At 41.1% G+C, this 288358-nt stretch overlaps 8 protein-coding genes across 13 annotated transcripts in view; 6 read left to right on the top strand and 2 right to left on the bottom strand.

The window, feature by feature from the left end:
• The first annotated feature begins 32716 nt into the window (after positions 1–32716).
• Positions 32717–120386, top strand: dapk1 (death-associated protein kinase 1). 4 transcript variants are annotated; one of them, XR_011977950.1, is made up of 27 exons: positions 32717–32888; positions 33567–33752; positions 62483–62704; positions 70324–70498; positions 71523–71652; positions 74060–74108; positions 74208–74234; positions 77244–77396; positions 79789–79834; positions 79920–80009; positions 83476–83568; positions 86359–86478; positions 88796–88894; positions 90439–90537; positions 92334–92432; positions 93681–93878; positions 95486–95683; positions 96885–96983; positions 105985–106062; positions 107498–107714; positions 108776–108961; positions 109967–110164; positions 111761–111899; positions 113570–113690; positions 114726–114914; positions 116910–119527; positions 120194–120386. XR_011977950.1 is itself a non-coding variant. In XM_072664351.1 (26 exons), the coding sequence occupies exons 2-26, from the start codon at positions 33691–33693 to the stop codon at positions 118176–118178; spliced, it is 4320 nt and encodes a 1439-aa protein (XP_072520452.1). In that variant the 5' UTR covers positions 32717–32888; positions 33567–33690; the 3' UTR covers positions 118179–120386. The 4 variants fall into 4 exon arrangements, 3 of the variants coding, with proteins under 3 accessions (XP_072520452.1, XP_072520451.1, XP_072520453.1); XM_072664351.1 differs by having other exon boundaries at positions 70360–70498; positions 116910–120386; XM_072664350.1 differs by having other exon boundaries at positions 116910–120386.
• A 4141-nt stretch (positions 120387–124527) lies between these two features.
• LOC140542272 (procathepsin L-like) lies at positions 124528–127458 on the top strand. Its single transcript, XM_072665184.1, has 7 exons — positions 124528–124653; positions 124744–124866; positions 124967–125119; positions 125385–125609; positions 125764–125932; positions 126124–126241; positions 127037–127458. The coding sequence occupies exons 1-7, from the start codon at positions 124528–124530 to the stop codon at positions 127134–127136; spliced, it is 1014 nt and encodes a 337-aa protein (XP_072521285.1). The 3' UTR covers positions 127137–127458.
• Positions 127459–137827: 10369 nt separating this feature from the next.
• ctsla (cathepsin La) lies at positions 137828–142063 on the top strand. Its single transcript, XM_072665352.1, has 9 exons — positions 137828–137877; positions 138581–138730; positions 139119–139254; positions 139361–139483; positions 139602–139754; positions 139922–140146; positions 140411–140579; positions 140810–140927; positions 141549–142063. The coding sequence occupies exons 1-9, from the start codon at positions 137849–137851 to the stop codon at positions 141646–141648; spliced, it is 1203 nt and encodes a 400-aa protein (XP_072521453.1). The 5' UTR covers positions 137828–137848; the 3' UTR covers positions 141649–142063.
• Positions 142064–145616: 3553 nt separating this feature from the next.
• Positions 145617–163101, bottom strand: fbp2 (fructose-1,6-bisphosphatase 2). The gene is made up of 7 exons (XM_072664594.1): positions 162929–163101; positions 160007–160169; positions 155876–155968; positions 154829–154969; positions 152890–153027; positions 147924–148043; positions 145617–145923 (listed from the first exon to the last, which is right to left on the bottom strand). Exons 1-7 carry the CDS (start codon positions 163099–163101, stop codon positions 145735–145737), a joined length of 1017 nt encoding a protein of 338 aa, XP_072520695.1. The 3' UTR covers positions 145617–145734.
• A 2284-nt stretch (positions 163102–165385) lies between these two features.
• On the bottom strand, positions 165386–172813 carry fbp1a (fructose-1,6-bisphosphatase 1a). Its single transcript, XM_072664490.1, has 7 exons — positions 172586–172813; positions 170316–170478; positions 170075–170167; positions 169816–169956; positions 169221–169358; positions 168683–168802; positions 165386–166229 (listed from the first exon to the last, which is right to left on the bottom strand). Exons 1-7 carry the CDS (start codon positions 172753–172755, stop codon positions 166041–166043), a joined length of 1014 nt encoding a protein of 337 aa, XP_072520591.1. The 5' UTR covers positions 172756–172813; the 3' UTR covers positions 165386–166040.
• Positions 172814–179059: 6246 nt separating this feature from the next.
• kank1a (KN motif and ankyrin repeat domains 1a) lies at positions 179060–253391 on the top strand. The gene is made up of 13 exons (XM_072664967.1): positions 179060–179198; positions 199575–199672; positions 224312–224434; positions 236296–238947; positions 242274–242423; positions 244667–244766; positions 245356–245538; positions 246624–246711; positions 247891–248110; positions 248765–248907; positions 250108–250308; positions 251163–251261; positions 252193–253391. The coding sequence occupies exons 3-13, from the start codon at positions 224398–224400 to the stop codon at positions 252253–252255; spliced, it is 3936 nt and encodes a 1311-aa protein (XP_072521068.1). The 5' UTR covers positions 179060–179198; positions 199575–199672; positions 224312–224397; the 3' UTR covers positions 252256–253391.
• A 1321-nt stretch (positions 253392–254712) lies between these two features.
• Positions 254713–279756, top strand: dmrt1 (doublesex and mab-3 related transcription factor 1). Its single transcript, XM_072664971.1, has 5 exons — positions 254713–254946; positions 256428–256605; positions 258841–258998; positions 265232–265400; positions 279608–279756. The coding sequence occupies exons 1-5, from the start codon at positions 254713–254715 to the stop codon at positions 279754–279756; spliced, it is 888 nt and encodes a 295-aa protein (XP_072521072.1).
• Positions 279757–287996: 8240 nt separating this feature from the next.
• dmrt3a (doublesex and mab-3 related transcription factor 3a) overlaps positions 287997–288358 on the top strand; it is a 4978-nt gene continuing 4616 nt past the window's right edge. The window contains exons 1-2 of one of the 3 annotated variants that reach the window (XM_072664969.1): positions 287997–288147; positions 288269–288358. The exon at positions 288269–288358 is cut by the window's right edge and continues 465 nt beyond it. The gene's annotated coding sequence lies outside the window, so the exon portion shown is untranslated. The other 2 variants (XM_072664970.1, XM_072664968.1) reach the window with 2 other exon arrangements.

Raw genomic sequence — 288358 nt, 5'->3', positions numbered from 1 at the left:
TGGGTAAGACCTGCAACACGTCATGCCAATGCAATTGCCAATGTTGACTTTCCCCTCCCTCCTCCTTAGGTCTGCGTTTGCTTTACGGTACATAACACAAGAGCCCCCTTGCTTAAGGAAGTATGGAGTACGGTAAGTTTAAAAAGGGAACAGACAAACTCCTTCAAGCCCCCAAACACATACTGTATCCACACACTGTGCCAAAAAGAGCTCCTTATGCACTGGCATAAAGGAACCATTTTTTTGGATTATTCTTTGGAAATTCAAAGCCATTTTTGTAAATGAGAAGTGTGAAGAGCTTCCTCTTTCTACTCAACCCCTTAAAACCGCCTATGGCTCGCCGGCACGCGATGGTCCCACCAGTTTTTTTCTTTACAGAAGTCCCTGTAGTTTCTAGTGCTTTTCTGCGTTAAGGGGTTGAAGTTGATAGTAGAATTAATTTTATGGAGTTCATTTTGTGCAAAATCTTTGAGAGTAGATTATCATTGTTTGAGGTGCCAGCTAATGAACCTGGACGCTCTTACCAACACGCTGCTTTCCTTCAAAACTCAAAGTTACTTCAAATCAATATGGTTTCAAATTAGCTTTAGTCAGCTAAGCTAATGCTAGTGCTAGAGAGAGGGTTGTAGTATTGAGTTTTGAAAGAGACCTGAGTGTTTTGCACCTATGGGAAAGGAAATTTCATGGCTGATCAGGCTCCTAAATTCTGAAGAAAATCAGAGAGCTGAAAGGTGCATTCTAGTTCATTAGCTGAGCGCTTAGAGCACCGCTGCCCTCTTAAAAGATGATAATCTTCTCTTAAACATTTTGCCAAAAATAAACTCCATATAACCTTCATATAACGCTCAGGTTATGAGAAGAGTTCCTGAACATCTTTGGACTTTTACGTTTTGAGAGGGGTCTTTAAACCAAGAATTAGACTTGGCTAACCTTCAAACCTGAGCATAAGGTCCTCCTTACGTTGGTAAGTCTACTTAACATTTTGGAAACGTGAAAGTAACGTCCACTTTCTGAGGAGCTGAAATCTAATGAGAGCTTTTACGCACACAGCTCGGATCTTTATACCCCAGTTTTACCTATCAATACTGCTGTAAAAATAAATAAATAAATAAATAAATAATCAGCTGTTACATTTCTGTACAAAACACCAATGTTTACATCTCAGTACTCGAATTCTGTACATTTTGTAAAATCCGGGACATTCCTCACGTTACGTAAAAGCTTCTATGTGCTTTTAGGGAGATAATCTGTTACAGGTGAATTCTGAGACTGCCAAGGACCTCATTAGCTTTCAGCTGTGTGAGAGGAGAAGAAGATGGCTTTCATATTCGGCACTGTCATGTGGTTTGGATCTGGATATTAAAATGACGACTATGCATTATTCATTAGCGGATGCACATGCACATCTGAGGTTGGATCGTTATTGTGCTGTTGTGAAAGGAGCAAGAACACAAAAGGAAATATGTAGCAGACCTATGAATTCATTCATCACAATGTAGAAGCGCAGATGGAGCGAAACCAGTTAAAAGATAAGGACATGTGGACGCTAAAACTGAGGAATCATTGGAAACATTTGGCAAGCGTCGGTATGCAACCCATGGGGGATAGCTACGTGTGTGTGTGTGTGTGTGTGGCGCTTTTAGATCCTAACAGGTCTTTCATGTTCATTTCTTTACTATTTGTCATTATTTCGATGTACATGCCCTCACAACCCCAGTATTCTGCATTTCATGTCCAGATGCTACTTGTCAACCAGGACATTTTTCTTGGCAATGCTACTTTTTTTATGTAATTAAATTAGTTTTTACTTTACTTAAAAGACTTTTTAATTAAGCAAAACTTGAGGAAGCAGTTAGCTGGGTGGCTAATTAATCCTGGCTTAATAGCTACTGTGAATGGTCTCTTTCTTTTTATGTTGTCATTGTAGAATTGAACTGCACTGCTGTGTAATGGCTGTGAAGTGTGTTTCTAACAACAAGAAAGATATTCACTTTAGCTTTTCGTTGTAATTTAATAATGTATTTAAAATTCCTGCAACTTTTCTGCATAATTAAATCATTAAGATGTAAATTAGATGTGAAATACTCCATTCTAGTTTCTACAGCTCTTTGTATACTATTCTTTGTATACTTTGTGTATTAAATGCAATTGTTTATTATTAATAGTAGTAGTAGTTTTATGAGTAAAATAATGATAATAATAATAATTATTATTATTACTTCATAATCATTATTTTTCTCATTGATATATATATTAGTTTTACAGGAGTCTTAATATGAAAAACACTTTGTTAATAAGAATCAGACATTTGAAGCATTAAAAAGCTAAATCACAGACACTTATTATATTCAGTGGTTACAAATAAAGTAGCCAGTGCCTGATACACTAATTTGTAGTCATATTAGGAAGTTGTAAGTTGTTTTTGGTATAAACATTTTTATCTACAATTATGTAAATCTAGAAATACACAACATCATTTCCAAGTCCTTCATGGTGGAGGGCTACATGCAGTGTGTTGTTAGCCCCAGATAAGTATTTTCTGAATACTACACAGCATGTCTATACTTGTGCCGTCGACAATTTGCACATCATATCACATATCACAATTCTTTTGTTATGTAGCTTTTGGACATCATTAGACATCTGATTAACATCACCACTAAAACACAATAGAGTATAGAGTTAGTAACTTTCTCTACCAAGCTACTAGCTGAAACTGTGCCCTATTCCCTAGAACTGCACTCCTACATGTGAAAATCCAGATCACCACATAGAGAGCAGTTACAGGGAACAGAATTCGTCAAGGTAGTGAACGATTTCGGACACCTCGTTATGCGCGTGAGCTCACTGCTGTGCAGCAGCAGAGTGTGTCGCATGAGCCCAATGGGTTATGGGTATTCCATGGTGCATTGCAGAATTCGGCACTACGTTTCCAGACACTACTACAACATGGCGGAACCCCAAAAGAGTGCACTATACAGTGACTAGGGCACAATTCTAGACACAGCTTCTACAAAAGTCTTTACTTCAACAATATTCTACAGTATATGTCGCTGCTGTCCAATGAAATCTCCATTTCTGGCCTATTTTAGTACGACATGGTTTGAATGCTGTAGCTGTTCTGTACACTGTGTAAATAATTCTGGATGAATGGACCAATAGAAATGCTCCAAGTTACTCCATTCAAAGGTAAGAAAATTTTTGCCTTCTCCTGTAAAGTCAAAGACTTGGAGCTACATGTTTTTCATTGGACAGCGACGATATGCTCACAGCTCAGTTGATGAGTTATGAAACAAAGATTAAAAAATGTAGTGGAGTAGAGTTCCCTTTTAATGAAATCTAGAGAACTGGGCATTTTTACTGCAAGGGGAATATAAAAATAAGCAGAAATGAATTACACAAATATAATTTTCCAATAAACTTACATATTCATTACTTGAGTCATTCTTATTCTTAATCCTTTCACTTGTATTGAAGTGAATTATCACTACACTAGCACTAGCAGATGTTCTTCAGTTTTGATTTGGTCCTCCACACTTCCCCATCTGCTCCTAATTCTTCTTCCTTCATGCCTCTCATGAATCGTACACCCCATGACTGACGTCCAAGGTCTTTTATCACGTGCCAGGACATTAAATGATGAAAGAAATCAAATCTTTTATCCAGATACTTTTTTGTGTTGTTTTTTTTTTTTTGGTGCAATTGTACCGTGCCTCCGAGTCCTGATCCAAACGTTCACCATATCAAGGCCAGAAGACAGCGGCTACAGTACGAGCGAGTTTAGTTAGTGTTGCAGTAGAAAGTGTGCCCCATATTTCAGCTTGCTGCTGCAGATGGGCTTAGCAGAGGGTGAAGCCAGAGTCACGTGACGCGTCTCGGCCACTTGCTTGCTTTCTCCACTGGAGTCTGGAACTGGTTTTTGGGCAACCGCAGCAGTTGGAACAGCCTTTCGATTTGTTCCCCCTTCACCGATTGTCCCCATAACACATACAGACACTTCCACACATACACACACACACACCCCAGCGGTCCTGTGAGCACACCCCTCCATTTTCCAAGGATAAATCTTGGTTCCAAACTGCGCTTTGCCTTCGAGTGGCCTTTGTTCCGAGTGGCTCTAATTGCCGGGTGCCTGGATAAACTGTCAACTCTATGCGATTTCTTATGCAGCCATCCAGGCCTTGCCCTAATAGGCCATTAGTCTTGCCTCCGATCCGAGCACATTTTTGGCCTGACTACACAGAGCCGCGGAGATAGCGTGCAGCTGACGCCAAGGCCCAGTCCCAGGAACGGGGAGGGAATGAAAGGAGAAGGGGGGGGGGGAATCTAAGAGCCTTCATGGCACTTATGTTTTAGGCATTGCAGAGCAAGGACAGCCTTTTTCACGTCTAATTGGTGGCGGACCGAGGCAAATCATTCTCTCGATTTCCATTCAAACGTAGCTGACCCCTGTCACAAGCTTGCCTGAACAACCCTAACTGCCTTCGCATGGACGCTCATGCAAGTCAAGGGCGGGCATGTGCAAAATGGTGATGGATAGTAGCAAAGTCCAGGCAGGTCAGGACTGTACTTACTTAGGTGATTTCTGTGTCCTTTTTCTTTGTGTTTTTACATGCTTTTTACTTTCAGTGCATGTCAATGCATCTTACAGATCTAGAACAGTCAAATAATTTTTAAGGTTACTTTAAGTAAAGTTGAGAGATACACTTACCAAGCAATTGTTTAGGAAGACTTGGTAAGTACACTGGGTAGGGCCTCCTTACGCTCTCAGAAATAGCCTTAATTCTTCATAACATAGATTTCACAGGATGTTGGAAACCTATCTTTGAGATTCTGGTCCATGTTGACATGATTCCCAAAGTGTTGTTGGATTCAGATCCAGTTACTGGGAAAGCAACTAAAGAACCCTAAAGTCATTGTCAAGTTCATGAATCCAGTTTAAGAGACTTAAGCTTTGTCACATGGTGCATTATCATGCTGGAAATAGCCAATAGAAGATGGGAGAAATGCGGCTATGCAGGGATGAACATGATCTGCAACAATACTCCTTAATACTCCTTCGCCTTCAAGCGATGATTGACTGGTATTAACAGGTCCAAAGAGTGGCCAGAAAACATCCATCAGCCTCGACTGTTGACACAGTGAGGTTGGGTGCATGGATTCATGCTGTTAGTGCCAAATTGACTCTACCATCTTTGTTACGCTCTTCCGAGTAAACTCTAGATCCTGTTGTGCTACAAATCCCAGGGGATCAGCAGTTCTAAAAAAAAAGGAACCAGCCCCCAACAATCATGCCACGAGATTTCTTCCCCATTCTGGCGGTTGATGTGAACATTACCAGAAGCTGCTTGCCCATATTTGCATGGTTTTATGCACGGTACTGCTTCCACGCGATTGGTTGATTTGATATTTACATAAATGAGCAGGTGTACAGGTCTTCCTAATAAATTGCTTGGTCAGTGTGCACCCAGGACTACTTTTTACTCAAGCAACATACAGGACTTGAGTACCCTGTTTACCACTAGTGCTAACAAATGAAAAAACAATATACTGCAACCATACTGACACTCAATATCTTCAAAACAAGAGACCCAACAGCCTGAGAGTGATCCACCTTCTATTGAATGAAGATCGAATTGGGTCACACACCCACATAATTGTAGCGCTGGCCCAATATTAGGGCTCAGTGTTGGCATTCTTGTTGGCTTTTCTCTGCAATCCTCCAAATACAATAATAGCTCTGTTGCCATCCTGGACTGCTCATATTTCCCCCCTTTTTCTCTGCTTGCTCATTTTTCAATTTATGGCTTGGTCGGGATGTCTATTTTATATTGTTTTGCTCTCTCCATTTCGGTGTTTCAAACCTTCAGGGCAGGATGAATCTGTCACAAAACCACTGTCTACGTGAAAGCCAATAGAGTTTCACAAATGTGTTTAATGAATTCTGTACCCTAAAGACAACTGCTAACCGCTAGAAATCGGCCTACACAATCCAGCAGCAACCTATTCCCTTCATTGCTTCGTACTTCAGACACGCTGGAATAGAAATATTTGTATGTTAAACACACCACTACTGTACTTCATTGTCCCACAACCAGCACACACGGCGTCAGATGTTGAGAGTTAAGAAATCTATTTTATAGACTGTCTTTGTGTTAAACCTTCAAAACAGACGTTGAAGAGGTCTCTTTCTTTATTTCACAGACATTATACTATGTCACATATACTTTGTCACACTTTGGGTGGTCAGCTATGTCTTAAGTTATATCTCACTACAGTAGTGATCTAATCCCCTCGTATTTGGCGTACTCGTAAAGAGGATGTGACATTAAATGGATAAGATAATGCATCACAGATGCCAAAGAAAAGAAGGATGGACAATGTACTGTCACTTGCCTACAAATATTGTGTTAAGCTGTGGTCCATAGGATAGAGTTCACTGACTCAGCTTGCATTGCTAAGCTAATTTATATTTACACACACACACACACACACACACACACACAATACAACACAACATTAGACTTACAAGAGCTTTAATGACATCCCATTCTAAACCCATATGTATTAATATGGAGTCCCCTTCCCCAGCTCAAACGGCAGGTTTGGAACTCAACACCACTCACAGTTGAGGGAGGAATATCTAGATATATAGTGTATCACTGTCACTGTCTGGGTTAAATAGTTTATATATTTTTTTTAACACTCAAATTGTATTTGAAATAAACACTGCATTGTATATGCTTTGGAAATTACTCTTAATACTTATTAAGACCTACTGAATTGACCTTATTTGTCCTTAACCTCAACCCAAAACCTAAAACTAATCCTATCCCTGGTCCTAATAACCCATTCCTAAGATGGAAACTGTTGAGAACCACTAGATAGATGGTTAATTTGAACATCTGATACCATATACAGGGATACAGGGGACTATATAAATCAATTTGGTCCCATAATATTAGATCTCCATAATAATAACAACTGTTTAGGAGGAAGATAAATTATATAACTAATGGATTTTAATGTTAAAGTTTATAAGCCCCCCATAAACAAGTCACATCCAACATTCCTTCTCTAGTACTCCCCACAATCTCATTCAAACTTTTACTTCACTGGCCTATCCACTCCACTTGGTGAAATGATGAAATGCTAACTTAGCGCATAATAACACAAGCAAACTTGCAAGTGTCAATCAATAGTCATGGAGATTGGAGTGGTTTTATTAGGGACACCTTTATGAAGAGTGTCCTCCACACCTGCAAATGTAATGTCATATAGAATGGCACCCCATACTGGTGTGTTACTGGGGTGGGACCCGTTTGAGAAAGGGTGTGTGTGTGTCTGGTTCAATAGGCATTAATGAAAGAACACCTTTGAGAGACTGATGAGCAAAATCACCAGTCCTCAATCCCAATTCTCAATCTGGGACAGCAGGTGAAAGGCCGAAATGGAAACACACAACTCCAACTCTAGCCGAAATAGCTCCAAAGTTCATGGAAGAGTGGACTGAAATAGACAGGAACACTATTAAGAGATTGATGAAATCCTCTCCTGACAGGACTGATTATTATTATTTTAGCATCTAACACAGTGCTCAGTCAACTAGGGGTCACTCTTCGAGCCAAAGCTGACAGGGCATACTGTACGCATCGTTCTGAAGGATTACTGTAATTAAAAAGAGGAGGCCTGCAGTCGGCTAACTCTCAGTAGTTTCTCTCATTTTACAGGCATTCATATGTAATTTAACGCGAAATCAGGTCTAGGGGACGTTGTTTGGTTTTTAGAGCTAGTTTCAGCTTTAAGTCAACACGACGCTAGCGGCGATGAACAGCGTTTTGTTCACCGTGCTCTTGAGGAGCACTTTTCCCTTGACGTTTGGAACGTAGCCTTGGTTTTCGTGGAGTAAAATCTGATATTCTGCTGAGGGCTGCTTGACTTCACCTAATTACAGTGGCTTATCTCCATCACATTTACAAATGCTTCTGCTAACTCCCAGCCTGAACGTCAACAGAGGCTCATTCATGAGCCACGGCTGCTAACCTGACCCTCATGCCTGTGGTGTCTGAACGTTAGCGTTTCTGCAGCTAACTCAACAAAACAACAGCAGCTATAAACTGATGTTTACTCTCAGGACTTTTTTTTTGTTATTGCTAAAACGGCCATGATTTAAAGACTCCCAACAAGGTTCCCATTGTGCAAACAACAGAGGTTCTTTGTGCCGGAACAATTTTGAGCTATATCACCACAATCGCTCACTTTAACCATAATAAAAACCATGGTTCCCCCTCCTCTGCCCTGAATTGAATTAGCATTTATAATATAATAATATAATGGATAGCATTTCACTCTGCTGGACTTGTCTTTTAGAAAGCTTTAGCCTAGCATAAGCTACCTCAGGCCTATTATTTCACCCTCTTCCACGATGACCCTGTGGCAGATTTGAGAATGATTACGGCTCTGTAATCTCTGATCTACTCTTAAAAGAGAAAAAGATGGCTTCTGCATGGTCTCTCTATGAAACTTGAGAGCTTTTCAGACAAAACGATTGCAGGAAGGGTTTTTTCCCCCCCCTCGGAATTTCAGGCCAAGAGACAGATATGATAACTGCAAGGAATGGAGGATAACTCAAATTGATTAAATGGTGTTTTCATCGGTTGCTATGGCGATGTTCTGTTTCTTTGGCAGCTATTCGCCCCCCTTACATTCCATGACAAATCTGACTCCGCTGTAGCCAGTTATGATTGGCTGTTTAGTTTGGCACCTGTGTGGAATCTTTTTTGGATTTTTCTCTCTCTGAAGAATAAGCAGTGTAAACACATTAGCTCTCTCTCGCTCTCTCTCTCTCTTTTTCTCCCTCCCTTGCTTGCTCTCGCTCCTTCTCTCGCGCCTTCTCGCTCCGCTGCCGAGTGCGAGTGTGGTTGTGTGTGGGACTCTCACGTGTAAACAGTCATGTTTCACCACAGCCTCCTTGCGAAACCCCAAATTTGTCAGTCGCACAAGCTGGTGTGTGTGCATGTGTGTGCGAGAGGGGCTGCAAGGTGCAGCGTAGGTGCTTGTAACAGTAACCGCACTTGGGCGACCTAGATGTGGTCTACCACAGCTCTGTGAGTTCAGGCAGATAATATGGGCTATAAATCTAACGCCACGGAAGTTTATTTGCTTTCGCTTATACGTCTTTTGACACGCTTTAAGAAGAGCGAACTCCTCCTCTTTTGTTTCCTGCGTGTTATTGGAACACGTTCTTACAAATCGTAAGACATTTAAGTGCCTTCCCCGCATTGTGCCAAAAAGGCAAGAAAATGTCTTATGAATGAACCCACTGTTCTGGGTCAGTGCTAATAGCAGAGTCCAATAGCATAGGCTTCGTCCACAAGTGGACAAGACAACATGTTCGCACCCCGCAGACCATGAAGTTCATCTGAGCACAAACTCTTTCGCAAGAGGACTTCTCCTGCCTGCCAAACTTGATGGAATTCCACTTCTGTATTAAAGTTTTGTGGTGGGAACTGTTGTGCTCATGCTAGGTTTCCAGCTTTGCTCGTAGAGAAAGCTAATACCTCCCTTAGCAGAGTATGCTTTCGTCTTACCTTACGGAAAGCATAGAAATCCTACATCTCAATTCATAAAGTGTCTGAAATGTATGTTCTTTAGTTTTGCTTTGGAGCTACCAGGCTAATGTAGCTAACATGAAATGGAAGTTTATATCTTTAGCATTATGCAAACCATATGCCTAAATCATCGCACACTTGCCTTCGACTGAGCTGTGCCCCAGCCAACATGCTCATGTGGGCTTACATGGGTGGAACATAGGCGAAGAAGGTTCCAGGTGGGAATAGGCTCTGAGTGGGTTTAAACATGTGTCGTTATTGTTACAGCCCACCTAAATCTTACATGGGTCCCATCTAGGCCCCATGTGCAGTGTACAACCCAGCCCATGTTTAAGCCCCTCCTGGTTTCATCAGTGAACATATTGGGTCCCAACATGGAACCCATTTACAAAACATTCTGGTTCCCATTTGGGCTACCCATACAGGCCGTGAGGCACATGAGCATGTTATTTAGGTCAGTAATCTCAAACACATCTGCTTATATGTTTTTGACACAGTGTGAAATACATTTGTTTGTTTGTTGCAAAGCTGGAAAATAGCAGTAGCAGCCATGGGAGTCATTAGAGCATGGCTATTGGATGTACAGTTTAGTACACCTCTCCCTGAGAGGTGAGAAAGCTAGTCAATTGCATGGACCTATTGGATCATATATATTAGCACTGCCAGGTGAAGATAATAATAAATGAATTTAAATAAAATTACATAATAAAATTCCAATGATTCTTCGCAATGTGTTTAATAACTTAAACAATTATTTGGAAGTACAAGTTCTTTATAACTTTGCCATGGTCTGGAAGAAGACCCTAACTCCAAACTGTCAACCTCAGCTGAGAGGAAATTGGTTTGGATGATCGAGAGGCACAAGCCTGCCATGAATTGGAGCTGCTGGAACACCAGTGTCACTGTCTACAGTCAAGCAAGTTTAATGGCCATTCATGACCTTGGACTGAAAGGCTGCTGTCCAAAACAGAAGCTCCTGCTCAAAAATCTGACACCTTCATGCTCGACTAAAGGGAGTGAATTATTTGCTAACTGGTTAAGCATATCTTGTGGAGTCCCACAGGGTTCTATTGTAAGGCCTATGAAAATGATGCTAATTATGACAATAATATAGTTATTAAAGTTAAGAAGTGTGGTGGTAAATATTATAGATTCCATTAAATCTAAACACAATCCTATCCTTAACTTTATCTTAACAATTTGAGCATCTGACCCACATTTCTAGTGAAACTTATCCTCAATTAGTATTTAGTATAAAACTAATCCTCAGGATCGGATGGTATGAGCGGTGTAGCGCTCCCTCCCTTTCCCCCAAGTTGAACTGAAATCTACACCACTGCCTCCACATGTTGTAGAAGTAGCATGTATTCGCTAAGCTTCACAGTAGCTGTGATATGATAGGGGAGACTAACTTACAGGTGGAAATTGTCTATGGTTTTAATACTGGGTTAAAAAAAATAGAAAAGAAAAGAAGGAAACCGTTAAATAAATGAGACATAGCAGAAGATGGAGAGCCACTTCCCACTAGTGGAACAGTGCTGGAAGGGGCTGAGTTTCATGCCTGCAGGGAGGCTGGGGTGGAGAGGTCACAGGAGGAGGGGAAAACAAAGCCCCCATCCACAGAAGGACTTGACAGCAACACATGCTGGCTTCTCTTTGATATCTGTGTTAGCTGCGGTGTTGGGGCCTGTCTCTACAAGCTCTCTCTTTTTCTCTTTCCCTGCTCATTCTCCCTCTCCCCCTAGTCAGCACTCCCGAACAGGAAGCGCAAGGGGCCGGAGAGCACACTGAGCTGAAGTGGCTAATGCAACAGGAGCAAATCGCAAACCCCAGCAGAACCATCACACAGACGGTTGGCTTCAAAATGACAGCGAGGTTTAAGCAACTTACCAGGCAGCCCGTTCCAGCTAGCCAAAGGCTGCGTGGAAGGGACAGCATTACCATACTGTCTAGACGGTGGTATCACGTCCTGTTAGCGTCTATAAAACGGGCCCTAACGTAAGGGGCTAATGTCTGGTTTTGAGATTGGCTGAATATATACGCTCTGAATGAGGCTCTACCATGGCTTGGTGGTACAAACCAAAATTCTGAAAGCCCTGAGCTATGACTGGAATGTCAAAAATGGGCAACACACACACATTCTCACACACACACACACAAATAAACGACCCGAGATCAGCTAGTTTGGCCAGGCCAATCCGGGACGCGCTGCTTGGCAACGCACACGCGACTTTGTTTGATTAGGCTCTGACACGGAAAGACAGAGCATGGAAGAAAGGAAGGAGCACTGGAGAGACAGAGGGAGAGCGAGCTTAAGAGAGAGAAGGAGAGAGAGAAAAGTGCATGTACTTTTTGAGCCTCATTAATGTGTCAAGTGCACTGAAAATATCACCAGTGTGTGACTGCGAGGAAGGAAAAAATGAGGCATGAGAAAAAGTGGAGCAGTTAAGAGGCTCTGGAAGCACTTTTCTTTCTTTTTTTTCCTTTTTTTTTAGGTCTATGTTCACCTCAAGCCCTGACCTGGGGTCAGCTGTTCTCTTTAACTTTTAACACTCACAGAGTTTTGGAGAGACTTGTATTTGTCGCCCATGTTTAGGCCACAGAGATGGGTTTTATTAGCCCTATTAAAGATGGATTTTATTGATCATTTAGTGATCAGTGATAAATGCACGGTAATTATGGACACTTTTTAAGTGGCCCTTTTTACATGAAATAAACACTTACCAGGATCTCAGGAACACATTAACAACACATTAATGGTGTAGCAGTAATGAAAAATCGGAACTCATTCAGTAGATTATCAAGGGATCATTAATTAACTGCAGAAATCACATTTGTACATAAATCTGCTGAATTTCAGTTGTTTCCCACTAGTGATTTCACATCAGAACAGAGGCAGGTTAACACGAATACAGTAAAAAGTAGCAAGAATGTCTAATTTTGAAGTAAGTAGCAGAGATCTCGTGAGCTAGTTTAAAAAACAAAGCTAGACTCCAGATTTCTTCTGTACGCCCCCAGCCAGCGTATGGATGTGTTCAGTTCCATCACCAGCTTTAACACATGATTTACCATCATTAAGCACTAATTTACCAAACCATGTTTATTATTCAGTTATAAATTCTAATGGGAAAACTATATTGTGAATAATGTGGTACTTGTTTGCTTAAGCATATCTTGGGGAGTCCCACAGGGTTCTATTGTACGGCCTATGAAACTTACATCCAGGGTCTACAGGGTTGAATGTACTAGATTAAAAGGAATCTAACATCATTATACACTGATTTACCAAACCAGGTGTTGGATGATATCTATAAATAACACTAGACTCTCATGAGGAAAACTTTGGAGATGTTTTAATGAATGCAGTGATGTTAAATCACAACTTTCTGCACGAATGTTATTAGTTTTTATTGTAATATTAATGTTTTACTTTTAATAACACTTAACCCAGATGAGCTACTGGAGCTACTGTACTGTAGTACTGTATGGTTTTTGGTTTATACACTGCAACATACAGTATACATTTGCTATTCTCTTATGTTTCAGTTGAATAATACAGTTTTTCACCAATTTCAATGTGCTCAAAACTGATTATTCATGAAGTCATTTTAGACTGATCTTTCAAACTGTCTTACGGTGCAATATTACAAGAAATATTAACTAAAAAAAAAAACATTTTGATTGTAGGTTGACTTTCAGTTAGTTAAGTGAACCGCCATTCTGCAAAAAGTACTGAATTCCAGCAATACTCATATCTCTAAGCTGATGGAAGACAGGAATGACCTGACAGAGAGAGAGAGAAAGAGAGAGAGAGAGAAAGAGAAACAGCTGCCTAACCCAAATTGTGTCAAAGACCACAAGTTAGATTATTTTAAGCTAGGGGGGCTTCTTTGAAATCCCCTCACTCAGAGCGTGAGTGAATACCTCCTCCAGCTTGGCCTGCCTTACCACTCTATCAGCCTCCAGCCCCCTTTGAACCTCCTTTAATGCCGTCTTCCTGTCAGGTAATTGCTGATCGTGACCATCCATTTGGTCCATTTCTGAAAACAGCGGAAGCAAATCGCAGTGCTTATACTGGTCCCATTAAGAATAAATAAAAAACACTGTTTTCCCTTCACATATGATAAATCTTTTGGGGTATGAGTGTGAGATTATTGTGTTTATTTCTGTAAAGAACTTCACACACAAAAGTGATTGAAGAAAAATCTTCCATAAAGTTTGTTTTACAGACCACTTTATGTTTGTTGTTGTTTTTTTGACTCTGGTTGAAGTCCCTCATGTTTGGTGATGCCAGAATTGGGGAGATTGAGCGCCCTCTTGTGTTCATGCACAGCATTGTCTGTGTCGGCTGGTAAACACACCTACACAAAGCTAGCAATTAGCAGATGAGTTGAGGCAGGTGGCTCTCAGCAGGAGAACTGCCCAACTGCTGGACTGCTGGATCTCCAGGACCATGAGCCGAATACCCCTGCTCTATGTGTTTCGACGTGAAGTGATGCAGATGATAAAATTATTATCTAATGACATTTTCCAACAAACACACATAAAATCTCACCCTCAGCTCCATTAGACCTAAGGTTTAATCATCTCCAATGGCATTTCAGTTGAAAACAGCTTGGAGAACACATTCCAGTAGGCGATTACACTTTACAAATGGGAGAAGATAACAAATGACGATTAAAACAGATAATAAATCATGACTGAGGCCAACTCAGCGGGATTTTCTTGTTTAAGCTATCTGAGGGCTTTGGCTTCGTGAAGCGGAATATGATTATACAGTCTAAACTGCTCCTCACTCGCTGGCACACAGAGCAAAAATGTTCTCATATATCTGTTTATACATGTCTGTCTTCCATCAAGCTTTCTCGTTCATTATCAAGGATCTAATCACAGCCAAGGTCGGGGGCTTCTTCAGAATAGAACATATTATTTGTTGCTTAATACTTTCAAAGCTGGGTTGTGTTACTTATATGCTTATAATTTACTATGTTCACAAGCTAAAAATCACTCTACACAGTACTGAAAACAGTTCTTAAACTTGTAACAATAGTACAACGTCTTTTGGTACTGCATAGAACCAGCTACAGAAGGTTTTCCACCAAGAGCTGTTTGGCCTGGCAAAGAACCATTCAAACATTCATTCAGGTTTTTTTAGTTATGGGTCTACATAGAACCATTGCCTTTACAGGACCTTCTGAAAAAGTTTTTTTAAAGGAAGTTTAATATGCAGTTGTTTGCAAAAGTTTGGAAACTGACAGAAATTGACCAATGATAATTAGTGTAGGTGGCCAAAAAATCATGCAACATCAGATGAGCAACAATCTACACAACAAGAGTAACTGTAAGGTGTGAGCTCTGATGAAATTAGCATACAATGTACAGTGTATAACAATCATTTCTATTTGCATTTATAATAGTGAATAGTATTTATAAAACTGGTAGAAGTACAAGTTTCTAAAAAAGTAAAACGTGAGTAGAAATTTAGATACAGGTTTCTAATAAAGTGGATCGTGAGTAGAAGTACATGGTAGACATTTGCATTAAAGTAAAAAGCTGGTAGAAACACAAGATAAAGTTTATAATAAAGTAGACAGAAAGTAGAAGTACAAGGTAGACATTTGCATTAAAGTAAAAAGCTGGTAGAAATACAAGATACATATTTCTAATAAAATGGAAAGTGAGTAGAAGTATGAGACAGACGTTTTTAATAAAGTTAAAAGCTGGTAGAAACACTGGATAAAAGTTTCTAATAAAGTGGACAGTTAGTAGAAGTATGGGATAGACCTTTTTAATAAAGTGAAATGTGGGTAAAAGGTATAAATATCTAATAAAAAGAAAGATACGTAGAAATACAAGGTAGAAGTTTGTTTTAAAGTAAATAGCTGGTAGAAATACAAGATAAAAGTTTATAATAAAGTAGAAAGTAAGTAGAAGTACAAGGTAGAAGTTTACTTTAAAGTAAAAAGCTGGTAGTAATATACAAGATACATATTTCTAATAAAGTGGAAAGTGAGTAGAAGTTTGAGATAGAACTTTTTAATGAAGTGAAAGGTAGGTAAATGTACAAGACAGAAGTTTGTATTCAAGTAAAAAGCTGGTAGAAATACTAGATAAACGTTTCTTACAAAGTGGACAGTAAGTTCAAGTACAAAAGTAAAAAGCTGGCAGAAACAGGATAAACGTTTTTTAATGAAGTGAACAGTTATTAGAAGTACAAGATAACAGTTTCTAACAAAGTGGAAAGTAAGTACAAGTACAAGGTAGAAATCTTTAATAAAGTGAAAGGGGGGTAAATGTACAAGTTAGAAATATCTCCTAAAATGAAAGGTGAGTAGAAGTACTTTCAGCATGCAAGGAGTGAATTCTTTCAGCATGCAAAGATCCCAAACAGAATGGGACAAAAACTTCCAAAAAGAAACCAAATAAGAAGCCAGAATCACTGTATTCTGCTTTGGATGGCAGAAATCTTATTCCGAAATCATGTGACGAGATGGTTAAATTACCTACTAAATTACTACCTACATACCTATTAAACTAACTACTGAATTTACTGAAACTTCATTGTATTCCACCCCTGAATTTGTACACAAAGCCATATGTGTATGCACCCTTATGTGATTAACAGCCCTTCTCCCCACTTCCACTTTGTGTTTAATTTTTTTTTTTTTTGTTGTGAATTACTGCAATTTCTTTCCAGAGGCATTGCTCTGTGTTTTGGAAGCTCAGTCCAGTACTGACAGCCCACGGGAGACCTCAATTACTGCCATAATGGAGCTATGCTTAAAGGCCATTACTGGAAATTGGAGCACAGGTTGATGAGAAATGGTGGGGCCTTTGGGAGGGAGGCATGCAGACCACCTGCCCGGGACAGGATGGAAGCGGGAGAGGGATGGAGGGATGAGTAAGGACCCCAGAATGAGGAAAGTGCACAGCCTTGGGCCTGGTAAACACAAGCCCAGTCAGAGTGGATCACACACTCAGTGACTATAATGCCTCCCAGGAAGATCAAATTAGGATGAATGGGCTATGTTTCCTAGTAACTGGGGGAAATTAGGAGGAAAAACAGTAGGAGGGAGGAATTACTGAAAACAACAAGTTCTAGCTGGAGGTCAAAGGTCACATTTGCCCAAAGAAGTGAGAAAGCGTGTGTGTGTGTGTGTACGTGTAGGCGAGTGAAATTACCCAACTGGAAAGGGCTTATAGAAGGCTAAGAAAGATCAGGATCATTTTTAACTATCAAATCGCAGGGTCACTTTCAGAATACCTTAGCTTCATATTATTGACTGGAGATACTGCATCAATGATAGACGATACAGTTTTTAGTAGATATTAAGTATAATATTATAATATTCATGGAATTATTTATTGTATACATTTACTTATAGGAGATACTGAATCATTTATTGTGGATACTGGATCATTTATTGTAGATACTGGATCATTTATTGTATACATTTACTTATAGGAGATACTGAATCATTTATTGTAGATACTGGATCATTTATTGTATATATTTACTTATAGGAGATACTGAATCATTTATTGTAGATACTGGATCATTTATTGTATATATTTACTTAAAGGAGATTCTGGATCATTTATTGTATACATTTACTTATAGGAGATACTGAAACATTTATTGTAGATACTGGATCATTTATTGTAGATACTGGATCATTTATTGTATACATTAACTTATAGGAGATACTGAATTATTTATTGTAGATACTGGATCATTTAATGTATATATTTACTTATAGGAGATTCTGGATCATTTATTGTATACATTTACTTATAGGAGATACTGAATCATTTATTGTAGATACTGGATCATTTATTGTATATATTTACTTATAGGACATACTGAATCGTTTATTGTAGATACTGGATCATTTATTTTATACATTTACTTATAGGAGATCCTGAATCATTTATTGTAGATACTGGATCATTTATTGTAGATACTGAATTCTTTATTGTAGATCAAAGACAAAAAGACAACCACATTCACCATTTGTGTTGGATACAGATGGAGTTTGGCCTATACCTTTAACCCATTTGTGTAGTGAACACACACATACACAAAAGTGAGCAAACACGGATACAGTGGGCACACATGCCCAGAGTGGTGAGTGGCCTTTTCTGCTGCGTCCAGGGAGCAGAGAGATTTAAGGGCCCAAAAGTGGCAGCTTAGCAAATGTGGACATCTAAGCCACAAGCCAGTGATCTGACCCCTGGGCCAACAGATATGCAATCATTTATAGTAGATATTGAATCAGTTATAGTAGATAATAAATCTTTTATAGTAGACACTTAATTGTTTATTGTAGATATTTAATCATTTATAGCAGGTACTGAAACATTTAGGGTAGACACTGAATCATTTATAGTATGTATAAAATAAATGAAAACAGATACTGTATCATAGTTTATAGTAATGAATAAAAAGGCTTCAAGGGGTACACAGTGAATATTATTTACATTTAAAGTACATTCTGTATCAACAGGTTCAGGTTTGCGCTTTCAGCTCTCTGCAGTCTAAAATAAGTAAAATAAAAAGAGGGTTTTACATAAAAATTAAGTCCTATCCTCACAGAATTAACACATTGTCTACTCTTTTACTTGTGATTGCTCTTCTTCTCAAAATTTGCATAGACAATTTGTACAATTTGTAGTAGCAGCTGAAAAATAGGTTTTAACTGAATAATACGTCTCAGGTTAAGGAGGTTAATAACTGTTAAATGGGCTGGAGGTACTACCGTTCAGCCGAGGCCTGTGAGTAAACAAACTGAAGGCCAGGGAGTGCAGCGGGGCCTCATGGGAATTGTAGTACCTTTCAGAGGTTACTAAGGCAGAGGCTGGTGTTTGGTTTGGGTACGGCTCCGGCTCCGAGAGTTCGTTTCGGGGGCGTGGGGAGGAAAAACATTCTCACAAGACGAATCATCTGATCCCGTTCCCACACCTAAGGGAGGGGTGCAGGCTGGCCACGGAATCAACTTTGCTCCGAGCAAAGAGGTCGAACAGATACATCACTTTGAATTAGCATTACGGCAGCAGCATAGTTATCAGCTAAGTCAGATTCATATTTCATATTGGAGAACACGCTGCTCTGATTTTGCGCAAGAGCGCGTCCATAAATTCTCATGTGCGTGTGGTAATCCAAATAAAGGCAATGCCTGACTTGAAACAGTTGGCTATATTGTGGAACAACAGCACAAAAAAAATGCCTTTAAAGACTTTTCCAGTCCTGTGGTGGGACTAGTATAGCACTAGACATTGCATTTGATTACTTCTGAAAGCAGTAAGACCCTGACATTATTAGACTAATTTACTGTGTAAGGGAGGGCTTTGGGGTCAGCGTTGTAAATCAGCGTTATCATGACGTTGTGCTCAGACTGCAATGTCAGTGTTACTTCTTAATGCCTGGCTTTTATCTTACTGGTTTAATGCAACCGTCGTTAATGCAACTGCCCCCAAACCCACATGAGTCATGGGCTTGCATTGCTTTTTTAGGGTCTTAAGAGAAAGAGGGGGGAAATAAAATCCCGCACCCAGTGGAAATTACATGCTGGTGTTTTCAGAAAGGCATAACTTGTTACACAAATACGCAAACAAACAAAGCCGAAGCGTAGCTAAGGTCGCCAAATTGCTATGTGTGCAACCATCAAATTACAAGGTAACATAATAGTTTATGCAGCAATAAAAGCAATAATTATGTATTGTGGCTTCATAAATGCGTCGGATCTCAAATTTAGGTCTCCCTCAAAAGGCTAAATACCTTTCTGTTAATTTGCTCCCTGGCTCATTCTCGTTTGATACGCTCGTTGCGGGCAGATAAAATGGGCTTCGTGCCCAAAGCTCACCACAAACTATCAAGGCAAATGAGTGCGCTTTGCACTGGCATCACATCAGTAATGGAATATTTCTAATCTGGAGGGAAACACTGAGAAGCCTAAATGGATTCTGCAGGAGTGGTTTCAGGCCTTGGCCACTTGCAGCTTAGTTTGATTAGGGCCTTTAATAGTTAAAGATTTCTAACATCTTTTATATGTATATATATATACATAAAAAAGTGTATATATATATATATATATATATATATATATATATATATATATGACATTGCTTAGACTCCAGCCTTGCTTCTTTTAGGCCACTGTCGGCCATGTATTGTGTGAAGCTTTCAGCATTTACAAAGGACTTTCAGATGGATTCGTTCTCTTAGGCCAGGTCTACACACTGTATACTGAATATAGCAATCTTGCTCCGTAGTGAAAACTGTGGTGCTACAATGTGGGTGCTGTTCAAGACCCTACAGACAGTTCTGCCCACGGACATATTCTAATAAAGCTATTGCATTTAAAACAAGTGCACAGCTGTGCAAACAAAAAACTAGGGTCAGTGGCTGTGTTTCTTCTTGCATGTAACTCCAAGAAATTGGTTTGTGAGACTGCTCAAACTTAGATGACTTAGCAGACACTCAGGCTCTGGCTTGGCAAGCTACTACTGTTGGGCCCTTGAGCAAGGCCCTTTACCCTATCTGCTCCTCTGGAGTTGGCTGCCCACCGATCTGGGTGTGTGCTCACTGTACTATGTACATTGTGCAGTACATAGTACCTGTGACAAATACATGCACCTTTACTTTTACCTTTTACCAAGATAAATATCATAACTAGGTCTTTGGGAAATCGTTACAACCCTACTTGGAGGTGCAACCACTACTAGCAGGAGTAGGGCCTACAGACTACAGTAACTGCACAAATCCCTGAAAGACTGCAGTCTGCTAGTAGGGTTTTGAATAGAACTTGACTTGACTTGAAATGTCATAGCCTTCCACCAAACAGCCTGTTACACCCTCTAAAATAAAGGTTTCTCAGCAGTCCTTGGCTTGAATTTTGTAAGAAAAGCCTTTAATTGGTAAAGAACTTTTAAACTTCAAGAAAGTCGCTTTTTTCCTCATATACAAAAAAAGGAACCGAAAGTGGTCCATCAATGGCATCGTTCTAAAGAACTCTTTGTGGCACATTTATATTAAAAAGTGTAGTAAACCAGCCCAACAACTCCAAATAATTGTATTATTTCTAAACAAGGCCTAACTTTTACTAACTACGCTGCTGTCATGAAACGTTTTAATAAAATAACCTCATTTTCCACACATTTTCACATCACTCCAAAAGGCGTCAGTGTTATTGAAAGAGACCAAAATTGACTGAGTTAAAAGGGGTTTTATTTGACCGCTCGGTTCTGGCTCACACATGTTTGGGCACAGAAGAACCGTATGCTGGGCTGGGTCCTGCGAAGCAGCTTTCAGTTCAGATTATGGAGTTTAGAAAAGCAGCGTCAGATTCCATTAGACGAGACGCTGCGCCGGCACACTGGAGTCACTGGCACGGGCAGAATGGAGTTAATCAGATAGAGAAGGGCTCCAGCAGTGTGCTCAGTGGGTCGGGCCTCACTAAGCCTGGGTTTCGACTGGAAAACATCAGCTTGTTGGTGGTGGAAAGTGCATTGTTCAAGTCCAAGGGAGAGGTGGAGAATGAATAAGGAGACTGAGGAAGTGGCTAGGGAGAGGAAACTAACGGATTGGTGGGATTTTGGGCTGTGATGCTAGATTAGGAGAAGCTAAACTGGGTAGGGGTTCACAAAGCGGGATTCTTCAGGTAGCAAGATAAAAAAACAGAGGCAGAGCTAAGTGCGAGGGCCATACTGTGATCACCCAGTATGCAATGATTAGTACCTACCAAAAGACGGTCCAAGGAAAAACAACTGGTGAACCAGAGGCAGGGTCACAGATGCCCAAGATGATCCATTGAGGACCCACCTCACATTTACAGGACTTAAAGGACCTGATGCCTTGTGGCATTTATGCCTGGTTCCTTCCCAATATTAGGCAGGTTTTAATGTTTTGGGAAATGAGCTGTGAGAAGAAGAGAAGCTGATCTGGGGAGGGGTTTCACAAAGAGCGAGGGGAATATATGAAGCATATATAGAGGGTTTCCATCCTGGAGAAGAATGATTCAACCAGCCAAAGAACATCATGGTTCTGTGTAGAACCACTGACCTTAAAAAAACTGTATTTCTTATATTAGCCAGATACTTTAAGCCTATTAGAGGACTGTCCAATAGGAATGTCCAAAAGGAATGTCTAATAGTGCACCCTGCACACCTGGGTACACCAAACACCTTGATATTACATAAGAACACACATTCTCTTGCTTTAACAAGTACTGCCAGAGGCCTACACACTCTCTCTAATGTGTGTGGACATGTGGGGTGAGTAATGAAGGAGGTGTATATTGTCCCGTGACAGGAACTGGTGAGGGTGGGGGTCTAACTCTGCCTCTACCCTGCTGGGCACCGTCACACTGCCGTCTCATCTAAGCCAATGCGCTGGAAAAGCGGCATTCAGAAATAAGGTAGGCCTCTTTCATACCAGAGGGCATTTGGGCTCCTCTCATTTCCTCCATTTACTTTTACTTCACTGCATATGAAAGTAAGAAGGGAGCTGCTCTTATACAGGCGCACCTTTTGACAGTGTGTGCCTGACTGAGGATGGGCTTGATCATTTTCAAAGATGAGCTTTGCTGAAATGGAACTGACACCCAACCTCAAAAAAGACGGAGCAGATACAAGATGAGATTCTTGAGCACATTCGTGTTCCTTAGACCCTGTATGTAAGCACACACTTCAGTTCTTCATTCTCATAACGTAACATAACGACATTAACATAAACGTCATAGGCCCTAAAATAGAACCCTATGGGGCCCCACAAGATATGCTAAACCAAACGGTTACTTAATAATCTCAAATAACCGTCTGTATTAGGATTATTTAATGAATAATAACCCTAGGGCTTAAGGGGTTGGGACATTTGTTCTGACAAGTTCTGCTGTGCTTTATCTGGCTAAAATAAAACTTGCTTAGAAAAGCAAGTCTACCATAAATTTGTTGGTCATATTTTACTTCATTTTATTTACGAACCTCCCTGATTATTTCTCATTTTTCGACCATTTTCTACTACTTCGACTTCATTAATAGTGAATGTCAAGCAGCGATTTCATGGCCATTTATTCGATTAGATTAACTTTCATGTTTAATTACTTAAGCCTGTATAAACTCATAAATCGTGGTGAGAAAGAGGGGATTTTTGTACTGTAGTCATGTTTGAAGAATGATGTTTCATAAAGACTGGCCATTTTTAATTTCATATTTGTGTGTGCAAGGCATACTCACAAGTTTAAGAAATGTTAATCAAGTCCTAATAAATACTGGAAGATTAATAAGCACGGAATAATCTTTGGGTGTGTAATTTATCAGTGATCGCTCCCAAAAGAAATAAAGTGATCAGGGCTGCGAGCATCTGTCTGTGGTTTTTGTTCATATTTGAGAAGTTATTCCCAGGCAGAGTTTGGCTGACTTCACCGCTGGCTTCTCTCCAGCTTCCTCAGCCCAGAGAGTGTAATGAAGTGAAGAAAGCCAAACTGATAGTGCGACCAAAACCAGCCAAATACCACAAGAACACAAGCCTTCACTCAATTCTTTCCTTTGCTGGAACCACGGTACGTTGTCATATGGGCTTGTACAATCTTCATAAGCATTGTCACACTAGGTAGAGAGTTAACTACTCTACAATAAAGGTGCTTCAAACGGTTCTTTGAGCGATACAATAGGAACCACTGTAGGAATATGGAATCACTTATGGTTCCATAAACAGGGTTGGATAGTAACTGAATGCATGTAACGACAAAAAACAAAACAGTTACTGTAATCTGTTGCAGTTACAGTAAAAAAGAGTAAAAAAAAAAAAGAAAGACTAGAAAAATAGAGCTGTTGATGTTTTTTGTGACTCACATGGAGATAGCTGAGTGTAATAGTGCTACCCGGTGGAAAAGCTTGAGCTTGCCTTTCCAGCATGCTGTGAAAATTCAATTAACTAAAAGAAATGAGTTTTTAACAGTAAAAAAAATATTATATCACACTCCAATCTAAATATCTTGCTTCAAAAAACTTGAATTTAAAGAAACACTTGAAGGTAAGAAAATGGCCACTGAATCCATGTACATTCCACCTTAAATGAAGTGGCAGTTACATAAATACTGCACAAATGCAGTAGTAGTTTTATGTTGCAAGTAAGCTTAAAATAACTATTAGAATAACTAACTACATATTTAGACCTCGGAGGCTGCTGTTAGCCTTGGTTCACATCCTCTATCGACAGCATTAGGAACATGCTTTTAAGTTACTATTGTGATCAGCTTAACTCACCAATAATCAATACCCAATCTGGTGGTATCTGCTTCCCATCCACTGCTCATTGTCTCTGCTTTTTTTCTATTGCTCTTCTTGACCCCTCCACATTTTTCCAGGGTAGGAAAGGAGCAGTAGGAATGGAGAGGGTTGACAGGAGCAGTAATTTCTTGTTGGGGCGTAGACCTTCAGTCCAGTTCCTGAGGTCCTAAATAATGGGACCTTGTTTAGCTTTGTCTACCTAGTTCTCCAGAGGAGAAAATTCTGATGGGATGGGATTTGGATTAACACAGTAATACCACCGGCCTCCCTAAATTGACTTTATTTTGAAAAGAGCCTCACGGTGCCATTTCTGTACATCGTGGTCAAGCTTAAGAAGATTGCAGCTACGCTACACAAGTCTGTCAGTCACTCATGGTGTGTGTGACGTGGAATGAGAAAAGATGTGCCAGCACAATAAACACACAACTTCCAAAGTGCCTTTGGCTCTGATGCAGTGGCGATCAAACAAAGGCTCTGACAGATACCGAAAGGAAGATTTAACAAGCAAGATGGTTGGCTTGCATGCCTTCACTTCATCATTTCATTGTCAAGATGTCCAGATTGCTCAGGGGACTACAGGAAGATCCCACATGAAATATTAATATTAAATTAATCTTTCTTTATTTACCCTAAATGAGCTTTTGCGCTGGAGCTAATGCTAGCTAATGTAGCAAACGGGTGAAGTGATCTTACACAGATGTACATCATTCACAGTCTGACATGCTTTGATCCCAAAAATGATGGCTGTTTTCATAGAAAGCAATGTGTGACAGTGCCAAAAACTATTAGCATGTCGCTAATATTCACAATATATAGTTTCAAACTATTTGGTGTAAATCAAGGACTTAACTAAGGACTTCATGCACTTAAATGTAAACACACACATAACCTGCAAAAGCCTTGTCCAGATATCTAGGCTGTGTGCCAGTTCAGGTGCTGTATTCTTAGAAAGTCACAGCCTGTCTATGAAGGCCAAAACATAAAACGAGACACCAAGCAACCTTGATTGATTGATTGATAGCTAGATAGATAGATAGCTAGATAGATAGATAGCTAGATAGCTAGATAGATAGATAGATAGATAGATCACTTTATTTATCCCACGGGGAAAGTCAGTTTTTACAGCAGCAAAATCAAACAAGAGAGCAGCATAATAAAGGCACTTAAAATAGTAGTAAGATGGCAGCAGTTGGGACACTTATGTTCTTTAAAGATGACGCCTGACACTTTGATTTTATTTATATATAATATTTAGTAATTTATTAGAACTGGATATTGTGTTAAGCTGGCCACAGCTATCAGGATCAGCCATTCTGATTGGCTGTCCACATCTGTGTATACACACTTTCATGCTGTGTTCACTGTTTAGCCTGAGAGATTCTTTCCAGCGACAATTCTAGTCAGCCACAGCCAACAGTTGCCTGAACTGGACATTTATGTCACCAGACCTTTACAGACACCAGAAACGGATGACTGTAGGCTTAATTTCCTAATACCTTAGCCTCTTAGCTTCAGTGCAAAACTAGAAGCCAACTTTAGACCTCAAACGTGTCTTAGCGGATCGACTACATCTGGGGGAAGATGACATCTTACTTTAAGTTACAGTGTAAGCATGTTCTGTTCTGCTCATCCAAAAGTGTGAAGCGTAGGTGCCCATTCTAGTGCGTGTGTGAATGCGAGTGTGTATCTGTATCCAGTGGTATGAACAGCTGTGAAAACAGCAGTGATTTATGGCCACACCTGTGGTCGGTTAATGAGGCGAAGGACAGCAGGGTACTTCAGTCTCTTAGACCTCTCTCACTCACCCTCATTCTGCACTTGATCTTGTTGTTGTAACACTGACTCGCTCGCAGAATGACGCCAGAGTTTGGCATGTGGGCTCGAGACTGTGGGCCAAGGTCGCCCGTCCATCAGAGATCAAGACAAAACTGAAATCTAATCACCGCGTTTCAAAAACGGTCTAAAAACACCTGTTGGTGCACATATAGGTTTCCACTTGTTGTTCGAAAACATGGTCAGTGGCCTGCTACAGTTGAGTTACCAGATGGTATCCAAAGCTGAAGTCTCAGGGATATAAAATAACCAAAACAATGATATATGTACTCACTACTAACATATTCAAATGCTAAACAGACAGAACAAACACTAGATGGACAAAAGTATTGGGACACCTGCTTGTTCATTATTTCTTCCAACATCAAGGGTATTAAAAAGAGTTTATCCTGCTTTTGTTTGAGTAACTGTCTCTACTGCCCAGGCTGTCTGGCTTTCTACTAGACTTTGGAGGAGCATTGCTGAGAGGATTCGATTACATTCAGCGACAAGAGCGTTAGTACAATCAGGATGCTGGATGATCACCACCCCACCTTATCTCCAGCTTGCAAACTCATCCTAAAATATTGGCTGGAGCACCACCATCATTCCAGAGAGCACAGTTCCACTGCTCCACAGCTCATAGCTGGGGGAGGTTTATACCCCTTTGGGGTATAGGTAGACCTATGGCAGTGGTTTATTTTGTGTTGTGTTTAAACTCTTGACATCTAGATGGCAGTGTTGTTCTCTGCCTTCAGCCAGTAGACTCTTCTCCACTCCATTGCGAACAGGTAGTTTTCCTTACAGTATCGCAGTGTATCGGCACATACTGATTCGCAACCCCTGTATCGTAATACGTACTGTATCAGCAGGTTCATGCCAGCACAAACCCCTGATATAGGGGAGGAATGCATACAAGAAGCATATAAATGATGGTCCCTTTAAACTCTGAACTAGTATTTCAGTTCTGATCAAGAGATCAACTAGCTGCAGTTGTCCGAGTTTCAGTATTCAGCAAGTCTGATGAGCAACAAGGCAATCAGTTTTCATTTATTTTAAAGTTTATCATTAAATACACAAAACAATTTGAACTTTAAATGAAATCAAAAACATGCATGCTATTACTATTGGAACCCCTGTATTTCATACTTGCATCACATTTAGGCAGGGCATCAGAGACCATATACTGCGATTCCCTACTAGGCTATATGGACATGACCTGGATCATTTCTGCTGACCCGTTGTGTTTACTTGTGTGCTTGTTCAGATAGGAATGACAGAATGAAACTGAGCCATTTAATGATTTGATTTTATTATATTCATGTTTTATTTATTTAGGATATTTAAAAATTCTGTATATTCCAAGTAGAGCTGGGCAATATGAGGATATTTTATCGTATCGTGATAAATTTTGTTATCGTGATAACAGTATGCTTTTCTAAGCATATGGAGGATACTGTTAGTGCTTAATAAACACTGATCGGCTGCAGGTTTCATTACTAACAGTGTAATTACAGTGGTTTCATTAGATGAAGAGCAGCAGATGTTGAATAAAAATCCCTGTATTCAGTACGGGAGAGTTTCTGAACAGTAGTGTATAAGAATCTGTCGCTACTGATAATTTTAGTCTGTAAAATATTGTGTATTGCGAAAAAGTCTTTACATATTGTGATATAGCATTGTTACCATATGGTCCAGCACTAATTCCAAGTCCAATGTGTGATAATAATGTCTAATAATATATATATATATATATATATATATATATATATATATATATATATATATATATATATATTATAATATATATTAATGTATAATTTAATAATGTACAATTTGTTCTTTAAAAGGGTGTCATTTCATTATATTATCATTATATCACTGACATAAAATGCTTTTAAAATTACAATAAAATCACTAAAAGAGGTTCAGAAAAACACATGCATTCAGAGGTGTTTTTGTTCATCCCTGTGTTGAAAAAATGGGTGCTGCTTGTTCATTTTCATTTGTAGAATGGCTTCCATTAGTGGAGGCTTTCCACAGGTTTGGAGAACAGACCCAAGATAAACAGGGTGAGAACCACAGCTAGTGCTACAACAGGCCAGCCAAAGACGAGAGAGAGAGAGACAGAGCAGGTGTGAGAGTGAGTCTGTCGCTCCAGGTTAATTAAACAAAGAAGCGGTGGAGACCACACACACTCACACACTCACACACACTCATACACTCATACACTCACACACACAGACTCCCTCTCTTATATAAACCCTGAGAACATGGCGAGAATCCCAGCACTGGAAGGCAGAGAGAGTGGTGAGAACAGACGATAAGAAAGATAACAGAGGTGAAAGAGACAGAAAATGGATCTGGATGACACAGAAAAATAAAGAAAGCAGGCAGTTTCAGTAAATCTTACCCACAGCCTCACTCTACCAGGCCAGCAGAAGATCAGCCAAAGCCTGACTGAAAGGGAGGACAGGGGTTTTTGGGTGAGATGTGAAGTTTTCATGTCTCATGAGACAGTCCAGTCCACAGTTTTAACACAGTGTCTATCTAGAAGAGTTTTTTTTTTTTTGTACCTCGGCTACAAAGGTACGACTTCTGAGCTTGCCAGGATCACCCCAGCCCCAAAGCTTCATCAACACTGCAACACTTCTGAGGCCTTCTAGGCTAAACTCACGCATGTTAAGTGTACTGCTGCACTAAAGTGCAAGGCTACAATTAATGAACATATACATAAAACTATCATTCGGATCCATCTGGAGCACACCATTACATGCTGCTTACTTGATTTTTTTTTTTCTCAATCAAATTCAGAAGCTGTAGTACTCACTACAAACACAAGATGGTGCCAAACTTCCATACCAATGGGGAAAACCGCAACTATGCACTACTGCGGTGGTCAGCAACCCCCTTCTCCATGAGATCTACCTTCTTGCAGGGTTCACCTCTAACCCCTGCATATCTCATCCAAAAGGTAGATTTGACTGGGGTTGAGCTATGCTCCTAAAAAAAAGAATGGTGCTACAAATGGTTCTATGAGCGATTCCATAGAAGAACCACTTTTGGTTCCATGAACAACCACGCTTGTAACAGAGATGTGGGTGTGTGAATAACTTTGTAAAGGCTTAAAGAAGAACCTTTCACTTGATAAAAACTTGTAAAGGTTGTTGCCAATGTATAGATTTATAACACAAGGTCTACTGAAAGGTAGATGTCCAGGAGAAGACAAACAGCAGATGCTGGAGCAACTGCTGAGAGGATTCAACTGCTATCAGACACTGAATCATTTCCACGAGGAGAGCCACTGATGTTGGATAATAAGTTAAGCTAAGGACCACAGACCACACTCCAACTCTTCTCAAAGCTACTGGCTGGAGCTCCATCACTCCAGAGAATGCTGGCTTACTGTTCCACAGACCAGTGCTATGTCCTTTATAGTACGTTTACTATTGCATCCATAGACCCATGAGTGCCACACTATATAGTGCAGGAATCAGACTGTCTTCTATACACAGAGATATGATGACTGTAATTATACGGTACAGTACATTTTTTTGGTTTGCTTGATTTGCCCACTTCTGTTCATCCTCACAGGCCTTCTTGAAGTATAAGGTGAACAAACGAGGTGAACTGATTTCAGCAGACTATAAAAGCAGTCATCATAACTCATAAATAAAGTTTAAAGGCAGTGTCATTTATACAACCTCTACTGCAGGAAGGACCAGAGGCCAAGAGCCGCTCTCTGTCGTCACTCTCATCTCAGTGTTGCTCATCCTTAGCAACTCCAAATCAAAGCACACTCCCGATGTAGTAGCGCAACTCAGATGACAGACACTCCACTGGGCAGCCTGGGGAGTTAGTCGTCTATCTGAGGCTTTTAATTATCGGGATTAAAACTCACTGCCTCCCTCCTTGTCAACACTTTGTCTCTTGTGCGGAGACGGGAGTCGAAACCCATCATTTAAAGTCCCTAGAAGAAAAAAAAAACTGACAGTACGACTGTAGCTGCTGTCAACAATAAGCGATGAATCACGGCTCCGTCGACACGCTGTACCATGTCGGCTTGTTTAGGGTGTAAACTCTTGGGTGTCTTTGTGCTGTATAAAGCAGAGGAGGGGTGCTGAGTAAATTACAGTTCGGGCCGAAGACGGCATTTCACCACTGATGAAATATGACATGCTGTGGTTGATTCACTGCCTCCTCCACTCCTGCAGGTGCTGTACATGTAAGGAAGTAAAGGGGTGGGAGTAATGACTGGGATCAGATTTAGTGAACATGGACAAAGTAAGCCTAATAAGTAAGCACTCTCTCTCTCTCTCCCTCTAGAACTCTCTGAAAATCTACAGTATGCTAAAATAGGAGCCAGTGTCTCTTCTTTACTCAGGTCTCTCTACAATCATTTGGATCCTATTAAGTGAATGAAGCATAATCACGTGAGTGTGACATAAACGTTCAGGTACTAAATTCGCTTGTCTAGGAATGGGGAATAGGGCAAATTTTGTGTTGTTCTGGTGTAATCCTTGGTGTAAAATGACAGGGGTTGCGTTTCGTGTTCCTGTGTTCTTGTGAAACATCATCAGTTACAGCTCAAGTACTGCTCCATTCAAAAGTTCCCATCTAGCCAAATACAGTCTGAACGCCCGGATGTGTTCTTGTTCTACTCGTGTTGTCGAGGATGCACTAGGACGTGACTTGTGTGGACTTGTGTGGCACAATCAAATATCCCAGAATGCATTATGCACCATGCTGCTGTTCCAATTAGTTGGATAGTTGGTCCGTTAGCCGGAGAAGGAACTGCAGGCTGTACAGTGAGGGGAGTTTGTTCCTGCGACGTTGCATCAAGCTGCTTAATTTGGTGGAAGGATTTGCTAACAGTAAAACATTAAATGCTACATTCACTGCACACATTTATTTATTTATTTATGACTTTATGTATTTATTATTAATTATATAAAATTAACTATATAAAAGCATAAGAATATAGTTTGTGAATTATTGTGAAAAAAACACAACGCGGACGAAACACAACACTTGCCTTTGGCTGTTACTTCAGGATAACACACTCCCTCTCGTCTTCTATTGCTTCTGTGACACATGTTTTCAGTGAGGAGAGAGTGTTTTATGTGATGCTCACTCTACCTTTTAACACTGATAATAGAATCGCTGTGATAAGAGAAAGAAATAGCTATATATATATATATATATATATATATGGATAATGACATATATACATATATATGGATTATGGACTCATGTAGCACTAGCTTACATATAATTCTTACTGAAGGGAAACACTCATGGTCCCCTGAGTCCCTGCTCTATACCGTCTCCTCCAGACAAAAACAATATACACACACACACACAAAGTAGGGAAAGATCACAAGCATTTTCCCTGAGAGAAGTACTTGCCTACAAAGCTGCTTGCAATATCCACACCTACTGACAGATGGCGCAAGTGTATTATATTTTATTAGCCGTGTGTCAAGTTTCACTTCAAATGCAACCAAGTTACAGCCAAATTATTCAACAACAACAACAAACATTCACATAATCCCATAAGCGCAAAGGTAGATGATCATCTAGGAATTTATTGAGTACTTATTAAGCCCATTTTTTAATTTGTAAACCAGATTTACATTCGAACAAATATCATTCGGTCAACCGAAAGCACTGTAGAATATGACACTAAAAACACAATGACTGAAAAAAGTTAAATAGCCCTTGTATGAAACCATTATTTGTAGTAATGGTGGTACTTGCTTGGCTAGGCACTCCTAAGATAATCAGTCAAGGCCTTACTAGTGACATAAAACCACTCAAAGCTGGTGTGGGTTACAGGGGGGCCCACATCGCTCCAGTCCACAGCCTCTTGAGGTCAGTCACACCACTGATCATCATTGTGTCTCTTCACTCAAGAGCTAACGCCCAGCCTTTTTCCATAAAGCACTCATGCCTGACTACATAATGAGCGTGTTCACCGTTTTCACAGGACCAAAGAGCACTACAATGTATGGCAGTGAATACTACACTTCACTATAACACTATGGCTAAACATTTAACTTGACTCAAAGGGGAACTCCACCTAGCTTTCAAATTTCGACATAACTGAAATGGTTCATGTGTAAGCAAAGTCATTTGGCGTGGTTTGATGTGATATGCTTCATTCTAGAGATACTTAAGAGTCAGAACTGTTCACGGTGGTGGTGAATAGAACCGGATGACAAAATGATTAAGGCTTTTTTTTTCTACGATAGGTTTCTGATAACACTGGGACCCCTGATACCGATCACCCCCACTGTAAAGAAATTGGGCATGTGAACGGTGGAAATCTGTAAAATTCCTCTTTATGTAGGGCTGGGCGATGAAATCTGCAGATGATCAGTGTTTCTTAAGCACTAACAGTATCCTTGATAGTCCTAGAAAAGCAGATTGCGATTTTTGGCCTAAAACGTTTTTTGTGCAGGCCACGGACTCCATGGTGCAGGGGCAACAGTCCCCCCCACCAGTTTACCATCATTACCATCCCATACTGTTTTGCTAGTAAGTAAAGAGGCCACTGTTGAGTTGTAGACGCACTGCGACCCCGGGTCTCCATCACCTTCACTGTACAGACATAGACATAGAGAGTTAGGTCAGTTTCAATGAAAACGCCTGAATCACTTTGTTTACATGGAAAACCCCTCCATATCCCCCCTTAAACCCTAAAGGCCTGCGCGTGGGCCCAGACTTCCATTCATCACCCTGGCTCGACACAGGTTAGATGGTAGTTTCTTAGAAGCTGGCCAATAATTTCGAGCACTTACCGAATAATTAGAGAAACAGAAGGCTTTAAATTAAAAGCTGAGGGTCTCGGATCAGTCTAGTAATCTATAAATAGATTCATTATCATTAATATAGGGATGATAAGTCCTATTGAGGGGACACCTCAAAAACGCCCCCCTGAGTCCCCGCTCTATACCGCCTCCTCCAGACAGAAACCATCCGACACAGTCGTTACACACACACACACACACACACACACACACCTACTTCGTTGCGGTCCTCCCATTTGCCATTTCCTAGCACCAGTCCATGTTCCTGTCTCTCCGGAGCGGTCGGCTATGCCGCCGGTAACGTTCACGCCTCAACCCGGAGTTTACCTGCGTCCTCCACACTGACGACGGCTCGACTTCAGAGGTATCGTTCACGACCATTTCAGCATTTCACCCGCTTTTTAACGCGCTAAATTACGGCTCGTGTTCCGGGTGAGTGTGTTTCACACGTTTCACACGTTTCACGGCGACGTTAAGCCTCACTCTGCGGCTGTCGCTTGATTCTGAAGGCAGGACTGCGCGCGCGGCTGAACGTTAACGGCTGAGCGCGCGCGTGTGTGTGTGTGTGTTTTTCCGTTGCTGGTTTAAATGTCGTGTCGTTACAGCAGCAGCGGCGGCGGCGGCTGCTGCTGCTGCTCCCTCGTACACACACACATATATATACACACACACACCATGGCAGCGAAAAGGCTTGGTGGTTGAAATATACGCTAGATACGTTTTTTTAGTGAAACAGCGTTTATTTAGCCAGATATCTGATCGTCCTCCCGCGATCCCGCACTCGTTTAATAAACCCGTTCACTGGGAGTTGCTTTGTTGTCTGTTGTGGAGCTACAGTCGGGAAGGTAGGGAAGGGGAGACCCGAGCTGAGCCGAGCCGAGCTGAGCTGAGCTGAGGTAGCTAGCTAGATAGGTTAGATAGATGCTGGCTAGCTTTGAGCTAACTAACGTGTGTTCGTAGATGCTATAGAGGAGCACTTCCCCCTCAGAAACGCCTGTAACGTCTCAACCCCGTGTCTGCTCCCTTCCTTCCTTCCTTCCAGCGCGAATATGAGAAGGGTTCGCCGAAAGCTGTCATGAGGCTGGGCGGCTGATTTGGGAATCCCGCTGTGTAGGAGCAGCACGACCACCAGCAGCAGCAGCAGCAGCCGCAGCAGCAGCAGCACCATGACCGTCTTCAACCAGGAGAATGTGGAGGATTACTACGAGATAGGAGACGAGCTTGGAAGGTAATTGATGCTGCTTTTGGGTGTTGTGTTGTGTTGTGTTGTGTTGTGTTGTTCTTCTTCTGTGCTTTCCCTTCCTCAGCTGGCACACTCGAGCCTGGGCGTGGACTGACATTTCTCTTCTTTTTGTGGGAGGTGGGTTGCTCTCGGTTTCTGGTCAGTTCCTATACGCCCCTCCAAGCCAGGAGCTGGAGATGCTCCTCAGTGATGCTCCTCAGTTTCAGGCAGCATGTAATGGTCACTCGTCACACTTCCAGCTCTGGAGACCTCTGGACAAGGCAGATGTGCCCTCAAACCCTTTTCTGACGCCTGTCTGTCAGAAAAGCCTCGATATTTTAACAGCCCAGCCCCGATGATGCCGTGCGTCTTATTGATTGACATCCGGCGAATGGATGTGGCGGCCCGCTGTTCAGATTGGTCATCCGAAAGCTGCACCTGTCAGGGTGACGGCCCATCCATGATGACCCTCCATTTGCACAGTCTGCTTCCTTCCAGTTAGTTTGTCAGTTACATGATGGGCTCCTTCTCTGGCCGTTAGCGAATAATAATAATAATAATAGTAATACATGGCAAGTCCGGTTTCTTCGTGGCTTTGACCACTTTTTTTTTTTTGGAGAGATTCTTCCCGGCACGCATGATCAGAAAGCTTGAGGTTTTTCCAGCTGCGTATCATGAGAATGCAGATTCCCATTGACTGCCAGGCGTGTGGGTGGTGGTGTTCAACACGGATGAGTGTGCTCGCTGTGTGGGCTGCAGCGAATTTGACTCTTTTTGTGTTTAAGAGAACTGATTTCTGTGTCAGTTCTCAGGGAACAGCCTGCAGAAGCAGGGAAGTGGCTTCTAGGCCCTATACATAGTTAGATAGGGTTGAGTAGGAGAGATGGTACCCTGCCAGAAGATATGGAGAGGATATTTAAAGGCCCTTGAGGATGCTTTTGTCGCCTTCGCCTTTCTGACAAACGTAAGCTTATGGCAGCTTAGGTTACGCGGATTGCATAATCGTTGAAGAGCACATATAGAAGGATGGCGGTGTTCTGCCTCGCTTAGGCTAGTTTATTCAACTGGTTCTGTAATAGAGAAGCGAGGGAAGTGTATTTGATTACACCAAGATGGGAATTAGAGGCTCTCGTTCTTGTGCTCTGTCTCTGTCTCTCAGAACTGGAAAAGTCAGGTGTTAAATGTGTCATTTGGGATGTGCAGAATTCATTATTTAAATAAATATTGATTGCATGCCAGATGAATGCGTTTTGGTCAATTTCACTCTGCATACATAACAGCACTGACTCTGTCTGGGCCTGCATTTACTCTATATGGCGAATACAAAGTGTCTTTGACCCCTGGCACCTGTCTGGCGAGGCTGGTGCATCACAATTTAACACAGAAAAAAAATGTGACACCTATGCCAGCTTTTAAATGCTATCCATAACTCTTGGCATAATGATTTTTCAGACTTTTCTGAATTACATCCAGTTAAACAGATCCAATTAGGCTCTCTGTAGTGACGACTGCAGTTGATTAGTGTGTTTCAAGTATTAATGATATCCACAATGCACTCAGAAAAGCATGTTGGGGCAGTGGTGGCTCGTGGATGGAGCTCTGGGTTATTGATGGCAGGGTTGTGGGTTTGATACCTATGCCGCATAGCTGCCACTGTTGGGCCTTTGAGCAAGGTCCTTAACCCTCTGTGCTCTAAGGGTCCCTGACCCTGGCTTTCCAAGCTGGGATGTGGGAGAAGAGCAGTTTAAGGTAAGGTACTTACCACTTAAATATCCACGATCATTCAAAATCCATGCACAGATTGACTGCAGTGCATTACATTGGTATGCGTCTATGCAACCAGCCGTTGGACTGAGTGAGTCAATTTATAGATCTCTGCACCGACTCTGTTGTCTTGCTCTTTTGACCAGGAGATAAGTGAGCACTCAGTAAAATGATGCCAAAGCTTAGCTGAGGGTGAGGGGCTGCTTCATTCAGTATCATCATCAGCAACGACTGAAGAGAGGTTTCTCGACCTTGTTATTAAACTTGGGCCATCAGAAATCAAAGATGGGCAAGTCTTGCGGAGTAGGGCCTAACTGGCACTGAACGTTTTGTGACTCATACTGATTTTAAGGAGGCTGATTCCTTAAATAAACCCAGAGTCTTAACTAATATTGTTGTGCTGAGGCAGAATTTCCTAGAATCCTAGAGTTTTATTGTTATTTTCTGTTAATTAGCTCCTGTTTACTTGTGTCAACTGGTTTAACATATTTAGGAATCCATGATGATCATGAAATCATGGTGAAATCGGGCAGGTAATTGCTTCAAATGAAAATATTGGCATCAGACAGATGTTTACATATGGCTAATGTTTTTATCTGATATTTGTTGGTGTGTGTATTGAACTATGAATATGCAGAATTGTATAATAATGTGATGCTGGACTACTGCTAAAATATCTGCATGGTATACAAATAAATGTTACATTTGCCTATAATCATAAGCATAATGATATTATTAAGCATTTATTTTTTTTGCCGCTGTAACTAGTGGTGCAACGGATCACAGATAATTGGAGACCTGTACGGATCGCCCTTGAACAGCTGCAGTATTATTGCCATGACAGTGTGGCTTACACTTTTTCTGCTGCTGTGACTTTTAACAGTAATAAATCCCTCAACCTCGACACAGAGCTGTTGTGAAACATACAGACTGAGCAGCTATCTGTCACATGAACTGGATAAGCGTGGATAAAACCCTTACGGTTTGTAAACATTGTGACCGGAAAGCCATAAGGCAACACATGCAGCATGGCCTAACATCTGCAGCTACATCACTCTCGTGTGTGTGAGTGAAGTGCAGAGTTCTATTAGTGGGAGGCGTGGGAGCCTCATATGGAAAAGGAGAAATCTTCAAGTAAGTCAACCTCAGAACGACAGACTATGCTATTAACCTTTACAGTCGAATGGAATGAAGGGGAAAAAAACAGGAACGGAACAAGAGAAAGAGGCACAGTTGCTCTACTCAACCACTACATCACAGCCATTGTCAAAATAAAAGTCACATATGCAAAATTATTTTGAACTGAAAGCTAAAATTTCTGATTTTATCCTTCACCCAAAAACCATGCTTCCTGATCTGTTTCACCACTAATTATAACATCCTCATGCTTTGGTCTGGATGCATTTCCATTTACCAGCTCATCCTATAGTTGGACCAGCTATCGACATGTTTAAGCCTAAACCAGTTTGAATGTTTTGTTATGACCACCGTCTTCAAGCAGCTCGTCTTCTATGAGGAGCGTTCTCAGAAGATGACAGAATCGTTTAGAGTAATGGAGGGCAATATGACATATTACGTATATTTTATCGTATTGTGATTAATGTTATGCTTATGAGTATCTCATGTTAATCATCAGTGCTTAAAGAACACTGATTGACGGATGTCATTACAAAGAGTGTTATCAGTCCTATTTTATAAGTGTACAATATATTGAGTAAAAATCACGGTACTCCATATGGACATATTTGGATACCAGTTTTTAACATTTTTATGCATGTTGTCTACATTATAAAATACTGTGATAAATAATCGTATCGTAAAATATTGTATATCGGGGGAAAAAAGTCTTTAAATGTTGTGATATAACATTTTTACCATATCGCCCAGCTCTAGTTTAGAGTCTGCAGTGACGAGAACTATTGTACAGAGGAGTAGGAGAAACTGATGTAATATGCAGCTGTAGTGCATTGACCTGTTTGAATTTTTCCTTCCGAGGTTTGTCTATTTTCTGCTGGTTTTACCCACGCCACCTAAACCACGATGTGAAGTACACACCTACTATTTCTTTACTCTTGAATTATGGCTGGTTAGAACAACCAGCCCTTAAAAGCGCATTCAAAGGTCAGGAGTTTGCTAATATGCACACATTATAGATAACCTTATCATAGCACATTCATCACATTCTACATCAGTAGTCACCAAAATACAACCAGTATCAGTACAGAGTATGTACCACTCTAAACATACAATACTTGAAGGGATTTAACAGCATTGTTTTAAAGTAACTGGCAGCCGAATGTTTTTTTTTTGTTTGTTTTTTTTTTACCATGGTAAGTGTATGAAACCATTCAGCTTCTTTCTAATGAGCATTTCTTCATGCTAACGAAGCATGCTCAATATAACACCTTACTGTTGATCAGGTCCTATTACATAACCAGAGAAATATTCATTGTCGGTCTGCATGGATGAAAACGTATCCCTTGGTTCACACCAGCTGAACAAAAGGCCAATTTTGTTCCCCAAAAAGCACCAACTGCTGCTTGTGAACCACCTATTCATCTAGGTTCGCCCTTTCTCGGCCCTTCTCGGCCCTTCTCGGCCTCATCTTTGGTGCCCCCTCTAAATGGTTACCCCCCTCCCCCACCACCACCACCACCTTCGCACAGCACTGAAGCATTAAATAGCCCCACATCAGAGGCTCCTTGCGTGCTACTTGGACTTTAGGGTTAAACACACAGGCCCACTCTATGGGCTTTAAGAGACTCCAGTCAGGGGAAACTGAAGGATAAAGGGGGGCTCTTTATTCTGCTAATGGGCCCTGCTCCGGGTGGTCCAGCCATAGTGGGGGAGCACCGGCCTGCCAGATGAATGGAGGTCGGGCACCCAGAGGTTGGCTTGGGCTCTCATGGTCCAGGGCTGCATTGCTACAGCTTACATACGACACTGAGATGGGCTGACTACTGATCAGCTTGGCATGGGGTGTTTCAGGGCATCAGAGAAATATTTATTGGTTTTTGCGATCGCCTAGGAGCGTTTTATTGAGCGGTCACCTTGTCGGGGTCGAGAATTGACTAAACTGAATTTAATATTGCACTATTTCCTCAGTAGAAGGTTGATATTGACCTTACTCCACAATAGACCTCACATTTAAATGCAAATGAACGCAAAGCTGTGAATCCTAAAGAAGGTACCTGTTAAAATCAATGTGGCTGGACAATGGTTGCCTAACCACAGTGCTCATTACTTTTTAATTCGACTCTCACTTAATGCTTAATGTATGGGCTGAACAGTGCAGTGCACAACTCCATATATTATACATCTGAAAGCTGGCCTTCACCGCTCTATACTGGACCAGTGATGCACCTGAATAAGGTACAGGGTGTCTGAGTTTCAGTGTATAAACTCATGAAGATGACGATTCTCTAACACTGATTTTGTCTTTCACCCAATGATTCCGGGTAGGCTCTGGACCAACCATGAGCCTGATCAGGAAGAAGTGGATAAGAAGATGAATTACATTTTTTTTCATGTTGGAATTATAATTCTTCACAAAAATCACATCACAGACTGTAAAATGAGTCAATTTGCTGTGAAATTCTGAATTTAAGCAGTTTTGCATCTTGATTTGAACACTGATACTAACGGAACGGTCAGATCTCTTGCACAATCCTCACCTAGGAACCAGTTCATTTCCCAGCTTGCATTTAACCATTAAGGTTGGAAATCTGCTATGTATGGTAGCTGCTATCCTTTGCGGTTAAGAAGTGTTATTTAATGACTAGCCAGCTGCTCACGCCAGTCTGAGGTACTGTGGTGTGCATTAGACTAGGTTCTGCATTACCAAGGTACTGCATCACTAGGCTAGGCTAAGCTATGGCTGTGGCTGTGGACTGTTATAATCATGTGAATCACCCAAGGAAAATTACAGTGAATTAATTTTGAGAAATATAACAGGGTGGTAAAGGTGTTTTTTCTTCTTACACCAGCCATAGTCACATTCTTTTTGTTTTATATACAGCAGATAATTAAAATACAGCAGAATTATTATTAGACGTATTAAGCTACAAAATCCTAGGTTTTACCTTTTCTGGAAATTTCATGAGATTTCACAATGTCAATGCAAGAGTTTCCCAAGGAATCATGACTGAGTTGAATTGCTGTGATATGACCCCTTAATGTATCTTTGGGAGACTGTCATCAGTGTTGACAGATATTGATCAACACAGCACACTTTTACCATAAACATACACACACTCCTTGTGCACTCCCAGAGATCACAGTGCATCACAGTATAACTGTAATTCTACCCCATTGTAGCAAGACGTGTAATGTGAAACGTGTCTTGCACATAGCAATACACTAGCTACACTGTGTGAAAGGCGCATTACGGCTCAGTGTGGAGACATATTGTGTGAGGTACTGTACTATATCAGGCTGACTATTGGGCTTTAGGTGCCTCCTCTAAGCCTTGTGATTATTGCTGGCCCATTGGTGTGTGTGTGTGTGTGTGTGGTCCATGACTCTCTCCCTTTCCCTATCACACACATACACACATCGCTGTAAAATGAGATATAAATCCCATAAGGGACTTTACTGAGGCTTCTTCTGTAGTACTTTTAGTGTTTAGATTGTAGTCCTAAAACTATTGTGGAAAGCGGAGAGGCCGAGAGAGAAAGCCTCATTAATATTCACGCCACCTCGTAATGTCATGCAGAAGATGCAAAGTGCTTTCCACACACTGACCTACATTGGGTTCCCAGTGTGACACACAGGAGGGTGTCCATGGCGGGGTGTGTGTTTTTTTTGGATCACATTATTACATGACGGGACGCATAACCCCCCACTACCCCCCAGCGCGACCCACACACAAACTCACCCATCCCCCAAAAACACATTACAGATTTGGGGCTACAGCATCATTTAGACAGGCCATTAGAATCTAGGGGGTGGGTGATGAGCTGCCGTTGATATCACAATATTTTAGAATGGTCTAATACCAGGATCTGCCAAAATTAGAATAATGACTAAAAACTCAAATATTGTATTTACATTTAATAAAACCATAAACCTTTTCCGTTACTGTTCCAACACTAGATCCAAACATCTCATTTAAAACAATGCCTATGAATCACTGATAGGCCTTTAATTGTCTTCAGCGCATCTCTCATTTATCATCTTTCATGGAAATCACAGTCGGTGATTAACTCTAGGCAGCTGGGTAAAGTGGGAAATGAGGGACAGAGGGAGGGGCTTAGGGCTGGCACACACTCCTGCTCGACTGAATGGGCGTCTTGTAAATCAGGTATAAATTCTAGAAGTTGGGATTTCGGGGGGTTATTTTTTAATCTTTATTATTGAACCTGTGTAGTACAGGATTAGAGTCGTTTTTTTTTAAATATTTTAACAAACTGAATTATTATGAGAAATGTTATATCACTATTTAAATACTTTTTTATAATACATGATGCGTATCCCAGTATTTTGACAAACTGTTAAAATCAAATTACTTTTAATTCAAATAAATTGAATAAAAGTGCTATAAATAATAAAATAATAAATAATAAAAGTGCATTTAAACAGGACTAACTGTGCTTTTTGTAATAAAACAGTAGTTGGCCAGTGTAAGTAGTGACAATATCCACAGTAGGGATCCGAGTCTCTTAATGCTAACTATCAGCCAATACTGATCTCAGTGTTTCTATAAATCCTACAGCTCCACAGCTTGGTAAAACACATGTCGAGTATGGCATCGCATCAGTTCCCACAAGTGCTTTCATGACAAACCGTGTTTTGGTAGAGCTGGATTCATTGCAAGTTTTACCTTGGGAAAGATCTTGTTATTCGTGACCCCATGTCACCGAACAGTTGTGTAGTCTGCTCTCTGTAGTCAGCCACTCCCATGTTGATGATGTCCGTCTGAAAGTTGTGTCAGGCCTAAAAAAAAAGCCAGTCGTATTTAATAAACTGTATCCTATTCCCTTCTAAACAAGTACACATCCCATCGCTGTTAGAATTGCCTTATGATAGTGTTTAACTGTACACTGAGTTGAGTGTGTGAATATTTAACTGACTGGTAAGGTAATCATTTATGTTCTTAACCGTGGGTCTGTTCAAAACACAAGCTTCTGACACATTTAGTCCCTTAAACGTTGGGTAATGCACAGTATGTGTAATCCCGTGAACCTTGCAGAAAACAGCTAGATGTAAGGAATTAATGGCCTGAACGTCGGCCACTTATAAAAAAAAAAAAAGGCACTTCAGCAAGACTCTCAAAATTGTGCTTATCAAAGCCAGTAGCCAGCAGCGCGGTTGATCATTTAGGCCCTTTGACTGTTTGGCTGTTTCCACTGACTTCTGGAGATCTGTATGTGTATCGCTGTATGTGTGGGGGTGGATGGATGAGTGAGCGAGAAAGGAGAGAGAGAGAGAGCGAGAGCGAGATGAAACGAGTGTGTCGGAGAGAAATAAGTTTGCGTCCTGTAAAACAAGTCCAGTGTGAAGGGTAAGCTCTGACCAGCCAAGCATGTCAAATACCAGAGAGAGTGAGAGAAAGAGAGAAAGAGAGAGAGAGGAACCAGCCCTATTCCTCTGCTCTTTTCCTTTCTAGGGGCAGGTTTGCAAGATACAGCACAGCCCCCTGTTCCCAAGGCCCTATTCTTTCCACCACCTGTCAAACCAAATCAATCACTAGTGCTGGGTGATTTGTAATCTGACAGAATACTAATATAGTCATAGTTAATATAGACGTTTCACTACATTCTCATACACCAATATAGTTATACATTATTTTACTATGTGTATATATATATGTATATTTTTTACATACATTATTTTACTATGTGTATGTATATATATATATATATGTATATTTTTTGCATACATTATTTTACTATGTGTATATATTATCAGTTGGTAATATCAGTTGGAAGAAATCAGGTGCCAAAGAATTTGTTTGGGGTAATATCTCAAAGATGGAGTTTCACAAGCCTACTTACAACCCTGTTATTTGACCTCAGGTTAAAACCCACTGCTTTTATTTATGGTGGGCATGGGAAAGGGAAAAGAGCATTTATTGGCTGGTTTACGTCACCGCAGCAGCTCATAGGATCCGCATAGCTTAGCTTAGCTTTTTTTTTTTTTTAGCAGTATAACAAGAACAGTGTAATTACTTACCCAGGAAGGCCTAATGTTAGGTTTTAGCCCTTTTTTTTTTAGCCCTGCTTTCAGATTCTACCTGAAGTAGCTGTTGCATTTAGCCCCAGAAGGCTTTTTCTAGTGGGCTGGGCGCTTTTGAACGAGCACATAACCCTGTATGGTGTAGGTTCATGGTATGTCAGTTCCATGTACTGAACTCTCATTATTCAGCTAAATCAAAGTAAAAACAGTTTTACATTCTAGGACACCTTTACAAACTTTTTTAATTTTTTCTTAACAGCAGTGGTAACCAATGCTGGGCCCCGAGTGTTTTTGCTTCTCCCAGCACACCTGACCCTACCAATTAACCCTTCAACAAGTGTCTACTGAGTTGCAGTAAGAGTGCCAAAGCTGGGGAAACAAACAAATAGGCTGGACAGTGGGCCTCTAGGAACAGGTGTAGGGACCGGATTTTGTATTAAAGGTGCCCTAGAATAGAAAACTGTGTGTACCTAGGCTTAGTAGAATAATGTGTAGGCTTTCTGCCAAGAAACACCGGTGTTCTTGCTTTGAAATCGACAAGGCCACACAGAGAAATCTATGAGCACAAATGTAATTTGATTTTTTTTTTCTTTCCTATTCTTCCGATTAGTCAGAGAAAGTGTTTAATACAGCAATCAGATTGCTCCTACCTTGTCTTTTTGACATCACTGAAAAGTCTGCACATTTTGATTTCTACATAATGAAGTGGTAGATCATTTATGTCAGCGCTGTACAATAGCCACAAGTATAGTACCACAATACAATGAGACAGTGCTCTACAGTGTAAAGTAGCAGCACTCAGAAGTGTTCATTTTATTAAAACTAACTTAAATATCATCTGATAACTTGATTTATTTGGATTGTGATAAGGAATTTAACTAATACAGCCCAACACTGCCAGCCATCTGTGCCAGGCTTTCTCTGCATAGCTCCAGCTTTGCATTCACCACAGTGTAACCACAGCACCACAGTCAAACACAGCCACCAGGCACCCCCGTCCCCTCCCCTGTTTAACGTCTTCTTGTGGTTTATTCTTGGCCTGGGCTGTGAAGGTGTGCTGGCAGGATAAACTGGCCGTCTAATCAAAGGAGCTGAGGCACAGGCCATTGTCCTGGGCTCTATTCTACTGTGATTAATGGACAGACCAGTCACAAAGGGACTGGCGTGAGCTTCAACACAGGGAGTGCGTCTGTGCACGTGTGTTTGGTGCATGATGATGGCCTGCATTGACACACTTGGAGCATGCACAATACACACACCTGTACATGAAGTTCAGTTTGTAGTTTAGCAAACAACAGAATAGTATAAAATAGTAACAGGCCATTTCACAAAGTGTGCACGTATGCCCTTAAGCATACCTGTAGTGGATAAAGCTTGTTTATGCTCAGTGTTGAATATGGATTCAGACGCTTTCTGTCCGTACTATGCGTACACCTCGTCTGCATTTGTGCACATTCTCTGAAAGCTTACGGATACGGACGTAACTGGGCATTATTACTGGAAATCATGCGGGCAGTGTAGTCAATAATTCGAGCAAAACACGGTTTATAAACACAACGAAGAAGAAACCCCTGCTATTTCGTCTTTTTTGTAGCAAGTATGTTATCTCGACTTCCCCCACCGTCGCCATGTCTGTTATTGTCAAAGTGGATGAATTGCATACCACCAATGTCAACGTAGAGGATGCATAGACGTATGTGGGCTGTGACAGTTAAGTTTAAAATAGATGTATTGATTTTTGTAAAATATAAATTAGCTTGTACTTATACATAGAAACGTTTTTAAACTGATGAACTTCTTGTATTTTATATATATATATATATATATACACACACCTTTTTCAGTGTCAACAGCCAACACTAGCAGTCCCACTGACCTAGGCAATAACAGTTTTGTATTATATGTTTATACAAATCAATCAATCAGTAAATGTTGATGTCAATCTGATGCCATTACACATTCAATTTAAAATGTATTTATTTCACAACAAATGTCACTAAGCGCTTTATAGAGATCCGGGTCCACGCCTCATATGAGCAAGCACCACAACAGAGGTGGTAGCGACAGTGGCAAGGAAAAAATCACCTCATAGTCTTGGGAGAAACCAAGACTCAGTCCAAGGAACCCATCTGCCTTAGGTCGACCCGCACAGCACAAACAAACAAACAAATAACATTACACAAAAAACTAGACAGAGAGATAATGAAGAGCTATAGCTCATGTAGGAACAGGTTATGAAGTTTGAGTGTGAGTAGGTGCTGGACATATGCTCAGAGTTAATGTTGAGGTCCATGCTGATTAAGTATGTGTATGTATAGCAATGGAGTGTGGTAGGAGGGGATCATTGCAGAACTCCAGAGCAGACCCGTAACACAGCAGGGCAGTGGAGAGTCAGGCTCCAGACTGGACGGCACAGGTTACACTGCTTATTTAGGATGACCACATTCTGCTCACCAACAACCTTCTTGAGGATTAATGACTCAGATGGAGTGGATTCTGTGGTGTTGGATCTGTAGCTCACCTGCCGAGCTAGCATTTGTGTAGCTAGCTTGGCTACAGAGGCTCTGACACAAGTATGGCGATAAAAGCTTGTGTCTGGGAGAGCGAAGTTGAGCGACTGGCCTTGGAGGGGGATTTGACTTTTGTGCCACTGGAATTCTGAGATGGAGCACACAATTTTGATAAGATACGTTCAGCATCTGGGTAAATTTCATCTACTATTTGATTAGTACTATTGAAGCCCTGTTATTTTGTGTATTTCGATCATATTTAAGCTATTTTTACGCAGAGACACAGACTCTGTGCTGAGACTCGGCTCTGAATCAACTCCGTTATCATCAACATGTCATGCAGACATCATTGCCTGCTTTATGACACGATGGCCATCAAACTTGATGGAGCATTTCCATATTGCGTTTGAACGCCTCCTGAAAGCAACATGCTCTTTTTATGGGCTGAATTTACATTCAGTCAAACCCCAACATGAAACGCCGCCAGTAACCCTGAGTGATAGGAAATAGGCCATTGTAGCCTGGGACGGTCGCTGATGAATTGTGTTTGCAGTCACGACCGTGGTTGATGTCTTCCGTTCTGGAGAGCTGCAGCAGCCTGACTGGAGGCCGCGGAACAAACAGTGTCTCCCGATTGATTTATTAATATTCAGTCATAGATGAGCTGAACGTGTTGATCTCGCCGTGTCTCAGACGGGAGGCTGCTAGCTGTGGTAAAGCTGTTGCTAAGCTACAGATGGAGTGAGAAAGTGGCAGGAATTCTGGCTCCTCTCTTCCATTACTTCCTCTTCCATCTTTATTTTCTTCTTTCAGACAATTTCTTCAACGGCCACTCATTGAAGATCTTCTAGGCTGTCTTTAATACAGTCTACAGCCAGTTTTCAGTGCTAGTACTAGCCCAGCTCTGGAGCAGGTAATGCTGTAATGCAGTCAATATAAAATCCTGACAGCTCTTGGCCAGGCTTTTCTTTTATTAGCTGTAATAACGTCAGAAAGCTTGTCAGTCACTGGCTACAAAACGTACGTTGTTAATGCTAGAAATAGCATAGCTCTGGAGCAGCTAAGGCTCTAATGCTATCAACAAGCTTGACATTATTGGCCAGATGAATTTCGTTATGCTGAAAGTGGCTCAGCTGTAGAGGAGCTAATGCTCTAATACTATCTAAAAGAGTAGGACTGTGATAGATAGCCTTGGTCTGTGGGGCTGCTAGTGTTGGCTGTTGACACTCTGAATAAGGTGTGTGTGTGTGTTTGTGTGTGTGTGTGTGTGTCTTTTCCTGATGTTTGGATTTGATGCCAAGTAGCTGTTCAGCTAGTCAGCTGACGTCAAAAGCAACAGATCACGCCAGCGTCCCCTTCGTGTTTTGACAGTAAGCAGACCGCCTCGAAACCAGGTTAATGTCAGTTTCAGTCTCCATAGGTGCCCTTTTTAAACACTTGACCTCTAAGTCCCCGCCCCCTTGGTTGCCACGGTAACCGCCCTGTTGTTCCTGCCACTGTCAGAGCATGGATTGGATCCTCTCTCTCTCTCGCTCTCTTTCTCCTCAGCCAGCTTTAACTGGAACAGCGAGGCCTCTAAGCTCATTTGAAAGCGTACGAGCACGCTAATTTTGTAATTGGTTCCGCCAGTTTGATTAAGTTACAAATGAGAGCGTGTGTTTTGTGATTTATTCTTCCTTCTTCTTCCACGGATAACTTGATAAGTTGGGCTCGTACTTGCCCTCTCTGCGGTTTTCACACAATGTGCCCTTTGTAGCCTTAAATCCTCAGGAAAAAGGACAGAGTCACATTCCACTGCCATGTTGAGGTGCCTTTTTTTTTTTAGCATTCAAAGAAACACACCAGTACCTGGTTCCTTATAGGATTCTTTACCCAGGTTCTGGCATATCCATTACATCCACACGCGCTGTTGGTTCTAAAAACGTTTCCATGTTCCTGTACCAATGTGTCAGGAAGCGAGTGCTGAAGTCAGCAAACAAGAATCGACAGACCTGTTGAAGTGCTGAAGCTAGTTGTGGGCGAAGGGTCGGAGAACGTTACTCCTCTTTATGCACTGTACTGTTACTTTCTGCAGCTCAGCAAAGCTCTGTGAATACAAGGGCAATAGCATAACATTGCATGGTTGGCCTGGATAAGGCCTGCATGATTTGGATGCAATATACGGTCACTGTCACTCAAAAACCTTGCATGTCCGCTTTTGCCATTTTGGGCGTTTTGGCGGTCGAGGTCTTGGAGGGTTTTGGGTGACCGCAATAATATAATGCTTAATATAATGCTGCATATTTCAGTGGGGATATGACTTCAGGTAAAGTTTGGTCCACCTCTAATGGAGCTTTTCAACAACTGGTATTGTGAGATGGTCAGTGCAAGGCAGCGATTTAGGAACCTCGGAGATACTGTAGGTGAGCACCACAGTCACTGGATCTTTGCACTATTAGTTAGTAGAGTGCACACTGATATTGCGCATGGATATTAAAATCATATCGGTACCAAGGATAAAGGGACCCATGTGCGATTCGTTTGGGCAGGTGTGAACACTGTAATTGCACTGGGATGCGGACCAAAACGACCACACCCAGACCAATGAGAAGAGCTGGTCTCGACCCAGTTCCAAACTAATTCTATGCCATCTCTGCCATTGCTCCATGATAAACTGCACAGAAATACACACTAGTCAAACAGAACACAGGACCACCTTCCTCCATTTATTTTTTTTACTCCTGCCCCAGACAGGTCTGAGGAATAATCCGAGTGAACGTTTTCACATGGTTTGTTGTGACATATTTTTTGTGCCCAGAGCAAAGCAACTGCATGTTTGGAAAAAAACCTAATAAACCTAGACTAAGATCTAGTATTTTCTGTTCTCCAAATGTATATGCATCTGCATTTGTTACAGCAAATATGTACTTGACAAAATGGGATATCTGCATCTGCACACGGTTCCATAGATTGCGGCATCCCTACCAGGACCTGAAAACTGGATAGATATCAGCACCAATACAAACCTTATAAATGTCTCGAATATCACAATTAGAAGTACAAACACACCTTTTTACCATCGCAGCGCAACAGAATTCAACCTCCTTCAATCCCAGCCTGTCCAGGCGACCATCTGGTCCCAAGCCCACTCTTGTAACATTAATGATTCAAATGTGAGTTGCTCTGTATATGAGCTTCAGCCAAAGGATGTGAATTTAAATGTAATGTAAATGATCCACTACCAGTGCCATTCCTGATTCTCGGGCATCAACACATGGCCCAGCACAGACATGTCCTAAAGGATCAGTGTAAGAACGACTGGCTTCGTGGATGGCAGTTACTATAACCCTACTGCAATTAGCATGTTTCACAGGTAGACTAAGATAAGGGTTAACATGCAAAATAATGTCAAGCCTGGTTTCAGGTGCTAGAAAGGGCTGTGTGTCAGCAAGGTCAAATGTAGAGCAGCCCAAGACTCCAATAGGACTTGTTTTATTCAATGGCCCAAAACTATATACACACGCGCACACACACACACACACACACACACACACACACACACACACACACACAGATGGACAGACAGACAAACAAACCCTTAGATGGACTCCTGCTGCTTCACTTCACGTATCTCCAAGCAAGCCGCTTGTAAATCCCACCGGCCATCTCCAGCAAAAGATGTTGGAGTAGCGGCGTTTCCTTGGTTACCCCTGCGCGGCAGAGCGGTTGCATAATGCGCATGGCTCGGACGCCGCAGATTAGTGGGCTCAGGCTCTGTTCTCCCTGAACTGTCCGCCCACAGTCATTTTCCGCTAATGAACCGAAATGACTCACGCGCACACACACACACACACACACACAAACTATTAATTCAAATTATACACAACCAAACGGGCTGCTATATGGGACAGGTTTGTATACGACGAGCTGGAGAACTAAGTCCACTACCACTGGGTATGGATGAGTTAATTTCCTCACTTCATCGCTCATTGATCTAATAGGATGATTAGTCAGGTCTTATTATCTGATCATATTTGGGCCAGTTAGCTGATTGGTGGGTGTTTGGACTGAGGCAGAGGTTATGTTCAGAGGCTAACAGCTTATTCTGCAGTAAAACTGTCCAAAATGTCCATCTGAGGTTTAGGCTAATAGCATGACGTGACGCAGGCAGGCTGGCGGTACGGAATTAAAATCAGAGCAGACAAATGGCTTGTTCCTTTTCTTTTTAGCGCCGAGATAGAAAGCTGGCTCAGTCTCCAGCAGACGTTTCCAACAGACTTGTCTCTGACCCAAGCGAAATTCAATTTAACTGGAGGAAAGGGCTTCCCGCTTTTGAATACAGATCTGTGTGCGCAAACGTATACTGGGCAATTTCACCGTCTGGCCCGAGGGGCAATGCGCTGCTGCTCTTGTAGAATACATGTCATGGCTCCTTGCTGCAATATTTTTGTGTTCATTACTGGCAAGAACGTGACTGGACTCGGAAGTTTGCTAAATCCACTGAGAATACCCTATGCAGCGAATCTTCATTTGCTTAGAGGAAGAAAAGCTTGTTAGTATAGCCAAGTGGGGGAAAGCGGTTGCACAATGAAGTAATTCAGGCTAAAAATGTAAGTGTTTTATGCAGTTAAAAGGTCTAAGTAGAATCAGCTTACGCAACATCATTGTGATTTTGTAGATTATTCGGACAGACACTTCTGGGATCTCATTCTTGGTGGCTTCCTTTTTTTCCAGATGGATTTGCTGGAAAAGTTTGCCAGTTTAAAGCTACAGTTTTGAACTTTTACATATGATGACATGCAGCAGGGCTGCACAATGTATCGTTTCAGCACCGTCTTCGCAATGCATCGCAGTAGTCACATCGCAGAACATGCAGTGTCAGGTGCTATGAGCATCAAGCATGTAATGCCACAGTTTGGCTGCTTGATGCAAAATGGAATTCTTCACTTCTCTTATTTGCCATTTTCCAGGCATACAAATTCTGCCCATTACCACTTATTTTACTCTAATCTTGGATACATGGAGTGCATTATTATCATTATGATCACTGACTGTTTTTTTCATAATTTTTTTAAATAAATATTTATATATAGCAATCCTTTTATTTATTTATATGAACGGACTAATCAGTAAAATAGTCAGTAGGTTAACTGAGATTTGCACTGCATGGGCCAAACTGTACTATTGGTTGATACAGTTTTCATTTGGAACAGGGATGTGTGGGTTGCCCGTATATAAAGAATTACCCGTTTTGCTGATGCATCTGATGAGCTGATGATCTTTTTTTAGTCATTTTTAAAAAGCCAAAAAGAATCTGTCCTTGAATGGACCCTTAACTGAACGTGTTGTCACATTCCCAGAAAGTCTGGCACCAGCTCAGTGGGTCAATACTGGAAAAAGCTAATTGCTAAATGTTCGCTGTCAGTGAAAGATTGTATCTGTTGGCAAGCTCTCGAGGCAAGAGAAGGTAACTGGGCCAGCAATCTCCCCCACTGTCAAAATCACTCTATTGATCGGACAGTGCCCATCATAGTTTCACAGTTACGCACGTGAAGCATGTGAAGCATGTGAGTGGAACGGAGCAGTGCTGTTCCCTGCTAATTGCTTAACACATTTTTAAAAGCAGCTCCCTGCTAAAGCTATATACTTTCATGCTTAGAAGCCATGCAGAGAGCTGTTGCAATTCCTAGATGTTTACACTCAGACTGCCGCATTTTCCACGCTAGTAATTTCCAGCGTGATGAGAATTTAAGGCCTATATTCTGTGGAGTATATTATTCTTGAAATGTGCAAGTGTGCATGTCTTCGACACACTCTGCTGCATCAGTTTCCAGTTCACCAGCTTTGTTTGTGTGTTCATAATCTGAAATTCGCTTCGTTTATTTTTAGGTTCAACTCTCGAGCAAGTTTGCTGGCCAAGTTGGACTGGCTGGAGGTACTGGACACTGCAGCCAGCCAGTTATGAGGAGTGGTACTCTGTAGTACTGTGATGTCCAACTAGCTGAGACCACTTTGATGCATCCCTTCAGATTCAGGATTACCTATTAAATATGTCTCAGAAGCAAAAGCAGATAAATATTGTTAGCTCATTTAAGACACAACACGTTGACACTGCTGGCAGGCATTTTTTTTGTACTGTAATTATTCCCCAAAGCTTCTTAAGTCTGCTGTTCAGAGCTGGTTAAGTGCCAAATCTGTGATGATTGCCTGCACATTAGCTATGTGAAAAATGTGTAAAGGAGTTAATGTGGTGGAATGAGTATCTTGAGTGTCTGAGGTTGCTGCTTACATTTCTGGAAGGCTAGCTGTTCTATATGTTTTCAGAGCTCATATACTGTGCGTGCGTGCATGCGTGCGTGCGTGTGTGTGTGTGTTTATCATGTACATTCTGTGGTGTTGAATTAGCTCCAATATTGGTGAATGAGGCCCAACACTTACAGGTGAATGTAAAATGGGCTTAAAGGGTATAAAGACCAAGTAGGGATGTCCAATAATATCAGTCATGTCGGCAGATAATTGCTTAAAATAAACAAAAAACTATAAAATCAATGCATTAATTTACTGTATTTGCTGTTGTAGAATCACTCTGTTTAACTCTTCATCCTCAGACCACCCTGAGGCCTAGCACTGCAGTTAATTCTCCCTCCAGTCAAGCACCAAAGCTCCTTTTTTTCCTCATGTAATTGAGGGCACATCCGAATCAGACCTTGTCTCTTTAAGATGTCTCAGAAACTCGCAGAGAGCAATTTGGCTGGGGAGGCCTTTGTCTAGGATTTGCTGCCAACAGGAAACTTTTTTTATTAAATTTATTTATTTTTTTATTAACCGTCTCAATCTGTAGGGTAAACGGTTCAGAGAGAAGATACGAGGGGAGATCCGGAAATGACTGGGTGTTGAAATGGGGTAGCATTCCTAGGGGTTTCCTTTCAGTTCAGCATTCCGGGGACAAACGGGGACGTAAAAGCAATCAAACCTTGAAGACTGTACATGGGGTTGGTTTAATGGATCAAGGTCAGAGCTTAAAATATTAACACATCATTCTCCACTTGTGTGTGTGGGTGTGTGTGTGTGTGTCATGTTTTGGGGGGGTTCGATGTAATGTGGGGGTTGGTGTTGTGTTAACAACCCCGGCACCCCGTCGAATACCCCGACGAGCCAATGACGGGCCAGCACAAAAGCTGCTTTGTCATACAGCTTGCAGGGGTCGCGACACAGGCGGCGTGATTATACAGAGGAGAGTGTTATCAGAAGACTACAGTGGCAGGCCTAATATGTATATCAGGGGGTCGTGTAGAAAAGTCTCAAATCAGATTAGCAAGAACTTTTTTTTTCCTGTCAGTGATAAGCCTTTAAATTAAGGTGGTTCTTTTAACAATGCCATGAAAGAACCACTCTCTGCTCTATGACGAATGTTTTTAAGCTTAAGCCCAACCCTAAAATAGGAAAGATGGAGGAAAACACTCTTGGTGATCTGTGCCATTTGTAATTGCCATAGTCAGACATAAGGCTGCACATTATTGGGGGAAAAAAACTGCCATTGTGATATTTTGTTGTTCTGAAGTATATATTAAAATATTTACACATTTTTCTTCATAAGTTAGTGATCCAGCATGGTATGATATTAATAATGCCCTCTGCGTATCAAAGATTGGGTAAAATAAATGATCTAGGGCAGATATATTCTGCCTCTGGTAGATCTGTCATTGAAGATGAGAACGATATGAAAGTTGTAGCTTGCTGTGTATGATTTAATAGGCCTTATGTGACATGTTATATTCCAATGTGAATATTCTTAATTATGAATATTCATTACATTATTATCAGTGCCATAAAATGATCTTAACATGACACTATTATTGGTAATCTGAGTTACTTCTGAGACAAAAAAGGGGGGAAGGGTTTACAACGTCCTCCAAGTTCTGATTAGGCTGTGAGTCGAGATTTTTAAAGCAGTTAACTACAATTAAACTGCAATAAATTATATTAATATACATGAAATAGAACATTAGTAAATACTTGTTACTTGATAAATAATCATTACAATTACATTGATGCACTGTATCATTACAAGAATACGTGTGGAAAGCATGTAGCTTCATAAATGGCATGATTTAGAAGTGAGGTTGACAGGATTTTGCAACAACTCTAGGTAAAACCACCCCCTGAACTCGATAAGCACTCTAAGTGTAGTACTATTGAATCAGCTCTGGCACAGCTTCTACCGTTCCTGCTTATTGAAAATGCTGCTCAGTCAAACTAGCCTTACAACATGCTCCAGCGAGAATGCTCCAGCACGTGTTGTGAAGGTTTACTACGCACCTTTGCCCCATACATATCCGTTAGATACGTTATCTGTGCTGGGATGCCGGGCTGAATGGAGAGCCTTTTGTGTTGCTATATTCCGAGCGCGGGTCACGTCAGCCTGGCACCAGGTGAAAACGCTCCTCGTGTTCCCAGGGAATGTAAACGTGTACAGACGACCTGAGGAAAAACACATTCTCTCAGTCACCTGAGAACAAGCCCTCTTGGGATGCAACCATGGAGAATGAGTGTAATGTTTGTGAAAACTGAGATCACAACGTATAAATATAGTACACGGTTTGTGGCGATACATGCACGCACATACTGCAACAGACGCAATTGTGGCACTGCCGTTAGCTATGCCGCAGCATTGCCACAGAACCAGAATGTCTACACAGCCTAAGCTAATCTGCCAGTGTTTGTGAAATTAGAAAAAATATCAAAAACCTATCATTTCCAGATTGGGAGCAAGCAATCGCAAAGTAGCAGTGTATAAAATCATGCAGTTACTGGTCAGCAGCTCCGGGTAATGTTCACATCAACCATCAGAATGATTGTTGATGGAAGAAGAGCTGGTCTGCTGGGATTTTCAGCACAACAGTCTCCAGAGTTTACTCAGAATGGTGCACTAAAGAAAACATCCAGTAAATGGTAGAGAGGTCAACAGAGAATGGACAGACTGGTTTGAGCTCTGGAAACAGACACAGTTCACAACTTCAAATAATCACTCACTCACAATTGTGGTGAGCAGAAAAGCAACTCCGAAGCCACAATACCTCAAACTTAGAAAGGGCTACAACAGCAGAAGACCGCATCAGGTTCGGTATGGGTTGTGTTCCAACAAGAACACAAAGCTGAGGCTGCAGTAGAGGGTCAGAAGTTAGACCAGACAGCTTGATTCCATTGGCCCAACTGCCTTGTGTGAACCGTGCAGTCTGGTGGAGGTGGTGTAGTGGTGTGGGGAATGGTTTCTTGGCACACTTTGGCCCATTAATACCAGTCAATCATCACTTGAATGTCACAGCCTGTTTGAGTACTATTGCTGACCATGTGCACCCCATCACAGCCACAAGAATGATCTTTGAATTGGCTACTTCCAGCATGATAATTGTACTTCCAGCATGGTTAATAACAGTTCTGAATAGTAACCAGTTCTGAATCATAACATACAGAACACCTCTATGTGGTAGAACGGGAGAATTGAGGCTGTTTTGGGAGCAGAAGGACACCTGACCCAGCATTGCTCTGTGACAGTATATCAGTGCTTTGACAAGGTATGACCCAGATTCTCAACCATTTCTATACCTGCCATCTTGGTCTGAGCTTAGAGCATACAATCCCACAGTCTCTGTTAAAGTCTGTCCTTTTTTTACTCATTTCACTGTCCTATTGTTTCCTCTCGGTTTGTCTAATTATTCACAAGACTGCTGGACAAGCAGGACTGCTGTGCAAGATTGAAACCTGTCCTTCTAAACAAGCAGTTTCTGCTTTCTCAGCAGCTGTATGCAGTCCTCACAGCTGCAATGTGTCTGGGGGAGTAAATGCAGAAAAAATAGGTTATATCCAAACCTTGTGGGCTTCCATTGTTTCAGTTTTCATATTCCTACACCACTGGTTCAACAGAAATGATAGCATTATGGATTTCGTACTGGTACGGCAGATTCTTTCACTTTTATTTCGACTCGTGGAATGAGATGCCAGCCACAGACCTCAGGGCCTGTCGAGCTCCAGCACTCAGTGTTATTGTCCACTAGTCCGCGATCAAGGAACGGGAGTGCCCATCACTGATCTCTGAGGTCACAACATACTGGTATTTTCTGCAGAATTACAAGTGTGGTTTGATGTACTGATCATGCATACTTGGCATGGCCTGGATTATAGTGGGATTGAGGCCAAAGATTAGGAGTTTCAGCTGCTTTCAGCCCCATTATTCCCAGTAACCCCAGTCAGGCCTTGGTCATGTTCTCAGGGCGAGCCTAGGCCAGGAGCTGAACTGAGGCCACTGTGGGACTGATTGGAGCCTCTTTGTGAAGCTGGTGTCAGCTGCTTTCTGGGTTTTTATAGGGTGTGAGATCTGGGGACGAAGACTCCCTGAGCTTTCGTCTTAAAGGATGTTGGCATAATTATTTCCATCATTAAGCATAGTTCATTTAAGCCTATGCTATGTTCAATGGACCATCTTCGCATGTTTCCAAGTATTCCTTTCTGTAGATGTGCTGCCCAGTGTCCAAAATAAATAAATAAATAAATAAATAAATAAGGCCTAGAATCTTTAAAGATGCTCTTTAGCAGACATGCTGCAAGGCACCGTGAGGCCAGACTTCAGGTGAGCTGCAGTTCTGTGTTCTGAATCCTAATGCTCTGGGGAGATGAGGGGAAAATTGGAAGAAAGCGTATAAAGAGGAAATACCGTGACTCAAGAGGCGAGAAGAAAAGATTCTGCTCTTTCACATCAGATTGTGACATTTTACCAAGCTTCTGTTCATTACTGCTTCTCTTGACTGCCCCCTTGTCAGTTCTAGTACAGCTGATATGCGATGGGCTGCTGCTGGGGGATTGGAAGAATGACTTTCGAATCCTATACGAAGGGCAAGCTCAGGCAAAGCTGGTCCACACAATCCGCATTGCTGTGTATCTGTATTCAATGCATCCAGCTCATGTTCTTTTGGAGAAAGGCCAGGCTGCCAGCATTTTTAGTGTTCGTTCTGCCGCCAAGACTGAGAGCAAGCAGCAGGCTTTGAGTTCTGCTGGAAATTGACCTTAGCTTGGGGGTTCTTTTCGGTTCTTCAATCTGTGCTAGTTTGGGCTTCATTTCGTTCATTTGTCCTCCTTCTCCCTGACCGCATACATTCACACAATAAACCTTCCCTTTCGATACAGTCACACCTCTTATCTTATCTGTCTGGTTTGTTGCAATTCTTGCTAACTGTTATGAGAGTCTGAGCGTTCTACAGAGGCAGAAAACTTGTGAATTAGCTGGAAATTGTCTTAAATAACGTAAGAGCAAGACATACAATGGAAGTCCACGTGGTGTTTATTCAATATAGCTTGTACAATGATTGGAATGCTTACCTTCAGTTAGGTCAAATGAGTTGCATAGGTGCTACTCCCTACTACTAAGCCATTTCTCAGTGAATGGCCTTTATAATATGATGTAATACAATATAATGTGTATGGTGTACTCAGTGCTTGTAACCTGCAAGATCATCTTTTGTCAGTACTGGATTAGTTAGCCAATCTTCAGTACTAAAACCTAGCTGCAGATTGTTGCAATAAAGCCATAAATACCTTGGGATCTAAACACACGCAAACCCATCAAGAAGGGTCCATAATAAACCACCCTCAACCACTCGTGTTGTGTAATGCAAATCTGTTGTCTTGGGCTCCAAAGCCTGAGAAGCTGCTAGCGTAGGCCTCCAATAAGTACACCGAAAACAACCCGGCAAAGGGGAACAGAGGCCATTCACTTTCCTCCTACCAACTCTCCCCCCACAGCCCAGCTCAAGTTTCCCTCTCGGACAAAGTGGGCAAAAGTTGGAAGCCCCATCCCTAAAAGGTAACAAAGGACAGCTCGAGTCCTGCGTTGGCATGTCTGGCTGTTAAAATCTCTGCTTGCCGCTTGGGCTTTCTTCCGAAGAGTAGCCTAAAAGTGGAATCTTTTGTTTGAAGATCCTAATTAAATCATTAGTGGTGGTTGGATATTTTGCCTGGCCGAGTTTGTTCAGGAGTAACTCTTGAGTCGGCGCATGTGTTTCTTCCGAGGATCCCACGGGTATCATTAGCGAGAGGGATTTTCTGCTCCTGTATGTCTGAAGAATATGCGTCAGCTAGCGCTTTGTGTTGGAGGCTGAAAAGCCCTCTCTTCTCAGTGAAGCAGGAGGATGTTTTCGGCCATAATTCTATCACTTCAGGCCCTTAAGTTCAGAAGACTGGGCTGTGCTGCCTCCGCTGAGAAACGCTCTAATTTGAGCCACCGCCAGCCAGGCCTGCCTGTTAGCAGCATCTGTGAGCGGCTGCTGTTCTTATCATCCAGTCTATGCCTTCCCTTCAGTATTGCTCAACACTAAAACATGCCTTCACGAATTGCATCATTAGGCAACACTTCTTTTATAACTGGGGATCTGCTGTAAGCGTTTTGCTAAGGAACACTGATGCCCCTGAAATCTATCAGCACAAACTTCATATGAATTTATTATTATTATTCTTGACAGCAGTGGTAATCTAGAACTGTATAAATGGGGGAGCCAAAGGCAGTGTTTTAGGTAGGAGGGTTTAAGTAGAAAAAAGAAACACTCTAGTGCAGGGATTCCTGGATGTGACACATGATAGTGCTAGACAATGCTAGCTAATATAAGGCAGACAAAACAGTTCTGTTTCTGTTCACCGATTCCTTTCCATCCATCGGTTTTGTAGCTACTTCCTTTGTCAGCGGTGCAAGAATCATACATAATTTAATGAGGCCGGTTTGGCTAATAAAGCTGCAAATAAACAGCTGATCCCAGGTTTACATTCACTGCTGTGAGACTTTATCCGTAAACAGATGCCATGCTGAGCGCTACGAGAACTACCTCATGTAAAACAACAAAAAATTTCTTCCTTTTTACACTCAGCCTGTGTCCATATGAGACTCGAGATACCAAGTCTGTATTGCCTTGTAGCTCTGTAATGGCTTTATCCACACGCTAAACTGCAAAGTCTGTGCAAGGTGCATTAATTCTCAGATTTGCTTTGGGCCAACAAAGGATTACGCAACCCTACTAGATGGAGTTCCTTCGGCTTGCAACCTATAGCCATATATATAATTTTGCATAAGATTAACGTATGATTTGTTGAGCTTTAAGGCTTCACTGGTGACTTTTGACTTTTCTTGGGTATAGCCTGCGGATCCAGAAAGTCTGCTGACTTTGGGCTAGATGACCAAGAAGAGGAAGCGGCTCCTGTTTGTCAAGGTTGCTGCAACATAGTCACAGAGCAAATCTCTAATGGGAGTTGTTTAAGTACATTTACATTTAAGGCATTTAGCAGATGCTCTTATCAAGAGCAACTTACAAAAGTGCTTCGCTATTTAGCCAAGAATAACCTCAGCTAGTTTGAATAGACAAAAAATTCAAAGATAGTGGTGTGCCCTGCCTCTCGCAGGCTGAACAGCTAGGTTATTAAGCACAAGCTTTACAAAAAGCTTAGAAAGATTATGCGATATAATGATCTATAAAGAAATCCAACTAGGCTTACACCAGCATTTTCACTCCTATTGTAAGTCAAGGTTGCACCCGCCTGCTGATAGCCATGCACTGCACAGGAATCTGATTTCAGGCGCTCAACATACCAAGATCCAAGGTCTTGATCCAAAGTGAGGCACGACTGTAAAATAATTTAGCAGAATTGTAGACCAGCAGCTAAGAAGATAAGTCAAACACTAGGAAACCCACTGACACTGGATGGGTGCCATCTCGGTCTCAGCTTGATAATACCGTGCTTGTGGATTGCACAAAACTATGCCCAGACTGAAGGGCACTTCCACCAGGCAAGCCATTGAAAATCCGCTGTGATTAACAAGCCTCTTCATCACCATGGCGCTCCAGATAGGACCCCAAGAGCCTTGCTACATTGACATCTTGATATGCACGTTCGCCCCATCTATCATTAGATACGGGCTGTTCTCGAGAGGGTGCAGCGTCCCTAACAGGCCCGGCTCACATGAAGGAGAGATGACAGCGTCTCGTCCCTTTTGTCCAGGTGGTTGCCAGGATGTTAGCAGTGCTGTTCACAATTCACACTGGACTGCTGTGCTCCACAGGGGTTAGCAGCGATGAGCAGGGTGGAGTGGATTGAGGAAGTACCCCCCCCCTCCCTCCTCTCCTCCCTACTTCACCCCCACCCCTCCAGTCCCAGCACTGCCATGGAAACTGGCCCAGCTGACAACCCATGATCCTCACATTTTGTGGTGTCACTAACAAAAGCATTCGTCCCTGCCCCACTGCCAAAAGCCATGCTGGGAGTGTCACTAAGGACGGATTCTTTGCCCCCCACGTAATTGTTTACCAATAACTCTTTAATCCCAATGCAGCTAAATACTGGATGCATAATTCATCAGTGAGGTCATCTCAAAAATAATAACAATTGTGAATTGTGACAAAAGTGAACCATTTGTCATCGTCAGACTTGTAGGTCATGGTTATAGCTGTGCATTACAGTCCCTACACGATCTCTTTGGGTCAAAGCATTTCTATTAAGGAATATGGATCCATGCTCCAGTCCTTCCATAGTGTACCGTATCTACTGGGCTTCTTCCAGAAACGGTTGATGTACAGGCTTGTCTGCTTCGCCAGAAGCTCCCAAGGCCAAGATAAAATGCAAATGTGGCGTCTTTATCTGCTGTGGGGCCTGCTTGCTGCCTGGGTGACAATAGGTGAGGCCGGAACGAATAGAGGTCATTAACATGAGAAAGCTCTGCTGCAAGGACCGTCTTCCTTCCCGTCATTGTTCAGAAATGTTTCTTTTCCAGTGGCGATTGTTACTTCCGCAAAAAAAAAACCCTAATTTGGTGACCTCGCTGTAGCTGTTTATTGCAGCTGTACTGAATGTGTGGGGGTGGGGGGAACGCATTAATGCATTATTTGGTTTGAGTGAATGATTTAAGAAGAAAGAAGAAGATTTAAGAAGAAAGCAAGGCGTTTTCAGCTTGCTGTCTCTTCGGTTTGTAACCTAATTAGGAAATGGTGGTTAACAGGAATGGTGGAGGTCAAGTAGAAATCTGGAACACCAAAAATACTTTTAGACAGAACTGCTTTTAAAATTGCTAGAAAGGCAATCAAAATAGGCTTCAAAATATCCCCAGGATCCTTTAGAACTCTACAAATGTTGAAGCGGTGCCGGACTGTTCCACTGTGCACCATAATGGTCTTCATGGAAAATTCATCAGAAGAAAACCTTTCCTACTATACCTCAAAATAGCAGTGTCAGACGTTTTAAAGGAAAGGAAACAAGTAATGTGGACTGATTAGGTTAAAATAGAATTTTTGCTAGTTTGGACAAAGCCTTCAGCTTATGATGATTTGGGAGAAGACCGTCAGAGAGGAAAGGGGAACTGCTTGGAGGACGTTGGGCTGGACTCCAGGTGACCTTTGATAAGTGGAGCCAGGAAAGAGAGATGACTGGATTTAAAGGGAGGTGACAGGGTTTCTATGATTTATATGCTTCATGCATTTCTGTGATAACATCACTTTTGGCCGTAATGAGTTTGTTTACAAAAAAAGGTGCTGAATTTCTTGAAAAGAACACCTCTCCAGCTGTTAACCAGAAGGTGGGCTTGTGTTGCAGCCAGCGGCACTGGGATATATTTTACTGTTAAATATTCATGATTTCTATAAGCATCACACTGTCAGTAAACCACTGAACACACCTGTGGATCCACAATAGATTACTTCAAGAAGCACACACCCTCTGTAACTTTTGCCATGGACCTCACAGTCCCCTGACCTTAACATCCCTTAAAATCTGTGGACAGGCGTCAAAAGAGCAGTGTGGCAAGACGACCCAAGAATCTCACAGAACTAGACACCTCTTGCAAAGAAGAACGGGCAGAACTAGAAGTTCACTTACTGACTGGTGAAGTCAGTGACTGACTGACGGACTCGCATGAAATATGATTGTATCGTTGAAGTTGTACCGTGACGACCACCTGCCTCGCCCAGCATCACTATATCGGCATTGGTATTGCCATCGCTGCATTAGAATCACTACCACAGCAACCACCAGCCACGCTGTTTAGCTAGCCACCGTCAGCATTTTGACCAGGAAATGATGGAACTTCTGCATGTCACCCAGAAAGCTCTAGTCTACATGCTATTTACTGATCTTTTAACAGGAACTGCCAGACCATATAAAGTAGTACTTAGCCTGCAGGTTTGTGATTAGAAATAAGCATAACTTGCAAACTAACAAGGCATTAAGAGTCTTGAAACCGCGGGTCAGGGTCATTAGGGACTCGTGATGTGTCCTTTGTGTCTCTCCTGACTCTGCTGATGTTGAAGAGGAGTTAGCAGATTCAGCTCAGATGTTCTGAACATGGACTGGTTTGCACATTTTCCATATTAGCTACTGATCTTAAATCAAGGCCTGAGGCCTGACCTCCAAGCTAAAACCAAGCCATTTGCCCTTCTCTTTTTTTTGTTGGTATGGCTGGGATTAGCAGCATGGCTGATTTTAACATGATGTTCCCTCAGCTTGAGTTACTGGCAATGCCGCTGTGCCTTGGATGTCGTTCAGAGTCTGCGTCGTGACTCAGACTCAGAGGAGCTGGGATGCGAACATGTTTAGAATAGGAACGCGCAATACTGTGGGTCGAGAACACTGCGTAAAGGTGCAAGGCCGGTTACACCGCTGAGGGTTTTAGAACCCTGTTTAGGTAAAAGATTCTCTGCAGTCCTCACTGTAATCTCAGCCTTTGTCTAATTGGTAAAAAAATGCCAAACCTCTGTTACAGTTCTTAAGTATTCATGTGGGAGATGACACTCGAATCGTGATTTCTTCATCAAACTGCGTGATAATTTTTTAAATGTAATGATTTTTCAAATAATTTATTTGAAATCTTACCCCAATTACTCAGTCCCTGTTCCTGTGAACTCCCCATATCACTAGCAATGCTAAATGTCAATGTGAAGTCTTCCCATAGAACTGCCGCGGATGCAGCATCGCTAGGCAGCCAGCGCGCTTGGAGGAAAGTGCAGCTCCTCAGTTCCGATACAACAGACGCTAATTCCGAATCACTGCAAAAAGTATGGGAGAGGATTTGAATAGTAGTTTTTAAGAATCTGTGGCTACTGATGCATATCCCAGTTAATATTGTGTATCGTGAAAATGTCTTTATCGCCCAGCCCTACTCACAACATTGTTCCTTCTGGAACCAAAAGGGGTTCATCTTTGGAGCACTGGGTTTGTCTTTTGCATTTTTCTTTAGCAGTCCATGCACATGAACATCATCATCTTCTTCTTCATCTCTTCTAGTGGTCAGTTTGCCGTGGTGAGGAAATGCCGCAAGAGAAGCACGGGCCTGGAGTACGCAGCCAAGTTCATCAAGAAGCGGCGGAGCAAGTCCAGCCGTCGCGGAGTTTCCAAGGATGACATAGAGAGGGAAGTGAGCATCCTGAAGGAGATCCAACACCCCAACGTCATCACTCTGCACGATGTGTTCGAGAACAAGCATGAGGTCATTCTCATCTTGGAGCTGTGAGTACCTCAGATGCACTTATTCTTTTACACAGTATATCACTTCTTAATCATTATCGCTGTGCTAGCTTTTCCTGTCCTTCACTTCACCTTTTGCTCTGAAATAATATCGTAAAACGCAATATACAGACAACCCCCCCCCCCCTTAGAACTGTGTCCTGTACATTTACATTTATGACATTTAGCAGACGCTCTTATCCAGAGCGACTTACAAAGTGCTTTGCTATTTACCCAAGAAAAAAACGTAGCTAGTTAGAATAGACTAATAATTCTAAAGAAACCTCTAAGCTTAGACATTACCAAACACAATACAATAAGGCGACCATAGTACTCTATTCGTCCAAGTACTCTCTGAAGAGGTGGGTCTTCAGTCTGCGTTTGAAGACAGCGAGTGACTCGGCCGTTCAGACACCCAGGGGAAGCTCGTTCCACCACTTTGGTGCCAGGACAGAAAAAAGCCTGGACGCTTGTCTTCCGTGGATTTTGAGGGATGGCGGGTCGAGCCGAGCCGTACTTGAAGCTCGAAGGGCTCTTGGTGCAGACCGGCTTTTGACCATTGCCATCAAGTACGGAGGGGCTGGTCCGTTCTTGGCTTTGTAGGCCAGAGTCAGGGTTTTGAATCTGATGCGGGCAGCAGCTACAGTAAGCTAGTGGAGAGACATGGCTGTACAAACGTAAGTCATCGTATTCCACATAATGCAGGCCTCGGGCAAGTGTGTTTTAATATATTGAAGTCTGTTTCAGTATTATATTTAAAATTGCTCGACAGCCAGGGCAAGTAAAACAACATGCTTGATATTGCCTATTTTATATCATATTGTCGCTGTCATGTCACCTTTACTGTAAAAGGAAAAATTACTTATAATACACTTTTAACAGAAGTGTAAAAAGGTTTTACTCCAAGTCATTTCCGTGCATTTCTGTTGGTCCATTCATCATGAATTTTTGACACAATGTAAACAACCGCTAGAAAACCAAAAAGTAACAAATAGCAAAAATGGAGATACAAGGTTTTGGCAGCACAGCGACGATATGCCATCACCCCCTCACTCCAGAAAAAATGCTTTCATCCATTTGAAAATGTCTATAGGTTTAACAATAAAACTTGATCTTTCTTTTAGACACTGTTACTCTAATCTTCTTGCTGTGAGGATTTGATTGCATTCAGTGACAGTATTGTTAGTGAGGTCAAGATGTTGGATGATCACAACCCCATCTCAACCCCAAAAGTTTTGAATGGAGCACCAACCATCATTCCAAAAAACAACTGACTAGTTTACCCATGTTAGGGATGTGCACAGTGACTGGAGTGCCTGGTTATCCGCTCAAGGTTTCAGTATCCAAATGCTGAGATGAGTTATGGTATTTATTACAATGCATCATAGATAGATGGAAAATATACACAGACATCTGTTTGGAGATTTTGTGCTTATTATCATAGTACACTTTTCTACCCTGAAATAGGAATGTGGTTGTGAAGGCAGAAGTAGAGCAGCTTTATCGCTAGTCAGGCTAACAACTTGGCCAGGGTTAAAAATGAGGAAAGTATCATTACGTGTTTACAATTCTGTCAAATATGGATGATGGATGACTCTGAATGTGACTGGAGTCGTAATCAGATTACAGTGCATCCTGAGGGGTGTTTACACCTGGCTTTTTATGGAGTCAAGTAAAATTCGAATTCAGGCTCCAAAACTACAGATTTCCCTTGACAATTTTTTTAAATAATAGAATGTTTTGCTATCACTGTACTTGGTCCATAATAGATGCTCACGTGACCTTCAACTGTCTATGTATTAAATGCAACTGAACTCTAAGTTGAATGTAACCCTACACCTAAAACTAACCTTAACCTAAATCTACCCTAAATCCTAGCTCTAGCCTTCAAACCTTCATTCTTACCCTAAACCTAAACCTAATTGGGTAAGGTTAAAGTTAAGGTTGCATATACTCTATATGTCCAAATGTTTGCGGACACCCTATCTAATAAACGCATTCAGCTACTTTAAGTAGCACGCATAGCTGACACTGATGTGCAAATGGACACACACATGTAGAGAACCACTGCAAACAGAATAGGACTCTCTGGTGCAGAAAAACAAGAGCTGCACTTAATTCATTTACATTTACATTTATGGCATTTAGCTGACACTCTTATCCAGAGCGACTTACAAGGTTACTCATATTACAGAGTTAGGCCAGTGCAGTGTTAGGAGTCTTGCCCAAGGAAGCTTATTGGTGTAGCGCAGCATAGTGAACCAGACTGGGAATCGAACCCCAGTCTCCCACATGGTGTTGTAGTCCAAGTACTCTCTGAAGAGGTGGGTCTTCAGTCTGCGTTTGAAGACAGCGAGCGACTCGGCCGTTCGGACACCCAGGGGAAGCTCGTTCCACCACTTTGGTGCCAGGACAGAAAAAAGCCTGGACGCTTGTCTTCTGTGGATTTTGAGGGATGGCGGGTCGAGCCGAGCCGTACTTGAAGCTCGAAGGGCTCTTGGTGCAGACCGGCTTTTGACCATTGCCATCAAGTACGGAGGGGCTGGTCCGTTCTTGGCTTTGTAGGCCAGAGTCAGGGTTTTGAATCTGATGCGGGCAGCAGCTACAGTAAGCTAGTGGAGAGACATGGCTGTACAAACGTAAGTCATCGTATTCCACATAATGCAGGCCTCGGGCAAGTGTGTTTTAATATATTGAAGTCTGTTTCAGTATTATATTTAAAATTGCTCGACAGCCAGGGCAAGTAAAACAACATGCTTGATATTGCCTATTTTATATCATATTGTCGCTGTCATGTCACCTTTACTTTGTAGCTGTAGCTGTACTTTGTAGCTCACTGGCAGGTAGTGGTGTTATCTGTTGCGCCACACCTACCACCACGTAATTCAGTGGAGTAATTCAGGGTTAGCTGGACCGTGTACAGGCTTACCATTTCATGATTACATTACCAAGCATGTCTGAATGCAGGAAATAAGCGTGTCGGTGGTGTAAGATGGCATCTGATTTGCATTTGCAAAACTGACTCTGTGTCAAAAATGTGGAATCTGCAGGAACAGAACCGTTTGGACGTACTTCTGAAGGAAGTAAAAATAAGAAGAAAAAGATAAGGAAGTGAAAAGTTTCAGTCCTAAGCCGTGTCTGTCTTTTTTATTTATTTATTTATTTTTTTCCTGCTCCAGATTTAGCATTTCAGTTGTTAAAAATGAGCGTCTCTAACGCAGCCAGGTTGTCAAAATATATTTTAACCGTGACCTACTCGCAGCTTCTCTTGAGTGGCGGCAGATGAAAGTGTGTCAGGATTGGATTCCCACGGAAGGAATGCTGACTGTAAAATGAAAAGAAAATGATTCCAGTTCTGCGGCTGTAAGCAATGCAGTCAAAGCCATTAATGAAATATTCATTTTTAATGCACTCAAATCAGAAACCGTCACCACAAGGTCACCATTGGTGGGCCCCGGTGCAACCAGTTCCTCAAGTGCAGAACTCGTTCGGCCTGTTTGCGCCCGCACACGCATACAGCCCTTTATCAATGCATCAGTGGAAGAAAGGGGCTCATTCACGTCTATTCCGCGTTGACTATAGCAGCACACACACAAAGATGAATGGCTAAATGACCACTGACTGGTAAAGAAGGATTAATCTGTAGTAAAGGGGATGAAAATGGCCTTGGGGCAGCTACGTCTACGTCTGTGTGCAGATAAAGGTCTGTTGCTGTTGTGGAAGACAGCCTCCTATGCATTTGTGTGTTGAATACAGGTCGACAGGTTGTAGCTGCCGTTGCTGGAAGATGTCTCCTGTGGAAAATCTGACAGTAAAGGCCTGTTTTGTTCTGTGGCTGGCTTTACAGATTTCCAGTAGCTTAATATTAATCTTCTCCGTATGTGATGCCGGAATTGTGTGGCATTACCTTGTTTTCCCGCCTGAAGCAGTTGTTGTTTGGATTTTTGGGTGAATTTTTTGTTTGTTTTGCTATATCAAATACGGCCGCATGCAAAAGTTACCCCGGTTCAGAACTCATGGTACTGTAAGTATCTAAAAATCATTAGGCAGAAGATGGCACTTAGATGACGCCTTGGTATGCCTTCAAAACTTTGCCCGGTGGCAAAACACCTTTTTTTTCATGTGAACCCTTTCGATGCCTGGGGTTTCGATGCCTATTATGAGTCGAACTCCGCTGCAGCCCTAATTGTTTTCCTGAAACGTTTGCCTGGAATGAAGCTGACCAGACTGGAGCCAGAGATGGCAAAGTGGGAATGAGCAAAAGTGTGTGTTGTTTAAACCGAAATGTTTAGAGACCTAAAAAGCCAAGACATTTTTAAATAAATAATAAAAAAAATAAAAATAAATCTGCGCCAGCATCATCGATTACAGCGACTAATCATGGCAGTCCTTTCTTTCATAATTTAAGCACTTAACTTTAAGCACTCAAATATTGTACACATAGCTTGTACACATTTTATGAAGCCAGCTGCAAGTCTTCAGCTCTTATCTGGGGGATTTTCGCCCGTTCTTCTCCAAAAGGCTTTTTAAAATGCCTTTTTCCATGCGCTGCTCTTCCTCGTACCAGCGAAATGCTCTCCGTGCCATCTGGAGTGCGCCACCGCTCCAGACACTGTCAAGTCTTCATAAAAGTCTTTTGCAGTCAAAGGGTTTGACTAAGGTTGGTGGTAGTGTGTCGCAACGGATAACACCAGTACCGTTGAGCTACTACATCATGTGGGAGTCTGGAGTTTGATTCCTGGTCTGGGTGACTTTCCTGTGCTACACCAATAAGAGTCTTTGGGCAAGACTCCTAACACTACATTGGCCCACCTCTGTAATACGAGTTACCGTGTAAGTTGCTCTGGATCAGATGCCATGAATGTAAATGTGTTACATAAATGTAAAAGGGTTTGATATGCATTTCTAGCAAACCTAAAAGCAGTTCTGTCTGAAGGTTTTCTTGGTCTTCCAGATTGCAGCTTTGGCCTGTTCTAATTACCAGCCCGAACAGCTACCTGAAGACCCTCTGCCATCTTCTGTTAGGCGCCTCCTGCTTTGTGAGCATCAGTTATTGTATTTTAGAGCGTTAAGCAGCTTAGAAGATCCCATGGCTGTTAATTGTTGGGACAAGGTTTGAAGAGCCTGAGTATTTATAAAGCTCTGAAATTTGCATGACCACTAATGATGGTTGAGAGTGAACCAGACATATTCTAGCTAATTAAGGCCTTGGTAAAAGTTTAGGGGTGCCTAAACTTTTCCATCTTGCTTCTTTCTTTATTTTCATTTGGAACTTGTACAAAACATAAACGATACACTAATCTTGCTTAAGGGCTGCTCAGGCGTACTACAAGCTACTGAAATTCCTGGGATTCCCAATTACTGTTAAATGCCCTGAGGCTACCATGTATGTGATTACTCAAGGTTTTTCTAATTTACTGTACCATACCATTCGATACTTCCTCCTTTGGAGGAGCTTAGGAACTTCAATGTGTTGCTCTGCATGAGTTAACTCCTCGTGGCATTGGACCTCTGTGACAGCATGCTAATTACCGTCAGATGTTTCTAAAGACTTGGCTTTTGGAATGCTGAGTTGCAGCATTTTAATGTGATCAGCACAAAAAGATAAGACTTCATATGAAGGAGCTTTAAAACTTATAATTATGTCCAAGAAGTAGCTTTTTTTCCCCTCTCTTTTCTCAAAAGCTCTTGAAGTGATTCTCGCCGCTAAGCCGGTTTAGATTGCCCTACTGTAACCTGCACTGTACTTCTGTTCTTCTCGATTCAGGCAGCAGGGCTGCCCTGAAGCCGTTTCCCACATGAGCCCACATTTACATATTATGCATTGCTGGAGCCATGTTTTGTGTGGTGTACAACTGAATGCCCCTGGAATTGGAGGTGAAGTTTCATGTTCAGGTCCCTGAGTTTCCCACTGTAACCTTTTGTTCGACACTGCCACCCGTTATTGTGAAGTGAGAAGTTGCACAAACTATTACTTATTTTTTTTTAGTAATGGGGTGTTTTTTTGTGTAGTTTTTGTAAGTGGGAACAGAAACCTATTTGCTAGCGATTGTTTGCGCAAGCGGCCGATCAGTGGCTGCACCGGCTCGACCTCTCCATTATCAGCCTGAATCATCATGTCACCACAGTGCAGCTGTTCTGCTGCTTCCTCCTACTAAATAAACACGCCAAGATCCTGTCAGCCCTTGCCCAGAAAAGCGACGATTAGAGCTCTGCCAAATGTTTCTGTCTGCCAAACCTATAGATTCCCAGCAGCTGGAAATGGTAGTGTAGCAGGACAATAGTAGTGTTGTGTAGTGAGGTGTAGTAGAACCCTACTGACCGATCCACTGCTTTGAATACCACTGATTAGCCTCTATGATCTGGACAGATGGACAAAATATCATATGCTATGTTTATGGTTTGAACATCAAATACTGAATGCAGATCAGCAAGCTCTTAATTTTGTGCCGTGGAAAGATCGGACTGGGGATTATTTATTTATTTTTTTACCAGGGGTTATTTTCAGCTTGGATCATGTGAATACTACAGAAACACTGGACTGGTGGTTGATCAGGATGTTCTTAACAGAGAGTAAATAAGGCCAGTAAGGCAAGCCTTTTATCACCAGAATTTATATAGTGCAGTCCTATTTTACATGTTTTAGTAGAGGAGAAGAGGAAGCCGCTCTTCCCCCTACCATAGAAATGTTTCCCATGCCAACGGTTGCAACACAAACTCAAAGCTTGATCAGCCGACCTGTGCTTAACAGTTTCTTCTGAAATCAAGGCCAGTAAAAAGAGTTTTTCGAATGCATTTATTAGAAGGGCTGTGCACAAACATTTAGAGGTTAAAAAGTTATTGCAGAAAGATTTTCTGCAAAAAAGAACAGTGCTCCGCCACTCAGGTCTTCTGCTGTCAAATAGGGGATTTGATTTGCCATTCTAGTAAACCCTGTGAGCAATTCATATTCAACTTGCCTAATGCAGGCTTCTGTAAAATTTGTATTTTAAAGGCCTTACTCATGATAATGCTGTAATGTGCAGTTCTACTTTATTAGAGGAAGCTTACTATAAACTGTTTTGGGGATTTCACATTGTTTTTTTTTTATATATATATATATATATATTTTTTTTTTTTTTTATTATTTGTTTAAAAATTTCATCCTGTGCCATGCTGTGATTCATCTTGTGGACCTTTGCCCAGTGCTGCACTGTTGAGATTGGTGTCCTGTTTAGAATCTTCCGTCTGTAGCTGGTTGTCAAATTTCCGCGTTGGGCTAGTTCCATGTGGTTTGGCAGCCAGACTGCAGCTCAAACTGTTGATCTCTAAATGCTGGACTGAATCTTCTGCATTTTCAGATGGACGATTGTCAAATGTGTCCAGGTTGTTTGAGCTTTGGGTTCTCGAAGCTGGGGTATCTTTGTCTCGTGTAGGGTTTCTGCAGATATTATATATATATTATGGTCTAAGTATGTGTGTGGATGTCGAATACTGAACAGCTACATGTATTATAGCAATGGCTGAGCAGTACAAGTAGTTCCTCCAGCACATGTTTATTGTGTATTGTTCAAAAAAGCTTCATGTATGTTTTTTTTTTCTCTTTCTTTTCTTTTCGCTAATCGCCCACCCTGTTTCTAAAGCACCAGTGCCATGTCTTCCCTCTGTGCTTTCTGCAGCGTGGCGGGTGGAGAGCTGTTTGACTTTTTGGCCGAGAAGGAGTCTCTCAGCGAGGAGGAGGCCACCGAGTTCCTCAAGCAGATCTTGGATGGCGTCAACTACCTGCACTCCAAACAGATTGCTCACTTTGACCTGAAGGTACGGCGCTAGCCTGATCTGCAGTAGATTTGATTCCCACCCAGGCCCCACGCTGAGGTGCTTAGTGGAGGTTTGGGCCAGCCATTGCAAATCAGTAGAGATGCTTTCATCTCATCAACTGTTGTTTGTGCCAGTTTCTGTAAAATAGCAGCAAAAAAAACCCACAACAAATAAAACCACCCCAACACACACACACTTCTCTAGAAGGCAGAGGGAGAAAGTTCCCAGGAAGTCCTTAACTGGCCAAGATTAGGAGTCCCTAGGAGTGGTGGAAAAGTCCCTTTCAGCCTGAGAGGGCCAGAGAACCACGTTGCAGAGTCACTCTGTGAAAAATCAATCTGCAGCCTCCCTTAGTGGGCTGAAAGATGTTTTTCTTTAAAGATGATAATCTCTTTAAGATGTTAAAGAGATTATATTATATTGGTGACAGTCTAAGTCCTGTGTTTGTTAGTGAAACTAGCCTAGCGTCGTTCTAAAGGCCGTCATTCTAACGCGTTAACGGGCGCAGATATGAGCAGGACAAAAGAAACCATTTAGTTCACTGAGGAAGAATGTCTCCTTATTTGCAAGTGACTGATGCACCTTATTCCTAATCCCTCATGTTATTCCCGCCTGTGTAAAAAGATCTGCCTCGTTTCTTCGAGCATCGTTTTGATATTTTGAAGTCACTAGAGCTTTTAAGAGATTAGTCTGTGAATAAAGCTAGCTGAGAGAAGGAAGTATTGTTTCCGTGGAATTTCCTGGCTGGGATGCGTTACAGCCAGGCTAGAGTAGTGCTCTGCTTTCTAGAGAACACTTCTGCAGCTTTGCATGTGATTTCCATGTGTTATGGCCTGTATCCTGGTATTCTCTCTCGCTCGCTCACTCTCTCTTTCTCTTTCTTGTCTCTGCACTCTTGCGGTTTCCTCCAGTGCTCTCAGCGTTCTGATCCTCCTCTTTGATCTTTTGCCCTTTTTCTGTGTTTTGCACCATTTGTTTTATCTCGTCTCAAATGCTCTTTCTTTCTCACTCTCTCTCTCATCAGCCAGAGAACATCATGCTGCTGAACCGGAGCGTGCCTCACCCCCGCATTAAGCTCATCGACTTCGGCCTGGCCCACAAGATCGATTTCAGCAACGATTTCAAAAACATCTTTGGCACCCCCGAGTTTGTAGGTCAGTTTGCCGTCCCTGTTCTGCCCGATCTTCCCTCCAGTCCGTTCGCTTGATAACTGAATCAATAGCTTGTCATAACTGCGTAGACCTAGCGTGGATCAAACCGCGGCATCCTGGAATGTCCCTCGAAATCCACCCCGTGGTTCAAGTAAGGATTCACTAGCCATGGGGTTTTGGACGGTGATTTAGGTCTTGCCTCAGCCTGAAAGCAGCCTCTACCAAATCACAAAAAGGTTCAGCGTCTACCCATGAGTCAGCTGTGTTTGGTTTTTGAGCTCAACACCACCCCGCCCCCACCCCTCTACCCTTCCACCTCCCCATTTTGTCTATCTGGCATCTCACCCAGTCTTCTTTGAATGTCAGCCAATACGGCTGCAGGGTGTGATGAGACAGCATAGCTAATAGAGAGACAATTATCCCCCCAGATTTACCGAAGGCCACTGAAGAGTAGCATCTGTGCCTCATTTACCATCACGCTAGCTCTAAACTATACTTGTTTTTTAATAGGGCTTACGCTGTGCATGGTTGACGAGTGATTTCATAGGGGAGCTTAATTGATGAAAGGACATTTTTTGCTATAGCCAATGGCCAATTAGCTCATTTTGAATTTTAGCCAAGGTTGTCCTGTCGTAGGAGTAGAACGCTTACGCTGGATGATCTTGACTTGGGCTTAAGGTTCACATCATTAAACATTAGTCTAGTTATCATTGGCATTTTGCTATATTCCTGCAGTTATAGATGGCCTATCTGTATCAATGGATATTGGTATTGGTCCGGTTCCAGCAGCTGGATCAGGTAACAGTAAAGAAAAAATGAATCTGATCAAGTCCTTATAATGATGAATTGAATAAATAGTGCCTGTGTGAAACGCAAGCAGAATAAATAAATAAATAAATAGAAACAAAAGCAACACACTTCTAGAGAAGGGAGAAGGAGAAAGTTCCCAAACTGTGGTGGGAAGTCCTTAGCTGGCCCAGGTCGAGTCTTTATGAGTGGTGGAAAAGTCCCTCTCAGCCCAAGAGGCATGAGAGCCACAATGCATGAAAAGCAAGAAAGACCCAAAGCATACTTCAGAAAGCACCCAGAAATGAGTTAAGACAAAGCCCTGAAGAGGTCTGAAGTGGCCAGAAATGAGTCCAGATCCAAATCCTACAGAGCACCTAGGGCTGATCTGAAAACAGCAGTTGGGAGATTGCACCCTTTAATCTGAGAGACCGGGAGCATTTGGCAAAAGAAGAGCGGTTCAGATTTCCACTAGAGAAGTGTAAGAAACTCATTCATGGTTACAGGAAGTGGCTGATTTCAGTTACTGTTTCCAGGGGGTGTTCTACCAAATATTTATTTGGAAGGTTTGGGTGCCAATAATTTGGATTCTGTTTTTTTTCCTCTGCTTTTTTTGTGTCGTTCCAGTGCGAACTAAGGAAATAAACATGTGATTTCAAAGCAGTTGAAACTGCAACAGTGATCTGAAAGAAATGCAGGGGTGCAAATGTTTTGGTGTACTGTAGCAGCAGATACTTATTACGGATTTCAATATCATTCTTTTTTTCCACATATGAACTCGAAAATGTCTGGAGAATGTCTGCATTCTCACTTACATTTACATCTATGGCATACAGAGGTGGGCCAATGCAGTGTTAGGAGCCTTGCCCAAGGACTCTTGGTGTAGCGCTGCCTAGTCACCCAGACCGGGAATCGAACCCCACTCTCTCACATGGTGGTAATGTCATCAACACGCACACTGGCTCACTCAGACATTACCCGGTCTTTGTCCTGGGGGCTGGCAGGATAAAGTCCTAGTAATGTCCGGTGCAACTGATGTTTGGGATAACAACTGGGTATCGTGCCATCTCTACCTTTACAGCTCTACTATCTTTTTGATTGTTTTGAGGTCAAATTATGGGAAATGAGAGAATCGTGAACGGCTTTCCATCTGGAAAACATGCCATAAACACAGCAATAACTTTTCATCAAATTCGGATCATAATACAGTATTTCCTCTTCTACTTGCAAACACGAACAAGACCGCGATGAGAAGTTCAGAATCTGAGTTTCAAGTTACGAGTGAGGGATAATTAACCTAAAATTACAACATGCTGGAGGAATCCCTGGCCAAAGCACCAAAATATTCACTTTGTAACTATATAACCAGACACAAACTTCTCTCAGATTAGACCCATCCCACCAGCACCACGTTCAGGTCTTCCATTTATATCCTTCACACTTCAGTAACTGAGATTTCCCCACTCTCTTAACGAGTGACTCATTTCACAGCTCAAATATTTTGGTGTGAATAACAGAACAGAAACACCCTCCTCTCCCGTCAGTGCTCTGTTCCAGACTGTACTTTGTAAGCACTTCTAGACATTTCGGGTTTAAAGTGTCTGTCCGTTCTGCTGTTTTTCAGCTCCAGAAGTAGTAAACTATGAGCCGCTGGGACTGGAGGCAGACATGTGGTAAGAAACCCACCCCACACTGAGCTCAGGCCTGGTTATTTTTACTTCATTGTCCTCTGCAGTAATTGCTCGTCTCTCTCTCTCTTTCTCTCATTCCAGGAGCGTTGGAGTGATAACTTACATATTGTAAGTATTTTATGACCGTGCCGATGACTGTGATTAATAGCACCATAAACAATATATATGAAATATGCATACACGTTTTATTCCCTTGCTCTCAGGTTTCAGGCTTCATCTGTTTTTGTGATTGCTTTGCATTTTGCAAAGTAAAAGCCATAATCATTTCTCACACTAATAAACACTTATGGCAGCCTATTTGCTGAGGCATTATGATAATTCGATTTGGCGTGGAAATTGATTTTGGTCATATTTTGTGCTGTAGTCGTTTCATCAGAAGCATCCAGTGCTGAACAGCGGCGTAACCGGTTGAATTTCAATTATTTCATAATTGATGCACTTTTACAAAGGGGGAAAGGGGAAATGCCTAATAATGGGAAGATTTTTATCAACTCAGGCCCATTCATTAGCTGCTGCAGTTCTGCTGTACCAGTGTCTATCATCAGGTTCAGGTCTGCACTTCTGATGTTTGACCACAGACCACTGAAGGCATGTATTAGTATAAAATGACATCGTTTTTATGCCATCACTGGCCATAAATACAACTTCCAAGGGTTAAACCTGTCCGTAAGACCACTGATGGTATCGGCTGGTGTGTCTGGTCCTGGTTCTGAGGTCATTGGAAAGTTTGTGTGTGTGTGAGATGAGGTAATAAAAACAGAGGAGGCTGACTGCAGCGGCAGATAAGACATCATGGAACGTTGCAGTGGTGAGAACCAAACCGCCCTCTGCTTTTAACACCAACAACATTTGAAACGTGTAGTTACAGCCTGGGAGCTCCACAGTAGACTTAATTTAATCAGTATGGCCAGTTAATCAGTATGGCCATATCAGCCTTCACAAAACACATTAAGCAAACGAGCATCTAAATAATTACTGAATGATTTATTGCTGTGAGCATCCTGACCAGGCGCAGATGTTCACATGATCAAAATCAGTGCAAGTCACTCTGTAACCGTGTTAGCTGTGTCAATCTGGAACCAAGCTTTGTTCTTCTGACAGACACACAGATAGATATGGATGGATGGATGAGCGCTGATTTGATGGCATTCAGCTCCACGATTGTTAGTGAGCTCAGGATGTTGGATGTTCACCAGCCCACCTCATCCCCAACTGCCCGACTTGTCCCAAAAGTATTGGATGGAGCACCATCCAACCATCAACCCAGAAAACACAGTTCCACTGCTCCACAGCTCAATGCTTGGGGGGGCTTTATACCCTCCTCTGTCCCACGCCTGGCATTAGTCATGGTGCCAATAGGTTCAAGTTTATCTGCTCTAGAAAATCCTGTTCTATTGGCAGTACTTTTCCACAGTGGATGCCTTTGTTGTTTTTTTGATTGCTGTCATGTCAACCTCTGTTTCTTTTCATCTTCCCTTTTTTGGGGCTCACATGTACGTTTGCTCTTGCTCTTGCTCTTTATTTCCCTCTCTCTCTCTCTCGCTCTCTCTCTCTCTCTCTCTCTTTCTTTCTCACTCACTCTCTCTGTCTGTCTTCCTCCTCCCACTTTCTGCTGTCGTTCTAGACACCGTAAAAATAGTGCCACACATCAGGTTGTTTTCATGTCCCATCTCACTTTGATTCTACGCCATTGCCATGCACAGCCCCTTTTCTCTCCTACTGTTTTTTCCATTTCACGGTTTTTCCCCCACCTCACCTTTTTAAGTTTTTTTTTTTTGTTTTGGTTTTTTTGTTTCCACCCACTGGGAATGCTGTTAATTGGTTGTGTGAATCCAGCACAGCTGCCATGTTAAACGAATCAATGAATTTTCATGTACTTGCTACAAGGCCTCATGGCCAAATGGCATGCATTTTACCCACAGCTCATCCAATATTTGCCTATTTCAGCCCTTTAATTAACCACAGCAGTAAAGGGAAGGGATTCTTTTTTTTTTTTTTTTTTTTTTTTTTCCGTTTTTTTTTTGAGAAGTGAAAAATATTTCAAAAGCTCTGGTGAACTGTCCACAGCAGGGATTCATCTCCAACCTCAACTTCACCATAATTCAGCCTGACTAGCTTCATGCACTTAATACATAAATGTCATCAGATGGATTAACCCCTTTACACGCCAAGGCTTATTACACGCTAAGGTGTAATACTCAGTAACTACAGGGACTTCTGTACAAACTCGCACCTTTGGCCCACGGGCGAGACATAGGCTTTTTAAGGGGTTAAATACAATGAAAAACAATGTTTGTTAATATGTATAAGCACTGTATACATATGAACACACTCTGTCAGCCAGAAGGGATCTCTCTCTCTCTCTCTCTCTCTCTCTCTATATATATATATATATATATATATATATATATATATATATATATATATATATACACATACATCTATATAAATGTACATTTATGATACCCTTATCCAGAGTGACTTGCAAGTGAAGTGCTTAGTCATTTACTCAGTATTCAAAGCTAGTGCAGATAGACCCTAGGTACTTTTGAGCTGGGACACTGCCAGAAATGAACCCACAATTCCTAGAACCTGGATGTTGAGAATACTAAACTATGAAAACCAGTGACAGACGGACACCTTCAGAACACTGATGAATGTCAGGAGCTTGGTGGAAACCGCTTAAGTGGGTTTTAAGAAGAAAATTCTTTTTAAAAAAGGTTGGTGAATAAGGCACATTGCCCTTCACCCATAGCCCACAGCCATCTACAATAAGGTCAATAATTAGTCACTCACTTCCTACCTTCTTTCCTGCTTCTATGTACCCTGACTGGTAATGCGCTCATAATAAAGTTTCTGTAGTAAACAACCCGCTTTCCTCAGACTTTAAGCTTTAGCGCTGTGCTTTTTTGGCAGTCCCTTTGACTTAATGCTGCTTAACAGAAAGCGGCTTTGTGCTTTGAGGAAGCGCGGCAGTCTTTTGTTCACTCGCTGTGCTGTTATCAGGCCTCTCAGCACAGGGAAGAAATAAGAACACAAAATGCCAGAAGTACGTTTTCGGCTATCTTAAACAAATAATGGCTTCCCTCCTCCCACGTATCTCCTATCATCCTGCAGGCTGAGCGGTGCCTCACCGTTCCTGGGTGAGAACAAGCAGGAAACGCTGGCCAACGTATCAGCGGTGGACTACGAATTCGACGAGGAATATTTCAGCAGCACCAGCATTCTGGCCAAAGACTTCATCACACGGCTCCTCGTCAAAGACCCAAAGTAAGAGTCCAAGCCGTCTGGAGATTCGTCAATGCTGTGTACAGTTTTATGCTATTTTTATTTTATGTATACTATTTAAGTATAATGGTTAACTAGTAAATACTCTGTTCGGGGTCTTGCTGGAAGATCTACCCACTAAGAATGGAGATCTGTAGGATATCCCAAAACAACATTATTTGGACGTCCACAAACCCAAACAAAATATCAGACTAAATGGATTAGCATTAGTCAGCTAAGCGTTGGAATGTGATGATAAATACCATGATAAAAAAAAATGCATTTAAAACATAAAAAAGGTGAAAGTTTGTGGTATACATCACATCTCATAAACTCCTGTATCATCTACAATGATACATGATTCCCCACTTGCAAATACCACTTCATCGGCTGTTCGAGTGCAATTTACAAGTGGTACAAATGCATTTTCCCAGTCTCTGACACCTCTTGAACGCAGCATAAATGCTATGCTAATAATTGCCCTAAGTGAGTGTAGTATGGCTTGATCAAGGGCTAACATCTAGTCATTGTGTCATCCAGTGCATTCACCTTTGTCAGGATAAACAGTACTACAATTAATACGTTCTTTTGCATAGGAACCTCACAAAAACCCGGCTCTAGACCTCAATATAAAGAGGAATAGGCCCTGCATAGACAGGAACCAGCAGTATGACCCCAAACCTGTGGACAACAGCATTTCCGTTTTTATCTTTCTGTTTGTTCACTTCACTGTAGTTTGTGGCTGGCGATACGTCAATCGCAATGCTGATGCACTTCTCCCATTTGGTCCCACTTCACACTGTGGGTTGGTCTTAATTATGTCCAGCGTGTATTACGTGAGAATAAAACCCGATCCATGGAAGTCATTGTCTGATCTAGGTATTACACAATGGTGTGAGTATCAACCACAGCAACGTGGGTTCGACTGAAGCTCGCGGGGATGCGCTAATGTCACGTCACCATTCTCTGACCCGGACTTTGTTCATTTTGTTCATGTTTGTGTCATCCTAATTAAGCAGTTAGGTCTCAAGGTGTGAAGTATTGTATAGTAGTGATTCTCCAGTTGCTGTATTCTCTGATCTCTTCATGAAAGACCTGATCATTAGCGCAGGTGTTGTTAGAGAAGGGACAACCCTGAACTGTGCCAAGAAAAGGTACTTCATGGTGCAATAAATGATTCTTTGAGCGATGCCATAGAAGAACCGCTTTTGGTTCCATAGGGACTTTTTTTTTAAGGCGTAAAAACCAATTTACATCTCTATTACAAACATGGTTCTTTATTGAATTAAAGGTTAAGTGGTTCTTCTATAATATCACTCAAAAGAACATTTGTAGCAGCTTTAATTTTAGTGCATTTGAAAACACTGCCCTGAATCTCCCACCCCCTGCTTGACTCTCCTTTAATTCCTCGTTTAATTCCAGTGTAAAGGATTTTCAACAGGCCAATTTTAAAAATACAAAAAATAAGACTGATCTGTTGCAGTTGTTAAGCATTAAGAATGTTAAGTATACAACAGTTCGTGTTGCAATTTTAAATTAAATAATTTTGACTCTAAAATAAAGAACATACATAATAGTACATAATAAATGACCAAACCGGCATAGTTATCTAAGACAATGCCTGATTTCCAAAGAACAATTACATGTACTAAATTATTCTTTGCAAATTTCACCAGATATTGTACAAAGATTAAACACTGGAATCGTTGTTTCAAATAAATACTTAAATAAACGTACTATATGTATATAAATTATCAATTGAATATTAAAGCAAAAAAAAAAAAAACTATATCTGTCAGGGACCCTGCAACACCCTGCAGTGGTTGCACCACATGATATTTTTAAGTTTAGGCAACATTAAGGCTCCATGGCTGCTACATCTGCTTGTACCTATGGGACTTCTGTCCATTTTTGTAGATGATATACAGTGACAGAAACCACATATCACTGTCATGCAAAAAAAGCCTTGTGTCTCCATTTTCGTTGTTTTTCACTTTTTTTAATCTGGCAGTTGATCTGAACAGTTGGATCAGAATGTCATGATGGACCAATAGAAATGCCCCAAAATAATAATAACTTGGAATACGTTTTTTTACATTGATATTCATTATAAGTTAAAAAGGCTTTTCCTCCTCTTGTAAATTTGCCATTTTGAAGATGACCATGGCATGACAGTGATGCTAAGGAAGCCTACTACAGAACTAGAGTTTTCTAACAAAGGTGAAACCAAATGTTTGGCCGGCTACAGTTGGGTGAGGGGGATACACTTTTTTTTGCCAGTACATCTGGATTGTATCTTCAGTCAAAGATTGAAAACAATGAACAATTATTCAGTTATATTTAGGATTCATTTCATCCCAGATGTCTTTTTTCACTGCCAAACATTTCCTCACAGAAAAAGAATGACGATCCAGGACAGCCTGCATCATCCCTGGATCAAGGTTTGCCAGTTCTCTCCTCAGCATAAATTTTACCTGGCCATGACACTAAGAGCATGAGTTTAATAAATGTTTCTTTTTTTTTAAGCCAAAAGACACTCAGCAGGCACTTAGTCGTAAGGAGTCGGCAGTAAACATGGAGAAATTCAAGAAATTTGCAGCCCGGAGGAAGTGGAAGGTAAGTTATAGAGCAGGGTTGCAGGACACACAGAAATGAAAGCTGGGTGATATGGAAACATTTCAGATATATTTAAATATTTAAATACATTTTTACGATACACAGTATTTCTTACAATATTTTCTAATGTAGACAAAATGCACCAACAGCGTCATTTCTTTTTGAAAACTGCCACCAAATACTCTTCCATACTGAGTACCATTTACTTACTATTTATTTATTTAGTAAAAATATGATTCACTCCACTGAATTAAATCCGACTAATTACACTCTTTGTAATGAAACGTGCAGGTAATCAGTGCTCTTTAGGCTCATAACAGCATTGTTTACCACAATAACAAAATGTCTCCTGATAAGATATTGTCATTTTGCCCAGCTGAAATAGAAATACTACAGTGTGTGCAGAATTATTAGGCAAGCTGTATTTGAGAGGATTCTTTTTATTATTGAACAACAACTATGTTCTCAATCAACCCAAAAGACTCATAAATATCAAAGCTTAATATTTTTGGAAGTTGGAGTGGGTTTTTTTTTCTTAGGATGATATCTGTTTGTGCAGGTAACTATTACTGTGCAGAATTATTAGGCAAACAAATATATACCCATCTCACTTGTTTATTTTCACCAGGTAAACCAATATAACACAAAATGTAGAAATAAACATTTCTGACATTCAAAAACAAAACCACAAACAACTCAGTGACCAATATAGCCACCTTTCTTTACGATGACACTCAAAAGCCTTCTATCCATAGATTCTGTCAGTTGCTTGATCTGTTTACGATCAACATTGCGTGCAGCAGACACCACAGCCTCCCAGACACTGTTCAGAGAGGTGTACTGTTTTCCCTCCCTGTAGATCTCACATTTTATGAGGGACCACAGGTTCTCTATGGGGTTCAGATCAGGTGAACAACAGGGCCATGTCATTATTTTTTCTTCTTTTAGACCCTTACTGGCCAGCCACGCTGTGGAGTATTTGGATGCATGTGATGGAGCATTGTCCTGCATGAAAATCATGTTTTTCTTGAACGATACCGACTTCTTTCTGTACCACTGCTTGAAGAAGGTGTCTTCCAGAAACTGGCAGTAGGTCTGGGAGTTGAGCTTCACTCCATCCTCAACCCAAAAAGGTCCCACAAGTTCATCTTTGATGATACCAGCCCCCCATCTCCACCTTGCTGGCGTCTGAGTCAGAGTGGAGCTCTCTACCCTTTACTGATCCAGCCTCGGACCCATCCATCTGGCCCATCAAGAGTCACTCGCATTTCATCAGTCCATAAAACCTTAGAAAGATCAGTCTTAAGATATTTCTTGGCCCAGTCTTGATGTTTTATCTTGTTTCTTGTTCAAAGGTGGTCGTTTTTCAGCCTTCCTTACCTTGGCCATGTCCCTGAGTATCGCACACCTTGTGCTTTTTAAAACTCCAGTAACGTTGCAGCTCTGAAATATGGCAAAACTGGTGGCAAATGGCATCTTGGCAGCTTCACGCTTGAATTTCCTCAATTCATGGGTAGTTATTTTGCGCCTTTTTTTTTTCAACGCGTTTCTTGCGACCCTGTTGGCTATTTGCCATGAAACGCTTGATTGTTCTTTGATCACGCTTTAAAAGTTTGCCAATTTCAAGACTGCTACATCCAATTTCAAGACATCTGCAAGACATCTCACAATTTTTGACTTTTCAGAGTCCGTCAAATCTCTCTTCTGACCCATTTTGCCAAAGGAAAGGACGTTGCCTAATAATTAAGCACACCTTATATAGGGTGTTGATGTCATTAGACCACACCCTTCTCATTGCAGAGATGCACATCACCTGATTTACTTGATTGGTAGTTGGCTTTCAAGCCTATAGAGCTTGGAGTAGGACATGTATAAAAAGCATGATGTGATCAAAATACTAATTTGCCTAATAATTCTGCACACAGTGTACTTAAGGAAATAAAATAAAGAATAAAGAAAATAGGCAAATTAACCAACCGAGAAATCTGGCAGCTAGTTTCGTCAGTGTAAAGGAAAGGTTTGGCAACAGGGACGTATAAGGATTTTCGACAGGCCAATGTTAAAAATACAAAAAATAGGAGTATCTGTTGCAGTTGTTAAGCATTAAGAATGTTAAGTGTACAAAAGTTCATATTGCAATTTGACTCTAAAATAAAGAAATGCATAATAAATGACCCAAACTGCATCGTTACCTAAGACAATGCATAATTTCTAAAGAAAAATTACATTACAAAATTATACATTACTATATTATTCTTTGCAATTTTCTCATTACACTCATAACAGCATTGTTTACCACGATAACAAAATTCATCACAATCTGATACGATATTATCATATTGTCCAGCTGGAATAGAAATACTTGTTAAAGAAAATAAAAAATAGGCAAATTAAGCAATCAAAAAATCTGACAGCTAGTTTGGTCACACTAGCTCTACTTGCTATTAAAGTGAGAAAATGTGAACCAGCTAAAGCAGGTGGTCACTAACCAGCTGGTGTGGCTGATTTAGACTGCAACTATAAGTACATGAATAATTACCATATTAGTAACCGTGAATGAAGAGTGGATGCTATGACCTATGGAAAAACACACCAAACCCTTAATTAGCTCTGTGATTGGTCAAGAAGAACAAAAAGAGGGGAAAAAAGAAACACTGTGATTGGTTAGAGGCTCATTTGCATTATTTGCTGCTTTCAATAATATTAGTGTTGTAAGGGTCAGTGTTACATGAACAGTCACAAACAATTAGCAGAAAGGTACATTTTTCTAAGACATGGGTTAGTTTCTAAGACATGCCCCGTTTCCAGTGCCCTCAAGCACAGAAATATCGTCGCTAGAATAGTTTGAGAAGTGTGTTTGTGATTTAAGTGACCGCTAATTGGTGTGCTTCCAAGCAAGAAATCCCTTCGTTTAATGCAAACAGCACACAAATGTGATTTGTACCAATTTCATGCTTCAGGAGACAAATCGTAACCCTTTAAAGCCTGAACTGTCAAATCAAATAACTGCTAGAAAATTCCAATTCTTTAAAACTGGAATGTTTATTTGACCATTAAATTACATTTAGCCTTCATGACTGTTTCTTTGTATCATATTTGATACTTGAGGAACGTATTGCTCATTGTTTTGTTGCTTTTTCTTTTTTAAAACAAAACAAACTTTGTGCTTTGTCCAGTTAAGGTGTGGCTAATGTAGTTTTCTTATTTATGCAATGAATTCTTACTTATTTGTATTTGATGTATTTAGTATTGTATTATTATTTATGTATATAGTATTTAACAATTTATAGTTAACATAATTAATTATTTAAATATCACGCTAATGTTGCAGAGGTCTCAAGAACCCAAATTGTGTATCAAATCTGATACACTTGGATTTAAATGGTTTATTTAAAGGGAAAATACAGGTCTATGCAACATGTAAGAGATGTTGATTCTGAGATGTTAGTTTTTATGTCTTCTCCAGCAATCGGTGCGTCTGATCTCTCTGTGTAACCGGCTGTCCCGCTCCTTCCTGTCCAGAAGCAACATCAGTGTGGCACGCAGTGATGACACGCTGGTAAGAACTGTCTGCCTTACTGGCAGTTAGCACTGTTAGTGCCTAGTGGGGATCCTATATACCAGTATATCGCTGCTGTCCAGTGAAAACAATGTCCCTCCATTTTTGTGAGTTTGTAGCTGCTCTGTACACTGTGTGAATAATTCTGGATGAATAGACCAATATAAATGCTCTAAATCACTCAGAATAAACAGTTTACATTGACTTCCATTTCAAATTTGCTGTCCCCATTTTGGAGAAGTGTTTTTATTGGACAGAGATGCTATACAGTAGGGACTGCATGGCTGCAGCAAGTATTGAAAAGATTTCAATAAAACATACCATAAATAAACAAACCCAGCCCTGAAACAAGCATGAAAGCTGGGGGTGCTGTCGCATCACCCTCCCAGGGCCCCCACTTCCCACATCTTTGCACCACACCAGATGTATCCTGCACAATTATTACTGCTTGCATGTAATTCACTCTCAGACACACACATGCACACACACTACAGGCTCATCTGTTTGAGTGGCACATTCCTTAACACTTCCTCCATGGCGCTGGTTAATAATTAGCGATAAGCTAATGCACTGACATCATTAGCTCGTTAGATCTGAGTAAAGCAGTCAGTTATCTGAAGTCAGTTATTCCTCTTTTGATCTGGAAGCCTTCATGTTGTGTGTATGCTGGGGTTCAGTACAGTAATCTCACTCAATGAGCTTCAGGAAACGAATGTGTATGGTTAAGTGTTATGTGTGTTGGAGGGTGGTGCATAGGGGTGTGTTTCATTCAGGAAACGGACATTTGTCAGCAGTAATTATTGTCAAGCTGACACCCATCCTGCCCGCTGTCAAGTGTGTTAATGTCTGATTTCAGGCTGCTCATGCCTGCGATGAAGTTTGTTCAAATAACTGAGAATGTGATACATAATACACTATATGGACAAAAGTATTGGGACACCTGCTCTTTGATAATACTGCTGTAAAGATTTGATTGCATTTAGTGACAAGAGTGTTAGTTAGGTCAGGGTGTTGAATGATGACCACCCCAAATCATCCCAAACTCCCCAATTGGTGGGGGGCTTTATACCTCTGTAGCCCACACCTAGCATTAGGCATGGTGACAAAAAAGGTCATATTTATCTGCTCCTATTCTGTTGGCACGTCTGTGTCAGCAATGCATGCTTTTTCAAGTAGCTGTATGCATTCATTAGAATGGGTGTCCATAAACAATTGGACACATAGTGTATGGAGTCAATGTGACAACTGTATTTTTATTCTTTCTTTATTTATTTTACTGTTTGCTGGGTTGCCACATCACTGTAGCTGTAAGCAGTAGCTGCAGCTCTAGCAGACGTCTTGGGTTGCCGAATCTTCTCCTCGAGGTTGTGTAACCGCAAAAGTGTCTTTACTCATCTTTGTCTCACTGGTAGTGCTCTGCCTGCCGTTGCAGCATAACCCAGTTACAGTATCTCTCCAACCCGGAAACATGGCCCAGTGGCTGTTTGCTCTGTCTGGGTGCATGTGTGTGTGTGTGTGTGTGTGTATGTTTGCATTTGAGCTGTTTTGAATAAATAGGCCCATAATGGCAGGGAATCACCCATGTTCTAGGATGTTACTGATAGACTGTTGCTGTAGTTAATACACACAGGTCAGCAGAAACCCCTGTAAATGGTGTGTGTGTGTGTGTGTGTGTGTGTGTGGTTGCATTTGAACCAGATCACTCTTTTGAGCTGTGGAATGCAGTAGTTTGCGCATGACCACACACACACACACACACACACACACACGCTCCTCACTCTTTCTCCTACTCTACCTCTCAGTAATTCCCACTCTGCCTCTCACACTGTGTATCTTTTGCTTTCTCACGTCTCGCGCTTGCTCCCTCGCCCTTTCCTTGCTTGCTCTCTCTAATGCTCACTCTTCTTTCTCTCTGTCCCCTTTCTCGCTTGCTCTCTCTTTGCACTCTCTTTCTCACACCCACCCTTCTTACTTGCTCGTTTTTTACCTTTCTCTCTCTCTCCCCTCTCTCGCTTGCTTTCTGTCGCGCTTTTCTTTTTCTTTCTTTCTCTCCTTTATCTCTCTCCCTCCTCTCTTGCTAATTTCTTTCTCTCGCTTTCACATTCTTTCTTTCTTTTCCACATTTCTTTCTCTCCACTCTCTCTCTCTCTCTCTCTCTCTCTCTCTCTCTCTCAAGCGCTCTCTCTCTCTCTCTCTCTCTCTCTCTCTCTCATTCTCACTGTTCTTCATGTCAAGACCCTGAGCCTGTGTTTGAAGGTTATGGCCTCACATAGTACTCTTAGCATTACCTAGACATACACTCTTTCACACACATATACACACACATTATTTGGTAGTATTTAGGACAGCATGCCGCTTGTTTGGTTGGCAGGCTGAATCCACTCTGAAGCTTTGGGCGTTATTTCCCCACTTTATGTCTTCCCATGTGACCAGTCCTGTCAGTTTAGTGAAGATGCGCTGACCAGTTCTGCTATTTTTAGTTATTTAGTGACCTCCTGAACCACTTTGTACTGACGTTCTGTTCTGTTCTCAGCCTGTCCAGAAATGTGTGTCCTTTAGGGGCGGCTCAAAAAGCAAATTACACTCCCCACCCTCAGTTCTGTTTAAAGATTTAAGTGCCTTTACCACCAAGTGTGGAATAGCAACCCCTCACTGCAGGTTTTATGTAGGGCCGAAAAGCAGCGAGCCCTACTTCACTTCAAAGAGTTTTCTAACGTTCTGTGAGAACCTGTATAAGATGTGATTCATACAGTCAATCAACATATGGTTATTGATTTTGTCCTGCCACAGGATGAGGAAGACTCATTTGTGATGAAGGCCATCATCCACGCCATTAATGACGACAATGTTCCAGGCCTGAAGCACCTGCTGGGTTCTCTGACCAGCTATGACATCAACCAACCCAACAAGGTAAGAGAACCAAACAGAGACGGTCCCGAGATGTAAAAAATGTGACGAACAGAAATACAAAGAGGGGGACGAGAAGAAGGCTGTTCTAAGCCTCAGCTTGAGCGGCCTACTCCGGAATCCTGAAGTGATTTCCTGGCCTTACGCCAAACGGACCAGTGACCGAGGCTTGATTTACCAGCTGATAAGTGTCTGGTTGTGCGTGTCCTCTGACGTGGAGATTAAGACACAGGTTTTTCATTGTCTCTGTCAAGCCCTGCACTGATATTTGAGGTATCTGTCCAGGAGAAGCTTACTGAACTGGTTTACAATTGCGTTATTAAGCCGAAGGATGGCAGTTCATTTGCAGCCTGCCCCGTCCATACACACAACTTAAAAACTCACTAACTAAGTAGTTATAGGCCAGAGTCAACAAAACATTCAGTCAGTGCAGCGTTAGTACAAGAAAACAGTGAACAGCTACAACAGTCAGTTAAAAAGCAGAAGGCAAGGGGCACATCATAATGTCGACCTGAAGGTATTACAGTAAATTAACTGGACAGAACACGGTCAGATTGCTTGATAATTCATTTTGCTTTCTGGGCCACCAGTTTCTCCTAAAGGGAGCACATTTCTCTCTGCTGAACACAATTCAAGCAATCTTTCACAATACCATTAGGACTAATCTTGTCCTTCACATTAAACCAGCAAATAAGTCAAGCGTCTCCCAGGTGAAGGACAGTGGGGTTATCCCCTACACAATACCAAGAAGGGTATAATTTCTCAGATAGTTGTCAAGCATGAATTGGGTTTGGGTTTAGTTCGGGCTGCTGTGAGATTTTGAGTAAAATTGAGTGCGACTGCTGCCAGGTTTTGAGGAGAATTGAGTCCGAGATGCAGTCGTGTTTCGAGTGGAATTGAGTCCGAGATGCATTCGTGTTTCGAGTGGAACTGAGTCCGGGATGCATTTGGGTTTCGGGTGGAATTGAGTCCGAGATGCAGTCGTGTTTCGGGTGGAATTGAGTCCGAGATGCAGTCGTGTTTCGAGTGGAATTGAGTCCGAGATGCAGTCGTGTTTCGGGTGGAATTGAGTCCGGGATGCAGTCGGGTTTCGGGTGGAATTGAGTCCGGGATGCAGTCGGGTTTCGGGTGGAATTGAGTCCAACATGCAGTTCGGTTTCGAGTGGAATTGAGTCTGGGATGCAGTCGGGTTTCGAGTGGAATTGAGTCCGAGATGCAGTCGTGTTTCGGGTGGAATTGAGTCCGAGATGCAGTCGTGTTTCGGGTGGAATTGAGTCCGAGATGCAGTCGTGTTTCGAGTGGAATTGAGTCCGAGATGCAGTCGTGTTTCGGGTGGAATTGAGTCCGGGATGCAGTCGGGTTTCGGGTGGAATTGAGTCCGGGATGCAGTCGGGTTTCGGGTGGAATTGAGTCCAACATGCAGTTCGGTTTCGAGTGGAATTGAGTCTGGGATGCAGTCGGGTTTCGAGTGGAATTGAGTCTGGGATGCAGTCGGGTTTCGAGTGGAATTGAGTCCGGGATGCAGTCGGGTTTCGGGTGGAATTGAGTCCGGGATGCAGTCGGGTTTCGGGTGGAATTGAGTCTGGGATGCAGTCAGGTTTCGAGTGGAATTGAGTCCAACATGCAGTTCGGTTTCGAGTGGAATTGAGTCTGGATGCAGTCGGGTTTCGGGTGGAACTGAGTCCGGGACGCAGTCGGGTTTCGAGTGGATTTGAATCGGGATGCAGTCGGGTTTCGGTGTTTGCATGTGTGTGCATGTTTTGGGGATGGGTTAGTGTCCGATAAAACACAAGACTATTGTGTTTGCTTTTGTCTCAATCCTCTCCTTCCTTAAGACAATCTGTTCAGCAGAGTAAAAAGAAAGAAGCATTTCCATGCTAGGAGCTGTCCAGCTGTGTGTGTGTGTGTGTGTGTGTGTGTGTGTGTGTGTGTGTGTGTGTGTGTGTGTGTGTGTGTGTTTTATTCGCACTTCAAGGAGCAATCCCACAGCTCATGCATTTATGCATACTGAAGAGTCTCCTCCAGCTCTGTATAAATGCCTGTAATCGCCGGCGTCTCCGAAAGCATTTAATCTACCACAGAGATCAGTGGAAAACACACTGTCAGCCAATTAAAACCACCACACAAGCAGCAGAGAATGAATCAGGCCTCATTCCAATCACAAAACCTAAAAAATTATTTCTTAGCCTAATTAAACACGTTCTGTAATACCTGTCCTGCTATTAGGAGCTGCTAGCGTTGAATAAAGACTGATTTATGAATGCTGATTTTGTGTGTGTGTGTGTGTGTGTGTGTCTGTCTGTCTTTCTCTCCCTCTCAGCATGGGACGCCCCCACTCCTCATTGCTGCTGGCTGTGGGAATGTCCAGATCATTGACGTGTTGATGAGAAAAGGAGCGGAGATTCAGGCCCTTGACAAGGTCAGACCACCAATTGATCAAAAACCTAAATGCAATACAGTTAGGCAATGCACAGTGACTCCTAGTTCCCTATGGTATTTACATAAGCTGTTCCTGGGGTACTTGGCCAGGGGTTGGCGATACAAACTTTGTACTGAACAGTGTACATCATAATATTTTAAACTACCCGGACAATAAAGATGGTATCACAACATACTAAAAAAATATATTTTATATATTTATATTAGTTGGGCAGCTATCTGATGATACACCCAAATGTGCCCTGTTGCATAATGACAGTCCTTTAATTAGACCTTCTGTACTTCATGTTTATAACACTTAGCAGGTTATCAAGATTTGCCATATATTTAATCTGAGACGGTGCCCACAAAATATCTAGAATGCAGCGAAACTCATTCATGCACATTGGTGTTGCATTTGCTAAGCTGAAGCCCATTTCACACCGGGCGTCTATCTTTGACGTGCCACATTAAGCATTCCAGCAGTTTCTAGGCAGAAACGATACAAAACGTAGCATTCTTGTTACATGTACAATAAACAATAAACATATCAACAAACACCTACGTCTCAATCTACAGGAGCTGTAGGTAAGTATTTTTTTTACATTCCACAGTGTTACGACCCTGTGTGTGTCCCCTGCTGGCTGTTAGTGAAAAAGGTGTGGGAGGTGCAGTCATTAGAGGATGCACCTGGGGTAAATCAGGACCTGCTGATTTATGCAGGACTTGAGACCAGTATCGGTAGATCTTGGCTCCCAGGATATAGCTTAGACCGTTATTTTAATCTCTCTAGGAGACACCGGTTTTCTGTTGTAGAACTTATACCCCCTAGACATCTAACTTCTAAAACTCCTTAATAGTCCGCATTAAAGTAAACTGTATCTCCATCTATACTTGTGTGGTTTTCCCTATTATATGTTGCGATCCTAACAACAGTAATAAGCTATTAGCCACCTCATTTTGTAAACAAAATGGCTAGCTAACATCATTAAGACATGCCGGTAGTGATAAGGGCGGGCTGTTAACAGCTAATGTAAAAAGCTATGCTGAAAAATTTAACCTACATAAAGTTTTTTTAAAGTGTGAATAAACTCAATTTATTAAAAATTAAACATAATTTTAACTACAATTATTTTCACAGACACCCTCTGGCAAAACTGTGCTATTCTGAGAGGTGCGTCATTCTAGACCTGCAGCTACAGCTGCTTCTTAAGTAAAAGCACCACTGTACTGCGTTCTCATATACATTAGAGGCTGTAGCGCACATCGCCTCTACACTACAGGTTGCAGTACGTCATTAGTATTGGATAGTGAACTATTCAGGCTGTGAAATTTACCACTGAGATTGTAAATAACACCGCAAAACAAGGCTGAGACTGTATAGTGAAGATGGTTTTAAGGACAATGCCGGTGCAGCGATTTTGAGGTGCTGAATGTGTAATGTGTAGTGTCCAACTGGCATCGAGCAGCGAGGATGAGGACTGTCTTGGATACAGTCAAAATAGATCCAAAATAACTCAACGTTTCATTCTCTCTCTCTATCAGTCTGGAGCCAACGCTATCTACTATGCCTCTCGCCACGGCCATGTGGAGACATTGAAATATCTCCATGAAAAGAAGTGCCCTCTGGACATCCAAGATAAGGTCTCTCTCTCTCTCTCTCTCTCCACACACACACACACACACACACACACTACGTTAACAACTCATAAGTCCTCTGGGAGAGACTTTTTTCCCCTCATCTATGTTGCACCTTTTCATCTAAAGACCTCTCGCTCCGAGCTCGCCCTCCTCTCCGCTCTCTTTGGGTTATTTGCAGTTGCCATGGTTATTCTGCGGGCCAAGACTGGCTCGGTGTATGAAATAATCGCCCGGTGTTTACAAGGCTTCCTCTCCAGACTCGAGAGCGCTCCCAAATTGCAGCGTGGAGAGCTGTAGGGTTTCTGTAGCACCGTACAGAGTCATGCCCATAAGTGTGCGCTACTTTGTTCTGGGTGGAAATTGAGTGGCTTGCGCGGCGGATGGGCCGCCTGTTTAACTCAGAAGAGCTCTGATGAGGTAGCCACGCTGAGCTCCCGTTGCCACTACACTAGTGTTTACTGTTTCCACAGCAGCCCTGGTAAAGAGCTGGCATCGTGGCATTATTAAGAAGAAAGAAAAAAAAAAAAGCTGCTGGAAGCTGAAGGTTGTTGGATTGTAAATGTGTGGCCTTTGCTGTTGAAGTGCAGTTTTAAAAAAAGCTGCTGTGTAATGTTTCAGACAAGCCTGTTACTACACAGCTGTTCCTGTAGAGAAGTAATGCCAATAGAATAGGACTCTCTGGAGTAGATAAACATGAGCCTATTGGCACCATGCCTTATGCCAGGTTTGGGCTAGAGGGGTATAATTCCCCCTGCCTTGAGCTGTGGAGCAGTGGAACTGTGTTGGTGATGATGGTGCTCCATCCAGTACTTTTGGGTTGTTTGAGTTTAGGGTAAGGGATCACCAAAATCCTGACCTCACTACCACTTCTGAATGCAGTCACATCCTCACACCAGTGCTCCAAAGTCTAGTAGAAAGCCTTCCCTGGACAGTAGAGACAGTTACTCCAACAAACAACGAATGAGCAGATGTCCCAATACTTCTGTCCATGTAGTGTATAACAAAATCTGTGTACTTTCATAAGTGACATTAGTTTTCAGTAGAGCTGGGAGATATTGAAAAAATGTATCACGATACTGAAAGACATTTTTATGATATATATATATATAATATACATGATACAAAATATTTTGTTATATAGACAAAGTGCACCAACAGTGTAAAATTTTTTAAAAACTGCTGTCCAAATACTTATTATACTTATTATCAATATAATATTTATCACGATACAATAAAATATTGCCCGGCTCTAGTTTTCAGTTTAGTCTAAAGTCAACTTTTCTTTTTTCTTGAAGTTCTCTGGCTAAATGAGAAATTCTGCTCAGATCTAGATCAGTTTACATAAGACGTGAGTATATAGCCTTTCTGAGGGTCTCCTGGTGCACTGGCCACACAGTGTCCCACTTTTTCTGAATTAATGAGCCAGGTGGCAGCTCTGTTGTTGAAGTAGCAGTGGACTGAGGTGGTCAGTACGAGCAAATCAATAGAAAAAGTAAAGAAATGTGGAGCTTAAAGCTGATTTTTTAATGAAACATGTTAACAGAGGAACTCTTATTAAGATGTGTTTTAGGTGTGTTCTGAATGTGTTCATTGTTATATATTGCAACAGAATATATTATATATATATATATATATATATATATATATATATATATATATATATATATATATATATATATATATTGCAGGGAATGCATTTCGAATATTGGGTCCTACATTCAGGCCAACTCTGACTGTGTTTTATATTTAACTAGATCAGCCATGCTAATGGTTTACTCTCTGTTTTCGTTGGGTTCTAGTCAGGTGAGACGGCTCTGCATGTGGCAGCTCGCTATGGCAATGTGGACGTGGTCCAGTACCTTTGCAGTATTCACGCCAACCCTGACCTGACAGACCGGGTACGTAAGACACATGCATACACATCAGCTCACTTAGAAAGTAAGTGTGTACTGCAGGGAGAACTCCTCAGGGTCTCATTTGAAGCTTCCCAAGCAGAAAAGGCAAATAACTTAATAGATATAGCAACATATCTAAACATGTGATGACTAGCTTAGCAATAAGTGTGTGCATGACTCTCTCTCTCTCTATACATATATATATATTTGTACAGTTTGCTTAGAAGCAGCCTAGCTCAGCATGCAGAACTCAGTACAAGCACTCATTAAATTACATATTTATGCTTGAGCTGGAAAAGTAGTGATTGATTTTGCACTAACTGCCAGAGTGTCACTGGGATCATCCTGTTCCTACTTCACTTCACTGAGCAAGCATCCAAGACACTCAGTTATGACTTGGTTAAGCAAATAGTAGCAGTTCTTATTGAAATATTGCTCTGCCAAGCGAACGTAGATTCCACGGATCTTGAGTTTGGTGCATGATTAAAGTAAACTAAGAAATACTATAAAAAACACCCCATTTACTACAAAATGTCAAGCTTTAGTTTTTAGAGGTCTTTTATAGATGGTAAAGGCATAAGAAAAAGTAGCAATTACTTAGAATGAATAAAAGCTAATAAAAATCTAAACTGCATGCTTTAATGTTTGGCAAAAAAAAAAGGGTGAAAGTATGTTGCATTGCTAAACACTGAAGTAGCCGCAGTCTTGAAACATGCATTTTTTTTCAAAGCTCTAGTCCATTGTTATGAATACCAGCATGGAGTATTTTAAGTAGTTTTTCGATGTAGAAATATTAAGAATGTGACATTGGTTAGGACAGAAAAGGCGAGAAGCCTGTTTACTGCCTTGTTATTTTGTCTCAGAATGAAAGATAGTGTTGCTGTCCTCTTGTTGTGTCCTCTCAGTGCAATGTGCCGTTGGCAAGCAAAAGAGATTGTAGCTGATCAGCCTTTAGACTTGCCTTGCTTATTTGTAAAAAGAGTTGGCTGCCATTAGCTTTTAGCCTGGCACGGATTCCTGATGCTTTACCCATTCCTTCGCTTAGTTGCACGCTAAGACACTGGCACAGGAAAAGCCACAGTCACGATCATGAATCCTGTAGTAACTCCTATTCTCATAACTAGCAGAGTCTGCTAAACATCTATCACTTGGGTACATTAGCCACAGTGTAGAAGTAAGTGAGCAAAATTTCACCACGTCTTTGCCGTGTCTGCATGTTTCTAATTCTGTCTCCTTCTCTCTAACCTGCAGGAGCAGGAGACTCCTCTGCACTGTGCTGCATGGCACGGGTACTCCGCGGTGGCCCGGGCGCTATGTGAGGTCGGCTGTGATGTGAACGCCCGAAACCGCGAGGGCGAGAGCTCGCTGCTGACCGCCTCTGCTCGCGGCTTCAGAGACATTGTTGAGTGCCTGCTGGAACACGGGGCCGACATGGATTCCACTGATAAGGTGAACACGCGCTACAGAACCGAGTGTGTTTAAAACAAGCTCCGATCTCAGCGGGGTGCTGTTTTAATCTTGTAGTATTTCCATTTTGCCTTCAAGCATCATTGTTACTATTATGAAGTTGAAATTGGACCACTGCCTCAGAGTGTCCAAATGCACTGGGATTTTGGAATCAATTTCACACGCTGGGAGACATCTCAAAACAAGTCTCACACACATGCAACTACCTGTTCAGTTATTTATCTCAGTACTCAGTAACTACTATAAATTAGTTTGTAACTAGAATGGAACTAATGTGTGGGATTATTGCCTGTCAGGACCAGTCATGAGACTGGAAAGCGTGATTTAGAGATCAGCAGTCATGTTACGAGAGACTATTGAGCAATTTTAGCCTCTGATTGCATTAAAATCGAAAAGCTGCATTGTCGTTGGATTGTTCAAACAGGTACTATTATTATTTCACACGTTAATAATGCATATAATAATAGAAGAAATGTGCATTTCAACTCAATTTGTTCATTTATAAATGGATAATTAGTCAAATGCATGGAAGAAAAATACTTTTAGGCTTTTAGGTCATGTTGTTAACAAGCAAAAACAATTAGCATTACAACAGTTTAGCAGAAAGGTAATCAGTCTGCTTTATGTGTGACGAGTGACAGTTGTTTGGAGGCTTGCCCTCGGTTATTTGTGTTAATCAACTAGCCTGTACAGTGTTAAATGCTGCCCAGGACCTGTGCTCTTCTACACTAGGTGTTTTTTTTTAATTATTATTGTTCTTTTTCAACAGTAGCTATCAGAGAAGTATGTTTTCACTGTAAATGAGCTTATCAGACTGTATCAGCAGGAGTGTTTAACATCTAGCTAGAGGAGGTACAACTGCGCCAGCTCTACCTTCTTAATCACGTCCTTAACAACACGTTCATGTAAAGGGGCTTATGTTTCTTATATTTAAATATAAAATGACTTAAAAATGTGTATATTAATAGATCTGTCATTATCTTGGAATAAATCGGAATAAAACTTAAATGATTAATATGTGTATGCATGTTATGTGTATGAAAAAGATGATTTCCAAAAAGGCATTAAGTTAAAGATGACAAATTTCTTTAACATGCACACATGTTAAAGACACACATGGTCTGGGTATTCTGGGAGAAAAGCAAGCCAAAGAAAGCCACTGCTTACTTTTAGACACAAGGCAGACCGATTTAAGCTAATGATTGTTATTTTGAAACTATAAAAGTGTATTGTTTAAATTATCAAAGTAATGTTTTATCTTTCTTATCTTCTTTTATGCCTTTTGTAAGTACGGTCATCTTTTTCTCGCTTTGCTATTTAGTGTCAAAGTTTCAACAGGGGTGCCCAAACTTTTGCATGCAACTGTATATAAATCAAATGACTCTTAGCTCAGATGAGCTGACTGGAAAAGAGCCCTGTTAATTCCCCTTATTTCCTTTAAACGTAGTAAACTCATTCAGTTAGGGGACAGAGTTAATGTCCAGAGACGGAGTGCGGTACCTGGACATCTGGTACAGTGAACAGCCTTCACTGTGGCAGCCCACAGTAACGTAATGGGTTGTTTGCTTGTGTGTGTGTGTGTGTTACAGGATGGCCACATTGCTCTACACCTGGCTGTGAGGAGGTGTCAAATCGAGGTGGTAAAATGCCTCCTTAGCCACCACTGTTATGTGGACCACCAAGATCGCCATGGCAACACCCCGCTGCACATCGCCTGTAAAGACGGCAACCTGCCAGTCATCTCACTGCTCAGTGCTGCTAAGGCCAACCTGGACATCCCGAACAAGGTCAGTTTCTTATTGATGGCCTTTCGAACAGCTTCTCTTTTTGTAACAGTGCACAACTGCTGTGCAAAAACCTTGCATCTTCAAAACAACAGGTTTACAGGAGTAGAAAAAAACACTTTCAGCTTTGGAGCATTTCTATTAGTCTGTTTATCATGAAATTTCGACAATGTGTGGAAAAACCACTGCTTGATTGAACGTTATGTCAAAAATGGAGAGTGAACTTGTAATTGCAGTTGCGTAATAACAGTTGTTACACATGTAATTAATCATCATTTCAGTTTCAGTGCTGTTCAAATCTATTTTTGATAGTAAATTTAATTAAAAAATGCAATTGTAAAGGATTATCTTGTGTGAGACTTCGATTCTCTTTGTCCTTCTTAAAGGTTAAATAGACTTAAAAAGACTATTAACTTCCTTTAGGCTAAACTTTCTACTCAGCCCTGTTAACCTTGAAAAGCCCTCATCTCCCTACGCGTTTGCTGCAGTATTCCTGAGGATTTTAACAGTGATTAGTTGGACTGTTCTGATTTCCTTGCGCGAATGTACTTTCTGTTCTATCGCTTTGTGCCGCGAGCTCATTGGAACTGGCACCTCCATTAGCCAGCAGGCAGAAGATGGATGCTGGCTCTCACTTGAAGCTTAACAGGCCGTGGGGAACAAACCGTTATTAACGACGGGTTGCACTGTCCTGTCGACGTTCCTTCTGAGCCGCAAAAACGGAGACTGTTGTTTTTTTCATTTCCTATTCAGCTGTCGAGTCGGAAATTCCAGCATCTGAACTTTCCATACCCTGTCCTTCAGCTGCTGTTCAGGATTGGTTTTGTAAAAGATCTACTGAAACAGCACTAAACATCTGGATTATCAGAGTTGTTAAAGCTAAGAACAGAAGCTGATGTTAGGTTTACATTGATTATAATGTTAATTGACAATACTGCGCAAAAGACAAAAAAGCTAAAAATAAACATGAATACATTAAAACTTAATCTAACGAGATTAAGGTTTAGTTCCTGTTCTCCCAGGTGTATTTCAGCCATTCCTAAGTCATGATCACAATTTAGGAGTAAGGTGGAGTTTTATTTATGCGGGGTGTCAACAGCGGGGCTCTGTAATTTACTGAATGCAAGGTAATAAAAAAATTATATACCACCAAAGTGTTACAGTAATAAAGTGCAGTAATAATGTTCTGTCTTGTTTGATGCAGTTTGGGCGAACGCCTCTCCATGTGGCGGCAAGTAATGGGGGATTGGAGGTGGTGCGGCATCTCTGCGTAGCTGGAGCCAACACCGAGGCCATCACTAATGTGAGTTCCAAGATATGCTCAACAACTCTTCAAACTGTCTGTCCATTTGGCTTATTTAGAGGGAGAGGAGAGAGAGGGAAGCAATGTAAAGAATCTACCTCAATTCAAACTGGATGTAAAATATCAGTCATGTCAACCTGATGAGGCCAAATGTCATACTTCCTTTGATAGTGGCTGCAGTTAATAGCAGTAATTAAATAAGTCTAACTAATCACTAATTAACAATTTCAAATCATGTATGCAGGACTTATTTTCACTAAAAGCTTAAACTTTGAGTCACAGTGTTTGAAATGGATGTAACATAGATGTTTGTGTCCAGCATTCCAATATCCCAGTGTCTTTGGAGGCAATTTGGGGAATATTTGGAGGCAGTGGTCCAATAAAGTCTCAGCAGTGCACTTTTGAATCCCTAATAATGTTGGAGGATTTAGAAGGCAGTTTTCTATCCCAATAGAACAATGGCGCAGCTTAATATGCAGCTCCAGGGAGCGCTGAGAGAACCTCCGCAATCGTATTGTTTTTCCAAGGGTCTCCTATAATATTAATAACCCACAGTCGATTCCCATCTTCAAGTGTGTTCATTTATCACGTGTGGTGACTCAAATTGATGCTCCAGTAATGTGATTGTGCTATTACATGAAACCCAGTCCCTGCAGGAGTGCAAGAAATGCGAGTAAGGCAAATGAAAACTCGCAGGCTTCTAAACGATTTCTGAAAGCAGTAGCTCTCTTTCTCGAGCACTGATGAGAAACTCTGCCTGGTACCAGCAGCAGTACGGTGGACTGCTGTCTGTCCGGCTACAAACGAGAAATCAATACAGGTCAAGGCTGTTGGCTGTCTGTTGTTATGACTGATTGCTAGTGTAAGGAAGTGTTTGCTGTGTATCTGTTGAGAACTGTGTGTAAGTAATCCTGTTTTCTGGGGGGGGGGGTAAAACTGGTTGGGTGATTTCCTTGTCATTGCATGAACACGTTGTAGGACATGTAGAACATGTTGTTATTATATGTGCTGGTAGACGTTAGTACCTGCCGTCTTTGCACGTAGCAAAGTCCACTGGTTTCCACTGATGGCAGTCATTTAAAGGGTTTAGGTTTGGTTTTGTGGTTATTTATAAGAAGCATGTTTTCTATGCATATTATTATTACATTTTGAATTAACGAATTAATTCATTTGAAAAATGTCAGTATGATTGCACTGGCAGAATGCTTATCTGCTAGGTAAATTAACCTTTTAACCAGCCATAGTTTTTTAAAACCTTATATTTAAGTGGTTATCAGATTTAAACCATATATCAATAAATGCATTTTTCAGTGGTTTCACAGACCAGCTAATACTCTATCAAAACTATTAAAAACCCCAAAATAAAAGTAACTACCATCTCATCCCAACGGACCATGTCCCATGCAACCTCTCGCTGTGTTCTGTTCCATTGTATTCTGTAATTCCAGCAAAAAGAGCTGTATAATATCTCTGCAACAATCAGCACTTCCTCCATGTTGGCTCAGACAGAGCAGAGACCGTACAGAGCATGTCGTACAACTAGAGCCGCAGCCCTATTGGTCTAGGACGCAAAGTTATTCACCTGGTCGTTAAATCTCATTGAAAAAAAAAACGCTAATCGCAGGCAAAACCCAAAAGTATGGGAATCCCTGTTCCATTAACACATTTTATTGATTTTGTAAGCGAAAGTAAGTGATCGTATCTTCCACATGAAACAAACTGAAAAGTGTAAAAGTCATTTTTTTCAGCATATTTCACTCAATTCTTATTTACTTTATATATGTAATATTTTGGGGACAAAAATAATTTATATGCCATTACTTTTGCACATGCCACATTTAATGTTTCTTTTTTGTAATATGTTTCATTAAGCAAATACGCAATATGCTTTAAAAGTGTACTCTGCAGAAGTGTATTCCCAGTAGAGGATGAGAACCTATTTACAAAAAATCTGGAACACATGTAATTTGACAAGGTGTGCCTAAACTTTTGCGTGAGACTAGATTTTTCATACTTTAAGTTGCACCCATTACTAACACAGATATGCAAATGCACACAGCTTGTCTAGTCCTTGGAGATAATTATTGCCTATAGAATAAGACTCTCTGCAGCAGACAAACATGAACCGGCACCATGTCTAATACCAGATGTGGGCTAGAGGGGTATAAAGACCCTCCCTCCCCCCCCCAGCATTAAAGCAGTGAAGCAGTGGTACTAACAAACTTCCTCTTGTCACTGAATACAATCAGATTCTAACAGCAATGCTCCAAATCTAATCTAATCTAATAGAAAGTCTTCATTGAACAGTAGGGACGGTTACTCGAACAAAAGCAGTTATTAAAAAAATAACTCCCCTTGATTTACGACGACGCAATGAATGAACTACTGTCCAAATACTTACATATAATATAGTGTATACTGATAATGGAGTCAAGTGAAGTCAGCCTTCTGCATCTTATCCATTCAGAAAGAGAGGCCAGTTATGCTCCACTGGATGTGGTAAAATCCTGGATCAAACTCATGCTCTCCTGATAATTGGGCCAACACCTTAGACAGCTGCTCCACTCAGGAGCCCAACCATGTTGCATTATTGATGACGCCACATACCACAACCTGAAGTGTGAACACAGTAGCAGAAAAGGACAACACTGCAGTCTCTGCTGTGAGCTGGGATGGTTCTCAGAGTTTGTGCACATGTTAGGTCTACTCATAATATACAGCAATATGAGACGTTACAGTACTGGTATGTTGTCCACGTCATGCAGTATAGACAGTAACACACTGCAGGACGCTAGGTGTTGGATTATGTCATATCATATCATATTTGATCTCTATATCAGTTCCAAAAAAATCAACATTGGTCTGACACTGGTACTGAAGGCTTTGAGCCATAAGAAATTCCTTCCCAGAATGCCACAGTGTAATTCCAGGGTGTTCAGCACTGGCTCAGTCCCTTACTGCAGATTCCCACGCGGTGCTGGTGAAGGACGATAGGCTCTTAACTGTCTCTCTACAGCAGCGCTCCCAATCAATAACCTTCACTACCCCCTCATTTGCCCCAGCTCCAACTACCCTCTGTGTGCAATCTGAGTAATGAATTGTCTCAAACCTATGCTAGTCTGCCCAGAAATGGGTTTTTGTGGCCCCTGTGTTGTCTTGTGGTGTTAATATTCTATGATGGCTGATGCAGTATGCATGTATGCTACAGGAGACAGCGGGGTTTGGATCAATCATTTATTTTCTGTGGCATTTTTATGGTCCCTGTTCATGCCCTGGTTACTGTGTGTCATGGGGTGATGGAAGCACTTAGTTTTACTGCCCTGGATATAGACTGGATATAGTGTTCATCGTAAATACACTGTGTTGACAAAAGTATTGGGACACCTTCCCATTCACTGTTTCTTTAGGTTTATTATTTGTTGGAGGTACCGTCTTTACTGTCTAGGGAAGGCTTTCTACTAGATTTTAGAGGAGCCTTGCTGTGATGATTTGATTGTTTTCAGCAACAAGAGCATTAGTGAGGATTGGATGTTGGGTGATAACTTCCCCACCTCATCCTCTACTCCCCAGCTCATCTCAGAAATACTGGATAAAGCACCAACTATTATTCCAGAGAACACAGTTCCACTGCTTCACAGCTCAATGCTGTGGGGCCTTATACCCCTGGCATCAGTTTACGAGGACTATGGGCTCCATCATTATAAGAACAGAGCAGAGAACAATTCTGCACTTAAAAAGAAAACAGGCCAAATGTCTGTAAAAGAGATGTGTGAGTCTGAAGAACTTCGTAGAAGTCTGAAGAACATTCAGCTGATGTAAAAACTTCTTTAGTATGTGAACAAGGTAGAACCTTTATATTGGTACAGCACCTCACTGCATCAAGTGTAGGTGTGTAAAAAAGGTTCGTCACACATATCTCTTGTATAAACATGGTTCCTTATGGAAGCAGAAGTGGCTCTTCTATGGCATCACTTGAAGAACCTTTTCTTTTTCGAGAGTGTACATCAATAAAGAGAGCTGCAGACAGGGTTTGTCAGATAGAATACCTTTATTCAAGGAGTCTCCCCAAATGCTTTCCTCAGCCTTGAGCTATGAAGGCTCCTTCAGTCATTTACGGGCTTCTGGACCATAAACAAAGATAAATATGTCCCAGAAGGACCCAGTAGAACACAAAGGGTGAGAAATCCTAAAGAACAAAGAAACAAAAGCCCAGAGGCTGAAGGAGTAGATATTGGGTAGCGTGTTGGACTGAAAATGTGGTCATATTAGGAAGCACTCCTGCTGGCCAAAGGGCTTTCTGTTCAATCAAATACAAGCATTAGATGAGAAGCATTAGCAGCCGATGAAGCCAGAGTTTTAACACTCCTCGTTAACCAACCGCCATCCCACCCGCCTCCTCCCAGCTCTCACTACATTCACCTTCTTCACCCTTCTTCTATAATGTGTTCCTTCATGTTTGAGTGTGAGAGAGAGTGAAAGCGTGAGAGAGAGAGATGGGCAGGGATAAAGATAGAGACAGAGACGGGAGAAAGATGAACACTTCACAGCCGATGCCAAGAATCAGAGAAAAACCTTGATATTTGGATTGGATGGGTTTTGATTTGGATAACACTAATGGCTGCTTTTGGAAATTATGAGTTAGATTAACCACTAGAACCCAAGAATAATTCATATTAATATTATTAGGGTATTGATGATATTAAAAGGACAAAAAAGCTCTTTTTGGATGCATACGTGTATCATCCAAATCTTTCCCTTTTTTCTCTCCATACTGACAATTAATCCAACCATCCAATCGTAGCTCCCCCTAGCACCAGCAATGCTATCAACTATAGGAGAGTAAGAACTCCTCCTCCGATACATGCAAAGCCAGCCACCGTCTCTTTTCAATGGTCTGCTGCCCCACACAGCCAATTGTGCTCTCTCAGGCTCCAGCCGCTGGTGGCAAAGCAGCATGGCTTGTGATTCGAACTTGCGACCCCCTGACCATAGTGGCAGCGCATTAGACTGCTGACCCACTCAGAGCTCGCCATAGAGCCCTTGTTAAAGGTCTACAGCAGGTTTGCCTTACTAAGATACCACTGATGAACCCTTGTTTGTCTCACATTTTACCACATCCCAAAGTTTCTCTATTGGATTCAGGCTGGGGTGACTGGGAAAGCCACTGAAGAACGCTGAACGCTGAATTTTGCTTTGGGACATTGGGCGTTCTCATGCTGGACGTAGTCAATATGAGCTATGAAAGCTTTGATGTATTAACAGGCCCAAAGTGTGCCTAGAAACCATTCCCCACACCACAGTTACACCAGCTCCACCAGCCTGCACTGTTCACACAAGGGTCAATGGATTCCCATGTTGGTGGTGGCAAATGTTGACCTTGCCATCTGTGTTCCACAGCAGAAATCCTGCTTTCCTGGTCTTTAACTGTCTAGTTTGTCTAGGTGAGCCTGGGCCCACTTCAGCCTGCGCTTTCTGTTCTTGACTGTCAGAAACGGAACTTGGTGTGGTCTTCTGCTGTGGCTGCCATGTTTGACATGTTGCCAAGGTTTGACCAGGTTTAACGTGTCATTGTTTTTTTCTGCTCACCACAGTTGTACAGTGTGCTTATCTGAGTTTCTGTAGCCTTTCTTTCAACTCAAACCAGTCTGACTTTTTCACGTTGATCTCTCTTCATCAACAAGGCGTATCCGTCTGCGGTATGGCTGATGGAATAAGATAATGTTGTCTACACATGAAACAAAGAAGCAGCAGTTCTGGACCAGTATACTGCACTGATCTCTTGGACCATATTCTTAAATCTTGTTGCCTAATTTGTTTTCTAATTTAAGTGTGTGTGTAGTGCCCTCTCCATTCACATTTAGGCTGTCTGATTTGCCCTGTTTAGCTCTGAGCAAAGACCACAGCTGTTTCCATCTGTGTGCATAGCAAATAAGCTTGTGGTCCCAGGTGTTGGCTGAAGGGGTAGGAGGGTGGTTATTCTGGGGATTTGGGGTTAACTGATTTTGCCCCCTCCCCCCAAGCCCTTGAGGTTTGTGGGTTTGTGTGTCTGTGGTCTGTTTATGGTATCTGTGTTAATCCGTGCATGTGTGTATATGCGGACTCTGCCCATGCTCTCTCTGTAATGCTGGCTTTTTTCCCCCTCAGCATGTGGCCTTCCCATCCACTCCCATCACGATGCAGCTTCCGCTCCCCATAAAGCCCCATAAATCCAGACTGTCTTCACTCACCCAAACTCTAGTCTGCCTTTGTCTTGAACAGTGAACCGGCTCTGGTGATTCTCCTGCAGAGTTTTATTGCGGCTCTAATCAGAATCTGTCCGATTCTCACGTTCGGATCTTGTTGAAGGCTTGTTAACTTCACCAGGTGTTCCATTCTTATTCTTGCTAAGAATATTAAAAAAAACTGCTCACTGTAAGGAACTGCTGTTATTAGCAAGGAGTGGGAGTGCTTTACCATGTAGCGTGGAACCGTTTTTAGCCAAAGGAATATTTCAGAAAAACATCAGGACACCCGATAAAAAAAATAGAAGTCAAGATATGTCTTTTAAAATGATTTGTCAAATGTAATTCGTAATTCGTAACAATACAATGTGCAATGGTTTTCCATTTTCCCGCCCCCCTAAGTGAAATTAGGGTTCAATTTGCAATTATCTGTAAATAATCTGTAAATAATATTGTTTTTCCTCAGAGCCTTTGACTTGTATTATTTATATTGTGTATATATTGCTAATTTATCTACATTTTTGCATCTGAATGTCTTGCTATCCCTTTGCTGCTCTGTAAATTTCCCCACTATAGGACTAATAAAGGATTATCTTTTCTTTTCTTATTTTAATTAATAGCATCATAATTTTCTTTTGCAATAGAAGTTAGAACACCCCTCTTATTATCACTACCTAAAATGTGTTAAATTGCTGCAGATAATTAGAACATTGTAAGAGATGATTCTGCAGAAGCCGGTCTTATTTAAACCTCATTTAGGGCATTTCAGACATCTTACGCCCTGCACAGGGCGCGTCACGATGCTCACTGCTATCTTACACCCTAGACAGACGTCAACAGTCAGGCGGTCATTGCTATCTCGCGTACACCCCCGCTTCTTACACATGGACACGCAGCAGTGCACAAACCCGTAGAAGCTATGCAAACCTTCAACCATAAACAGAATACAAAAATAACAGAATTCTAGAAGCGAGGCGCTCCACCGCTTCAGCAAGCCTTCCCAGACTGTCGGACTTCCCATTGTTACAATAGCAAAGACACAGTGACGCGCCCCAAAAATCAAGCTGCACAGTGTGTGGCTCACAACTTGCCTGAAGAACGTTAAAATGTGTCTCCTAATTAATTAATTACTTAGAAAAACACACTGTGATGTCATTTTTAATGATGATATAAATATCATCATATTGCCCAGCTGTCCAAACAGTTGGCTTCTTGACCTAAGCCTGACAGAACCAGAGACAATCAGATATCTGGAGGCTTCGGGATTATTTTTCACATATAACACTGACTGTTTTCTGCCTCTCTCTCTCATGTGCACTCTGTCTCTCCCTCGCTCTTTGTTCCTGTCTGTCTCTCTCTCTTGTACATTACCACGCACTTTCTCGCTCGCTCTTCTCACTCCCTCTGACCCCGTTTACCCCTGTTCACTTCCTGTGACTAGTATCTGGATTGTATCCTAATAAGATTTTAGCCTCATGCGTTTACACTGGGTAGTCAGCTGCATCTCCGGGTAGTTGGACTGAAATCTGATAGGTGTGAGGGACAGGATATGCAAATCTGATTGTTCTGCGGCAATTATTACTGGTATTTGGGTTGTACTGGGAGGAGGTTTGGCTGTGGAACGTGCGCTGTCTCCCTCTCTGTCTCTCGCTCATTTGTGTGCTCTCGCCCAGTCTGTCTCGCTCACGTGTGTGTGTTGTCTCCCTGTCTGTCTGTCTGTCTGTCTTTCTTGCCCACATTTTTTCCCCATCTTCAATGTGTGCTCTGTCTTCCTGTCTGTGTCTCTCAGTAGTGCGGTCTCCCTCTCTGTCCCACAGGGGCTCTCTCCCTTTCTTCTGATCTTTGTTTCTCACTCCCTGTGTCTGTCGCTTTCCCTCAGGCACGCTCTCTCACTCTCTGTGTCCGTCGCTTTCCCTCAGGCACGTTCTCTCACTCCCTGTGTCTGTCGCTTTCCCTCAGGCACGTTCTCTCACTCCCTGTGTCCGTCGCTTTCCCTCAGGCACACTCTCTCACTCCCTGTGTCTGTCGCTTTCCCTCAGGCACGCTCTCTCACTCCCTGTGTCCGTCGCTTTCCCTCAGGCACATTCTCTCACTCCCTGTGTCCGTCGCTTTCCCTCAGGCACGCTCTCTCACTCTCTGTGTCCGTCGCTTTCCCTCAGGCACGCTCTCTCACTCTCTGTGTCCGTCGCTTTCCCTCAGGCACGTTCTCTCACTCCCTGTGTCCGTCGCTTTCCCTCAGGCACGTTCTCTCACTCCCTGTGTCCGTCGCTTTCCCTCAGGCACACTCTCTCACTCCCTGTGTCTGTCGCTTTCCCTCAGGCACGCTCTCTCACTCCCTGTGTCCGTCGCTTTCCCTCAGGCACGCTCTCTCACTCCCCGTGTCAGTCGCTTTCCCTCAGGCACGCTCTCTCACTCCCTGTGTTTGTCCCTCTTGCAAACTATCTCTCTCGCACTTTCTCTCACTCTCTCTCGCTCTCTCGTCTATAGGTGCATTTGTACAGGTCCAGATTGGATTCTGCCTTTACTTACATGCCACTGCAGACCTCTAATAGTGTAAAGAAAAGACATTACTTTCCGATTACGATAACTCCTCCCTCTCTCTCTCGCCATCTCCTGTAAGATAGAGTAGTAACTGTGAACAGATTGGGCAGACACAGCCCCTTTAGTTAACCAGTCCTGCTCTGTGTCTTTGTCTGACCATTGTCTGACCTGCCTCATTGGCGGCCCACACTTAATTTACCACACTCATTTTCTCTTATGTTTGCTTTCTTTTTTTGTAGGATGGAAAGACAGCAGAGGATCTGGCAACTGCGGAGCAACAAGAACATATAGCGGTGTTGTTGGCCAAACTTAAAAAGGTTTGTCCTCCATCCTTCATCTGTCGTTAATGCCTGTATGGAACACCCTGCTTCTGGCATTTCACATACATATAATATACTGGTAACACCCAACCAACCACATGCAGTACCCCAGCAACCACTTGATAACACCTATGCAACCACTGGAGACACCATAGCAAGCACCCGGTATATTACAGCAACTGCTTTTCAACCCCCTGGCAACATCCCAGCACCACTGCAACCACCTGAAATACCACAGCAACAGTGTAGCAGCATCATTCATTGTTGTTTTTATTCCTGTTTTGATCCTGATCCAGTGTCGACATGAGGAGGATGGGTTCCCCATTTGAGTCTTGGTTCTTCTCAAGGTTTTTTCCCCTCGACCTGAGAAAGGTTTTCCCTGCCACTGTTGCCAATAGCTTGGCTCAAACCCGGATCACTATAAAGCTGCACTGTGACAACATTTGTTGTAAACAGTGCTATATAAATAAATCTGAATTGAATTGAATAATAGCACCCATTTAACAACCACTTGGCAACACCAAAGCAACCACCTGGGATACCATAGCAGCTGGCTAGCAACCACCTGGGGTGCAAAAAGTAACTGACAAGCAACACCAAAACAACCCCTAAACAACACCAGAGCAGCCATTTGAAATAACATAGCAACTGTGTGGGATGCTAGAGCAACCACCTAGCAACACCAAAGCAACCACCTGGGATGTCATAATGACCTTCCAGCAACATCATAGCAACCACCCATTTTACTATAGCAACAACCTAGCAACACTACAGCAATCACCTAGCAAGCACTAATCAACTCCAGCAACTGTTTAGCAACAACTACAGAAAATACCATAGCAACCACCTGGGATGCTATAGGAATCACATGGGATGCAACATTACAGCAACACCATTCAACCAACTAGCAACATCATAGCAACCACCATTTTTACTGTAGCAACAACCTAGCAACCACTGAACAACTCCATAGCAACTGCTTAGCAACACCAAAACAACTACAAAGAATACCAAAGCAAGACTATAGTAACCACCTGCCAAAACCAGTTACGTCCTCAAACCACTTCAGCTGTGCAACTATGCAGTGTTTTCTACCCGAAATGCCTTTTCTCTTTAACTGTCCCAGCACTTGATTCACCAGTGCCTGTTTAATGTACTCACAATAAGCTTAAGAAGAAGAATAACCAGATAAAATAAGATTAGGCAGATTTCCATAAGCCGATTTTCTTATTAGCTGTCCCGAGTCCACTAATGATGCTTGCGCACCTCAGCAGCTATTCATTTTAGTCCAGCACTCATTCGATTTCCCTCCTCTGACCAATCACTTCTCTCATCAGCATCTCTTTGCCTCGTGCCACTGGTTCATGTTACTGCTTACTCTTATGTAATCGGCTTCCATTAACTTACACACCCACTCTCATCGGCCCTTAAGGACAACCACAAGGGAGGCTACATCCAGCAGCTGCGACCCACTCAGACCCCTCAGCCACGGATCAAGCTGAAGCTGTTCGGCCACTCCGGGGCAGGAAAAAGCACACTGCTGGAATCTCTAAAGTGCGGCATCTTGAGGAGCTTCTTTAGGCGCAGGAGACCCAGACTCACCAACCCTGTCAGACACCCGGCCTCTCCGGCCACCTCCAAACCTGCGGGTAAGTTTAGCCCAGTATGGATCGGTGGGCTGCTGTGCAGATTCATTTTAATGGGTGACTACAATATGCAGTACAAAGTTTTGGGCACCACAGACTATGAGGTCTATCCACAGATGTTCTGTGATGTTTAGGTTGAAGAGCCATGGCAAAACCTTAAGCATGTGCCTCTTGGGGTAGTGCACTGAAGAAGCCTTTTTTAACCGACAGTACGAGCCATTGTTCCCTTTGTCCCCATTGAAATGTTCCCTATGCCACTGGATGCAACACAAGCCCAAAGCATGACTGATCCACCCTTAACAGTGGGCGAGGTGTTCTTTTCAGCACCTGAAATTCTGCACCATGTTTCTAAAACGCATCAGGCTTGTTTAGATGTTTCTGTGAAGACTTCTCAGTCTTCCTTGATGCTTAACTTGACCTCCACTGTTTATATTAACTGCTGTTTTAACTACATTACGAACTGAGGGAACGGCAACCTTTCTAGCATCCTTTTCCTGCTTTATTTAACTTTTCTGAGAAAACGCTAATTAAGGCCTTGGTAGAAGACGTCTGAGAGCTCAAATTTCTTGGGGTGACTAAACTTCACAAATGCATGCATGATATTTTATGAGCTATAAGCCATACTGACCAACTGTAAAACACAAAAGGCAAAAAGTGTCATTTAACTTGATGTTGAATTGTGGGAAATACAGAGTGGGATAAAGGAATAACTAAAATATCTATATCAGGAACTAACCGCTGATTTAGATGTATGTAAAGATTTTCGAGTGCTGCCAAGGTTCTGTTCAGATGTATTTGGCTCCCCCTTTTGATCATAACTGTTTACTGCATGGTGAGTTCAGTTACTGTCGCTCAGCTATTCCCAGAACGTCTAAACAGGATCAGAGGGATTACTTCATGTTTATCAAAGGATTTAAAAATTAATACATTTAAAAAGTATTAAGAATGGTAATTTGCTGGGTCAAATGAAATATAAGCTGTGCTCTAATGACGTGTTTGTGCCTGTTTGTGTGTGTGTGTGTGTGTGTGTGTGTGTGTGTGTGTGTGTGTGTGTATGCACACAGTGTCTGTGAGTATTACTAACTTGTATCCAGGCTGTGAGAACGTGAGCGTGAGGAGCCGCAGTATGATGTTTGAGCCCAGTTTAACTAAAGGAGTGCTGGAGGTCTTTACACCCGTACACAACGTGCTGTCCACAGCTGACGACACCGCCACCAAGGCCATCGACATCCAGATAGCCAACGTCAACGGTCAGAGACTCTGTTATGTGGAACTGTTTCATGCGAAGAATTTGATTTCCACTTTTTTTTGCCTCTCTCACCAAACATAGCCAGTCAACCAACATACGATCATGTTCACTGCTTTAGTTCTGCTATGACGGTAATGTGGTGAAAGAAGTTTGAGCTCTTTAACTGGGCAGCAGTTAGCTTAGACAGAAACATTGGAATGAAAACGAATAAATAGTAATTCAGTACACTATTATTTAATATGTACAGACTTATCTATTTCCAAAGCTTTACAATATCCAGTATTTACTAATTAATCCTCATTTAAATTTGTCACATACACAATCATGCAGTCATACAGTACAACTAGCAGTGAAATGCTTTGGTGACTGTCCGATCATATGAAAAAATAATCAAGATAGGAAGACGAGATTAAAGAAATAAAGACTGAATAATAGAAATATGTACATGCAAGCAATTAATACAAAAGGGAATAAATAAAATCTGCAGAAATAGTAAGTAAATAAATAAATAAAAGTGAAATTCTATTTGTACAAATTTGTATTTGCAATACAGGGCTGCACCATGATCAGGAGGTAGTGTATGGCTTAAAAAATAGTAATATGAAAGTTAAAATAAACATAGATAGAATATAAAAAAACATTTGGACTTATTTATGTCCCTGATTGAGGATCTGGAGCCATCAACTCTGATCACTTTTAATGAATAATTAGTTTTGCTTTGCTTGCATCTATGAGACTAGATACAAACATTAATATCCATCCATCTTTCTGAAATGGTTTATGCACCGTCAATTATTTAACAGACTGGGTTTAGCCATATCTATCAGAATGAAATATTCATGCGTGTTTATTCAGTGTTTTTATTATTCATGTGTCATGACTAAGTTGTCAGCACTTAGGATGCACTGTCATGATGTTGGAGCGCTGAGAGGGACTGAAACAAGGATTTTTATGGAATTTTGAAGGATAATTAGCGTAACTTGCTCTGTGTGTGGGGGGGTTTTAGGTGTGGGGGACTTCAGTGTGTGGGAGTTTTCCGGCAACCCCGTGTATCACTGCACCTATGACTACTTTGCGGCCAACGACAGCACAGCCATCCACCTAGTCCTGTTCAGTCTGGAGGAGCCATACGAGACTCAGCTCAGCCACATCACCTTCTGGCTCAACTGCCTCAAGGCCCTCACACTGCCTGAGGACAACATCGGTGAGTGTGGGTGGGTGTGGTTGTGTGTCCGCAGAGCCCTGTGATGTTAGTGTGCGTGCAGGCCCTGTTTAGGGCTCTTTCTTAAATTCTTAGATATCAACAGTGATTACTGTTGTTTTGCTGTACTGTTTACTATTTAATTATCATAATTATGCAGTTACATAATGAATTATGATTGTGTTTGGTGTAGAGCCCTGCAGGAATATAATAATGCAAATAATTAGAGCTACAGCCACCTAGTGTGCAGGCTCTAAGGAAAAGTGCCATCAGAGCAGCGCTAACATACAAATCAAGTACTGGAGATGAGAAAAGCAGCTAACCTTCTTAAACCTTCACCTCAAGTGAAGCACTTTTTATTAGAAACTGAACTCAGGAAGAACATGGAAAAAGATCTAAAGGATTCATCGAGTATCAGCAGTAGACTGATAGTCAGCTTCCTTTTGCCAATGCTAAAAACATCCTGCTAACCGACCGGCTTTGTGCAGAACTGAGTGTTACTGTAATGTCTTTAAAACTTCAGTGTCATTTTTGTTTATTTTCCTGTAGAACCTGGACTCCAGGCTTCGTCACTCCTTAACTGTGTTTTAAATAATGACAACATTTATATTTATTGATCATTTCGGCCAAATGTATCGAAGCAAATTCGCTATATTTAATAAGCAAAAAGCAGCATTAGTAAGACTGTTCATCCTCATAATACTATAACACTGCCAGAAAACCATCTTTGTTGATAGTCACCTATTAGTTCATTTACTCTGGCCATTGTTTTACAGCACTGAATGCTAACAGAGCTGTTGTCATCTTGCTTTTGTAAATCCTCTCACAGTCGGTCATATGTCTTCCACTTAGTTTATTGAACTTTCCCTTAACTCAAGTCGCTCATATATGTACCTATTAGATCACTGGAAGAAACAATGCGGCCTTGTGCATTAGCCATTTTAACATCTTACAAAGAGCAATAGGCAAATGAAAGAACGCAAAGTGATAAAAAAGAGAAGTAACCTGAGCGAGAGCAAGAGCATAAACCATACAAATGAAATCAACCTTGAAAAATCAAAGCAAAACCCACCCAGACGAACAATCAGTGCATGAGTCTATCTGAGATGAATGAGACCCAAATCTTTGAAAAATCTCTACTGTGCAGTTAGCAGGTGATTGGGGCAGGACCAGTTCAGCTAATGGCCTGTAATGTGAATTTTAATCAGGGGCTGAGACAGGAGAAAATAGAAGCATGGCCTACTTACAGTTCACTCAAACAGAAATCAAACACCGCCCAATATTCTCCCAATTAAGACTTGAATAATGAAAAACAGAAATGTCTCTGAAACGACCTCTTAGATTTCCAGCCATCCTGGACATGAGCTTCCTTTACTTGTCTACTAATTGATGACAGGGAATGGTGTAAATACAGTTACAGGCCATCCATATTACTCCCCGTTCTGTGAAAGCTCCTTCAATTACTGACACTTCATCAGTTCAGGCTCAGTAAGCTGCCAGACAGTGTGCTGAATTTTTCACATTAATTGGACAGTGAGGAACAGCATGTATGAATGGAGAGCTCTGAGATTTACGAGTTCTACTCTGCTGTGTTGGCAGCTTTTGGAGGGAAGATCAGAAATCCTCTTCAAGTTGTGCTGGTGGCCACTCACGCCGACATAGCAAACCTGCATCGCTCGTTCGGTGGAGAGTTCAGCTACGATAAGGAGAGGTGTCTGCTGAAGGAGGTCCGCAACAGGTAACACAGTCCACTCTTCTCTATCTGTTAAACGTGGTTAAACGTGAGGTGAAATTATGGGCCAAGTGTGTTTGGTTCAGAAGCTGATAAACAAATTGACCAGGATCTGTTTTTAGTCTTGACTTAAGGCTGTGTTACGTAGCATTTTCATCTTTAAATAACAGCTTCTAAATGATGCTCCACTGATGGGGAGAGTAATGGGGAGAGTAGCATCTGTATCATCGCATTTCAAGCTCGGCATGCCAGAAACTAGAGGTTGGCCCAATAACTAGAGATACACAAACAACACATTTTTTGTATATTGCATCGACCGATATCCATGTTTAGTAGCAGGTAGAGTGAGGAAGACCTTTTTATTTTGTTCTGTAATGTCTACATAATTTCCTTCACCCAAAATTGGGTTTCAATGCTAAGTCAAGTGAACTGAAAAGTTTGTATTCACAATTGGTTACTTGAAGTTTGACATTTTATACATGAAGTGTTGCAGCACTACCCATATTTATATTTATTACATATGTTTTATTTTTTAAGTTAAATTGATTTTTATTTATAAAGATGGTTTAAGTCATTGTTCAATAAATGAAGTTCAGAAATGTTGTGCATCCACTTGTTGTTATTATTAGTGTGAGAGTCTTAAGCATGTGAATAAAGCAGAAAACTTCTAGATATCGGCCCAAAAAAATCAGCAGCACATATCTGCCATCGGCTGACTCTGACCTTGGCTATAGAAGAATTATTTACAGTATTTACATTTACCTTTATCTTCAGGGCATTAGGCAGACACTCTTATCCAGAGCCACTTACAAAACTGCTTCACTGTTTATTCCTTATATCCTTAGCTAGTTTGTACAGGTTTGTACAGAGACCATAATACTCGACTACACTTCGCCCAAGTACTCTTAGAAGAGGTGGGTTTTCAGTTGAATTTAAAGACAGCAAGCGACTTTGCCGTTCAGATACCCAGGGTAAGTCTGTTCACCAGTATGTAACTCTGGTGAAGCGGGCAGGATAACAGTGTAACGCTGTGTAACCGTATGAGTCGTATTCATGTAAAATTCATGTAAAATTCCCCCCGCTTTCAGATGCCGGTTCTGTATCTCTCAGCTTGTAAAATGCATGTGAAAAGTATTTTCTTTAGGGATGGTTTAAAGTGCAAATTCGACTTCCTGACTGTAGGGGGAGCCCGGGAGCAAGAAATTACATTTCTCATATAACCTGGCTGAAAGCTTGTCTGTTCTGTTTGTGTTAATATACTTGGAGTATAGTCAATATAGTGTTGAGGTTCTGATATATCTTCCCTCATCCTCCCTCCTTCCCTCCCTAGGCTTATTTTTGAGTTTTTCATTTCAAGACCGTATTCAGTAAATTGAATGAATGAATCAGTAAATACTGTAAATTAGTAACTATTATGAAGCTATGAATAGTCATTAATTGAATGTCATTAAATTTCATACTCTGTATTTACTGCGTTGATTCTGAATTCCCAAATTCTCCCAGTTATTACAAAAACAGAACATTTCCATTACCTTCAATTGATAATTAATCATATGGCTTTCCAATGCTTAAGCTGGAATTGCAGACGCTTTACAGAAAGAACAGAAGCTGATGGATTTTCTTGCATTTGGGTTTGCATAAATTCATTACACAAACTAAATCCAATCTTCTCACAGGTTTGGGAATGATCTGCAGATAGCTGACAAACTCTTCATAATGGATGCCGGAGCTTCCAACTCCAAAGACATGAAGCTGCTGAGGAACCTGTTGTTAGAGCTGCGCAACTCCATCATCTCAGTAAGCGCTTTCTGATCAGTTCCTGCAGTCATTACCAGCCAGCTTTTATAATGGAGCCTCTGCTGAGCGGCAGCTCAAGCCAACATATTTGAACATTGCCATTAATGCTATTGTTGTGGTGGTTTTAGAACACTTACTGTGTGTGTGTGTGCGTGCGTATCATTTGTCTAAGCTGTCTGTTTAGTACACAGCTGTGAAACGGATATTTAATCTTCACTTGAACGATATAGAGAGATGGAGGTACTATAACACAATACATACAACTGAAGAAATGTCTTTAAAATCATTTGTCAAGAACATTTTAAAACTGCCATCATGGCCAGGGTCAGGCTGTCCTAGCAACTTTAGCCCAAGAGCAGACCACAGGATGAGTGAAGAAGTGTCCAGCAATCCCAAAATGTCATCACAGGACCTACAGGTAGATCTTGCCACAGTCAATGTCAATGCACAGCATCTACTATCAGACAGAGACCAAACATTTGATTGTCATGGCAGGTGTGCAAGACACACAAACAAAAAAACATCAGGGACATCACATTGGTAAGGGCTAGCTGTAGAATACGTAGAATTTTTTTGTTTTGTTTTACAAATCAATGTGGAATTTTTACCGGGACAAATATCAGCATGTAGAATATGAATAATGTGTGGTGTATGTGTGTGTGGCGCATTGTGACTCAGTCTGAACCCACTCTCTTTAACAAGGCCCTGTAGTCCTCTTAAGCACACATACAGCTGGCAAAAAGGCACAGAGCCTATCCCACACACACTCCCCGTAATGAGCCCCTTTCTCCTCCTACATCACTCTTTCTCTTTTCCTCCTACACATACCTGCAGCCATCTCTGTCTAATCTGCCTTTCTGATCCCGGTGACTCAGCTGTACCTTCACTCTGCTGTGTTCTGCCTTCTGTCTCCGACTCTATTTAACATCATACCTTCAAGCCAATGGTTTTTCTGACTGACAGAGATGGTTTTTCAGTCTCTCTTTGACACAGTGTTTCTCTTTGTCTTTCTCTGTCTCTCTCTCTCGTTCTCAGAGCTGTAGGCCTATGACCCAGCTGGCGGAGAAGCTTCTGTCCACTCTGCCCTCTTGGCGTAAAGTTACTGGACCAAACCAGCTCATGTCCTGGCAGCAGTTTGTGGCAGACGTGCAGGACCAAATCAACCCTCTGGTCAGCGAGGAGGACCTGCGAGAACTAGCATTACAGCTGCACAGCATGGGAGAGGTGTGTGTATACACTTGTAGTTTCAACTGTTTATTTGCTTAGAAAAAACAGTATGAATCATAACAAAATGTATCATGATATGATCAAATCATATTTTCAGATTTCAGTAGCATCTAATTAATCGGTGCATTTCTGTACATCTAAATGGAATTGCCAGGTATGCTGAAATTAGTAATCCTATTCAATATCACAGTGTTTCTAAATGTATCCTGATCTTAGATTAAGTTCATTCAGTTTACAGGTCCTGAAACTCTACTCTCTTACTAAAAGAATGTCTTTCAAACCTGATGTGGCTTGTGTCGATTGGGCTGTTTAGTTCTGTTATGCTTCTCTTCAAATGGCACAAGGGGAACATTTCCATGAAGCAATTTTTAAACAGTTTAGTATCCAGCAAATGTTGCACATTGCAGTTGACTGTCAGAATACCATGTGTAAAGCATCCAAAATAGGTTTGCAACTGCTTAGTAACAGAGACACTTTTATAAAGGCCTTTCACCTTGAATACAATGCTCATTATCTGGTATACTGGTGGTACAGGTGGCAAATCACTAGTACTAGACTTTGATATCCCTGCTTTATCTGATTTATCATTGGTTAGTTTTTTTTTTTTAGTTTTTAAACACATCAAAGTCACTGCTTGGTTGAGAACATTCCTCCAACCAAAAATAGCCATAACCTAGAAAAGGGTGTAGTTCCAATTGTGTATGCCTGTGTGCCAAAAAAATGTGTTTCTGATAAAGTGGCCAGTAAGCACACACACACACACACGGCCCCGTTCCTTTTGTGTACATTTATAGGATTCTTTGTTTCTATTCCTAGTTAGTTATAACTGCACAGATAAATGATTCCTGTTATTCTATATATCTCGCACCCGTATTAAGTTCTCAGTCTACAAACACCCCTCCTAGACAATTGTTGCAGTTACAGCAAAGGAACAACATGAAAAAAAACAGGGATCAAACAAGGTCAAATCTTGTGTGATTCAAATCCAAAATTGTAATAAATAACTGAACTGTGATGCTTCTTTAATTTGTATTTGTGGTGGGTAATAGGTGCTAGCAATATAGAAATCTAACCTTCAACCAGTTTAAATGGTGAAAAGGTGACTCAGTGTGTCTGTGTACCACACTGAGCATAAAGAAAAGAAAGAATCTGTCGGTTGCTGTGTGCTTCCTCCTCCTAACACAGCCAGGGCCCGATGGAGGAAACCCAGCCGTGTGCTGGAGGGTTCTGAAGTGGCCAGCAATCTAAATCCAATAGAACACCTGTGGAGAGATCTCAAAACAGCAGTTGGGAGAAGGCACCCTTCAAATCTGAGAGGCCAGGAGAAGTTCTGTATGGAGCGATATCAGATTTGACTTTCTTATCCTTATCCTTTTGTATTGTTCCAATGCAAACAAATAAAATAAACATGGGGATTCCAAGGCATTTGTAACTGCAACAACATTATGGAAGAAGCATTTTCTGCATTTTCTGAAAGAAATACAGGGGTGCCAATATTTTTGGTCATGACTGTGTGTGTGTGTGTGTGTGTGTGTGTGTCTCATCTTAAAGGATGAGCTGTGGGTGGAATTGGTTGAGTAGCTATCCCTCTTTTCTTCCAATTACACCTCCCACACTGCGCTAGCAGTGTAACAACAACAAAGCTGCCGGAAGAACGCCAGAGAGTTAGTCATCTGGCGTATTATGTAAGACTGCTACTGCACTGTCCCCTGAAGGGCATTTTTCAAAACCTAGATAATTAACCAGTGCTTTTAACTGCTTTTACTGTTACGTGGCACTAACAAACAGAATACGGCTCTGTCCACAAGAGGGCAGTGTAATGTCACAGATTGGTTGTCTGTCTATCTGGGAGCAGGTTTTCGGTCTGAGTGATATTCCTGGAATTCCAGTTGTTTGTTTTTTTTTGCAGCAGCATTCTAAGGAAAAGATTACTAGTAGTAACTCGCTCTGAATGTTCATCTCATGCCTCTCTCTTTTTTTTCTGTGCCTTAGATCAGTATCATGCAGAGTGAAACTGTACAAGACGTGGTTCTCTTAGACCCTCGCTGGCTCTGCACCAATGTTCTTGGCAAGCTCCTCTCCATTGAAACCCCAAAAGCCATCCACCACTACCGCGGGCGCTACCGCCAGGAGGAGCTCCAGACTTTGGTCTCCGAGGGAGATGTGGACGAGCTTCTCCAGATCCTGGATGCTATGGACGTGTGCGCCCGGGACCTGGCCAACCCGGGTATGGTGGACGTACCTGCTCTAATCCGCACAGGCGGCTTGCAGCGCTCCTGGACTGATGAAGACGATGAAGAAGTACAGGACACCCTACTGTACGGGGGAGTCCGTATAGTCCCAGCCGAGCACTTGACCCCGTTCCCTTGTGGCTTGTTCCACAAGCTTCAGGTAAACCTGTGCCGCTGGAGCAGGCAGCAGAGGCCTGAGGCTGAGGCAGAGGATGTGAGGCTGTGGAGCGGTGGTGCTCGGTTAGGACTTGGTGGGGCAGATGCCCTGGTGCTGCTGGTTAACCACGGACAGGGCGTGGAGGTACAGATTAGAGGGCCGGAATCAGAACGCGGTCGCTGCTACGCTTTGTTGGACACGTTGTGTGGCATGGCCGAGGGGTTGTTGGCCGCTACGTTACCAGGTCTGCTCACCGCCCGCCATTACTTGAGCCCTCAGCAGCTGCGGGAGCATCACGGGCCCATCATGCTTTACCAGCCGAGAGACTTCTTCCGAGCTCAGGCACGTGGCGAGAACGCTCTAGCTAACACCATGGGTGGCTATCGCGAGAGCTTCAGCAGCATTGTGACGCTAGGCTGTACACAGGTCTACAAGCGGGGTAGCCTCGGCGGGGACGTCTCAGTGGCTGAGGTCGGCCACCTGGCCCGACGGAAACTCTGCCGCATGCTGGACCCTCCTGACGCCCTTGGTAAGGACTGGTGTCTGCTAGCAATGAACCTGGGCCTTAGCGAGCTAGCCGCTAAATACAGCACAGGTACCAATGGAACTCCTCCGGCAGACCCTTTTTCCGTACCAAGCCCCACCGCAGCGCTCTTTCAAGAGTGGAGCCAGCGCTCGGACTCCACTATTGGTGTTCTGGTTGCTAAGCTACGAGAACTTGGACGCCGCGACGCTGCGGATTTCCTCCTAAAAGCAGCGCCGGTGTTCCGTGTAAGCGTAGACAGTCTGGGCACGCCACCAGAACCCTACGGCCCGGTCTGCAACGGTGGCGGGACATCTTATAACTCAATCAGCTCTGTCATCTCACGCTAGAGCACCACCTACGTGCAAGGAGGAGCAGTATGTGCAATTTAACCTGTGGAGTGTTGCTAACTCTCAAGTTCCTTGTTACTCAAGACTGGAGTCTGTAAGGTTGGATACTTCAAACGCTTTGAATCTTCCTACCCTGCTGTTTCTGAATGTCTCGTTCCTCTTAGAGGGTGCCTACTTTAAGAATGGTTTTTATCTCGATTTTTCTGGTTCAGGTCATGACATCAAGGAAAATTTCACCCGGAATGATGAATTCCTCAGTTTTGGATTCTTTTATACATTCAGACATCTATTGTAATAACGTGGTTTATACACAATTTGATGACACAAGGATGGAAAGCTGAATGCTTGGCCTCATTATTTAAAACAAGCAGGTAATGAATCAAGCAGCTTTGAGTGCCTTTAAGATGGTAAGCTATTGTCAATGAGCCATCTTGGACATGCCTAGAGCCCCTTACTAAAATACGTATATGTCAGTATTTACATTGCTGCCCCTCAGATCCCTTTGTAAACCTACTGCTTATATGACAGAGATTTTTGTCCACTGGTGCAGCTCACCATTGTCTCTGCCTTTACATTTAAAGCGTATCTTATGCTAAAATTATTAGCATACCACTTGATGCTGGAGAAGTATCCATATTGGAAATTCACTGAGCTTTTACTTTTTAATAAAAAAAAAATATATAATAATAAAGAATCGTTTTAGGCAAACAAATTTCCCTCAAAATTGTTCTTAGATACCTCATCACATTTTAAAGGGCATGTTCCTGCAGACAGGGTTGAAATAACAGACAAAAGCACATGAAAAGCATTAAACATTCCGCTTAAGAAAATTAGCAGAATTCGATCCAAGTGAATCGAAGGACCAAAACCTCGTTCGTGATTCTCAGAACGACATGCTGAGCCACACGAGTTCTTTTTATCTTTGCTTTAATTCAGGATTTGCTTTGGCAATGTTCATTTTTTGATCCATTTTATAATGTTGGTTCAATATTGCCGCAAAACAATACTGTAAACTTACACGTGCGTTCCTTATTTAACAGGAAAAGCGGTGTCCATTACTAATGTGTTTTCAGTTTAAACAGTGACTTTGGCTGCTCTGTGTTTTGAAGCATGATCTGAATATTGTTACAGTCGTCAGCTTTAATGAATATTTTCTGTTTCACATGTATTAACACCGTCCATGAGGTGCTCAGACAGGTTCACCGGACACATGCTTGTCTGTCATGATCATGAGCCGTCTGCGCTCTTCTGTGGAAGTTTTGCACCAAAAGAACGACCCTTCGTAAGGGACTGAACCCGGACAATGGTTTATGAGATGAGTCAGTTTTCGCACTGAGGTCTGAATCTGAGTAAGCTGATGTATATTCAAAACAACGTAACAGTGCTTTAGCTCTTTCCACTACCAATGCCATAGCCCATAAATACCCACTCACTCGCCCATGAGTAAGTGTGTAGCTTATAGATTGAGGTCTAGTTCTGTCACACCTGTGTGATGCAGTTGGACTTGGAAATAGATTATATATTATGCTCATTTTGTGGAACGAATGTATTGCTTTCCACAGTTTGAAGAGTAAAAACATGACTTTACAACAGCCTTTCTCTCTTTCTCGTTTCTGTCTTTTTTTTCTTTCTCCTCATCTCACTCTATCCCTCCCTCTCTCATGCTTTCTCTCCTTTCGCCATCTCCTTCTCTGTCTCTCTCGTTTTCTCCTGGTTTTGCTTTCTGTCCTCTTGCTCCTGTCTTCCCATCTCTATTTGTTTGCCCCCCCTTCTTCTCTTATCTTGCCTCTCTCTTTCAGGACATAAGGGAGCCCCTTGCATTCACAATAAAAAAAAGTCCCAAGTATAGTTTTCCCACCTCTAAATCATTCCTCATTCAGGCCAACTAAAAAAATAAAACAAGAAAAGGGAAAACCAGTGCGTAGTCATGTTCTCATTCCAGAAGGCACATTTTTTATATTGTGGTTGAGTCTATGTATTATTGAGTGTCTCTTTTTCTGTTTTCCCCCTTGTAGAAACTCCAGTGGGCTTCATGAGTGGGGCCATGAGTCGGCTGTATTTAAGACTTGTACAGTCATTTCTTTGCACAAGACTTTTTTTTTCTTCTATTTATATTATATTCTTAAAGCATGTGTCTGAATGCCATGTCCTTAATACTTCCTTAAAAGCGGTGTAGTACATTTTTATAATAAATTGTTTACCTGACCACATTGTGACTCTTCCTTTAGTGTCAAAGGTTTTTCAAATGTTTTTGTTTTCCCCCCTCTAAGAAAGTTGACTGGGGTTGTTTTGATCAGTAAAACTCTTCCCCTCTGCTGATATCAGCCTGTTGTGATAACAGCTGTTATTTCTAAAGCACTTCAAGTTGTCAGAGAAATGCTCTGCTTGGAATTCCAGTCGATATTACTTCTGCCTCACTGCTCCTATTGAACCTTCAGCCCAGTCTGATATGGATAAGTGTTCAAACACTCTCAAAGTGAAGCAAAACACTCTCAAAACAGAAGTTCTGTGTGGATCTAGGCCTGTATGCAGACTTGAAAAGGAAAAATCTTCAATATCGAACAATTCCTTAAAATAAAACATCCACATTGAAAAGATGCTGAATAGATTTGACCAAAATATCAAGCATTTTTCTAACTTCCTTAAGGAGCCTAAAGTGGATCCTCTCCAAAAATTCCCTTTTAAGGCTTTTATTTTTAGGAATATACTATATATATATTCTACTTATAAACATGTGGGTAAATGATGAATAAACAGTCATGTGCTCTGTCAGTTGTTGAGAAATAGGCATGACATGTCTGTGCTTGTCCAGCTCAGTAAGTACTCTTCACCTTCATTTCTCTCTCTCTGCACATTCAGCCTTTCCTCCAGGCCTGAGCCTGTTTGTCTTCCTCTAAGGTGACTTCTGAATGTTCGGACTTTTCTTCTGACAAACTTTAGAACATATTAGCAGCTTACACTGTATAAACCTAACAATGTAATAACGTCAGTGAAGGCGTCATTTCAAATCATACTAAGAATTTCTGTAAAGAAACTTCTCAAACAATTCGGTCATGTCATTAATGTTGGTAGAGTCTTCAAGTTATAAGACATCCAGTTCAGAACAATGACTTCAGCAAACAGGTTCAGATTATTAACATGTTAAAACTGCTGAATGTAAATGCAGTTTAAATTGAGTCCAAAACTAAAGAGCTGTTACTGCCACTAGTGTGGATTAGTGACCGGAGCAGAGTTGCTGAAAAAACCATTATGGACAAGACCGAGCTAATCAATCTACATGCTATCATTAGCATGTTCTAAACATGTTCTTATAAGATACGATAAGATAATCCTTTATTAGTCCTGCAGTGGGGAAATTCTCATTATAAATTCTCTATTATTAAATTCTCATCATTCTCATTATATTGTAAATTAACATTTTCTTTGTAAAAAAAAAAAACAAACAAACAAAAAAGCCAAATTAATACATTCCTACTGTACAGGTTTTAAGTCAAAGAACAGAATATTTTCATACATAATCCTCTTACATAATTCTTTTCCAGCTATGATCAATATATTCTTCAACTGATTTTTTTCCCCTTTAATCCCCCTCATCTTTTTTCCCTTCCCTTTGTGTTTTTTTTTTCAAATATAAAATCAACAAGTATTTACTCCACAATACACAATAGCCACCTAAAAGACGTATCAGATAGTGTTAAATATGTAAAATGTCTACAAGCCCCATGTAAAGTTATTCGTATCTTATCATCAGCTGCAGATGATAAGAACATGGGAGGGAGGTCTCAATACAAAGTACTCCAAGTTAGAACTGGTGTACTTATTAGTGCTGGTTTGGTAAGTACAATTCGCGAGTACAAACTCCTGAGGACAGGAGGACGCTGTACAATAATTTTGAAACTGGAACAGCAGCGTGGTGTATAATGCACATGGGATATTTCGTTGGGCTGATGCATCCTCGATAATACAGGCGGAACAAGAACACATCCGGGCGTTTGGATTGTATTTGGCTAGATGTGAACTTTTGAATGGAACATTACATGGGCTGCATTTGGTTTTGTTTCACAGGAACACAGGAACACAAGTACAGACAAGAATGCAGAATTAGCCATGTTCCAGTACACTTTGCTGATTTCCCTGCTCTACCAGACCTACAAAATCTGGCAATTAACAGGTGAACTGAATCTGGTGTGCTTAAACAGAAGAAGCACAAAAACGTGCAAGAATCTACCCAGAATCGGCCAGAATTGCCCACCTCTGCACTAGAAAATGCTGAAAAGATTCCACTGGAAAAAAAAACTTCTAAAAGACTACATTCTGACACTCTCACACATCTAAAAACTTTTTTTTATCACTTACAGATATTTTGCAAAGACTGCCCTAGTTTGTTTGGTAAAAAACAAAATGATGCAGAATGTGGACATGACCCTGGTTAAATGAACAGGGACAGAGAAGTTACCCCCTGTTTGGTGCTGGACCTATTGGTTATTCACAATGTCTATGTCTCAGTTTGCATGAGCAAAGACTAAAAAGCTGTGATAACATTAAATATTAATATTTATATATTTATTATTTATTGAGTTAAGACTGCTATCTTGACCATGTTACACCAAGCGATCAAGATGACCGGAGCAAAATGCAGCAACACTCACATGACTTTATTCTGACATTGGAAGCTTGTCTGCAACAGTGAAATCGCTTGAAAAGTTGACATTAGGTTGGTTTTCTCTGGATTGTTGAAGATGACCATCCTAAGAGCTCTCAGAGGCTTTCAGAAAGAAGGATTCTGAGAAAGGATTTTAAAAGATCTCGGCTGTTCCACTGTCTGGAAAATAATGTACAAGTGAAACAACAGGGAACATAAAATGTGCATATGTTTAAATATGTTTTGGGGTGTCCTAATGTTTTCACATAACCATGCTGCTTAGAGCACTAAATTGCTAATTGCACTTAAGTTGCTCATCCATTGATCACAGTCTGTTCAGAAGAAGACAAAGGCGTTTGCTCCTTAACAGCCCCAGGTCGTTTCTGCTCAACCATTTGGCTACTGTAACAGCAGATTATGTTGAAAGGTTTAATGGTCAGGTAATGAGGTTACATCAGGTGCACAGCCAGCAGTTATTATGTGGCTTGTAAACCTTAAGAACTCGTCTTGTGTGTGACGTGTGGAGTTTCAGGCCATGTACACATATGAATCCTCCCACAACACACCCAGATCTTATAGAATCAATCATTAAACTAATATATTATAATAATATAATAAATTATGTTAAAATCACACAGCAGCTGTTTGAGGTTGAGTTTCTGGGTTTTCCATATTACTTGGTTTTTGCTGATCTCGTGTTGGCAAGATTAATCTGATGTTCATTTGTATACTGTTTATATATTAATAAGACAGAATTTTGTACATATAGTTACAAAATGTACAGTCTGAAATCTGAAAAACACAACTCAAGACACCACTGGTACTAACTGCACCGTCACTGTACCAAATAAACATACATCTTCACTCACGTCATGCTCACTTCACTCACTTTTTGACATTTGAATCAGGCCATTGTCCTTTTCATTGTGCCATGACAGACCAATAGAAAAGCTCCAAAATGAAACATCTACTAAAAGTTAACATTGTTTCTACTCCTGTGAAGCTGCAAGCAATGAGATATAAATACTTTTTCATTCCTTTTCAATTCCTTTTTCTTTTCAAAACACTGTACTTTCAACTATGTGAAAATACTAAGACTAAGTCTGTGACTAAGTCTGAATCACTGCCAGACTTACAATGTACAGATTTACACTGCCTGTGTATATAAAGTTACTATTTGAAAGTAAGTGCGTCGTTTTTTTGGCCCCACAACATAAAATGCGCCCAACACGATGGCCTCCCTTCTTGAATAAGCCTAATAACTATCCCTCCTCAGTCTTCAGTACTAGTTTTCTTAGTAAAACAAAATATAACAATGCATAGTGAATGCAGTCACATAGACAGAAAACTCCAGATTCTCGGGGTGTGTATGAAGTGTATGAGGTCTCCACCAATCAGAGAGCGCCAATGTGTAACCATTAAAACAGGCTTTATAAAAAGGCTGCTGTTTCCAACCCAGTATGCTTAACTCCAAGTTAAGAGAGGTAAGAAGACCTTAAAGAATGTTTTCTCTCGTTTTTATCAGATTATTTTTTCTTCTTCCTCCCTGATATATATTACTATTTCCACTTTCTTTCAATATCCTTTAAAAAAAAAATACATTTATAGTTTCTAAACACCAATGTACGCATTGTTATACGACAAATTTCTAAAGAAATGACTTCATTCATGACCTGGCCTTGTTGCTTTTCTTACAGTTCCAACACTATGAGGATGTATCTAGCACTTTTCGCTGTGTGCCTCAGCGCAGTATGTGGTGCAGCAAGTCAGGACTGGGACGAAGATGACCACTGGGAACAGTGGAAGCAGTTGCACAATAAAAAATACCACGAGGTACCTTTCACAATTATTTCCTCCTCAACCTGCCAGTATTTTGAATGCTGTTTTCTCACACGGCTTAGAATTTCCCATCTTTCATTGCAGAAGGAAGAGGGATGGAGGCGAATGATCTGGGAACAGAACTTGAAAAAGGTTGAGCTGCACAACGCTAACCACTCTCTGGGCATTTACACCTATCGCCTGGGAATGAACCACTTTGGGGACATGGTAATGCATGGACTTGCACAGTCTCTGTGAACATTTCTCCAAAAAAAATCACCTAAAAGCTATCTTTCAGTATTTACTGAGTTTCCTAATTTCCTCGCAGACCCATGAGGAATTCAAGAAGATTATGAACGGCTACAAGCACAAGAAGGAGAAGAAGGTCAGACGTTCTCTGTTCATAGAGCTTAACTTTCTGGAGGCCCCAGCCCAGGTGGACTGGAGAGAGAAAGGATACGTCACCCCTGTCAAAGATCAGGTGAGATCCGTTGTTCAGTAGGCATGTGAGTTTGAGTTTGCTTTCTACAGCTCCATAGGTTAAAACTGGTCTGACCACATTGGTGAGAAGGAGGAGATAAACATCATGAATATGCTGTAGGCAGCTGTGCAGTAAACTACAAACGTATATAAAGGAATGTTAATGAAACATAATGAACTCACTTTACTAGAAGCATAATCCATCTAGAAGCCTAGGTGGCCAATATTGAGTCATGTTCTAATTATTCTCTTTGTTGACATTTTAGGGTGAATGTGGTTCTTGCTGGGCGTTCAGCGCTACTGGTGCCATGGAGGGTCAGCAGTTCAGAAAGACCGGCAAATTGAGGCCCCTCAGCGAGCAGAACCTAGTGGACTGTTCCCAGTCTGAAGGCAACGAGGGCTGCAATGGAGGCCTCATGGACCAGGCCTTCCAGTACATCCAGAACCAAGGTGGCCTGAACACAGAAGATTCTTACCCTTACCTTGGAACCGTAAGTCTACTTACTTGCTTACTACTAACAGTAAAAAAAGCTTCAGGGAGTAAAGAAAATGTCTCTTCACTAACTCATTTTAGCATCAGCATTCTCACTTGTCCTTAGAATGATTGCCAATTATATAAGAAATGTCAGTTGTTGTTTTAAACAGGATGACCAGCCCTGCAACTACGATCCTGAAAACAGTGCTGCCAATAACACTGGCATTTTGAACATCCCTAGCGGAAAGGAGAATGACATGATGAAAGTTGTATCTTCAGTCGGCCCTGTGTCTGTAGCCATTGATGCTGGACATGAGTCCTTCCAGTTCTACCAGTCAGGTGAGCTGCACTGCCAAATTCAGTCTATGCAGAATTGCTGAATCTAGTGCATGGTTTCTTTTCATACTAACAACTGCAGACTGATGTGTTCTGTCGACTCTCTTACAAGTAGTAAAGATTCAGTCAGTGAAGGCCAGCATGCTAGACTATTTTCCACTGTCCTTGGAGCTATCTTTTAATGTGTGTCTCAGGTATCTACTATGAGAAGGACTGCAGCAGCGAGGAGTTAAACCATGGTGTTCTGGTGGTTGGTTATGGCTTCCAGGGTGAAGACGTAGATGGCAAAAAGTACTGGATTGTCAAGAACAGGTATGAAAAGCAGCTGCATTTGATACCTTTAAAAGCAGTGACTCCCAGTGACTTATTTTCACTGGCATTTCCTTAGCAGGTTCTCAAAAGTAAAGCATGAATCACAACGCGGTTTTAAAAAGTGCTTAGTTTCTAAACTAAACTAAAAAAAAACACAACAAACAGACAAGAAGATTATAAAAAAAATACAAAATAGGGATGCACCGATCCGATATTAGGAACGGATATCGGTCCCGATATTAACAAAATTAGCTGGATCGGGTATCAGATAATTCACTTTAATTTGTAGGTGTGAGACTGCACTAAATGTGCAAATAAATAAATGAAATGGCAATTTAGTACATTTATATCTATGTGTTAATTTGCTGTATTAAACAAAAGTAATGTTTAAGTCAATCCTGATTCCTTAAGTCTCTCCCACAGCAATGGTACTGGACTGGTATCGGAATGGTATCGGGTATCGACCAATATGCAAAGTTTATGTATCGTATCGGAACTGTAAAAGCCAGATCGGTGCATGTCTAATACAAAACATGCAATATGACTAATGTTATTAGCACATTTTTAACCATGTTTTTAAATGTTGGATAAGAGTTTGATGAAACTTCTCAAAATGACCTAAAACCTAAAATATTACAATGATGTTGATTTGGCATCTTAAGCTTTTTTATGTACCGTCTCGGTCAGCGTAAGAGCAGTCGTTCATGTCTGTTCAACTGATTTGACAAGAATGAAAAGCCATCATAAGCAATTTTACTTGTGGCCTCTAACCGTAACTCTCTGTTCTGCTTGCAGCTGGAGCGAGAACTGGGGTGATAAAGGGTACATCTACATGGCCAAGGACCAACAAAACCACTGTGGTATTGCTACAGCAGCTAGCTACCCGCTAGTCTAACGAGAGATCTACTCCGTTACGCGGCAGTGGCTTCAGAACACCATCAGTGTATCACTAGTTCACTACGACAAGGCTCTCTTCTGCACTGCTGCTCAGTGAAGAGCACCAGCCAGTGCAGTGGAGAGCTTGTCACCTGAGCTACAGGAAGCGTATTCCAGCCTGATTGAGGCTATGGTGTGAATGGATTGCCTACATGTGTGTACTGTAGGTTTTTTATGTGAAAAACACTGCTATTGGGAATTTATGCAATTGTTTTTGTTCTTGTTGGTGTTATTTCCATGCTCCATGTACATAATGTTCATGTTAGAGAGGTGCTACTTGCCAAAATGTAAACAGGACAATACTTAAGTTTTAAAGTAGCACACTTTCTCTGAATGTTATGTTTACTCCTGCTGTGTTTTCCTGTACTTGAGAGGTGAGATTTGTTTTTGTTTTGTTTTTTTTTAGTTTTGTCTTTATTTCTTTTTAGGAATTTTGTGCAAGAGCTTCAGTTTGTTTGCAGGGATTTTGTGGTTCAAGCTTGTGTTCAAGCTCAAGTTCAAGATGGGATAAAAAAAAAATTTCTGAAATCTTTTCTATATGCCATGTGGCATATAGTTCAAGGCATTTCCCTTTCTTAGTAATCAGCTTCTCCTCATGCATTACCCAGAAGGGAGTGTATTGCAAGCAAGATGTGACGTCAATAGGTCATAAAGAGCCAGCCTACTCCAAGTTTCTTTAAAATATGATATTCATGTATTTCTTGTCAATTTCAAGTTTACAAGTAATATTTTATCAATTTCTGCGGTAGTGTTTTGGTCTTAATTTAATGTAAATATGAGAAAGTCCGGCATAGCGTGCTGTGGTACGCTGAAGAACTGGACCCTGCTCAGAGTCCAGAAGCATGTCTTTGTGCGTTGTCGACAGTGGTGTATGTACCTCCATTAAAAACAATGGATGGCAGCGCAGACAGTGTGTGATGGCCTTGAGGAGGCTCATGGAGGCTGCCCCATCTCACAATATAGATATAGATAACAATACAAATATATAGATAACAATAACACTATAAGAAACTGCTGCTAACATCTTGCCATATATATATAGTAATATAAAAAAAAAAAAAATTATACATAAAAGATACGAAAAAATATTATTACAAAATTATTATTATATTACAATTCTACATCCATATGTATTCATGTGGATTGGTCCCCTTTTTGATGGGTTAAGGTCAGAGCTGTGTAAGGGCTAGGCAAGTTCTTCCAGACTTTGCTTTGTGCAATGGCCCACAGGCATGCTGAAACAGAAAGGGGCCTTCTCCAAACTGTTTCTGCAAAGTTGGAAGAATACAATTGGCCAAAATCTTTCAGAATACCAAGACATTTTGGCCAGACGAATTGTTAGCTTTAATAAAACATAACCCTGCTTATGTTAACAAAGGCTGGACAACGGTTGTTACAGCACCGACAGAAATACAATCACGAAATCTACTATCCATGCAGCATCATCTTGGTTTTAAATTACAGGTGATTGTCATTGTTATCCAAAGTGTTTGTTAGTTCTCTCTCTCTTTCGTCCTCCGGATGTGTTTCTTAAGATAACGAAAACATGGTAGCTATTTAGCTATGCACAAGTTAACTTTCCCTAATGTCAGCCAAATATTATTATTAGCCTTCATAATTCTTTTAATTCTTAAAACTACACAATATAAGTTTAATGTAATTACTGAAAATTAAATGTTATATTATTTATAGTGAAATTTAGGCATTAGAGAATATTATGGTGCAACAAGGCTGCTGTGAGGACTGGACACAGATAGGGAACATTAACAAAGGATTTTTTTCATCTACATGTGTCAGTTAAATCATAAACACCACAACATTTCGCATAACACTCAAATATCAACTGTCAACAGCATGATGCAACTGAGCAGGGGCATGCCAACGTGCTACCGTTTCTGGTTTGACTAATAGGTTATGTTTAAATCTAAACCTAACATGGTAACAGCTTGCTGTGACAGAAATATGTTGAAGCAACAGAGAACTTTAATTCCTAAGTGTAGAGCAAACAGAAAATTAATTAGCAATATTAATATATTTCAATTTGACTCCACATTAATTAAATGATACATCGACACATATTGTTGTAGTATACACCACCAATCTTGTCTGCTAAACTGTCCTGCAGGTTTATTTTTGTTACATTTACTTGATTCAAGTGTGTACATCAATTTTATGCACACAACATTCTTTAAACAAATAATGTAGACTTACAGTCACAGTGTTGATATATGTAATTCATATGGACCTGATGTGCACATAAGTTCAAGATCTTTTTTCATCAGTGTGGTCTTTTAGATTGTCTTCAATGCTCTGGAATGATTACCATTACTGTGAGCCACCCACAATAGTTTTATTCAATTATTTTTAGTCAAATGTAAATGAACTGTGCATTAACGGGTGCAGTTTGCCACAGATGTTGTGTTTACTTCATTCACTACAAAAATCTACCAAACTGAATGTAGTATACCTGTATAAGTAAGTGGTTGTGATCACCCTAGTTCTTTAGAAATACAATCTCTTTTTACAAAATACACTTGACTGTGCATGTGAACAGCACAGTCCATTAAGTGATTTGTTGCATTAACACAGAACTCAGGGTAAGGTAGTGATCGGTGTGAGTATGTTAAGTATTTAACAGTGGCCTGGAATGCAGCTTTCAGAACCAGAACTAAATGCATCCAGTGTTAGCCAAGTTCACCAGCAAACAGGATTAAGCTTTCCTATTATTTCCAATTTCTCTCTAAAGCTCCCCTAGGTTTTGTGCTCACATCATAGTTAAATCCACTGCCACTGTAGTTTTTGGTTATGCTATTATCACTATGACTAAAACATTTTCCTATGAATTGTTAGAGCAGACGGGTCGTAAATATGATCATAAATATGACTACTGAGACATAGACAGGCTGAAAGTCATACAAGCTTATTCCAAAAAAACAGGCTAGACTGGTACCTAATCTGACGTGCTCCTTCAACCCTGCCAGTGTCCCTCGGTTTCTCAGGTTGCTGCCTCACTTTTCATATCTACAGGTTAAGGAATGGAGAGATATAAAATTGCATTGTGAACAACATCATGTGACTTTTACTGACATTAATAGGAGGAGAGAAGTACAGAACACAGTGAGTAGGAGGTCTTGTGAATTTGTGCTTCAAATGAGTGGAAGGTGAAGAATCTCTTATATCTACAAATACAAACAAATAATCACCTCAATTGTAAAATGTCTTGTTCTAAGACAATAAAGATTAAAAGACACTTGTTCAAACCTAAAATGCAGACATATACACACTGATTACATGCAAGACAAACACAGCTAGCTAGCCCTGTCCACATGTAGCTGGATATTCCTAAATAACATAGGTTTTTCTCCATATTTCCATGCAGCATTACTAAAAATCTCACATGAGACACAAACATGACTCTAAAATGGAAAAAAACGAATCTAAAACATAAGCGTGAGCAATTAGGCCTAGCTGGGGAAGCGAACACCTCAAAAAATGTGATGTCAAGCATAGAAAGCAGTCCACAAAGATGCCATTAGGTTCCAGATGCAACTAGAATCCTCAGTGAACATGAAACACATTTTTATAACAAAGATCTTCCCACTATGTTATTCAGAAAGCAGGTCTTCATAACTCAGTACTGCACACAGACTCAGGACACCATTTATAACAGAAAAGCTATTTTTCTTGGTGTTGTTAGCAGTGCAAGCTTTAAGGTATGTGGCTATAAAGGACTCCAAAAGAGTGCACACGCAAATGAGTACATGTACATGAGGTAGTTAGGCAGACAGGCAAGTATGCTGTCCAATCCTTTATTCAGACTTAACTAATGGGTTTTTACAGTCTTGTGGCCTCCATATAAACATCTCTTTGCCATCACTGCATTTTAGTTACTATTTGCTATCAGGATGTAAAGAGTAATATTCAAGAAATATAAGACAAAGCACCTACTCCGCCATTAATGTCATAGTATCCAGGCACAGATGTTTTTAATAGGTCTGTCTCTACACCACAGCTGCTCAGCACTCTTACCTCTACTTGATACTCTTAAATATAGGCATTGCAATAAACAAGGACTAGGAACAGTACAAAACAAACAAAAATTCATTTCTATTTTTATATTTATATTATTTGTCAGTTTTTTATTTAAAAACCCCTGCCCACCTTACCAGCAGTTACATTCTGGTACATGTGAACCAGTTAGGGAAACAGGTGCACCAGTTAAAGTGACATTCTGAACAAGAAGAAGCCTCATGAAAAGATGTACACTATAACATCCAACTTCTTCAGAAAGAAAACATACTTTAAATATGTTTACCTGGTCAAAAATGGTTTGTTCGTTTATCCCAGCAGTCAACTCTAGAAAACCAAGTCACATCACTTCAAGCAGTACCAGTAGCAGTGATGGAGCAGTGCTCGAGAGTTGGGGGGGGGGGGTCTAGAGAACATAAGAAACAAATTATTTTTTGCACAGAAAAAACATTTCTGTTCTTTTAAGGTTTATCAATGCCCCTGCCATTCCTCTCTCCCTGTACTCTGCTTAATCACCTTAATCATTACTATCTCATGCACCCCTAACTTTCAGCCCCTTACAAATACTCTGCAGCAAGACCGCATTGGTACATTTTAGGACAAGATTTGATCATACTAATTCTTAACAAATCAGGCCCTGAATCACGGAGGGGAGCTAACATGGTGCTTCACATGAATGTCCATATTTCATTATTTCATATGTCATATTTAACTAAAACACACACACACACACACACACACACACACACGCACACAATTACAATCACATATACAATGTAGGGTGTTTTCTTTGTTTTTAACTCCCTTCCTTCAGGAAGATGACTGAATGAAGTAGGTAAACTCTAAAATTGCTAGGCTCTTAAGCACATGGTGTAGTCAAACAGACATCAGCTGAAATAAAAACAACAGACAGGACATTTACAAGCCATTACTGAAAAACAGACAACATACAAAGCATAACTGTTACACTTCCAGGGACAAGCTGTTCAGTCCTGGCCACCTCCTTGTTCACCTCAGCTCAGAGGATTTCAGCCAAGTAAATAAAAACAGTGAAGACGCCATCAATGGAGATTGCTGTAAAATAAGACTTTACTCTGAGTACTTTAGAGCATTTCTACTGATTTATTTGTCCAGAAATACTGAGACAGTGTACAGAGCAGCTACATGGTTTAGATAAATCATGGAGATAGCTAGCTAGCTAGCTACATGTTTTTCATTGCACAGCAGTTTGGCTTTCTAGTTAGTTAGAGATAGCTAGCACTAGCTAGATAAATACTGGGGAACTATTTGCACAAAACACACACGTACTGGTCGCAATCCTGGACAAAACAAATACATGAACACAAGCCAAGTTAGCTAGATAGCTAGCTAAGTCCATTGCCTTCTTGGCAAGCACTATAGCTAGCTAGCTAGCTACAATTTATACAAGTCTGCAAAGATCCATTTAGCTATCTAACATAAACCATGGAGCTAATGCAGTCAAAAAGGTGGCCAACAAAATACACTAGTACGTTATTCGCTATATGGACTCTCTCATCCGATGTTGCTCTCAGAACAGGTGGGTTTTCATGCTGAAAGCTGGCTCTGCTGTTCCTCTGCGCTGGGGATACGCGCCTGCTTAACCACAGCGCAGCGCCTCAACGGACAAGCGCGCTAACAGCAACCTAGCTAGCTAGCTAGCTAGCTAACTATAGCTAACGCTAGCGCTAGTTAGCTTTAGCGACACTATCTTTCAGACTGGGCCGGATATAGCTACAGTTAGGTGTGTGTTGAGCTGAAGTCCAATTAACACTTAAATGAAATAGCTAGATATCTGAAACTGTCTCCTTACTCACCTTTTAAATGTTTGAGTTTGAGCCGCGAAGGCTTCGGATTTTGTGTTGAAATCGTGAAATGTTTTGAGACACAGCGCTCTCAGTAAGCAAAATAAACTTGACATTTCACTAAACTGTTAATACTAATAGTAAATGCTATAAATCATGATAAAATACGAGCAGTAAATGTTAATAAGTGAGGATTTAGCTAGCTACCGTCTACAGTTAGCTAGCTAGCTACACAGCTCGTAACGGTCGCGGGTAACCGCCTCGCGCTGTGACACCTGAGCACTGCTGATCACAACAGCCCCGTAATTGCATGCAAGTACACCGGACCCTCTTCCTATACACTGCACACTTAATATATTTATATACTTTATAGTCTATGTGCATATTTATTTCTTTATTATTTGACATTTATTTAATGTATTTTATGTTGGTTCATTTGTGCTTTTGATACTTTTGAAAAAAAAAAAAATATTTTTCTCATATTTTGATCCATCTTCTCTTTCTGTCTTGATTTTCTTATGTGACTGGACCCTCATCAAACTTCTCGCTGCTCGTTGTACCTTTTGATTTGACCTAGATTTGAAGAGCAACCAGCTCTGAGATGAAACACTGATCAGTGACCGTGCCGTCTGAAGCATTTAGTTGACTGAGTGAGAGTAGCCTGCAAAAAAAAAAAAAAAAAAAAAAGATGGCTCATATAATTTATGAATATATCAGTTTTCATTCTGTCTCTTTCCCATGTACGTAGATGCCCAGTTCCAACTGTTCCATCCTAGTACCAGCAGACCGCAGTGGATCTCCACTATCCTGCTGCCCGCTGTCCTGCTCTGGGGCCTTGCATTGATTTATCCGCACCTCACTGCATGACTGTGCTTCTGACTGTTGATCTGTGTGGACTTTATCATCTAGCTCATGCCATTTTCCTTCTGATTCAGTTTTGTTTTTGTTGTTTTTCTCTGTTTGACCTATTTTTGTGTTCTCCCGTGTCGACCAGAGGAGGATGGGTTCCTCTTTTGCGTCTTGGTTCCTCTCAAGGATCTCTGTAAAGCTGGATGTTGTGAAAAAAATCATTGTGAAAAGCGTTACATAAACACATTTGAATTGAATTGAAATTGAATAGGCATAGGGATTAGCTACATTTGGCCTGTCTTCCTTCATAGGTGTCCTTTTTGACTATAGATAAAAACAACAAGAGCAACGTTGATTCTGTGTCATCCTTTCAGTGTTGCCAGAATGTTTAGTAATTCAATTACAACCTTGATTCACTGTTAGTTTAAGGTCAGATGATATAGAATGCTACTTTGCTATCTGGGATATTATCCAAATAAACCTAATATACTCAAATATTCTCAACATGCTGTTTCGGCTTCCTCTGGATGGAGCTTGTTGTCTTTGTGAGAATCGTATCCATTTCCACAGATAATGTGCAATGTCTTCCGTGTGTAAGTCTATATACAGTACAAGACAAGACAAGTCAACCATATTCACCGTTTGTGTTGGACACAGATGCAATTTCGCCTTTAACCCATCTGTGCAGTGAACACACACATACACACTAGTGATCAAACACACACAGTGACCATGAGCACACATGCCCAGAGCGGTGGGCAGTCATTGTTGTGACACCCAGGGAGCAGGGAGGGTGAAGGGCCTTGCTCAAGGGCCCAACAGTGGCAGCTTGCTGAGCCCAGGTATCGAACCCACAACCCTGTCATAGCCCCGGTGCTCTAACTGCTGAGCCACCACTGCCCTGTAATGCCCCTGTACATGCCTTAACTGTCTCATATATCTTCTTAGTTTAATGTCGAAAACAGCCACCCCCAATTTCGAGTTCTCGGCAGGTAACACTAGATTCACCTGTTTCAAAGAGGATTGTTTCAAGCGGTAAATATTCCCACATATTCCCAAGTATTTTGACCAATCTGTTTATTGAATATTGTAAAGTAAAACAAAGATAAGTCAGTAACAAAGACAGAAATCTGAGTACAAATGAGTTCAAAATAAAGAAATAGTAACACTAATAAAAGAAACTCAAGTAAATACGAGTGTAAAGAAACAAAAGACATATATTTCATATATGCACATTATGCAACACATGCACACATATTAACATATAAAGGTAAAAAAAAAAGGTAAAGGTGCACGTATTTGTCACTGTACAGTGTGGACTGTACAGCGAAATGTGTCCTCCGCATTTAACCCATCTGGTAGTGAACACACACTCACACACACACACACATGTGTTAGGGGCAGTGAGTACACACACACACCCAGAGCGGTGGGCAGCCAACTCCAGCGCCCGGGGAGCAGAGAGGGTAAAGGGCCTTGCTCTAGGGCCCAACAGTGGCAGCTTGCCGAGCCCGGCAATCGAACCCACAACCCTGTTATCGATATCTCGGCGCTCTAACCGCTGAGCCACCACTGCCCCGTATATATGCACATATATATAAAGTCAGGTTAAATTATAAGAATTAGTCGAAGGTTGGAGTAAGGAGTAAGGTTGGAGTAAGGTGTGAATATCAGTAACCTTTAAGGGAGTTAAGGGAGTTCAAGGGATACCTGTTCTACATAACCAAAAAAAGGAGTCCCAAACCTTATGGAATGTGCATATAGAGCAGCTCTAATGCATATAATCTTCTCCAGCTTTGCCACATTACACATTTCTTGAATTCACATGGTATAGGAAGGAGGGATAGATTTCCATTTTCATAGTATTAGTCTTCTAGTGAGAATAGTGGCAAATAACACAAAGTCAACCTCTATTATTGAAAGAGAAACAGATGAAGGAATCATCCCAAACAGAGCAAGAATAGCTTTAGGTTCAACAGATTTGCCTATAATGTCCATTCACAAGTATTTTGTAGATGTAAAAGCCTAACCCCAGTTATATAATCCACTTATATTATCCACTTTAGTTACCTTGCCAACGAAGCAACACGCTTTATGAATGTAAATGAACATAAACATTGAAATGGTTAAATGGCTAAATACACCAGCATCATATATTTTTATTATTTGACATTTTCATTGTAACACTAAACATGTTGACATGTGTTGCTAATACTTGTTGCTCATCCCTTGATCACAGTCTATTCAGAAGAAGACAAAGTCGTTTACTCTTTCAAAGCCCCAAGTCGTTTCCACCTAATTATTTGGCTACTTTAACAGCAGATTACACTGAAAGCTTTAATGGTCAGATAATAGGATTACATCAGGTCCTCTGTCCACAAGCAGCAGTGATAGGCTTATCAACCTTATGAGCTTGTCTCAGCTTTGACGTGTGGAGCTTCAGGTCTTGTGTGCATAGGAATGCTCTGTCCAGACGTATTGATCATTTGGTCATTTGATCGTTAATCACAACTCATCACAACATCTGATGATATAGCATCAATAATTAAACTCACTCTGCTAAAATCACACGGCAGCTGTTTGAGGTTGAGTTTCTGGGTTACACATATGACTTGGTTTTCGCTGATCTTGTGTTGGCATTGTTGGTCAGACTGGAACAAGGATTTCTGGTAGAGACAGAATCGTTCATATTTCGGCTGAAGAGCCGCAAAACATGCATGCTGGTGATGTTTAATTTTAAGTCTACACACAAAAACAGAACTGAAATGTGGGAAATGCTGCACATGAAACACAAGCGGGCACTCTGGGTTAGTCACATTTTCACAGTTTCATGAAATGTGATTTGGAGTAGGATGACTCCAGTATTAGTAAAGATTAATCTGATGCTCAAGATATAATAACAGACACAAATACAAAGAATTGTATTGTTATTTATGGCCTATTACCGTGTAATGCACTTTGCTGTAGCCCATTATTTCAGCCCACTTCACTCAATGAGAACACAGATGTGTAGTAGTACCTCTTATTTTAATACTTTAAATACTTTTAGTTACAAAATATACAGTCTGAAGTCTGAAAAACACAACTCTTGACACAATTGACACGTACTGCACGGCCACTGTACCAAATAACATCAATACCTTCACTGCCATGCAAAATTGTATATCTGTTGTTGCTGATTTTGACCTTTTGACATGATTTTAATCCGGTTGTTGTTGTTTTTTAGTGCATCAAATGTCACCATGAATGACTAATAGAAATGCTCCAAAAAGATACAAATAAAATGTTTTATTTTCTGACCTCCATTAAAAGTTAAGAAGATTTTCGTTTCATCTCCTGTCAAATGGTCATTTTGGTCATTTTTTTGCATAAATGTTGAAATGTACTGGACTGTACTATAAGCTATGCCAATAAGCAAAAACAATAGACAGTAGACTGGCCATTAAGCACTGAACAAAAGCTAGACACTGAACAGTGGATGATATTGTAGGGGCCTGAATCAATTGGCAATTGTGTGAACAGTATGCAGATTTACACTGTTTGTGAATATACAGTTACTATTTGAAAGTAATAGCTTTATTTGTGGACAGGTTTTGGCCCTTGACCCACCACGTCCATTATGCATGACCCACACAGCAGAAAACCTCTAGAATTACTGCCCTACTACTGATACTGTATTAGTATCTTAGTATCGGCGCATAATGCATCGATACTGAACTTCTGTGGATTATTAATAAGCACTCAGTCTCTTTTCAGAGAAACCTCAGGCTTGCTGCTTTGCCAAGAACGGAGAGTTGCAATTCCACCATCTGCTGGGAAGCAGTGTCACGTGCCTGCGGATCACATGCTGCATGACAAATCCGTGGGGGCGGGACGTGAAACGGGTAGGAGGACGACTCCACCAATCAGAGCGCGTCGATGTGTGAAGCTCAGACTGCCTTTATAAACAGGCTGCCGTTTCCAACCCAGTATGTCTGACTCCGAGTTCACAAACAAGAGGTAAGGAGACCGTTCAAAAAATATTTTTATTTATTTATTTTTTTTTTAAAACGTATTTACTGTTATATCGGACAATGGGGTTTAGTAAAACGCTATGGCTCATAGTAATGTTATTTTAAAATCATTTTAAAATGTGTTTTTCTCACCGTCGTGTTATTATTTGTTTGTAACCTTAATTTAACGCAATTTTTAAGACTGATCTGCATTTTTCTCGTGCAATAATCCTTATATCTTAGTTAGAGGCTCCTTTTATCTATTTCCTCCCCTTGTCCTGATTTCCGCGGCCTGGGTTTCGGTCTTTGTTTCGCTTCCTGGGAAGTGGTTTAGGATTCGGTCCGATGTCCTAAAGGTGGAGAAGGCCAGCGCCTTTGTTTACCGTGTTTAGAGACCAGAATGACTCTGAAAAGACTGAATATCTGCGGAATAGTGGTCAGTCTGAAGATAATGGACAGGCAGCAGACCGCTGGAAGTATGGCGTTCAGTTGTTTACAGGGAATGTTTGTTTACCCCGCCGTCCTGCTCTGTCCTGTGGAGCAGCTCCAGTCCCCAGGACTAGCTAACTCGGCTGGCTCTGGCTCTCACGAATCGACGGTGTTTTTTTTATTATTTTTTTTTTTTAGGTTTAATGCAGGTTTCTTTCAGTATGAGTGGTATTTCGAAACGCAGAAGTTGAACTGATTCAGGGCTTTAATTTTCTCTGCAGTTTGATGAAACATTTATCGGCAGTGACGCAGAGGATCAAACCCAGCCCCGTTAGTCAGCGTTTTAACAGACCGGCGACGGGTTCACATACTGGTTTAACGTTTAAACTGGTACATCATCTTAAAACCTCTGCTGATGCATCTTTTCATAAGTAATGCAGACTTGCTTTACTTTTACAGATGGTATTGTTTCCATATCATTTGTGTTGTTTATAACATCACAAATATCTGTAGTGTTTATCTAAGTAGACTTGAAATCAATGAATATTTGGTCATGTTAAGTCTTTTTACGTTCCCATCAAAATGTAATGCTCTTAACACTCTTTAAAAAGTGTTTTTCTGATTGCATCACTATGCACCAGTGGGTGGAGAAAATGTGGGGGGGTGTTTTACCCCCTACTCTCACCTTCCCCACCAATCAGAATCACCTAGCCAGCTTAGAGCCCCTCCCTGATACTTTGTTTTTGTCGCTGTACAGAAATGTGTGTTTTTCGTACTGAAGAAATGACTTGTAACCTGGCATTGTTGCTTTTCTTGCAGTTCCAACACTATGAGGATGTATCTAGCACTTTTCGCTGTGTGCCTCAGCGCAGCATTTGCTGCTCCAAGCCTGGACCGCGACCTAGACGACCACTGGGAACAGTGGAAGCAGTGGCACAGTAAAAAATACCACGAGGTACGTTTCACACCCGTTTCCCGTTTCTCCCCAGCCTGCCGGTATTTCGAATGCTGTTTTCTCACGAAGAGGCTTGTTGGACTGAGTTTGCCATCTTTCATTGCAGAAGGAAGAGGGATGGAGGAGAATGATCTGGGAGAAGAACTTGAAAAAGATTGAGATGCACAACCTTGACCACTCTCTGGGCATTCACACTTACCGCCTGGGAATGAACCACTTTGGGGACATGGTAAGACTTGCACAGTCTCTGTGAACATTTCTAAAAAAAAAAAAAAAAAAAAAAAAAAAAAAAAAATCACCTAAAAGCTATCTTTCAGTATTCACTGAGTGTCCTAATTTCCTCGCAGACCCATGAGGAATTCAGGCAGATCATGAATGGCTACAAGCACAAGAAGGAGAAGAAGATCAGGGGTTCCCATTTCATGGAGCCCAACTTCCTGGAGGCCCCAGCCCAGGTGGACTGGAGAGAGAAAGGATACGTCACCCCTGTCAAAGATCAGGTGAGATCCGTTGTTCAGTAGGCATGTGAGTTTGAGTTTGCTTTCTACAGCTCCATAGGTTAAAACTGGTCTGACCACATTTAGAAGGAGGAGATCGATGTTATAGGTTTAGATGCCCCATATTTGTAACGATCATCTTCTAATGATGTCCTTTGTTGACATTTTAGGGCGAATGTGGTTCTTGCTGGGCTTTCAGCACCACTGGAGCCATGGAGGGTCAGCAGTTCAGAAAGACCGGCAAGTTGGTGTCCCTCAGCGAGCAGAACCTGGTGGACTGTTCCCGTCCTGAAGGCAACGAGGGCTGCAACGGAGGCCTCATGGACCAGGCCTTCCAGTACATCCAGGACCAAGGCGGCCTGGACACTGAGGATTCCTACCCTTACCTTGGAACCGTAAGTCTACTTACTTGCTTACTATGAAGCTGATTCACAGTTAAGGAAGTCAAGTAAAGAAATGATGTCTCTTTGATATTACCTTGTTATCTTACAATGTTTGGGGGCCCATGCCTCAATTTTTCATTCTCATAAGAAAATGTAATGAATTTTTGTAGTTGCTGAATAACTGCGTAATAAGCATGCAGTTTAATTAGTAGGATACGTTAGTAGGATACAAAACCTCATGTTTTATAAACCTACAATTACCTTACCTGTTTTCAGGATGACCAGCCCTGCCACTACGATCCTAAAAACAGCGCTGCCAATGACACTGGCTTCGTTGATGTTACTAGTGGAAAGGAGCATGCCTTGATGAAAGCTGTGGCTTCAGTCGGCCCCGTGTCTGTGGCTATTGATGCTGGACATGAGTCCTTCCAGTTCTACCAGTCAGGTGAGCTGCACTGCCATGTGCTCAGAAAATGTCTATGCAGAATTGTTGAATCTAGTGGATGATTCATTTTCATACGAACAACTGCAGACTGATGCGTTTTGTCGACTTGCTATTAAAGCGATTGCTCATAGTGAGCAGTCAGTGAAAGCTAGCTTACAAGCCTGACCTCAGATGTCCCTGGAGCTATCTTTTAATGTGTGCCTGTCTTGTTTTTGTTTTTTTTTCTTTAGGTATCTACTATGAGAAGGACTGCAGCAGCGAGGAGTTGGACCATGGCGTTCTGGTGGTTGGTTATGGCTTCCAGGGTGAAGACGTAGATGGCAAGAAGTACTGGATTGTCAAGAACAGGTATGAAAAGCAGCTGCATTCTATATGTTTGAGAGCAGTGACTTCCTTATAGTTGTTTATAGCAAGTGCTGAAAGACCTTTGTCCACTTTCTTGCTTTCTTGTTTGACAAACTGCAAGATTAAGCCCAGTGGCTTATTTTCGCTTGCACTCCCTGGGCAGGTTCTCACAAAAGCTGGCTGTACTAAAAAGTGCTTGGTTTTCAAACTAAAAAAATCAACAAACATGGATCTGTAAGGATAGAAAATTGGTTAAATGGTTGTCAAACAGTTCAGTGACACTGTCACTGGCAGTGACATGGACATGGAAAGAAAATGATTGTCCAAAAGCCCATTTCTTGTAATGGCCTGGTTGACCTATTTGTGACTTGCCAACTCTCCAGACACTGAAGGGGCAAAACTAATTCTGTGTTTGAGAATTTAACCTAATTATCATAGTTAAGTAAACTAAAATATTACAATAATGTTGATTTGGCATCTTAAGCTTTTTTATGTACCGTCTTGGTCAGCGTAAGAGCAGTCGTTCATGTCTGTTCAACTGATTTGACAAGAATGAAAATATATCAGCCACCATAAACAATTTTACTTGTGGCCTCTAACCGTAACTCTCTGTTCTGCTTGCAGCTGGAGCGAGAACTGGGGTGATAAAGGGTACATCTACATGGCCAAGGACCGACACAACCACTGTGGTATTGCTACAGCAGCTAGCTACCCGCTAGTCTAACGAGAGATCGACTCCGTTACGCGGCAGTGGCTTCAGAACACCATCAGTGTGTCACTAGTTCACTACGACAAGGCTCTCTTCTGCACTGTTGCTCAGTGAAGAGCACCAGCCAGTGCAGTGGAGAGCTTGTCCCCTGAGCTACAGGAAGCGTATTCCAGCCTGATTGAGGCTATGGTGTGAATGGATTGCCTACATGTGTGTACTGTAGGTTTTTTATGTAAAAAAAAACACTGCTATTGGGAATTTATGCAATTGTTTTAGTGAGTAGAGGATTTTGTTGATTTTTTTTATTTTTATTTTTATTTTCATGCTCCATGTACATAATGTTCATTTTAAAGAAGTGGTACTTGCCCAAAATGTAAATGTCTAGGTTTTTCTACTTTCACAATTGATTAAACCTGTGGAAAAGAAACAAGTTAAATGGTTACGTTGCTTCTTTCAAGTGGCAAAACACGCAAGAACTACGCTTGACGTAGCACACTTCCTCTGAAAAGTTATCTTTGTACATTCAAGAAGAAAAGTTTCCTGTAGTCAAAAGGTGTGGCTTTTTTCTTTTTTCTTTTAGAGAATTTGCCATTATTGACTTAAACTTTTAGTTTTTTAGCAGTGACTTACTCATCATATGGTTTCATGATGCATAACCCAGTAGAGCTGGTAGAACCCAAACAGGAAACCGGCTTCAAAGCAAGAAGACGTCTATTGACTGCATACTTTTAAAGAAAGCCTTCTGCAGTGTTAATAAAAGATTGGCTCAGACAACAACCTAAATTTGCAGGACTTGCCCCTTACGATCCACACTGAATTGTTCAACAGTCTCAGACTTGCTTCTGTGGTTTCTGACCCTGTATGAACCGCCGTTCTCTGTAACAATGAACTAAAGTACAGACCCAGTTCAGCCTTAAATGTAGTAACTGCCACTACTGTTGTTAACTGTGATGTAATGTTGCCAGTTGTTACAGATCCTAGTGTCTGAGACCACATAATGCTGATGTAGGACAATCACCTCATATCTCCAAAATAGTAACTTTTAATAGAGGAGAAAAAATAGAGTAAAATAGAGTATTTTACTTGTGAAGGGCAGTTTAGAATGCAAAAGAATAGACTCTATTCATAGAAAAAAGGCAAAACTGGACATAAGGTTTTGTTCCAACAATGACCATAAGCAAGACTACATGCTCTTAAAAATAGTTACTATAGTAAAAATAGTAAAATGTAACAAAAAGAACTGCATGTGATTCTAGGTTTTCTAAAGTCTCCTTAAGCTCCAGCTTTTAGTAGCCTTTTCAATCATGCATTGACTGGTTTATTAGGGGATCAAAAAAAGTTCTGCCATGGTGTTACTTTAAAATGTCCATAATGGCCCTTTTTTTTCCTCAAATAAGCACATACAGTGCCTATAAGTATTCAAAACACTGGATATTTTTTCCTTTTATTACTTTTATGAATGGAATCGTGATCAATATGATTCATTATACCAATATAATTATAATATTTTACAAAAATTAACACAAAAAACTCTTTAATATTAAAGTGGAAACAGATGTCTACAGTCATGTCAATTCAATAAAAATGACCTAGTGACTGATCTAATGCAACATAGCTCCAGGTAATTGGTTCTAGTAATCTCAGTGAAATGGATTAGTAAAGTGCAGTGAATGTGTAAAGTGACTATAGTATAAAGACACCTGTCTGGAGGGTCCAGTATTCCTGGTTAATCAGTATTCCTGGCTGCAACTACACCATGAAGACAAAAGAGCCCTCCACACAACGGTTACTGAAGAGTATAAGTCAGGGGATGTGTACAAATTTTTTAATTCACAAAAATGTAATGAGCATTAAAATAATAGTTTAAACTAAAGTGTTTTTCTTTATCTGAAAAAAGTCACAGTTTGAATATATTTTATTGTAAATATTGTGCTTTAAATGCAGAATATTGTCTATTTTGAAATAATGGTACTGAATATTGGTGCTCGACACAAACACACGTAGTAATTATCCAAACACCAGAAATGTTGTGAGAACATAAAGTGACCTTGGGTTTCCTTTTCTGGTGATACTGGGTGTAATAATAGTCTGGACTACCAGGTGGCCCCAGCACATGTTTATTTACATATGTCACGAACTTTGACCTGTATTCAACGCTTGCAGTGTAACATGACCATACTGTGCTGAACTGTGTGGTCTAGGGCATTCCCTGTGTTTATCTGCTTCTCTGTATGTGTTCCTGGCACATCCACTATAAGCCCAGTCAGAAACCTCTCCCCAGTTCCTGAGTGTGTGGGTAGATGGTGGTACTGGAGAGATGGCTGAGGATCAAATTACAGGCAGGAGGAGGTGTCTGTCAGCAGGAAGAGAGGACAGTAGACTTTGCTATCAACCAATCAGTAAACAAGTGGACTCAGCACATAATGTCAACAACAAGCTGGAGCTAGAGGAACACCCGAGCTATTCCAGGGAACACAGGGACAACCTGAAACACTGCCTGAGGGCAGAAATGCTGTACAGTGTAATTCTGTCCAAGAAGCTAAGCCGTCACATGATTGAACACTGGTGTTTTTATGTGGCTCTTTCTAAACACTGTCTTTCAGTGATGGCTACAATATAGTGAGGCCTGTTTAACTAAAGAAACGATGTGGTTGCTGTGACAAATCAATTAGCATTAAACAGTGTTATCTAGCTGAGGCTGTTATAGCGTCCAAGGCTTTATTCAGACCAATCCTGGTTCCAGAGATCTGTCAGCTGGCTAGCCTGCAGAGTTCAGCTCCACACACCTGATCCAGGCCTGAACTGAAGGCCTTCTGGGTCTTCTAAATATTACAACCAGGTGGGCTGGATCTAAACTCTACAGAATGGTGGATATCAAGGTACCAGCATTGGGCACCACTGGCTTAAAGAAAACACTATTATACGATTAAACACACTATTTAGTATATAAAATAAAAGCTTCTTTGAAAACCATAGAAGAACCATATTTATGGTTCCATGAAGAAAGCGGTGGATATGTGAAGAACCTTTTCAAAGCGATACGGTTGATGTAAATGTTAATTACCAAATTAAATGTTCTTCATGCTCATATACTTTTACAATAATGGTTCTGTTATGGGATCACTCAAGGAACCCTTCTCAGAAGCTTTATTTTTAAGAGTGTAACATCAACATTTTTGATTCTCAGAAAGAAAATAATATAGATACTTTAGTATCAATCCACCCAAACCGACTATTAAGCAAGATAGCATCATCCAGCTAAACTTAAGGCTAGTAATTACATCGCAAATTCTCTAGGGCAGGGTCTCTTAAAGAAGTGCGATGGAAAGAACAGCTGATGAAAATGCAAAAAATACACTAATGAGTGACTAGATTTGGTGATGTTTTTAATGTAGCCTACAATGCTAAAGTTTTATTTTTAATGTGTACTAGCATAGCAACGTCAATCCACCACCCATTAGTACAAAACATTGTTAGTTTGGTAAAAGGTATGTAGGTCTAAAACTGTAAGATTACCAGATAGTATTAGTGTTTTGTATACAAATAAGTACACACAGTGTCATTGATGTGAAGCACCACCCCACTCTCTTGTGGCGCGTCCTCAACCTGACATTAGTGTGTGAGTGAGTTACAATATAATACAAGAGGTGCTTTTCCTCTAAATATCTAATATTGTATAGTATTATGATATTAGTAATTAGTTTACAGTTGGGACATCTCATTGGGATTAGATTAGATTAAATATGACAGTGCCAGCAAGTGCTTAGTTTTATTTATTAAGTTTACACTTGCAGCAATGAAATCCAAAAAGAACCAAAAACACAAGGCTAAAACTGAACCCAAAAAGCAAAAGCAGAGAATAAAAAAAAATAATAGACATACAAAAATAGTAAGCATACAGGAATATAAACACTGAATATGAAGAGGCTGTAGCTACAGACAAGGCACAGATGAGAGGCAAGACAAAGAGGCAGGACTGGGGACTCTTTGGAATAAATGCAATTTCATGTGTTTATTTATTTATTTATTTTATTTTATTTATTTTTATTTTATTTTACAAAGTTCATGTTGCGTTCAGTACTATATAGTAGTTATAACTGTCTATTTCTGGTTTTTCTTCACAAAGGACATGTATTCCTCCACATCATCTGGCGAGCCGACCACAAAAGGAACTCTCTGATGCAGAGCCTCGGGCTTCACGTCCAGGACCCGCTGAGTGCCGGTGGTGGCCAAACCTCCGGCCTGCTCCACCAGGAAGGCGATGGGGTTGCACTCGTACAGCAACCGCAGCTAGAAAAGACATAGAGGTTGGCCAATGACCTGGTTCACACAAGTGAACACATCTCACCACTCAATGAGCGTTCATTGTTAGATTGGACAGCCGCTTCCTCAAATACAAAAACCAGGCCAGTGGTCATTTCACGATGCAAGATAATGAGTCATCATTTTTAGAGTTAACAGTGTGTCATACAGTGTTGGGAACCACTTAAGCAAGTCTGTGAATGCTTTAAAATAGGGCATGTAAAATAAAATAGGAACCAGTTTGAAAGGTTTGGTTTATTATAAACAGAATGACTTAAAAAGCTTAAATACCTCCACATTTAGCTTGCTGTGATCACACTGTGATGGCTATGTGATTGTACTGGACTCTCTTGGGTGATGTCATGCTGATGTTAAAGTTAACGTTTTGGACAAGAAATATTTGTCAGCCATTAACAAATGACAACCTTATAATGGAGGTATTTTGTCTGTAAGTATTTAACACACATTTGCAGCATATTTGAATAGAATTGGACATGTACACCATACTGAGGCTTTATGTCCCTGCTGAAAAAAGAGAGAGCTTAGCTTAAGAAGTCAGTTGACCAGCTTACCTCTTAGCGAGCATTAGGAGTATTAGTATTTTTGTTTGAGTTTGATGGTTTAGCTAGTCAACCACTATGACCGTCATGACCATGCAGTACGATCAGTGAGACCAAGGTTTTCCCCCAGTATGCTCATCTGCGTGGTGAAGTTGGTCGTGTTGACAGACCAGGTAAACCACCTAACTAAACGAAAACATATGCTATGCTGGTTGACCAGCTGCCTTACCAGCACTACCAGCTTTTCAACCATGTAAACCATCAAAAAAATCTCAAATCTGAAATTATCTATAATAATAATCTTCATGGTTCTCAACATTGCATCTCAACATTGTGGCTAAACATTGTCATTACTTGTAAAGCCCCAGTGGAACTTTGGGAAACAGACACTAGTCTTCTCTGGAAATGGTCGAGTACAGTCTGCTGATTGCTGATTGCTAATTAGCACGGCTAGAAGCAGTGGCAACACTTGATCTAATGCATTCTCAGAACTGCTTCTTGTTGATGTTATCCTAATTGAATTTTCACATGAATAAAACCAACATGATTATTGACAAAAGTAAATATTGCCTTATGTAGGACTTGGCTATTATGATGTCTTAGTGATGAATCTCAAAGAAAAAAGAAAAGATAAACTAAATGGATTCTCCTGTTCTGATGACAGTGACCCAGAAAAGCCAGAAGTGTCAGTGCTCAGTGATGGCAACAAATCTGGGCCACAGTTGGGCTTTAGTCACACAGACAGAGAAGAGAGAGCTGTTCAGTAAGCCTTCATTACTCATTGACTTATGGTGAAATATGCAGGCCATACAGAAAGATTAGCTATCGGTACAGTATTTACATTCACTAAACAAACTTTAAAGCCTGGTTTGTGTAGCGCTATAGAGCACAGACTAATGTATAAAGAGAACTGACTTCATAGTATATTGGCAAAAAATACAGTATGGGCATTTGTGTTTCTACAGAACATACAGAGATTGTCTGTACAAGGAATATAGACAAAAAGAATTAAGAATAAAGAAGGAATACAAGATGAAACGTTTGTTCAGCCCAGCCACAAAGCATTCATATATACAATTTTACATTTTCTCCAAAATGTTTTTAATCAGCCAAGCCATGTTTAGCGTCCCAAGTATGCTTCTTTAGTTTTGCACAGGAGCTACAAGGCTAATATGGCTAACAAATAACGGAAACTTACAGTCATCCACTGTTAAGTAATCTCAAATAATGCTTATGTGTTTCTGACACTGTGTGAAACCTCTGTATGGACAACATTTTGGTTTCATTCAGGTTATTACAGTTCTTCTCTGCGTGTCTTTTAATTGATGAATGTTGTTCATTTTTTGCCAGGTCAGAACATCAGCTGATCACTTGTTAGTGTGGATAAACATAGGCATTATAAATATGTTAGCATGCTAAATAACCCACCTTTCCTTTGGGGCTCTTCTCATTGGCAGGATATAAGAAGATGCCGCCATAAGCGATGGTACGGTGCACATCTGATACCATGGAGCCCACATACCTGGCACCATAAGGGGCACCGCCATCCTGCAAGTCACAAAAATCAGAAATGCATTGTAGTTATACTGCAAATAGTGTAATGTAGTCTTCGTAATCTTAACCGTGACCCTGTCACAAAACTCTTGTCTGTCCTGAAGTATGCTACAGAACATCCAAAGAAGCCAGATGAGTTTTGGAAACAAGTGCTGTAGATCTATTTGGCCATAATCAGCGTAAGATACGTTTGGATTTTATGAAAAGAACACCTTGCCAACTGTGATGCATAGGGGTGGATTAGGGCTTCTGTTGCTACCAGTGGTATTAGCAATATTGCACATGTGGAGGGAAGAATGAATCCACAAAAAGATCATCAAATCTCAGATACAAATGTTAATCCATCTGGTAAAATGCTGAGCCTGAAAAAGAGATGGTAAAAAAGAATAATAATGCCTCAAAGTCCACCATGGACTACCTGAAGAGACGCAAAATGAAGCTCTTAGAATGGCCCTCATCAGTCGTCTGACTTAAATGTCAGAGAACTTGGTGGACAGATATTGAACAAGCTGTGCAGCAAGATGACTCTACAATCACTGAAATGCTTTTAGCTGCTACAAAAAACATTAAGAAGCATAATATAATAAATATTTAAAACAGGACTAGGCATTTTAAACAGTAATCAAGCAAATGTATGAATATATATATATATATATATATATATATATATATACACACACATATTTATTTAACAAAGTAATGGCACATAAAATATTATATATATATTATGAAAGACAGGCTGATTGTGCAGTAACTTTTTATGCTTGATTATATAGAGAGGTTATCTATATGACTATAGGACTATGTGCAAGATAACAAAATTTGTATTTTATGATAACAAAAATACAAATCTAGAGTTTTATAAGACCATTAAGCGCTCGTAAAAGACATTTTAGCCCCGGTGTTTGCTCATTTCGATCTGCTACAACCTGCACTGTCTTGTTATGAGCCATAAAACTCTGAACTTTATGAGGGAAAGTTTTCATGGTTTTTTTTTCTCGTCTTTCTTGTTTCCAATTCAACCACTTAAATGGGTCTATGTGTCCTCTTACAGCGAGGCACGTGCAATGTGTCTTATCTAATATTCATATTTACTTATTATTAAGTAATACACTTTAAGTAATATACTTTACTTATTATTACTTATTTATTAACTTATTTATATGATTTATAGCCATTGTAAATGAGTGCAAATGTCTGTAGAAGATTAATGAGATTTGAAGTAGGATTAGCATTGTTCACCACTGTCAACCTACAAATGGCAGCATTCAGCTCAAAGCATTCGTCACTAACAATCCCTAAATCTAATAGCCTTTTCCTAGAGGCACAGATAAGACAACTGTAAATGACACACTAGCACCACCATGATCAAAGTTCTGGAGGAAACAGCAGAAACAGCAGTATTAGAACTCTTTGTTCAGAACTCTGTGACACAGCCCAGTAACAATCATGCCAAGAAAGCAGGAAAAGGAAAAAGAAGTCATGTGCTGCTTAGTCATGATAGAGCTGCAGTTGGAGGAGGTGGGGGGGGCTGATCTGCGTAAGCATGCTACTATCACACACACACACACACACACACACACACACACACACACACACAAACATTACCGTTGAAACTGAATGAATCCATACAGTGGCAGCAATTTACAGGGAAGGCCACTTCTTCTAACTGTATTCTTGTATGTATGTACATGTGCTGTCTGCTGTGTCTGATCCACTCGTACCAGCACAACACACACTAACATGCCATCACCATGTCAGTGTCACTGTAGTGCTCAGAATGATCCCTCACACAAACAATACCTGCTCTGTGGTGGTCAGTCCTGTGGGGTCCTGACCATTGAAGAACAGGGTGACTAACAAAGTATGCAGAGAAACAGATGGACTACAGTCTGGAATTATAGAACTAAAAAGTTCAGGGGTGGTCAAAATATTACACATATATATGTGGTTTTGGCCTTGATTACTACTTAATGCCTGGTTATTTACTCAGTAAACCACCAATATTACAATAAATATCAATAACATTCCTACAAAAGGATTTTTTCACATCAATCATCAATCAGTCTTATTTGAACAGGGGTGCACACACTTTTGCATCTGACTATACGTGGACCCCACTACAGCTATATCCTTATATGTATATTTATCTCAGTGGCTCTGTTCAGGGGGGCAAATTTACAAGCAGTGGAACCTAAGGACAAGGATTGAGAACCACTAATGTACACAGTGAAGTCCCGAAGACCTAGCTTTTAGTGACCTAGCTTTTTCATTTTCTTTTGATCTGTTGACAGCTTGCACTCAAGTTTGCATTAAAAAGCCTTTGATGAAATGAATAGATCAAAGTCATCTGTCGTATGCAAAGGTTTGTAAACCACATTTAAATATGTGTGTTGACTGTTTATGTGAAACTGCACAATTAACTTAACTGCATGATTACGTAAATAAATAATGCATTTAAGATAAATAATAATGTAAAAATGAGGTTACGAGGTTGCAGTGAAGGTCCAGAAAGATTAACATGGTTTAGGATCCAGCTCGAACTGCCAATTAATGATTAATAATCAGGCATAAGTTAGACATCAGACAAATACCTGTGCTCTGCTTTTTTTTTTTTTTTTGTGAACTGGTTCAACAGCATGTGACTGGGCTGAGTGCGCTTGAGCTGCTGAGTCTAAGTTCCATATGAACTCCACCAGCAGGACATGACACTTCCTGTGGGTAAATTTCACAGCTGCACTTTTTCCAGCATATCAGCTGCTGAGGAGTCAGCTGACGCTGGACCCAGACAAACAGGAAACAGTCACAGGGAAAGGTGTGACACAGAACGGTTACACATCTGTCAGCTGAAGGCCAGTGATTTGGATTTTGGTCTGGCCCAGACCACCAGCGATTACTGACCAGATCCTTTTACAGGATGTGTTGAACACAGTTGTGTACAGAGTTGTGAGAGTACAATTTTATCTGCTGACCATTAAAAACAAATTTACACAATTATCCCTGAGACACAATTCTTTAAGAGTTTGCTTGTTAATGCACTGGAACTACGAGGCTACTGTAGGTAACTAGTAAGGGAAGCTCACACCTCACTTCCACACAAACTTCTCAACTAATATTGTTTATGCGGCTTCTGGCACTGTATGACAAACTTATCTACAGTAATGATCAAAAGTACAGGCAAAACTCAGGCTCAAAGACTGGCTCAAGATGAGCTCAAAGCTACTCTAGCCTTATAGCTTCAGTGCCAAACTAGAGAAGCAAATATCCGTCAACATGAGCTGGCTACTCAACTACTTTTATAAATAAAGAGGAAATCTGTCTAATAATGAACTGAAATTCATAAATTACCTTAAAAACAAACAAAAATTAAATACTGAAGTTCAGGGTTTGTATATTATATGGACAAACAATGGGCAAATATATACTTTTTGTTTACCCCAGATCTTGTTAATGTAGTCAATTAACACCTTTAGTTTTAAGTTTATTATTTAATAATTACTACAACTTTTTTGAAACTACTATAAATTATACAATGCTTACATGAATTCTCTGAATCATTCTGAGTTAGTCAGTAATTATGATGAATTCTTCAGTATCCACTATGAATTATTCAGTACCTATTACACCTGATCCAGTACCTACAATGAATTGTCCAGAAATGACTACAAATAATACAAATTATTTAGTACATACTAGAAAATTACTCAGTAACTGCAATTAAGTATTCAGTAACCACTATAGATTATTCAGTAACTACTATACATTTTTTCAGTAACCACTATAAATGATTCAGTAACTATTACACATGATTCAGTAACTATTACAAATTATAGTAGTACTGGATAATACTAGTAATTGCTATACATTATTCTGTAACTGCTATAAATTATTCAGTAACTACTATTAAGTATTCAGTAATCAATATAGATTATCCAGCAACTTCTACAAATGATACAGTAACTATTACCTAATGATTTAGTAACTACTAAAAATTAGTCAGTAACTATAACAAATGATTCAGTACCCACTATGAATTATCCAGTAACTACTACAAATTATAGTGGTTACTGGATAATTCATAATAATAGAATTATTGCTATACATTATGCATTAACTGCTATACATTATGCAGTAACTATTAGAAATGATTCAGTATCTACTACAAATAAATCAGTTCCTACTACAAATTATACTATAGATAATTCAGTAACTACCATATATTATTTAGTAATTATCATAAATGAATCAATGAATTTACTGCTGTAAATTATTCAGAAACTGTTTTCCAGCAGTATAGGAGGGGGTGTCCAGGACCTTAAACAGAACATGAGGGTAAAACTGTTGACTTGTCACTGTTGCGGACTCTGGCTTTGCTAAAGTGCATGTCTACATGACGTAACTCCGAAGTTAACAAAAGTGTGCAAGCAGTTGTTAAAATTGCAATGTTTGCTAATATGTGTGCTATCTCAGTTGCAGACATTCACATGATGTTCTCACCGTCTTACTCAACATTCTACAAACAACGGGTTAGAGTGTCACCAGGGTTACCACAACCCTCAAACAACCTCCAACACAACAACAGAAATAAGGAAGTCTATGAAATCCATAAGGAACAAACCCATTTTTAAGACAGTAGGAAGGTCAGTATTTACAGTCACTATTCGAAACCTAGATACAGTACAACAGATACTCGCTAACTTTGAACTGTGGGACATATAGCTGACCTAATACAACTTCAGTGTGGTACTGGGGAAAGGGTGCACAAATGGGATACACTTGGATACTTATCAGAAAGCAAAGTACATAAAATCTGCAACGTGGGCCTTGTTTTGAGACCTACCTCCGGAAATTTCTTGTGCTTTAGGTACTCGGTCACTGCGGGATCAAAGTACTTGGCATAGCCTTCATTCAGGCTGTAGGTCTTCCCCTTCTTTTTGATTTTTACATTTCTGTCCGTCAGGATGAACTCGCCGATGGCCTAAAGAGGAACATCGAACATTGAGCTCTTTCATTTTCACTGAGAAATGGCACACACACACACACACACACACACACACACACACACACAAACAAATGGGGAAGTAGTACACTCTGCATGATCCAAAAAAAAAAATAATTCTAGCTGAAAATAAAACTACTACTTACTCCAATTAAATGAGAAGTGAAAGAGATATCTACTGTATATGTTATAGAGCACTGAGAAGGAACTCACCAACAATGTATGACCACAGAAGACTTTCCAGTTAACTATTCAGCAGTTAAAACTATATTTGGCTTATAAACCTCAGCTGTTAGAGTACACAGACACGTACCCTGGGTGAAGTCGTACATGCAAATGAACAAAGACAATATTAACAAATACCTATAGATTATATTATCTGTAGCTATTTATCACTTTGCAGTACCATACAAAGGTTTGGACACACCATAGTCATAGAAGGGTTTTCCTTAGTTTTACTATTTACCACAATTTAGAAGAATAGTGAAAACATCAAAGCTATAAATCACCCCCCTAAACCCCCCAAACCCCCTAAACCTCAATAACTCAGAAGGATGCTAGCCAACACTGAATTGTGCAGTTAGTGTTTGTCTCTAAACGTGTTTAGCTGTCTAGTAAATAATTACACTGGAACCCACTACTCATATACTCAATTGATACATTTTTAGGACCCCTGTTAGTCAGCCCCTTTAGAATCGTCCTAACCCCCTCCCCACCTTAGGATGTCCCGGTTGGTAGCAATGAATTGATATGACTAAATTGGGGGAAATAAATAATTACAATTACAAAATAAGTGAGTGTGTAACTGCAGTATTCTGTTCTTCCCATTTACCTTTGCCTTGAGGCAGCTTTACACAGTGATGGCATTGTCTCAAGCGGCTTTATAAGGAGCCGCCTGCTTAATGAAGATCCACACAAGGGTTGGGCAACATATTTAATGTCTTGACACTTACTATGAGACATTGTGCTGATCATGAAATTTCACACTTATTTTCCGTATATTGACTGACTGCTGATAACGAGGACATATTATAATATGTTAAATATATTAAACAAAATAGTAACTTTACAGGAAATGGTAAAATATTCTTAGATTTTAATGGAAATCAATATAAAAAGATTTCTATAAACCATTTCTATTGGTCCATTGATCATGAAATTGTACAACAACGACAATATTTTTAATTGTTACAATTTTTGCTTATACAATTTTCACTGTCAGTCTCCATTTTGCAACATATTTGACATGATATATATATATATAATTATTATTATTTTTTACATTTTTTAAATCTGTTTTTCCTAACATTGTATCAAATGTACACCTTTTTTATTGTGTCATGAGAAAAGTAATCATGGTAAATGGATAAATAGAAATGCTTCACAATCACTTGGCTTAAATCCAAGTTTTTTTGTTTTTTTTTCCTTCTGCCGTAAAATTTGCATTTTGGACATTGCGTGACAGTGACAAAATGGAATAAATTCCCTATGAAATTACATTAAATCATTTTAAAACAAATTTTAAGAATTGAATTGTGTACCTTTAAATAAAAAAGGTCTAAGCACTGCTTACTTCACTAAGCTCATACAGTCAAATTCAGTCAGATGCAACAATGTGAATGTGGTGTGAATAGTGAATGTTGTCGGTGTTTAAAATGGGCCAAAGTGATCCAAAATAAGCACAGTCATAAATGCACTGTAAACTCACAGTGCCTGGGGTTTCCTGTTCTTCTACACAACAGAACCCACCACTTCAATCTCTAAGCTGTTTAGTACTTACTGGGTCCAACATGAAGAAGTTGAGTCCAGCTCCGGTGCTCATGGCCACTACAGTAGCACTGCCGTACAGAGCGTAGCCTGCGCACACTATCTGATTACCCGGCTGAAGGGCATCTTTCTCAGTGGGCTCGCCTTCTGAGGTCTGTGTGAATTAGACATGAATGAATGAAACCATAAGCATGATTTCCCCTACGGGTTAAAAACAGACTGGGTACTTTTACAAAGCACCTGGTACATGAAAGAGGCCTAAAAGACAACTGACTTCGTTCCTGTGGATTTTTTAGTGGGGCTTTTCTTTTGCAACACAGGTGTCTAAGCATACACTGTGAATAAACAGGTGTTAGACACATGGATAAAAGGAAGTACTGAAAAACTGGGGTTAAAATGTGCTCAGCTACACTTGCATCCTTACATAGGCCAAGGTCCCTCTGTAGCAGTAGTGGCTTCCATTCGGTACAAACCTATGTGTCACAGCATCACCTGGTGGACGTTTGGTGGTGGTACTGCACACTGATTTATTTTTGATCATTGCATTATGGTAGCATACACTGTCACGCAAAAACCCTGCATCTCCATTTTTGACATAATTTGAATCCGGCAGTTGTTCTTTACATTGTGTGTCAAGAGCTCCTTTACATTGTGTGTCAAGAGCTCCTATTGGACGGACCAATAGGAAAGCTCCAAAACTTCCACTGAAAGCTATGAAGGCCTTTCCTTCTCCTGTAAAAGTCGTCTATTTCGGAGATGCAAAGTTTTTTAGTGACAGTGATGATATACTAAATAAAATAAGTAATTTTTTTATTAAATTAGTGATATCATTAGTATTTTTCCCAATTTGGCCTGCATGTGTCGTCTGGTAGGTCAGTTCTGGTCAGCTACCTCTTCAATCTGCATGAGAAAGCGGCACAAGCTAGATGTCAGGAGTGTGGATTTGCAGTTTTTATAAACAGTCCCAATACAGATAACATTCAGGTTATTATAGGCTGAATATGCCAGTGCTGTTTGGTTGCCTGCTTTGGTAGTGGAGTTACAGCGGACCTTTACTCACCCTTTTGTAGATGGCAAAGATAGTACCTATTGGGGCCAAGCAGTCGATGTTGGAGGAGCCATCCAGTGGATCAAAACACACCACGTATTTGCCCTGTGTGTGAGGGAGACATTCAATTAATCACAGAGTGGTCTGCTCGTTTCCACAAGCTCTTTACACTCACTGCACATAATTACATTTATTTTATTTTATTTTTATTAAAATGCTTTTTTTCCATGTGACATTATATTATGATACAGTTGCATCCCCAAGGTTTTAATGGTCAGTTATTATTAAGCACCAAAAAAGGTCCTGTTCCGGTTCTACACTCTAAGCCAAATGTTTCTATACAGTACTGTATAGGAACTATTACTGTTTGGAACTATTCGAACCATCTACAAGGTTTTAGACCAGATTTAGATAAGTGTTTAATTCAGTATTTACTGAATTAGCTTATGATCATGGTACCAGGATACAATAAAAACACTACCAGTGATAAGAAACAGCACCAATCAGAACAAATGTAAGGATCACATTTCCAGTCATCCATAAAGAACCCATTGTGTTGAGCAGTAATTAGCCAATGAGTTGAATGAATCAGTGCATTAGATGAGGTTAAAGGAGCAGTTTGGTCAAAAAATAGGGGGGCATGATATATCCTGAGCCTCATATAAACGGGTTTAACACTGGAATTACAGCCAATAATAAAAGTTTTAAAAAGTGAAAAAAAAAAAAAGAAATATATAAGAAAAAAAAAAAAAAAGAAAAAAAAAAAAAATATATATATAGATGGATAGATAGATACAACACAAGAGGGCTTATGTGGTACATGTGGTTATTATTAGAGGCCTTTCCCCTCTATGAAATGCAGTGAATATACAACAGATTGAAACTCTAATGCTGGATTATCAAATATTGATTCTTATATGGGTGTATAAACAATTCTGGCAATTTAGTTTTGTTTTTTTTTGGGGGGGGGGCTGTATTAGTGAACAGTCAGTTCTTGAAGTTGATGTGCTGGATGGAAGAAAACGGGCAAGTATAGTTACGTTGACAAGGGCCAATTGTGATGGCTAGACTGGGTCAGAACATTGCCGAAACATCCACCAGGTCTTGTGGGGTGTTTCTGCTATGCAGTGGTCAGTACCTACCAAAAGCAAGCACAACTGTTGAGCCAGCATCAGGGTCCATGTGATTCATGGAGGTCCCACCTCACAACTTACAGGACCTAAAGGATCTGGCGCTAACGTCCTGGTGCCAGATACCACAGGAGCCCATTCAGAAGTCTTATGGAATCCATGCCTCAATGTGCAATGTCTATGTTGCAACATGGTCCTGGTCCTGAACGTTGTTTCGTTTCACTGTGTACTCTGTATGTAGTTGAAATGACAATAAAACCCACTTGACTTGACTTGACTTGACAACATTAGGCTGGTGGTGTTAATGTTATAGCTGTTGTGTGTGTATACACATACACATGTACTGTATATACTACTCACTGAGTACTTTATTAGTAGCACTATAGTAATGCTGAGTATAGCGAATGGCCTCCTTTTGTTCTTAAAACAGCCTGAACAGCCTAAATCAGCCTGATTATGGCCTGAATTCCACAATAAACACTCAAATTACTGAAAAGGCATCAATTCAGTCACTACGGCTCTATATCCATCAAACCATCTGTAACTAAAGCGCAACTGATTCACATTAAGACACTCAATTACTTAGAATAATAATAATACACAGACTGATACAGACAAGCAGCAGGTGTCCAAACATCAGTGCACACAAATATTTGTCAAAATAGCTACACAAATACATCCTTCCTACTGGACTAACTGATTCTTCTCCAGCTAGCATTTCTAAGTCAACTAGTTCAACACTGGCGGGAACAGCCCGAGTTTAAATATACAGGAAGTTAAAATGTTTATTAATAAAGGATTGCAATTAAATTGTTATTATTAATCCAATTTAGCAGAAACAAAACAACGAGATGGCATATTAGGAACACAGGTGACTGATATGCAGAAGAGTGAATGCACTACACTGTTAAAAGTATAAGATGCTTGAGAGAACCTCTGGAGGTTTAAAACTGTGGAGGAACCTCTTAAGGTGCTTTAAGGAACCTTTATGGAACATTTTTCTCCTTTTCTTGAATGTTCCTCAAAGCACCTTAAGAGGTTCCTCTACCGTTTTAAATTGAAGAACTGTCTGAGTTTAAATATACAGCAAGTTAAAATGTTTATTAATAAAGGATTGCAATAAAATCTTTATTATTAATCCAATTTAGCAGAACCAAAACAATGAGAGGGCCTATTAGGAACACAGGTGGGCTAATACTGAGAGATCCAGCTAAAACATAAGCTGACTTAGGAGTAGTTGGGCTAATAAGAGTCTTTTTTCCTGTGAGTTTCAGTGTTGAGTTGTTTTCAAATATTTCATATTTTTCACAAATGAATCCCTGATTATTGCCTGAACCAGCTTATGATCACAAGACGTGTGATAAAAACACAACCAGCTAAGAGAAACAACATTGACTGTAGTGTGATGCAGTTCAGAACAACTGAAATGACCATATTTCCAGTCATCCATAAAGAATCCATTATGAACAGAGGCTGACATTACTGGATTCACAGTTAGACACCCTGATATGCGTAAGAGTGAATGCATTACACTGTTGAAAGTTTAAGATCCTTCTACTTCTAGAAACCTTTTCTTTAACAAATATATTTAATCCACTACGGTTCCCTTAATTCACATCCCATTCTCAGTACATTAGGGAGTCAAATAACTTCTAGAAACAGTTGAAAGAACAAGCACAGGGGGTACTGATTCCCTACAAGGCCGACCCCAAAGACACTGAGGAAGAGGAGAACAACAATAGAACTTCTCAGAGGAGAAACACCAGTTACTGGTAAAGTCTAGTTTCTGAGGGGAAAACCACAAGCCTCTGTGATGAGGGAGCTGTGTGAAGCCCTTAAAAAGGGTGGTGTCCAGCTGATATTCATTAGGTTGATTGCTGCTGGGAGTTGAGCATGGTCTCCCTCTGGTGGCAGAAAGATGGTGGTGCGGACGGCTCCTTACAAAATAGGTGTGTATGATATATCCTGAGCCTGAAATAAACTGGTTTAACACTGGAATTACAGCTGATAATCACAACCAGTAATTTAGTGTGTTAATACAAATTTAGTACCATACAGGACAGCCAATCAGTTCTGAGTTTATTTTTTCTTACAACAATCAGTCTTAAAGGTACGGTAATGGCCTGCTTCATTCTAAGGAATAATGAGACTTTGGAAAAAGGTCATGTAAAAATGAATGATCACCCTTTTTGGAACCCAGAGCCACACTAACTGTGTAAGTGGACGTCAAGTAAACATACAAAATACGGAAAATTGGTAGATATTGGTAGATTGGTAGGGCCTTTAAAGCTGTGAAAATGTTGTATTGGAAGGGTGAAGGTAGCAGTGAACAGCATATATGATCATTTTGGATGAAGGTCCCGAAACAAAGGAATTTAATCCACCACAGTTCCCTTAATCCACATCCTGTGAAAGACCCTGTGGAATGGACTGCAGCTATGTTCTGTGTCTGATTTTCTTGAGATTTCCATAGATATTGGGTGGCTAAGGTTTCAGAAACCACATGAGCAAGTCATTTTACAACAATTTATGGCTACATGATTACAGAACTGGTTAAGATGGTAGACTGGTTTAGCTCTTGACCATCTTGGTCATGTTTGTCATGCTGAATGATTAGCTAGCTCAAACAACAGCATGCTGGTCAACCCAGGCTTGGCTTCTCAAAAATATCTCATGATGAAAGAGTGAGCATCATGCTAAACATGCTCTCTAGCAGTTAAGGTGATCATAGCATCAAGAGGTTTTCGGGAAAGTAGGCCCAGGTGTTTTGATCTACCAAGTTAACCACTGTGATCGGCAAAGCCTACCTTGTCCATCTGCAATCAGTTACCAGCAAAAGCTACTTTACATTTGTTTCATAGCTCCAGTGCAAAACTATAACACCAACATGGCTGATCTTGGCTGATGGACTGCATTTAAGGTAGGGGGGAACATTTGGTCAAAGCATAGCATGAAGCCTTCTTCAGGGGACACATTTCAAGCAGTATCTCAGGCTAGCAGGCAGTGAACTCACCCTTTTGTCAGCAGGGGTGATAATGGCTTCTTTGTTCTCCTCGCTGACCAGAACGCAGGTGCTGTAAGAAGCCTGCAGCATGTTGATGACCAGATCATTGGACAACACATCCAGCTTTTTCACCTCATCGCCAGTGACGTTGATGTGCCCGGCAATGCCCTGACTGAAAACAATGACCACACATCAGTTTAGTGAAGATTTCAGAAAATTCACTTTCCTTCTGTCTAATGTCCCATTTATCCAATTTACATCTCACTTCTGTTCTCTGTGATAATGTTTTGGCACCCCACTGTCCTGTTTACCAATGTACGTTCTGATTTCTGCTTGCCAGTGAGCTACCACACCATGTGGGAGAGCGGGGGTCAGGTCCCAGCCATTATAATTGCCATAAGTGTAGTGTAAGGCATACATTGCCCAACACTGCACACATGTAAACTAAGTTTTAGATGATTTGATGAACTGAGAGCTTATCCAAGCTCTTCAACTAAAATGTCCATAGTGGAATGAAGTAACTGCAGTTAAACCAGGATTATTAGTGTGACCAGTGTGACAAGAAATATCTTGATATCTTACTTGCCTATGGCCCCGATTCATCATAACAGTAAACACTAGTCCAACAAGCATAATCCTCATAAACTGGCCTGGGATGAAAGTGACTCAGCTGCAGTGAAAAGTTCCATTTTATGCATAGTATAAATCAAAAGGTTTGTGGACACCTGCTCATCCAGCGTTTCTTAGAAAATCAAGAATATTCCATGGTGAACAATTCTATTGAATTAGATAAGCTGGAGCAACCACACGAGTTCAAGGTCACCATGACCAATGTCAAATACCAGTTCAAAAGCCCATCTGTCTCACAAAAATCTTCTTTTATACCATCTATACTGTAATATTTGAACTATTTCTACAAAGACCTTTGAATCTACAAGCATGTAAGTAATAGTCCTCAGTTAATATCATAGGTCAAAGGGCTTAGGTATCATCAGAAAGGTCATAGAAAGCCTACATTGCTATTTTTAAAATGATTACAGTGCCCAGGCTGTGGTTGACAGTGTAAACTGTTCTATAGTTATAATTAATTAAGACCTGATATCTATAAAGTCAACACACATACAGCATTGAGGAGCCACTGTGGCCTACTTAGCCCTCAGCCTTTTAGTAAGAACAGAAGAGGCCTAATGCCTCACCTCAGTGGTTTTCATTACATTTACATTCTGGGTGAATCTGCTTAATGAACAAGTGATAAATAGCTAACAGGCTAAGCGGCTACTCCTCACGTAATCCAGGTTACTTACAAAGGGCAGTACACACCGCTGTATGGTTATACATAGTAGTGCTGAGCTCATAAAACAAATGGCTAAATGTGGCATAAATTATTTATATAAATTTTTGCATTACAATATCCTGATAATGCATTTTTATTATGATTATTATTTATTTATTATTATATACAGTGTATTTTCAAAGGCTTTTTTTGGAATTTTGAAGCTCTGCATACTACAGTTGGATTATCTAATAATTAATATAGGAACATGGTTTCCCGAAAACATTTCAGTGTTAAGATCATTTAACTGGTATAAAGAGCTTTGAGTATGATGCTGGCTTTAAGAATGCTGGCTTTTTGGAAACCCAGCCATAATCAACTGTGGCAGCCCAATATTGTTCAGCCCTGCATATTTTCCATATAGTTTCCTCTGCTCCCAACAGACCTGATCCAATTCGGTAGTTCATTAGCATGCTGATTAGCATGCCTTCCTGAATATCATTAATTCTTTTTGGACTAATACTGGTATTCACCATTTTCATTCTCAATTTTACATCATACTAATTAAAATAAATAAATACAAGGTAATTTACAATTTAATTCCAAACTCTGCATGTTTTATTTCAAAGCTAAATGAAACCCAGCAAATTAGATAATGGTAGTCTTAATGGATATTAATGGAAATGTAGGTCAGCTGAATACATGCCACCTCTAATATGTGTTTTTGTGCTTGTTTTTATTTTGCAGCAAAATCGTTGTCCTGTAACCAGTAAAAGTAAGCTTGATTAAATATGTTTCAGTTCATTTATATTTAATGATATGACTTTGTGCAGACATTTTATCAAAATAGACAATAATTAGATTATGTTACTGTAAAATCCTTTGGATTAGGTTATAGATTAAGTTATAGGTGCATCACATTAACATTCTGTTTAACGTATATTCAGATAACTGCTTATCCGGCTGGCCACCGTATCTTGCTGAATGTAAGTTGCACCTTCAGGTGAGCAAAATGCCAACATCAATTTAACGTGAAAATGCAACGATTGCTGACGTTGGAAATTTGTTGGCTGCGGTGACAAGCTTTTCACCTTCCACCGAAATTCAAGAATTTCCAAACATCACTTCAACATCATTCTGATGTAAAATACCATAACATTTAGTTGTGAGGTATAGTGACCAAAACCCAACATCTGCTAAACATCATCAACATCATCATCATTTTAACGTTGCTAGATGTTATAATGTTCACTAATTTAACATCTGTGTAACGTTGGAGCTCGATCAGACCAGTGTCATTTTTTTACAGGCGTGACTTTGATTTCCAACCAAAATTCTGTTTGTGCAACGCTGTGCAACTAAAATTAAATGTTAATTAGGCGTTAGAGTTTATGATGTCTTTTTGAAGAATTGCCTGTATGGGCAAAGAAAATCCTAACATCAATATTTTGTATTTTCATGCGAGAATTGATTCGAAAAATGAAATAACAGGATCAGAAATATCAATGCCCCAGTATCGCTCCACCTGTCCCTCTACCACAGCACTTCAGGACCAGAACTGAAGACCGCTGCACTACTTAAGGTCCAGTACCTGCCACCCTCCCCCTCCCCCCTGTCCTCCTCCATTCACACCAAAGAAATATCTAAACCAGACTTACAGGTGAGCGAGGCCTGCTTTCCTCACTGCAGATGAAATTGCTTTGATGGCCGTTAGCGTGGAGTTTATTAGCTGGGTGAGTTCACCTGTTGCGCCCTTCGCTTGTCTTCCAGTCTCCATAACAAAGCGTGTGAGCGTCCACACATTTGTCTCGAAAGCGGACTGATCCGTCATGTTTGCGTTTCCCCTTCGAATGGAAGAGACCTGCTGTCTGGAGCTGCCTTTTTCACTTGCAGGACGTAGGGGAAAAGCCAGGGGTTATATTTGTGAGGAGTATCAGGTGACAGGAGAGTAACTCATGGACTGCACACTCTGTGGTTGCGTTAGGACACCGGAGGTTCTTTCATGCTCTAAGGCTGTGTTTACACATTACAGGATTAGAAATCTGATTTTTAGGACTAAATGGGACACAGGTCTGAGCTCACATGATGAGAACGATCAGATGGAAACAGTCCATGCGGTCAGTGTAGCAAGCGTAGTGGGTAACAACACTTTTTTACTAATGGCAGGCAGGTTTTTAAGCAGAAATTGTGTTTTTTCGAAACATCATTTGCTTGGTTGTGCACACCAAGCTAATTTGTAGACTTTATTGAAATCCACTGTGTGCTTTGATTTTTGCTGTTGATTGGGTGGCACCACTGACACATACCGAAGGGGGGAAAGTGTACCTCTGGCGCCGCACCGTTTCAACCAAACACGTGGTTCAATTTAAAAACTGTAGCAAAACACCTCGTTTTTTCAAGTCATTTATTTCATTTTTTAATAATATACGTATTTTTAAGTTTGTCAACGTAATCATTTATCACACAAAACAACAAAAATCCAGCTGTAAAAAAATGCCGTAAATTAACTAATGCTCTTGTTAGAGTATTGGAGAAAGTAATACACAAAATGTACCAATATACACCAAAAGGGTTCCCAAATTTCATAAGATAATCGTTCTGAGCAATAAAAATTACAAACAACCAAGTTGCTATAGAGGGTATTTTGTCTGTTGTCCATTATAGTTGACATTACAGACATTTCCTTTAGACTTGTCAGTGCACAACATTTTGAGGAAGGCAGGAAGGCACCCAGTCAAGTCTGAACCAAAGTTCAGTAATCCAGCCTCCTATTTTATTGCTGTAAAAATCCTAAAAGCTAATGGCAACACAGAAAAAAATGCTCATATCTAGCAGTGAACTGGGGATACCTTGGGGATATCACCACACTTCAGAGTCTTCGGAGACTGCATGGACAGTATGGCATCAAGTCAGCTAGCTACCTCCAGTTTCACTAAAACTGACACTAAATGTGCCCTGGGGTTTGATTTCCTCTCTGGGCACGCCCATCCCACTACACCAATAAGCCAGATTGTCCTTGGACAAGACTCCTAATACTATAGCTGTGTTCCAAAGCCTAGGCTGCATTTCTCGAGGACTATCTAACAGAGGCCTTTTCCAAAGTGAAGGACACTTTGTATACAGCACAGCCTACGTTCAGGGTGATTCGGAGGATGCAACTGATGTCCTGGCTTCTTGGCCCTCGGTTACCCACAGCGTCCGTACCATGTACAACATGGGTAAAAAAATAAAATAATAATAATAATAATAATTTTAATTTTTAATTCATATTTTAATTATCAGCCTAATCACAAGTACATTTAATAAAAACATTTGCATATATTTTATGCTAATGCTGCATTTGAGCGCTAATTAAAAGGTCATATACCAGATGGTTAACTAGTAAATTTAACTTCACTTCTAGCTGCTTTAAAAAGTGGTATATATTTACTACAAGTGACAATAGCAGCAATAGCAACCTTGTAGTTAGTTGGCTAGCATGATAAGGTAACAACCAGATAGCCTTAGTAAACAACCCTAACCGTAACCCTAGTCTTGTCTACAATGGTATGGGGACATTTCTTTATGAAACAATTGTGTAAACATATTTTAATAATTCTTTCTCTTCCATATTTTAATCCTTCTTTTCTTTTAAAACTCACTCTCACCTTTTGTTTTTACTGCCTTTTGAGCGAGTATGTCTAAATAGCAATAAGCGTAGTTATAGAAATATGATTATATAATATTCCCTCACATGCAGCACTGCACGTTTCCTCTGCAGTGTTTTTTTCAGTCACAGAATGTCTGTCTGGTTGCCATCAAGAGCCAGATTCCTACATGCCAAAGGGGTCCATGGGCTTCTTTTGACCTTTACAGAAAAGGTCACCAGCGCTGCAGCACTCAGTCAACTTTCACACAGAAATGGTAGGTTGTAGAAGTGTAACCGCAGCACCATAGGATTTTCATACACTGAATGTGACATTTACTAGGAGGTCTGTCAGAGCAGGGAAATTAGCAAACTGTGCTGGACTCCTGCCCCCATTGCCCACCCCTATTTTAGCTGCTTTTCTTCTCACTTCAGCTTTCACAGATATTAACCAAGAGTCAACAGACTACAATAAATCATACTCCACCTCTTTGGAAAATATGATTTTATTGAAATCTTCTCCCACAATGCATACATTTGGATCAGCAAAGGCACATGGTTTGTAATGCATATATATAAAAATGTTGGTCAGAGTTGAAACTATCTCGGCGTGCTTTTTGGTCAGCAGCACGCTCTTTAAGATCTTCTACAGTATTAGTAACTTGTGGATTCTTCAGTAGTAGTAGTAGTGTCTGTCATGGTCTTCTAGTGAGTGCAAAATGCAATGGTATATTTTGAGAATGTCGCCTCTGTGCACCTTTTAATTGAATACAGAGGCATTTTATCTCTAATCTCTGTATTGAATCTGTATCGCATCTGTATTGTATGGCAAAGTACCAGAACATCTAGACTGCACGGCAAAGACCAATCATTTTGTGAGTAGAACTCAAAACACATTACAGAATGCAGTAGAAAGTTGCTTCAGCACCTATAATGTGTTTTTAGTCTAATAGGTTTCCTGCATGCTGGAGATGCAGCAGATAGAAGTCAGGAGAACTCCTTTAAGTTCAAGGGTAACTCTTTGGTTTTCAACAGTAAAGATCACGGAGCGTGAATGTGATACTTTGTAAATTCTGTTTGGAGTGTTTGGCATTTGATCTTTGGTCTCTCATATCAACCGTTTTTAGAAGGTCTGCAGTGTCTGGTCATTTATGATGCTTTTGGTAGATGGAGATGTACTCCTGTACGTCCTCTGGGGAGCCCAGCACCACGGGGACTCGCTCATGGATGTTCTCAGGCTGGATGTCCAGCACGTTCACAGCCCCTGTGGTGGCCATTCCCCCAGCCTGCTCCATAATGAAGGCCATGGGGTTGCACTCATAAAGCAGTCGAAGCTGTGTCCGAGAAAAAAAAGTTTTTTTTGTTTGAGCTGCACATTATACAGTTATTAAAACCCCAATTACAGTGGTGTAACAGCAGTCCTAACAACTCTGCCCATTCACACTGAAGTGCTTTAAATAAGTGGCAGTACAGGAGAGCCAATCAGACCTAATTAGAGGTCATTTACAGGCTCAAATGTGCGCTCACCAAAACAGCCATTTTCATTTTAAGGGGTAAAGAGAGATGGGAAATGGTCATGCAGAAATTAATTACACATGATTTTGGTACATTAAATGGACATGAAGAAGTTTCATGAAGAAAAACAGAACATAAGTCAGTTATGAACAAAACGTAAGTTATGTGAACTTATTCCATGAGACTCATTCCAGCTAATGGATATACAGTGGGGTTAAAAAGTCGGAGACCACAATGCGATAGTACAATGGGATTATTTTCAATCTGGAAATTATTAATTTACATTAATTAACATTAAAGGCAAACTACAACACATCGACAACAGAAATGAAGATTTTCTTCAGGATCCTGCTGTATTTTTCTGCAAATATTAAATGGAAGAAAATTTCAATGTGGTACATTATGAAAATGTTATATAATAGGTCATACAATAAGGCAAACAGATACTGTTTTCTGTAGTGGTCTCAGACTTCTAACCTAACTGTATGCACATGATAAAGTTTTGATGAAGTAACAGCATCACAGCTTCTCCTGTAGGTAATAATAATGCTAATACTAATGTTATTATAATAATATTACAGCATCAGCACAGAGAATATTATATATACAATAATATTACAGCATCAGCACAGAGAATATATATATATATATATATATATATATATATATATATATATAGCATATGTGCATTAATTACTAAGACTTGTTTGGTATCTACAACCTTTATACACTGAGAAATATAATAATAATAATAATAATACATTTCATTTGTAACACACTTTACATTACTCTTGGTGAAGTAATTTCCTCCCATTGGTTCTCTTATTGGGTCCACTGCTATGCTGATCACTCCTTTCTTTCCCACTTCTGACACAGATTTCTAACCGCATCTTAGCAAGTCTTGCTGCCATCTCGTCTTGAGTTGCAGCTCACCACCTCAAACTCAATCCCAGCAAGACAGAGCTGCTGCTGGACTGCACATTCTTGACATCTCCTTTGAGAACTCACTGGTCACTCCATCTACAGAAACCATAGCCTTGGTGGTCATGTAGATTTCTCAACTTTTTTCTTTTCTGGCACCGAAGCTGTGAAATAAACTTCCCCTGTGTGTTTGCTCCAGTTTCTTGCTGTCTTCAAATGCAGACTAAAGACCCACCTCTTCCAAGAGTGCTTGGGTGAAGTGTAGTGACGAGTATTATGGTCTTCATACTGACTTTTGTATTTAGTAGCATCTAAGGTTAGAGGTATCTTTTAGAGCGTAGCTGATACAAACTAGCTAAGAGGATTTTCTGAGTAAACAGTGAAGCACTTTTGTAAGGTGTTCTGGATAAGAAATGTAAATACAAAAAAAAAAGTGCTACGAGGTAAAAGCAAGAAAAAGAATAAAAAGCATCTTAAAAATCGACAGGTTAATTAAGAGTCATACGATCTGCTTTTTAAATGGTCTGAGATGCCTTAAGGTGGTCAGGGAGGGCATTCCATAAACGAGGGGTGGCAGAACAGAGGGCCTGGTCACCCATGGTGCTAAGCTTATTTCTGGGGGGACGTGGCAATTCCAGTTCACAGAGCAGAAGGATCTTGATGAGGTTTGTGGGGTGAGACGTTCCGTCAAGTAGGGAGGAGCACTGGCATAGATACACTGGTGAGGAAGGAGGGAAACCTTATATTCAATCCTAGCACAGATGGGAATCCATTACGGAGAATGGAGAACGGGTGTAATGTGCTCATATTTTCGTACTCTCATCAGGATCCTAGCAGCGCTGTTCTGAATGTACTGTAATCTCTGAAGACTCCTGCTAGGAATCTTGATGAGGAGTGCATAGCAGTAATCTAGTCTGGAGGAGACAAAGGTGTGAACCAGTTTTTCAGCATCTGATAAGGTGACAGAAGTAGGACAAAGTTTGGCAAGATTTCTGAGATGGTGAAAGGAGATCTTGCAGGGGTGTCTGAGGTTAACCAAGAATTTTCGCTTGTATTAGGAAGTGTTCTCTTGCATAAATAAAAGTGCAGATATAAGCTGACTTTGTGCTTGTTGTTGACACAGCTAGAAAGTAGCATGCTGTGGATTTTACAGGGTGTGCCATCTTTTGAAAGTAGAGCAAAGGTCTACACTTTGTTTTTCAGATATATGATCCAACTGAATGCACATGTATGAAAGCAGGTGCAGTTTTCTTTTGCTTTCTTAGCTGAACCAGACTGTTTTGAACACATGAAGGAATTTCAAAGCTCTCATACCAGGTTTGGCTATTTGATTTTTCATATTTTAACATACCTTTCCTTTGGGACTCTTCACATTAGCTGGGTAGAGGAAAATGCCTCCATAAACGAGGGTTCGATGCACATCTGCTACCATGGAGCCCACATAGCGTGCTCCATAGGGTGCACTGCCGTCCTATGCAAACATACACAACTCAGCTCATCAGCCACCTAAAGAGGGTATTCCTTTTGAGTGCTCAGCATATGTTTGTGCTCCAAACTTGTTTGTAGTGAATACAAATTCTAGGGCTTGAGTAATAATAAAAAAAAGCTTTAACTGACTGAACTGAACAATAATTATGTAGATGAGTGGAAGATAGTAGATGAGTAGAAGAATATTTGTTCAAATATGCACTCACTGAATATGAGTAATCCTATTAAACTAGTAAAACTATTCATTAGGTTCAATCAGGAAGTTCAATTAATTTCTTTCACAGACTAAGAGTCTAATTAAGTGACTGTGAGAGCACTAATGCATTCACAGCATGCAAAGCCTTTGCTATTCCAACACTAATGTGTTTGCTCCAGTGCCGTGTACAGGTGTGGAGCTGTACCTCTGGGAATTTCTTCTTCTGCAGGTACTCTGTAACAGCAGGATCGAAGTATGTAGCATATCCTTCATTCAGACTGTAGATCTTTCCTCTTTTCTTTATTTTGACATCCCGTTCCACCAGAATGAACTCCCCAATGGCCTGCAAAATGAAAAGAGGCTCTCACAAGGATCTCTCAATTTTTTTGGTCGTTCTACATTCTTGAGCATGAGCATAGTTAACGATCCATCATCCTTTATATTTTACTCATTCAAGGGTCCAAAATTGTGTTAAACAAAGACACACAGTGTCATTGATGTAAAGCACCAAAAGCTGTTTGAGTAGTGACAACACACACTTTCCCACCATCATTCCAGAGAACACAGTTCCACTGCTCCACAGTTCAATGCTGGGGGGCTTTATACCCTAAGCTATTTGTCACCAGTAGTCTGATAATACCAGCAACATGAAGTCTAACTTCCATAAGCTTCATCTTAACCGATTCAGACAGATGAGACTGAGGAGTCAGTCACAAAGCTCACATCTCATCCGCCTTATCACACAAGAACCCATCACACCCTAAATAACTACACAATATGCACCCTACACCCCGACTCACTGGATCCAGCATGAAGCAGTTGACTCCCTGGCCGGTGGAGAGCACCACCATGGTGGCGCTGCCGTATAGCGCATACCCAGCTGCCACAATGTTTCTGCCAGGCTGCAGGGCATCCTTCTCACTCGGCTCATCCTTTGTGCACTGAAGAATACATCCACATGCATCAGTGCCTTTAAACTGCCAAAAAATGTAAACTGAGCAATGTAAAAGAATCACTACTAAAGTGTCCTGATCAGGGCCTTTATGAGTAAAACCATACCTTTCTATAGATGGCGAAGATGGTCCCAATGGAAGCCAGGCAGTCAATGTTAGATGATCCATCAAGGGGGTCAAAGCAGACCACATATTTACCCTTTGATCACAACAAATGAGCATTTTCAGTATTGAACAACACCCACACTTGGAAACAGTTCAGGTGCTCAGACTTGAGCAGTCACTATCCTGATGCAGAACCCTCAGAAAGAACAGGTCTAATTCATTTTTGTGTTCTTCACACGTACCCTCCTGTCTGGCTCCACGATGATGGCGCTGTCGTTCTCCTCCGTGACGAGCACACAGGAGGTGAAGGAGGATTTGATCATGTTGATAACCAGGTCATTGGAGAGGATGTCCAGCTTCTTTACCTGGTCCCCCGTCACGTTCGTACTCCCAGCAATGCCATACCTGCGGAGGGAGGCTAGTTGTTATTGCAACGGCCAGTATTGATACTGCTACAAGCTGAAAGCCCTCTAAGTCAAACACAGTGTTTTTATTTTACTGTTTGCTGTGAGCATCCAGAGCAGGCACAGCTAAATGGTTCTGTAAGTGCTGGGACGAATCATAAAATAAATAAATAAATAAATAAATTAATTAATTAATTAAAATTATTTACTTAAATGTATTATTTTCCTAAAATGATATTTAAAATGACTTAATAATTAAATACATTAATTAATAAATGTAATATATATCAATATATATTGAATCATAACCTCTGTACCATGTATTGCCAATACACAGCCCTGGTCAATATGATTGCAACAAAAGTATTTTACCCAGTCATTGGGGCACCCCCAATTTAAGACATGTAAATACTACAGCACTGTCTTACTTCTACACCACACAGAGAAAGGTGGGCAATCATACTGGCATACACCATATGCTTTTTCTGATGAAAACCATGGATCTCCACATAACTTAAAGCAGCACTATGCAAGAACTGGTATTTCTTGCTCCTGGGCTCCCCCTGCAGTCTGAAAGTGCAATTCATTCAATTCATACAATTTACATATAGATGTCTGGACACGCTGAGAGATATGGAACTATCACTGAGGCTTGTGGCCAGAGGTGGGAGAGTAAAATTACAGGATTTTACATAGATATCACTCCCTTGTTACGCAGTCAGCAGACAGCTTGGCGAGCCTGGAGATTGTTCCTTTAATGTACACTGATCAACTGAATGCTACATTAAAAAAAGAGTTGCACTTTTTTATTTATTATATGTTACTCCTAGTGCATTTTGTCTTCATATTGTCTGCAAATATTGTGCATCATGAAAATGTCTTTAGTTATTTTGATGTCGTTATTACCGTATCACCCGCCCTTATTCACAAGTAAGCATGATGTTGCAGCTTGCAACAAGAAGACGCCATTGTATTGATCATAATGAGAAACCTAGTCTACTCGGTCTGAAGCAAATTAATCATGCTGCTGACAGAGTCTGCCTCGGGCTGTTTGTTGGAAAAGACTTTTCTCTGTCAGTTTGCAAAAACACTACACATTAAACGTGGGTACGTCTTCCCATTTTCACAGCAAATACTGCACATCTGACTGATTAATGCTAGCCCACAGTTTGGCTCCTTATTCTGTAGTCAGCAATCATCAGCACCCAAACCCTCAAGACTTTCAGAACCACATTTGGGCCAAACGATCATCTGGAAGAAAAGAGCGTCAGAGGGTCAGTTCATTATTTAGGCAAAACCTGATCTTCGTGGCCAGGATGACAGATGGATGAACAGGAAGCTGAGTGTTGTAAAATGTACCCCGTGAGTATTAGCTACCAAAACCATGCAGGTAATGCAGGTCATCACTGATTCTAATTATTAGACTTTAATGAAGTCAGTGAGTCCCCAAACTTTTGGTGGACAGTGCTCATCCGGAACACCACAGCCTGTGAACGCACAACCTCCTGGTAAACTACTTGAGTTGAGCTATACAGACCAGACTTTTAAAGCTCTGCATTTCTACTGGGTTATTGTTTTAAAACGTTTTCAATTAGAACTGATGCAAAAAATATGTTTTTAACCTAAAAAAATAATAAAATATAATAAATATAGAACATTTTAAGTTATTTGCACCCACTGAATACAGACGATGCTGCGTTCACAACCACCTCCTAAGTTCCTACGTAGGACTCTGGAGCTGAATTTCCTTTTAAATGGTTTTCGTTGAAAACAGCATGAATTTAGTAAACTTTTCTTATCCTGTCGCCAAAAAAGAACAAGCATATTTGGTAATACTGCAACAACAAAAAAAAAAGAATAAAAGAGCAGAGCAGAAGCATTAGGCGAGCAAAATCATCAAGAATCATCAAGAAACCTGACTTTAGACTGCAAGTGTTTGTGAATTACTCCTAAACCAAGCATATATACGTATATATACAATTTAAAGCACAAACCAATGTTTTACAGCTCGAAACATTGTGAGACAACTGACAACTGAGTTTAACAACAATAAATATCTCTACGACCATTCAGACTGGACTTGAAAGCAGCATCCGTGCAGTACTCACAGGTTGGCGATGCCTGCCTTCCTGACAGCGCTGGAAATGGCTTTGATAGCCGTGCAGAGAGCATTAAGGAGAGTGGTCAGCTCCCCTGTGCCTTTCGCCTTCCTCCCCTCCTCTAACAGAAACCTGGTCAGAGTTACCACATTGGTGTCGAAAGGCCCTTTATCAGACATTTTAATTAGCGGAGGGGCTCCGAGCTAAACCAGGCTGAAACTTCTCATTCAGTGAAGAGAAAACCCACAACACGGAAATGCTGAGGCTGGAGGGGGTGTGGAGGGCTGGACCGGCAGCTCGCGTTAAAGGGAAAGTTCCCTCACAACTCGCTAACGTGGCTAACCGTGAAGTAAACGGCTAGCTGACATCGCCCGTTTCCATTCACTGTTAGCCACGTTAGCATGGCTGAGTAGGCCTGCTCCTTTTAAACAGGCTCAAAGGGGGCGTGTGGGGGGGGGGGAAGCAGAGAACTGCACTGTACTGACAAACACACGTGGGGAATAAAAGGTGCTGTCATGCCTGAAATGAGAGAGCTGGGTTGTGGAAAGGCTTGCTGTGTCATCATCCCTCACCACTGGTGTGTGTGTTGACATGAAGACCTATCAATCGGTCAATGAATGGCAGAATCAAGTTCACTGGCCATAAGGTTCGGTGATTTTTGAACAGAAATAAACACTTGTGTATCTTCTTGAATGGGAGCAAGCACCCTACATGTTAGACTGACCTTTATGACCCTAGTTACATTGTACATTGTGGCCTAACACAACGTTCAGCACCATTCATACCTTGCCGTTCCAAATCCTTTTTGTTAGCGCACCGGACTGTTGGTATCAGGGTTGAGGGTTCGATACCCGGTCTTGACAAGCTGCCACTGTCGGGCCCTTGAGCAAGGCCCTGCTCCCCGAGTGCCACAGCCATGGCTGCCCACTGCACACAGTCACTGTGTGTGTTTTACTAGTGTGTGTTCACTGCACGGATGGGTTAAATAAATATAATATATACATATATATATATATATATATATATATATATATATATATATATATATATATATATATATACATTATATAAGATATCAAATAACTTTTGATGAAAAGAAAAGAAAATTATTTTCACATGAAAATATTGACAGTAAGTGGTTATTTGCTCTGTATCTCTAAAGCTCTCCTCGTGAGAGTCTAGCATATTCATTATTTATTTCATCCAACACCTGGTTGGGCAAATTAATGCTCAGTTATGTTAAATCATGTGAGCTGTGATGGTAGGTATGTTATGTTAGGTATGTTATTTTTTTTATTTGCATTTTTTTTGGCTTGTTAGACCCTTACACGTATCCATGTATTCACATAGTCATTGTTTTATTTCATTTTAAGCACTCGAGACTAACTTGCAACACATGCAACATTTTTTGATGTTAGATAAAAAAGATACACCCTGTGATTTTTTTTTTTTTTTAGATTTTCTGCTGTACTCCACTGTTACTGGCTGGACTGAATTCACAAGTAAGCATGATGTTGCAGCTTTTAGTAGGGAGAGGTCAGCCGAATGGTCATTAATCATAAACAGTGAGAGGAACTGTTTCTGAGATCCAGCTTCTGCAACATGGCAATGTGACATTTGCAGTCTCTTTAAAAAGTGACAGGCACATTCACCAGTTTCCAAAACTGGCAGTAATGACATAATGTACATACTGCATGAATATAGAATCATTTCTCTTATATGATTTCTAATGCATAATAAATAATATTGAAGATGTAAAGATGATGGCTTCTACAGCAGCATAATGATCTGAAGACACACAAGCTGAAGGGGCTGCCATGGCCTTCACAGTCCCCCAACCTAAACGCCAAGTCTCACAGAACTAGGAGTCCATTGCAAGAAAGAATAGGTGAATGTTGCTTCGCAGGATCCTTTTCTTTTTAGTTCTTTTTCTTTTTGTTATTTTTGTTTTAATCATTTTCAGATTCATTTTAATTAGTGAAATGCAGAAGGTTTTTAAGTCTAATTTAAAGGTTTATTTGCTTTAATTCTTATTTGAGTTTTTTGGAGTCAGCATTTACATTGCGTAAATGTCTTTCCCATTCTCTGTTTGCCTATTGTTGTACTTGTTTTACTTGTTTTTATGACTCTCTTCATGTTGTCTCTCCCTGGACTACCTTCTCCGTGTGTGTGTGTGTGTGTGTGTGTGTGTGTGTGCCATTCTTTAACCCCTTGGTTGTTGGCTGTAAGAGTTACAATGTGCCCCACTGCTGCCAGTAGTTACTTTTTCCAACATAGCATAATAATGTAGCTCCAATTTAAACCCATAACTTGGGTTCCTTCTACTACACTGTTTTAAAGTATAAGATCCTTGAGGAATATTTGGAGGTTCTTCAGTTTGAACCTGTTGACGAACCTCTTCAGGTACTTTTCCTGAAGGTTCCTCAAAGCACCTTAAGAGGTTCCTCCGCAGGACCTCCAATCTGAAGATCATCATGGATACCCTTACCCTTTTAACAGTGAATGGTCATCAGTTGAACATAAGCACATTAAGCTGAATGAAGGAGTAACACATAAAATCTCAGAGATTGTGGAATCCACTGCGTTTAACACTTGATATGTTTCTAATGCACAATTTATAGATTTAGATACTCTACTGTAACCACTGTTACCCCCACCTTGAATGTTGAATGGTTTGCCCCAGGGGTATTTGACCACCAGAGGACAGTGTTGTGTTGGGGTTGCATTAATTGTTTGCATTTGGAGAAATTATTATTGGGAGTTTTTAAGCTCTCTTTGGAGCAAAGGTCCCTCACACTCTATTTTTCTATTGTATTAAATTAAGCAAATAAACAGTCATTGGGTAGACTGTGTAAAAGGTGCAGTGTTATGTTGTCTATAGATGGTGTGTGCTTATGTATACTTACAACCAACCAAACCTTTGCATCTGACACACACATATTTTGTAATTTAAGGTTCCATAAAAACATCTTTATTTGCACTCAAGAGATTAATAATAATGTAGCAGTTCAAGTCACTGCCAACTGAAATCCTGCTTTTTTAGCACTACCTTCATCTGCCACTAGATGTCAGCCTTAATCAATGGTTCCCTATCCTCAACACTTTAGTCAATAGCCCAATAAAATAGGGTGCTCTGGAGTGTCGGTCTAAGGCCATCATGGCTAGTGCCCACCATCAGCTAGAGCACTGGGCATTGGGCTGTGGAGCAGTGGGTGTCCTGTGGAGTGCTGGAGCTCCATGCAGTAGCTTTGGGATAAGAACTAACCATCCAACATCAGCAGGTCACCTAACTAATGTTCTTGTAGCTGAATGCAATCAAATCCTCACAACAATGTTCCAACATCTAAAGTCTGTCCAGTCTGTCCAGGTACAGTAGAGACTGTTACCGCAGATGTTCAGAATCTTGAGAAACGTTAGATATAGAGCTTACACATCTATAGATGTGGTCACATTATTGACCTTATAAGGAAAACCAATGACAGACTGAACAGACAAGCAGTCTGTGTTATCACACACACACACACACACACTTACACACACACACACACACACACACACACACACACACACACACACACACACACACACACACTGTGTTGGATGTGTAGGACCACATCTTACCCTTGAGGATTATAACGGTTCACCTTGAAGTCTACTGCCCTTAAGATAAGCCTCATTAATCCCTCATGTGGAGACACACACACACACACACACACACACACACAGTCATACTTCTATTATTTTATAACTATTATCAGCTTTAGTCAAATATGGAAACTAGATATGAATGTAAGTAACATATATGATAAAAACAATAATGTAGTGTAAAGGAAATGTAATAAGGTCAAAACGCATGAAGGTCACCGTTTCCCTTACTGTACTAGCCGTGCTGCATTCACTCCCACAGTACAGGAACAAGCTGCTGGGGCTACTGAGCTAGAAAACTGCTAACCTAGCAACTATTTTTAGTTGTTTATTCACAGTAAATAAATGCATTGTTCCCAAGAAATAAGCTGTTACTGATGGAAACTGCCATAAAGAGTCACTATTTTTGGTACCAGTGAGTTAAATGTAGCATAGCTTTAAGGTGACACCGAGTTCTGGAGAGAAGTTAATGTTTGACGAGCTGTAACGTCTCGTCGAACTGAGCTCTGCGGCCTAAAAGCACAGCTTCACTGTCCTCGGATTGAGCTTGATCAACAGCTATGCACACGACCACACAGATGGGTCCAGTCTTTCTCACATTCTTAGCTCTTAAAAAGGGGTTTTCAGGTGTCTGTATAGTAGCACGACAACTCGCAGAACCATCTGAATGCCTAAATGGTCCTTCAGATAGAAGGGAAATCTGTTGTGGATGATTCTTTATAGAACTCTTTTAAAATTGGTCATATTGCACTGAAAAAGGGTTCCAGCTTTGTACTACTAAAATAGAGCTCTTTGATTTGGAACAGTGGTGGAACCGTAGAACCATTAGTTGAAGGTTCCTTAAAGAACCACACACGCAAGTTTTAGTTTTTTTTTTTACTATAGTTAAAGAAGCATTTGGTTCATTTGATTTATTTATTTATTTTTTGTTATAAATGTGTAAATACATGAACCCACCCATTCATAGCTCCCCCTAAGTACTGGGGCACTGCCAAGGATTGTGGGCCCAACAAAAGGTATTACACTGGGCTCTATAACTCAACTTCAATTTTGCTAAAATACACCTTGATCACTTTTTATTAAATCGTCCCAACTCACCAACCCCCATAGTGCAGCAATGCAGCGCACCCCAGCAAGGCAGCGCTTCCCAGCAATGCAGCGCACCCCAGCAATGCAGCGCTTCCCAGCAATGCAGCGCTTCCCAGCAATGCAGCGCACCCCAGCAATGCAGTGCACCCCAGCAATGCAGCGCACCCCAGCAATGCAGCGCTTCCCAGCAATGCAGCGCACCCAGCAATGCAGCGCTTCCCAGCAATGCAGCGCACCCCAGCAAAGCAGCGCTTCCCAGCAATGCAGCGCACCCCAGCAATGCAGCGCACCCCAGCAATGCAGCGCACCCCAGCAATGCAGCGCTTCCCAGCAATGCAGCGCACCCAGCAATGCAGCGCTTCCCAGCAATGCAGCGCACCCCAGCAATGCAGCGCACCCAGCAATGCAGCGCTTCCCAGCAATGCAGCGCTTCCCAGCAATGCAGCGCACCCCAGCAATGCAGCGCTTCCCAGCAATGCAGCGCTTCCCAGCAATGCAGCACACCCCAGCAATGCAGCGCTTCCCAGCAATGCAGCGCTTCCCAGCAATGCAGCGCTTCCCAGCAATGCAGTGCACCCCAGCAATGCAGCGCACCCAGCAATGCAGCGCACCCCAGCAATGCAGCGCACCCCAGCAATGCAGCGCTTCCCAGCAATGCAGCGCTTCCCAGCAATGCAGCGCACCCCAGCAATGCAGCGCTTCCCAGCAATGCAGCGCTTCCCAGCAATGCAGTGCACCCCAGCAATGCAGCGCACCCAGCAATGCAGCGCACCCCAGCAATGCAGCGCTTCCCAGCAATGCAGCGCTTCCCAGCAATGCAGCACACCCAGCAATGCAGCGCACCCAGCAATGCAGCGCACCCAGCAATGCAGCGCTTCCCAGCAATGCAGCGCACCCCAGCAATGCAGCGCACCCCAGCAATGCAGCACTTCCCAGCAATGCAGCGCTCCTGCTCTCGACACTAGGCGGGTAAAGGTTTAATACATGTCCCATACAATAAACTTGACGATGCAGCATTGCTGGGCAGCCGACATGCTCAGAGAAAAGCGTCTGGTCCCCAGTTCTGACGCACCTGTGCCAGCTAACATTGCTTTTTAGAGTGATAGGGGAATGTAGCTCCATCTACCCACCAATTGTGCTCTAGCAGACTCTGGTTGCTGATGGCAAAGCGACAAGCCTTGGGCTTCAAACCTGTGACCTGGTCCCTGGTCCTTAGAATTCTGTTTTTTTTGGGTTGTCATGGTTCTGTATAGAACAGTAAATCACCCCTGGCAGATCTCTTTTCTAGGGGGTATAAATTACATGTTTAGGAACACAATAATGTAGATGTACCTGTAACCTTTATGTTCCAGGAAAGTCAAATAGTCCTCAAAAAGCCCTTAAAACATTTGTTTGTATGTTTTATTCCTGTTAATAGTACTGCACAATCATGGAGGACAACAAGCATGTCCATTAGACACTGATGTTATGCGAATGGCATAAAAACCTCATGTGTCCTCATACTTTAAGGTTGTGCCTAAGGACAGCACACAGCTCAGCTAACTGGCTTTCAGCTTTCAGCTTGAGCACCTGGCGCTCGTACCTGTAGATGGTCACCGACACTCTGTAGATGTTCAAAGACATCCAGCAGTGAAGTGGAGCACCTGAGTGGGTGTGTTTCCGCACGTCACTCTGTTTGGTCAGGGCGCACCACCACCCTGGTCATCAATGCCCCCGTGCGCGCCTGCGCAGAGAGGGGGCGCTTCGCCGCGGTGAGGCGAGCTGGAACGCAGGAACGGGAGACGCTGCAACTGACAACGGAGATGTAAACAGCTGTTTGTGCGATTGCTTGTAAATATCATTAAACCTGCAACTTCATGACAAGAGGGCTGCAAAACCTCCAGAAGCGGTAAGTTGTGTTTTTTCCGTCGGGTTGAGACGCGTAGAGACTTTCCTGACACTTTATTAGGTCGTGTAGGACTTTCCCTGGTCGAGTCTAGCTTTGACCGATTAAAACAAACGACCTGCTGGAAACCAGCCAGCTAACTCAGTCGATAACTGTAGGACATGATGAGAAGCCCAGCACTAACCTGGTCCCTACTGGGTCCTTTCTCGAAGCTTTGAGGTGATATTTGATAGCTGTAGCTAATGTCACCTGAATTACGCCGTGTTTCCTCCACCCTGTTCTCTCAGCCCTCTCACACCTGTCCTCCTGTTCGTGATTAAGGGCTTTTAGAAACCTGGCTTTCTTCTGATGTGGACAGTCTTGGCTCTTTGTGATAGCTAGCACTGCAGCACCAGCACTGTGTGGTGAAAGTGTTGTGGTCTGCTGAATGCAGGGCTGGGCAATCCTGCTGAAGTGCAGCAGGTACTATCACTTTACTCACCTTAGCATTAATAAAGCTGAAGAAATACATACACACACACACACACACACACACAAAATACACAAAGGCTGTGACTGACATGGGTTTCTACTCCCTGGTTAGTTTTGCGCTCTTTAGAAAGGGACTGTTTACTTTACTAATGCTATATTCCTGTATTTCAGACGGTTAACCAGGACCCCAAATACAACTTCACCTCCAGCTGGTTCCGCTGTTGTCCTACCGTGTCAAATTGTCCCACCGCAGCGTATATATTTATAGATATAGCTGTCGAATTGTCCTCCCACAGCCCTCATTTAGCTAGATACAGTTAAAGTGGCAGTAACTCAGGGAACAGGGAAATTATACAATGTGTTCTTTGTTACTTTGGTTTCTGCTTTCATCAGTGATTTAATAGAAAAATGACATTAGCATAAACTACTCCACAAGTAGGATAGATCTGATAGGATCTGATAGACTAAATTACTCATCGGAAATGCTTCCAGCTGTCAAACCGGTAGGATCATCTTGGATCCTATGCTTGAAACTTCTTTTCGACTATTCTGAACAAACGTGCACAATTGAAACGATGGAACAAACAATAACATGTAAATGGGATTATATAATACACTTAAATCAAGCAATTAACATTAAAAACCTAATAAAACATTCTAAAATGATGAAATGTGGGAAGTCCAGGTAGGATGACATTTATGGGCGGAGCGCCAAGCACATGAATCATGATGTATTATTGATGCAGTAAACCTCGATAGGACAGTTCGATGGGTAGGATGAATTGTTAGAACACTGGCTAAATATTTAGGTCTGTAGGATATCATCCACAAACACAGAATTGCTTCACATTAGCCAGCTAAGTGGTGTTGTGTCATAACAAATACATGATCATATACTGAATTTAAAAACCATACGTACCAATGATATTCACAGGTAGGTTGGACAATTTCTCCAACAGAAAAGGTGAATGGTTGTGGCATGCGTCCCATTTTGGCTGCTTGAGTGCAATTTACAGCTAGTACAAATGGCATTCTCCAATTTCCAGCACATAAGTAGTGGTCGAAACACAAATGAATTCGAACAAAGTCTCCACCCAGACGCACAAACTAAATTCTGAATCAAAGTTAGTAAATGCATTGTGCTGTTCATGGAATAATCTTGGGCCGTTATGTTGGTTAGCAACCTAAACCTACTGTTAAAGGTAAAACTACATGGCAAAATATCTGAAATTTGTGGCATCCAGTGGCTTAAGTAAATAAGTGTCACTGCTTGTATGAGCACATGTCGTTGGCGATGTTTCGTTTCACTGTCTGACCCTCACCAAGAGACTTGCAGTACATTGGTCAGCATTTAGCTGATGTGTAAATGTAAAATGTAAATAGGGATCCCTTGCGGCTGCAGCCAGAATACCGCTGTGTAACCTAGACATGCTTAATTTTGAGGCTACAAGGCTAGTAGTCCAGTACTTCTATTAGGGTTAAGCTACTTTAGCCTGGTAAAGAAACAACTACACACTACTACATTTGGGGTGAGGGGGATTTTTAGTACAATGAACCTTGAGGAAATCACCAAACTGTTTTGGACCCTGCCCCCCCAGGATCAGAATTGCAATCCCTAATCAGATGTTATTATTAATCAGACTTTAGAATAAAAAAAGTTATTTAAAAATTGCTCTATTAGTACTATGTGAAGCACCCAGCACAGTGACCTTGTCATTTGATTGGCATGTTAACATGGATATAACGCTCATGACCTAGGCATATAGTTCCTGTAATGTCCCTGACATTTTTTTATCTTCTTTAAATTGTGTTAATGTTCAATTGGTCCAATAGAAATGCTCCAAAATGGCTTAACAGAAAGTTAGGATGGTGTTTTTCCTTCTACTGTAATGTCACTATGTGGAAGATGACAAAACACTAAACTGCACATACAAATCTAATGATAAAGCATTGCTAAACCTGAACCGATCACTATACCAGTGTGGTTGATAATGGCATCCATCCCTATTAGCGACATTTGTGGGAGACCTTGTGTAAGAACAAGTAGTCTAAAGGACTGTTAAGAAAGGAATGGCTGCTGGTTTAATGCCTCAGGAATTCCTCCCGAGTCTCCAAATCCTCCCTCGAGAGGATGCAATTTTGAGGGCTGTCCCCCTCCTTGCACTAATGTCAGGAAGTTTTCACTTGTCCTCAAAGGCTGACCTTCAGCCATAGAGATGTTTTAGGGATGATGTGGAGCGGAGTACGATTCGTTATTGTGGTTTCGTCGAAAAGGTCTCACGCTTTCTTCTAATGCTTTGTGTGGTGTTTTGCACTACAGACTCACATTGACGGATTTGTTGGGGTCAGTTCTGTGACCTTTTCGGTTCTGTTGAGTCAGGTCTGTAAAGGTTCTGTAGGTGTGGAACCTTGGTTTGATGTGCTGTGGCGCATTTTTCTAGCTTAGTCAAAAAACATGGACTGTAGTACAGTGTGTATGTGTGTGTGTGTGTGTGTGTGTGTGTGTGTGTGTGTGTGTGTGTGTGTGTGTGTGTGTGTGTGAGTGAGAGACCATTTTGGAAACAAAAGCATCATTATACGCAGCAGTGAAAGGGATTGTCAGCAACTTCCAAATATCACCGCCAGTGAAATGAAGCCTCTGTTGCGCACATCTGAAGCATGAGGCCGCACTCCTTCTTTTCGAATGTCTTTTCTTGGATCCTTTTTCCACAGATTTCAGCAACAGGTAATTTTGGATTCTTCATCTGCGAGTTTAGCCAGTTTCTCACAGGGGAACTGCTGGATCAAGTCCACATTCAAAGTCGCTCGGGCTGTATTAAATCTGTGACGGTGCGCTTTGTGAAGAAGATTAGAGGTGAACATTGGCGCATCCACAAGCCATCAGTGCTTCTAAACCTTCTGGGAATGTCTTTCCAGAGCTGGAAACAAATGTAGAGGTGAAAATCAGGGGTTTTAAGTGGCTCGTATAACATGAATCCAGTTTATGCAGTCTGTGTATGGAATTTTGAAATCACAAGTTCAACAATTGAAAAAAAATATACAGGGTAGAAAATCAGTACCAATCAAGGGGAACTGTCATATATCAGGCTGCGTCCCAGTTGCGTACTACACACTAATACTATGAGGTATGAGGCTAGTGCACAAATCACAGTGCACTTTCATCGTTCGCCATCATTTTTTTTCCCAATGTTCCACACATTGGTTTCTACTGCATTGTGGGATAATGGTGACCATTGTAAACAAAGTTGTGTCTTAGTGTGAATCTTGGATTATTCAGTAAACTCAATGTCGACACTGTTATCTATATTACACACTACATACTTCCAAAAGTAGTTAGTATTACTAATTATTGTGCCATGGGGAGGCACCATCTGTCTTAAAGGAACAGTAGCAAACAATTTACAAGCCTTTAGCAAGGTTTAAAGAATACTGTATTCATTAATAGGAGCATTAATTCCATTCCTTTTCTTTATTTGCCTTTTGCTCTGTAGTACCAGTCACTGAGTGGCCATGCCATATAATAGAGTTAAGTGCTGTGGGGGGATGGAAAAAAAAACAACCGCACAGGCTTTGTCCATTTTAATGGTTGATTGGTCCAGGGCTGCTTCTTGGAATTGTGCTGTTGAGTGATTGAGACTTTGAAACCTGAGAGCTGTAGACGTTTCTGTCTTGTTTCATATCCTTCTTAGCTGCTTAAGTTGCTACAAGGCGTTTATTGGCAACTTGCCTCCCACAGGACTGTTTTTGTGAACCCAAACAGGTGTCAGCAGTTCTGAAGTACAGTGCAAAGTCAGAAAACGCATTAGAAGCTCATGTCAGAAGCTTACTTTCCCAGGCGCTGGTTGACCACAAGCACCCAAATACTCACTAATAGACATATGGCTCAAGCCTGCCTCTAGTTATCACCTTGTTGAGAAGACTCTGCACGTGGAGATCAAAGATTAAGCCTGCGGTAAAGAGAACCGTCACCTCTGGCTCGCCATCAAGCTATAAAAGCCACCCTGCTGCTCGCTGTTTATCCAGAGGAAATTACTTCCACTTTGCTGCTTGGTTAGAACTGTTTGCAAATCTAATCTGCCTTGCTGCTGTCACTGCAAGCGTACTGCCATGACTAGGAGAGGATGGTTCTTCATTATGTTTGGGGCGGTAGACCTAGCAAGACCTTATTTTTTAAAGTATAATTTTTAAAGGAATATTCAAGGTCACGTGATATTTTCCCCCAATGTGTTTGACACTTCTAATTTGTTAGAAGTGGCTGTAATCTTTAAACCCAGTATCTTTTGACACTTATAGTATAATTTGAATTCCCCGCTCATGATGCATCACACTATTTAGCATGAAGCTATTGAACAAGTTAGATGCAAAGGCAGTGTGTTGGACAAGGATAAAGGGAACTTGTGGAACCACATTTCAGCTGTAAGTCATTAGCGAGTGTTGAGAATATTGCAGGTTAAAGTTTGGATTTGCATGGTATTGTGGGAAGTGTAGTGACTTTACAAGAAGCGCTATGGCAATGGTAGTATTGTTGAGTTTGGTGGCTTGAGATGCTTAAGCTGGTTGCCGTCTGACCTTGCTGAATGCAAACAAGACGCAGGAGCAGGAAAACTTGCCTGTTTCTTTCAAATTAAGTGTGTGGGAAAGTTCCCAGCACAGCATTACAGTATAAGTGGTTGATCATATGAAGATGGTGTTGCAGCGTTGTTCGACAGTTGTATGTTGTGTGTGCTGAGACACGTCAAACATGATAACGTTTACTCGCTACAGATTGTACCAACTACCGCAGAGGGGTCTATACCACACTAGGTGGGACAAACTGACTTTTGCACAACTGTCTGTTGAAAATTAGTTACAGGAAACCTGGGTTAGTCTTGTGCTCGTCACTGAGACAGCTTGCATTGGGAAATAAGAGGATGTTTTTATGACCAACGTGGTCAGTGTAAAACAGTTTTGAGTCCTTGGTCTGTTCTGAAACTCTTACCTTCTGCCGAAAGTGAACATGCACTATAAACAAACCAGCTCATGTTGGTGCCCGCTCCCTGCACTGTGATCTGCTGAATACATTTGAGGCCTTTTCAAACTTCTTACTGGGCCTCGCCCATTACATGAGAGCGGCAATAATTAGCAGTGGATAATTATGGCTCGTCAGATGCAAGAGAAACCTGATGCTACATGTTTTGAAGTTACCAGTTGTGCAGCATTGCTGAACACATCTCAACGTTTTTCAGCTTGGGAGGGTCATGCCAGGTCCTCAAAGCGTCTTGGTTACGCTAATGTTGCCAATGTTGTTCTTAATTAAATGTGACTGTCTTGCTAATGGCATGTTACGGTGACTGTAGAAAACATGGGTGTCGTGGATCCATTCTGTTCTGTTCTGTAGAAATTATGCCAGAATTGTCTGCCATGCCTCTGCACAGCTTACTCATTTGGTAAACCCACCCCCTTCTCACAGACCAAGCATGTCTCAGACCGCTTTCACTGAGCTCATGTGCAGCTCATGCAAGTTCCACTACAACTCCATGTAAAGAACAGGGAGGGTGTGAGGGTGTCTTTTCCAGCCAAGGCTGTCAATCACTTAATTTCTAAGTGATGTAAGTGTATCTTGCGATATAGCGGAATAGCGGTTTAAAAACTGATTTCTGGGGAAAATAACAATATGCCAATATTAGCGAAGAGAAACTTGTTTTGAAATGACTCTTACAGTAAGATTCTGAGTTGTGGGTTAAATCTCATTTCACCACATTACTTTAGTTGATTTATTTTCCCCAAAGTTAGTTCTGTTGAATTGTTTGTGGTCTGTGGCAAACGATGTGTTTTAGCATGTCATTGCCCTGATGTAATTAATTAGCACAGAGTGCATAGCGAAATCAGTAGCAAGTAAGAGCTTTTGCTGCGGGCTCACGACTGGGCCAGGAAGCGATTATCGGAATGATCAAAGCTTTGGCATGACTTGTAAGCAGACTGTTCATTTAGAGCTTGCTAGATTTAAGAGATTACCAGTAAAATGGGTTCAAATGCTACCAGTGGCTGACGACTGCTTACTGCTTACATTTTGTAACTCTGCTGTTGTTTTTTTAATTAAACTTTAATTTAATCAAAACTTTCATTTAAACTTTTTCAAAAAACATACAAAAAAGTAAAGTTTCTTAAAGGTTGTGATGTTGCACCACATCAACCATAGGGTAATTGACTACAGAAGAGAATATATGACCCAGATGGTTGGTTGTATTTTGTGTTTCTAGAACTGTTGGCCTAAAAAGTAAAAATCCATCTAGTTTCTACATTTTAGAAATGTTTGGCATTGTTTATGTATGGTAAATCATGTATGCACATCCGTAAAGGCTAATGTATACAGTGCCCACATATTTCTAATCTTCATCTTCTAATGCGTCCTGCAGTTTAGAGCCAAATGTTTCTGGTAACAACAAAAACGGTGACGGTTGTGATGTACATTCTTCAAAAAAGGCGAAAGTGAAAGTGGTGTAAAAGTACATATGGCAGTGATCGTGTTTCACTATTGGACACTATTGGATGCCCTGGCCCCATGATTTCCAGTGGTGCTGCTCCATTTCGTCTGTGACCGTAAGCTTTTTTTTCACAAATACGGATTAAATGAATCCAGAGTATGGACAGAAGCCTCTGCCTGAACCTGTGTTAAAAATTGAGCATAAATAAGCCTTAAATTGTAGGTTAGCTTTATTGGGTTCAGTGATTAAAAAAAATAATAATTATATAATCATTTATTTGATTAATCAGATATTAAAGGCATTTCAGTTTAATTATTTTTTTTAATTTTTTTATTTAAATATGAGGCTGTTATACATGTAATTACTTGAGGAATAACGCTTTCCAGGTTCCATCTTAATTCTTATAATTTTGGCTAAAAATTAGAGATAAAAGATTATTTAAAATGATATTTTTACCAAATTGGTGATCCTGCCACAAATGTTACTCTGATGCTGAAGAAAAAGACCCAGTCTCAGACTTTCAGACAGAGCGCAGATGCACGAAACCTACACAAACAAATTTGGTGTTCATTTGCTTATGCTTGAGAACAGTGACCTCAAAATATGGCCACAAGGAATCAACAGGGTCTTTCAGAAGTATATTTAGTGTCCAGAATGAAAGCTTGAGAAATTGTGTGGTTCCAACATGAAGGACAAATGGTGGACTTCCTTCCCCTGTTCCTCTGTAAACATTCCAGGACAAGTGGGACAGAAGACGTCATGATCAAGTTTACCACGTTCCAGACAAGTCAGCAGATGATAGTGGTTCTTCAGTGTCATTGCTTTCACCCTTTTGGGTCATTTAACACCAGGGCTTTATAGTGGGATGTCTTGTCTTGTCTTGGAATGGGAAGTGAGTGATCTTCACTATCATATTAAGTTTCAACATTGTTAAGTAAAGAATGTCTTGAGGGCAAGACCTGCAAAAGTTGCCAGTTTTTTCATTTCCTCCCCAAACGGAACCTGTTCGTTTTTGAGCGCTCCTAGGCGTAACTTTGCGAATTGGTGAACACAATAGCTGTCAATGACGTGACTGTCCAATGTGCAGTTAAAGTGAACGGCTCGTTTTTGTGCCATCGGAGCCTCTTGCTGTGGTCATTGTGTCCGGAAAGACTTGAGTGAAGTCTCTTTTGTCAGGGAGACAGAGTTCCTGCTGGTCCTTGTTTCGCTTTGAAGTCTGAGCTGTAGAGTTGTGTGAGTGAAGCTTCTGTCAGGGACATCTGTCGAAATGAAGGGCCAGGCTTTTGTCTAATTGCCATATCCCCCTCTCATTTCAGGGCACTGTCCTAGACTGCACACTCCCCCCTAGCTTTGAATGCTGATAGCATCCAGCTGCAGACTCAAGAGCCGGATTCTTGGAAAGTTAATAAAGTGACCATTCAGATGCAAATGTACACTTTACACGTACTTCTTGCTGTAAATGCTGCCACAACAGGTAGTTATTTGAAAATTGATCAAATTTGTCACACAGCCAAAACATTGAAGTGTATAATGAATAAATACAAGCTACTGCCTGTAGGAAGTAAAGTGCTAATTATAATACTTATGTTGCATTAAATGAAAAAAAAATTAAACAAGCAAGCCTATTTCTCCTCTGAAAATAAAAAATCACTTCCTTCCCCATGTTAAAGGTGCCAAAGAATGTATTAAAGTGACTTTAAAGTGACTATGTAACATTTTTACATTAAAATAACATCTTCATAATTAAAATAAAATAATAATAATATAATTATAATAAAATGACTAATAAAATAGCATCTCAGTTGTTGCTACTCCAGCTCGACATGTAACTTAGGGGTAGCAAGAAATGCCACTTTTTGCATAATGCTGCTTTAATTGAGGATTTTAAAGTTGTTGATAATAAGAAAGTAATTCAAATGACCTTGATTGGAGCAAATAAATGCTTATATATATATAAAATGAACATGTTAACATTACTAATAATGTAATTATAATGTCTTGCCGGATAGTTGCTGTCCTCTTAGTGTGCTCTCAATGTGCAATATGCAGTTAGCTCTCTGAAGAGGTTGTAGCTGTGTTAGCTTTATACTTGGCCGTCTGCTGGCTTTACTGGCTTCTGCACTGCTCTACCCACATCCCTCCTTGCTCATATCTATAGGGACTTCCAGTGGTTGGCTTTTCTCTGGTCGGCCTAGCTTTAGCTTTTAGCCTTTTGACAAAAATAGAAGCAATATCAGGCGAAAAAAATGTATTGAATTAAGACCCCACTGTGGTGTATAGTTCTAATTTTGTGAATCCTTGCACCCCTAATAAAAACAGCAGTGGCGGTCACATTCTTCAAGTCATTCAAGTCATTCTTTTGTATCTGTGATTATTTCTGCGTGAATGCCTTCAGGTTGCTTTGTGCAGCATATTTGCCACGAGCAGGTGGTCTTAACTTTGCTCGACCAGGCGACACATGATTGAGCGCCGCATGTCTTAACGTGAAGATAACGTTCGAGGGATGGGTATCTTCTATCAGTTGCTAAGATTACCCTGAGCAGGAACACTCCCACGTGGCAAATTTGTCCGACCTCTCACAAAGGCCTTTTTGTTCTTTATGATGTTAAGCCTTTTCTTCTACAGGCACTATTTTTGCAAGCTTAATTGCATGCCTTTCATATTTGAAATGATGGGTTAACTCTTTCAGTGAAGGGAAAGTAGGTAACATTGTGACTGTTTAGGATTGTTTAGTGCATACAAAAGCTGCTGTGGGTCTTGGGTGTGTTCTCTGCACTTTTAACTTGTGCACTGCGGATAAAGGCATGTTTGCATGCTTGCCTTTTGTAACGACTCCTGGTTTGAATAATGCGTTAAAAAGACTTGGTGGTAAGGGAGCATTATGTTGGATACTCTGTGGAGTGTTCCCACTTAAAAATAAATGTTTAAAATGACAATTAAGCAAAAAAAAAAAACAATTAACTAGAAAACCAATTATATTTGTCTGTATTTAAATGTTTATAAGCATAAGCATTTTGTAAAGATGGATATTGTCAGTCAGCCTGAAAACTACCATGCTCTTTAAGGCTTTTAAGTTGTTTAGGTTTGGGTTTAACTGTGGAGCATGGGGCTCCAAGTGGCTCTGCGGTCTAATGTGCCACCACTATGTCCTGGGGGTCACAAGTTCAAATCCAGAGCTGTGCCACTTTGCCATCAGCAGCCGGATTCAGAGAGGGCACAATTGGCTGTGCTCTCTACCCTGATCACTCTTAAGCGATGTTTAGGACTTCCTCAGTTAATCGCCATAATTGATGACACTGGTGCTAAAAATATGTCTACACCAATATTTTAAGCACACGCATTGTTTTTATTTATTTATTTTTAAATATATATTTAGTATTTTGTCATGACTTTAGATTTTTAGATCTCCAAAACACTTCAATTGAAATACAAATGCTTTCCTCATTTCTTGACTTAAGCTTTTCCTTAATACATGACTGCTCCATGAGGTCAGTTGTTTTGGACTCCAGATCGGTCTTGGACGCTAAGCTGAAATTAGCATGAAAGATGGCATGCCACAGCAGCACCTGAAGAGAAAACGCACACAGACGTGTTTAGTTTTCACATGGCCATCTAGTCAGTTACTTCACTTTAGCCTTGCGTCCACAATAGGTATGAACGAGCCTTGATTAACAGTGCCTGTGTGTGTGTTCATATGCTTTGGGCTTGACTGGATGTAAATCCTATGTAATGACTCTATTCTGTCGTAGGTTTTTGTACTTTTACCTTACTTTTTTTTTGCACTTAATATATAATCCTTTATTTACAGTTTTGTCAAAATACAATCATTTTAAATGCAAAGATTTTCCATCCAGCATTTATGTGAATTTTCGAAAGTTTGCTTGAAGAGATTGATGGAAACTGGTATGGAACGAATGCATTGAGGCTTCCAGTTTCCATTTATGCATGAACACATACTCTTAAAAGTTATCAAGGTGATTCAAACGGTTCTTCAATTGATATCACTTTCGGTAAAACTTTTTTTTTTTAGCTGTATTAGAGTATTTTAGCTGATTTTGACACAATTCCCATACCTACCAGTGCTCATATGGCATCTCTGCTCCAATGTTCGTTGTAGGTTCCGGTTGGTCTCGATTCTGCACTTGTGAGTGACGGACACATTAGAACACTGCAGTCTAAACGGGGGTGGATCCATCCTGTTGATGTGATCTGAGAACATAGCTGTGTGAGGGAGTGGGTGAATGACGCCCACTCTATTTTCAGACATCTGCACTGTTCCCTTGCGGCGTGATGCGCAGCAGGCAGCATGGATTTGGGCCTGTGCCATCAGAACTACGGCGAAGAAAGCCTTCAAACTTGCTGATTTTGAACCCTGAATGCCCTGAATAGACTGGCCCTGGGCAGCGCGAGGAACTCCTTGCTTGACGAGGCTTGCCATAATTAAGTGTTTCGATAGCTCTTCATGATGGAGTGCACTGAAGACATGAGGCGCTGAGAAAGAGACTGTAACCAAGCGGAGAACCCAGCGAGTTAAAACCCCAAAAGTGGTCATTGTTTATACCATGATTGTTGCCTCTTATTGAAGGTATGAATGGAGTCGTGGGCCGAAAAAAAGGAGTCAAAACCCTCCCCAGCAGTTCACCAGGGAATGGAATGCAGTCGGGGTGTAAAAAGAGTTGGTGCGTTTCAAGGCTTCAAATTTTGGGCAGGAACAGGCAGGTCTAAAAAGAAATGTTTCTCCAAAAAGCAAAGCATCAGATCATCTAAATCCTTCTAAATGACACGAGGAAGAAGCCATTCAAGTAAAGCTTCTTAGGGTGTGTTCAGCTCCATGCAGCCAGTGTTTGCAGGAGAGTAGAGCTACAGGCTGCTGCTTTTGTGAGTGAAAAGAAAAGCAGGCCTGTTTGCCTTAAGTTACTTGGTTTTCAGCACTCGGTTATTAAAAAACAGCTTTTATGAGCTTTAGAAAGTGCTTTAAGGGCTACATCCAGCCTCAGTATCGGTAGTTCTACCTTTGAAAAAACAATAACAAGCCGACTGAGGAGGGGCTTAGAGGCAAAGCCAGGGTAGAAAGCAGACAAGCTGAGGCTAATCTATACCTCAGATACCATTGGGAGCATCAACGTTCGTAAGGTCATCACCCACAGCTATGTAATTGTAGGAGAAATCCTCTTTATTTCGTCATCAGCTGAGGTGGAGTTACAGAGACAGCACAACTGAATTTCTGACCTTTGAGGGGAGCACAAGCCAGGTTTAGAACAGTAGCTGATTTTCCCACAATTCCTGTATCTGTGAATACTTATCAGTGGTTCTCCCACCCTTGTTTGAAATGCATGTTAGTGGGTTGATAACAAGTGTGGGGCTTAGTGAAAGCAGAGGTAGAAAGCAGCCAATCAGAGGCTTGTCGTCTTCCAATGTCCCCTCAGTGACCAGTGGGAGCATCAGTGTTCAGAAAGTCGCCAACCACGGCTATGTGAGAGAAATCCTTTATCACAAGCCAGGTTTGGAACAATCAAAGTGTCATTTATCAACAATTTTTTTTTATGTTGTACAAATCACTTGTTTTAACCAAATTCTATAGATCCTGCTATGACTGGCTGTCTAAGCTGAAAGCTGACCTTGTCGAAGTCTAACTTAACCAGCACATGCTGATGGTACTTAGGTTATCTGCCAAATCTTAGTAAATGCATGCCCAAAGATGGGCTGCCCAAAATGGAAGCCCATCTTTGTCCGTTCAGTGAAGGCCATTAACTTTTAATTTATTTTTACATTAAGAAATCAAGTTTAGTTGGGTAATGGTGACTGCCCTAGTTGAGAGCCAGGGATACAGTATGTTCCGCGAGAAACTGTGTTTCTTTGGAGAATTCAACCCAGTAGCCACCAGCCTCCTCAGGTTTCAGTTGGTGGTGCCTTCTACGCCCAGCTGGCCTGCTCGAATTACCCCTGTACTATCAGATCTGTGTCGACTACATAGCTGGCCCCAGACTCGCTGTCCCTGTGGGCATTCCTGTGTTTGGGTGCTAAACAGTAGAGTCTGCTCTGAATAGGAATACCACAGAATAATGTATGGATAATTACTGTAGTCGGTGAACGTATAGTTTATTCTAAATTCAAACAGATGTACATTGATGTACATTCCTATCTTTCAATGTGTGTGTGTGTGATATATAATAAGTTATCTCTTGGTGAATTCAGAATTCAGTTGCCTATGTGGACTGGGGCGTTTTACTCTGTTTACATACAGGAGAGCCATGGAAATGTAGTTTTCCATGACGGAGGCCCTTTAAATGATCTCTTTACACTGAGCTAAAGTAGTAAATTGCTTCCACTTGTCTTGATTACACTCGTTTTAGTCTTTTTACTCTTCTTCTAGTCTTTTTTCCAATCAGTAGAGGCTTGCTACCATATGCTGCTTGTGGCAACATTTGAAATACTGGATTTGTATTATACCCCTCCAGATGTCAGAGAAATGGTCTCCAATTAAACACTGAGGAGTTATTGAAGGATTCAGCATGGATTCGTACCACCCTCTGAGGTTTGACGCCCCACTTCTGCCCTAACAGTCTGAAACTGTTAACATTCAGCCCTGTAATCTCCAGATGTTGTGGCCAAGCTTCTAATTTGTCACTGAGCCTAGCAATCATCTTCGGGGGTGGTTGGACTTATCGCTTTAAACCCAGCTGGAAGACGTGGTGGGATGTCACACGCAATACTACTGAAGCACTGTACTAGATATTACTGGTGTTATATTGTGGTGATGGAGACTGTTTTCTACAGGCTGTGTTGGGTGTTGATGTAACATTTGAGAGCTTCTGGATCTAGCTAACATCAAATCAATAGAAAGATTTTCATGCAAAGGAAAGAAAGGAGCTCTAGTATATTTAGATCTGTTCTCCGGTAGAGAGTGAAATGGGCAAGCTTGTCCAGACAAATTGTGTAAACGCACAGATTTGATCCTATTCTAGTTTCGGACTAAATGATGGCGAAGGACCACTGAATGTTAACAGTATAGCATATCATGTGCAGAATATAATTGTTTATTGTTCAGCAACTCTGTCCCAGAGCAAGGGTGAGCAATATGACAATTTTATCATTTATCTTTTATCAAATATATTGTTATTCTTAAAAAAATCATGCTTTTCTGAGCATAATGTGGTTATGGTTAGTACTTTTAAAGAATATTTGAATTAAGCCAGCACAGTATATCATTTAGTCTTTGCAATGTGGGCATGTGCAGTAGTCACATCGCAGGGCGTGCAATATTATATAAGTTTAAATGTAATAATGACAATATCATTGCTGTCATACAAAAACCTTGTATCTTCATTTGTGTTTTATTTATTTATTTATTTATTTTCATAAGTGTGCCAGTTTACATTATGTCAATATTATGATGAGTAAACGATAGAAAAATAATAAAATAATTAATAACTCTTCTGTGACAAATGTAGCAAATACACAAAAGATAATTTAAATATTTAAAAGTACTCCTGTACACCCTTGTTTGAAGTTTTAACCAAGTATTTTCCATGGCGTAGAAAATTGGAACGCTAATAAAAGTTAATGAACTTCACCCACCTCTTTTCAGTGCATCTCCTTAATTAAGAGGTAGTGGTGGTAGTAGGCTGAACATTTACCTGATTGCTAATCAGATCTCCCTTGTGGTCTGATCTGTCAAGGCTTTAGTCCTTAGATTAGCTACACAGCAAAGCAACAATGAAGTCTAGCTTTCTACTAAAGCCTTTAGGCCTTAAAGGCCTCTGATGTTTCTGTTTTTACAAATAAAGACAAGTTTGCCTTGGTAACAGATTCCATGCTGATGGCACCTCCTGATGTGGTGTTTTAACAGACAAGTTAATTTGTGTTTGCTGAAAAAGATTACCTTTTTGCACCCTTTGCTCGAAGCGGCCCTCGGGGGGACGTGTACCTGCGTTGAGCCTAGTTTGTTTATTGAAATTAGCGTGCATTGTGGCCTTTTCAGCTGGACTGATGAAAGCTTCCTCTAGAGGGTTTTCAGCCCTCTCTCTTCAGTGGTATCGCAACGTTTCCGAAGACATCTTTTTGACAACTTTTAGGTGATGACTTATGGATGTGCTGCAGTCCAAATTCTTTTAAACTTGTTATTATCTAGAAGTGTTATTCAAATCTCTGCTCTGGCCTTGTTCCTACTATGTAAATTGTAAGGTAAAGAATACTCCTTGAAACTGCATCAGGCATTTCTTATAAAATAGTGTAGCAGTGATTAGACTAGTCTGCTGCGTTGGTTAGTCAACACTAGCGAATTCTGATCACTGAATTCTATGTTGGACTGTGTAACTAGTGAATATCCAGAGAATAAAAACCTCATCTTTATCATACATTTGTCCCCAGTGGAAGGCGACTTATGTGAGGAATCAGACCTTTTGGCTGGCTAAGAACATCCTCAAGGCTGATGAAAACATGTTCAACATTCAGTTTTAAGGGGAAGACCATGATAAAATAGTAATTAATGAACTTTCCACAACCCCAAGATGTATTAATGTTAACAATAGATGTTAAAAGTTTAACTAAAGTTAAATATGAACACGTTATCTCATTGGTTACGTTATCCTTGGTCATTGGGACATGTCATTAAAAAGATTAACTAATAATCAGCAATGATTCTTGATAAAAGTCCAATGTCTTTCACCTGCTTCTAAACACTTTCTGACATATGACTGTCGCAGTGGGGAACAAAAGTATTGGGACACCTCTTGATTATTGAAGTTGTAGCATTCATTCACTCCAATTGCCACAGGTGTATAAAATCAAGCACCTAGCCATGCCTTAGTCTGCCTTTACAAATGTTACTGAAAAAATGGGTGGATCTATAGAGCTCACTGATTTCCAGCGTGCAACAAGTCAAGTATTATTGAAAAGTGGAAGCATTTAGGAACCGTAGCCACAAAGATGTCGGGTGCTGAGAAGCATGGTGCATTAAAGCATCCAATGCTCTGCTGACTCAATACCTGCAGAGATCCAAACCTGCTCTTGGAGCTGCCAAGGGGAACCAACTCCAAAGTACTGCCTATGAATTTAGAAAGGGATGTCATTAAAGCTCCTGCAGGTGTCTCAATAAGGTGTTTTCAATAATACTTGACTTGTTGCACGCTGGAAATCAGTGAGCTCTATAGATCCACCCATTTTTTCAGTAACATTTGTAAAGGCAGACTAAGGCATGGCTAGGTGCTTGATTTTATACACCTGTGGCAATTGGAGTGAATGAATGCTACAACTTCAATAATCAAGAGGTGTCCCAATACTTTTGGGGCAGTGGTGGCTCAGCGGTTAGAGCGCCGGGATATCGATAACAGGGTTGTGGGTTCGATTCCCGGGCTCGGCAAGCTGCCACTGTTGGGCCCTTGAGCAAGGCCCTTTACCCTCTCTGCTCCCCGGGCGCTGGAGTTGGCTGCCCACCGCTCTGGGTGTGTGTGTGTACTCACTGCCCCTAACACGTGTGTGTGTGTGAGTGTGTGTTCACTACCAGATGGGTTAAATGCGGAGGACACATTTCGCTGTACAGTCCACACTGTACAGTGACGAATACGTGCACCTTTATCCTTTAATACTTTTGTCCATATAGTATGTTTTGTTTTCCGTCCCTATCATGCACAAGCTTATATAAATAAGGCCTAAAAATAGCTTACATTAATGTATTACACTGATTACATTACCCCCTTGTGTTCCTTACATTGTACTTGGTGGTTGAGGAGATGACCAGTACCAGCAAGGAATGTTAAATGTGTAAAGCTGGCACCAGTACCAAGAATTAGCCCAAGCTAATTACTTTTAGCACTCATGTAGCATTCCTTGTTTCATATTTCACAGCTCTACACACTCTGCATCAGTTCCCTTGGCCCAGCTTTTTCTGCTGAACGCCCATAAGCCACCCCTAGTCCAGCTCCACCAACCCAAACATTCCCGTGGTCAATGTGGGGGGGGGGGGGGTGTGGGGGTGTCTAACCACTCAGCCTTGTGCTCTCGGTGGACAATGCGACTCCTAATTTGATGAGTGCCCATTGATTCGTTAAGCCTAGCATGCTGTTACTCAACTCATTCCCAGGCATTCCTCGAGTGTCAAGGTCATACGCTGAGCCCTGTTCCATAGGAGTAGTCCACTCAGGGTGCCATGTCTACGTGTGGAGCAACAAGAGGGTCTGACTTCTCATTCTTCTGAGGGCAGGCTAATTTAGCTTAATGAGGAGGTTGGCTTCCCCTTTTGAGTCCTGGTTCCTTTCAGTTTTCCTTCCTCATGCTCCTAGGGAGCTTTCTTCATCATTAGGGACATGGACCTTTTTTCTGTAAATCTGCTTAGAATGGCGCTATACATCCTTGAATTTAAATTGAGTTAAATAATGGACCCAAGGCATTGACCAGGGCTTAAAGAAAGGAGTACTGACTGAGAAGGAGGAATATACAGCTGTATATGTAAATATTAAAATATTGAGCCTTTTAACTAAGGATACTTAAATATGGAGTTATCTGTCCCTACATTTAATATTCTGGGCAGAAATGTCTCTAAATTGAAGAAGGGGGTAATAAATATTGATATTTGATAAGACATCATAGTTTATAGGTGTCATATACACATTTCTATCACATTTACTTCTGTTGAATTTTCATTTCTTGCATTGAGAGTGTCTGTAAATGTAACTTTCTCTGTATGCTGGAAATTAGGCCAGTGTTTTGTGTTCAATTGCATCACAAAACGTCACTGTGCACTTTTCTGAGCATGTCATAAATATTGTCAGTATTTCTAGAACACAGGCCAACTGTGTGTTTCATTTGAGAGAGAGCGAGAGGATATATAGGATCTGTTTAACTTTAGATTTAGTGAAGTGCATCCTCTGAAAACTAATAAATTCTAGACATCAGTCGTCGGTCTCATCACACAAGATATCTTCCTACACCACCACCCCATACAAACACACTCTGCACCCTGCCCTTACTTACTGCTCAGTCCCACTGCACCCACCAAAGACATCTCCCACTACACTACACTTGAATTCATATCTTATCTAATGTATATATGTATATAGTAATGTAAAAAAAACTCACATATTATTTATATATATATTATAGCTTGTATATTTTAAACAGAGCAGTAATGTATGTATAGTGTAAGTTAATGTGTATATGCATCAAAGTTTTTCACTCACCTTTGGGCAAATGCTTCTTTAGACAGCTATACTTCGGAAAGGCCCTAAACCACAGCTGTCAAACTGGGCTTGACACCTGCATTTAAGACACAAAGACTCCACAGAGACTGGACAAGCTGTATGTGTGAATTTGCACATCTGAGTCAGCAATGGGTGCAAGTTAAAGTAGCTGAATGCATTCATTAGAAGGGGTGTCCACAAACATTTGGACATAGTGTCATCTGTGGACATCTTGGATTCATTTATTGTGGTTTAAGTCTGACCTAATGTCCCAGGTTGGATGTTCCTTTGGGATGGTCTGTACTCAGGTCTCATGTAATTGAGGGCTGGATCAGATGTGTGCTTCTCACTTTGATGTGTGGGAACTGTGACTTCCAGGTCACAGTAGCACTGTCTGCCTGCCCCCAATAGCTCTGTTATTACAACTCGGTGCTTCCTGCTGAGAGGAGTTCCTCCAGTGCTGTCCCCCACCCCATTCACAATGCAGGGCATTATCTGCATGAGGACACACCAATAATATCATACCCCCATGACCCTCTGACCCCTTCTGCCACTGGCAGGAAAACACAAATGCAAAATGACTGCGTTGAAGGTTTAGTATGCACATTTGCTTCCATAATTGATGGAGCCCACAATATGGAAAGCAGCTTGTTCAGTTTGAGGCTTTATGTAAATTATTACTTGAGAAAAGCCTGTGTTTAAGACAGATATGGGATGTTATCAGCACTGTGGTCCAGGAAGGGCAGTCTCTGTATTTAAACAGTGCTTGCTTTGAGGAGGTGAAAGACAGTGTGGACTGGTTATGTTCTCTGTGCAATAATATGTGAAAAAAACAGTAGATGGATATTTCATATGGATAACCATTATAAAGAAATAGAGAAATGGATTACATCATAATTCTTAATCATATCAACAATTATATAAATGTTTATACAATAAAGACTAAAGTATAAATATGTGCAAAGGTTGGTTGGGGTGGGAAAAGCTCAGATGGGGTTTTAAGTCAATTAACAACCCTGTTATTTTGCCTCAGAATGAAACTAATTTTCATGTTATGCTAGGCTTAAATGGGAGCAGGGGGTAGTAGGTCATCTTGGGTCGATGAGAAGAGATGACCCAATTTGCTAAGATCTGATGCACTTGTTGAGGATCAGGGCCAATCCAGGCATAGTTTAATGAATTGGGTATTGGCTATTTTAATTTCGTTCTAGTTCCCAGTCTTTGTTTTAACCACGTGTCCAAAGCGCCACCTGGTGTCCTCGAGACGTGATGAATGGACGTTACTGCCTAGCCCGCATACAACATTTAGTGTATGAGGCCAGTGTAGAGTCAGCATCAATATGGTCTTCACTGAAGGCTGCTATACGGATGATATGGAAGAAATGGGACACCCTGTGCCAGACGTGCAGTTTGAGACTTGAGATTTATTTAAACTGGCCTCTTGCATCCAAAAAAGGTCTCTTATATCAGTCACCTTTACAACATTGCTGTAAATAGAATAATGAGGCTAGTGTAGAGCTTTAACAAATATACCAGTCTAATAAAATTTGTATAGATCGACTCTAAACCCAAAACTTCTGGTCAACTTGAAGCATCCCTAGAATTTAAGTGAAATTCTGCATGAACGTTCACCCATTCTTATCATGTCACATCCCTTTACATAGCAGTGCTTTCCTGTCAGGATCTTGGCAGTGCATGTAATGGAGAATAATACCTGTGGAAGGGCTTAGGTCCTGTCACCCTGATTGTTCATACTCATCAGAGTTCTTTTGTCTCCCTCTCTCCCTTACCTTCGCCAAGTAATCCCTTTTTGACATACCGCTTGTTTATGAAATGTTCAGACTCCCCAGAAACATTAACTTTAATACTTGGGATCATGATACAAGTTTTTACATTTTGCTATGTCCAAAACATTAACTGAGCTGCCCCGGAAAAAGAGTCTGGCCTGTCAGAACAGATTACCATTCATGGGCTCAAATCTGGGGCTGCACGATATATTGTTGTAGCATCGCAGGACATGCAATGTCATGGGCACTGGAATTTAACCTCTGTAATTAAAGCTCTGTACAGAGGCAAAACTACACAAATTTATCACTGTCCTAATACTTATGGACCAGACGAGTTAGAAGAGTTTGGCATTTGAAGGTTGTTGTCATTACAACATTCCACCTCTTTACTTCTGAAAAAACAGTTGTGCTTTGAATGTCAAACAAGTCTGCTAACCATTGCCTTACCAATGTCACTTAGTCCTTTTTTTTTGTCTTTAGGCGAAAGCTGTCGGCCCATTAAGAGTTCACTGTCCACACGCTGTTCTTCGCTGGAGCTTGAGTTCGGAAGGCTGTGGGCACACACCTCTCAACAGCAGGTGATTTTCCTCTGTCTGCACCCGCATACCCATTTGTCCTCAAGTACTCGCTCACTTTGTACTGTATGTTCCGGTTCCCTCACACTCTCAATTTCTCCAGTGTGCCATATGTGTTCATCCATAACATGCCTGCCCTTGAGCTCATGTTGTCTTGCTCAGCAGACTGAGACCTTGTCTATAGCTCAAAACGTCAGCAGTTTGAACCCAGTTGAAGGTTGCTGCCATTGTGCCTTTGACCAAGGCATACAAACAATAGATGTATAGGTATTACGGTCTCTTAGCTGTAGTAGTAAAGACTATATAAATAGTTCAGCTGACAATTTCCTACTTACCCTGGAAGTAATCAATCAGCCAAGAGAAGGTTTGTGTCCAGATATTACTACTTTATTATCCTTATCACTTTTAAGGCTAATCAGTAGTCTAGGAGTCAATAGTCATGCCAATTTTTGCCATATATTTGTACACAGCCTCTCTCAAACAACATCCAGGTCCTTCATTTAGGATGTGCAGACTTCATGTTGTGGTTTAGGGGACAGTATGACTTACTATGGACTATAACTCAGATGATTCTCAACCAAATGCAGCCCAGTTAAGGCATTTATAGCAGTGGCGGGCATATTGTGGGTAAAAAGTGACCCACAAAGTTTTAGCAGCCATATTTTAGGTTTTTCATGGCATTCTGACTCTGGGCCTTATGTGACCCACATGCAAACCATCATGTGAAATGTTTGGACAGCATTTCTATTTTGGGCCAAAACTGGCCCAACTGTAGGCAGCCAGCACCCTGATTCAGAGGAGATCCTCACCATCATAGGCTAGTAAGTGAGGGCGAGAACTGAGTCATGACCCATTTGCGATCTAGAAAAACAAGTTGTGTGTGTGTGTGTTCATAGTCCAAATTTAGCTGGTTTTAAACTTGGACACCAAACGGTGAGAGCAAGCTGTGTTTGTACTTATGTGTTTGTTAATTGATTTGTGTTTTATATATAATTGAAGTGTTTTTCTGCTATGAAGTCAAAGCATTTTTAAACAAGCTTGCTTTTTCCACTGAACAAGCTTGCACACAAAAGCTTTTCCTCACATTCGAACCCTGATAAAGCTCCTCTTCCATTTCCAAAGTGTTAAGTGCTAAGAAGGTTCATATGGGGGGAGTTTCCTGTAGTTGGCTAAAATAGGCCAACTGTAAGACAAAGAAATGTTATTTAACTGATGGTGTAAAAGTAGAACGAGGATTTCCATTTATATTATCTAAATTAAATGAATTCGTTTTTCTTTTCCTTTTATTTAATTTCTTTTTACATACTGCATTTACGCCTGGCTGTTTTTTTTATTTTATTTAAGAAGCCGTTTGAAATGGGATTTGTTTTGTCTCATACATGCATCATCTCTTTTCATGCAAACGCCTGATGGGTGTCATTTTTTTGTTAGTTGGAGGGGCTGCTTCTGGTTTCACAGAGCTCCTCCTTAAACAGAGCTCCATTGTGAAAGTGCTAGCTTTTGTGAATGGATGTCCGGGTGCTTTTGACACGCTGTCAGCCACAGCACTCGTTTTATGTCTCAGTGTAACCGCATGCCAGGGCCTGCTCACACACCTGACAGAGATGCCATATGGTTCATAAAAATCCCATGTAGTTATTAAAGGTTTTACATGTAAAAATCTGAGAAAATGGTGAGTTTTTGACAATGCCAAATCTTGAATGTCTGACTCCTGTAATGAAAAAGCTTAATGTGTTTTTGAATTAATGAATTTGATCTCTGGAGTTGAGAGAATTGCACATTACAATGATCAGCCCATGACTGGTTGGTTCTGTGTTTGTTTCAGACATGGATACTTATAGCAGGCAAGGGCCTGTGTTTGCTGCCCACTGTAGTGCTTGTATGAAAATTATGTTTTTTCCCATCATTCTTGCAGGATTTAGGGCAGAGTAAGTACAGCTTTCCATTCTAGGGCACTTATGAAATCTTTTTTTATTTTTATTTTTTTTATGCAGGGAACTTCAGTATTCCCTGAAATGGAAAACTCTATTCATCTTGGCATAGATGTATAATGAGTGTTCAGTGAATTTGCAAGCAAGGCTAAAATCACTAAAAGCTAACACTACTGGGTGAAGCACTGCTTGTAGGCAAGCCAACTAAGCTAGCTGGTTGCGCCGGACCAAGGAACCACATTGTGGCCAGCCAGAAAAAGTGAGAACTAGCAACAGCCTGAGGTACACTTTTAAACATAAAGATGCTACAACCATTTTTAGTTGCATAATGGACCATTATTGTAAAAGAGATGTGAGGGAGAAGAACCTTTAAATTGATGAAGAACCTTTACATTGACTTCTTTAAATCTTCAAAAGGTTCTTCATACATGTATTTCTGAAAATAGTTCTTCAATGGCATCTCTTACAAAACGCTTTGTTTTTAGGGTTGATCTGAGGCAAAAATAACAGGGTTGTAAACACATCTGAGCATTTTTTACCCCAACAAAAGTCATATACTTACAAGAAGAAGAACAAGTGTATTATTGGCCGGGGTGCTTTTGTCTCAGCACTCATCACTTTCCTGAGCTTCTATTGTTTTTACCACATGAAGCATTTAAAATTTTCTCTATTCTGTATGGCTGCTGAATTCATTCCAGTCAGGAGAGGTACTGCTGAGCACCAGCGGGGCCTGCGAATCCCCAGGGCTGGATGGCTTAGAGATCATAACAGGTGGAGAGGGAGAATATGCGGGGGGGAGATGGTTCTACCTAAACAGGATTAAGCGTGCCCCTCTCTCCGAGCCCACCACTGACGGGACACTGTGAGGTCTCTTTTCCTCGCTGAGACAAATCGTTGAGCTGCAACACCAAAAGCGATTAGTTCTGTCTCCCACAGCAGATTCCAAGAGAGGAAGGATGTTTGTGTGGGGGTGAAGGAGAGGATGCAGAAAGTGAGAGCTGAACTCAGTAAGCCTTGCTGTTATCAGAAGTTGATTCTGTAGAGGTGGAATTCCTCACGAAATACGTCATTTGATTCAGTGTGTTTTGTACTGTAAAAAGAAAAGAGTGCCAGAAGATGTGCATGATGTTAACATGTTAGTGTTTTCAGTTTTAGTTCAACATTATAAAGTACAACATGTATTACTACTGCACAGGCCGTGATCTAATACAGGCCTAGGAGGAGAAAGCACATTTTTCTGCGGGATTTTCACTGGCTAAGTTGTCTCACAGTTTTTAGGATATTTGCTCCGGCTACATAACAATCATCAAGCAGCACTATAGAAACCACCTAGCAATCGTTAAACTCCATACCACATCCAGTTAAGTGATCTCAAATAGTAATTTATTTATATATAAATATAGGTCACAGTATATGATTGCATCATGTAGTGTCGAATCACAGATGTCATTTTCACGGAGTTGTTCGTATGTAACTCCAACAATTAGCAAGTGCCATCTAGAGCAATCGGAAGCATCAAGATCGCTACATAATGTCTTTGCTGGTCCCACCCCTTAACCCCTCACTCCAGTTTGCTTTCAGGCTCGGATAGCATATGACTATCAATTAGCCATGGGAATACATTCTGCCCTCTTGTCGGTTGGTCCTAAACAGAATTGCCCAGCCCCCGTCCATCGCCGTGCCTGATATCAAGTCTGAATAGCAAATAGGGTATTTAATCATCCCTGACCATGATGTCACCTCATTATGTCCCTCTGGGCTTCCTCCGTCTCTGAAGACAAAAGGCTAGCCACATCAAGGATGACTGTTGGGGGGAGCTAGCGGCTCTCTGAGGCCAATGGAGAGGGCTGGAGAGTGGGACGAACAGCTGGTCTGTTCCGTGTCCAGCAGATGGAGGTGCATAAACAGTAGCTGTGGAGCTGGAATATGGATTCACGAGGAAAACAATGGCACCAGTCGCACAGCAATGAGCTGATTCAGTACTATGCAAAAGCAGGCCTGAAGGAGTCCTGTGTCATGGCGGTTGCGTAAAATGCTAATGTGCGGACATCTGTAGAAGCAAGTGTGGGTTAGCCCGTCTGTTTTTTCCAGCCTCAAGGCCACATTTGGACAAAAGCACGCAAAGCTTTGTAACATAGAGAGTTTAATTTTCTATATTTTTTATCTTAAGACTCTTGTTTAGTGTTCCTTCTTTTGCTTCTATGAGGGCAGTTTGAAAAAGTTGCATCTGAAAAGCCCTGTGAGATGCACTTGACTCTTTCAAGACTTTCCTGTTACTGGTCTTTGCTTGAGCTTAGGCGATTTGATGGGTTTTCGCATTCTTTCACAAGAAAAACTCAAGGTCCGTCATACTTGCACCTAAAAAACCCATAAATTGTGGGTCAGCGAAGCCTAGCCTCACTGAAGCTTGCCATTATCAAGCTGCGCAAGGTCAGCAATCATGCTGACAAGAAGGTCCAGTTGTGGCTACAGATTCCAGGCACTGTTTTCTTTGCGAATGTGTATATCCTTGCCTGTCATGGAGTTAAGTACTGCTCCAGGCACCTTGAATCTAAGTTTTAGGGCTGTGTTTGCCTATTCTACACATTTCCCAGCCTAATCCCTCCAGACTGTTCCCTCTGTCATTAGCACCATTTAATGCCTGGCCAGCTCGCGTGGAGTGGCCGAACAATACCCACTTCCTTTTGAACTCACTTCTAATTAAGACTGATGACGTGCATTTGGTTGGAATTCCATTGCACCGTAGGCTGTGGTCTTAACCATGACTCTGATGTGTCCATCACCAAGAAGGCCTTTTTTAGGGTCTCCATAGAACTCCTCAGTTGCCCTGTTCACAGATAACCTTTGAGTAAATCTTCCCAAGCTTGACGTTTCAATCAGTTGCCCAAATGCTAGCATCATGTTTACTTTCTTCTCAAATGCTCATGGGCTGGGATGACTCCTTGGTGGTCTCGCTCTCTGCTTTTGCTGTTGCCAGTTGCCACTTAATATTGAATGTTGTCAACCCAAGCTGATCAGTTGGTCTGCAGCATGGCTGCTTGACAGCTTGTTAAAGGGAGCTGTTGTCTCTAATTCACTTGGCAATTTGAGTCAGCTTTCAAAGAGCCACCCACCCATCTCCACTTGATTTTGGGTTGAGGTAACCAGACACTTGACCAGTCAATCACGTTTGCTGAGAGGTCAGCGACTACAACTGTTTGAACTCTGAGGTGAAAAAGTTCACCCTGGTTACATGCCATTTTAACCACATTTGTTTCTTTCTTTCTGAGTAGCTTTTTGAAGAAGGCGAAGAAGACCCTTGGAGTCAACCAGAACAGCTTCTGAAAGCCACACAACCCATTCAATTCTGTGGAATTTCTAGGCGCTAAGCAAACATTTAAGCCATTTGTGTCCTGAGTGTTGAAAAATGGGCAGTTTCTGTGGAAGCTGACAAACAACTAAGGGTCAAGATAAATGTCAAGATTGAAAACTATGTGGTCTTGAACTTTAAAACCATGGTTTGATTAACAATTTACAGTATTCCTTATATCATAATACAGTCCATCAGAGTTGGTGTTTTAGCTTGGTTGCGAGTAGGACTAAACTATCGATGATCTGATCCAGTGACTTGGGATCAGGGCCGATGGATTAATGGATTGCATATCAGTTTTTAAAGCCTTATCCTTCTCAGATTGTTGGTTTTCTTGTAGCAGATCGGCCCCTGGCGTCCTCTAGATGCCATTAACAGACATGATTTCAGCTGTCGCCTGCAGCTACGACAAACTCGAAAACTACCCAGTTCATTTGAGACATAATTTCCATCAAAAGTAATACAATGGTCAGCATTGTATTGGTCAGTGGACAGTCAGCATTAGGGTACTCGGATCGGATTAGGGGACATCATGAACTTGATTGGGACATTCCTGGACTGCACAGTATATAGTTTGCTTATTGTCATCACAACATTTGATCTTTTGTAGAACTTTCATTGTGGATGGTTGCAATATGGAAATAGGGCCCAAAATGAAGTTACATAATGTAAAGGAACAACGTTATATGCATTACAACTTAAAATCTAAAAAATATACAGTTATAAAATTACTAAAGTTATAAAACGTGCTATTCATTTAGCCATTTTCTTTTCCTGGTACAAATCAGGTTTTAGGTCTGTGTGTTTGATTGGGTTAAGAAGAGTTTTTAGCCTTGCTCTGTATTTAGGTCTATTTTGGCTGTTAGACTTGATGAATTTGACATCAACTTTTGTGATGTATTGACTCCCTCTGCAGGGCTGGCATGCTCACGCTAACATTTTATGGCTGTTTTTGAGTTCTAGATTTTAGATAATTGTTGATCAAATGGTTGATCAATGGTTTTGTATGCCTCAGTTTGCACCTAAACAATACTTATAATTATTTCATTTTTTATCAATTAATAATTAATCAGTAGTTGCAGCCCTAATTAGGCTAGGTTGGCTTTGAGAGAACTGCCTTACATGATCTCCATTGTGTCAGATTGCATTGAGTTGCTGAGAAATATCTTTAAGTGTCTAATTCCAATACTGTGTGTTGTTGTTCATGTGCTCTTACCTGATCTTAGAGCACTACGGGTTTTGGAGAACCAATCCTGGGCCCCTTGGACTGCCTGGCTCTGCTGGAGAGCTAAGTAAATAACCGGCTCCAGTCTGTCCTTGGTCAAGTGTGTAGTTAGACGGAGGGGAGCAGATAACAAAGAGAGAGATATTGGGGGGGTGGTTACAAAAAGGACAGAGAACGCAATGAAATAAAGAGAGTAAGATGCATAGAGTTCCCTTACTGGGGTAAAGTTACTGGGGTACTTTGTTGGGGGATGTGTATGTGTGCGTGTCTGTATATGGGACAGAGAGTGCGTGCCTGTGACTGAGATACAACCACCTCCCTCCAATTGTCTCTGGGGAACACAGCGTGCAGTGAAGGGGGGGCAGGGGCATTGTTGAATGACGCTGAGAGTTTGGCCAGAAGCTGTAGGCACTGTCAGCCTGGGCTGCAGTCTGACTGCATGCTGTCTGTGGTAAAGCTGGCTTCTTTTAAATGCCATTTACAATCTTCGTTTTTGGGGGAATCTTCATCTTGTTCCACTCATTGGATCATACGGAGGAATCCGCTATATCCATTTAGAGCCAGTCATGGGTGCTGAAGGGTCCTGAGGTAAGGTTGATTGTTTACTCTTTTGGCTTTTGTTAATGCTAATTTTGTGATGGTACACACACACATGCCCTATGTAGTATCACGACGTTTGATGGTTTGACTTATGGCTTTTAAAGATGGATGTCATTATTTTATTAGATATTGGGAAATTTACCAGTTGTGAATTGACCAATCAAGAGGTTCTAAAAGTGAATTAAATAATGAACAAAAGCAAAACATTTTTAACATATTAAAAATGTCCTTTTTTAAGTTCTTTATGCTGTAAGAATTGTCAAATTTGTCATTCAAATGTCATGATGACCACCATGACAGATGCCGACTCTGTGTAGGACCAAGAATAAAGGACATCTTTCCCCAAATCAAAGCTGAAGGACTAATCAAGTTAATATCAATTACAGGACTAAAGACACTTATTTGACCCCCAACCCCATGACAATATCCAGGCAAAATGCTCCTGCCTGGAAAATGGCCCAAAAGCTCCTTTGGCATTGAACCTCCAAAAAGTCTTTCCAGAATAAGAAATACAACGTCCATAGACGTTGTATACAACGTCAATAGACGTCTATGTAATATATTTTATTTACACTCATTTTGGAGCATTTCTATAGGTGCATTCGTCATAAAATGATGATAAAAATGTAAAGAACTGCTGTTAGATTTCTATTATGTCAAAGAGGTAGAAAAGGAAATGCCAGCTGTTATAACCTGATTCCAAGGGTTTAAACATGCTGCATCTTCATCCTAGTACTTACCAACTAAACGCTGCTGTCAGCAGTAATATTTTTATCGCTTTCTAATCAAGTTATTATGTTCGACCAAGTAAACGATTAGCTGAACACTAGGATGCTAAACCAGACAAAATGAACCTTCTCCTTTTCCTTGTCTTAACATTCTCCTGTACAACGGGTCAGTTTTCTGAATAGACAGGTGGCTTTTCTGATGTTGAGTCGCTGCCTCTAGGTGGCAGTGTTGTCTGAGAATAAGCCAGACAAGAAAAGCAAACAGGACAAACTTGAATTGACCTTTTTAAGACTAGTCTGTCTTAAAAGTACCACATTAGTATTAAGTAAGGGAACGTACACTAGGCTTGTTATGCTCCTGTAGTTTAAACCCCCCACCAGAGTAAATAGGCTGTATTTCTGCTAAGGCAGGATAGAGGCTCAATAGAGGCTATCTGACACTGTCTTTTCACCCTGGAAGAGTGATGGGAGAAAATGGGGATGGTGCCAGTCGTATCTTTCAGCAAGAGAAGGCTCAAGCAGCTTAAGCTTCTCTGCATTCTTCTCTGCATGCGTGGAAGGATGGTATCTTCCCTTTCCGTTGCCTTTGAAGTCCAGCAAAAAAAAAATTTTTTACCCTCATGTTAAGTTTGTTGTTCTTTCCCAGCACATAAAGGTCAGCACATCTGACAAAATCACAATGATTTCTCCTAGGGTAGCTCTGGGTAATTAAAAATGAAGTATTTTGTGGTCCTTTCTCATTAGCCGTCTTGTAATTTAGTAGAAATAGACTATCACTGTGCTTTTCTGTAGAGGTAATTTTAAGGTTGGAGAGGTCTTTAGAAATGCGCGCACACATGTCGTTCTGATCATGGCTTGAGCCCTGCTCGAACAGATAAAGCTTGTTTCTAAATTAAAGTGGGGTTTGAAATCCGAAGAGCATTCCCAACCGACGGCCTAATCCTCAGCCTTCAGACCCTGGATATTCCTGCTCCTGCCAGACAAATGAAATAGTCTTGCTGCTTATTGAGATTAGAAAACTCTTGTGTTTTTTTGGTGCCTTAGTTTAGTTTTTAGTTACCCTCCCAGGTGGAGTAGGTAGAGGAGGCCTAGAAGCTGCAGTAGGTGCTCTCTACACATTCAGGTCCTGTATGTAAAGGAATGTGGGTGCCCTTTGCAAAGGCATGATTTTTAAACTTGTAAAGTGGACGAAAGGTGGAAATTCTTTATAGCACTGCACAAACAGATACTCGGTAATGCACAGGCAGATGAAACTAGGGGTATGCAATGTGATCATATTGGATTGTTATCATGATCAGTTGTTACTGTGATAAACGGAAGGCTTTTCATGACTTGCGTAAAAGAATACTGACCAATTGCATGTTTCATTACATGTCTGTTTGTCTTTTTACTGGTGTATATCATGAAATCATCATTATTTTGATGCTCCCCTGTAGCTGCTTTCTAGATAATGAACTTCTCCTTAACTAACCTAAATACTAACCCAAATGAAATGCAACTGGGCTGGGTTGCACCAACCATACAGAAGTATGTATTTAATTTTGTGCATAAATACTTTGCTAAACCCTTAGCTAACGCTAGTAAAATGTTTTAAAACATAAATATAAAATGTTTTAAAACAAAAAGTATAAAATATATACAGAGATACTAAATATATAGGAAATAAGATTAGCAACGTATACACTACATTTACACAGAATACAAAAAGGAATGTACAGGCATGAGTTGTCAAGTGTAAAGTGCAACAAGTGCAAAGTGGATGGGCAACATAATGTTGTGCAGCTGAGCAGGAGGTAGTAATATGTAGGTTTAAATTATAGGATTAGTCAATGAATGTCACTTTAACTTGAGGTTCATTCACACAATGTTTTTGTTTTTACAAATGAACTGAATAGAATCGTTTTGTTCCCTTTCTTTAATATGTCTTGGCACTGATCAATTGTGAATGAGCCATTTTATTGTTTTGCATTGTAAATAACAGTATCTGACCAACCGGCACAACTTGAGCGTAACTGGAGACGTTTCTGTGGGTATAACTTCATGTTTGGAGCTGGCTGTTCTGGAAAGTAGAACCGCAGCACACAGCATTGTGTGGGGGATGTGTAAATATTAAGTAGCTACTAAGCTCTAACTGAAGACAAGTTTGTGTGGTGTAGCACAGGTGCAGGTCAAGCAATGTGTATACTTTTATACTAGTCTTACATACTTCCATACAGATGGTGCCATCATGTACAATAAATATAATCGTAGTATTCTAAAAAAAACAAAAAAACTTAAACTTGCTGAAAATCGACTGAACTTCAACTCAGTTGGTGACCACTTGATAGGACACTCAAAATATTGTGACCATTTTTTGCTTGTTTATTAAATAGCAAATTAACATTTGCTTGAACCAAATAAGCGTAAACCAAATAAGGCTTAGTTTATTTTAAGAATAATTAGAAACATCTTATCTTGGTAGCAAGTAGAGATAAAGTCCATCCTTTTAAAGGCAGGTTAAATTCAAATTGAAATATGCATGGTGGTTCTGTCCTGCCCTGTATGTTATATCGTACTAATAACGTTTCTCTAGTGCATCTTCATGCTTCTTGAATCTCTTTATCTAACAACATAATTGCTGTTCTCTTGTGCACAGAGTACCAGCATGTCCTGAACGATAGGAACAGAAACAGCCCCCCTGGAATGTACAAGTGATGCCTACTTGACCGATAAGCAGACCCTTCGCCTCCACTTAGATATATTTAAAGACCTCCCCTGAGGGAGCTGTTTATGGCTATAGTGTCTGAGCATGGCGGTGATGATCACAAAAATAGGCTTTACAGGCTTTACTTGTGATTCTGTTCCGCATAGCTGTGCTTATGATTGAGTCATTTTCTCTCCTAGGCTCAAATGAATGTGTATATTTAGATGGCCTACATTGGGGAGGGGTCTACTTTGTTAACTGCAGAGGCACATCCTCTTCAGGTTGAAGGCCTAATACTGCTTTAAGAGTGTAGACACTTTTAGGATTTGAAAGGCTCCATAGTGGAAGGAATTGAGCTGTCTGATGCGTGAATGTCTGACAACTTGGATACTCTGGAAACGCTCTCCTCAGAGGAGTCAGGTAATGCAATAGAGGGGTGGGTTGGTGATGTGACACTGTTACATCAATATGTTATTTTGATTTCCATCAATGTGCGCGAGAGTGTGCTGCTGGAGAACGGTGAAAGAGTTTGCTGCTGGAGAACTGTATTAGAATAGCTGCTGGAGAATGATCAGATGGTGGGCTGCTGGAGAACGGTGAAAGAGTTTGCTGCTGGAGGACTGTATTAGAATAGCTGCTGGAGAATGGTGAGAGGGTGGGCTGCTGGAGAACGGTGAAAGAGTTTGCTGCTGGAGGACTGTATTAGAATAGCTGCTGGAGAACAGTGCGCGAGAGTGTGCTGCTGGAGAACGGTGCGCGAGAGTGTGCTGCTGGAGAACGGTGATGGTGGTACTACTGGAGAATTGATAGAATGCCTTCTTGAGTTTATGGTTCTTTTCCTGTCGCTTACAGTGGAGCAGTCATGTTTCATGTTTCCCTAAAGGCTATATAACGTTCTCTAGTGATCTCTAGCAATCTTTGGCACATCATCTGATTTCAATCTAGGCACCAGGGACAAAGATAAAGTAAAAAAAACAAAACAAAACAAAAGAAAGTAGAAATCTGCATGTTTCAGGGTTTATTGCTTAGGATTTTAAAAAAAAAATCTGTGGTAACAAGTTTAAACATTACTTTTATCTCCAGAAAAAAATTAAATCTCCAACTTCTTGCCAGTATCTTTTCCAATCCTGAAACCTAGTGCCAAAACCGACCTGCCTAGTCTTGCACAAAGTTTAAGACATTTGTGCTGCTTTCATTTCTGGGCCTTTCCGAGAGCTTCAATGGCGAGAAGGTGATTCAGGGCAGAGTAAGGACAGGAAGAGAAAAGCAGATAGAAGACTGAGAGGGAAAAAACTCTCCTTTGATTCTGGCACCTCACCGTTTTCCCTTTTGCTTGTCGGGATAATTATTTCGCTTTGAAGTCCTGAAGCTGGATTTGGAAGGGGTGTTGGTGGGGGTGGGACTCCACATGGTTGCTGTGGTAATAAAAGCGTGCTTGCTGCAGCGCTGCTGAGCTGAGGAGCTTTGGCCCAGGTCAGGTGGCCGACTCGACCGCCAAACGCAAATGCTCAAGCACAGGTGTGCAGCCCCCTCCCTGTTGTGTTTTAAGGCCCTACTGCTTCAAACTTGGCTTAATGAAGTCCAGCTGCCTCCTTTCATGTCTAAGTAACTGTTTACAGTGAAGAAGTCATCTCCCCTTTTGTCTTTGTAAGCAACCTGGATCGCTGCTGATGGGTAGGATAATGTGATGTTTAAAACCAAAGGTATTAAAACATGAGTTTATTCTGCTTTTGTAGGAGTAGCTGTCTCTACTGTTCAGGGAAGGCTTTCTACTAGATTTTGGATGAGCATTGTTGTAAGGATTTGATTGCATTTAACAACAAGAGCGTTAGTGAGGTCAGGATATCGGATGATCACCACCCCACCTACTCCCCAGCCTACTCCCCAACTCATCCCAAAACTTTTGGATGGAGCAGCATCGTTCCAGAAAACACAGTTCCACTGGTCCACATCTCAATGCTGGAGGGCTTTATACCCCTCTTTATACCCCGCCTTGCATTAGGCATGGAGCCCAAAAGTTCTTTGTGGATCAGCTCCAGACAGTCCAATTCTATTGCCAGTGCTTCTCTACAGGGAATGAGGGTGACCTTTGCTCTGTCTGACTAAATATTGCGGTCTGAATCATGTATTCTGAGAAAGTCTTCAGATATCGTTGGCCATATCGCCCGCCATGATGCCCAAATCGTCAAATTAGTCTACTGAAATGTTCGTTTTGGCCTCATCAGCTGTGGTGGCACTTATTGGTCACGTGAGCATATTTATATTCAGCTTCTCTTGTGATTGCTTTGATCACGCAGACTGGTCCTCCAGGCTTTCGGGATTTGTGTCATTTGCCCAGAGTGCCTGGAGCGTCCACGCTGTGTGTCAACAATGGGCACACCTGCAGTCCAAGTCAAAGCACTGGACAACTAACTGGGAGTGTGTTTTGGAGCCGTGGACCTCTTTTTAAACACCTCTGGGGGAATCTGGGGTTTCACGTTACTCCCAGCAGTCTCTGTCTCTTTGTCAGGTTGAACGAGGTTGAAATAGTCACTCATGGTTCATAGTTCATTTAGTTTAAGTGTGTAGAGTTTGATGTCTCCACAGACAGAAGTACAATTATGAGACCTCAGAGGCCTCTATTCTCGTTATATGCACTGGGATTGTAAGTCCTTGTTTTGTAGAATTCTTCTCTTGCCTGTGTTGATCAGATCAAATATAATCACAGATTGTGAGTCCAGTTCTTCATGGATTAAAGTCATACCTTGGACAAAAAGCAACTTTTTTTGGGCTAGTTTTTTTTTTTGCTAGTTAATAGCAGGAACCGACTGACCATGGCTTGGCAGCAGGGTGAAATGCTGCCCAAAGCAGGCTTCAAAAAACCCACCAGTGTGAAGCCCCAAAAAGCAAAGCAGCTTAGAGGTACTGGTGTATTTTCTGCTTTCAAGCAGAACTGCTCACTAATATTACAGCAACAGGTCAATGTGTCAAACCCTTCTGACTCAAAACTTATATATAGAAAAATGTGGCATTAGGGGCAGTCATGTTGGAGAATGTTAGGGTCATATTAATTGGGGTAAAAAAAAAAAACCCTCAACTGATTATAATAAAAGCTACCAGGGTGGACAGTCTGGAAAATCAGGATACATTCTATCTTCAACTTGGGTTAGGTTTGGTTTTCTGACTTCTTTGGCAATTTTATGTCAAACACTTTTACTAAAATGCGAAAAACCAACATTTCCAAAACAGCAACTTTACAGGAGAGGGAGACCCCTGCAGTGGAAGTCAATATAAAAGCATTTCCATTGGTCCATGCATCATGAGAATTTCAGATTGCCAGAGTGAAAATGCTGCAGAATGTCGAAGTGAAAAGGTGCAGAACAATTTTTTTACATTATTTTACATTTGTTTCTAAATACCATCCTCATCCTCATTCAGCAGACATTAGAGATCAGTAGCCGGCTGAGCGCTGGGTGTTGCTTTGTACTGCAGAGTAGAAACGATTCAGAACCTCCCACTGTTTGCAGCGAATGCAAATTGTGGAGGGTGTGTCCTTTTGGAACGTTGTAGTCAACTCAACTTCTCTCAGGAACGTGCGAGAGTTTTGCCACTGAGAGTGATGAGCAGGCTGTGACAAGTAAGAAGAGAGTGGGAATATCTCAGATATGCATAAATATTTGCACACGAAGACCCTTAATGCCTCGGTAAGAGAACCTGGCCTTGACATGTGCAGCATCACAGTTGTTTGTGTGCACATGCCGTAGTTTTCTTAAGCTGCGCACTGTTATCCCCACCAATTTAAGGCTCTACTCTACTTATCTGAGAACAGTACTTTACATATTTCTGTATTACTTTGCCTGTAAGGACGTCAAGGTGGAGTTGTCAGATGACTGCCTCGTCATGCCAGCTTGCCCTCGGCTCTTTGGAGATGTGGAATGTAGTTGACCCCATTAGCGCTATCCCTTCTCTCCAGGGATTCATGATGGCTCATCGTAGCACCGCTGCTTTCACCTTTTCTGTGCTTTGACTTGTGGGATGCTTTAACATAGCCTTCTGTAGAGTTGTTTAGAGTATTTGTGGCAAATATTTACAATGGTAAGAATATTCAACAAAGTTAGGGTTGTGTAGATGTCTATAGCAGCATATTGGAGTGTTTAGAGTGCTTCACTTTAAAGTTTCAGCTTCATCCAAATCAGGTAAACAGTGCACAGCCTTCTGCCCCCTTATTATGGGTTTGTGTTATTGGGCAACCTTAACATAATCATAAATGATTATTTGTAATACTTGCGGATTGGTTGCAGTCACTACCTAACTACTTTATTATCAGATGCTGGTTCTTCTCTGGCGATTCTCTTCGAGGTCGATCCTGCAGTTTTTGCTTGTTTTACCCACAGTTCTGCCTTCAGTAAGTTAAGGTGGGCAATATGACTACATTGTTTGACCATATGATACAATATTTTATTATATTAATGTATATGTAATTATATACATGTAATTATTATATGTAATGTCAATGTAATTGCTCTTGTTCAATTGGGTGATCTAAAATGTGAATACAAATCACTGTACTAAATATAAGTGTTTGAATAATAGTTCTTTTAAGAATCTGCTTTCCGAATATTACAATGAATATTTGTGAATTATGAAAATGTCATGAAGTATTATAATATTTGAACCATATCGCCCTGGTCTGACCTTGTGCTCTTCACTGGGCTCTGCTCAGATATCAGAAGACCTTTAAAGCTTTGCAAAGAAACTGTAAGAAACACTTCATCCAACATTTTAGTACATTTTACACAGTGTGGAAACAAACTGTGACCAGTTGCACTGAAATTAGTTTGTACATCACAGTAAAAACTTTAATTTTAGTTCATTTGAAATAAATCAAACCCACTGAAAGAGTCTTTGTTTTAATGGCATATGCTTGCTACCTCCTCCCCAGATTCCAGGAGCCATGCATTAACATGTACATAAATATTTGCAACCAGCTAATTTGCATATCAAAGGGCATTTTCCCCCAAAATTCACACTTCTGGGGACGAGTGATATGGTTAAACTATTCACTATCACAATATGTAAAGACATTTATACAGAACATTATACAAATATTTTGACATGCGGGCGAAATGCATCAGTAGCGACCGATTCTTAAACACCGATTCAAATTGTCTCCCATACTGAGTGCACTGATTTATATTCAAAGTCTGCTGCACTTCAAAATGTGCTGTTGGTCAGTGTTCTTTAAGCGCTGTATTGTAGTAAAGTATTGGCCCACCCCTAACTTCTGCCAGTGACTTGTAGATTGCATACTAGTATTTGCATAATTCATTTATTGAATGCATTTCTAAGAGAGACCAATCAGATTTGTGTGGGGGTTTTTATGTATTTATATTTTTTTTAATGAAGGTGATGGTTAAGGATTGGCCTTGCCTTACAACATCTTTCAATGTAAGCACACTCTTGCCGTAACCGGAGCTTTGTGACAGGCTAAACATCACGTGACCCAGACAATCCATACCCCCACGTGTCCAGCCTGATTGATAGTTTATGGTTATTCTAGTCTCTCTCTGACGCAGCACACTCCCCCCTGCTGCAGATGAAGGAAACACGTCTTAAACCTGTCCTAAACGAGAATGAACTTTCCCCAAGTCAAGTCTGAACTTCACCGCTGTTATTCTTTTATGAGCTGGGTGTTCATGAAGGTGTGTTCAGGGCGGCACCTTGAGCAACTGCAACGGTTCTTGTGCTGTGCAGAGATTATTCTACAGTTGAAGAACTGTGTGTAGCTCAACTTAAGGCAGACTTTATTTGCAAGTAATAGACTTAAATAGGTTTATTGTCTGTGCTTGCTCTGATCTAGCCAGCTGGCTCTTCTACCTGGAGGCCTGGTCTCCAGTCTGGAAGTGTCGTTTCCTGATATAGGACCTAGATCGTTTCACTGTCATTTGAGTAACTTGTCTAATCTTGGATGTAGTACATAGGGTGTTGCACTAGATGGTCTAGTGCAGGGCTGCGGTTAGACCAGTCCAGCGCCTACCTGTAGCCGTGCTGGAGGAATTTTAGGATGAAGGAGAACGGTAGGAGAACTTTGCTCTGTAGTTTGAATGTAAAAGTGTGTTTGTTGTACAGCCAGTTCTTCTTCCACGATTATAAATGGAGAACTGTAGTCTAAGCAAAGGTGCTCAGTAAAACAGTCAATAAAGCCAGACTTGGAATGCAAATGCAGTCTAGTGCTACATTAAAGGGATTATAAGTGTAGAATTCCTGTTGACATGCAGCGTAAATGATTCCAGGCTTAATCTGTGTACAGACTAAATGTCCTGAAAGCCAGCCTACACAGTATAAACCTGCCAGCTTCAGTACACCAGAATTACTGCTGTAATTCAATACGCCTTTTTATTTTTACACAGTCATCCGTATTGAGTTTAAAATACCACATGACATAGCCTACTGCTCCAGTTCGAAGATAGAAGTTGCTTTTTTGGAAACGCTGTGTGTTCTGAAAAGCTTCAAGTTGTGATTTGGTAGTGGAATCCACCAGTTTTGTGTTTATCTGGATGTATTTGGTTGGAGCAGCGTCAATGTAGCTCTTTATCATCGTTCTTAGTTTTTAACCCTCTGGTGTCTACGAACACACCAGCGCATCAAATGCAGTGTTTCTTGATGTTTCTTTTAATATCTTTGTGATGATACAGCGCAGAAATACAGTTACGAGGCTGTAATGGGCTGCCTCTCGCCCTGTCTAACATCATCTTCCTATTGGCGTTTATATAATATTTTATTCATACGTTCTACTGCCTTTGAGAAACAAAGACTCTGGTAAAACCTGGTTCAAGCACAAAAACAATTCCTCCACATAAAGGTAAAGGTATGTTTTCATAGGAAATATGAAGGTCTTGTGGGGTTTCATTAAAGAGAGAGCCAAGATGGTTCTGAACATTCTGATATAAAATGTGGGAATTATCTAATATGCAAGTGGCTTTAAAGGCAAATTTGAGAAGATATGCAAAACTTTAGAAATTGCCCTTAGACTTCAGAGGGTTAAATTGGTATGTTTACAGATTGACTGTTGTGACTGCTGAAGTTGCTATATTTACAGTGAAGTTACTGTAATTTTGAAGAACTCTGGATTCAATGGGATTAGATTGCATGTAGATGAGCTGTTCTTTTCTTTAAATGGATATTAAAATTTTATCCAGCATGATGCTGTTGTTTTTTCTCTAAGGAAAGTGAAGGAAAAGACGTTGCATTTTACAGCTATTTACCCTCTGCCTGTCATTGGCGACCCACCGCTGTTGAATCATGGAGTGTGATACCCTGGAGACGTTTGGTCAGTTTTGCACAGCTGTTCGAACATGTTTGTTGCTTTAATGTCTGAATGATGTGTGTTCAGCAGGAACTCCGTAACTGTGATTGTGAGTGATTGTTTTGGGAGGGGTGTGGTGGGGATTGTAGTTGAGAGGGTATTCTGCAGTATTTCCCAAGCAGATGAGCTATACCATGGTCCATGTGTTTTGAAGGACACTGCAGCTCTTCCCAAGGCCCTGTTCACACAGGTGATGGTGTTTTTTGCATTTTGCTTAAGGGCAGCGTTTACTGGGCTACATAACGCCTACTACACTTAAGGCTTAAGACATAGACCTTTATAAACAGGGTAAATTCTAATAAGTCGTCACACTGCCCGTGGTATCAAAAGGGACAAAAGCAGCCTTTAATAACAACTTAAACTTGCCTTTATAAATGTTATATAAATGCTATATAAATGTGGCTAACCACACCGCCTTACCCACCTGTGGCAGACTGGGAATGATTCCCAATGAGTCCTTGGGCATAACTCCTGACATTACATTCTTCCATCGGTGTAGCCTGATATGAAATGCAAGTCATATGATGTAGATTCATCAGTATTATCAAAAAATATTTTTTATATATTTAACCCAAATTTTACCCCAGGTTCAGTCATTTTCAATTCCCACCTTGTATCCGAGGGATAGTATGCAAGCCACTGCACCTTTACCAACTGCTGGTAGCACAGAGCCATCGGAGAGCTGAACACACTAGGAGGAGAACGCTAACTGCCAGTTCTCTTACATCAGCTAACAGATGTCTGCACTTGCTAGCATCGTGCTGAGTGATTGAGGGAGATGGAGGTCATCCTATCCACTCAAAAAGAGCAAGGCTAATTGTGCTGTCTGGGACTCCACAGTTGGCTGTAGCATCACCAGGAATCAATCTCCAGGCAATAGGGCCAGTGCTTGAGCCCTGTTTTGGCCTTGTGTAATGCTTGTCATAAATTCCTTTAGTTATCACTGAAGAGCCAGTTCTGTCGATATTCCCTTTCTCTAACTCTGTAACTTCTCTAACTCTGGTTGATGTAAAGATTAGATTGCAATGCTAATACTATTGCGTAAATCTGAAAAATGAGTCAATTCAGTTAATATGAACACATACAAGAGCCGGGCTGAAACAAGAGTAGCAGTCATTGTAAATCTTCAATTTGTGTGTACGTTTGTCTAGAGAACAGTGGGTCAGATACCACACAGCGTCAGATACCACACCAACAGTAACAAGATTTGCATTGATCCAAGATGGCGCCGAGGATGGCAGCCACGGTGACGAGCTCCTCCGTGTGGTGTTTGTTTTTGTTTGTTAATGTTGTCTATTGTACGTCTAACTCAGCTAGTTGGAGCAGGGAACAACTACTGAGCTTCAGGAACAACATTTCCCCTGAAAACATCCCGGAATTTGTACAAGAAACTTCAGTTTGTGCGGAGATCCTCGCCACAGCCGCGCTGACCGCGCTCGGCCTCGCCAGGAGACTGTGGAGAAGCCGGCGCAGGGGCAGACGAGCCGGCGCGCTCGTGCGTCTGAGGCGGCGCGGGGCTCGCACACCTCTACCTTCATTATTCCTCTCCAACCTCCGATCTCTCAGCAACAAAACTGAGGAACTACTCCTGCTTAACCAAACTAACAAGGACTTCTCCACTGCTTCTGCGCTCTGCTTCACGGAGACCTGGCTGACTGAGCTGACCCCGGACAGCGCGCTGCACCTCCCGGGCTTCCAGCTGCACAGAGCGGACAGAGACGCGGAGCGCAGCGGCAAGAGCAGAGGAGGAGGAATCTGCTTCTACATCAACGAGCGCTGGTGTAGAGACACTACGGTACTGTTAAAATCCTGCTCCCCTCATCTGGAATCTCTGTTCATTACCTGTAGGCCGTTCTACTCGCCCAGAGAGTTCAGCTCGTTCATCCTAGCCGGCACCTACATTGCGCCGAGCGCGTGCACGAGCGACGCGCTGAAACAGCTGGCGGAACAGGTCACGAAGGTGGAGCGGGAGTTCCCGGACTCACTCCTCATCATTCTGGGGGATTTTAACAGTGTGAACCTCACGAAGGAGATGCCCAAATACAGACAACACATCGCGTGTCCAACACGAGAAGGCAACACACTGGACAAGTGCTACACCTGTATCAAGAATGCCTATCGCGCGGTCACACGCGCAGCTGTCGGGCTCTCCGATCACAGCCTCGTTCACCTCATTCCAACCTACCGGCAGAAACTCAAAACCAACAAGCCGGTCATCACAACAGTGAAGAGGTGGACCAGTGGAGACATTGAGAAGCTGCAGGGCTGCTTCGAATCCACAGACTGGGCTGTGTTTGAGGAGGCGACAGACGGACTGGACGAATACACAGACACTGTGACGTCATACATCAGTTTCTGTGAAGACAGCTGTATCTCAACTAAATCACAGGTGAGATACAGTAACAACAAACCCTGGTTTACTGCTGAACTCAAACAGCTTCGGAGGGAAAAGGAGGAAGCGTTCAGGAGTGGAGATAGAACTGTCTTTAAGGAGGCCAAATACAGACTGGAGAAAGGGATTAGAGCTGCGAAGAGCAAGTACTCAGAGCAGCTGAACAGACACATCACTGCTAACGACCCATCTTCAGCCTGGAAAGGCCTACAGCTTCTCACTGGTCACAAGGTGAGAAAGACCCCCCTCCTCCTGAACGACCGACACCTCACCAACGACCTGAATGAGTTCTACTGCAGATTTGAACTCACAAAAGACAATCGGACCGTCTACCACCCATCACCCCCCTCCACCTCCACCCCCACACTGGCCCTCTCACCTCTGCCTCCTGCTCATCTCTGCATCAACCGGCAGGATGTTCACAGGCTCTTCAGCAGACAGAAGGTGAGGAAAGCCCCCGGGCCCGACTCAGTCTCTCCATCCACCCTAAAACACTGCTGTGACCAACTAGCTCCAGTGTTTACAGACATTTTTAACAGATCACTGGAACTCTGCTCTGTTCCAGCCTGCTTCAAAACCTCCACCATCATTCCAGTTCCCAAGAAATCCACCATCACCGGACTGAATGATTACAGGCCTGTCGCCCTGACCTCTGTAGTCATGAAGGTCTTTGAACGCCTGATCCTAGCCCACCTGAAGTCCATCACAGATCCCCTGCTGGACCCCCTGCAGTTTGCGTACCGAGCAAACAGGTCTGTCGATGATGTGGTCAACCTGACCCTGCACTTTATCCTGCAACATCTCGACAGCCATGGAAACTATGCTAGGGTTTTGTTTGTGGACTTTAGCTCGGCCTTTAACACTGTTGTGCCGCAGCTTCTTCAGGCCAAGCTCTCCCAGCTGTCAGTGCCAGACTCCATGTGTCGGTGGATCGTGGATTTTCTGACAGACAGGAGACAGCAGGTGCGGCTGGGGAAGCACAATTCAGACCTCCGGACACTCAGTACTGGAGTCCCTCAGGGTTGTGTTCTTTCACCCCTTCTCTTCAGCCTCTACACTAATGATTGTGTCTCCAAAGATCCAGCTGTAAAGATCCTGAAATTTGCAGATGACTCCACTCTGGTGGGCCTCATAGCCAACGGTGATGAGTCTGCTTACAGAAAGGAAATTGAGCAGCTGGTGTCCTGGTGCAGCAACAACCACCTGCTGCTAAACACAGAAAAGACTGTAGAGATGGTGGTGGACTTCCGACGCAATCCACCCACCCTTCCCCCCCTCCACATCAACAACACTGCAGTATCAATGGTGGAGTCACTCAAGTTCCTGGGCACCACCATTTCCAGAGACTTGAAATGGGAGAAAAACACCATCTCCATCATCAAGAAAGCTCAACAAAGAATGTACTTCTTGAGACAGCTCAAGAAATTCAACCTGCCACAGACCCTGATGATCCAGTTCTACACAGCGATCATCGAGTCCATTATCACAGCCTCCATAACTATCTGGTTTGGTTCCTCCACCTCACAAGAAAGAACCAAACTCCAGCGCATCATCAGGACAGCAGAGAGGATCATAGGATGTAACCTGCCATCACTTCAGCAGATCTACTCCAGCAGGATGAGGAAGCGGGCTGGCAAGATTACATCTGACCCCTCACATCCTGGACACCTCCTCTTCCAGACACTCCCCTCGGGTAGAAGACTGCGGTCCATCAAAACCAGCACAACACGTCATGCTAACAGCTTCTTCCCCAGAGCTGTAGCGCTCCTCAATCACAGTGGTCACCTCCCACTGTAAACCTCTAAACTTACAACTGAACTGTACCAAACCGGACTGAACAGTTATTTGCACTCTGCCTATTTTGCACTATGACTATTTGCACACCTGTACAGATGTCCTTTTCTTTTCTGTAAATATATTTTTCAGCTCTTTATTACCTTTATTACCTTTAGTACTTTCTACTTTTTTTAATTTATCCCCTACCCTATTTATTGTTTAGTGTCATTTTCCTTTAGTTTAAGACTGTGTTCTGTGTTTCTTTGTTACTTGTCATGCGTGTTGCTCTCACCAAGACAAATTCCTTGTATGGGTAACATACTTGGTGAAATAAAGAGATTCTGATTCTGATTCTGATTCTGATGCTGACTGCTGTCTATAACCTTCTACTACTTCTTATTAGCCTTGCAGCTCCAGTGCGTAATTAAACAAGCAAACGTCAAACTTTGAACCTCATTAGGGTTTAGATGAAAGACTGTAAATTACATTTCTGCACAAACCATCGCCTTAAGGACTAAGCAGCTTTTTGAGAACTTCTAAGTCTTATGATCTTCTCCTTCCTACTGCTGTTCTTTCTTCAGGAATTTATGAGGCAGATCACGCTGTGCGATCTGCCTCTGTCTGGCCTGCACATGTCTCGCCAGTCTCTACTTTACATTAAACATCTCCACCGCACCACCGGTGCCTTCAGTATCGCCCACCCAGCCATTTACTCTCCATCGGTGGACTTTGCCACTTAAATGAGCGTCACGTGACCAACTCGAGGCGGTCAAAAGGCCACTGCATGGATTTCTGAATCCGAGCCCGCCTCCCTCTCACTTATGTTGTTCACATCAGAGCTAAAACAGCTGTAGAGCTGACTCGGAGTGAAAAGCCCATTAACCCACATTCTGTGTCTGTATTCAACCTCGTTACGTTCAGAGTTGCGCCCTTTTGTTTATTTTCATCCGATCTTAGGTGCCTGTTTAGAATGGAGCCCTGTTTCAGTGCCCAGGCCCAGCACTTAAAAAGTAAAGAAAGGGCTCTACTGTGCTCAGCAGTAACTCTAGCATTGACCCAGCCTTTCCGTAAGTACTACACTGTCTCTCTGTGTAAGCAAACAGTGTTGGAAAGGTACTGAACAGAACTGCGCTGTTTTATCGTTTCATGTTCAGCGTTTCAAAGGTCACTAGTTTGTCTGTGAGAGGAGCTGAGGGGCATGGATCAGTGGGGGGAGGGGGGGGGTCAATGTTGTGTCAGACACTACAGCAAAAATTCCAGTAAAGCTTTTTTTCTGGGTTATTTCAAACATCTAAAAAAATGGAAAAGTATTGGGACACCTGCTCATACATTATTTCTACCAAAGTCAAGGGTATTAACAAAAATAAATGATCCTGCTGTCTCTACTGCCCAAGGAAGACTTTCTACTACATTTTGGAGCATTGCTGTGAGGATTTGACTGCTTTCAGTAAGACAGGAGCATTAATGAGGTTAGGATGTTGGATGATCACCACCCCACCTCATTGCAAAAGTATTTGATGGAGCACCATCATTCCAGAGAACACAGTAGTTCCACTTCTCTACAGCTCAATTTTGGGGGGCTTTATACCCTCTAGCCCATGTCTGGCATTAGCATTGTGCCAGTATGTTCATGTTTATCTGCTCCAGAAAGTCCAATTCTATTGGCAGTTCTTCTCTACAGATACTAGACAAGCTCTGTGTGAGTACATTCACATGGCTGTGTCTGCAATGGATGCAACTTAAAGTAGCTAAATGCATTCATTAGAAGAGTGTCCACAAAGATTTGACCATGCAGGTGTCTGTATGCTCCTCAAGTGTCAATATGCTCCTCAATGGTTGTTTGCATGGACCCAAGGTTCTGTAAGAAACCATTTTAATTAGTATAGAACCTTCATAATCACTTAAACTCTCTTTTACAAAAAATAGTTCTTTAAAGACTCCCACCCTTGAAGGGTCTTTAGGGCAGAAGTTCTTCTTTGGAGCGATTCCATTGTAGATGCACTTTTGGTTCCCTAAAGCAGAGGTTTTCTGTCCTCAAGAACTTCCAGATGGTGCAATTGCTCCAATACAACTTGCAACGTGCGGCTTTAATGGCATCACTCCAAAGAAACATTTTCTTGGTATTGCCAAGACTATGCTTGAAACAGATAGGATCACAAAGAGAGAAATATGGAAATACTAAGTATTAGCTAGTGTTGGTGGCAATCGTGGCGTAAGATTGGGAAAACAGCAACAGGACATATTTCAAAACAGCAACAGCAAAATGAATCAAAAAGGACCGCTTCAAGAACAAGGCAGACACATCGCTGTTTACACAGGGTTTCTCACGTATGCCCTGGCATCATTACGTTTGACCTAGATTAGCCGCCCCATGCTTTGTCTACCTTTTCTGCTGTGGTTAAATGTAAACTCCGCTGTGTTTTGAAATCATGCAAATGATACAAAAACTGACCACTAACAATAAACTCGAGCCTGCCAAGTGCTAACACCGGTTTAATATGTGTGAACACTGTAAGCCTTTGTGACTTTGACCTCACCTTTGGGTTGCAATTAAACAGCATTTTGCATGTTTTCTTTATTACAATGTTTTGTGTGTGTGTCCCTGTTTGACAGGTTGCATGGTAAGCTGGATTGGATGCATGGCATTTGCATGACCCCATTCAGTGACACTGTGGGGTTGAGAGTGACCTGCTGCAGCCATGGCCCAAACCATGCAGCTTAATGGCAACACTACAGGTAATGCTGTACTCTTGTACTGGGCCCTATTTTTTTTAGCTTAAATTGTTCACGCATGTCGTCTTTGTTGGTGATCAGTAACTTAACCTCTTAACTGTCTTAAATGCCTGCATTGTGTTGTACTGTCTGTATGCACTTGTTCAGTGCTGCACCATGGTCCAGGAGGAAAGTTGTTTCGTTTCACTGCGTACTCTGTATATAGTTGAAATAACAATAAAGCCTCTTGACTTGATTGGATTTAAACCTGATAGGCCTGTATGTAGGCCCACATACTGGGTCCCTATTGTTATAATTATATAACTTTTATATTAGTTTTGATTTGATGTTACTGGGATTAAAAGGGACCAGTAACGCTTTCAAATAGTCTTTTTTCAGCTCTTTAAATGAACACACAACAGAAGTCCGGTTGTTTTTGTGTTTTAGTTTTAGTAATAGTGACTTTTTGGCCTCAGAGTGGCTTAGTAGTCTAGTACACTATTACGATGGCACAGGGGTGACAAGTTAGAATCCCGAGCAGTGGAGCGTTGCCATCAGCGGCCAGAGTCAGAGAGAGCACAATTGCCTATTGGGGTTCCAAAGGGGGGGGCTGTGGGGTGTGTGTGTGTGTGTGGGGGGGGGGGGGGGAGGTTACAAACGGATGGGGTTAATTGGCAAAAAAAGGGAGAAAAAGTGAAGAAATCTGACAAAGTTATGAAGCAAAAAATAAATATTGACTTTTAAATGCCATAACCTGTAAAAGTTGACTCCTTTATCTCCAAGATGCACTTGTTTTATGTGGATAAAGGTGTGGCTATATCAGTATAGCATTCCATGGAGTCGTTAAGCTTTGAAGCTTTGCTAAAGATCTACATTTTCTGCAGGATAAACAAACCTTTTATTGTTACTGTCAATAACAGATAAAGTTGCTGCTGCTATAAATAACCTGACCCATGACAAAACACAGCCTTTGTAGTGTAGTGTTTTAAACCATCAATACTAGAACATTTCAAGCAGGATTTGCAGTTGGGTCTTCTGAACCAGCATCAATCCCAGACCAGAGCTCCACAGACAGAAAGAGAAAGATAGTTTTATTGATTAATCTGTTTCTCAGGTCATATCAAAGCTGACTGAGGTCATTTTCATTCATAACCTCATAGGATCCATCACTAGACACAAATTAAGCTCCTACTACTACTAGCTGGTTCGAATGTCCTCCAGTTTGTAAGACTGACTTGTGTTACAGTTTTGAGGGTGGTGGTAATAGATGTTTGTGGATACACAGTTTTTATTGTGAGAGTTAGAAAGGGGTGGAGCTAATGAATGAATGCTGAGTCTTAGGTGGTGAGCTCTGGCATGGCTCAGCACTGTCCTCCTTTAAAGTCTTATCATTTACTAATGATATAATAATTTGAATAATAGAATAGAGTAACATATTAACTGTATCGCTGTTTTAATCTGGCCAGCCGTTGTTTCAAAAGCTACAAAATTGAGGCTGCTTTTGGAACAGTGCCAGCATACATTTGATCCTCTTGTTGGGATGTCAGCACTCAGGCCTCTCAGCTTTCTTTTTTTAATAGGTACTTTAGCAGTAAAAAAACTGTCAGATCATTAATTGGCTAAAACCTACTCTTTATACCAAGAATAACCTTGAGGCAAACAGTTGTTTGTGTTAAATAGCAAATTGCTGTTTATGCTATCAGTTGCAGTCTTTACGTACAGTGGAATAGCTCCATTGGTGAGCATCACTGTTGGCAGTCTCTGAGGCTGTGACAGCTTTGCGAACCTTTTGCGTCCTCCCTAGCAGAAAGGAAGTTGTTCTGTGGAGGTGGTCACTAGGGATTTCTGTCTGCTGTTATTAGAATTGCTGGTTACCACAACCTACTAAGTGTCAGAAAGCTGTTTATCAGCCCCATAAGCCAGCGGAAACGGTGTTCTTTACGATGCTGATGATTTTGGAAGACAATCAAAGCCACTATTTGATGCTTTCTTGGTTCAAGTTCACCATTTTTGTTCCATTTCTCGGCGCCAGACGTCTTGAATGACTGGAACGCTGCATCAATGAGTCCTTGTGTGAGTTAGATAAATATTCACTTGCGCTACAGATGAGGCACGCTTGAATATCTTTCATTCAGTCAGTTAGGTGACAACACATTAATCATCAAGCTCCGTAAAAGCACATATACTTGATTTACTTAACCAATGCTTGCTTATCATGTTTAGTTTAGTTTGTCCATCATTTCTGTCCTATATCTGTCTGCTTCTGTACTACCACCATGCTAAATCCAGGCAGTGCCTCTGTAAGGATACAGATTGGTGGTGCTGATTAGGCCTGTCCCTTTTAAACAGAGGTAAAATTAAGCCTCGTTTACAGGAACACAAGGACCATATCAGAATCCGATGCTAAATGTGTCTGCTCACTGTTGGAGCACGACACAGTGTTTTCAGGCCAGGTTATTCAGTATGGGTTTTAGAGAGTCCAGATATGGGCTAGGTTAGGTCTTGAAGTCGTAAGTCTGTGGTGGATTTTCTCAGTAAGATGTGAAATATGCAGTAATTGCTCTGCCAGGCCCTGTGCTCATATCTAGCAGCCTTTTAGCATTCCACACTGGCCACTTACCCACTCCTCAGACATAATGGAGAAGGAAATGTTTGTCTGAGTGTTTGATTAGGTAGCAGTCCAGGAATGTTGCTTTTTAATGTTTTTTTTTAATATATAAAAAGGAACTTTATTTAACTTTGTGTTCCTGCTTAAATGTAATCTTATAGCCTTGGACTGCATTTGGGTGCCAAGTGGTTCTTTACCAGTTTGACGGTTCTTCATACTCACACAGCTCTATTACAAACATTTATGGAACCAAAAGTGGTTCTTCTCTAACATTGCTCAAAGAACCATATTTTTGTCCCATTAATTAAAGAGTGCAAGACGCAGCTAGGCTCTATGTCCAAATGTTTTCGGACACCACTTGTAATAAATGCATTAAATGCATTTCATACTTTAAGTAGTGCAAATGCATGCACACACACACAGCGCTTGTCTAATCCCTGTAGAGAAGTATTGTCAAAAGAATAGGACTCTCTAGAGCAGATAAGCATGAACCTGTTGGCGCCATACCTAATGCCAGGTGTCTGCTAGAGCTGTGGAGCTGTGGATCTGTGTTTTCTGGAATGATGGTGCTCCATCCATTACTTTTGGGATGAGTTGGGGACTTGGGGAACATCCTGACCTCACATTAGCCTTTTGTCTTGCTGAATGCAATCAAATCCTCACTGCAGTGCTAAAGAATATAATAGTAAGCCTTTGTTGGACAGTAGAGACAGATACTCCAACAGAATAAACTTTTGATGGATTGCACTGTTCCTGTAATCCAACTAAAGTAAATGATTGTGGTCAGAGCAATACAGGCTAATTATTGTACATGCACATGCCTTGGCAAAGGCCTTTTTCAGTAGGGCGCTAGTGTTAAGAAAGTTCCTCCATTTCTATCAGTAACCAATACACAGGCACTGATTTTCACCGAAATGCATTCATGCTCTAAACTGGTGATAACTCTTACAAGGTCTGTTGCTTTACATGCCCATGTCCTAGCCGCATAGTCTTTTCTTCTACAATGCAGCACTACTAACATGAACAGTCCTCGAACATTTTGGCTCATCTATGATGTTTGCGCAATCCAGTTTAGGTCAGTGACGGACGAAAGGGGATTTTAGCTTTGGCCGTACTCCACATGGCACAGACTCCGCAGCTAGCTAAGGCCAGGGAACTTGTGTTGGACGAAGGTTCCCAAGCGGTGTCTCTGGGCAACTCAAGGCCTTGTTGGTTTAAAACTAATAGAGGTCTTTTGCTGGGGAAGGAGCGCTTAGATTTGTTACTCTGTGGCTCATCAGGTGTTTGTTTTCTCCTTTTGGGGGAAAATTGTTCCACTGCAAAATGATCAGTTGCAGTTTAGTTGCAGAACGGCTTGTCCGGCATATAAGTCAGATCCTACAGTGTTGTTATTTATTGCAGTTATATTGTTATGATTGTTGTTGTATTAAAGCAGCAATATGGAGAATTGGTATTTTTTGGCTTTTAGGCTCCCCCTGCAGGTGGAGTGTAATTCACTGCAGTGAGGACAAATCATGCTTTGAGCCCCTTCCCCCTGGTATTTTACATGCTGAGAGATACAGAACTGGCACTAAAAGTAAAAGAAGCATGTGGACTGATCAGGTAGAGTAATATCAAAAGATTTTACACGAATTTGACTCTGGTTCTACACAGTTCTTGCGAGCATTGTCCTGACAGCTTCAACAAAGTTACATAGTGCAGTTAGCTGTGTGCCGAGCAGAGAAACGCATTGACTGAGAGCTGCCTTTCTCCATATTACACATTAATGGAGTATTACCATGATTTGAAGTTGTTATGTTAGGTAAGGTATAAATGCTGCATAACGTTGCTTTATGTATTTCTACTCAATGTGAAAATAGTTCTGAGCTATGGTGTTGTTTTTATTGCTTCTAAAACTTTGGTTGAATTACTAGAATCACTTTTATCACCCTTTTTTTCTAAAATACTAGAGAATATTGCAATAAATATAGGTTATATTTAATATTTTTAATATTTCTGATTACTGTGGGGAAAAAAATTAATTAAGTGCAGATTAATTAAGAGCACACTGATTGGTCCAATAAAGCTGTCAGTTTACAATGACTTATCTGTTTGGTTGCTTTTTACTGTCCTATTACTTTAATGTTAGGTCACGGCTACTCTTTCAGAGGTCATTCACCCTGAAGCCCATGCTGAAATGAAAATAAATAAAGTAAGGCCTGGCCATTATTTGAGGCCACCACTGTTTGCTTTTGTCTCTCAAACCTTTCCAGCCCATCAGGCTCACAGGACATTGTAGACTTTTACTGCCAAAAGCTGTAAGCATTTTAGTTGCTGTTTTATGGTCCATCAGGTCCAAGCAGAGAGGAACACGACAATGACTCACCCCAACCGCCCAGTGACATGTTTTAGTAGGCTTTCACATCCGTGCTTTCATACAGGTCTGGTTCTGCTATTGTTAATATTGGCAGGAGCACTGTGATTCCTGGATGTGGCATGGTGAGGGTGAGCAGAATGGCAAAAATCATGATTTTTTTCCTGGTGTAATAGTGGGGCATGTTTGTTACAGTTGTTGTTGTTGGTGGTGGTGGTGGTAGGGTTGGAACAGTGCATGGAAAAACTGATATTGAATGCAAATACATGATGGTTTGCACATCATTGAGCTGTGTCAATGCATTGTGAAGAACAGAAATTTGATTCATTATGATAACTAATGTAACTGCATTATTTGAACATCAGGGTGTGCAAGCAATCAGCACAAATCAGCAACCACGTCCTGGTCCACGGTCATGTCATGCACCAAACTCCCCCCCCCCCCCCCCCCCACCTCCCAGCTGAAGCGTCATTAGTCGATTATGCAACTTCATCCTTTTTCCTAATTAAACTTTTGTTTAAAATATGGTGAGAATATGGAATTGTAAACCTTACAAATTTAGGCCGCAGTGCATCATTACACCCCTAGCAGGTAGGTGGTGGTGGGACTGTTTTCAGGCTGTTTGTGGATCAGTTTAGTTGTTTGCCATTACAGAGGAGTTCATTACAATGCAGTTTATCACAATAAATGATCTCGCAGTTGGCTGTAGATGTAGGAACCTGCACATCCTCTCATTGTTTTTCATGCCATTTCCTACATTCCTGGCTTATTCTAAGAACCGTGTGGCCACATTAGCATTGTTGTGTGCCGCGGCCTGCTTGTTTGTTAGGCTTCAGGCTGACGTGGATCCCAGGGGTAATTAAACTGCCGCTGGCTGACGTGGTTTCCCTGGGCCGGTTCAGGAAATACCAGACCAGTGTGAGGGGAAAAAAAAAAGTAAAAAGAGAACCCTTGTGTTGGGGGGTGTGTATATATGTGCAAATGCGTGTGAAACTTTGTGATTAGGTCCTCAGTGGTACTCAGCTGCAGCTCTGTTTGTCCAGCTCCTGACACTAAATGGAGTATTATATTCTTCGCTGTGTGGATTTAGAGGTGGGTGAATAAGAGCAGACCAGCTGAATGGCCTTCTGTTCAGGGTAGGGTCATATGCAAGAGAAATGATGTTCTGTGGTCGTGCTGTGCCACGTTTAGCTTTTGGAAAATGTCTCTTAGCTTGAAGGAACAGGATCACACGTTTACTTTTAAATATGACAATTTTATGGCTTTGGGCAAACTGCCTGAAATTTGGTACCAGAAAATGTAGGCTAGTCCTGCTAGTACTTTACCACATTTTCACTGTACAAATATTTCTCTATATAAATCAGTACCTGCGTGTGATTTAACAGGTTTATTATTTAAGTGTTTCATCTTTCTCTTTTACATTTAAACTTGATTGTCTGGTCCTATTGGATCTGGGTATTCCACCTGCATCAGGCCTGACAGGATGTACTGTAAAGGTCCAAAAGCATTTAAGGCTGCGGATTCGTTTTTCCACTGTAACCTAATGCCACTGGTTCTTACACTGTCATGCATCAGGTACGCCCGTCAAGGGTGTTTGAATTATGTATGCACGTGATCTGTGTCACGAGCGTCTTAGACTGTGTTATGGTGAAGCTAGAAGTTTAGACTTTGTAATTCAATACTGATTCACAGAAAAGGGTTCTTGTAAATCCATACCAGATTTCATGTTATCTTGGGACTGTATATACAGAAAAGAGCCAATCCCCCTCAGCCTATTCCTACCCACTAGCTATATCTCCTTCCTGTTAAATAATGGTATTAGTGCTAGGAGGGTGAAGGCTGGTTACTCTGTGGTTCCACCCTGATGAAGCATTTTTTCTTTCTTCTTCAAACTACCACTAATGCAGTGTCATTGGACAGCTGAATATGTTTGGAGGAGAACACTAACTGCGAATTCTGTTACATCAGCTAACAGTTGGCAGCATTGCCTTGCATCACTCTGTGCAATGGGGGAAGAGAGATGTCCACCCTACCTACACAAAGAGAGCAAGGCCAGTTATGATCTCTCTGATCTTAGGCCACAGAGGTGGCAGCATCACATGACATGACAGCACATTTTTTACATTTAAATATCTAAATATCACATTATCATATTTCACGTATCACATATATTTAAATATCATTTTTCTGCCTATTTAAGTAGCATGAACTCAAATAAAAAGCTACATCATAACATAGAGGCAACTGTAGCAAAGAAATTGGCCATGTTTGATCTTTGCACGAATCATCTCCAAGCCCAAGCTCCAAAGCACATATAATTGCTGTTGCATAAAACCCTCTGTATGTCCATTTTTTGCTGTTTCTCACTTATATTTTAACCGATAATTTGAATCTTTATATTGATATTTTTCATATTCCTAAAATGTCATGATGAATGGACCAAAAAAAAGACTAAAATCCTTTAACACTGGCTTCTGTTAAAAAAAAAAATCCTTCTCTTGTAAAGTCTTGTAAAGCCATTTTGGAGATTCAGGGTTTTTGCCTGACTGCAGCAATATGATGGTTGTCTAGTACTATGAGGGTCATTGGCGTGGAATACCAAGTTCAAGAGACCTCAAAAAGCATTTGCCGTTAAAGTGATCTGCCATGTGATGTTTATATTCCTCCCACATTGTGCATTGGGGCACTTATCAAGGCCAAACATTCCTGTCTGCATTTTATTTTTACTGCAAACACTTGGAGGATTCCACTGCCCAAGGTGACTTAAATGCTCTCTTAAAAAAAGACCCACAGATTTTAGTGACTGTGGAGCTGAAAACATGGTCCAATGGAAGAATTGAGATTTGGTTTACCACAAAACATCTGGAAACTGTGGTGCGCTGCATGGTTTCAGACCTGAACAAACAAAACAATGAAGTGCTTGTTAGTTCCAACATGTACTAAACCAGAAGATCAGAATGCAGCAAGGGTTTTTTAATAGGTCTTTATGGAAGAGTGAAGTATTTAATTGACCGCTCATAATGCAAACGTTTGTATATATGGTGGAGCTAAAGGCTGGGTAGCTGTTTTGCTGCAGTAGCAGCAGATTGGTGGCCTCTTTTTAACCCAGATCAATCCAAGTATGTTCAGTTTGCTTTGCAAGCATTGCACTGGAGCTGCAAGGCAAATATAACTAACGTAATAGATCATATCTGATTAGTATTGTGCAAGGTGCATGTCAAAGTGGACTTGTTTATGTGGTTTCCAACAGCTTGTGTAGCAAAAATGGCAGTAGTTTGTCTGTGCATTTGTCCGTTTTCATAGATTACTGTATCATACAGTGTCAGAAACCGCATAACCAAGTTTATTTGAGATTACTTGGCAATTTGCCATGGGATGAGGACTCGAGTTTGACATATAGTTTGCACAACTACTGGATATAAGCTCCCTTTACTTTTTGTTAGCTGTATTCGCTTCCTAGCTCCAGTGTAAAACGTAGAACATGAACTTCAAACATCAAACATGTCTTTGGTTGATTGACTGTATTTGGACTAGAGGCGGACATGTGTAGATTTTTGGCCGGACAATCCCTAGATTCAGCCATATGGCACTGAGAAAAAAAGCTCTATGCCGTATAATACCCAGTTGACAGCGTCGTATCTTATTGTGAGTGCCGTGGGCTCCACTTAGTCTCTGTCTACTCCTCTCTCTGTATGCTGTGCAAAGAACAGCCTGGCAGCCCACAGTGCCAAAGAACGAGGCTGTCTGCACAAGTCTATTTTGAGCTGTTTACTCTCCACTAATGTTGCATTTGCTTCAATTGTGAAGGCACTGGCAAGTCCCAGCCATGACGAGTCACGAATTCATGCTTGTTAACAAAAGCTGAATGAAAACACAGTCGTGTCACTCTCTTACAAAAGCTGGATTCTTGTATAAACATGGTTTTACTGTTGTGGTGGTGATGACCACCAGTGATACCAAGGACGGATGTAGATAATTTAGTTCCTTCATTTTAATTATACCTTATAGTGCCCCAGCAAACAAGTCTGTAATAATTTTTTTTTTGTTTTCATCCCAAGATCCAATTCCCACATAGTAGCTAGGAGTCCTGGGAGGGTGAAAGCTAGCACATGCTTCCACTGAGTCACATGAAGCCAGCCAGCCAGCTTTACGAACTAATGCAATGTCACTGGACAGCTGAACACGCTCGGAGGAGAACACTATCTGCCAGTTGTGTTACGGTATCCTACAGACACCCCACCGGATAGGTAGGGGGACTGGGCAATCTCCCGATAATGGCGACCAGCGCTTAGACAGCTGGGCCCCTTGGTAGGCCTGATTTCTTTTTTTTAGATGAATAGTAAAGTCAGTAATGCTAATGTTGCTAACAATGAATTGAAATGAAAGATGATAGTCAACGGTTAGCATTATGAAAGGACATTGTGCTCATCGGCCGGCCCTTTTATTGTTAGCAACAATAGCATGTGCTTTTCCTTTAAGCTTAGTAATTGACTTCCTCTCGTATCCACCCACACAGGACTCTTTAGGCAGATACCGTGTTTGTTCACAAACAGCTCAATGATGACACCGTCGTGCCGCTCTGTCTGGTGTGTTTGTTAATCCAGTTAAAGCTATCATCGGGGTCAGCTCTTTCAGCAGTTCTATTGGCTGATGACTTTTGCATCAGCCAGCCTTGTTCTAAAGAGTGGGATAGCCACTCTCTGCTTTGTCAGAAGGACTGTGCCTTGAAGCAAAGCACCTGAGGCAACCTGTTCAGCCGACAGGTGAGGACAGACAGTTTTTTAATGAATATTTTTATCCAAATATCTTAAAGCGACTCTGTGTGTGTGTCTTCTTGGCATGTTTGAGTTCAGGTAAAATTTAACCCCACACGTACTGTTCAAATTGTCGGTGGCCATTCTTTTCATACTCAACAAATTGGTTATTATGTGACTGTTTACGTCCCCCTGTCCCAGGAAGAAGACTAAGAGAGGTATCTGTGTTCGTCCGAAGCTACTGGTTTGTGTAATTCTAGACCGGACAGGGCGACGGTGGATTTATTCTTGTCTCGCCCATTCCTTTCATTGGCTCCCTCTGTGGGAGCTCCCTCTGTGTCGCAGGTTTACGACCTCTCAGCTTTGCACACAGTGAGGTCAGAGCTCAGCTGCCCAGGGATTCTTCTTCCTCGTACCAGACTGCCCCATGTCACGCTCCGTGACTTGTCTCTCTGACTAGTAACTGTAATCATTGTAGATACAAGCTGACGCTTGTTGCTGTACTTGTACTGTAAAATGACTTTTTTGTAGAAGAGGTTGAATGGGCGTTTTACAAAGTGAGCAGGTGGCTTTATAAAATAAAAACAAATGACTCACTTGACTGTATTTAGACTTCATTTGACAGTGACTATGTCCCTGGCACTACTGAGTACTATTTCAATACTACCTGTATTGAAACAGTTCTGCGCTTATTTAGCTGTTTACTTATTTCTCTGTCTATCGTGGGATTGAGAAACAAGGCTGTAAAAAGCAAAGGCTTGAGCAAGGGCTTCCCTGTTTGAGGAGTCTGTAAAGCATTTTGAAGAAAGCTTTGGAGAAAAGCCGAGGCAGAAGAAACAGTGAAAGTGGCTTGTGATTGGTGGAGGTGGCCAGCCTATGACGAACTGAGTGGAGCCTGGCTAAGTTTACACCAATAGTGGAATTTTTCCCCTTATGGAGTGAAGGTTGAGAAAGTGCTCGCTGTGTGAGGGGAGCTTGCCTGCAGCTTGTTCTGCTTATTACCGCCTGCTGAAGCCTGCACGAGAGTGAGGGTCTGCGAAGGAACTGCTGTTTCACTCGCGGTAAGTGGAGCTCGAACAACAAGGATTAGATAACCAGAAGACTTGGCTTCCTTGAATTCTTTCTCAGTTTAAAAACTCTGTGGCGAGCTTTCCTGAAGCCTTCATAACCCTGATGTAAACTTTTCAGACATTTTTACTTCCTTTTAAGCAGCGCACGCCGAGAGCTTGTCTTGATGTTCGGCACATAATTCTTAATACACTGCGGATGGTCTTTAAATGGTCTGGAAAGTTGCTTAGCTCCTGGTGGGTTGATCTATAACTCATGGCAGGAATTCTCTGTCTCTAGTGTGGAATTTGGAATGTGATATAAGTGTTGTTGATGGATACTCCTTGGCTCCCTGCTGAAGGAAAAATTATTTTTGCATTTTTTCCCCTCCTTGGTAGAGGCATTCCTCATTCCTTAAAAGAGGTTTTTTGTTGCCAGACGTATACAGGAACCTGGAAAAAGTGTTTGTTCTCAATGTTTTCCCCCAACCCCTCCTCCTGCTCACCCTAGCCCTGCCAATAGGCTGAAAAACATGGTCCTACATTGATCTGTAGCTCCATCCATGCTGATTGCTTAAGCTGTATCCCAAGGCCATTCTGACAAGAAATCTGGGTTGGGAAAGAGGGAACATTAAACTAGACCAAAAGGAAAACTTGTGTTTCTTGAAGACATGACTGTGATGTGATCGTTTCATCACTAGTTCCTAGTCTTGACTGATGCCGGCAGTCTTCCTGACACTGATTAAACGCTCAACACGTTTGTACCCGCTTAAGAAGAAGATTGGTGGTCTGTTGCCGCAGACACAATAATGCTCGGCATTTGTTTTCACACGTGTCGACAGTTGTCTCATTTCATTCAATAAAAAGTTAATAGTCACTTTTGAGAGTGGTTAACCATCTGGGTTTTTTTGTGTTAATGGTAAACAGCATGGAAAGAATCAGTTGTTGTTTTTTTGATCTGATACAGCTTTAACTTCTAAGGTGCTTTGGTTCATTATGCAAAATTAAAAGACATTTGCTCCAGTAAATAGTCTTTTTAAAAAATGGCTTTTCCTGTTGTGGATTTTTAGGATGCAGTTCTGATTTTCCTTTTTTTCTGTCTGTCTCTGTCTTGCTCGCAACAGAAAAAGATGAAGAGGACAAGGACTCTGTGGCCCCCTATTATTTGGAAACCCCCTACGGTTATCAGCTAGACCTGGACTTTCTAAAGTATGTGGATGACATAGAAAGAGGAAACACCATCAAGAAGCTGAACATTCAGAGGAAACCCAAAGTGGCCAGATGTGCGCCTCCTCCTCAGAGTGGTGGTCAGACTGAGTGGACGTCTACCGACTCCTTGTCCTCCTCCAACAGTGATGAAAGCAAGCAGTCGCTGGTGTACTTTACAACTCGGAACCAGCTTTCCTCCCTGGGCCATATTGCCCAAGTCCATGAGCCCCCCCAGGCCTTTGTGAACGTTCTTGAGGCCAAGCAGCAGCAGCTGCTGCCGCCACCCTCGCCCCGCCTGCCTCGCCACAACCCCCAGGTGGAGAAAACACTGATGGAGACACGGAGGCGGCTGGAACAAGAGCGGCTACTCATGCAGCCACCAGCGAGCGAGCCGCCCAGGAGGCGGCTGGCCAGCTTTGGAGGAATGGGTTCCAGCAGCTCCCTGTCATCTTACGGTGGCTCATATGGGCCAAGCCAGATTTCACCCGGTTCAAATAGTCTGCAGCATAACGGACATCTGGCTAATGGCGAGTACAACCTCTATTTAACCTCCTCCATGGGGAGCTCCATACGTCACAGCCCACTCAGCTCAGGCATGACGACGCCGGTCACCAACATTAGCCCATTGCACCTACAGAATATCCGAGACCAGATGATGGTGGCGCTGAAACGACTTAAAGAGCTGGAAGAGCAGGTGAAGACCATCCCAATCCTTCAAGTCAAAATCTCAGTTTTGCAGGAAGAAAAGAGGCAGCTGGTGTCGCAGTTGAAGAACCCAAAGCTTGCTGGTCAGGGTCAACCTGGGGGCTTTCGGAAGCGTTCATACAGCGTGGGCAGCGCTGACCAGTACGAGCCAGTGGCCCAGCTTCAGTCAGGCTCAGAGTTACACATTGACGAGTCTGGGAATGTGGAACAGAGTTCCCAAAGGCTACAAGAGTTCCGGCAACTGACAGCTGAGGTGCAAGCTTTGGAGAAGAAGATCCTGGACAGCAATGAGGAACCAAATGGAGCGCAGCACAGCACAAACCAAAATGCTTTGCAAAGGCAGTGGAACCGTGAAAGCAAATCCATTGGTGTTGGTGCAGATGAAAACATGAATGATGTGGTGATCTATCGGAGGTCGCCAGGAAGGAACAAGGATGTCTGTGTAGGGACTGAGTACAAGACAAGGAGCACTGGAGTTGGGGTGACTGAGGCCATGCTGGGCATGAGCAGTGAGGCTGAGGCTGAAATAGAGTTGCAGCACCAGACCATCGAGGCCTTAAAGGAGAAGATTTACAGATTAGAGGTACAGCTGAAGGAGACCACTCATGAGATGGAGATGGGCAAGCTCAAGCTGGAACTCCAGGTGGCTGGCTCAAGGAAGAAAGCTGATAAGGGTTCAATGGCTAGGCCTGAGATGTATAGCACTTCAGTGGAGGCCAAGGTCTCCACACAGAGTCAAGGGGTCGGGAACCATGCTGAATTTAGTGACATCGGTACAGGCCATGTCTCACAAACACACACTGTAGGTGTCTCTTGTAGCCCAGATTTGAGGCATGTTGCTGTGGGTCCAGAGTTGCCAATGGAGAGGTGGATTGTTAAAGAACGTGTGGAAGTGCAAGACCAGTGTGTCGGAAAAGAAGTCATATTGTGCCACCAGAAGGTCGGAGTAGAGTTAAGTATATGTGAAATGGGAGTCAACACGGAATTGACCGTGGAAAGTTTAGGACTTTGCAAGACAGAGCCTGAACAGGCAAAGGAGTACAGGTCCATTGGATGTGGAGATTGCTCAGTGGATGTTTTGGTTAGTCCCATTAAGGAGCTGTTGTCCCAGGGCACAGCAACTGATGTGGTCAGCAAAATGGACTCAGCTGTGATGGTTATGCCCACAGTGCACTCTCAGCATACGAACACAGAAGTGAAGACCTCTGTTGGTAAGTGTACCAACACTGAGAGTGTCATTCACATTGATTCCTGCACCAACACTCATTCAAACTCGAAAGACAAGCAAACCAGCACTGTACCATTGGAAACTCGTACAGTTGCTGTTGGTGAAGGTCTCGTAAAAGACGTCCAGGCCACAGTAAAGACCCGCTCCGTTGCAGTGGGTACCACGGCGTCAGAAGACCCTACTGAGAAGATGACCTCTACCAAAACCAAAGAGAGTGGGGTTGGCCATGCTAGTGTACATGAGAACTTTTTGGTGGGTCTCAAGACACGGAACATAGCATGTGGCCCCTCTCAACCCCTTAACCAAGCTAGTGAAAAGAGTACCGCGATGGGACAAATGGTTACAGCAGAGAGTCTGCAGTTGCAGGCCAAGGCTGGATGTGGGGTAAGCTTGGACCACTACATTGAGAGAGTACAGAAGCTCCTACAGGAGCAGCAGATGTTGCTGGCTGAGAACTACAGCGAGCTGGCAGATGCCTTCGGTCCACCTCAGCAGTCACAGTTCAGCACCATCAACAGTGAGTTGGTGACCACCTTATCATCCATTAACTCGGTGATGAAGTATGGCAGCCTTGAAGACCTCCACACCCTGGACCTCCGGAATCTACAAACAGACTCTGGCAATGTCAGAAAAGGTGAGCCATGTTCTGTATTAAATAGGGATGCACTTAGCTTAGCGTTTTATGGTTGATTATGATGTCTTACAGGAAGAATGACAATTGTTGGATCAATTTTAATGAGACATTTTTTTTAAGCAAAACTCGCGACATTTGATCAACATTGCAAGTTCGATCCCGGTGATGCCACAGCCATCCATAAGCAAGCCTAAAAATGCATCATTTGCTCTCTATAAATGGATAGGATGGCCCTCTCTCTCCTCTCCATCACTCACTGTGATGCTAACTAGTGTGGGCATCTGTCAGCTAATGCAACAGAATTGCCGGTTTGAGATCGCAAGATTAGCTGTGTGGTAGAAGCACATGTTAGCCTTCACCTCACAGCTGGGAATTAACAGTGACTAAACTGAGGAGAATGGAGGGACCCTCGCTATCCATACTAGCTCACTAACACCTCAAATACTCTCAAAGCGATGTCGGCTGGAACAGGCGCTTGTTAGCTGGTGCAGTAGAGCTGGGGATCTGAGGCTTTCTGTGGCGGTTGCCTGGTGATGCCGCAAGTTTTGCATGTATCCCAGGATACAAAAAAAATCCTTATAGGCTAAAAATACTGCATAATTTGTATTCATGTTTCCCTGTTTTACCTGCTTAGACTTGTACAATATGGGAAACATGGTTATGTTCACAAAGTCTGAGATATGACCATTGGGGTCTTCGCAACAGATGTAGTGTAAAGTATAGAGTAAACTGTTAGATATATATAATATTATTATATAATATAATAATAATAAGTAATGAGTAACAAGAGTAACAATAGTAATGATGGTCAGTGGCACACTCAACAACTAAATAAACTCTGCATACAGGTGTTTCACACTCACAAACATGCTCAATTATTAACATTTACAAAACCCTGCGTCCCCAGATGAATGATGGCCGATATATGTGCATCAATTTGTGTGTGTGTATATATATTGAATCATGCGCTGGGCCAACAGATATAGACTGGTGTTTCTGGTTTCTACCTTCCTAGGAGTGTCATTCACACAAACATGTTCATGCATAAACAAAGAGCACTGTTTAAATCTGGCAGCCCTGTGCGTGGCTGTGATCCATGAGCTATTTTTACTCTCTGGACCCCAGTTCCAGTTCTTGTTGAGCGTGTGGTAGAAGCTAAACGTGGGGTTCACTCTGTGCCTGTGTGTTCACTGAGGCTTGATGGGATCCGACAGGCCAAAGTTATCTCTGACCCCAAAAAAAATGCATGGGGCCTTTGGCTATCAACCAACGATGAGCTCATCTCTTTTGAGAGGCAGCAGCTTGCACTAAATGGCGAGTTTGTTGTTCCTGCTAATGCTGATTCACAGCTCTTCACTGTTATGCAACAGACAGTAGCATTGTGAGGAGATAAGACCAACACATGGAGAGCAGGAATTATTTTTTTCTTTTACCCTGATAATTAACAAATTGTGAACATTTGAGAGGACACTCTATAAGTAGGTTGAGGTATTTGGAGTGTTCTGTGATGTCCTGAGCTTTGGCAGATCACTGATAATAGTTGATGGAAGAAGAAAACGTACGTTCTTCCTCGTTAAATGATGAATCGGTCTGAGTAAACATTCATTACTGCCAGTTCTGCTGTGTGAATTAGATTAAAAAGTACTACTATCTACTTCGCCACTCTGTATGAGCGATGCCTCAGTACAACACAGTGCATCATTGTCTATCCTAGTCTAGGATAATCTAATTTGACTGCTTGTAAAGTGGGCTAAATGCTGTAATTGAGGGTCAATCATTCTTGGTGGCTCTCGCTAGCCCCACAGTTAGCCTTTTCTTTCGACATGCCACCCTTTGGGCCCCAAATACTCAATGTCCTGAAGCTATAAATAAGCAACCGCTTCGGCTGCTTCACTTTGCGAAAACTTTCAAGGTGAACAAAAAATACTTGTGGTAGATAGCTGTTTAAACTTGCTGCCAAGACTTAAGTATTCCCATCTTTGCTGCTGACTGATTTGGCCCAGGATAAGTGAAAAGATCTGGTCAGGTGTTCTTAACATCAGACGCATTCTCTGAGAACTGTTTGCTTTAGCTACTATTACTGAAGAAGAAAAAAGAACTTTCTTCACAGGCAAACATCTCAGGTTACCTTCAGGAATGGTTGGAAAATGTAAAAGTCGAGAACCCGTGCATTAGCACAGCATCAGATCTAATCCTAAATTATGGCAGTTGAAATGTGATTGGATTAGTCCATTATCAAAAGAATTTAAAAAATGATTTACAATGCTGTTGACCAGGCCTACACATAAATGTCTACTTTCCTGCAGACCTTAAATCCAGTCTGTTTCATTCCATCTAATTACTTCCTGCGAACAGGATTGATTAGGTAAATGAGGCACGCTATATATATGGACAGAAGTATTGGGACACCTGCTCATTCATTGTTTCTTCCGAATTCAAGGGTATTGATTGTTCATCTCAGAGTCCCAGGTCATGCTGCCTGCCATCAGCAGCCAGAGACAGCAAGCACAATTGGCCTCACTTTCTCTCCTCATCACTTCAGTGCGATGCTGGCTAGCACGCTAGCCTGGTCTGCTAGCCAGAGTTTGGGTACCTGATGCTTTGGTTGCCCAGTGATGGAGGCATGTGTCAGTTCTCACTCTCCCCTCCCAGGATGTTGATCGCCAGCCTACCTCATTCCCAACTTCCCAACTCATCCCAAAAGTATTGGGTTGAGCACCAACCATCATTCCAGAGAACACAGTTCCACTGCTTCACAGCTCAATGCTGGGAGCCTTTACACCCCTCTAGCCCACGCTTGGCATTAGGCAGGTTGCCAATAGGTTCACGTCTAGTTCTATTCTGTTGGCAGTACTTCTCAGGCTTTAGGAGTGTTATGCTGCTGCAGGAAATACACATAAGTATTCCTTTTCACAAGTGCTGGCTTGTCAGTCTAAAAATATCTTGTGTTTTACGTCCCTATGTAAACACTTGGTAAAAACCATACGTAGACAATATGTGTCTCAGCTTGTGCTGGGCGTTATTATTATGGTAGTGCGTAACTGTGTTTGTCTGTCTGGAACAGCTAGAGCTGGTAATGTGTATATGACAACTGTGCATTCTTCTTTTTTTTGCCAAGGAATGTGTGTTTATGGCTGTTTAAAGCTATAGCTGTTATGTTTAGCTTTGTATTTTGCTCTTTTGTTGCTTTGTTGATATATTGCAGTGTAGACGTGCATGCTTAGTGCGTCATCATTTATACTACGCTGCAGCCTAGACCTTTTTTCCTTCTCGTCATTTCAGCCTCTGTCTGCCATGCTTACTTACTCACTCTGTCCTCTGAATAGATACCCAGATTGCAAGCTCCCAGTTGCTCAGTGTGAGGACTGAAGCCACTCGCACAGAGACGGTGCATGTCGAGGACCCCGTAACCCACGAGCAGAGCATGGCTGCACAGAAGAGTCGCATGGACCAGCAGATGTCCACTGCTCTGCATGGTAAAATATTCACTCACTTATCAAACATTGTGCATTAAAGAAAGCGCTGAATTAAACTGTATTAACACCAGGGGAGAGAGCACCATCTACCCATCTAATTGTGCTCTCTTGTACCCAGGCCACCGATGGCAAAGGGGCATGGCTTAGGATTTGAACTTGTGACCCCTGGTCCACAGTGGTAGCACATTACGCCGCTGAGCTAACCTCTAATGGATTTAAACAAGCACTAAATGCATTTTTTTTAGCACAATTAGCATTGCTAAGAACTGGGAGGATTGTATTGTTATATGGTCAAAATATAGCATGGAATACAGCAGTCCAGAACATGAGATATACATTTTATCCATCCATCCATCCATCTTCTTGTCCTCTTCTTCCTGGACTGGTTAGCTCACCCAGCACAAGGCAGGAATACCCCCTAAACATGCCATCAGTCAACCACAGTACACATTTTATATACTTCATAAATTGTTTTTACTAATAATTGCCAGCATAGCAAAGCTGTTTTAACACATGGGATACGAGATGGCATAAACACACATTCACAGACCAGTGTCTCTGAGGCACATTTTCATAAGTTAACAAGGCGCTCTAGGTTTATTTTGAAATGGAGAATGAAAACAGTGTAATGGTCACAATGGTCACATCTGCAGTGCCATTGTTTAGACTGCGGTATGCTAGTCGCCTTTTGTCAAAATCGGCACACTTAAGTGTAAGAGCATGTTCAGAAGGCATGTAACGTATCTTAGGGGTTCTGTATTCTCTAGAAAGACTGACTCTGTAAGTTCCTCTGGCACTTGTTTCACAATAAAGATCAACTATAAATGATTTCTCGATCTGCGCTTCTGTCAACGTAGAGCGGCCTGAGTAGTCTTAACTGTTGTGTGTCTGTGTTTGGTGAACAGATTAGCGCTGCAGGCCACAGAGCTCTGTTCTCACCTGTCAAAATAGAGGAAACATGGGTAACGAATGCTTTTGCCATATACGTATGCAGATAGAGGAGGAGAGAGGCAGACTAAGCCTACATGTGTAAGGCATGTTCTGGCAGTTCACAGAACTGTTCTTTTTTTGTGCTCTGTGGAGAGAGGCGGAGGTCCTCTTTGGTATTTGGCAGCACAGAGCCTGTAGTTAAAATGTTTGGGATAGCTTTGGGTTTGGGACAAGTTGCTATGCCCTGAAATCAGACTTCTTTTTTTTTTGCTGTTTGCTTTTAATCTCTTGTTTTTAATCAATAACCCTAAAGTTATAAAGCATTCCTATCATTGTTGTTGTTGTTGGAGCATTCCTATATGAAGTAATGTGGGTTGTGGGAATCTGATGTTTACTGTTTGGCCTGTCATCATACCTTTTGATTCATTAAAATGATTCAGTTGTTTTCGGTATGTTCTGAAGAATGGCGGTTTCCCAGAGCACTGTGTCAACTAAGAAGGCGACTTGGCACAGTGCAGCTCATGGTCTTGATTAGTGGTTATTGGTCAGTGGAAATGTTGAGGAAACTTGCTCATTTCCTTGCAATGCCAGTAAAATGTGTAGGGTTCGCTTTGCATGCCAAGCAAGATTGTCAAGTGTTGACAGCTGGTTCCTATCAGATGCTGGTATCAGATTATTGGTGTGTTTCTTGTGCAGCTCAGCGGTGTGCTCCACCTTGTGGCTTAGGGAAAAATGTGGTTTACAGCCCGCCAGATGCTTTTGCATATCAGCGCTGTCCAGGCAAAACCATGCATTTCCAAAAATGGTCTCTTTATTAGAGAGTTTTATTTTGCCTTTTTTTCCCCCCAAAACAGTTTGGAGTGATTTTGTGTGAAATGCGCAGTTCTAGAGAAACTTACCAAATCTGAATTTTTTCACAGTGGTGGTGATGGGGAAACAGACGTCTGAAGAATTTAATGCCTCTTAAAGCTTTCTCACAAAAAAGTGTCTGTATTAAATGGGGATGAATTTCTGACTCTTATCATTATCAAAATTTGAAAATCAAATAAAATTACAACCCCTGCTTCCTGGCACTACTGTGAATGCTTTCAAACAAACAACTTTGAGCAACTTCAAAAAAAAAAAAATTAGAAGTTAATTTCAGTTTTTTTGACCATTAATGCACAACTTAAAGGAGAACTACGGGAAATGGAAATGCATATTGATGATTAATAAGTAAAGATGATAATGAAACATGGTGTGATCTGTGAACCTTAAAACCTTCTGTCGTGCTGTTTGAATGCCCAAATTTATCCGTCTTGTTTTTCCTGTAGGTGGTCAGAGCGCCCTGAAATCCATTATGAAGAAGAAAGATGGCCGTCAGGGGACCAACGGCACCAAAAAGAACCTGCAGTTTGTTGGAGTAAATGGAGGGTAGGGCTTAAATCTCAAGTCTTATCTCAAGTCTTAATTCAGGCTGTAACCCAATTCATGCTGGTTTGTGTTTACCTATTGAGGTACAGTAATGCAGGCGATCACTGACTGAGGATTGAAGCCAGTGTGAGTCTGTTATGTCTGTACTTATTGTGAAGGATATTTAGAGTTGCTTGAACCTACAGCTCCCGCAGTTAATAGTCTAGTAGTTCTGTTCAAAATGATCTTGTGGAAATTATGAGACATGAGGTGGAAGGTCTGCTCCATCACCCAGTGTATTTTCTGTTTCTTTTTCACTCCCATACTGTCCCATGTGCACAGCATTGGTGTTGACTAAGTGCTTGTCACATAACGCTGACATAAACGTCCAGACTGAGCTGTTTCACTCCAGGCAGTCTGAGGTCATTTTTTTGTGGAAATTGCACAGATGTTATAGCCTCTATGAACTGGCTAGTCAGTTCAGAGCCTCCTCTGGTAAACCCTCTCCAGCATGAATAGTTTTTTAGTGCAATCTGGAGATGATGATTATGATGATGTTTTGGTATAAGCACTGTACCTTCACTTTCCACATCAACTGCTGTTCCTCCAGGTATGAGACAACATCAAGTGATGACTCCAGCTCTGAGGAGAGCAGCTCCTCAGGCTCTGAAGAAGACGAGGAGGAGAAAGAGAGGGTGGGAAGTGTGAAGGAGAAGTTCAACAATGAGGGAGCAGTGGATGTGGAAAGAGACGTAGACGATTTGGGCCAGGATATGCACGAGACAAGAGAGAGGTACAGTAAACTGTGAAGTTTCAGCTGAAAGACCCAGAGTGTTGTTTATGAATGTGTGTCTTTGTCTTTGTGTCTGTGTATAGCAATGTCTGCGTGGCTGTGTGACCGTGAATATGAGTGGATGAATTCGGGAATATCTGTGTGACCACACAAGTGAAATATTGTGAGCTATTGTGGAACTGAAGGCAAATTAACTAAAAATTAATTGAGGCAAAAGTTTGATCTTTAGAGCAATGCGGTGGAACCAGTTTTGGTTCTGTAGAGAACCTTTCCATAGAACTTCTATAGAACTTCCATAATGTAAAGCAGATTTCCCAATCCTGGTCGTGGTGGTGTACCATGCTGTATGGCAGTGGAGAGCTAACCGTAGTTGTGCTACAAGCATGACCCCAAGGCAGCCTCCATCAACACATATTCCTAGCTGTTGCTGGCCTTAGACAGGTGTGCCTGGAAGCAGAAGGTGAAGAAAGGTCTTGCCAGGTATGAGACCATCTTAATGGAAGAAGCAGAAGCCTGCAGGAAGGTCTGTGCTCACAGGAATTCTGCTCCACATTCCACAGTCCACTTGGAGCGCAAACCCATCTTCCCCTGGGATTGACGGCTGCCTAGAACATAATTTAAATCTGGTATTCCTATCCTAGGCCTGGTGACCTACCACTGTGTAAAGCAGTGGTCACCAACCCTGCTTTTGTGAATCTAGTTCCCTGCAGAATTTAGCTTCAACCCTGCCTACATTTAAAGGTGAACTCTACAGGAAGGCAGAGCTTCGGGAGGAAGATTGCTGACCAGGGCTGTATTTTCTTAAACTCTTCTCAGTCACATCTAACCATGGTATGAAGGCTATAAGGGCATCTGAAAATTAAATCCAGGTGTGTTGGATCACCACGTCCAGGATTAAACACCCCATAAACAACATATCTACTGAAACTATATCTACCACTGTCTTATTTTAGCTGTCCCTGAACAACAGCTCGCACAGGGATGATAAAAGTTGATGAGTAGAGAGTGTTCACAGAAGTGGAACACTAGATTTGCTGGTCATTTAAGAGTGGTCCATGACGTAGCAATGATGTTTTTTATTTCAGGTACGAGTTAAGTGAGAAGATGCTTTCTGCGTGTAACGTCATGAAAGCCCACCTGAATGACCCCAAGTCCTCATCCAGCAAAGATGTGGTGAGTAAAACAGATGGCCATCCCTCCTGATCTACATAAATCCCATGTATCTACTCCTCATCCACTGTTGGCTCATATTCTTAGAAATATCTGCACGGTCCTACAGAATCTTGTCCTTTTCTAAACACACCAGCTTTATTCACCACTATCAGCAGGCTTGTTGAACAAATGAGGGCTTCAAATCAAATTAGAGTTTTGGATGGTTCTTTGTGCCCTGCTTCACCGTGCCTGAGGCAGGAAGGGGGTGTTGGCTCCTTTGTGGCTAACACGGTGTAAAAGAATGCTGCAGCAACAGCGGGCAGGGCTGACTTGAAAGATCAAGTTTTGAGCCACATCCAGCTGTGTGCTGGCAGGGTTACGGAGTCCAGCCTGAACCCAAAGCCATCGCTGCCTGATGTTCTGGCCAAGCAGGAGACGATTTATAAATTTAAGTGGCCTTCATTAGGACTATTAGGGTGCTTTAGGGAAGAGGTAGACTGCTGTAGTTTCTCTGTGCTAGGTTGAATTGTATTGCCTTTAGTTTTGAAATGGTTTGTTTAATGTGTCTTGTAGAAATAAACTAAAACTAATCTGTTTCTTACCCAAGATTGGTTCTATTAGGGAAATTCACAACAGTGGTGTGATATATTTGTATTGGTAAGCCTTATGAATTTCTTGTGTTCAATGTAAGGTTCTAGGAAAACCTTTAAAATGAATATACTGTTTAAAGTACACTGCAAAAATATATAGCTGTACAGGTAGATTATCATTCTCAAAGGTACAGATAGTAGACAGTGTACTTGCAAAGCTAAAACCTGCTCCCTGAGGTCCAGTATTATAAAGGATTACAATATTCGCTTTTCTGAGAGAAAGGTTCATATTTTCATACCTTAACCATTTAAAAATAAAATAATATAGGTACTGAAGATGTACCCTTGAAGGTATCACAGTGATGATACCCCCTGTACCACCCCAGTGATGTTCTTCACACATTTTCATTTACTTTTAAAAACTAAGATATAACTCCTTAGAACATCCAACTATGACCCCAGGAATGCTTAGAGAAGTAAAGGTCCGTCAGGATTTCTTAAGCACATGTAAATCTGTAAATGTAATTAGTTAAGTCCTGATCTCAGCGATGTTTTGTGTCTTGCCAGTATGAAACACTTGACCCCTTCCACCCCAAATGTTTCCACACAGAGGATGTGCATGAACACAGTGCAACATGAGTGGTTCCGCGTGTCCAGTCAGAAGACAGCAGTGGCAGCCATGGTGGAGGATTACCTGAACGCCTTCCGGAACATATCCCCTGCCCTGCTGCAGCACGTAGTCAACATGGCTGACGGCAATGGCAACACCGCCCTCCACTACAGCGTCTCCCATTCTAACTTTCACATTGTCAAGAAGCTGTTGGACGCAGGTGACTTTACTCAGCTTGCCTACAGTGTTTTCTTCACCTTTACTTACCATGCAGTAAATGTTAAAGCTTTGGTTTGAACTAGCTTTAGGAGGGCTGCAAGAGAAGGTCAAAGCTCCGGGTTAAGCAGGCTTTAGAAGTGCTGCAGGAGAAGGTTAAAGCTCTGGTTAAACAGGCTTCAGGAGTGTTGGAAGAGACATCAAGTTAAAAGACCTACATAAATAATTGCTAGTCCTTCACTTCCACATTACTTAAGAAACCCCTCTTCATATTACTCTAGCTCTTTTCACCTACTGCTTGTGTGAATGGCCTGTGATGCTGTGCATGATGAGGTGCCAGCACGTCTCTCGGAGAAAAGCCCATTGTCAGCTCCGCTTTGTGTCGCCCCACTCTGACACCCTGTGTTCTGAAAGAGGCCCCCATTGTCCCCATTGTCCGCGCTCATTCTCCGAGCCTGGCCCCACGGCCAGTCAATTAAACACTGCTTTAGCCCTACTCCTCTTCCTCATCCCAAAGCTGTGCTGTCTCAATAGCATGCATGTAGAGTGTCTCCCCTTCTTGAAGGCTAACAAAGGAAGCCCTTCTTCCAGGTCCACTGACTTGAAGGGTGGGCTCTGGACCCTCTCTGATCTTCCGTTTCCCTCTCTTTTATCGCAGATGTCTGCAACGTCAATCAGCAGAACAAGGCAGGCTACACTCCCATCATGCTTGCCGCGTTAGCCGCAGTGGAGGCTCCTAAAGACATGAGGGTGGTGGAGGAACTGTTCAGCAAAGGGGACGTCAACTCAAAAGCCAGCCAGGTTACTGTGACCCCATATTCCCATTTGAACTTTAAACATGAACACTGTTGAGGCTCATTTATACTCTTTTTACTTTGTTAAAATGAACATGTCTTTATCAAATGATGCAACAGTCACTGCCCTCATACCTCGTCTTTTACGCCTGCATGGACGTTGAGGGAAATGCATCCACTAGAGGGCAGTTCAACATCCATGACTAACATGGTGACTGTGGAGAAGGTTGTGATAATGTTCGTACTACAAGAAAGAAAAAAAGCAGTGGAATGAACGATGAACAGGTCCACCATAATTCTTGTCTGCCTGAGTTTCTTCTTCATTGAGTCCATATGGCAGTGGTCTTGTCTCACTTGAACTATTGGATACCCTGCCCCCACCATTTCCAGTGGTACTGCTTTATTCCGCCAGAATCTGTAAGCTTTCAGAGACTGTGCATAACTTTACTTTGAGCATAACTGAGCCTTTAAACTAACTCTAAACTCAGCAACCTTTAATACAATCTTTGGAAGCAATTGTTGCAAGGTTGGTCAGCACTAAATCTCATTAGACAATGTTAGACAATCTTTAAATCTTGTCCAGCCTTGCAGTAGTTAATACAGAACTACTCACGGCTAGCATTGCTAGCAAGAAGTGAAAGCCAGTAGCCTACCAACCGTCTTGCATTTAAACTTTTTTTAAAATGTTCCCCAAGTGTAGAATTAATTGATTTAAAGTGCTGTATTGGATGAAAGAAATGGTTTGAAGGTTTATATGGAACTATATAGAACCCGCATGAATGGATGGATTTGGTGTATATAGATAATTGTGGCTGTTGCACAAAAACCTTGGCGTTATTTTTGCTGTTTTGCTTTTGACAGCTTTTGGCAGTTGTGGGATAAATAGACCAATGGAAATGCTCCAAAATGACTTGGATTAAAATCTTCTTTCATTGACTTCCATTTAAAGTTAAGAAATCTTTTTTCTCCACCTTTAAAAATGCAAGTTTGGAGATGCCAGGTGTTTGTGTGACAGCACGGTCATGATAATTAACATTGCTGTAATAACTCTTTTTCATAATCGAGCCTGATCATTTAGAGCTATAGATAAGTTAGAGCTAGGTGCTTATGAAATCAGTATGTCTGGTCAAGCTGAAACTCCTAGGCTTTTTATCGGTCTTGTTTACCTGACCTCTCTAACTCTGTTCTCTGCCACTCTGCCCTCCAGGCTGGCCAGACAGGGCTGATGCTGGCAGTCAGCCACGGTCGGATGGACATGGTGAAGGCCCTGCTGGCTTGTGGCGCCGATGTGAACATCCAGGACGATGAGGGCTCCACGGCGCTCATGTGTGCCAGCGAGCATGGCCATGTGGAGATCGTCAAGCTGCTGCTGGCCCAGCCAGGCTGCGATGCCACATTGAGCGACAACGTGAGTAAAGACCAGTTCAGTCGAAAAGTCTTATAGTACCAAAATTTCCTTGTTTTTTTCTCTCCGTATGTTTAACATCCGTAGTTTCAAAACATACTGTTTACTCTCCAGTTCATACAGTCCATATATGGGCACTAAGATGTCACACCCTTGAAAACATTTCTGTAGCTCAGTAGACGGGAGTTATTGGGGCAGAAAATGTGGAAGGAAAATGCAGAATGTTTTAAAGTGGGTTTTTGGACATGTTGGTATACCAACTGGCTAGTGCTAGCTGTCACACTATATGTCCAAATGACTGTGGACACCCCTTTCTAATAAATAAAGCATTCAGCTACTTTCAGTGCACCCTTTGTTGAGACTGATGTGCAAATACACACAGCTTGTTTGGTCCCTGTAGAGAAGTATTGCCAATGGACTAGGGCTCTCTGGTGGAATATTGAGCTGTGGAGCAGTGGAACCGTGCTCTCTAGATTGATGGTGCTCCATCCTATGTTTTTGGGATGAATTGGGGATAAGGTGGGGTGGTGGTCATTCCACCGTCCAGAGCTCAGTAAACACTCCTGTTGCAGAATGCAATCAAATCCTCACAGCGGTGCTCCACCAAAATCTAGTAGAAAGCCTTCCGTAGACAGTAGAAACAGTTACTCCACCAAAAGCATGATCGTTATTAGCTCTTATTTTTAATCCCCTTAATTTCGTAAGGAGCAATGAATGAGCAGCTGTCCCAATACTTTTGTCCAAAGAGTGTATTTGTTTTTAGCAGTTTTGAATAGACGCAATTGTTTATTAAATGTCTCATTTATTTGCAGTTGTTGACTCATGTTGACTGCATGTGTGTGTGCTTGGGTTTGTAGGATGAAAGTACTGCTTTGTCTATTGCTCTGGAAGCTGGACACAAAGACATCGCAGTGTTGCTGTATGCCCATGTCAACTTCTCCAAAGCCCAGTCACCAGTAAGCACCTTCCCTTCTGCCCTTACTCTCATATCCTTACATAAAGGATCATGCAGTTTCATTTAGATTGTTGCCTCCAATGTGCTGATCTTTCAGCCTATATAGTTTGCAGAAGGTATTTGTACCCAAAGATTTTGGTATATATAATTTCAGTGTAGTTCAAGTTTCAGTCAGGAATTGAAACTTTGGAATATTTAACAAAATATAAACCCATCTGAAGATAAATGTAAAAAATTGTTTAAAATGTTTAAAAAATGATTAGCTCAGAAGTCTAATGTGCTTCCACTTTGCTGCCATCAGTGACCAAAGTCAGCAACTGGCCACGCTCTCTCCGGGTGGGTAGTTGGCGCTCTCTGCCCTCATCACTCGTAAAGTGATGTTGACCGGCACAGGCATCTGTTATAGGTGGTGCGGTGTATCTCGTGACCCAGCTCGTAGTAGTCATCTGCCTGGCAAAAACGTATCAGCAGCAGTTCAAAGAGATGCGGTTACTGGCTTTTCATGTTTTGGAGGAGACATGTGTTAAGTCCTTACTCTTCTAGTGTTGGGAGCATTGCTAGTGCTAGGGGGTGCCACAAATGGGTGGGTTAACTGGCAGTACCGATTTGCAGTATGGTAATGTTGTTGAAGTTCACAACTTTCAAATATGAATGAAGTTATAATAAGATTAGATCACCACTTTTGTTGTGAATTCTGGATATTATTTTTTCATTTAAAGGCAAAATAATTTGGCATACAAATTTAATAAACTATTGAACAAAACATCTAAAATAACCTACTTGCGTATGTTATGACAATCAAGTCCACATTATATAACATATTATTGCATATAATGTCCTTAGTGTACTCATATAACAGGTGATTCCCAACATGTGAATGTTAGTGCACTTTTAGCTCAGTGTTATATCAGTATGTCTGTCACTTCCCACAGGGAACGCCTCGGCTTGGCAGGAAGACATCCCCCAGTCCCACCAGACGAGGCATGTTTGATTAGAGAAGCCCCGTGCCTCCCGCAACCTTTCACTGCTGCTATTCCTTATGGTTTATTTGTGCCTAGTGTTTCTATTCTGCAATCCACCAAAACCCCAGCAAAGGACTCGGAACGGACGCCGTTCACCTTCAGCACTTTTTCCTGTCTTCAGTCTCACATCCATGGTCTCTTCTGGTTCAGGATTTCTGCAGAATAGGTGTTTTTGTGTTTTCTGTTTTTTGTTTTGTTGTTTTGTAGAGGACAAAGCCCTGCAACAGCCACAGTGTACCCAAGTTTTCAACTGGAATTTTGAATGGAGCAGACTTTACTTCAAATGTAGATACTGAAGTTTATAATATATAGATATATATATATATATAGATATATACATATATCCATGTTCTCTTTCTGCCATAGAGTTGTCCAAGCTTCTTAAGTTTTGTGTTTTTAAATCACCAATCAATTCCAAGATATGGCCAACGTTGCCTGAACTAAAGCTTTATATTTTAATATTTTAAACCCTGTATATACTTGGCTTTTGCCGCCTAGAGGGTGTAAATCAGTCCCAGTAAACATATGCAACGGGAAAGAAAGGCCGGATTACAAATTATAGACGGTTATTTTAAGCGGTATATATCTAGATTGGACATGGTCCTACTTTTATACATGGCATTTTTATTTAATCACAGTATTTTGGATATTTACTATTACTTCCTAACAGAACACAGACGTTAAATATTTATCGGTTCAAAGTGTTTATTACAGATAATTGCATTTTCATTATATGTAAATGTTTACAGTACATGGATATGGTAGATCTGAGTACCTTTCATTTGGTAAATGAACTTCTATCATAGACTTCATATGGTACTTTTCTCAGTGTTCAAAATTCCAACTTTCCAGTTAATAAACTTTACTAAAAATGACACTGTTTGTCCTCGATCACTGAAATACAGTCTTCTGAACTAAAACATGGTCTAGCTCAGACTCTGTAACTGTGAACTTTAATCAGATGTGTCCGAGAAGGGAAAACACTACGCTGTGCAGGATTGAGGAACTGCCTCCCTCTGCTGGACTCATCCCATTACCACAGCTGCTCTTTGCTTCTCAGTAGGTTGGCTGGGTGCACATTATAAGTCTTCTAAACAATAAAGTTACATTCATCAGGGTGTGGGTGTCTCTGATTTCTGCAGATGTTAGTCAAATACATGGCCATGTTGTCTGGCCTCACAAAACAAACACATTGCACTGTGTTCAATTCTACAGGCTCTCTCTATATTGTATCATTTCCATAGAAAGGTGTTGTTTATAGAATTGGAAGCTCGGGAGCCTACGGTAGTCATGCCCAAGCCAGGCCTCAGCTGGAGGGGTATGAAGCCTCTTAGGCAGTGGACTGTGGAGCAGTGGAACTGGATTTTCTGGAGTCATCATCCAATACTTTTGGGATTAGCTGGAGTGGAGTTTGTGACCCAGAACTAATTACTCCCAGCATCGGTACCTGACCTCACTAATGCTGTGGTGGCTGAATGCCTCACAGCAACTCTCCAACATCTAGATTACAACTAGACTTCCAAGAAGAGCAGGTGTTGTCACTGCAGCAAAAGCAGGGTAGACAAACTCTCTCTTCTCCACAGTCCATTCAGATTTCTCAGGATTCACTGTGATGACTATAAAAGTAACACTATTAGTAATACTATATAAAATTTCACATCTACAGCGGGTGAGATAAGAACACATTGAACGCATCAATTTTTTAAGTAAATATATTTCGTAAGGTGCAACTCAGCAGATGTCTGTGACAACCCATCCAATCCGCACATAGACGTCCCTAAATACAGTCATTATGAGAAAAAGTACTGAAAAACCAGGGAAAGTCATGACAGCAGCTGAAATCTAGCAATAATTAGAAAGCAATCCTACCACTTCAACTGATGGCCTATTAAAAGGGTGTCTCATTACTAAGGTGCCACACAAGAGACTGATACCCCTCTAGCCCATGCCTGGCATTGGGCAGCATGGTGCAATAGGTTCATGATCATCTGCTTCAGAGAGTCCTATCTCTATTGCCAGCACTTCACTACAGGGACTAGACAAGCTGTGTGTGTGCATTTGCACATCTGTGCCCCAGCATCTGAGTGCACTGATTAGAAAGGGTGTCCATATACTGTATTTACTACTGTATTTATCCAGCCCCTGTCACTCAGCCTACTTACTGATGTTTGTGAACATCCTATACAGAGCTGCTGTTTGCTGCATATCCACCGTTTGTCCCAAGAACACTTTCCACACGGCCTCTCAGGCAGATCTGTGCCTTTTTTTTTTTTTTAATAGGGAGTGGGCCGGGAGATGAACTCCCACGCGGTGTGCTGAGGCGGATCGTGCCCACGACAGTACTAGAAAAGTGGCAGACCCCTAGTTTTCGGTGAGGTTTCAGCCCCACAGCTCGCTGACACACTAGGCCAGCGTTACAGTCATTCCGCGATGAGCGACGAGGAGCAGGCGAAGCAGCAGCACCAGCAGTTTCTGGATGGCTCGGCACCGCTGTCCCCTTCACCGGGCGGCAAGAAGCAGCCCCGCATGCCGAAGTGCTCCCGCTGCAGAAACCACGGCTTCGTCTCGCCTCTGAAGGGCCACAAGCGCTTCTGTAACTGGAGGGACTGCCAGTGCCAGAAGTGCAAACTGATAGCGGAGCGCCAGCGGGTCATGGCAGCGCAGGTCGGCCTGGCTTAGTTTAGCTTAGTTTATTTAGTTTAGTTTATTTAGCAGCTTAACTGAGTGGTGTATTTATTTCAGTGAGGGTAGTGGTGTTTCTCTCTGTGTGTGTGTGTGTGTGTGTGTGTTTGAACAGTAACGGTTAACGTAGATAGCGATATTTCTCACAAGCGAGTGTTTCTTATATATATATATATATATATATATATATATATATATATATAAATAATCACTTATTTATTTTTTAACAAAGTTTAAAAACACGAATAGGGTTAAAGCTACTGAAAGATAGCTAGCTAGCTACATTGTTGGCGCCATATTTGTCAAAAAAGACGAGAGACTGGGAAATATGTTAGCTAGCTAACTATTAAATAAAAAAAATATTTAAACGTACAATTTAAAAACGTTAAAAAAATGTATGTAAAATGTATAAAGAAAATAAAAGTATCTATAGACAACAACCCACGACACAACGGTTCAGGATATGCAACAAGATAGCTATTAGCTAGCTAGCTAGCACTAGAGTGAAGGTGCTAGCTAGCTAGTGCTGCTTTTTTCTATTTAGATAGCTAGCTAGCTATGCTAGCTACCAAGGTTTAGGACGTTTCTACCATTTTGACACTTTAGTTTTTGTCAAATATGTTTTTGAAACGTCTCAGCTTGTCTAAATGTTGCTGCTACAGTGTTAATGTTGGTTTCAGCGGCGCCAAATCCAGGGCCAGCAGGTAGCTAGCTAGCTGAAGACTCCGCAGTAGTGGGTTAGCTAGTGCTAGCTAGTACAGAGTGGCCAATATCGGCTGTTCTACACTGCAGTGCTTTCTGGACAGACATTACAATAAAAACAAGACATTTTCCTCACGTAAAATTGATGTAACTTATAACACTTGATTCACATTCAAGATTTAGCTAGATAACAGAAAAGCACCCCCTTCCACCAATGTGTGGAAGACCAGAGTTTCATTCGCAGGGTTTCTCATGTGAACACTTCAGGAATCTCAGACATGCTCCACAACACAGACTGACTAAATACATATGCTAGCTATGTTCAAAACGAATGGCACATATGAGCACATATGAGCAGGCTTATGATGATGACCATTAAAGCAACATTTCATAGGTGATCATAGTTTATACTGTGGTTCGTTAAAGCTGTTAGCTAGCTAATACTTTCTCATTTTGGTGGGGTAACTTCAGACCATCCAAGAGATTGTGTGTGATGTGAACAGCAGGTTTCTGCAGTTAGATCTTATTCCATCTGTGGAAATGCGTGAAAATAGATAAGCTAATCAAAACTGTGGATTCTTTCGAGAGTCGCCCCGTATGTATGTGTGTAATAGCATGTGTGTAACCTAAAGACCACCTGAACTAATGCTGATGCTGATTTGTCATCTGCATCATGTTTAAAACGAATGTATGTCCTTTAATAAAGCACATCCAGATTTAAGTGATGTTTTCCGATCTAATTCTGTAGCCTTTTTTCTCAGGTGGCTCTGCGTCGTCAGCAGGCTCAGGAGGAGGAGATGGGCATCTGCACCCCAGTAAACCTGTCTGGTACTGACATCGTGGTGAAGAACGAGCCGGCCACTGATTTTGTGTTTCCAGTAGGTACTAGATCCCCCTCATCCACCATCCCTTGTTCTGCCACTTCTCCGACGGCTTCAGGTGAGCTTACATGCCTGTTATTTCAGCATTTTCTAGTCCTAGTACCTGGTTTTTAGAGGAACCCCCACACACACAACCAGCCAGTCCTTATTTTCATTCTGTCCCAGATACCAGCACACAGTGACCATTTCAGTCTAATAGGATTCATTGAAAAGTGAAAAGAAAAGCAGCTGTTATTTTGCCAATAATATATACTGAATATTTAATATTACACACAGATGTTCTTTGCTCGTCAAATCAACGCTTTACACATGCATTTCTGGACAAGCTGAGAGATGCAGTACCAGCACTGGAGAAAAGAATTATGGGGAATGACACAGTAAATACTTATAGTGTTATACAATTCTCACAAGTGTTATCCTGTGCATAGTGCAGTTAGCATTGTGTCAACCAGACTAGCAACAATAGAAAAGGATCCCTATTACAGATCAGTAGAGCATCACAATAATTTTAAAGATGCTGTTTTAATGTAAAAATGCTACATAATGTTGCTTTAACTTCCATAGTTTTTCATGACTCAATTTTGCTAATCTCTGGATATCTGCCATCTGTGGAAAAATGGTCATTGTCACCTGATCATAGGCGGAAACAGGAGATAACCAGCCTGGTATGACCCTTTAAACTTTCAGTAACTCTTGAGAAAAGGTGGGAGGAGGGGAACAAATAGGACCATGGACATGGACAGCCTGTACCCATCTGTTCGCTCTCCGTCCAAGGGACTCATTCATCCCAGAACACAATACAGCCAGTAAGGTAGAGACTATTTTTAGAAGAGGTGGGGGGGGGTGCGTAGCATTTCGTCAGAAACGTGCCTATCTAGAGCATTGGTGATTGTGTCGTGCCAAGCTGGACCATCTTTTTGATGGCTCTTTGGCCATAGATGGTGGGGCAAGAAGGGTGGGAAAGAAACAGGGTGTTCCTACTTCTCTGATAGGACTAAGCTAGGAGTGGAATATCAGCCCGGTCAAGGCTGCCTAACTCGCCTTTAGACGCCACTTACTAGTCATCTGTTGAAAGCGTTCAGGGAAAAAAAAACTGCACAGTCTGCTTGCACATACGATAAAGAAGATGGTAAGATGGAAAGACAAACAGATGGGCTCAGATCACTGAAATGAGACATCCATGATAAATAATTCAATGTTAATCTGCGGTTAGATTGCTGTAGACTGCAAAAGCATCTTTGATGTCCTGAAAAATTAGATTAAACAGTAATTCACATTTTATGTGCACCTAGACCATCTGGAGTCTACTAACATCAAATGTGATGTTTCTCAGTGTTTCTCTATTATTATCTTTGCGATAATACGGTTCCTAAATACGGAGCCTGCTCTTTCCATTGCATTGCCATTGCCTGATTGTACGTGACTCACATTCAGAGACTCAGGGTTTCTCGGGGTCGGAATATGCCTTCACACAGTGCTCTAGTGTCAGAGGCCCCTGGGCATCCATGGAGATTCAGGACAAAAGCTTGTTCATCAATATCATAGGCCACTAGTCTTGCTCCTGGAATACCCAAAAGCTGACTTGACCCGATACAGCTGTACTTTATAAGGTAGTATGGATTTTAGTACCTAATGCTGTCATTCTTACTTACCTTTAGGACCTTTAAGGCGGGTGTATAAAAATGATCTCTGTTCTGAATGCCTGCCCTGTAAAGGGCCTTATTCGGAAATAACCTTCCTCATAACTTCAGTGTAAATTGACAGATGCATGTAAATGCATTCGTTTTTTTGGGACATTAGAATTCAGTCAAATCAGGCTGTTCTTGAAGCTTAATGGCCAGTGTTTGCTAGGCTTTATTCAACCAATGATACAACAAATACGACAAAACGTACTACAACCTACCAAACCAGTAACCACTAGCCTATGGTACTGACAAAAAGGTGTATCATAAGGCCGCTTGGAAAGGCCTAACAGTTTACTTTGCACTCCTGAGCTAGTTGTATCAGCCATGTTCAAAAGTAGGCTTTGTTTCACCAGCAGATGGCACCCTAAGCAATGCAGTTGATAAAGTGCACTGCCTTTGAACCTTAAAAAACAGCTCACAAAAGACGTTTTGAAACTTCCAAAGTGTTTGTCTTTATGTTTTTCAAGTTAATGGGAAAAGTTTTATTGGGAAAAAAACTAGCAACAACTAACAAATTAAACTTCAGCTTTTAGTTCAACAGTCACTGAAGAATTTGTTCCAAATTAATGCAAATAGCATTACAGTAACTGTAAGAAGTATTGTTTCAGGGAGTCGTTCTACACTGTCCCCGAGTCCCACCTCTTCCAGCAGGGGACACTCCGAGGGCTCCACTGACCTGGTTGTAGATGCCTCCTACTACAACTTTTACCAGCCTTCCCGCTACCCAGCCTACTACAGCAACCTCTACAATTATCAGCAGTACCAGGTGACTAAATATACACACTTTGCTCATATAGATCATCATATGCATCACTTATTATCAATTTTCACAATTAATTGTGATTATGGTTGTTTTCTATGGGTGCTCTGTTTTTCTTCTACCTACCGAAAACACATGTGGTAGGTGAATTAGCTATGGTGAATTGCCCCTGGGGGCTTGGATAGGTGTGTGTGGTACCCTGCGATGGACTGGTGCCCTGTCCAGGATTACGACCACAATTCTGATCAGGATGAATGGCTTTAAATGCTACTATGTCATGGCCAAACTTTTCAGACATGCAAATTCTCCCTCAGGAAAACAGATAACAGTTAATTATCAAATAATTTATTATTTTATTCTATTTTATTTTTTAAACCCAGATCCACAGTAAGAACTGCACAACTACACCATTTTTTTTAAGGAACAATAACTGTTACAGATTTATACAAGTCATTAAATGGTAGCCTAACTCCACCACCTAACCAACAGCAAAAAGGGGAGCACACAGTGTTCATAAAGTTAAATGTTGTTAGAGTTTGTTGGTGGAATGCAGTTAAATTGAAAAAAAGGAGACCATGGCGCCTTAAATGCTTTATTTTTTATTTTATGTTAGCTGTGATTTCTACCAGAGTGGAATACTGAACCCAAAAATGAAACCAATATTTTATTGAAACTTTGGCCCTGTCTTTTCAGTTCAGGAGTATGACTTGTTTACAGTAGTAAGAGAAATTCCTGCAAAATCTTTAAAATGGATGGGCATTATTAGTGAAGAAATGTCATTAAGAAAGGGCAATGATGGGGCACATAGGGAATGCCGAGACCCAGGATCCTAGAGAGTCTGTCCATGACCTTTGACCAAAATTCATAAATGAGAGGACAACTCCAAAGTCATGGTAATAGTTATCAGATAAAGTTGGGCAGTATGGACAAGCATTACATTTAAGATATTAGCATGAGAATAACTGGGAGAGAATTATTTTGTTATGATTTTAAATTATTTGAGATACTATATCCTGAGGTGTGTAGCTTTTCATAGAAATGTGCTTCACAATACTGACAATTCCTAGTATTTACTCTTTAATTAATGATTTATTTTTATCTGTATGTAATAAAAATAGCAATTATGTGGTATGCCATATCGTTCCTTGATAGTGTCAAAGGTCATGAACTTGCCACTCAGGAATAACTTTGCTAGTCTGGTTGCTCCTCTCTGGACCCACTATTTAAAGGTGAATGGCGTGTTGGTACTTAAAAAAAACTTTGGATTATTCAATAGTAGGGCATGGTCAGAGATAGACAGATACACAAGAGGGAGTGCTGTAATGTGAGATATTGGCACTGACATCTTCAAAAAAAATTTAAGTGCAGCCATATTTGTAAAAAATATCTTATTATTTTATAGAAATATTTACAACTTATCTCAAAAATGTGAATAGTAAGATAACAGAATCTCAGCCAACAAAAATACTGCATTTTAATGTTCCTCAATTTAGCAGAGCCAATTAACCCACCTACTCACTTGAACTTCCCTATCACTGACAATAATCCCCACACTAGGAGGGTGAAGACAAGCGCATGTCTTCAATGCGAAGTCAGCCACCGTGTCTTTTTGAACTGCCGCCAATGCAGCACCACTAGTCAGCCAAAACACTCGGAGGAAAGTAGTGATGCAGTAGTCTCACACCAACAAATTAAAGTGAAAGGATTGGTTCCATTGCTCTGCCTAATTATCTAATACCTGATCCAGCTAATTTTGTTAATATCGGGACCGATACCCGATCCTAATATTGGATCAGTGCATCCCTAGAGGAAAGCACTACTGATACATTAGCCAACAGATACCTGTGCCGGTACCCGTTTCTTTTAAAGTGTTTGTCTTTCTTTTAACCACAGTGTTTTTTTTGCTGAGACACTTGCAGAAGTCACTTGGCCCTAAAGTAGCAAAGCGTCCCCACACTGTCACACTACCACCACCATGTTTGACTGTTGGCATGATTGTTGGCATTAAGGAATGCTTGTATGTTCACCAGGGTGTTTTTTGCCAAATGTGCTTCAAGTCTTTATGGTCCTCTTGATCAGCAGTACTTTTAATATTGTAACTCCTCATTGAATAACATTTTCTCTTCTCAATGGTGCAATCATGAGCATTGAGATGTGTGTAGGTATATCATCTTTAATTGATCCCTCTTATCAACTCAATTTGGTTATTTGATTAAGGACAGGGCAGTTACTTTTCACATATGGCCAGTTTACAGTGGATAAGTTATTTTCCTTCAATAAATAAAATGATTATGTAAAAACTTTGTTTTAAACAGATTGTCTTAAGTTATACTTTGAGTGAAGTTAATGTAGTCTATAATCTAGGCTTTAATTTAATTAAAAATTATATTTCTATTTTATATAGCCTGGGATCGATTTAATGAGGTGATCTAATTATAAGGCACACCATTCCTCTTGTAAATACAATAGTTTTATTATAAAGAAAATAAACTGGCGTCTCACTTAAACAATAGGTCTCCCAAGAAGCACTGCTGCAGTGCCTTCTTGTTTCAGCCCCACTCAAACAGGAAGCATTATTCCATATTAACCCAACACCCATGAAGAATACCACCATAGAACACCCATCTCCCAAATCGCCCACGCTGCCTACCTTGTAGTGCAGGACTACGCAGTAATGAGATGATTAGCTGGGCTAGAACCTGTGTTGATAGGGGTGGCTGTCAGTGGACCCGGCTGGCTGCTTAAGTTGGCAGGCCACGGTGAGCTTCCCCCCGTTCCGAGCCAGTGGGCGAGTACAGCGTGGAAGGTGTACAGCCTTCATGCAGTCCTGCCCCTCTAACATGCTGTTTACATTTCCCTGCTCCCCCCAGCCGGAACTGCAACTAATGCTGCCATTGGGAGTTCTCTAACCCTTATCCATGCAATTATCACAGCTCCAAATTTGTCTGCCTGGCTTTATTTGCCACTGATTGTAATGTATATGAATGATGAATGTTAGTTTGTTAGAGTACTGTAGTTTTCCTGGTCATAGTTTTCTGGTGCAGAGAAGTTATAATAACACTTTGCTAATAGAGGTTGTGCAATGTACAAACAAAAGGGAAAGGTTTGTGTGAGTGTGAAGTTTCACTGGCCATCTGACTTGAGAAATTGTACACTTACTTGGACAAGTATTGAGCATTTCTTTCTTGCATGTAAAAGAAATAGCATCAACAAAAGGTTAATCAAGTAAGATTAAGACATTTATTTATTAAGACATTTAGTAAGACAAGACATTATCCCCTTGAAGCATAATGATTATGATGGCCAAAACAGTAGGATACAAATATTTTTCTGCTGCTGAAAAATAACCAAAACTGGAATTTAAAACACCTAAAATGCCATAAAATAAACCTACTAAAACGATTGCATTATGTAGGCTACAAAATTTAGACTGACAACAAAGAACAGTTTCTGTTTATTTTTTTCTTTTGGTTACACTTTCCTTTCTATATCTGCTGTGTTTTACTCTGTGTTGAGCATAATGTTATTTTATCCAGTGAAATCAAACGCCACAAAATGGGGTACATACAGCTTACAGTACGGATAGCCAAAAGGTAGCCACTATAGGTGATTCCACCTAAAAATAATCCAAAACTGGAATGTAAAACACCTAAAATGCCATAAAATAAACCTACTAAAATGATTGCATTTTTGTAGGCTACAAAATTTAGAAAGACAATAGAGGAGTTGGAAGAGTCATAGACTCCACCAGTGAAGCCATTTCTTATTCCACTTCTTCTTCTGCTGCTGCTTTATAAGCTTTTCTGTGGCTCACTACAGTGAGTGTGTGTGTGGAGATTAGCTGTTAATGGTGTAAATGTTGCGAATAATTGGTCAAAACATAAAATAAGCGATACAGCTGATCAAAAAGCAGCTGTAGGCAACAGACAGCTTTAGGAAAAAAGACTTCTCTGTTCCACCTTATCCATTTAAACTTGTGCAATAAAGAGAGTTTCTTCCAGCCCTGTAACTGAAATGCTCCATTACAGAATGTCTGTCTGAAAGCTGAAGGTTTGACTGCCCACACTCTGCCAGTTATGGCATGCCTTCCACTGTATCGCATAAGGCCGAAGATCTCCATTTGAACACATTGAATCGGACGGCATGAAATTGAGGGCATCCTCAAAGTCACGGCCCCTTCAGCTTTGATATCCCATCAACTTAAGGCAACACTTTTATTCATCCTTATTAATCAGTCAGGAACTCCCAGACCTACGACTCGGCCTCCGCACCACGACATAATATGGTTTTAATATGTCGACGGCCCTGTATATCCTTCCTGATTTATGTTACAAAGTATCTCAATTGTATCAAATGTGAGCTACTGAAGTGTGAAATAAATTAAATCTATATTTCTCCAGGGACTTACCTCTGAGAGTTATGTACACATGGGCCATTGATAGGGCCATATTTCAGCATGTTTGTGCGGCAGGAGGCCACAGCGGCGCTGTCTTGCTTCAGGGTCACTGCCTTCGTCACTCTATTTTGTGGACTCTGAATAGCAAAGGTTAATGATATTGCTATAGTGTTTCAGCGTGCTTCTGTAGACTGAAGGAGGCACTTGATTTCAGATCTCATTATATATAATGGGTCTATCTGCAAGATGAGTGATCTGTTGCAAACAAAGCCAAACCAGACAAGATGTGATGAGACGGATGTCTAGATTTTGGAAGCTGGAACTGATATTAGACTGAACTTTTGTCATAGCTGAATCACTGTGAGTCTTTCATTCAGTTTAGAGTTCAGAAGATGCAAAAAGAGTGCCAGATGTAGTCGATTAATCAAGACATGTTTGGTTTCTGTAGTTTCGTTAATCTTAAGGCTTATGTAGCTTTCAAGTATAAACTATAGAAATGTAATATTGCACCTTTTATTTGAATACCCTGTGCTCACCAGAAATCTCCTATCCAGGCCAGTTTGTTTTAACAGCTTTCATTTTCTTAACATTTGCAGCAAAATGAAAATGTTCAGCTATATTTCATTACTTTTTTAGAACGCAGTGTTTTCCACAGTGTACACGGACTGAGGCTGCACTAGGTTGGCATACATTTAGGACTGGGGCAAAAGTATGAGAGTAGAGTAGATGCTCTCATGTTAGTCTTTATCTGACTGTGTCCATCTCGCACACTCTCCCACTGCAAACAAGTGGGGCTGCGCTGCACTGCAGGTGGAAAATGAAAATATGAGGGCAGCGTATAGAACCCAGACAGTCGATGGTGCCAGATAAGAGCCCTCAAGGGTGGTAAGGGAGCGCAGCCAGGCTTTATTAATGAGCCTACACTAGAGTTTTCACACCGAAAGTAGCACTGCACCCACGCTGCTACACCACACTAACATTCTTCATGCTGAAGGGGATTAAAGTCAGGCCTAAACATATTGTCTTAACGCACACAGAAACGACACGGGTTTTGAATATGGTTCTGTGTACTGAAATAAAAGATACTAAGGAATGAAGGACAATTAAAGAGCATGATTTAATCAGCGGAAAACAATGATTACCAGAGGGTTAACAAATACAGACCATCGTAGATCTAATGGTGTGTTGTTGTGGCACATTTTAGGTGCTTACCTTTGTTTGTTTATTTATTTTTTGGTTTTAGTTTCATGCCAGTGTCACTGGAGCATGCTCAGAAATATACAGTTCAATTTCTGTTGTATTTGTCATAGGCAATACAAGAGGCCAGCGTAGCTTAAATAACAGTTTATAAAGCTGTCTGAAATTGATGGGGTGGACAATAAATGGTGACATATCACTGGCTGACAGAAATCAAATTCCATAAAAGTGAAATTGAAAATCCCCTAAAGTCCTTGTGCTGCTGAGTAGACAGCTCGTTTTAAAACAAGCAAGTTCTCACAAGATGGAAGAAAACTTACCAGAGATGTGTGTTGCAGTTTATTTAGAGAGAAATCAAGCCCAAGAAGTCAAGCAAGACTGGTAAGGGCTATAGGCTTTATCTTTCTTTTTTTTAAACATGTCATGATGAGACATGACCGTCTTTGGTTCAAGAAATCGGCCTGTTGCAGAAATCAGATTTGCAGATTTGAGCTATTTGAACTATTTGTTAAGCAAGAACATAGGCTAAGTTTCTTTTTTCATGTTTTCTCATGTCCAACCAGATTTCTTTTTTTTATATATGTGAACTCTGAACGTATTCCAGACATATTCCAATGCTTGTGAATCATTTCACTTTTTAAAGCAGATGCCCAACGGAGATAGCCGCCTGTCCAGCCACAACGTGTCCCAGCAGTACCGCATGCACTACTATTCTGCAGCCTCCTACCTCAGCCAGGGCCTTGGCACAGCCGCCTGTGTGCCCCCCATTTTCACCCTCGAGGAGAACAACGCCTGTCCCGAGCCCAAAACTGCAGGTCAGTCCAACCTCCCCTTTCTTTCTTACTTACTCTCTCTCACACATACACACACACAAACACCCACACACACACACAAACATGCACACACTACTCACAGGCCCATAAAGTTTTATCCAGAGTTTATCAACAGTGTGCACAAGTACATCCGAGGGAGGTTCTCTCTGCAAGTCAAGGGCGCCATAAAATTCTCACAAATGCATAAATTCAAAAGTAAAACTTTTATTACGGCCATTTGTCCTAGACCTTCAGATTTAAAGAGGCAGGAACCACATGTACAAATGCATATGGAGCCATACTGTTTTAAAGTATGAAAATGTTTCAATTGTTACGCAAATCAATGTTCTTCAGTAAGCCTGAAAAATGTATTGTAGAACTATTTATAGTGTTTAAAACATTACATTTCTTAAAATTACTAGGAAATGGTTGGCTGTAAAAAAAAACTAAACTAAATAAAAACATTTCTGACGCTGGCATGCTCTGGTTGTTTCAACAGACCCACCATTCCCCCATATCCCAAAACCCTTCACCTGCTTTGGCTTTTAATGAATTTTACATACTGCTTTTCAGTGGCCTGAACATGAGGGTGTGTGTCACCTCCACTCTCACTCCAGGGGGTCCCATGCTCCATTACAACACAAAAACACTCCCATCCGGGTGGTCCCAAAACACTGATACTAACTACCCATTTACTAGGGATATACCAGTCTGCTGTTTGTTTCCTGTGTTCAGTACAGTTTAATATAATTCTTTTTTTTTAACATGAACCCCTTTTCAGTATTCCCTTTATATTAAACAGTGGAACTATAGGCTTTGTGAGCGCATCTTGTGTTTTTTCTCTCCTATTGAGCCAAGTTCAGAATCTCTTGTGAGGGAGACCCAATGGCCATGACCTTGCAAGCATGGTCAGGCTGGTATGACTGTTGAAATCTCTGTTATCTCTATAGAGTCACCTCCCATTCCACAGTGGCACATCGACATTGCACACTTTCTGTCATCGTCATTAGTACAGCCAGTTCAGCCAAGCCTGATTACGCATGCAAGCCTGGACCCATTTCCCGGCATTACTGTTTACCCATCCATCTACACTATTAGGCAGGGGTTAGAGCTTACACTGCTGTAGTATATAAAATATATATTTTTATCTTTTTATATGGAATATTTTTAATAGGAATAAGTATTTTAATTATTATGTTTGCCTAAAAGTAGAACACAATATTATTTAAATATTCCAAAAACAAAATATTTTCTATTTTTGTTGATCTCTATGTTTTAATTATATACACTATGTTACTTTAAGTAGCCTGTAGCTGACATAGATGTGCAAATGCGCACACACACACACACACACTGTCGCTGTAGAGAAGTATTAATAATAGAATATGACTTTCTGGAGCAGATGAGATCCTAAAGCCTCCCAGTATTGAGCTGAGGTGCAGTGGAACTGTGTTCTTTGGAATGATGGTACTTCATCCAATACCTTTGGGATGAGCTGAAGAGTTGGGGATGAGACAATTTGTTGCAGAGTTTGCCATGACACTGCTGTGTCTGTTGGAGAAAACACTAACAAACTATTTTAACACATCAAAATAAAACATGTACTGGAATACCAGGGCAATTTGCAGTTATTGTCATCATTGGCGAGGTTGTCCAGCATGGTCTGTTAAACACAAGGGTCAGGCACATTCTCAGACCCTGCTGAAATGGGCATTTTCATAAGGTCTATGACCAGAAAAGCCAAAGGTATACCAAAATATAGGAGTACTTTAACATAATTTGTTTTTGCTTTAAATAATATTTTTGCATCTTCATTCAATCCTTTGGATTTTTAATTCAGGTGGGTGTTAATCATCCAACACCCTGACCTCACTAACACTCTTGTCTCTGAATGCAATCAAATCTTCACAAGCAAGTTATTCCAAGGATGGGGTATGTAGCGCTTTTTTATAACAAAAGCACTATGCAATTAAATTTGATTTGAATTGAATTTAATTGAATGCAGGATGAAATCTTTTTTGAATTCCCTTGATTTTGGAAGAAACAGTAATTGAGCTGCTGTCCCAATTCTTTTGTCTATGTAGTGTATGTTTTTAGATGAATGGTACATCAAAATAGTATAAGTGAATATGTTTCTCGTCTTTTTGTTAGTGAAATTTCACCGTTTTGGTTCACTTGGTTGTTGTCATTTTGCTTAACATGAGAGTCAATATGAGCTATTTGTGTCCCAGCAATTTCTGGGGTTATGTCACTTGCTTAGTCATCACGTCTTCACATACTCTATGAGAAAAAACAAATATTAAGATGACTTTAGCTAAACATAACAGGAATATCTCTGCACTTTTGTAATTCATACATGTTAATGCTGATGTTTTTATGCTGACTTAAATTGGTTATGTTTCTTCTAGAAGTTTGATTAGCATTCTGAACATATATCCCTGTAGACGTTTAAAGTATATATAGCTTGATGCAGGGTCGTGCTGATTAGTCTAGAAACTACATTTGGATATTGAAGGCAAAGTTTGATCCTTGATCCTTAAGATGTAGAGAATGATGTAATGCATTCACAGACATATGTCTTTCTGTGAGAAGGCCACTGAGTGGCCCATATAGCTGCTGTGCCTTCTGTGCTTCAGCGCAGTGTGCTGTGTATTTATTTCCCCCTTGTGCTGGTGGGTAATCAGTTGGCCAAATACGAGCCCAAATAACCTTCAGGAGTGCCACGCTGTCCTTTCTGAGCGGGCCCCTTCCACCGCCGTCTCTGGAAAATTGCCTCTGGGGTTAGTGAGCGGGAACAGTTAAGATTTACAAACAATGATGAAGCTTGTCATGCGTCTTTCTCCATCCGTCACGAGCGGCGGCCCTGCCGGGGCGTCCAAGTGTTCTTCATAAAAGGCAGCTCGCTGTGAAATACGCCCCTGTGCGCGCTTTACTGCCGCGAGCTCGTCAGCAGCGCTCTGCCGTAAATCGCCCGAGCCGCGGGTGACACTGCACTCCATCACCCGCCCCGGGGCCGCCTTACCTCCACCCCCACCACCACCCACGAAACGCTCGCGGGAGCCGCCCGGCCACCATCCGCTGAGATGATGTGCCTGCCGTGAGTTATGTCGGAATTTTAGTGTTATACGAGACAGCTTCAGGTTTTACCATTTTCTTTCACGCTTGGCTTTTTTTTTTGTTGTTGTTGTCGCTGTACATTACCGAAAGTGTTCAAAGTTAGTTGTCTCGCGTAGGACGAGCTAAGTTTACCCAAGTTTACTTTTGAAGCTTTTTAAAGCAAGAAATCGTAGTTTTTGAGGGTGACTGCTTTATTGTGCAGTGCTAAAAGGTACGGATAACAGTAAGCACATACTAAACACGTTTTCAGGTTTGATATCATTTTCATTCCTAAGGTCAGGATCTGGATTTCAATAGCTTATATATTGAAAGTTCATAAACAATGGCAGTACCAGAAGAAGTAGCGAAAGTTTGTATATTGGAAGTGGTTTGGATTTAAAAAGACTGACTTGGAGCAAAAGAAAATACGTTGCAGAGTTTGCCATGACACTGTTGCGTCTGGTGGTTCAAACATTAACAACCGGCTTTAACACTTACAAACAAAACATGTACTGGAAGACCTGGGCAATTTGCAGTTACCGTCATTATTGGCGAGATCGTCAGCCAGCATGGTCTGTAAAACACAAAAGGGTCAGGCACATTCTCAGACCCTGCTAAAATGTGCATTTTCATAAGGTGTGTGATTTTTGCATCTTTATCCTTCATGAAACACTGTTAGGCTAAGTCTCTAGTGCAGAATAGGTAGGACATGGTAAAATAGTGCAAGGACAATAGACAAAACACGAGACAGGTTGCCTAGACAATAAATACAAAAATATACAAAAATGTCCATGTACATATGCAACTGTGTGCATGGAGGCTGGATGATTAAGGTTCAAACAAAGTTACTGTACTAATAGGAACATGGAATAAATATGTAGACCAGCGAGGCGTTGTGCATGTAAATGAAGAGTAAAACAGTAAAGTAAAGTGTGAATAGTCACATTATCATGCCCTGTTCAATCTGCGAGATAGAGGCAACGTAGAAAACAACTTAACTCACTGGGCCAACTGAGCAACCTTGAGTACCTTGTACCAAAATAAGATGCTGTGTCCATCGTTTATTAAAATAATCACTAATTTTATCTTATCATAATCGAGGTAAAATCTTCATTAATATTCATCGTTAATATGGGATATGGATTTGTGGTCATATCGCCCAGCACTGCTCATAAGCTTAAAATGTGTTTGATCAAAACATGGTGTGAGAAATGGAGATTACATGAGACCACATTTCTGTTTTGATTACCTATAACCAAAACAAAGTTGAGGATCGGCCGATATTGAATTAGAGGTTGTTTAAAATTAGCTGTTGGTCGGCTGTGATGCCTTACGTATGGTACATTCTTACAGATTTTTTTTTACTTCCAAACTCAGACTATGTTTCTCTTAGTAGTATTTGATATCTTTTACTTTTGTCACTTACTACTTCTTCCCTAGCTGCATTGTACTCATTCAGTACTCTTTGGTAGTTGCCTCCAGCTTTCGTTATACAGTATATCTCTCTCTCTGCACAGACCATCTGCCTCTTTGTCACATAAGAAATGTACTCTGGAATGGAAATGGAAAACACTACCGTTTACTTGGTGCTAACATAACACACTATTATTATTGTAACGGTGGAATACAAATATAAAAATATTAAATAATGAAGTATATTGTGGGTTAAGCGCAAGTACTTATGACAAAAGTTTTTAAAAATTCCTTTACTGTATATTATCATTGATCTTGTCGGGAATGCTTCATATCAGAGTATTAGCTGAATATTTAATAGCAGTCACTGAATAATAAGTCTTAAGATAAAAAACTCAGTAGTAAACCATACTCTTGAGAATATAAACCAGCCAAGGGGCGAAGTTGCCACAGTCCTAAGATCAAATTCACTAATGTATGTTTCTGGACATAAAAAGCCTGGCAAGAATAATCAAAGGGCCCATTCACTCTCTTTCACAGTGGGATTAACGCATAAATAAGTGATTCTTTGTCAAAGGTCTAAGTGCAATAAAGTGGTAAAAACTCAACAGGAAGAGGTGTAGCGTCTCATGTAACAAAGAAGCTGTCAAGCTTTTCTCAACATCGCTAATCCATCCTGTTGACTCCCAATAGAGCGGGCACTCAACACCTCTACTGTGACCTCAACTCATGAGGTCAAGTTTGTTGTAGTTAAAGCAATGGTGAAGGTTTTTTCCTCTGCTCTATGATCACTTAAATGGGCCGAGTAAGAGAGATCTGTCTGAAATATCTCTCGAACACGTTTCTTCCTCCAGAATCAATAGACTAACAAATGACACAGGTCCATTTGCCATCATGCTGACAGGCTGTTTATAAAATCTCTTTTCAAGTATAATGTTGACTTTTGAATACGCCATAGTTATGAGGAGCTGTGCTTCAAAGGTGTAGATATTGACCTTATTACAGCCACATTTAGAATTTTACATGTCAATACAACATGGGCTCTGTGAGGTGAGTGCCTTAAATGACAGAATCCCAAAACAAAGCTTTCTACTAATAAATCTCAAAACAAATCAGTGGCCTAGAGGCGACATCCATGGCTGGGATCTAACCACAGTCTGTTGTCTAACAGCTGAAGGCACTGAAGGCACACTTAGTGACTCCTCCATTTCATGCTGTCTTCCCCTCTCTGCTGCTGATGCTAAGTGCTCTGTCTTTTCCCTCTCTATGGATTGGTTAAATACCAGTGTAATTGCCCGCTCCAGGCTCAAGCACTGTTGTAATGTGTTGTACAACATCACCATTAAGACATGCCTGAGGCTCTGAGGAGATTAAATGGGTAAGGAGCTCTGCTTTATGTTCTTCTCTTGCTTTTTCTGCCCACAGAGTTGAGTCACTGGGGTAAGGAAGGGAGGGAGTATTAAAGGTGAGTGTTTTAGATTAGATACTGATCGATTGGGGGGGTGGAACCAGTATCGATATGAGCAAAGAAAATTCCCTCTTACAGATCCTTTTGATTCCTAAATCTTAAATGAATAAAAGCCCTTATGCTGCAAACTGCTTAGTCATGGCCTGCTTACAAAAGACATTGGAATAATCTTTATTTATACTACATGGACCAAAGTAATAGGACACCAGCTTACTCAGTCTTTCAAGGCTATTAAAATAAAGAGTTTATCTTGTATTTGTTGGAGTAACTGTCTATACTGTCCAAGGAGGCCTTCTGCTAGATTTTGCAGCATTGCTGTGAGGAGGAGCATTAGTGAGGTCAGGATGTTGGAAGATTGCCCTCCATCTCATCCCCAACTCTAGAAATGCATTTTTGCAAATCTTGCCATATCACTCCATTTAATAAAACATTGAGGCTATAAAAGGCTTGTTTCCAAGAATCTCCTCAACTCTTGCTCCAACATTTTATCATTAGGAATCTCAGCTGAAGGTGTTAGGACATTTATTTTACCCCTGGGACTATAGCCTCTTCTACAGCCCACCATGCTATTTTTATTCCACACTCGCAGTTATTTTATCACATTTAAACAAAAGGACAAAAAATCTCCTAAATCATCAATCATATGTCTCAGGTCATTATAGTATATCCATAATGTTTCGACGGATCAAAGTGGGAGCCCAGAGATGGACAGGTCATTTTGCGGGAGGCGGCAAAGCAGCGTAACAGTGCCAGTGATTTAGCATGGAGGAGGGCCTGTCAATTCTCTTAGTGACACTCTCCGGCTTGGGACAGATTGGTTAACAATGCAGGGCTAGAAGTGCTTCTGTGTTTAATTAGCCTCTGACCCTCGCCTGATGCCTTCTGTCAGACACTGCTGGCCACTCATGCTGTTCTCTAATGGTCCAATAATTAGGATTGAAGGTGTCTGTTCTCTCTGTGTCCGGACGAAGTTGTTATAGAACAACTAGGATTGTGTTGTGTTGCGAGGAATAAATATATTACAGCATTTGTTGTGAAAGACTGCCTGATGTATAGTTTACAAGTAAGGATTTGTCTGCAGGATTGGAATTTTAGAAAATTAGATACTTCTTAAATTTTATATTTTGAACAGTTAGGAACTGTATAGTATAGGAACTGTATATGGAAGCTGTGTATGTGTGCGTACATCAGTCCAGTGTGATATGTATTCTTGTAGATAAAACAGCTGTATAATGCACATTTTTACCAATTCAGTTTAGGTAAGGTATGTTAAGCTGCCAGTTACTTCAGAATGGTATCAATCACTTTTTTGACCTGTTTTCCTAGGTTCTCCCCAGCACTCCAACATTACGTCTAGAAACACTTATTCTGCATTAGCACTAAAGTCCACATTGCAGCGTAGATAGGGTTTCGAGCTGTACCTTTTACATATGACCATTTTATTGTCAGGCATGTGCTACTGTCCTGATCTTTACATATTCAGTACTGTTAATTGCACGATTTATCCCTGCAGTAGGAGTGTTTTTTTACTTAGCATGCCAGGTCATATTAGCACAGGATGCATGCAAACATGAATACAATTTTTTTTTTAAATCTCATTTTAAAGAAATTAGTTGATATCTTATGAGCTAGTCTGAAAAACAAAGGTTGGTTGCATATTTAATAAGCTTTGTGGCCCTGTCAGCAACGTATGCATTGCCAATTCACTTATTTAAAAGGGGTATTTTGTATACTGCATATGCAAAATACATGTGTACAGTGTGCCTCAAATCCTTAAATATTGTCCATATATAAGGTGCTGACACAATAAATACCGGGTCATGCTGCCTGCCATCAGCAGCCGGAGCCCGAGAGAACACAATTGGTTGGGTAGATGGCTGGCTCTCTTTCCCTACATCACAACCGGCACGTGTGTCCGAGGAGGAACGTGTCAGTCGTCACCCTCCCAGTTGCGGGAGCATCACAAGTGATAGGGGGAGAGTGCTAAAGGCTGGGTTATTGGCTATCTAATATTGTGGGAGGAAAGCTGGGTAAAAAAAATGTTTTAGCTGAGGATTGACTCTTTATAGCGGATACTGGTCAGTTAACACATGTCTCCCTTATCTGTTTTTCGATGTTGTGGATTTGAGCAATCCTGCATGTTCCAAGAATAGCAGTTGTAATTGAAAGACTTTGTCCAGTTCAAACCGTTTCCCAAATCGTGGCCTCACTAAAAGCGCCGCCCATTTAAAGTAAACCCTATATGCCTTAAATCGCAGTGCCAATCTGATTATGAGTAAAAGGCCTTCTTCTGCAATGGCATCCGTCTCCTGCAGCAACGGCGGTGGCAGTCACCGACTCTTTGAGGAGTCAGCATCTGTTTAAGGTGCTGCACCCCCTCCTCCTCCCTCTGTTGGACTGTGTTTTCTGCGCCATTAAGTTCTGCCACGGCTCTAATGATTGAGAGAGAGATGCGTATGTCGTTCCATGAGAGAGGACTCCATCTCTCGCTGCCTTGTCTTCAGTCAAGTCATGTCTTTGTGTGTGCTCACTGTCTCACCGAGGGAAGCTTCACAAAATACATAGCATGGTCTTTCAAAGGTCTTGATTGTTGTTTGAGGCTGCAATCTCAAACAACATGGATCAAAGAATACACTACAACACATAAAGGAAATGAAGTACTGATTTTATTACTAATTATAGTGAATGAAGTATAATGAAAATGAAACAGCCTACAGTGAGGGCTGACATTGCCTTTTTACCTTAAAATAGAAAGTGAGGAGGGAAAGCACACTCATAAGAATAAGCTTAACGCTGATTAGCCTGTGCTTAGCAAACAGGTTTAATGTTAAGCTCTCTAATATACTGAAAATGTAAACATATCACGAAAGTATGTATGGAATTATGTATATCACATAAGCTGTATAGAAAAATTTATTATTTGTGTTGAACTGAATTATGAATTTTGTGAATCACTACACACCTAGTTTGCTAAAGCCTGATTTTTTAGAAATCTTACGTTATTCCCTTTAAAAGATACCTACCTGTATGGGAGTGTGTACAAGAGTGTACTGTATGCATGAGTGTTTATCTAAGTGGAAGCATTACGCACCCTCATGGCCCTGTGCAGGTAGTATATGAGCCCCAGAAGAAAAGCCTTATCCACAATAGATCAGGCCTAAATTACCATCTTCTCTCACATCTGGGCTTTTGTTCACTTTTTGTTCTGACTGCCAGAAATGATTGAGCTTCTTTCAGCCTTTGCCCTCCCCTTTTTTGTGGACTTTTAAAAAAAGGCTTCCTTTTGTTAAACCACACAAAGACGGTTTAATAGTTTGGAAATATAAGATAGTCAGTTAAACAGAGGTGAAGAGGGCAAAAGTTCAGATGAGTGAATAAGCTCTTTCTAAGTATACAGAAAGGTAAATCCTCTCTTGTTTCAGTACTGTTTTACACTTGATGGACATGTGTGAGTTTTTAAATCATCGGGCAATGCCTGTGTTCTTGCCTGTGCCTGGCTTAAAACAAAGGAAAGCCCCTCTTGCACAGACCTGACAAATGCTATTTGTTGCCCCACATTAAAAAGATTTGCATTTTAACTCTTTTAGGAGTTTTTTCTGTTTTTCTGTGTACCATGTTTTGATTCTTTTGTGTAGACAGGTTTAGACAGCTCACTTTTTTAGCACATTGTTTTGTAGTACCAGATCATTTAAGAGCCCATTGAAGGCGTTTTAAAGCGTTTGCTTGGCTCCAACATTAATCTGTATTAAATGGTAATACGGCGATAATCAAAGGCAACGAAGCTGTGACACAGAACATGTCCGCGGCCCGGCTCATGATTTACTGTCCCTGCAAACGACCTGTCCAGTCACCCGCAAGAGCTTTCCTTTTAATTACACCATAGATTTCCCCCTGATGAACTCCCTCAGAATTAACACAGGCACGGCTAATTCCAAACCACCCCCTCTTCTTCCCTCACAGCGTGTTATTGCTGTTCGAAGAGCGTCTGTGCAGTTTAGCTACACAAACATTAGTATTAACGATTGGCCAGTTTGGGACGGGTGACAAACTGCAGGCGGCGTGCCCATTCCTGAAGCCTGAAACCAATCAGAAAGTTAATGAGGAGAAAAATGACTCCTTTTTTTCCACCAGCGCTCCTTAATTACCTCCACGCCAGAGCGGAGCGCTGGATAGAGGGAGGAGGAGAAGGAGGGGAAAGGGAAGAGTGGCATCGGAGATGAACCCTAGATTGCATAGCGTAGGTTATGAAGGTCAGAAAAGCAGTTGAATTGGGTTTGTGTAAACCCTCCTTCCCCCCCTCCTTACCCCTTTCCACTCCTTGTAAATGTGAGAGAACCAATAGACACTGTAATATCAGTTTCATATTCAGATTTAGATGAGCTAGCCTGACCTGACCTGGCTCAGTGCACAAGTTGTGAACCATGGCTTATTGTCATGCGCTTTAGTCTAATAGTCTGTGCTGTAACTGTTTCAGTTTAACCTTAACATCCATAGGTAATTTAATTAAAATCTACTTGAATAGAACCATGCTGGTCAGTGTATCATCCCTGTATAAAGAAAACCTTGCAAAGCTTTGTATACAGTGTACTGTTCATGACTAAATATAGTTTATTTATAGTTTATTTACTAATAAATAAGAAGGTGTGTATATATATATATATATATATATATATATATATATATATATATATATATATATATATATTATTTATAATTACTAAATAAATAAACATATGTTAAATATGTTTATCTGCATGGACTTTAATGTTTCACTCACATTTTCGTCAGCTTAATTTAGTATTGTTTTTAATCCTGTTTTTCTTATTATTATTTTGCTATCCGGTGTCAACCAGAGGAGGATGGGTTCCCCCTTTTGAGTCTTTCTTCCTCTCAATCTGAGGGCGTTTTTTCTTGCCACTGGCTTGTTCAAAAGAGGCTCGAACCCGGATCTCTTAAAGCTGCTTTATGACAACATTTATTGTGAAAAGCGGCATAGAAATAAATTTTAATTAAATTATTATTAAAAATAATGACTCTCTTACGAAAGAACGATTCTTACTCATGTACCTTTACAAATTACTGCTGTCATGTAAAAATCTTGCATCTCCATCCATCTTTTTTCTTGTTTTATCTTTACATTGTGTTAACCGTTCATGACACATTGATCAGTATAAATGCTTCAGAATATCTTGGAATTAAAATCTTTTTACATTGACTTTCATTAAAAAGTTAAGAAGGCTTTCCCTTTCTGTTTTGGAACAGTGGCAAAATGCAGTACTGTTTTCTGTTTTGGACTCACTCTGCTTTTATACAGTACACAGCATCGAAGTAAGCTCAACCCTGTTGAGACGTTGCTTATCCAGCATTCCTTGTCTTACGCCTGTTCGTACTGTGCGAGCTCAGCAGTCCCCATGACTCAATACGTGTCATGAGGTTCAGTGCTTCTGCCAGTAGAGCTTGAACTCACTGCAGCCTGTGTGATTCATGTGTGAGAGCACTTTGTCTACTTTGTTGTAATGTGGAGTGCTGACAGCAGTGTAATTGCAATAAGATAACCGCTTGCTTGTATTATTGACTGGTGGAGTCGATAATCTCAAGGTACAAAAAAACACAAAAAAAAAATCTTCAGCATATTTTTATTGTATATAAATGATGTCACAGATATTAAGAGCTAGTACTGATATCTGATATATCTGAAATCTGATTTATCTGATATTACAGAGAATTATGCTGTGTTCCAAGGACCATTTACCAAGGAATACAGAAATGGCAATGACCTCACACACCCGTGATGACCACATTTCAGTTAAGCATTATAATTGTACACTATTTAAAAACATTTGCAAAAAAAAAACAGTTTAGCTAAAGACTTCATAGTTTACCACAACTGGTTTGACAATCCATTGCCAGTGTTTTAAAACAAGTCTAACCAAAACATGTCCCACATTTTATGTCCCAGGTTAGCATGGTTAGCCTTGTCATAGCTTAGCACTGTTAGCAATACCAATTGATAACAATGCATTATACAATATTTTGCATTCAAACATCATGGAACCACATCCACATTCAGATAGACGTTGGACAGTACTGTGAGTGTATGACTGATTTGATGAGAAACAATTTAGCTGAAAGTGCTAATAAACTGTATAATACTGCTGTTTATGTACAGCGTGGCCATCATGAATTTTGGTGAGGCTCTCCTGAATTGTTTAGGCATTTTAGTTGAAATTGAAGTTTGAAACTGGGAAAACTGAGTTTAAAAAAACAGAGACATCTGAGTTAAAATGGAACCCAGCATTATAACATTTGTAGAGAGCTCTACCCAAAAAAAATTCTCCAAAGCAATTATCTGCCAGTAGTGTTATTATCTGCTATTGTTGGGTGCAAATCCAGCATTATTTATGGCTCCCTCACACTGAAATTTCACATTGAAATAGATAATGTACATAAAAATCACAACTGACTGAGCAGATTTTATGACGTACAGTTGGTGACAATACCTTGGACAGAGCTGGGTTTATGCATTATTGTTTAATGTGACTTGTGATATTCTAAACCTGGGGTATTTAATTAAAATTCAATAAAGGACAGTTAGGGAATATTTCATCAAGCCACTTTATGCATAGCTTGCATTATTCCCTGCCTTATCTTGTATTTGAAGTAGCCTAGCAGTTATATCAACATTTTCTGTAATCAAATTATAAGTACAATTACAATTTAGTATATTTTAGCAATATTTACTGTCAGTTTCACACTGAATTGGGCAAATTGTAAATAACAGATACTCTAAATAAATAATCTTTTCTCATTTGAAGTAAAAAAGAACGCTTGAAGTGCTTAGTAACTTGTCTTGTTTGTGCTGCTTGACATTACTGCTTTTAATAATAGCCAAAGCCTCGGACCACTTGAGAGGTTTAGAACTGCCCATGGGAAGAGTACATATGCACAAATCTGTCCATTCTTCATTAAAAGCCTGGTTTTCCATCTCCACTGTTCCATCATTATCTCATTATGCACAGATTGGCTGAGTAGCATCACATAATCTTTTACAACTTCTCCTACAGATCCTGGTCTGTCAGTTTCTTGGTCTGCTAAACCTGTACCGTAAAGTTCCGCCTGTTTTTAAAATAAACACGTTGGCAAAATTCAATCAATACTTCTCAATAGTTTATTGGTTATACATCCAGTTCTGGATAGGACAGCATCTGGGTCCGACCCAGGCATCACTGTCCACCTCTGTTCTAAACCTGCCACAAGAGGCAGGTGTTTCCAGGGCTTACCAGAATGAAGTGACATCAGTGTAGCGCATCCTCACATAGATTACTGCTCAAATAAAACATTGTGGTGCATTAATTCATAAAATAAAGTGTGCAGTCATGTGTGTATATGGAATATTTTGTAATGGCTTCAGATGTACATTGGCCAGGTTTTAAAAATGAAACTCTCTGTTCTATCTATAAGACCTTACTCAGAGCTCTTGACGGGATGATCAAACACATTGACTTGTCAAAACAATGCCATACATTTTGCACACCTTTTGCCTGTACTAAAGGGGGTCTGCAGAGAAGAAATGTCATTTTTTCCTGTGTTTGGTACAATCAGACGTCTTTGGTCTGTGTTGCATTCATATTTCATTTCATTTGGAAGCAAACCAAGACCCACGTACAAAGCAGTCACACCGGTTTGTTTCAGGCCAAACCTGCCAGGTCTGAACACACCCTTAGACTACAGGTACTAGGAGCATTCACATACAGTAAAGTGGACATTTAGCTTTGTTGATTTTGGAATGTTAGAAGCAATCACGATAAGTTATGATAGTCAATATAGTCCATGCCTATTTTTTTGTTTATTGACAAAAATTTAGTCTACGTCTAAAACAAGAGACCAACATTTGTAATGGGATTTAGGTGGGTTTAAATTGGAATTGAGATATTGTACTGGTTAAGTTCCTCTTGTCATTCTCATTTGTTTCTGAAATTTCATGATTCATTGACTCATTTCCAACAAAAATGAATGAATGTTTACATCCTTAATATGTACTGTTATTCAGGACCCAGAGTTTGTTTCAGTTTTTCTGATTTTCTGACTCCTTTACTTTTCAAGTAGGAAGACTATGGGAATGCTAGCTGTCTACTACCTACAGTATCTCCAGTGTTTCAGCATTGTCAGCATTGTCTCATTCTGCCCTATGCTGTGCTTGTGTTTCACATGACTGGGCTTCTCTGTTTTGCAGCTTTCTCTGCTGATGGAGCTCACGACACCGGCCTGACCTGCATGTCCATCAACCCTATGGTGAGCGTGGACAACAAGCCTGAATGCGAGGCCAACTCTGACTCTGGAGCTTTTACTGTGGATTCCATGATAGAGGGAGCTGGCAAGTAAAGTCTCTGAGAACCAACTGCACTAGACATACTGTGGGCCACTAAAGTTAAGGCCTCCATGAGATTAGCATTATAAGCTAAAATTAGTTGTATGTTCGGCAAGAGTGTAAAATCGGATGCTGTATTTTGTTTCTTTTTGAGGACTTTGATTACCTTGCTGCTGCAGTTTGAATTGAATTCGAGAAGTTTTATGGAGCATCTTGAAGGTCTTGAATTGTGCTTATCCATTTTGAGATCGTGATCATTAAGGTTTGCTCCTTTTCCTTTATCTAAATTCTAAAGACAATTAAAGAATTTGTACCAAAGACGTTCTTAAAAGATTTAACATTTTTCTAACAGATGTAGACATTGATCAGATATTGACTGATCATGACTTTTTTCTTTTCTTTTTCTAAAAATTAATGCTCTGTTCGTAGGTTCTAACTCCTTGACAATTCTTACAGTGCACAAATTGTAATATATGTTGCCATGATTATGACAATATTACTGCTTCTTTAGATACAGTGGTTGAACAAATCCCCTTTTTACCGTTAATACTCAGGTAAGCCATTTCAGAGCCACTGCTCATGCCCTCCCATTCCATCTTGTGCTGTAGATTTACTTCAGCACCATGCACTATCCAGAGGACGGGGGATGCAGGTATAGGTTAGTATGCAGGAAGTGAGCAAGGGATACTAATGAATTATGCTTCAATCTCACCACAGCCAGTGCAGTGTTTATTTATTGCCACCACACAAAGGGCGTCATTTAACTTGGGATGATTTGCATCAATATCTACCTCTTCGAGAGAGAGAGAGGTTCTTCACCAAGCCAGAAGTGGTCCACCACTTCTGGCTTACAATAACGTAGATCTGTGTCCTTTTGCCCTTGATGCTAATAGTGTTTGCAGAACGGTTCTTAATTCAATAAAATAAAAACAAACCATTTTGAACTGTGCATATATTTCATGCCCTTTGTAGCCATAATGAAATTGTAATTTGGGCAATAATGCAGTTTTTACCTACAATATGTAGAAATATTTGCTGTATTTATATATATTTGCAAAAATACTGGGGAACAAAATAAGGCAGCAGAATAATTTTGAAGGTTTCAGTTATTGTTACCCCCAAACCAAATCCAATATACATATCATGACAGTTACAGTGGAAACTCTTGAGAAGTTCCTCTTCTTTCTGCTTTACAGTTTTTAATGGGACAAGTGAGCAGGTTAATTTTGTTCTTAAGCCACTTTTCTTGCGTCTCTTTTCAGTTTTCATCAGTTAAGTTGTGGGTATTTTACAGAACGTCATCGTTTCATACAGTTTGCTCATGTTAAGATTTATCTTCTTAATTAATGCAGCTCAAGATTGTTCGCCACAAAACGGCTCCGTTCCCTTAACCATCCGCACTTTGTTACTGTGACTGACTGTTATGGAGATTCATTCCAAATGGCATGTTGCAAACTCACCCGTTATTGTTATGTCTTAATAATAAAACAGTGGGAAAGCTCATTTGCTGTACTCCGGTGTTTATGTGGCTTTGTGTTTCAGGGACGACAGAACTGTTATTGATGACTGATTTTCATGCTGCTTGTGTGTAGAGTGCACCACATAAAAGCCAAAATGAAAATTACTTGTATTTTCTTCACCCTGCGCTTCTGAAAACATTTGCACGATTTCCAGCCCATCTGGTGTAATCAATAACCCGACCATCTTGTGTTTAGTTTTTTTTTTTTGCCTTTTCTTTTTTTTTTTATTAAACGCACTTACTCTTAATTTCATCCCCCAGTGGTTTTAGTGAGAAGAATGTGGAGTTACCTATGCGGCTTTGACATTATAAATCACGGCTGCGGAGCGGATCGCCTGGCAGTATCGATTGATCCTGATATATCACAGAAATTTACTGTCACTTCTGTTTTCAATTAAAGATACAATCAGTCAGATAATGACTTAATTGGATTTTACAGAAGATTGACTTTTATTGCCCTGTGCTTTACGAGTTTAGTTAAGGAAGGCCCTTTCATCACGGGGGGTTGTCAGAGGCGGCCCGTCCCGTGTCCTTCTGTTGCTGCAAGTCGGCCTGTGTTCCAGCGGCGGCCTGAGAAGTGTCGCTGGATTTGTTTTCCTTGAGCTGCTATTGCACCATCAATCACTGCCGCCGCATGCGAGGCATAGCCACGATAAAGCTGTACTCGTCCTCAAGATGCTTCCAAACACACTTACTCTTTGGGGAGTGGAGGGGGGGCAAGTTTTTGCAGCTGCATTTTCATAGTCAGGAGTTCTGGATTTAAGGGAGGGAAGAATCACCATAAAAGTGGTTGATGGCCATGCGGTCTGAAACAAGGTCCAGCTTAATGCAATTCATCTTTACATATGCGCTTCATGTTGGGCTTGTGATGTAATGGATTGGAAAGAGCAAACTCTGCAGTGCTCAGGGAATTTGTACATTGTTTGGTGACAGTCTGGTAGACTGTTCAAGGTTGTTGAGAAATCGAGAGCAAAATTAATAAAAGAAAATACTGGAATACAATGCTGACTATAACATCATATGCATATATATGTACATATATATATATATATATATATATATATATATATATATATATATATATATATATATATATATATAATGTTTTTATGGAGGTGCAGGGACCTCTTTAAAATGCATAATTCATAATTCTGACATCTTGGAAAAGTTTAATGTCCAAATCTCATAAAACTATGTCTGTGGCGTCAGGCAGAGTATTCATGAGCCATTTTCATGTAATAACTCTTTGTACCGTTTTCTATAACGTTGCTATCACCACCACTGTAAACAATTCTCTGCAGATTTTGGTGGAATGGCACTTTTCATGTCAAATGCAGATAATTTGAAGAGGAAACAAATAGTGAAGTTCCCCTTTGACCTCTGAGTTGAACCAGTTCAGTGGGGAAGGGTCACTTTCAAGTGAAAGATTTACAACGTAAGGAAGCCACCGTAGTTTACTCTGAGATATAAATGTAGAGTGTAAATTGTTAATTATACCTATACGATGCGATGTTGTATGTGTTTGTGTATCATCTTACATCTATGTAAATATGAGTAGAAATATAATATCTAGGTGATGAACAATGGCCTATTATTTCCTGCTTTTCAGTGATAAAATAAGGGGAAAATCTATGATCTATGATAAATAATAAGCAGTTATATTTCTGCCTTGTCTATCTTTCAGTGTAATGCTGAGGTACAGAAAACTAAACATTTGTAGATACGTGTCCTGTGCGTAAGCCAGCAAAGGGATCTGAATCTGGATTATGGGACCAGTTTCCATGATTCTTTTAACATACTCTCTATATATATATACTTTACATTTAGGTATGTTACTCATTCACAAGACAGCATGATATTTTTAAGGTATTATTGTGTCTTCTGGTATCATAAATAAATTTCTTTTGAAAGAACTGTCACTGAAGACAACAATGGAATTAATAAATGAGTCCAACAGTTACTTAATTAGCTTTAAAACTAGTATATTAAAACGCCGTTCAACTGAGACCAGTGGGAATAAGCTCCAGGGCTGAGTGTTCCTTTGACTGTCAGTGTCTATACTGAGATAGAGTGGGTGTGGCTGGGAGGGCAGGCTGCTGTCAAAATGGCAGTGATTTGAATGCCCTTGGCGGCTCTAGTTGCACAGAAATTAGCAAGACGTTTCACTGAACAGATGTCCCACCATCACTCACAACTCGGCTACCTATTGGCCGCCTGTCAGTGGCTTCAATTGCGGATCTGCCTACTGGAGGCTGGATGGACGAGTGGTTGTACGTGCTCAATGTTCGGCCTTCGCATAACTGTCACAACAAAGCTGGACTGCTCTGTGGCTGTGAAGTGTTGGAAAAGGGGGACCGTTCTCACTAATTAACCTTTTGTGTTGAAATGGGAGCAGTAATCACCTTTCTATTGACAGGTATCAATCTTTCTTGTCATGGCATGGAGTCTGGAGATGAAGTGCAAAGTGACTTTTTACTAGGATTTACATTCCTGGTGAAGTAAAAGTATCCTTGCTCAATTTCTTTCTTCAGTTTCTATATCTGTATAATTTGGTGTAGAGGGGTTTGATGTAAAATGGTTCACTGTAGAGAAATTTCAATTCACATTTCTTTACAGTGGCGGTGAAGAAACCTAGCAGTGTCCACAGTGCACAAATAGGCATTTTATTCAGAGCATTATATGTAATTATGATTGTAAAATAGTGGTAAATAGCATTTTCGTTGGGGTCTTTTGTGCATTACAACACCCTGCTTGTGCCTCTCCATTATAAATACATTAATAAAAATATCAGCGCCGTCCACAGAAGAATATGTTTCTCCAAAACTGCAACTTTAGAGGAGAAGGAAGAAAAACTGCTTAACTTTCAATGGAAGTCAATGTAAAAAAAACATTTTCCAAGTCAATTTAAAGCATTTCTATTGGTCCCTTCATACAGAATTATTAACACAGAGTACAAAAGCAGCTACAGGGTTCAAAGGATGGAGAAAACTATAGTCCAGAGGCTTGTCAAAACTATTGGAAAGCAATGTCTTGGACGTCAGGCAGTGTTTCACTATCTTTCTGAGGTAGCCTTTAAAATCATGAGTCTCTGATATATAGTCTAGATCCCATCACCGCTGTCAACTAGTCGGCCTCTGCAAGATTCTCTAGATGACTGATTGAATCTTAACCACATAATTATGCAGATGAAAGAATCATTGGACTTCTCCTCCAGTGTGTGACAGTTTTTAGATAAACGGGCCAGAATGTCCTAAAACACAGTCATTACATTCATGTTCCTTAAAGAATGTAAGGATATTTTAATATGCAACTAAATCATATATTAAATTCACACAACTTTATCCCTAACCCCTTTTTGCTAATTGACATTTTCCCACATCAAGTTCAGCATTAGTGGATAAGCCATAGAGGGCCAGCAAAATATCTATTTCACTGGGTTTTTACCTCAAAACTGCCTCTCAAAACATTCCCAAACACCCAACGTGGTCATTTAAATATAATAACTGCCTAATTGCTGGCTTTGGAGAGTGTGAATAGTCTCACGACACAGGGGCTCCACTGGAGGCTTCACTGTTGATTTAGTCGTGTTTATAGGTGCTTGAGTTTCAGGTGCGAGACGTTTATAGACTCTGTACTGTCCTTCACTCTATAAAACAGCACTGGAGCTCAATGCTGATAAACTACAGTGCAGTGCTACTGTTAGAAGCACCAGCATAACAGGAATGTCCGTTTCACTTCAGATTGCGTTCATGTGCCACTTTTTAAAGCAGCATGTTTCCTTCTCTGTCTTTTACGGAATGCAGTGGATTTCATTTTCTCAGCTATCAGTGGATTGCAGAGTATGGATGTTCTGTAGGCAATCAGGAACAGGGAGCAAGAATACCAAACATAGAAAATAAAGCTGATACTATTTATTGATAGTGTAAGAATTCAGCATAAGAGGATTTTCCACGGGTTCCAGGGAATGTTTTTTTCAGTTTTTCGTCAATCACCATCCATGTACATGTACACACCATAATTAATATTACAAAATGAGATTAGAAAGTGACTAATGATTATTTCTGAATGCACTAAAGCCACATGTATATTTTCTATAGCCTAAAGCTGAGTAATGACTAGTAATAGGGGTGAACTCAAAAGCATTAAGGCTGCTTATGATTACTGCTGGATTGCTCGTTGTGGGCGTGGCTTTGTGTTGCCATTAAGTCGCCGCTGGTGCTGATCTCTGTACCCGCTTATCTCTGGTCAGCCTTTCATCTTTTATAATACATAATTATACTATAATATCTTACTTTTTTTTGTAACCTGTCCAGTCCGTTCATTCAGTTTTCATAAAATTATAAGAACTGAAAACTTCAACACCTCAGGCTCAAAAACGTGCTGTTTAAATATTCTCTGATACACTGACACTTAAGATAAGAGGTTTAAGCCCTAGAATTTAATAAAATAATTTGTTAAGATTTTTTATAACTCTTTGTACATGCTTTTTTTTTTTTTTTTTTTTTTTACCATTTCTCCGTTAACAGCTTCCTGGGCATGCAGAGTATTACAGTATACATACATATATTTATATTATATTTTTCTTATTAAATACTTTCCGTGGTTCTGTTTTTTTTTTATATATATATTTTCTTTAATATATGGCCGAAAAGTGAATTTATTAGTGCTAATTATTCCACATTATGAACGATTTCTCATTACAGTGCTGATCATCTGTAGTACAGTAACATCACGTTTTTGCTTGAACGTCTATAAATATAATATTCGTTTTAAGAACCAAATTACATCCGGACATTTTTTAAATAGAGGTTAATAAAAGGCTATTTTAGCTACTAATATGCTTTTGACTGCGTCACGCGCGTTTTTTTTATTTTTTTTTTTATCGTTTTTTCTTTTTCATTTTTTACCGTTATGTAAAATATATAATAAGGGGTTATTTGAGCGATGCCACAGAAGAATAAAAAAATGGACAATATAGAACAATATAGTGTGTAGAAGATTAGTGTAAAGGTGTAAAGATCTTAAATTGGCAAAAAATATATATTTTAAAGGTCTAAAAAAATTATTGGAATATTGGAATATTGGAATATCAGGTCGGAAACACAAATGTTTTTTTTTTTTTTCAAGGACTTTTATTTTTAAGAGCGTAGGAATAATATTAAGAAATGATGAGAGATGCTGAGCATTAAAATGTTGGCATGTTCAGTGAATGAAATCTCCACAGGCCGGTTTAATCAGTCAGATAAAATAAAATAAAATAAAACGCCCACGTGCACAATCAAATGTTGAGGTATTTAACATTTTTGACAGTGTGTAATATTCTGAGTCTGTTCTTTTTACATTTCTTTTATTTTCTGTTTATTCCTGTTTTTACACAAAGGTACTGCGTGATGCCATACAAGGACCAAGTCTGCTTCTATAAGAGCATCTTTCTATCTAAAAGAGAGAGATGTGAGGGTGAAGAGCCTGTGTTCATCCATCGCACCGCTCAACCAGCCTTTGATCATTCTTTCTATTTGAGATTTCAGAGATAGACTCAGTGGGGGGCTTCAGCTCTCGTTTTCGGGACCCTGTAGCCTTTTTTTTTTTCTATTGACACCAACACCCTGCATTTTTTTTTTTTTTTACACCAATTACATATTTCGCCATGTCACATATTTTACCCCATATAAACCGACCCCCAGCCCCTTCCTCTCCTCTCCTCTCCTCTCTCCTCTCCTCTCCTCCGCGCTGATTCACACGGCGCTTTTTAGCGTCCCTTCCAATTTCCTCCGCTGTTCCCCAATTAACAGCTTAGCGGTGGTGGAAACGGAGCTGATGAGGGCGAGTTCAGCGGGGCCCTCTTCTCAGAGCCGCTCTGCTCGGGGATCCCATTATGTGCTTGACTAAACCCATTTTGAGCAACAGAAGCGCGGCGTTGGGTTTCCATGGACTCGAGCACTGTAAGGAGACGTAAGGACGTGGCATCTCGCAGGGGCAATTCCACCGACTTTCCAGAATTCCTGCATAATTAAAGCTGGTGATTTGGACTGATGCTGATGCGCAACTGGCGGATATGGAGGGACCACGCTACATCACTTAGTAGACCACTCAGATTAAACACGTGTCACTACTTCCTATCACCACCACTGGTTGCTCCCTGGTCCTGGAGAGCCCCTCTGCCCCAATTCACCTGATCTAGCCAATCATAATCAAGTTCATCCCAATTTCACCAAACCCAAACCACTCTGAAGAATCAGTGGAACCCCCCCCCCCCCCCCAGGAAATGCACACCCCCATGCCCAAGGGATTTTTGCCCAAATGGGAATGAATATCCCAGCCGCTGAAGGGGATTTTTTAAATACCAGCACAGTGGTCAGTGGTCTGGCACTGGGCAGCTCGTGCATTCCCCAAGTTCATCTAAATCCTGCAGACCTCAATAACACACCCCGGCGTTTAATCGGCCAATTAAGTGGAATAGCTCACCGCGTGCGCCTGTTTGAAAGTCCTCCTGGGAATGAGTTAAGCTCACATTCAAATGCAAAGCAGCGCAGGAGCTCCTCTCTGTTTAATTCTCGCGCGCAGCGAGCGGTGCAGCTAAAAGTGCTCTCTCGGAGCTCGAGGCGCTGGGGTTAAACATGCACTTGCAGAGTTGGGGTGGGGGGGTTGGTGAGAGGTGTGTGGGGGGGGGCATTCCAAGTTGATTTCTGAAATTGCAGCAGCATTGTTGGAATAATTGCTCGGGATCAAGTTGCAGAAGTGCACGGTCTGTACGGCTCGAGCGGCTCTTGAGTAGCAGACCCTGTTTGCTTGCAGGCTTCCTGAAGTTCTCCTCATCTTCAGGCTTTGGGTTGACCTCCAGAGCCCAGAACATGGGCTTTTCGTTCACGTGCGTCGTGTCGACGAAGTAGGTGTAACGATAAGGCAGCGTTGCATGTTTGAAGTGTGTGTGTGTAAGTGTGTGTGTGTGAGTGTGTAAGTGTGTGTGTGTGTGTGTGTGTGTAAGTGTGTGTGTCGTTATTCCCCAGGGGGGAGTTGAAGTGCATGTGACAGTGATGGGCAGAGATAGCAGCACCAGCAGCAGCAGCAGCAGCAGCAGCAGTGCGAAGATCAGCGCG

Source organism: Salminus brasiliensis, chromosome 20 (assembly GCF_030463535.1).
Source record: "Salminus brasiliensis chromosome 20, fSalBra1.hap2, whole genome shotgun sequence".
NCBI classification, from domain to species: Eukaryota; Metazoa; Chordata; class Actinopteri; order Characiformes; family Bryconidae; genus Salminus; species Salminus brasiliensis.
Note: the sequence above shows the minus strand (reverse complement) of the source record. Positions and strands in the feature narration are given on the sequence as shown.

Coding starts and splice junctions, on each gene's coding strand:
- LOC140542272 (XM_072665184.1), top strand. CDS start 124,528: ATGAGGATGTATCTAGCACTTTTCGCTGTGTGCCTCAGCGCAGTATGT. Junction 124,867..124,966: donor TGAACCACTTTGGGGACATG/GTAATGCATGGA, acceptor ATTTCCTCGCAG/ACCCATGAGGAATTCAAGAA. Junction 125,120..125,384: donor TCACCCCTGTCAAAGATCAG/GTGAGATCCGTT, acceptor TTGACATTTTAG/GGTGAATGTGGTTCTTGCTG.
- fbp2 (XM_072664594.1), bottom strand. CDS start 163,101: ATGACGGATCAGTCCGCTTTCGAGACAAATGTGTGGACGCTCACACGC. Junction 160,170..162,928: donor AAAGCAGGCCTCGCTCACCT/GTAAGTCTGGTT, acceptor CATTGTTTTCAG/TCAGGGCATTGCCGGGCACA. Junction 153,028..154,828: donor ACTTCTTCATGTTGGACCCA/GTAAGTACTAAA, acceptor GTTCCTCTTTAG/GCCATCGGCGAGTTCATCCT.
- kank1a (XM_072664967.1), top strand. CDS start 224,398: ATGGCCCAAACCATGCAGCTTAATGGCAACACTACAG. Junction 224,435..236,295: donor GCTTAATGGCAACACTACAG/GTAATGCTGTAC, acceptor TGCTCGCAACAG/AAAAAGATGAAGAGGACAAG. Junction 250,309..251,162: donor ATGCCACATTGAGCGACAAC/GTGAGTAAAGAC, acceptor TTGGGTTTGTAG/GATGAAAGTACTGCTTTGTC.
- dmrt1 (XM_072664971.1), top strand. CDS start 254,713: ATGAGCGACGAGGAGCAGGCGAAGCAGCAGCACCAGCAGTTTCTGGAT. Junction 258,999..265,231: donor ACAATTATCAGCAGTACCAG/GTGACTAAATAT, acceptor TTTTTAAAGCAG/ATGCCCAACGGAGATAGCCG. Junction 265,401..279,607: donor TCCCGAGCCCAAAACTGCAG/GTCAGTCCAACC, acceptor TCTGTTTTGCAG/CTTTCTCTGCTGATGGAGCT.
- dapk1 (XM_072664350.1), top strand. CDS start 33,691: ATGACCGTCTTCAACCAGGAGAATGTGGAGGATTACTACGAGATAGGA. Junction 80,010..83,475: donor CAGCCCGGAGGAAGTGGAAG/GTAAGTTATAGA, acceptor TGTCTTCTCCAG/CAATCGGTGCGTCTGATCTC. Junction 90,538..92,333: donor CTCTGGACATCCAAGATAAG/GTCTCTCTCTCT, acceptor GTTGGGTTCTAG/TCAGGTGAGACGGCTCTGCA.
- ctsla (XM_072665352.1), top strand. CDS start 137,849: ATGTCTGACTCCGAGTTCACAAACAAGAG. Junction 139,255..139,360: donor ACAGTAAAAAATACCACGAG/GTACGTTTCACA, acceptor CTTTCATTGCAG/AAGGAAGAGGGATGGAGGAG. Junction 139,484..139,601: donor TGAACCACTTTGGGGACATG/GTAAGACTTGCA, acceptor ATTTCCTCGCAG/ACCCATGAGGAATTCAGGCA.
- fbp1a (XM_072664490.1), bottom strand. CDS start 172,755: ATGTCTGATAAAGGGCCTTTCGACACCAATGTGGTAACTCTGACCAGG. Junction 169,957..170,074: donor TCTTCGCCATCTATAGAAAG/GTATGGTTTTAC, acceptor TGTATTCTTCAG/TGCACAAAGGATGAGCCGAG. Junction 168,803..169,220: donor AGAAGAAGAAATTCCCAGAG/GTACAGCTCCAC, acceptor ATGTTTGCATAG/GACGGCAGTGCACCCTATGG.